Here is a 288,358-nt window from a genome sequence, read left to right as displayed (position 1 = left end):
CACAATGAAACCAAGCGTTCATATAGTTTCTTCAGTGTTGCCGGATCAGTGTAACATTTTACCCGAAACGAAGCGAATATATTTATTTTTAAAGCGTTATTATTAGACATGCCTGTAAAACGAAAAGTAGAGCTAATATTCAAAAATAACTTTCAAATTCGTGATCAGCACCACAAAATCAATAAGAATTAGCTGATTTTGTTCAATTTACATTTTCGTTGTTGAACAGTGTTATAAAACCAGAACAAATAATGGTTAGCGGGATTTGTAATTTCAATGAATAAATGATATAATTATAAGTTAGCATTTATTTTTTTCTGTGAGATCCTTATCAGGATTCGTTCTAAATAATTGGCTATTTTTACTATACCTATCGCAATTACTTCTTAAAACAGTACTAATCCTTAATCCTCCAAAAAATTGTGAGAATACTAGGTAATACGGATAATTGAAATATCTGATTTTTAACTTGAAAATTTTATAACAAAATTACTAGCAAAGTAAATATGAAATATAGAAATATAATTTCATCAAAATATAACAATTGAGCTCATGTGGTTCGGATTCCACGTTAATCAGTAGGTCCACGTCTCATATAGCCTCGCTGCTGAAAAGGGACGTTAAACTCAAAATCGAAATCGAATAACAATTGACAGCTATATTGAAATTTAGAAAACTTATCACAAATTAACTTACTTTTAAAAGCTAGGTTCAATGGTACTATGAAATTATACAACAAGAAGTACGCTTTTAATACAATTTCAATAATTATTATAATAAATATTAGACCTCCTGAATTTTATCAAACCAATTAGAAATCTATATTTGTTCCTTATAAAATATAAATATATAAAGAGATTATATTATAATCAAAAATTACACTCACCATACTTATTACGTTAAGAACAACCATAGTCCACCTCTGGGAGAAATGTTTCAGTACGCCTCTTATAACCTTTATATAAATACACACCAAATATTGAAACTTCGAAACCTCACACTAATAAATAGGTATATAATATATTGAATATTATCAACTTCACAATATTCTCGATTTACCACACTATATTTGTAGAACTATTCAACTTTCATTAAGGTCGTTATTCATTCACATATCAAGACGAAATTAACATTGGCCTGTTCGACATATCGTTTCGAATGGCTGTTCAGGCTACCGGCAGCTCATTCGAAAGTATGTGGTTCAGAAACTTCCACTAGATGCGCTCAAGTTCCCAATGGTTCAGGAACTGATAGCATAACCTTCTAGGATAACAATGATCAAATTACTTTTATTTATATATATATTGTTGTTGTTGTTGGATATCCAGTGTAAAATGGCCTCTGAGCTGTATCTGGTGATTGTTGTATATATATATATATATATATATATATATATATATATATATATATATATATATATATATATAGAGAGAGAGAGAGAGAGAGAGAGAGAGAGATATTGTGTGATAAATTATCACACGTAACAAATATTGTCCTCCCTGCATTAAAAGTTGAAACATCTTTTTATTTCTATATTTAACCCTAATATTAATTTATTCTACTTCGAGATTTAATTATGAATAGATAGATTCTGTTAATCTTAGTACGTCACTATTATTACTGACCTCCACAAACTAATTATCCAACTGCTTATTCTAACTAGCCATTACTCTCACTCTATCCACTACATACAAAACTAAAAATAACTTAACTAAAGAAAAAAATCCGCCATAATTTCAAACACACTACCTAATATTCTATATATCCCAACTACTCTAGTTAGATAAAAATTATTAGTTGTTTGGAATAGTTCCTATCTATCTATTAAAATGCTACAGTAGGTCTACCAATTAAAAGCTTAGCTGAGCTTTGCTTAGCTTGAAAGTGTGGTTTTGTGTCGCGTTTCGGACAAAAGTCCCTGACTCGATGACAGCTATAGAAAAGAAAATGATTAGACCTTTACCCCGGTTACCCTAGCAGACATCTGCTAAGTTAAATACAAAATCTTAACAGGGTTGCCAGCAACATACGAAATTTAATACCATACAGTGTTCTACTAATTATTCGATATGCACAAACCAATTAAAAACAAAAATGTGATACTTCAATATTATAAATGTATCAACTAAGCGGCGATATGTACAACAATGGACAAAATATAAGGAGAAGATTAAACAGCACAATGAAAAAGTAATTTTGAAAACAAGAGCGAAACCAGAAATGACAGCTTATGAATTGTAACAATAATTATCCATTATTCATTTACATAAATAACACTATAATATTAACCCATTTAGAATGTGGGGACGCCATCATGAAGGACCAAAAATACGAGGTGTTCTTCAAAGTAATTATATGGTCCAAGGTTCAGCTGATTTTTTCATTTAAAACCCAAGAAACGGAAGTGACCTTATACAAATCGAAATCTAAATTATACAGTAAGAATCTACCTAGATTCTTGTATAATTGAAAACCGCTTAGAATCTAGGTACGGTACAACTAAGACCGAAAATACGAGGGGTTTTAAAAAATAATTTTGAAGTCTTAAGTCCAGCTACCATACCATTTAAGACACAAAAACCGGAAGTGACCTTATAGAAATCGAGATCAAAGTTATGCAGTAATGATCTATATCGATCCCTCTATAATTTATACCCACCTAGAATCTAGGGACGGTACTACAAAAAGACCGAGAATACGATGTGTTTTAAAAAATATTTTTTAAGTCCAGCTACCATACCATTTAAGACACAAAAACTGGAAGTGACCTTATAGAAATCGTAATCGAAGTTATGAAGTAATGATCTATATCGATCCCTCTATAATTTATACCCACCTAGAATCTAGGGACGGTACTACAAAAGACCGAGAATACGAGGTGTTTTAAAAAATATTTTTTAAGTCCAGCTACCATACCATTTAAGACACAAAAACTGGAAGTGACCTTATAGAAATCGTAATCGAAGGTATGAAGTAATGATCTATATCGATCCCTCTATAATTTATACCCACCTAGAATCTAGGGACGGTACTACAAAAGACCGAGAATACGAGGTGTTTTAAAAAATATTTTTTAAGTCCAGCTACCATACCATTTAAGACACAAAAACTGGAAGTGACCTTATAGAAATCGGAATCGAAGTTATGCAGTAATAATCTATATCAACCCCACCGTAATTTATACCCACCTAGAATCTAGGGACGGTACTACAAAAAGACCGAGAATACGATGTGTTTTAAAAAATATTTTTTAAGTCCAGCTACCATACCATTTAAGACACAAAAACTGGAAGTGACCTTATAGAAATCGGAATCGAAGTTATGAAGTAATGATCTATATCGATCCCTCTATAATTTATACCCACCTAGAATCTAGGGACGGTACTACAAAAGACCGAGAATACGAGGTGTTTTAAAAAATATTTTTTAAGTCCAGCTACCATACCATTTAAGACACAAAAACCGGAAGTGACCTTATAGAAATCGGAATGGAAGTTATGCAGTAATAATCTATATCAACCCCACCGTAATTTATACCCACCTAGAATCTAGGGACGGTACTACAAAAAGACCGAGAATACGATGTGTTTTAAAAAATATTTTTTAAGTCCAGCTACCATACCATTTAAGACACAAAAACGGGAAGTGACCTTATAGAAATCGAGATCGAAGTTATGCAGTAATGATCTATATCGATCCCTCTATAATTTATACCTACCTAGAATTTAGGGACGGTACTACAAAAGACCGAAAATACGAGGTGTTTTAAAAAATAATTTTATACATTTAAGTCCGGCTACCATACCATTTAAGACACAAAAACCGGAAGTGACCTTATAGAAATCGGAATCGAAGTTATGCAGTAATAATCTATATCAACCCCACCGTAATTTATACTCACCTAGAATCTAGGGACGGTACTGCAAAAGACCGAAAATACGAGGTGTTTCCAAAAAATAATTTTATACACTTAAGTTCAGCTACCATACCATTTATGGCACAAAAACCGGACGTGACCTTATAGAAATCGAAGTCGAAGTTATGCAGTAATAATCTACATCAATCCTACCATAATTTATACCTATCTACAATCTAGGGACGGTACTACAAAAGACCGAAAATACGAGGTGTTTTAAAAAATAATTTTGTAGTCTTAAGTCCAGCTACCATACCATTTAAGACACAAAAACCGGAAGTGACCTTATAGAAATCGAAATCGAAGTTATGCAGTAATAATCTATATCAACCCCACCATAATTTATACCCACCTAGAATCTAGGGACGGTACTGCAAAAGACCGAGAATACGAGGTTTTTAAAAAATATTTTTTTAAGTCCAGCTACCATACAATTTAAGACACAAAAACCGGAAGTGACCTTATAGAAATCGAGATCAAAGTTATGCAGTAATGATCTATATCGATCCCTCTATAATTTATACCCACCTAGAATCTAGGGACGGTACTATAAAAGACCGAAAATACGAGGTCTTTCCAAAATAATTTTGTAGTTTTTGTCCAGCTCCCGTACCAATTAGGACACAAATACCGGAAGTGACCTTATATAAAACAAAATCAAAGTTATGCAATAATGATCTACATCGATCCCGCTGTAATTGACACCCATTTAGAATCTAGGGACGGTACCGCAAAAGTCCGAAAATACGAGGGGTTTTAAAAATATTTTTTTACTTTTAGGTCCTGCTCCCATACCAATTAAGACACAAACACTGGGGGCGACCTTATAGAAATGGAAATCCAAATTATGCAGTAATGATCTACAGAGATTCCACTTACAGAGTTGGCGTGGGTCAATGAAAGCTTGACTCACGACCCACTGAACCACCACCGGTCGTGACCCACTCTGACCCACCACCCGGCATCAACTACTCTCATCCACTGTGACCTGGTCTGGCTGACCAAAATCTCGTCATCAACTTTCACATACAGTATAATCCACTTCCCTTCTACTGACTAAAGAGTTTACACTTGTAACAAAAGAAGACTGAAATTGTCACTAATCAGAGTTTGAATTTTTACGGTCAATCGGTCAAACACCCTCTGTTACAATAAAGGTGGATCTGACCTTTAAGATATAAAATGGTAACGTGTTTGTCAATGAGGAAATTTAAGCACTTCGAGGTGGGGGGAAATTAGTGTGTACCTAAAATATACTTGTACTAAGAGAGTATTCTTGCGAGTGTTAATTTCTAAATGCATTGCGAAAGAAACTTCTATTCGCAGAAAAATACTTCTGTACAATATGGAAAAGGTTATGATTTCTCAGTTCACAGTATTTTTCTCCAAAAGACTTGAAAAATCAGTTTTCCATAGCGTATAAAGGTGCTCGGGTACTGTCTGTAAGAGCATCTCCATAAAGTATGCTCATAATTGTAATTTGTGTAATCACTAAAACATCACGTTAAATTTACGTTACAAATATGCATAATTGCAATCATTATGAATATTTATTCAAAGTAGTTTACCTTCTAGTTTATGAAAAGGAAAGAAGAGACTTATTAAAAATTAGGTACAAAGTTGAAAAAATATTAGGGATGGGTACGAGCGAGTTCGAGCGAGTTTTCTTTGAAACTCGACTCGACTCGAAACGTACATCTTTCAGCTCGACTCGAAAACTTTCCTCCAACTCGACTCGAATTTGTTTCGAGTCGAGTCGAGCCAAAACGAGCCAGTTCCTGTGTGTAGTTCTAAATACTCTCTTCAAGTATCCTACATAGACAATAATTATTATCAATGATACTACTACAACACATTATTATTATTATTATTATTATTATTATTATTATTATTATTATTATTATTATTATTATTATTATTATTATTATTATTATTATTATAACATCATGTAAAAATATGAAGTTTTTTGTATATGAATACTAAAAACTAGTTGACTGCCAATCTCGGTAGTCGTGATGTCTAAGAGGCAAGGACTTCGTTCACAAGGTTTCGGGTTTATATTTCGTAGGAGGGTGATGGTAGGCATGGGGTCATACGTTTATAGGACCCTGCAAATTAATTGCCCTAAGACATAAAGTACATTCCCAGGGAAAGTGCATTCCTTGGCATCTCTACCAGAAGCTGGTAGACCTCGGATCAGCTTAATTTCCTGCGTAATGATTGAAAACAGTATAGTATTACACAATGAAAAGTCTCTTCGATGCTAGCGATTCCGGTTTTGCTTGTGCACCCGGTCGAAAATGTGTAAGAAGCTTTTTTAGCCTAATCATCCTGAATTAGGTTTTTCTCATTTACAGCAGCCCAATGCCGGTGTTGTACCTAATATATAGGTCTCAGGCCGCTTCCTTCCTTCCTTCCCCAATCCTTTCTTCCTTCCCTTTCCCCGAAGACTCTGCTCGCCGAGGCATGTCATCCCTCAAACGTTATGGGCTAAATGGCCATAGATGGCGAAAGCGCAGAAATTTAAAATCCATCCACAATGAAAATTATAGCACCTTTTCTGTTCCTAACTGTTCCCTCTCCCTTATCCTAATAGCTTAGATAGCAGAACACACTTTCAATAAAAGAACGTTTTATTGTTTAAAGAGACCTAATGTCATGTGGATTGTTGTTCTGCGCTCCCCTCAATACTTCCACAACACGCACTGATTGAAATTTCATCGAGAAGCATTCAAAAGGCTGATAGGTCTAGATCATGACAAATCTGTTAGACGAGATTTCTTTGCGTAAGACAATTGGAAGTTACCTTCTAATTTCAGAACTATAATTTGTGATGCTTTTGATCTTCACTTCATTTATAACTTCAATGGTATCTCCCTCGAAAAAACTGGGGATGCGAAGAGTCACTTAGGGCAACCACTATTTCGGGGCAAAATTTGGGAAACTGAAATGAAATACACTTCTAGTGTCCTTTTGTGTCATAAAGAATAATTTTTTCCCATATTATTCTAGATATTCTTACATCCTTAGTCCTGAAAAAGATTAGCTCACTCATTCCACAGGATCTATTGAAATATTCAATATTTTAATGTTCGTGGCAAACGCAACGTATTATTACCACAAAAATATTATAGGCATGTCCTTTGGACAAATCACCTAGGTGGACCTCAGTGGCTCAGTGGCAGAGCGTTCACCTCTGGTGCATGGGGTCCTTGGATCGATCCCAGCTCGTGCCAAATGAACTTTGTGGTGGACAAACACTGTGTGCGTGAGTTTTCTTGGTGATCTCACGTTTCCTCCCACTTTCTTCATTCCACGATTTCTTTCATTCCTCATTAACACCGTCTTCTTTAGCTTAGTTGGCATAATCGAGGAACGTAAAACTTAAATATTTAATTTCATTCTCTTTCAAATCAGCTAGGCCGCTACTTAGACAAGCTTATAAGTATTTTTTTCCGCATCTTTCTGTTGACTTTTTGTGGCCCAAGTCTCACTATCTAGAAGTTTGGAGGTTTTACCGCTTCAAACAAACGTACAGAACACAAAAAGGAAAGAACATTTTGTTCGATTTGCCGACGGTAGATTCACAAAATACGAAACATATGAGTAAATACATTGTTCCAAACAGCATGTTGTAAATCATAACCAGTCGGTCTCCAGAGAAAATGTTTATTTTTTCCCTCCCAACTGTAAAAGACTCAGGAACACAGATGAAGTATAACCGCTATTTGCAGATGCGGATATAACAGGTTGCAGGGAGTAATCTACACCCCCCAACACCCCCCTAACACCCCTCCAAATTTCTTTACACACACCCCTGGATGGAAAAGGAATGCTCCTCCAAATAAAATTGTATCAATCAGTATCACATATCTTATTTATTACATCAAGTTAAAAAAGGTTTAGCATTTAGGAAAGAAGGCAATATTCTTATTTATTTATTTCATTTCAAAATACGAAGCGACCTCATTCTCCTGTACGGCTTCGACAACCACATGACCTCATTGTTTCGGTCAGTGTTTCGATCAAAACAATTGACAAAACACACCGCTGATATCTACCCTTCTGGGCTCCGCGGTCGTTTCCGATAAAAGAGATTGATGGACATATGCAGATGACTGAAATTGGCAACGTCTTGAGGGGTCACTCACCTACCTCCTCCTCAATAAGAAAAAATGTGACAATATAGTAATAAGCCTATACCAGATTCAGTTGGTAAGTTCTACTCTGCAACAGATCGCAATTAAACTGTCATACATATAGATTACTAATGTATAATATCCATTTCGATTTCTATAAGGTGACTTCCGGTTTTTGTGTTAGTTGTTATGGGAACTGGTCCTAGAATTAGGAAATTATTTTTTAAAACACATCGCATTTTTGGTCTTTTATAGTAACGTCCCTAGATTATAAGTCTGTGTATATTATAGTAGAATCGATGTAGATCATTATTGGCTAACTTTGATTTCAATTTGTATAAGGTCACTTCCGGTTTTTGTGTCCTAATTGGTATGGGTGCTGGACCTAAAACTACTAAATTATTTTTTAAAACACCTCGTATTCTCGGTCTTTTGTAGTACCGTCCCTAGATTCTAGGTGGGTGTAAATTATAGAGGGATCGATATAGATTATTACTGCATAACTTCGATTTCGATTTCTATAAGGTCACTTCCGGTTTTTGTGTCTTAAATGGTATGGTAGCTGGACTTAAGACTACAAAATTATTTTTTAAAACACCTCGTATTTTCGGTCTTTTGTAGTACCGTCCCTAGATTCTAGGTGGGTATAAATTATAGAGGGACGGATATAGATCATTACTGCATAATTTCGATCTCGATTTCTATAAGGTCACTTCCGGTTTTTGTGTCTTAAATGGTATGGTAGCTGGACTTAAAAAAATATTTTTTAAAACACCTCGTATTCTCTGTCTTTTGTAGTACCGTCCCTAGATTCTAGGTGGGTATAAATTATGGAGGGATTGATATAGATCATTATTACAGAGCTTCAATTTCGATTTCTATAAGGTCACTTCCGGTTTTTGTGTCTTAAGTGGTGTGGTAGCTGGACTTAACACTACAAAATTATTTTTTAAAACACCTCGTATTCTCGGTCTTTTGTAGTACCGTCCCTAGATTCTAGGTGGGTATAAATTATAGAGGGATCGATATAGATTATTACTGCATAACTTCGATTTCGATTTCTATAAGGTCACTTCCGGTTTTTGTGTCTTAAGTGGTGTGGTAGCTGGACTTAAGACTACAAAATTATTTTTTTAAAACACCTCGTATTTTCGTTTTTTTGTAGTACCGTCCCTAGATTCTAGGTGAGTATAAATTATAGAGGATCGATATAGATCATTACTGCATAACTTCGTTCTCGATTTCTATAAGGTCACTTCCGGTTTTTGTGTCTTAAATGGTATGGTAGCTGGACTTAAAAAATATTTTTTAAAACACCTCGTATTCTCGGTCTTTTGTAGTATCGTCCCTAGATTCTAGGTGAGTATAAATTATAGTGGGATTGATATAGATCATTATTACAGAGCTTCGATTTCGATTTCTATAAGGTCACTTCCGGTTTTTGTGTCTTAAATGGTATGGTAGCTGGACTAAAGACTACAAAATTTTTTTTATAACACCTCGTATTTTCGGTCTTTTGTAGTACCATCCCTAGATTCTAGGTAGGTATAAATTATGGTAGCATTGATGTAGATTATTATTGAATAACTTCGACTTCGATTTCTATAAGGTCACTTCCGGTTTTTGTGCCTTAATTGGTATGGGAGCTGAACTTAAATGTATGAAATTATTTTTTGGAAACACCTTGTATTTTCGGTCTTTTGTAGTACCGTCCCTAGATTCTAGGTGGGTATAAATTATAGAGGGATCGATATAGATCATTACTTCATAACTTCGATCTCGATTTCTATAAGGTCACTTCCAGTTTTTGTGTCTTAAATGGTATGGTAGCTGGACTTAAAAAATATTTTTTAAAACACATCGTATTCTCGGTCTTTTTGTAGTACCGTCCCTAGATTCTAGGTGGGTATAAATTACGGTGGGGTTGATATAGATTATTACTGCATAACTTCGATTCCGATTTCTATAAGGTCACTTCCGGTTTTTGTGTCTTAAATGGTACGGTAGCTGGACTTAAAAAATATTTTTTAAAACACCTCGTATTCTCGGTCTTTTGTAGTACCGTCCCTAGATTCTAGGTGGGTATAAATTATAGAGGGATCGATATAGATCATTACTGCATAAGTTTGATCTCGATTTCTATAAGGTCACTTCCGGTTTTTGTGTCTTAAATGGTATGGTAGCTGGACTTAAAAAATATTTTTTAAAAACCTCGTATTCTCGGTCTTTTGCACTACCGTCCCTAGATTCTAGGTGGGTATAAATTATAGAGGGATCGATATAGATCATTACTGCATAACTTTGATGTCGATTTCTATAAGGTCACTTCCGGTTTTTGTGTCTTAAATGGTATGGTAGCTGGACTTAAAAATATTTTTTAAAAACCTCGTATTCTCGGTCTTTTGCAGTACCGTCCCTAGATTCTAGGTGGGTATAAATTAAAGAGGGATCGATATAGATCATTACTGCATAACTTTGATCTCGATTTCTATAAGCTCACTTCCGGTTTTTGTGTCTTAAATGGTATGGTAGCTGGACTTAAAAAATATTTTTTAAAACACCTCGTATTCTCGGTCTTTTGTAGTACCGTCCCTAGATTCTAGGTGGGTATAAATTATAGAGGGATCGATATAGATCATTACTGCATAACTTCGATTCCGATTTCTATAAGGTCACTTCCGGTATTTGTGTCTTAAATGGTATGGTAGCTGGACTTAAAAAGTATTTTTTAAAAACCTCGTATTCTCGGTCTTTTGCAGTACCGTCCCTAGATTCTAGGTGGGTATAAATTATAGAGGGATCGATATAGATCATTACTGCATAACTTTGATCTCGATTTCTATAAGGTCACTTCCGGTTTTTGTGTCTTAAATGGTATGGTAGCTGGACTTAAAAAATATTTTTTAAAACACCTCGTATTCTCGGTCTTTTGTAGTACCGTCCCTAGATTCTAGGTGGGTATAAATTATGGTGGGGTTGATATAGATTATTACTGCATAACTTCGATTTCGATTTCTATAAGGTCACTTCCGGTTTTTGTGTCCTAAATGGTTTGGTAGCTGGTCTTAAGACTACAAAATTATTTTTTAAAACACCTCGTATTTTTGGTCTTTTGTAGTACCGTCCCTAGATTCTAGGTGTGTATAAATTATAGAGGGATCGATATAGATTATTACTGCATAACTTCGATTTCGATTTCTATAAGGTCACTTCCGGTTTTTGTGTCTTAAATGGTATGGTAGCTGGACTTAAGACTACAAAATTATTTTTTAAAACACCTCGTATTTTCGGTCTTTTGTAGTACCGTCCCTAGATTCTAGGTGGGTATAAATTATAGAGGGATGGATATAGATCATTACTGCATAATTTTGATCTCGATTTCTATAAGGTCACTTCCGGTTTTTGTGTCTTAAATGGTATGGTAGCTGGACTTAAAGAAATATTTTTTAAAACACCTCGTATTCTCTGTCTTTTGTAGTACCGTCCCTAGATTCTAGGTGGGTATAAATTATGGTGGGATTGATATAGATCATTATTACAGAGCTTCGATTTCGATTTCTATAAGGTCACTTCCGGTTTTTGTGTCTTAAATGGTATGGTAGCTGGACTAAAGACTACAAAAATTTTTTTTATAACACCTCGTATTTTCGGTCTTTTGTAGTACCGTCCCTAGATTCTAGGTAGGTATAAATTATGGTAGCATTGATGTAGATTATTATTGCATAACTTCGACTTCGATTTCTATAAGGTCACTTCCGGTTTTTGTGCCTTAATTGGTATGGGAGCTGAACTTAAATGTATAAAATTATTTTTTGGAAACACCTCGTATTTTCGGTCTTTTGTAGTACCGTCCCTAGATTCTAGGTGGGTATAAATTATAGAGGGATCGATATAGATCATTACCTCATAACTTCGATTACGATTTCTATAAGGTCACTTCCAGTTTTTGTGTCTTAAATGGTATGGTAGCTGGACTTAAAAAATATTTTTTAAAACACATCGTATTCTCGGTCTTTTTGTAGTACCGTCCCTAGATTCTAGGTGGGTATAAATTACGGTGGGGTTGATATAGATTATTACTGCATAACTTCGATTCCGATTTCTATAAGGTCACTTCCGGTTTTTGTGTCTTAAATGGTATGGTAGCTGGACTTAAAAAATATTTTTTAAAACACCTCGTATTCTCGGTCTTTTGTAGTACCGTCCCTAAATTCTAGGTGGGTATGAATTATAGAGGGATCGATATAGATCATTACTGCATAACTTTGATCTCGATTTCTATAAGGTCACTTCCGGTTTTTGTGTCTTAAATGGTATGGTAGCTGGACTTAAAAAATATTTTTTAAAACACCTCGTATTCTCGGTCTTTTGTAGTACCGTCTCTAGATTCTAGGTGGGTATAAATTATAGAGGGATCGATATAGATCATTACTGCATAACTTCGATTCCGATTTCTATAAGGTCACTTCCGGTTTTTGTGTCTTAAATGGTATGGTAGCTGGACTTAAAAAATATTTTTTAAAAACCTCGTATTCTCGGTCTTTTGTAGTACCGTCCCTAGATTCTAGGTGGGTATAAATTATAGAAGGATCGATATAGATTATTACTGCATAACTTCGATTCCGATTTCTATAAGGTCACTTCCGGTTTTTTTGTCTTAAATGGTATGGTAGCTGGACTTAAAAAATATTTTTTAAAACACCTCGTATTCTCGGTCTTTTGTAGTACCGTCCCTAGATTCTAGGTGGGTATAAATTATGGTGGGGTTGATATAGATTATTACTGCATAACTTCGATTTCGATTTCTATAAGGTCACTTCCGGTTTTTGTGTCCTAAATGGTTTGGTAGCTGGTCTTAAGACTACAAAATTATTTTTTAAAACACCTCGTATTTTTGGTCTTTTGTAGTACCGTCCCTAGATTCTAGGTGTGTATAAATTATAGAGGGATCGATATAGATTATTACTGCATAACTTCGATTTCGATTTCTATAAGGTCACTTCCGGTTTTTGTGTCTTAAATGGTATGGTAGCTGGACTTAAGACTACAAAATTATTTTTTAAAACACCTCGTATTTTCGGTCTTTTGTAGTACCGTCCCTAGACTCTAGGTGGGTATAAATTATAGAGGCATGGATATAGATCATTACTGCATAATTTTGATCTCGATTTCTATAAGGTCACATCCGGTTTTTGTGTCTTAAATGGTATGGTAGCTGGACTTAAAAAAATATTTTTTAAAACACCTCGTATTCTCTGTCTTTTGTAGTACCGTCCCTAGATTCTAGGTGGGTATAAATTATGGTGGGATTGATATGGATCATTATTACAGAGCTTCGATTTCGATTTCTATAAGGTCACTTCCGGTTTTTGTGCCTTAAATGGTATGGTAGCTGGACTAAAGACTACAAATTTTTTTTTTATAACACCTCGTATTTTCGGTCTTTTGTAGTACCGTCCCTAGATTCTAGGTAGGTATAAATTATAGAGGGATCGATATAGATCATTACTTCATAACTTCGATTACGATTTCTATAAGGTCACTTCCAGTTTTTGTGTCTTAAATGGTATGGTAGCTGGACTTAAAAAATATTTTTTAAAACACATCGTATTCTCGGTCTTTTTGTAGTACCGTCCCTAGATTCTAGGTGGGTATAAATTACGGTGGGGTTGATATAGATTATTACTGCATAACTTCGATTCCGATTTCTATAAGGTCACTTCCGGTTTTTGTGTCTTAAATGGTATGGTAGCTGGACTTAAAAAATATTTTTTAAAACACCTCGTATTCTCGGTCTTTTGTAGTATCGTCCCTAGATTCTAGGTGGGTATAAATTATAGAGGGATCGATATAGATCATTACTGCATAACTTTGATCTCGATTTCTATAAGGTCACTTCCGGTTTTTGTGTCTTAAATGGTATGGTAGCTGGACTTAAGACTTCAAAATTATTTTTTAAAACCCCTCGTATTTTCGGTCTTAGTTGTACCGTACCTAGATTCTAAGCGGTTTTCAATTATACAAGAATCTAGGTAGATTCTTACTGTATAATTTAGATTTCGATTTGTATAAGGTCACTTCCGTTTCTTGGGTTTTAAATGAAAAAATCAGCTGAACCTTGGACCATATAATTACTTTGAAGAACACCTCGTATTTTTGGTCCTTCATGATGGCGTCCCCACATTCTAAGTGGGTTAATATTATAGTGTTATTTATGTAAATGAATAATGGATAATTATTGTTACAATTCATAAGCTGTCATTTCTGGTTTCGCTCTTGTTTTCAAAATTACTTTTTCATTGTGCTGTTTAATCTTCACCTTATATTTTGTCCATTGTTGTACATATCGCCGCTTAGTTGATACATTTATAATATTGAAGTATCACATTTTTGTTTTTAATTGGTTTGTGCATATCGAATAATTAGTAGAACACTGTATGGTATTAAATTTCGTATGTTGCTGGCAACCCTGTTAAGATTTTGTATTTAACTTAGCAGATGTCTGCTAGGGTAACCGGGGTTAGACCTTTGGGGAGGGTGAGTTAGAATATGAGATACGACGACGTCATGTGACCTTCAGCTGCAACTGTCGCAATGAGGGGGAGAGTGTGGATAAAGAGTTTTGCTATTTAAATACAACCGTGGCGTCCTGTAAGTTCGTCGGTGTGTATGCGCTGTGCCAGTGGCTGATATAGCGGGGTTGACGTGGCGAGGGAGGTTGGCCCAAAAACGAGTATGGTGGTGATGTAACACGTCCCGGATAGTATATATGTTTAAGTCCTCTAAAAGTTGACGATTACGCGTATATCGGTAATGGCCTGTTATGATACGAGCTGCCCTGGTTTGCACACTCTCGACCGTGCGCAGGTGACTGAGTGCCGCATGTTGCCATGCTGGACATGCGTAGGTGATTGTGGACAAAATTACCATTTTAAAGACGTGGAGTCTTGTTTCATGACTTAAGGCACTGCAACGCAGAATAGCTTAGAGGGCAGACAATTTTCGAAGGGCTCGGTGTTTAATGTCCCTGATATGAAGATCAAAAGTAAGTCCTCGATCTAAGATAACTCCCAAGTATTTAGCATGCAGACGGTGTGGAACTTCAATGTTGTCATAGTATAAACGATGGATGGCTTTGCTGCGTCTTTTGCTATAACAGACTGCAACGCTTTTATCTGTGTTGATTTTTAGGCGCCAGATGGTAGCCCAACGTTGAAAGACATTGAGTTGGCGCTGCATGCAGTGGTAGGAAAGACGAAGATTGCTGCTGTTCGTGAAGAAAGCAGTGTCATCGGTGTATGTTGCAGGAAAACAGTGTGGCGCAATGGGTAAGTCTGCGGTGTATAAGGTGTAAAGCAGAGGCGAAAGAACCGCGCCTTGAGGTACACCAGCTTGAATTGGTTTGGGGGCAGACTTGGCCTGTCCCACAGAGACATGGAAAAAGCGATGAAAGAGGTATGAAGTGAGGAGTTTGAGATAAGGTAAAGAGAAGCCTTGTAAGCGAAGTTTATAAATGAGGCCTGGTAACCACACTTTATCAAACGCCTTCGAGATATCAAGGTATACATCCACAACATATTGTCGTCGATTAAAAGAGGTAGTCAGGTGGTCGACAACCTCACTAATTGGCTTGTTGTGCTGTGGTTAGCACGAAAGCCAAATTGATGGTGGGGGAGTATATCTAAAGTGGTGACGTGCTCGTGAAGTAGGGCGAGAAGCACTCTTTCGAAGAGTTTGCTCACATGAGATAACAGGCTAATTGGTCTATAGTTTTCTGGGAGAGTCGGATTTTTACCTGGTTTAGGGAGAAGAATGACTTTCGCTTCTTTCCAAGCACGGGGAAAGTAGCAAACCTGAAGGATGCCTGTAAATAAAGCAGCAAGTTAGAGGAGTAGCTTCCGTGTCCCATGTTTCAGTAGTTCCGGGCGGATCTGATCAACTCCAGGCGCTTTGTTGTTGGGCAAGTGACAAATTTGACGCTCAACTTCCCTTGGTGTTACGACCTCAGGCAGGGGAAGTATTGGTTGAAAATGGAGCATGCGCATAGTGGCCCGAACATCCTGCCGAATGTGAGGTACGACAGGAGTCGCATTAGGTGTAAACTGGCGCTCTAGAGATGCAGCAAATAGGTCTGCTTGCCCTTGGTCGTCATGTATGACCCCATGCGGACCTTGCAGTATTTGAGTTTGACGAGAAGTCTCTCGGCGCTGGAAAAGGCGGGAATACTGCCAAATTTTAGTGTCATTAAATGTGACCCCACGAAAAAGTGTCTCCCAGTACTGCTCGGTTTGTCGTCTAGTGATGGTCTTGATTTTGCGGCTTAAGGTGTTCCATAGCGTTTTGTAGAGTGGATGTCTGGTGCGCTGCCAAGTACTTCGAGCCCAGCGTTCGAGATGGATATAAAGACGAAGTAATGGAGAGTCACAGTGTGGATCGGACTGTGAGTCAGGAATTATTGATGTGCTGAGGGAGTCAGCCGTACTTAGAGCAAGTGTGAGATGGGCGACCGCCGCCAATTTCCGCAGGAGAATTTGGACGAGTGGCTATGTCGAGCAAAGAGTTTAATTCCTGCTTATAGACATCCCAGTTCGTAGTTAGGAAGGTATGAGCGGGTGCAGGACGGGAGATATGATGATGCGAAATTTTGAAAAGGACCGGATCATGATCTGAGCCCAGTGCTGAGATCACGTAAGGACGTGTAGCTAAGATGGTATCTTTGTTTAAAACTATGTCCAGCACATCCGGTTCTCCGCCTGCTTTAGGATGAAGAGTTAGATCAGGTGGCCCATAGGCGATGAATGGAGATGTGTGCAGATACCGGTGTAATATTCGTCCGTTTTCGTTGGAACGTCTGGAGTGCCATTCCCCATGTTTTGCATTGAAGTCCCCTGCCAATATGATTTTGGGGCCCAAAGTCGAGATGGCGTCGAAATCATTGGGATCTAAGTCATGTGCTGGAGAACGGTGGCCCGTGACCAATATGAGAGGAATCCCGGGGAGGAAGACTTTTATAGCAAGAGCTTCTAGTGTGTGTAACGGGGGTAAAAGGAGTTGTCTAGCCTTGAAACTTCGTTTCAGGGCAATCAGTAATCCTCCTTTCCGTCGTTGAACTCGATCGAGGCGAAATTATTGGTAGTTGGGCAGTCTCCAGTGTGTAACCTGAGCAGTAAAGTGAGTTTCCTGTATAAGCATGACATCTACCTGATGTTCTTCTAGAAAACGAATTAGGAGACGCTTCTGGTCGGTAAGACCATCTGCATTCCAGGTTACAACAGTTATAGTGTGATAAATGAGTGGTTGGTTAGAAGCAGCCATCAGCAATCATGTCAGCAAATGTGTCTATGACGACAGCAGCCTTGGATGCAAGATCCGTGGCTTCCTGAAGTCTAGTATATCCTTTCTTGAGATGAGAGATAATGCGGCCAAAGTTGAAGGTTTTGATGTAAGTGAGGAGTGAATGGAGATTAAAGTCATTAACGGATGGTGTAGACGCACTATCTGGTGTGCTGGACGTAGAGGGAGCATCCTGATTTGGTATTGGAGGACGGTCGTTGCCAGGTGCCTTATTGTCCAGTGAAGTTGATGCAGTAGGACCGGAGCTGCGGCCAGGAGGAGTTGATTTCTTGAGAGCATCTGAGTAGGAGCGAAAGACGGGACAACCGCGACAATTAACTGGATGGTCCCCTCCACAGTTTGCACAGGTTGCTGGCGTGGATGCATCTGGTTTGGCGCAGGCTTTCGTAAAATGACTTTGCCCACACTTGACACACTTAGGTTGAGCTTTGCAAGTGTCTTGTGAATGACCAAGACTTTGGCAGCGGTAACACTGCAGAACACTCGGCGGCCGATACGGCTCAAATGTAACTTTATAATGAAGCAACCTGATATGTTGTAGATCTCCTGTATATTTGGAGTTTTCTCGAGGGAGATGAGAAAAAGTTGCATGGGGACTCTATCTCCACCAGTGGGGCCCCGACGAGACATTTGATGAATCGTGAGCGGCTTAAAGCCTAAAGTGAATAGTGCAGACTGAAGATCAGCGACGTCGGTATCGATGGGTATTTTGCGAACGACAACCTTTACGGGTCGGTCAGTTTTGGCGATGCCAGTAGCGTACTCAGTTTTCGTCTGTTCATAGTAGTTTTTTTTGGTTGTGAAATCGTCCCTAGAAGATACCTGAATCACGATACGTTCTTTGTTATGCCGAACCTGAGGCGATTCTCTGAGGGTCTTGTACAGCGATATATCCCTATTATAATTAATCTGTACCTATATTATCAACATTGATCAGAGGCGCAATAATTAAGCATATAGCTTAGATATAATTAAAAGAAAGAACGCTGTTATTGACAGGACATGTTGTCATGAGTAAGATTATTAGTTTATTATTGATAGGACATGTTGTTATTGACAAGATTATTAGTTGCTATGGAAAAGCTCATTACGCAGGGAAACGCACGAAATTGGAAGATATGTACAAAAGCTATGGTTGCTGTTGATATTTAATGTACGTATAAAACAGAAGAATAAATCGACGATATCTGGATGCAATTTATGGTTAGTGATTAATGGTTGGTATATTTATTATAATGACGTAGTGATTTTAAGATACGTAAAACGAATCAGGGCTAAAGCGAAGTGTTTATATATATATTTCGTTTTATCTGGTGCCGAAGACACGGGACTATACTATACTATTTAGTTCCGAAGAATAGTAAGAACTGAGTTTATGTGCATACGTATATATACCTTTTTATGAGTTTCACTATTTTGAGAAGTGGGAAGAGAATACAAAGAATTGCTAATATGCAGGATTCCGAGATTGAAGAAGTACCCAGTATTTCAAATGAAACCATATCTGGAAATGCCGTAACTCTGTCTGAACATTCCTATTCTAATCTTATTGATATGTTTAGTCAACTACTAGATAAAAAGTTAGAACAGAAATTTGATCAACAACAAAAACTGAATGATGAAAAGCTAGAACAGAAATTTGATCAACAACAAAAATTGTACGATGAAAAGCTAGATGAAAAGCTAGATAAAAAGTTAGAACAGAAATTTGATCAACAACAAAAACTGAACGATGAAAAGCTAGAACAGATACTAGTGCAGCATAAATCACTTGCAGATAAAGTACAAGGTGTGCAAGAGAATTTTGACCGCTTGCAACACAATTTGAAAGAAAATTTGCAAGTATTAGCTGATGAAGTTACCATCAAAATTACAAATGATATGACACGAGAAGTTGATACCAGGTTTCAACAATTTAGTAACAAATGGCAAGATAGACAGGATCAACTAACTCTAGAAACCGAGTCGATAAAGAAAGTCGTTGAAACCATGGAATCGACGACAGCCCAACAAAAAAGTCAGATAGCGAATATTACAGCCCAGGTCAATTCACATAGCATACTGATATCCAACATACAAGAGGAAATCAGATCGTTACAAGAGAGGGAATGTGACTACAATAATCCTATGTATAAGGAGGCTTTGGGTACTCCCAATCAACAGGAAACATTGCATCATCAACAGGAAACATTGCATCTTCAACAGGAAGCATTGCATCACTGCCCGAGAACTCCATTAATAGAAACTGACGGGATATCTTCTTCTAAGAGTTCTACTGATGATGGTTTAGTTGTGGAAAACCACAGAAGGCGATTCCAAAGTCCAGATCGCAAAAGGAGAAAGGAGATAAATAAGTGCGAAAGGGTTCCAGACCATTATCAACGCCAACAAAAACATAACTATAGCAAAATAAATGTTAAGGTCAGTGAAATTAAGGCCATGACTAAATTCAGCGGTAAGTGTGACGAAACCGCAAGCTCGTTTTTAGAAAAATTTGAAGCAGAGTGTGAAATTATGGGTGTAGATCAATCTAAATTTATGAAGTTGTTACCACATCTGTTACTTCCTCCTTGTTCTTTGTGGTTTAAGGCTATTCGCGACCATATAAAATCCTACGAAGAATTTAAACGGGCCTTGTTGGCTAATTACGAAAATGATTTCTTGTTAGCTAACCGTGATGCGATGGTGCGAACTCGACACTATTCACCTCGGGTCGATAAATCTCTTACGGATTTTACAATCAATGCATATAATGAACTTAAACTCGTCAATCCGTTTCAGCCCGAATCCAGAATAATCGCTTCCGTACGCATTTTATTGCCGTATAAATTACAACAAATTCTGTTGTCAGCTCAATGCGTAAACTTCAATCATCTCATAATTTTAGTTCAAAACTTTGAGAATCAATTCCCGAATCCTAATGGGAGTAATCGTAATCCATCGAATCCGATTGCCGTCAGAAACTTGAATATAACTAATGAAAATACCGAAAATCTTCGCAGCGATGAGAGATCACGTGACAATACTGGCATTGGAGTTAGTGAGAGATCTGTTATACGTACTGGAACTGGAGCCAATGGAAGATTCAATTCTAGCGGTAGAAATGGAACGAATTATAATAATCCGAGGAACAGTTGGACGAACGGGAGAAACTTTCGTGGAAGACGCAATTACAGTAACAATGTCATGCATACCGGTGTAACTCAAAACAGATGCAATTGGAGATCTCGAGATGGCAGGAACTGTCGGAATAGGACCGAAGTAATAAATGAAACAGGAAATGGATCAAGAGAAAATAACCAAGATTGTGGTGTTCAATGTACTTTAATTGACTCGTTTATTAATCATAATTTAAACTAAAACCCGCTGATATGGTTGGGGTTAATCCCATATCAGCTGAAGGTTCTCAAGATTATTCGTCTCAATGTTCATCTAATAGTTTATTTGAGAACGACGGTAATTTATTTAAGGATAAATATGATGATAAATATAAATTTGATGTAATAAATAGACGTTGTGTATATCAGTATTTACCCATTGCAAATTGTTGTTGGGAAACCGACGATGACATCGACGATTCATATAATTATGACAATGATTTTGTATTTTTGAAGTCGTTCTGTACGGCAAGAATTCCTGTGAAGGTTAATGGAATTTCTCTAAATGCTTTACTCGATACGGGAGCTAACGCGTCGCTGTTGTCTTTTTCATTTTGGAGTAAGATTGCTAAAGAATATTCAAATCCCAGATTGGAAAAGCTTGAAAATCTGATATTAGTTGATTATACAGGGAAACATAAAAAGCGAGTCATGGGCAGAACTCATATTGTCCTGTCTGTGCAAGAACGGGATATTAATCTCCCTATTCTAGTAATAAATGAGTTAAATGAAAACCTTTTGATTGGTCTTGACTTCATAACACAATTTCGTGTAATTTTAAACTTTGAGAACCAAACATTTACTTTACCTGGGTTATCTGACAGAATAACACAAAAATTAATTTCTCGTATGGAAGAAAGTTCGCTTCAATGCAATATGGTAAATAATTTAGTTGACGAAGGTGAGGAAGCTTATCCGTTCGATCTTTATGTCCAAGAAATTTTACATGATTTGGAAATTAAAGATCAAGATATAACTTCACAGTTTGTACAGATTTTGCATAAACACCGAAAGGTATTTTCCAACCGCCCTGGTTGTTGTAAAGATTTCCTATATTCACTTGAGGTACATAACAAAAACCCAATTGTTACTAAACCCTATATAATTCCCTACAGGTTCAGGGAAAATGTAAGGAAACAAATCTCAGAAATGTTGCGTGACGGGATAATTAGTCCGTCCCAAAGTGTTCACTTAAACCCCATTCATGTTGTACCGAAAAAGGATGGACGCCTGAGAATTGTTTTAGATATGCGTAAATTGAACTCGTGTATAAAATTACAACAAGTCAGATACCCACCTGTAGAAGAAATTTTGAGTACATTACAAGGGAACGTTATTTTTGGGAATCTCGATTTGGTCATGGCGTATAACCAAATCCTGCTAGATAAGGAATCACGACCCTACACGGCCTTTTCCTTCGAAGGACATCTATACGAATATAACCGAGTAGTTTTTGGTCTGATCAATGGAAGTGCAGCGTTGGCTTCATGCTTAAATCAAGTCCTGGGTCAAGATCTGAGGAGTAATGTAATAGTGTATGCTGACGATATATTAATTATGGGAAAAGATTACCAAGATTATTTGAAATATCTGGATATTGTGTTAAAACGCTTGGAAATGTCTGGGTTTACTTTAAACCTGGAAAAATCAAAATTTTTCAAAACGTCAATAGAATTTCTTGGTTATCAGATCGATACTGAAGGTCTGTGTTTCAGTGAGTCCAAAGTTCAGGCCATTAACGATCTGCCTCCGCCGACCAATGTAAAACAAACTCGCCAAATTTTAGGGTTGTTCAATTGGTTTCGAAAATCGATTCCCCGTTTTGCTGAAATTGCACAACCTTTATTCTCTATTACCAAAAAGGGAATACCATGGCAGTGGGGTGTGTTGCAGGAACGAAGTTTTAACCAACTGAAGGACTGTGTAATGCGAAATATTCGTTTAAATCATCCGAATTATGATATGCCCTTTTTTGTGCAGTGTGATGGTTCTCTAGCGGGAATATCTGGAATTCTTTGGCAACCTAATCCTACAATGGAAAATCCCGCTGTCATACATTGTGTGAGTCGGACACTCAAGAAAGCAGAAAAGGGGTACACTACTACTGAAATCGAACTGTTAGCAATACGTTTTTCGATCCAGAAGTTTGCTCCGTATATTAGTGGGTGCCATTTTACGGTAATCACCGATCACAGTTCGCTACGTTATCTTCGCAGTATACGAGGGTACAACAATAGATTATTGAGATGGTCGTTAGAACTCCAGTCCTTCGATTTCGAAGTACAACATATAAAAGGGATAAATAATGGTCCCGTGGATGCATTGTCAAGAATATTCCCTGGTGAAGAACAGCGCATCTTGAGTATCAATGTCTTTAAGATTCTTCAGGATGAAATTGCTCATGTGGATTTAGAAGACCTGATAAAGAATCAAAGAGATCACGAGGATTATATGAAAATTATAAACCATCTGTCGTCATGTGCCCCAGGTTGTAATTGTCCCAAAGGGTGGAATACCACGTTCGTGCTTTCAAATGATGTGTTATTGATTAAAGACTTTAAATTTAAAGATCGCAAGAAAATCTGCGTTCCTCCTGCATTAATTCCTAAGATACTGAAGGCGTATCACGACGATTTTGGGCATTTTGGTTATCGAAAGGTATTTGACCTAATTAATAAATCCTTTTATTGGAAATCTCTCAGACGTACTATTAAAACGTATATTAGTGATTGTGAAGAATGTATGCGTATTAAACATAATAACCGTGCTGTCAATAAGCCGATGCTTTCAATACTACCTGATAGACCTCACTATTTCCTGTCTATAGATTTATATGGTCCTTTACCAAGGGCATCTTCTGGAGAATCCTACTTGCTTACCGTGATGGATATATTTTCTCGTTATGTTGTGGCCTACCCTTTGAGAAAAGCGACGTCCTCAGCCATTATATATCGTATATTGAATGTATACATACCTCATTGTGGAACGGTAGAACATATTCTATGCGACAACGGTCCACAGTTTCGTAGCGACTCATTTATAAGATCAATGGCTAATGCGGGTATCAAAGTCCATTTTGTTACCCCGTATCATCCTAGCAGTTCCGTGGTGGAGAATGTTCATCGCCATTTTGGCACACTTTTCAGACACTTGTGTAAAGACAAACATTCGGATTGGGTAAAATATGTTACTCAAGTTACTTATTTCTTAAATTATTCTATCTCTGATTCGCTCGGAGTGGCTCCGGCAAATATACATAACGGAACTGATATAATATACTCTATTGAACATCATTTTGATATAAAGTTAAGAGATTCGGAGGATTTGGAACCCTCACATTTGACAAGTATGGTTCGAACTCGTCGATCTCAGAAATTTCAACGACGCAATGAAAAGGTAAAGCAAGAACAGGAAAATAAGTATCAGATCAGAACTGGCGACATGGTGTTTCTGAAGCTCCATCCGCAAAGCAATGCTAGTTTAAAGCGAATTTATAAGTTTTGTGATGTCTATGCTGGCCCTTACTTATGTGTTAAGGAAATTAACCCTAAAGTGTTTGAATTAGTTGATGTTAAAACGGGCAAATCTATAGGGTTTCGCAATATTGACGAACTAAAGGTATGGCAACCTTCGAAAATCACGAAAAACAAATGGTTGAAATTAGTTGAAACTTTAGTCAACCCTGATCTGTTAACTAAATTAAACTTGGATAACAATTCTTAATTTATTCTCTCAGATGTTATGAGTTGTGTTATGAATACTTCATTTGGACTTTATATTTGAGCAACATGTTATGATGTGATTAATTTATCTTATCTTTGTATTAACTTTGAATGTTATGTTTACCTTTATTTTACTTTACATGTTCAAAAGAGATTTGATTGTGTTAACTTGAAATCCATGACAGTGAACTTAAATTGAAGCTTTTAAATGTAATTATTACCTTCTGATCTTGTTGTTGACGTGTGATATGATGGCAATCTTAATTGTAAATAATGTTGTTTGTATATGAATGTTATCGCTCAATGTAAAAGAGGAACAATTAACTAGTAACTCTGTGTAAGTCATCAGTTACTTATAATTTTGAATAGACCCACAAATAATATTTTTTAATGAATCGACGCTTTATGATATGTGATTAGTAATAAAAGAAAAATGTTGTTATAAATGAATTGATATATATATGGAGAAAGAAGAGAAGAGAAAACTACTTATATTGATGTAATAATAATAATTAATAGGAGAGTTGATTTAGTAATAATTAGTACGAGGGCTATTCAAAAGGTGAATGTTTTGAAAATACACAGGGTTCTTTCCTTCACTGTAATACTGTTACGGAATTCCCGTTCTGGGCGACATTTACAGCGATATATCCCTATTATAATTAATCTGTACCTATATTATCAACATTGATCAGAGGCGCAATAATTAAGCATATAGCTTAGATATAATTAAAAGAAAGAACGCTGTTATTGACAGGACATGTTGTCATGAGTAAGATTATTAGTTTATTATTGATAGGACATGTTGTTATTGACAAGATTATTAGTTGCTATGGAAAAGCTCATTACGCAGGGAAACGCACGAAATTGGAAGATATGTACAAAAGCTATGGTTGCTGTTGATATTTAATGTACGTATAAAACAGAAGAATAAATCGACGATATCTGGATGCAATTTATGGTTAGTGATTAATGGTTGGTATATTTATTATAATGACGTAGTGATTTTAAGATACGTAAAACGAATCAGGGCTAAAGCGAAGTGTTTATATATATATTTCGTTTTACTTGCAAAGGCTTTTGGTAAAGTTGTAGGTGTTTTGGATGCCGTAAATGTAAATAGGTGGTGGTTTAACCTCTTTGGTGGGTTTGGGTCTTGGCTCTATCACAGGAGACCCGTCAGCTGTGAGAGTAGAGAGAGGCTCAAATCTGTTGCTCATCGGTAAAGCAGGGAAGTCTGATGAATGTTGTTGGCTCAGTGTGGACTCCAAGGACGAGCGACGTCGCTTGGGTGTAGTAACCAGGGTAAAGTCCATAGCATTGTCGTCCTGCGGTGGAGGAAGGGATGGAACGTCAGGCGCTGACAGGTTAGTTGAAGATGGTCGTGGCTCGGCAGTAGCGCCGGAGGTGGTGGGCCGCCCCAGCGGGACAAAAAATTACTCAGGACGGTATTGAGATCTGCTGACTTTCTTCGTGGTTATCTTAGTCTTCTTTTTCGAGATGACTGGGTAGGACGTAGCCATCATAGGAGCAGAGATGATGATGAAAATGATATGTCACAAATATAAGCTACCCTCCGAAAAGGAGAGTAACTTAATTAATCGTTTAGCCAAGAGAAATAGCAAGGTCGTCAACAGATAATATCAATTTGTTGTGCCAACCTCCGTGGAGGTTTAAAAATAATTCGACGGTTGTTTCCTTCACCTCTAGGAGGTAGGTAATCCAACCGTATATACGAAAATCGCGACTGAAATCAACTAATGGGATGGAATACCTAAAGGACTCGCTTATTTTTCTCCGCCAGCTACGGATACCCTACTTTTTAACCTGGTTAGAGCTCCAGGTGGCCAGTTCCAATTAAAAGCGATTTTTTTTAATGCTAGCACGAGGCTAGCTACCTCTGAGAGGGCTACACCCTCTTTCAGGAGAAGATGTGACGGAAAAGTAGGATTGGCTTAAGGGTGGCTGGTCTAAGTGAAGGTAAATTATTTATTTATTTACTTTATTAACTTTCTTAAATCATTGTATAAGCCATTATGATCTTTGCGATCATAATCATTAGGATGTGAAGAGGAAAACTACATAAATATATAACTTAATAAACACATAGAAATTACATAATACAAAATGATAAAACAAAAAATATATATCAAAAAAATGAATGATAGGAACACAGATACATATAGATAATAATAGAAAATGGAAAAATATGAAGATATCTGTATGGAAATGCAGGCATAGATCCTGGGTGACAAATGAATATGGTGGCAGAGAAAAGGACGTACATAACCTTCAATGATATTATGTTATTATGTTAAATCGTGATAAAAGGATGAGCGTGAAAGTTGAGATGAGGTGCAAGCACAGGACAACACAAGGGAAAATGTTAGGAAGACGAATGCAGTTATCTTCTGCCTAGGGGCGACGCTAGGCTAATGAAGACAGGAGGAGCCCTGTTAGTTACAAGAGGGTTTACTGTGCACTATATGAAGGAAAAACATGAGGTAGATGAGCATGCAGACGATAATCCTTCAGAAGTGTGAGGTCCAGGTGATCAGGGGGAAGCGAGTAGCAATAAAGAGTATACAGTAAATGTAACGGTGTGTAATAATATCGGGGTCGGGAGGGATGGAGTGCGAGATGGTGCATAGTGGCGAAAAGAAGAGGATGATGTCCAGTGTAACGTGTGGTGATAAATCTGTGACGGAGTGTCTCCAGGTGAAATTTGAGAATAGGAAATGTGATGAGTGAATACAGGTCACGAGTAGGACTAGGTAGAAATATGCGAAAGGCAAGACGGAACGCATGCCGTTCGAAAATATCAAGTTGCTTATAATAGGATAGTGGAGCGGAGATCCAAGCGGGAAAACCATATGTGATGACTGGTCGGAGAAAAACTTTGTAAGTATTAAGAACTAGACTTGGAGATAGGCCCCAGGTAGTGCCGGTGAGACGTTTCAATAAATTAAGTCTGTTTCGTACTTTGGTGGTCACTGATTTGAAATGTGGGGTCCAAGTCAGACGGTGGTCAAAAACTATCCCAAGATAGATTACTGTTTTTGAAGGCCGGAGGGGAACCTGGTTAACTGTAAGGGAAAGTAAAGAAGGATTTCGATGAACTTTGCTGCGTTTGCGTGGCGGAATAAAAACTATAGTTTGGGTTTTGGCAGCATTTATTGTTAAATTCCATTTGCGACACCAGGCTATAAAGCGATTAATAGCTTCCTGAAGACAGACATTGATTTGTTGGATAGTTCGGCAGAGTGCCAGAAAAGCTGTGTCGTCCGCATATTGTAACAGGTGAACATTGTAACAGGTAATTCGGGAAAATCTGCGACAAAGAGAACATACAATAAAGGTGATAAGGCAGATCCTTGTGGCACACCGCACAGTAGAAAAATAGGATGAGAGAGTGCATCATTGATAGCGACATATGACAAACGGCAGACGAGAAAATGATAGATGAGGCGGATGATTGTGATAGGAAGTTTGAGTTTAATGAGTTTATAGATAAGTGCCAAATGCCAAACTTTATCAAAGGCTTTTTCAAGATCAAAGAGAACCATACATGACGGTTGAACGGAGTTATAATGATTGGTAATAAGTGTAGAAAGGCGGAGTAATTGGTCATTTATTGAATAGGAAGGTCGAAAACCAGCCTGATGAGAGGGAATTATGTTTCGATCTGTTAGGTATGGATGTAAGCGTTTGACAAGAATGCGTTCGAAAATCTTGCTGAAAGTGGAGGTTAACTGAATCGGTCTGTAGGATGAAGTGTCGGATGGTGGTTTATTCGGTTTTGGAAACATAAGAGTTTTTGATACCTTCCAATCTATCGGAAAAAAGCCAGTGCGAAGTATGAAGGTGTATATCAGTGATAGAAGTAGGAGTAGTGTGATGGGGCTTTCTTTAGTATGGCGATAGGTGATACGATCGAATCCTGGAGCCGTGTTGCGTTTTCGCCGGAGAACAGAAGTAATTTCTTCGACTGTAATCGGAGCAGTGAGAACATGTTCAGGAAGTCTATGAGTCACAGCAGGTTGAAGAGATTTAGATTGAGTATTTACTGCCTCAGCAGGGTGAGGGTGGAACATATGATCAGGTGGAGACGGTGTAAATATATCTTGAAGATAATTGGCGAAAGCGTTCGCTTTATCCTGGTCGGAATGAATGGCTGTATTATCCAGTAGAAGGGGGTAAGGGGTCTTAGTGATTTTTCCACAGAGTGCATTAAAGCGTTTCCAGTAGAGCGTGGGATGCGATGTTTCAGAAAGATGATTACATGTTTTGATCCATTGGCGTTGCTTATAAGCTGTAATATAGTTGCGAACAGTTCTCTGGAGTTGATGGTGAAGACGTAAAGTATCAGGGTTTCAAGTGTGCAGGTATTCCCGATAACACTGACGAGAACGACGGATCATAGCGAGATAGTGAGGTGGTAGTTTAGGTCGATACGGTACTGATTCGGTTTGTGGAATGTATAGAGCTGAAGCTTGCTGAATAGCATTGGTTATAGTGGTGACCTGCGTCGAAAGCTCGTCAGGAGTGGTTGGTGAACGATAATGGTCGATGGTAGAAGAGATATAAGTGCGATAATTGGCCCAATCTGCTTTATCATAGCGTGGTGTGAGATGAGGTGATGATGCTGCTTGTGAAGGGACGAGACCAGTATGATATGTGATTTTAATGGGAGCGTGATCACTACCTAGTAAGTCTAAGACTGCCACGGTACAACGTGTAACTATTGTATTGGATGTAATTGCAATATCGGGTGTGGTATTGGAAACTGGACGTGTGGGCGAAGGAAGGTTGAGAAGAATTCCTGAAGTCTGAGATGCTATATGATCTTGAAATTGGGTGCGTTCATGAGCAGAGCGACTATGAAAATTTACGTCTGCGAGGATGATAAAATGTTTGAAGTTATTAGAGATGTGAGTGAAAAAATCTAACGGAATTGGAGTGCCGGGTCTGACGTAGATGGTAGCGAAAGTAAGAGCGATGGATTTAAAATACAAAGTAGCTACGATATGCTCTGGTAAGGCTAGTGCAGGGCAGCTATGCTGTCTGAATGGTAGATTATGGCGAAAGCCCATAGCAACTCCACCGTTCGCTCTTAACGCTGGTGTCATGTTATCATGGCGAAGCAACGTGTAGTTAGAAATCTGCATTGCATGGACTGAGTCAAAAAAGTTTCATTCAGAAGAAAAGCAGTGATGTGTTCTTCTTGTAGGAGTGCTTGAAGAAGAGTTTTATTCTTAGTGATTGAACGAATATTGAGAAACAGAAAGCTGATATCCATGACGACCAAAATATTAAACAGATGTTTCGAGTGGTGTAGTATGGAAGTGAACATAATTGTTTGAGTAAGTGGCATACAGAGCTACATGAAAAGTGGCTTTAAAAGCGACCTGGCCCTGACCTATAACCTTGGCTTTCAAACCTTTGATTTACGGTTATTTGTGATTTCACGTTTATAACGAAGACAAATATTTTTAAAAGAGTGAACTTTAAATAAATTACTTAAAGAAATATTTTTCACAAAGTTTATCCTTTTAAATTATTGTTCAAAGGCCTTTGCCTTTAATAAGCCTTCTCCGAAATAAATGCAAATGAATTGTGCTGCCATCTTTGGAACTCTTTTAAACTACGTTTATATGTTTGTGTCCAATCCTTTCGACAATGAGATCTCGGAAACTACAGGCTCTAGAAAGATGACGTTCTCACTGATCGATTGCAAATTTCATGTAGATTGTCCAGTTCTAATTGAATATTTAAGAAAACATGGGCACTATTTCTTTATTACATTTTTACGGGTACATTGGAAGTGTTGAAATTAAAAAAAAACTAAAGCATCACATCCTAAGCATTATACATTCCAACACCACACTGTTGTGTATAGGGGTTGTATATGTATCAGGCGTTTGTTTTATGGCCAAATAATAATGGAAAAGGAAGTATAACCATTTCTTTAGTCTAAGATGAACCTTTTTTTGGGGGGGAGAGTGTTTTCCCAATGAACAACATATATAACTGACATTATAATTAATTGTGTATGTAATGTATTTGCTTATTACATACTGCATGCAAGAAGTACGAAAACACTGGTTATACATGAATTAGAAACTCCAACCGGAAGCATGCTCAAATCTTGCAAACGGTGCGAGATATTGGGAAAAAATAATCAAAAAAGTCTCCCCTTTATGATACTCCTTGATTTTCTTTTAATCAATAGGGCTTTCACTTGTGTCTGTAAAGGGGCATGTACAGATGCTATAAGGAACGGTAAGGAGATTTATGCTCATATGCGAATGATGCGCTGTGTAGAGAGCGCAGGTTCAGGTAGTCTATCTATAAAATTTTAGAGAATTTATCAATATTTTTATTTTTATTTATATATATTTTCAGGAGGTAATCATACTCTTTCTTTTCACATAAACTCATTAAAAATATTTTATAATACTCATCATACATAGCACCATCTTGTTTCCAACGAAGCTTGAGCTTCGTTACATCTGGTTGCGCATATATTACATACAATTTTGCATGACGTAATTTGGACTAATACAATTTTTACAAACATTTTCAGGATACAGATACAGGACATCTAGATCTGAAACACTAACAAAAACATATGTTAGAAACACATTAAAATTTATTTTAAAACAATTTAATATAATATCTCTGACCAATATAATTTCTAACTGACTAGATGGTTTGTAATTTTTTTATAAGGTTGACTAGATTAACTATTTATATCATACTCTTTAAGAAAATGAATCGACGACAATCAAACAGTAACGTCCCGACTTACTTTCTACTAATGGACCAAGTAAACCTACCGCCCAGAGTCCATTTACTATATTCTCATACTGAGATATTAGCTTTCCAGTTGGTTTCCTATTATGGCTCTTATTTAGTTGACAATCTGAACAAGTAGATGCGTATTCCCTTATTTCCTTCAATATCCCGTTCCATGTAAAACGAGCACAGGTCTTAGCAATAGTTTTTTTATACTAGCATGAGAACCTGTCAAAATATTTGAATGAAAGAACTCTATTACACTTGGGACTAATTCCTTGGGCAAACATACTTTGTATGGATTTCTTATGGCTCTAGTTTTCTTACCTAATATGTATTGTATTAATTTATATCCTTCTACTTCCCTTTTCGCTCTTAATTCCCTAATAATATTACCTAATTCAAGGTCCTTTAGTTGATGTTCTTTAGTTGATATATTAGCAAAAGGCATATTTCAAAGGTTAATTAAACAATAGTTATTTACTTGTTCCGAGTGGGAAAGTTCAGTTTCCATTTCCTAAAAATTATTCTGATCATATAACCTTGAAATAAAATCTGCTGTTATATTCATATTAGAGGATATAGATTTTACCTCAGAAGTAAATGCAAATAGTCTATATAACAATGATCCATAACGCTTAACTCTTCTCATATTCCGCAAGGCAGACCCTACTCCAGAATGATCCATTCTTAATTCAAAAGGTTTATGTAAGTAAGTACTAAAACATTCCATTATTTCTATAGCCGCTAACATTTCAAGCAAGTAAATCGGCTTGTGAAAGTCATGTTTCTTTAGTCTCCTACTACAAAATGCTACAGGGACTAAATTATTACTTTCATCTTACTGTTGAAGGACTCCCCTAAACTTTTGAGAATACTAACTGTGTTTACAATAAACTTCTTATTTAAATCCGGTAGTTTTAACATTACATGATTGGCAAATAATTCCTTAATATCCTCTAACGCGTTTTGTTGTTCCGGTCCCCAAACAAATTCAACAGAAGCCGCCCTTAAACCATCAACGGGTTCAATAACCTCATGGAATTGCGGGACGAACTTCGCATAGTATTGCAAAAAACAGGATAAAGAAATTAATCCCTTTTTTTCTTTGGAGCAGGTAACTTTCTAAAACTTCTAGCCTTCAAGGGTCCATGTACATTTTTTGCATTTTCAATAATAAAGCCTAAATATGAAATCTTATTTGAAAAAGGGTACATTTCTTAGTTGATAAAGTTAGACCTTTTTCTTCCAATAACTTTAATACTTTTTCCAATAATTGCTTATGGATTTGCATATCTGAACTTTTGCAAATTAGGTCGTCCATATAGCATTGAACTCCTTCGTCTTTCAATGGATACAATAATTCAGTTAATATTTTAGACAATACATGACTCCCTATTGCCAATCCAAATGGCAAAACTTTGAATTCATATAAACCCCTATGCGTGAGAAATGCTGTTAGAGGACGGCTTTCCTTTGTTAAAGGTATAGTTAAATATGCTATCAAAATATCAAGATGGCTCAAGATTTTACCATCAGATAATTCAGATAATATGTCTTCTATCCTTGGCGTGAACTGAGTATTTAAATAAAGATGACGATTAAAATCAAAATTATTAACTGTTAACCTCTTTGAATCGTCATTATTGTTCACTAAAAACAAGGGAAAGCATAATCACTGTTACTGGGTTGAATTATATCAGCCTTTAACATATCAAGAATTTTATCCATCTCTCTTTGAGAACTCCAACATAATGGTTAAGCCTTCTTACGGATAGGAGTATAGTCGTTTAATTGGTTTTTATATTCAAGGTCTTTAATTTTACCAACATGTTATGAAAAAACAGAAGGATAATTATGAAATATCTCGTTAACGTACCGTTGTAATTCTGGATTAGCTTCTAATACAGCAGGATCCACCCTCAATGGGCAATGCATCTGGTCCGAAAGGATGTTGGGACTGCTATCCAAATATGGACTAATAGATTTGACAACACTGCAAAATCTCTGTGCTGGATCTCCCGGAAGTCTATCTCCATCCGGTTCAAAAGTCTGATCCGTGGTCCTTACCACCATGGCCGAGTCACTCAAGAATAATTTGAAGTCTTATGGTCTGGTTCACTGTAAAATAGATCACACGAACGAGTATCTCGAGTAGGTTTTTCTATTTTCACTTTTATTTTCATGCGCACTAATTTTAACCCTAGCATTGGTATGTTCACTGTCCTCCTTATCCCCTATTTGTATATAATTACTAAAAGTTTTCAAATCCTCTCTGTATAATGGTTTCCTACTCTTACGGCTGTTCCCTCTAAAGCCGCCATAGCTTTTATAGTCTCCACGATGTTGCACACGCATTCCTTTTTCACCAATCCCACCTTGACTGGATTCACATTAAGCACCATATTGTTTTCTCCCAAATGTTCACTGTTAAGTTGCCCTCGGAATCTAATCCGGAACCCCTCCATAGGAGTCTTCTTCCGATCAGCATAGTTAGTACATGTGTTGTAACCCGCACTATAATTATTTCCACCTTCTAACAAAGTTCTCTCACAAACTTTATTTTTCTTTTTTGGAACTTCGGACCTCTCACTTTTAGTTTCTAACTGTGACCGTCGACTATTCCCTACAAAGAATCATTTATCATTGGCTTTATTATATTTAAAGTGTTTATAAGCACCTACACTAATATGTGATTTATTTGTCTAACCTACGGTTCCCATTATCTGAGCCGGAACAGCTAACCGGTCACTAATGCCAGCAGAGCGTCTTTTCGAATTCATATCAATATTCAATTTTACTAACCGTTTATTTAAAAGGTACTGTTTGTTTGAAGCACAGTTTGCAATTCGATGTTTTCCACCACAAAAATAACACAACTTTATTTCTCTGATTTTCACTTTTATCCGAATTCTTCACCAGTGCGGTATACATTTCTAAATTACGTTGATATTTTTCGTATTCCATAATATTACCCTTAAGATCATCTAATGACATTCTATACCTATATCTATAAATTTCAAATTTAATTTGAGGTTGCATCCCCTCCTTAATAATGTCTAATAATTCACTAGATCTCCTATCATTAATAGGTCCATAACATATTTCATAAGCATCACAAATATCATTAACATAATCGAGCAAATTTTCTTTAGGTCTTTGTATCATTTGCACATAACGATTTATGAGTTCTTGCCTACCTAAAGGAGTTATTAATCTCCGAAATAAATAACCTGATATTTGCAACCAATTATTAGTCATTTCATACAATGAAACTAGCTCCTGATTTAAATGATCTTCAGCTTTACTCAAAGCTGCTATCAATACAGACTCAACCGGGAATATTTTCAATTTAATTATTCTAAGAATCGCTACCAGAAATTGAAACAACTTTATATCGTCAGTCCCATCCGTAGTAGGGATAGACTATATTTTCGCATTAAATAAATTAGATAGAAATACTTCCATTTAATTTATCAGCTCGTATTTGAAATGGCATAAAACTATTTATGAAAGGTTCGCTACATGCATTCATTTCATTTACCTCAATCGAGTCTTTCTAAAAAAGAATTTATATTTCTATTTTCCTCCTTTCCTTTTCTGCCAGCTGTTTGCCCCAGGTCAATAAACGGGTCTGTTTCTGAGCTCACACAAATTTCACTATCTACAGACATAAGCGGTTGGAACTCGTTATTCAAGATTCCACCTTCTCCTAAACTTGCAGGTGTGTTGCTCGCTATAGATGATGACTCAACCATTTCACTGGGTTTATCTACAGCAGAAATATGTAATGACCTTGACTCTCTTCCGGAATCTAAATATGATAAATTCCATCGTTGACTTGCAGCTAGCGGTACGACAACTCCATAATTTCCATTTTAAAAATCCATTCAAAAATAAACGTGGTGGATTTCTTTCTTCCTTATTTTCCATATTCATTACAAAACAAAAACAAAGAGCTAATCTTAAGCAATTTTAATATCGAAAATAATTGCTATACCATACGGTAAGGGACAACCCCTTAAAATCATTGACAATTTTATTTCTATAGCCTATACATATTCTATGTACTCCAAAAATTCTGATATGATCAATCCCAACAGAGCTAATTATAATATCCTCCTAAGTATAAATCAAAATTGTTATATATATTCAGATTTATCCCGAAAAATTCCCATATATTTGTCAGTCTATATAACAAGTTTTCCACTAGGTCAGATTTTGCCATTCAAACTCCGCAATCTTAATAAGAATTTTACTTGATTTTCGAAGTAGACCCGAAACGATATGTTTGTAACGTGCCCCAAGTGCTCCGTCCTGGGCTGCTGGTTATAAAAACCAGGACAACCCCAAAGCTCATTTTTGGATTTAAAAGGAACATTGGGAAAAATAAACTTTATTTCGAACTTTATTAACCAAGCCTCGTATATTCTCTAACACTCTAGAAACTCTTCCCTCATCGCTTTGGTATGCTTCTTCGTTTGTGTTGGTGAGCCCCAGTCCGATTTCATGGCGATATATGTACATACGATGTGTTGACAACGACTCCCTTTGTGAACGCTTCTCTGAGTCCAGAAAACGGGAAACTTGCCATCGCACCTACATGTTGTCATCGTTCATCTCTGGTTGGTTAATTCGAAGCATCCGCAACTTTTCAGTCAAAGAGCTTGAATTCAGCACTATACGTCATAACCGGGGTCTCCTGCCCCGAAGGACTCATACGAAAAAGCTAACTAGGAGGAGCTTCAGTGCTTCGGCACCCTTGAGAGGACTACCCTCGTGTCGCTGTTTGCTCCTGTGCTCGTCGGACTTTACCGGAAGCAGCGTTCGTTCTGCCTACAATCATAGCGTTATTATATATTTATGTGCATAGAAACGTTTTCTTTTAATACGCCGACTGTGAAAACAGAATTGATGGACTTTTGTATGTGTTGAAAAAGGATAGTTCGTATTTTATCGTAGTAATCTTAACGATAAGTGGACTTGTGTTATAAAGCGTCGTCAACAACCCCATGGACTAGGAATTAAAGTTGTGGAGCCAGCTTGGGATATTCATCATGGAAGCAGCTGTCGGCACCTAATCCCAGGACATTAACGGAACAGCCGTTTTGGCTAGCCGAAGAATGACGTGAGTTGTTTAATTCATATGCCAAGCCACCTACTCCGTCGATATTAAGTAAAAGGTTATCAATTCATTTATTTTTTGGTTATGTGCATGTAATATGTGTGTTTATTGAGTGATATTATGTATTAATTATTTAAATTTTAGTTTTATCATTCGTTGTAAATCTACTGCATGATTTAATCACACACAGTTCAGTATGATCTTTTCTACGTTGAATGCATCCGAGTCAACTGCGTTCCCAGCCTCAGCGTGACAAAGATGCTGGCTGGGTATGGGTCATGTCCGTTGTGGAATTCCTCGAAAAAGAAAGGGAAAAGAGGCGAAATAAGAGACTAAAAGTTGTTCTGAACCACAACGTACATGACGGTAACAACCCAACATGGCGACCGTGACAGGACTTAGTTTAATCTTCGAATATAATTGTATTTAAATACATTATTGTTCATTTGTTAAAATCCGACAGCAGTAAGAATAGGCATCGTAATGTTTGCGTACAGAATATAGAATTTGAGTCACGTAGTTACATGTAGCAGACGATCTCGGAGTAAATCACGCGTAAAATGTTGTAACTTGTAAAAAAGGAAAGAGAAAGAAAACAACCTCTTTCTTCAAAAGGGATTTGTAATTTCAATGAATAAAGGATATATCTTTAAGTTAGCATTTAATTTTTTCTGTGAGATCCTTATCAGGTTTCGTTCTAAATAATTGGCTATTTTTACTATGCCAATTGCAATTACTTCTTAAAACAGTATTAATCCTCAATCCTTCAAAAAATTGTGAGAATACTAGAAAATACGGATAATTGAAATATGTGATTTTTAACTTGAAACTTTTATAACAAAATTACTAGCAAAATAAATACGAAAAACAGAAATATAATTTCATCAAAATATAACAATTGACAGCTATATTGAAATTTAGAAAATTTATCAGAAATTAACTTCCTTTTAAAAGCTAGGTTGAATGGTACTATGAAATTATAAAACAAGAAGTACGCTTTTAATACAAGTTTCAATAATTATTCTAATAAATATTAGACCTCCTGAATTTTATAAAACCAATTAGAAACCTATATTTGTTCCTTATGAAATATAAATATATAAAGAGATTACATTATAATCAAAAATTACACTCACCCTACTTATTAAGTTAAGAACAACCATAGTCCACTTTCGGGAGAAATGTTTCGGTACGCCTCTTATAACCCTTATATAAATACACCAAATATTGAAACTTCGAAACCTCACACGAATAAATAGGTATATAGTATATTGTATATTATCAACTTCACATTATTCTCGATTTACTACACTATATTTGTACAACAATTCAGCTTTCATTATGGTCGTTATTCATTCACATATCAAGAAGAGATTAACCTTGCCAAGTTCGACATATCGTTTCGAATGGCTGTTCAGGCTACCGGCAGCTCATTCGAAAATATGTGGTTCAGAAACTTCCACTAGATGCGCTCAAGTATTCAATGGGCCTTCCACAAAAAAAAATGGTGGCCCCGTAACGACGATCCGCCTTTTCACCAGTTCCATTTTGAAAATTTTACCATCAGCGTCAGAGACTCAACGAAACGCTAACGGACCACAAAATTACTCCCCCAAAATATGTTAGATTCCCTATATTCGAGATTTCTTTATTCAGGTGAGTCTACAAAATGTTATAAAAAAAGAAAGTGCACTCAGGTAGGCGGGTACCTTCAATCTTATATTTACTAGCCGCGTACTCTTCCTACTTCGCCACGGAAACGAAGAAGAAAACGTCCCTTCCCAGACAGCAATTTAAACTTGTTGCAAGGTAGCGGCAAACTTGCCGTTGCAGGATAATTGGCTTGTCGCAAGCTATACTATGCAAGCCAATTTCCTTGCTGCAAGTTTGTGACAAGATAGTTAGGTACATCAGGGCATGGTTTGCGGCAATCCTGTCTGCACAAGTAAAACGCAAGTCAAATTATCTCAAACGCAAACCAAGTATAAGCGTAACTTTGCAATGGCAAGTTTTATTAAGCTTCTTGCAAGCGAATTTAGATAAAACATAAAACAGTAAGAAATCCATGCTACAATCCTTAAGCGCATCAAAAAGATCTATGACAAATTTTCCTTCACCTTTTCAATTATTCAAAAGGATTGCGCCCTTTCTTCGGGGAAGTGTTGCATTTATATTGAAGCAACGCGATTTTTTACGGTCTACCCGTTTAAAGGGTGGCGTCCTTTCTTCGGGGAAGTGTTGCATTGATATCGTGGACACTAAAGCAACCCGACATTGCTTCTTACCGATATCAAATATTTTGTTTATTGTCCGCGAGTACTTGAAATTTCTACCTTTTTTATATGAAAAAGCAGAGAAAGCAGCAAAACACACTATTCAGATAAGGTTTGTACTAGAAGTTAAACTTAGAGTTTATATCAAAATATCTCCAACAGTTTTGTATTCTTTCGCGAAATAAGTAGACCCTAATCTGCTGCCATCTATGTTCACATTTATGCTTTATACGTAAATACCACAATTTATTGTACCTCATAGTTACCGAAATAAAGAGGAACATTATTGATACATGGGACTAGAGGACTAGACGTCACAATTTATTTTTAAAATAATTAAGTTTTGTACTTTATTCAAGGCGAATACTAAAAAGACGGTAATAACGCGAACGCTATCTTGTCGCCGAAAGTCAAAAGATCAGAACCACGTGTTTTTGAGAGCAACTGAAAATCGATCGCGCCCTGGCTTTTTACTTCAGAGCGTCTCGCAAGTGAAGTTTCAGTTGCCCGTACTACAGCTTGCGCTAAATAAAAATAAGCTTTTGTGTATAAACGAAAGCGAAATAAAATAAAGTAAAGCGACAGGCCAGCTTCCGACAAGCAAGCATGCTGTCTGGGTTGTAGAAGGATTAATTATTGAGATATTAATTAAGTCAGACAAATCGCTCTATCTCGAGTTATATGAAGTGATACCGTGAACAGTTTCAGATTTATTGCTTGCTAGCGGAGTACTGTCTATGTGCAAAATTTGAGCAAAATCACCGAACTTAACTTTTGAACCTCACCGTTTTATTGTAATGTTAACCAGAGATGGCGTGGGCCAATGAAAACTTGACCCACAAGACACTGATCGACTACATGTTGTGAACCGTCACACACTAACCCATGGCCTACCGTGACCAACGATGATCTACCATACAACGTGACCCATTGACCAACAGTGACCCACACTGATCGACTATAAACTACTCCGAACCATTGTGACCTACTCCGACACACTGAAACCCTTCGTCATCAACTCTGACCGCTGATCAACACTATCCTCTCCACTGACTAAAGAGGTTATACTTGTAATAAAACAATTTTTCAGTAGTGGGCTCCTCTAAAACTCTAAGACTGCTGGTGAAAAGAAAACTAGTAAATCCTATTGCTAATGAAAAGAAAAGTAGCAAATCCTATTGCTATTATTACAATTGCAAATATCAAAATAAAGGTCTTCAAAGTAATTGTCTGATGTCTGTAAGATGTCTGCAATTCACTGAGTAGAATGGGTCTGTGGATCGTAATGGGTCGGTGTTTCAGTGTGAATCACGGTGAGTGATGTTTTACAGTGGGAACGGCCTGTTGACGCACGACAAATTTTGATCCACCGATTCACACAATTTCTGATCTTAACATGTCTTACTTCATATAAAAGAAGAAACATACATCTACACAGTTTTTTGTTGATTGCGAAGGTTGGCTTGATACATATACTAGTTGAGATGGTCATTTCTTTTCACGATAGGAAATTGATATGACTAAAACGTCTATGTTGAAGTGGATACAAAAACTACCTTCCAAAGTTATTAGAAAGGCTTTCCCGACCCCGAAAGTATAAATTCGACAAATATTTCAGTAATGTTTGTTATTTTATTTTTCAGATCTCCCAGCATCTCATTCTGTAAAGAAGGGGGTAACTTTGGTCATAAATGTCATTGGGTGCCTTACTATTCATCTCGAGGGCCCATGAAACTATAGAAAACAGTACGATCAGTACTTTTATATTAGTTTTGTGTCACTCCTCCCAACTTCCATCGCTTGGAGTGTCTTACTCCCACAATATTATTTCTTAGATTGAAAGTAATGTCTTCCACGTTTGGTAAAATTTGCTCCAGATATTCAGGAGCTTTCCTGGAATATACATTTATACATATAGATTAAAATATTTACAACTATGGGATCAAGGCCTTCGGTGCTGTCCTATTAATTCAAAATCAAGCTGACATGGCTAAATTGCTAAATGCCACCAGAAATTTTGTTACGTATCTCGGTGATCCAGAAACTATGGGATGTACACTAATATCAGTAATTTTGAATCATTGTATATGTTACTCCCTTCGACTCTTCATTAGTAGATGTGCTAGGGATCTTGTCCCTACTGAAAGTTGAGCTCAAACTTAAAAGTTATCACAACTACTTTCAATGAAGTTGCAAACGTGGAAGCTGTGAACTAGACACCAATATTGGTAATTTTCAATTACTTTTGCATGTCACAATTTCACACACCCCTCAGAGTGCTAATGGGGTTTAACTTAGATGGTATCCGGTGCTAAGCGACATCCATAATAATGGATGCGACACTAATATCGATCTTCTATCAGTTTAATGTCTAGGCCGGCTAACGGGGTATTATGACCCCTGGGAGTAAATTTGGTCTTAAATGGCATTACAACTGCTAGCAATTAATTTTGCGACGATGAAAACTTATGATTCGATTATTCTGTCGTTTCTGACTTTTTTACGTCTCTACATACCCATCCTGGGTGGTAAATGCCTTCCTGGGACCCCCTGGCTCGGAATTTAAAAAATGTGCTTCGTTTTGTTCTGGGGAATGGACTAAGATACCCGTAACAAAATTGTGGTAACTCTCGGTCTACTCGTCTGGCCCTTAGGCCGCACATATACAGAAAGACAGACAGACACACACACACAGAAACAATTTTATTGATAAATATGAATATATATGCCGGATTTATATGTACAGATGGTGATCAGAAAAATGGAAACACCTGAACGAAGTTGCAACTTACCAGATTAATATGGTGTCGGGCCACCTTTCGCCTTCAGAAAAGCCTTGATGCGACGTGGGATGGTGGCATAGAGGTCGTGAATGGTAGCAAGTGGAATTTTACACCATTCATCGTGCAGGGCATCGGCCAGTTCTGTGAGAGAGGATGAAGGTGGAAATCGTCGACGGAGTCGTGTTTCCAAGACGGACCACAGATGTTCAATTATATAGAGATCTGGGGATTGTGCGGGCCAGTTAGGTGTTGAACTTCATCCCCATGTTCCTCAAACCACGCTGTAAGAACGCCAGCTGTGTGAATGGGTGCATTATCATCCTAGAAGATGGCGTCATTGTCCGGGAACAACATCCGGACCATAGGATGCAAGTGCGACATAATCGTTGGCAGTGATTCGTCCGGTAAGTGTGACTACAGAACCCAATGAAAACCATGATATTGCGGCCCACAGCATCACCGAGCCGCCGCCATGTTTCACTGTTGGGCGGAGACACTGCAGATCATAAGCTTCTTTGGGCGTTCTCCACACATAAACACGGCCCGTGGTTGGGAATAGGGTGAAGGATGACTCATCCGACTATATCACACGTTTCTAGTCCTCAACAGTCCAAGTTGCATGGTCGCGGCACCATTTGCGGCGTGCGAAAGCGTTATGGTCCCTGATGAGCGGTTTGGCCCGTGCAACACGACCCCGTAAGTTCATATAATGTAATTCGCGGCGGACTGTGATTGTCGAAACAGAGTGGGGGAGGTACTGATTGAGTTCCTCCGTCATTGCTCCGCAGTGGCATGACGGTTCTGCGTGACAATGCATTTTAATACCCGGCGTGACCTGTCACTCACGGTTTTCTTCCGCCCACTGTTCCGCTTCCCCGATGTGGTTTTCCCCTGTGTTGTGCAAGCCGTCATCACCTTCGACAGTGTCCCACGCGACACACCTAACACAGTAGCCACTGCCGTCACACTCACTCCACATAACCGCGCACCAACTGTTTGCCCTCTTTGAAAATCTGAGAGATCTCCCATTTTACACTACCTCCGTCTGCTGCAGCCACTGGACACTGCTGTTCCACTGCGCCTGTCGTAGTATGGAGACCGACCTAACATACCACTACCAGCGGTCCGGCGCTGCGGGCGCCACGACACCACTGCCAAACAATAAATCTGACGTGTTTCCAACTAGAGGTGTTTCCATTTCTCTGATCGCCATCTGGCAGATCATATATATTCCTGATGCATTTTAATTTAATTAGTTTACATAATTTTTCATGCATTGCGGAAAAAAGAATTTTATAAGAAACTTTGACGCAGATGGGAATCGAACTGACGAACTTACGATTTGAAATCCAACGGCTTACCACTGAGCTAACACAAGCGCTGTTCGGGAGATACTTCTAGCGATGTATAGGGCATTTAAAATAATAATGACATTCATATCGACAGTTATGTTCTATGTCTTAACTTTCAGCATTCTTTTACATATGAAAAGATTCGTTTACGTATTTAAATGTTCAATTACGCATGGAGAGTTAAATGACAAACAAACATGTGCTGACATTAATAAAACGTTTCAAAATATTGTATCATTAAGTTTTTCAATCAATGCTGCGTTTTCTCTACACTTGGTAACAAGTTTTATTATATTTAAAAGAAGATAAACACATCTGCAAAATTTTTCCCGATTCCAAGGTTCGCTTTGAGGTTCGAACGTGGTTCACTTTTTCCCGAAGATACCCGAAGTTGGACTTAGAAAAGTTTTGTCCCAAAATAGCAATAAAGAGAGCGGCCATCCTTTATGAGACAAGTTGTGCATACAAAATACCTTCTCCTATTGAGTTGAGTTGAATTTCTGTTTAGCGTCCCTATCAGTAGCGAGGCTATATGAGACGTGGACTTACTGATTAACGTAGAACCTGAACCACAAGACCTCCCGCCGGGAATCGAACCCGGGTCTCCAGCGGCAAGAGCGCGTACGCTAACCACTTAGCCACGGAGGAGCTCTTGCCTTCTCCACTTGATTAACGAGTTTTCAATTAATATAAGTTGTTAGAGATGTTTAATAATTATAAACAAAAAACAAATCTCAAATCAAAACCTATCGGTTTTTGATTATAGAGAATAATTCACAAAGCAATATAGAGGGTTAAAGACTAATGAATAAATTGTAGTTTCATGTCATTTTTTGTAGCGTGCTTTGGATACAACGTACAACCGATTATTTTCTAAATTTATGTCAAAAAATTAGAAATGACACAAGTCGTGGCACAGAATCGCATTTCTTCGTAAAGAACAAGAGATTCAATAGGAGGGAACTTAGTGCTCATGCAAACGTCTTTCATAATTTTAAAATCCTATTACAAATGTAATTAGAAGAGAACATCATCCAAACTTTTGATAAATTTGCTATATTTATCAAAAGTTTGGATGATGTTTAACCCTAGAAATACCAAGGAAGGTCAATTTTGCCCGCGCGTCTTTTTTTTTTTTTTTTTTTTGTTCAATTTGAATACCTTAAAATGCTTTACGGATTCTCATTTTTTGTTATTGTTACTTTTGATTAGAAGATCATTTTGGAATTTTTCCACCTATGTTTAAAGCAGTGTGGTTTTATATAAAAAATATACATGTTGCGCGGGCTGATTTGACCCCCCCCCCTTGGTCATAGGTGCTACCCATTCTTTTATTTTTCGATGATTTCTTAATTTTGATTTTTTATGTCCAAATTTAAATTCTTTTAAACTATATTGAATTTTCCTTTATATAAACACTTAGCCTTACATAGAGCCGGCCCTAAAATACCATGATGTCTTTCTGATTGGATAAGATAACCAAATGGTCATGAAAGTAAGTATCGCTTTTATACAAAATTGATACATTACTTACAATATCACAATGGAACGATACTATACTTCCATTGAGTTAGCTGACGAATTATACACCAACAACAATCTGACAGTCGTTGGAACTCTCCAACTGAATAGGAAAGGCATACCAAATGAACTGAAGGACACTAGAGATCGTGCAGAACATTCGTCAAAGTTTGCGTTCACTGACCCTTCTACCGGTAAGCCACCTGTTACGCTAGTGTCATATATTGCTTCGAAAAAGCACTACGAAACATACTTATGGTTTCCATCCAGCATAACGACGATCAAGTGAACCCAAGTGAATCCAACAAACCTGATATAATTATTTACTATAATGAAACAAAGGGTGGGGTGGATATCATTGACCAAATGGTTCGACAATATTCATCGAAGCGGGGAACAAGAAGATGGCCTCTCTCGCTTTTTTACACACTTGTGGATGTTGCTGCTCTAAATAGCTACACACTATTTCTACTAAATTTCCCCGAATGGAATAGCAACAAAATGGAAAGAAGATGACTGTTTCTGCTACAACTTGGGGAATCTCTTTTAAAACCGTACATTGAAGAACGGGTCTTGAACATAGACGGCCTCAAAAAGCCAGTAGTATCAGCAATGGAAAGCGTTCTGGGAAGGAATGTCCGTCCTAAAGAATTTAGAAAAAGAATTGCCCCAAATGAGCTTCCTTCAATGAAACGTTGTGATCTGTGTGTTCGGGAAACTCAGACCAAGAAAGAGAAGGACAATCTCAAGAAAGTAAAAACGAGATGTGAACGGTGTGAACATTTTATTTGTGAATCACATTGTACCCATAAGATCTTGTGTTTGAAATGTGATGCTGGTGATGACACATAGAAATAACTTTTCTTATTTGTAACACACACACACACACAACAGTGCATATGTAAAAGGTCTAAGGGCAAAATCTAGAAAAGACCAGTGTGTTTACGTCTAGAATACACAATATAAAGTATATATATTGATCCTTTGTTATATAGTGAGAAAGACTAATAGATAAATGGGACGCCAAAAGTATGAATGGGACAGCATATAAACGAGAGTAACTTACATCTTAATAATTTTAAATTTTTGCCTAACCTTATATAACCTGAACTTTATATTTTAATAAATAAAACAAGCATTTTCGTATAATATATCAGTGATTTCACACATTTTTTGTATATATACACTACTAGTCCTGGAAATATTCTCGGTTTTGAAATTTGTTCAACAGTTTAACCATGAGTCAATAAATAAGGTCTGCAAATTACTTGAATCGAGCGCGGGCAAATTTGACCCCCCGTTGGTACTTCACGTAGCTGTCGCGAGCATGGTCTTTCTAGGGTTAAATTTTTACTATAAAATTTATATATAAAGTAAGTTTAAATTTTACTATAATCAAAAGCTTAAATTTTTACTATTAATGCAATTTTTACTATAAATTATATAGTAAAAATTGCATTAAGTAAATCGACAACCATGGGTGTCTCCAAAGGTGATTAATAGAAATACTTCTCCGTAACTGTAAATAAGACAGCAACAGCCATTTAGAATTGTTTGCAACATATATTATTCTCCGGCAATTTCGAATATTTCTCAATGTTCTGTATAATTTTCAAACATCAATTTTTCCATCCCATAGAATTACTAAAATCTCAGAAGGGGTTTTAGAACTGAAAGTATTAGTCTTCCTGTAACAATTCCTTCTATTGTGAACATATGGTGTTATTACATGCATTTCCATTTGATTTCGTAAGATATTTTTCTCATCAAATTATTGCAACTAAATCTTATTAATCACTCTCGTATGTTTCTGACAACAGGAATAAGAAATTAAATGCTCTGCTTTATAGAACTATTTATAGTGGCAGTGGAATTGTCAGATGAAGAAGTAAATTCGTATTATTGGTTGAAATATATTGAAAGTAATATGAGGTAATTACATCTTTTTAGAAGGGGAAGAGTTAATGCAAATATAAGTCGAAATCCTTTAATGCAGAGCTGCTCTAAAATTATGTTTTATGTAGAGCGTACTACTTACCACCGACCGTATCTCCATCTCCTTTCGGAAGCAAATTGCTCATTATTTTAAAGCGCACATATCATTGTAGCACTATACTGAAATCCCTCATATTTATTAGAGACAAACACACCAATCCCCAAAAGTAAACAGTCTTTTTAGCAGGTCTCACGATTGTTACGATTTAAGTAGAACTTTAAAATTCGATTCTTTCAATTTAACTATTTCAAAATAATAATGTGATAATATTTACATTTGGGCATTAATCTGTGTTGTATTCTTACTGTAAAATATATGACGATTTAATTGCAATTTCTAAGTATGATATTTGAAATTAAGCCATAACTACTTGAATTATTTTTTTTCTGATTTTATAATACTTTCAGTTTCGTTTCTTCCATATGATCATAGCAAATGTGAAAATAACGCAATTTTTGTTGTCATTGTTGTAATGTGTTCGCTATGAGCCGTGTCCATATGGACAAGCTGGCCAGTTATGGGAGCATTTTGAGCAGATTTTCAGCTGATCTTAAAAATAATTTTAATACTTATTTTAATATGTGAATTAGAACTTGCACCTATACATTTACACACACACTCACATGCCTATGCGTATTTGCAAACACACACACATAAACAAAAAGATAAAACATCAATATAGTAATTTTTGAAGAAAAGTCTATTTCTGAATAAGTATAAATGATTGACAAAATTACAACAATACATATAATATCTTTCCTAACATACTGCTCTGTGAGCATCGCTCACAACGATGTAATTCACATCAACGCACTTGTCTCTGACGATGTCTTTTCACTATTTGGATATGCGGAAACTCTCAAAAAAAATTAAACGCACAATCCAAGATTACACTTTCCACATTGTCTGCGAACAGCTTCAGAAATTACTTTTGAAGTGCACCCATGGGTATCTGCAAGGATCCTAGCTCGGTTTGTATGTGAAATGTCTTGAATGTCCTAAGTAATAAAATCAAGCCTACATTTTTAGAAATTTTAAACATTGACGTGACCTCTGGGGAACCTGTTGTGGAACCTACCTCCTCCAAAAAAAAAAAAAAAAATGTTTCCATAATTATGAGTTCTTCTATCTTGTTATTCATTTAATTACAATAATTACAAAATAGAAAATACGTAGAGTTGTTAATTGATGCAATAATATATTGATTTAGATTCATAAGGGGCAAGATGTTTCTGTGAACGTTGTTTACAGTAACTTAACTAGACTCAAGTTTTACTTTATAGAGTGCGTTGAAAGAGTTAAGCAAGTATTTCTATCTCTATATACAAGACGTCAAACTAAATTAGCGGTTCTTTCGTGGTGCAGTTAGTACAAAACTTCCATGAATCGAAAAATTAACACTTTATGTACAGTTGTGTACAAGAGTTGTATTTTGTGATAGTCTTACATGGAGTGCGTCATATAAGATACAACCTCCAGTTAGCTTCGTTCATAACTTGATCAAATTGACATCATTACTGCCCAGCGTGTCCATATGGCCACGCATCAATTTGTTTATGTGCTAAAGGCATAGAATTATGAACAAACGATTTCCAAATATAACATGTTTGACTACAATGTTGGTAAATAACATAAACAGTTATAGCCCAATAATCAATTTTAATAATTATATAATAAATACATATCTGGTATTTGGTATCTACACTCATATTTTTCCAGCGTAAAGGAATGCCGCCAAAAGTATTCCCAAGGACTAGTTTCAAATGCTTTCTATCTAGGTTCTGCTCTATGCAAACAAAAGACACATATGTTTAGCCACTCCTAACAGAATAGTCAGGTCACAAAATTCCACACACAAATTTTCCCAGATATAAAAATTATCCCTAATTACGTGTCCATATGAACACGCTGGGAAGTTATGGTTAATAGAATAAAAAAGAACAATGGTGATAATGAAGATGTAAGTGTTTTACCCTTTATTATTAATCTATTGCTCGTAACCGTATTTAGATATAAAATCCGATCTTTCTACTAAGAACAATATTTATCTGAAATCTACAGCCGAATAGAGCCTTGTAGTATTTATTAAAATTTCATTAATTTCATACTACATATATAAATATAATACAAACGTAATTGAATTTGAATTTAACGCTTTTAAAGATATTTTATTTATATTTTGAATTTATACTGCCGCACCATACCCCGGGAAATTGACGAACCCAACCTGGGAGTTCCGACATTTTAGGTTGGTTGTGAAAACTAGTTAGAAACTGACAGTTTTGACGGCACATACTCCCTATCTGTTTCCAGTGGCATCTATAGAGTAGATTTCTGTCTAATTTATCGATTTTCGACTGCAAACTCAAATTTTCATGAGTTGCGATTTTGGCGGCATTGCCTTCGTTTTCCTTAACTTGGTTCTTTTTCTGCCCAAGCTCGCTACTACACCTTAGTAGGATGGTTGTCCATAACTATCTTAATTGTCCATACTTAGGCCCATCTTTCGAATATCGTTAGCGTAAGTCAATAGCAATCAACTACTATTTAATATATATTTTGGTTAATAAGATACACTAAAGTAAACTTAGCGGGCTAGGTGGCTCAATGATAGAGCGTTCACTTCTGGTGCATGCGGTCCCTGGTTCGATCCTAGCTCGCGCCAAGTGAACTTTGTTGTGGACAAACACCGTGTGCGTGGGTTTCATCTTAGGTTATCCCGTTTCCTCCCACTTTCTTCATTCCACCATTTCATTTATTTCTAATCATCATCATCATCGTCTGCTTTAGCCTATATGCATAACCATGGGACTGAAAACTTAAATATTTCATTGTCTAATTTTTAAAAATAATCTTATAGCTAGGAAAAGTTAAATGAGAAAATGTATAAAGTCAATTACAACTATAATCGAGTATAAAGCTAATATTTCTTAAATGTATAAATGAAATAAAATAATACTCAAATTAATATATTATTAATTAAATAATGTCAATGTCAATGATAAATTCTACTATGGATAGTGTATGAACAGCATGCGCGACATAAACGAATAAACAATAAAATAATGTGATATTCGTCTTTATAATATAACTTTAGTTACTTGACTAAAGGAAATGCCTAAACAAAAATTAATGGACCATTGCCATTAGTACACTCTGCATTAGGAAATTTAATTTAAAGTCTGTATTCTTAAATATAAACGTGTCATAATCAAAATTATTACGTTAAATTCTTCGTTTTTGTTGGTCGATAAACAGCAAAGAACTTATCACTGGTCTAGATTATAGCAACTCGAAAATTTAGTATATTGTTGATTTCTTATATATATTCAGCGTATGTATTTTAGTAGACTTAGAAAATTGTTTATATATCAATAATTATTATAAAAAGCCTTATTTAATATGGAATAACTCTGATCTCTTAAAACACATTTATAAAGATTGCATTTCTTTAAAATCCAGCTTCGATACTTAATTTCAAAACTACAATTTAGAGTGTTATTTTGCATGTCAAACTTGCAGCTTATGTTAGGTCTTACTGTGATGGAGACAAATAGTCACGCTTTCAACACTTCCACTCATACATTTAGATCAGTATTCATTCATACATTATTTGAGGTCTAAATCATATTTGGAAATTCTAACTCTTCAAAGGTGCAACTTAGGTCTCGATTAGAATTGTTAACTAATAACTAAGTTTTATATTCGAGTAAGTTCTTTTAGCAAATCAAATCAACTATGTATGATCCATATTTGTGAAATTCTAAATTTTACTTCTTACTATCTTCCACCATTAGGTTTAGGATTTCTATGATTTTTAAACAAATTACTCATTTTATATGAGACGTTAACATTGAGTGATAATCTTTAAAAACAATGATAATTTTCAATTTTTAAATTTCAACGCAAATTTATCCCTGAGCCATTTGGTCCCCTCTCAGTGGCGTATTTCGGGAGGGGCTTTGCCTGAAAATATGAAAATTCTGCAAGATATTTCATATACTTTACTACAGTAAGTAAGATTTTGGGGGAGGGGCTTAAGCCCGGAAGCCTCCCCTTAAATACGCCACTGTCCCTTCTATATTTTCAGTGGGAAATGAGTTGAACGTCTGTTTTTCAGTCTCGCGTTGACTTCTAATCTGCTACAGTTAAATTTATTGAAACTTCGTCATTAATTCTGTCTACCCTTGTATATTGGTATTGGCCAACTTCACTGTAAGTCACTTTCAACTTAAAGTGGAATTCTTCACTTTCAAGGCTGGTTACTGATTATGAATTACATACTGTCCTGAAATTCTTGTTTGAGATAGTGATTTTAGTCATTTAAGTAGCATACTCCACTTGAGGTGTTGAATTTAGCCTGATTTCCCTTATATGGATTATTAGGATTATGCCTTTTATAGATTGGTAAATTTCTATATCTTTTCTAAATCAACTATACAGCTTATTAATACTGAGAACTTCCGTAGTAAAATGAACCAATCACTACCTTCGGAATGGCAACTTAGATCGTTATGTCCAACATTATGCACATTGATTCGGAAAACACTGTTATGATGGGATTCACATTTATCCTTGTGTGATCTTGTTTAATGAATCAGCGTTTGATAACTGAACAAAACCTTGAAAATCCTTATACGTCTGATAGAGAAAATGTTTACAGGTACAGATGTTGAGAAAAGGTGAAAAGTGGTAATTTGTTATATTCAGATAGTTTGTTAGGCTCGAAAACTAAAGGACTATTTGTAATGATGTAATACTAATATCACTAACTATTTTAACAATTGTTTTTCTAAGTAACTCAAAAGTCGAAGCATTGAAAGCTTGTCCATTATTTCATTGCAAACTACACAGTTTTCGAAATATGTGTGCCGGAGTCTTCTAAACTTCTGTTTCAAGTAAATAACGAACAATGTTTGAAATTATTTCCGTCACAGTGAACTCCATGCTGTATCTTGTTTGTATTACACGAAACTGGCCGAACCATTTGTAATATAGACTAGAATATAATTCGTAGTAACTTCAAACTGTTTTTGTCATGATACATTGATACAATTGTGTTTCGTAAGGGATTATCTGCGTTGAAAGTATCCCAGCAGCAGTTACCTATTAGTTTTCAACATTGCACTTTCATATAAATGTGTATCCAAAAGTGGGGAAGAGGCCTGAAGTATCTTCCATAAACCTATTTTCTCCAATATTTCAGATGGCAATAACTAAATATTTATCTAGAACACACTAGAATAGGATTGCAAGGTAAACACAGTAAATATTTTTCTATATATTCAAACTAAGTTAGAATTGGGTGACTGCAATTTTGATGTTAATATAAAAGAAATGTTGTTTGTGGACCTTTGTCATTCGACCAACTGAAAAGGCGGAAAGTCAAATTTTCTTTATGGTGAATTTTTATCTTTGAAACTACAGCCTGCTTATTGTATAACAAACACAATTATTGTGAACAGGTCTTCTCGGGCTAGCAGCCAGGTAAATACTGTTATATCTTGCGACGTTTCGAGGGCTGACATCGTCCTCATCTTCACGCGAATATGATGGTGCACTAGAGTGTATGGAATATATATACTCATGTATGTATGGTTGGAACATGAGTACGTCGCCAGGAAAGCTTCAATAGATACTTTAAAATTATTGTACCAGATGCAAAATTGTTTATAATATTTGTATCTCTTAAGATATTTATAATATCCAAAACTTTTTTCTTATCAAAATGTGATATCACTCCATTCTTCCATGTTATCTTCATCTGTTTTGTCGTCAATGCTCTTATTTAGTACAAGCCAAAATGTATACAATAATAATGCAGATTTCCAATATAAATCCATTTGTTTACGATATATTCTTTAAGATAGAACCAAAAAGTCCTATTCTCCTTGGGTACTAGCTTAAGCTTTCCGTTTGATAAAATTCAAGCAGGCTTTCCCTATGGAAGGGAGTCGATCACTCTACAGTAAATTTGCAGTAATGACATATGCTCAAAGTTTTATGTGAAATATTTAATCTTGGTTTAATGTAATTTTACTGGCGTAATGTCCATTGTCACTAAAGGAAACAAATTTCTTAATTACTAATTCTATGAATATGCAAAGTTTGAGGTGTAATATCATACCATTTACTATTATATAGGATTTTAAGACATTTGAATGAGTACACAGCGCAAACTGAAATAATTATGAAGACATCGTTCGTTATAAACGTTCATTTTGCTAGAAAGCAAAATGCTTGAATTTATTGGCATACGCCGTTATGCAGTGACAAAGTTAATCATGTGTACGGAAGTAAGTATTTTCTAATGGAGAACAAAACATAGTTTGTGTATGTCTTAAAATAACTGATAATGTTGAGATAAAAAAGTTTTTTAAGCTTTATTTTTTTGGGCATTTTTTGTCTAAAGATAAATAAAGTACTTGATTGTAGCATCGACATTAAATATGCTGAAATACTGAAAAAAAATATTTTGTGAATTTTTAGGATTCGAATTGTCTTAATGTTTAAAATCAGAATTAGCGGAAACTTGATATAACAGAATATTTCTTCTTGTGTAAAGAATGATTTCTCATGAAAATCAAACAATATAAAAAAGTTAATTTGTGCTTATGCTAAAACCAATTTATAAGTTCAAACGTAAAAAAAAAAAAATATTATTATGCTGCAACATTAAAATACTTTATTTTGAAATTCATACATGTATATTTAATATCTCATATACATATGTGTTCAAATTGTGTACAATATCAAATATGTTGGTGTCAAAAATTGCTACATGTTATTAGATGACAATACATTATAAATTTGATACATATTTTTAGTTTAAAGAACCAATCTTTAAAAGTACAGGAAATATTATCACTATGAAATATTTATTTTCATTCTACATTGTACGACACGACATTTGAAGAAAAAAGGAAGATTTTTTGTACTGTACTTATATACACAGAAGAAAACAATAACGTATTTTCACAAGTTCATCCAGTAAAAGTAAAATATACCATATTTTAAAAATACTAGCAAAATGATACTTGTAATTTAAAGTAAAAATATGTTGCATATTTCTCCACATTTATTTGAAAGAAAAAACAATATAGAAAAACAATATTCACATATTCATTACAAGGCACTTAAAAGAAAATTTGTTTACTTGTGAATAAGTTAAACAGCAAAATCATGAAATAAAAATATAATTATGTAAAATTACACTCCTCTTACTCTTGCAAGTCAGTATTAAAACTAGTCCAACTTTAAAATTGACCAAGGTTTCAATAACAACGTTAAATTTGTTATTTGAATCACTTGTTCTTAGGATGAAGAAATAATTAAAGTACTTAGCTGTAGCTAAAATCATTATAAACAGTTGCCTATTGGTCACACACAAAGAGGGACGAAGTGTCAAAGTTTAAAAGGTGTAAGCTGGAGATCTAAAACTTAAAGCCATTTAATGTACGGAAGTCTTTAAGCAGAAATCTAGTTTGTATTTAAAGTGGAAAAAGCTAAGGAACCCTGAAAAGTTTTGTTACTATAGACTTAAAATTGAAAAAAAAAAAATGAAATACAATATCCCGAAATTAGAGGAAATGTGGCCACAGTGTGAAGGAAATTTAAGGCACGGATTATACAAAAATGTTATTTAATTTTAAAAATATTTAAATTTGTGGTTTTTTTTGGATAAAGTTAAGAAAATGACCATATCTTCCAAACAATTCCAAATATTCTGGTAATCACATCGTTTTAATTGTACAAACTCAAGAGAAATAGAGTAGGAGAAATTTTTAGTAGCATGTATCACCACTTTTACCTTGAGGATAGCGGAGGTGCAATGTGACATAACGTCCACAAGGTACAAAAAGAATTGGGAACTCATAATGCTTTATAATCGCTGTAAAGCCTCCCGTACTTCTCAAAAATTAGTCGACGCACTATCCAGAACATACACATCTGTTTCAACAGCATCGCAAAAGTATAAATGAAATGAAATATTTAAAAATGAAAATGAAGTGAAATCCGTAAGTTTTATTTTCCACAATTTTGCCGGCTAGGCTAAAGGAGACGGTGGGCGCGAGCTGGGATCGAACCAGGGACCCCAAGCACCGGAGGTCAACGCTCTGCCACTGAGCTACCTCGCAGCATCTCAAATGTGTTTAATAAAATTGACGTTGGAGTTTCTTGGGGTCAAGCAAGCATCTTCACTTTTGCGGAATGCTTTTCACTCAGCCGCGATTCTGAAGCTACGGACTAGCACAAATTCTTGGTTGGGTATATAAGTCACCTGAGAAGTGTTGAAGGCTAATAAAGAATACTCTTCCTGCAGGATCCCCAACATTGGGGACAGTGTCAGATGTACTAGAGTTTTCATCTAATCCCACTTGAACAGTCCCCATACGATGGTACTGACAGCACGAATTGAACTGTACTGTGCTGAGAAGAGGGATCCATTGCCTCATGCGGTTGAACACGTACTAGTACCTGGTCATAGGAATGTATTAATGGATACACCGACTCATCTACTCAAGCGATCTTACTTTATGCTCTGAGTGTCCAATGGCAATGTTATTTTGCCCATCTCAGTCGTTGTAACTTGTACTGGGTGTTGAGCAGAGTTACCCTAGTGGAACGCTTGCTTCTGTATCACATGGAAAAGAGATGGTTCTTGATAGTACTGCTGCTCACATGTCGTTGGTGTCCAGCACTCCATTGAAATATGAGTTTGCACTGTGGCCAACTGTACCAACCGAGTTAACCGAATGTACGTGGTTTGGTACGAATGTACGTTCTCTCTGTAAACTTTTGACTTCTCCCGAGAATGTCAATAATTCAATTGTCACTGAGCATGTATATTGAAAGTCTTATAAAATCTGAATAAAATAAAAAATACATCTGTTTCCAGTCGAAACTGACTCCGTAGAATCTATCTTAGAAAACATTTATACGATTGATGCAACTGAAATGATTTATGTACCGTCTCAAAGATGCTAGTTATATTGGAAAAAATATGAAGGACGAATAGTTAAGAACTTGGTATGCAAATTTCAAAGATAGAAAGCTTAAAATGGCACAGTTTGAGGCTTTCTACCTTGGCCATAGATGAGAAGGGTTTTCTTTGTCAAAAGTGTCCATTTTAGTGTTGGTAAATTGTCTGGGTAAATTTGATTGGAAAATGAAGGTACGTATTATAATTTGCACAAATGTAGGAAATTAGCCTAATGTAAATATTGTGCTCCTTCCCCAAATATATTTCCAAACGTAGAACTACCTAAAGTCAGTTGAGCTACTTTGATTGGTGTGAGGTAATTCTTTAAGGGAGAAACGAACATGTGCAGTATCAAGTAACACAGGACAATTCCTTTAAAGTCATTCGTGTAATCAGGTGCAACATATTTATATTCTTTAATGTATTATAAACAAGAACACTCAACAACATTTGCTATTATACAGATAAGTAACGATCCGACTAACAACAGGTGAGAACATTGATGTAATTTTATGTCTGGGAAGTTGAGCTTCATGTCATAACTGTGTGAAACTTCGTGCTTAAACGTTTTATTTACCATACAACTTGTTATTAGGCTCTATTTAATATAAACATAAAATATGATTCTTGTGAAAATATTAATAAATTTACAACTAGTACATTACATCTAATTTTATGTATACGGAGCATTCAGAGTACAAGGGAATCATGCAGAATTACCAAAGATGTGAGAAGTGACATAAAATGTATGTTGTTTGTTGAAATGTATGGAAATATTATCACTGTGTTCAATGTTATAAGAGCTACTTACAATATCTGGACTTCAGTTTTCCAACCTCTGAAAGGAGCTTAATTAAAGATTTGAATATGAAATATGCCTCAAAAGCGACAAAATAAAATGTCTTGATTCACTTGTACTTTGAACGCATCAAATGAAACACCGTATTATAGTATCACTATTCTAGAGTTAACACAATGACTTATATAAATATCTATATACAAAATGCGAGAAACGAAGTATATGTTCACCTCTGGAATTAATAATACATACATTTACTACTCACGGTTGAAATTTGAGTTTTTTGTGAAAAAACATTACTTTTATTTTGTCATTTCTGCTGCTCGAGATGGTTGTCATATATATATATATATATATATATATATATATATATATATATATATATATATATATATATATATATATATATATATAACGTATTTTTCAGCAACATATATTCTTACGGTTTTGCATTCAGTTGGAATGCTTTCGTCGTCGTTTTGAAAAACGAAAAGAAACGATAATCGTTAATTTGGGAAATATACTTCACTGGTAGAATTGAGAGGTATCTGAGAAGACGATGAGCGTTTATAGTTTTTAGGTCATGTGGGTAGGAATAAGTAAGAACACATATTTAAAAAAGAAAGTCTTGGTTTAGGAAGAAAGAAAAGGAAGATTGTTAGGGCGTTTAGGAATTTGGATGTGTGTTCCGTACCTCAGTTCCTGAACGTCGATTGGTCGTCTCCATGTCTTAGCCTGTGTACCAAATTGGCGTGTAAGTTGGAATAGATCTCTCCTGCTGTTGCTCACATTCGCTCCTCGTGTACTTCTCCGCTTCTCGTGTGTTTCTCCCCTTTTCCGAGTCCTGGGACGTTTTCATACCATCCAAAGAAGGAAAATGGCCGTCGAAAATACGGAAAACATCGGAAGTATGCACGTGTAAGAATTGAGGAAAGGTCAACAGTTACAGAACAATTCGGTTACATAAGTTACATAAAATTAGAAAGAATGAAGAATGAGGAATCGTCTGCTAAAGAGAATTTTGAAATGTTTGCTGACTTTTGAAATGTCTTATTATTTCAAGTTATCACTGTTTTTCATCATCCACAGAAAATAAAAATATATAATAAAAAAATAGAATCGTTATTAGATCTTGAATTGTGTTTATAGTGAATACTAATAATATGAGGGAAATCCAATATCTCTACAATATAGAAACAATTTTCTCATTTGAAAAACTCACAGGATATTAAGACAATGTGCCAGTGGAAAATGATTTCGTCGATAGTAGTTGTTTCCTCAAATACATAAATACTTTATTTAAAGTTATAAAAATAAAAATTGATAAATTAAGTTAGAAGTTATTTGATTTAAAAAACACCAATTTCGAATTAATGTATTTCTTCCTTAGGCAGATACTTAGAGTTGTGAATTTGCTTATTTGTATATTTATAAATCAGCAAAAATAATTTAATGTGCTGATTATGACTTTAAAGAGTTGCGAGTTTTGTCACACGCAGGTATTAAAAGATAGACCACTACGTTGTCATCGACATGCAAGAAACATTTTACAAGTCTAACTAGGGATATTGTTTTTCATATTTCTTTGAATTAATTACACGAACAGTTATTCCTAAGTAGTTGGCATTCTTAATTTTAGACGTATCCCTTCATCATGTAGATTATATGTTACTTCAATCTTTTCGCCAGAGGCTTTTTACCACCAGTTAATGTCCAGTAAGTAAACACGGGACGAATCAACATAAAGTATATCACTTCCACAACACTCATAACACTGGCTCCTAGGAAAAGAGATATCACTCCGCCATAATACACTGTAAGGAAAAGAAGCATGAGTAATACTACACTCTAATAAGCCTTGCCATGAAGTATTTATGAGTGATTCCATTTCAAATCGTCCAGGGTGGTCCACACGACTATCTCAGATTTAACTTTTTTTTAAAAATAAGAAACTACATACAAAATTATTAGACCCATATTTTTTCTTTTTGCTGAAAAAACTTTTTTCTTCGATATACAGCCTTCCAAAATGGCCGCCCTCCTCTCGGATCGCTCGAAAAATTGAAAAACATGTCAAATGAAAAATTTTATTGTAGAGAAACGAGTGTACTTAGTAACATAATCGCAATAGCAGGAAGAGTATAAAGTTGTATGTTTCGTTGGAGGGTAAAAATTCGTCTATTGGTCCAATAGGAATCGCGCAATTCACTCGCAATGTTGCCAACTTTGATGAAATGTTTGCTAACTTCAAACATTTTTTTTCTGTCCTCACGAGCAATGTCAACCATCTGCTTATAGCATCGAAATCTACTCCATAAGATCTCTTGAAAATGTAAAGAACTTACGTTTCTGATTATTACATCCCACGTTATAGCATGATGAAAAGCTGAAAATTTCATTAAGACGCCATGTTTGGACGCCATTTTCTCAAAAAACCCACCTTTTAAAAATCTGAATTTTTTACACGTATTGGAAAAGTACCTAAGTATTTAATATCCGTTAACCGTTCATGCGGCTGAAGCCCCTAACATTCGCAATTAATTATTGAAATTTCGATTTTTGTACTTGCAATGTAAATATTTCCTATGGGCATTTAGGTCCTATACACAAGGCGATTTGAAAGGGAGTATGAAAATTTTGAGAGATGAATCCTTACATCAAATCCAGTAAAAAAGTTCCTATAAACATGAGTCGAATTCCGCTTCGTTTTTGAGTTACAGGGTTTCCAACTCGGGACCAAAAATCGGCTCGCGACAATGGAAAATAAAATATATATTTCGCGTTAAATCAGAAACTGTGTGCTAAAGTTATGATGAAGTTCAGAAAATTGACTTGTATCAATATGAAAATTTTTACGTGCGTTGCAATTCGGTTGGCAGTGTTGCCAACTTGGTAGAACTTTTATTTCTTTCCAAATGACACTACGTGGATTTTATTTGATATTTGGTATTCATTAATTATTACAAACATCACATGAAGCACAATTTTCCCTACATCACCACAGTTTTCGAAAACTTACATGTATTTCATTAAAAGTTTAATCTTATGCGTTATTGATAGTTTGTGTGATTTGGTGTCGTGAACATCGTCCTAGTGTTCTCTGGAACCATGAAAATTGTTTACACTGGTAGCATGACATTCTAGTGCACTAGTTAAATGTTTGTGTAAATAACAATGGGGAAGTCCTATTAGAGTAAGGACCGTATTAAATGTGTTGGTTATACTAAAAGCCGTAAGAGGATTGTGCACAGAAAGAATTCTAGACAAAAAAATTATCTTGCGGTAAAATATATGGATTGCGTACAGCGTGTCAGCCCAAACGTACTATTAGGGGAGGATGATTATTTGTGTCCTGTACAGAAGACAATTTGAAATCCAGTATGAAAAATTTTGAGAGATGAATCCTTCACCGTAGTCTAGGTTTCACCGATAACGGCCGTTTTAATGGGGACACATTCATGTTTTTTGCATGTTAACTGTCTGGTTAATGGTTTCAAAATCTACATTCAGAGGAACAAATTCTTTATCTTGCTGGTGCATAATTTTATATTTACATCTCTTTCGTGGTCACCAATATCTCACACACATTCACGTTGTTCACGGTAAATATTCAAAGCACCCTTTACACAAATAATCATCCTCTCCTAATACTACGTTTTGGCAGACGCGCTGTACGCAATACATAATTACCACAAAATAAAATGTTTGTCAAGAATTCTTTCTGTACACAATTATCTTATGCCTTTTAGAATCATCAGCACATTTAATACGGTCCTTACTGTAATAGGACTTCCTCATTGTTATTCACACAAACACTGTAACTAGTGCACTACAATGTCATGTTACCAGTAAAAACAATTTTCATGGTTCCAGAGAACACTAGGACGATGTTCACGACACCAAACCTCGTAATAAACTGTTTCGTGGTTTCAGCAGAACTTCTTGAACAAGTTCGAACTTGATGCGTGGAGTTATGAGAAGTATTGCAATAATAAAGAATATTTTTCTTCTTTTTATTATTATTAATATTATTATGATTATTACAACTTACACAGACGTAGTTTTTATTCGACATTACATTTTACTAATGATGACAAACATCGAGTAAAATTCACACTTAATGTTGCAAACTATCAATAACACACGAGATAAACCTTTTAATGAAATCCATGTAAGTTTTCGAAAACTGTGGTGATGTAGGGAAAATTGTGCTTTATGTGATGTTTGCAATCATTAATGAATACCAAATATCAAATAAAAACCACGTACTGTCATTTAGAAAGAAATAAAAGTTCTACCAAGTTGGCAACACTGCCAACCGAATTGCAACGCACGTAAAAATTTTCATATTGATACAAATCAATTTTCTGAACTTCATCATAACTTTAGCACATAGCTCTGATTTAACACGAAATTTATATTTTATTTTCCATTGTCGCGAGCCGATTTTTGGTCCCGAGTTGGAAACCCTGTAACTCGAAAACGAAGCGGAATTCGACTCATGTTTATAGGAACTTTTTTACTGGATTTGATGTCAGGATTCATCTCTCAAAATTTTCATACTCCCTTTCATATCGCCTTGTGTATAAGACCTAAATGCCCATAGGAAATATTTACATTGCAAGTACAAAAATCGAAATTTCAATAATTAATTGCGAATGTTAGGGGCTTCAGCCGCATGAACGGTTAACGGATATTAAATACTTAGGTACTTTTCCAATACGTGTAAAAAATTCAGATTTTTAAAAGGTGGGTTTTTTGAGAAAATGGCGTCCAAACATGGCGTCTTAATGAAATTTTCAGCTTTTCATCATGCTATAACGTGGGATGTAATAATCAGAAACGTAAGTCCTTTACATTTTCAAGAGACCTTATGGAGTAGATTTCGATGTTACAAGCAGTTGGTTGATATTGCTCGTGAGGACAGAAAAAAAATGTTTGAAGTTAGCAAAAATTTCATCAAAGTTGGCAACATTGCGAGTGAATTGCGCGATTCCTATTGGACCAATAGACGAATTTTTACCCTCCAACGAAACATACAATTTTATACTATTCCTTCTATTGAGATTGTGTTACTAAGTACATTAGTTTCTCTACAACAAAACTTTTAATTTGACATGTTTTTCAGTTTTTCGAGCAATCCGAGAGGAGGGCAGCCATTTTGGAAGGCTGTATATCGAAGGAAAATTTTTTTTCAGCAAAAAGAAAAACTATGGGTCTAATAATATTGCATGTAGATCCCATATACAAAAAATAAATGAAATCTGAGACTATGATGGGGACCAATTGTGGTTTGCCTGGACGATTTGAAATGGAATTGGTCTTATATACTATTTAATACTATTTTGTTTAAATAACATTTAAAAGTATATTGTTTACGAAAAGATTACATTCGACTTGTAGTCACGTTGCGAGTGGGAATTATGCCACATTTCTTATACATAAAATTACGATCTGTCATTTACAAATGAAAGTGTGTTTTCATTCACAGAGCCTCACTCCCTTAAATGTCCTATGTTATACGAAAACGGCCAGTAGGGTACATATGTATGTTTTGCCCCACTTTCCCCTTCCACCCCCTAACTACCAAAAAATTATAAACCCACCACTAACCATTACACTTTAACACAGAGGGATACCCCAAAGTGAGATTGAATATGCTTTTATGACATTTAAATCATAAAAACTTACATCTAAAACTTATAACTAAAACTACACTACATATAATTACATCTACTCCTCTTCTATCCCATAATGACCCCAAGCTAATGTATTTATACCATCTCGTGCTATATATCTTTTATCGTCCGAGGAATCTAGTGCCAGCTTATGAACGGTTATGCTATATATATCGTGCTTATAACTTCTAATGAGGTTTATATCCTTATACGTTTTAACATTTTTAAATAAGCTTTCTTTATAATCATCAAACTACAACTCCTTGGCAACCACACATTTAGTTACTCCTTTAGCTTTTTTCTCTTTTTTATTTTCTACTCTATAAGCATACATCTTTGATCTCAATCCAATAAACTCTGTCATTATCTTACCTTTATTCTCATCTTTCATCTTACCTATTACTTTTTTGTTTATTAGTGGTAGTCCATATATGTTATTTTCCCTGTATTCACTCGTGTCAAACTGGTCAACTATTTCTGCTATATCTTTGTAAAAGTCTTCAGTCTCAATCTCATATATAAAGCTATCAGTATCCATATAACATAAATCTATATTGTTTCCATATTTCGGCTTCATCGTGTTATAGTGAAAATCATACATTAATAGCTTCGATAGTTCTAACACACTCATACCAACATATATTGGCTTATTAAATGTTAATCGCTCTTTTTTCATATGTATAGCACACAAGTTCTCACTAAATATTGTTCTGTAATCAAAGTTAGGTTTAGCAATTAATGCTTCTACCCTCTTAGGATCACATTCTAATTGTATGGGCTGTCTTTTTCGAATATTTTCCATAGTCTTTCCAAATACCGAGTTATTCATGAGCTTATAAAAATCTTCTTCAAACTTGTTTTTAGCTTGCGTCCTCATCTCTGTATTTAAATCAATGTATTTCTTTAGCCAGTTTGATTGTTTAAACTCTAATACCCTATGCACTTTCTTCAATCTCATTCCAAGTGACATATAAAGTTTTAAGTTTCTATAGTGAATTACATATCTTTCCTTATTGTAAAGCGTTGTTAATAATTTCGATTGTTTTGAGCCGGGTGGACACATGTTCTCTGGAGCTAATGGTAAATCAGAATGCTTGTTATGTAAATGCTTTGGATATTCTAAATCTACTTCTAATATGTAACCAGTTTCTGAGTCATCCGGAATGTTCATTATATCTATGTAAGGTTTAACCCACTTAAAATCTTTAAAAGGCATGTATTGACTCATAGCCCATCCATATAAGTTGTTTGCGTCTAGATATGCTAGGTATGTTGAACACTCATCTTTATTATAATCTTGCATATATTTGTTGTTAGCTTTTACATATCTTTTACTGCATTGTGAGATTCCCCCTCGTATACCCTTTTCTAACATTAGTATTTTATCATAATCAGTCAACATTTCTAAGTTAATTTTAGTCATCTTTAACATTGCATCCCACGATAGACCTGGTGCTGTATAATACCATGCAGGATCTAATCCATATGCCTTTAAACACACATCTCTAAAGTTTTCAAATATATCTGTTAATTGAAGGACATCTGTTTTGTTATAATGTTCAGTTAAGTCCTCCAATAACTCTAGATTGAATTCTTTACAAACTCGTACATGAAGCTTATGACGTTCAGGACTCATTTTTTCTCCTGTTAATCTGTTTGTAAATTTGTCTGGAGATAATGGAACAGGTTCTTTCAATTTTTCAAATGAATCAACATAATCAAATGGATAATCACCTTTAGTATTAACTAGGTCAAGTTTATCAATCGGAAAAAACCTTAATGTTTCTCGAAATTGTTCTGGCTTTAAATTCTTTGTTAACTCTGCTAAACTCTTTGGCATAAATCTAAATGAATCAACAAATCTTAAATTTATTCCATCTTTTTCTGATCCTGCTTTTACATATTTTTCATATGTTATGTACCTTTCCTCATTATTAGCGATCAGTTTAATTTTCTGTGTATCATGAGCTAACTCCTTAATAAACAAATGTGTATCATAGCCAGTTAAGTTGTGAAGAAATACAGGAACAAAGTTGGGATTTTTATAGTTTAAATTACAATAACTGTGAGCTACACCTCTAAACTTTCCAGTTAAATGATCATGATCTCTTACTTTTGCTTTATTTTTATTTACCTTATACAAACATTTTTTTTAAGTCATGCTTCCATTCTTCTATTTTTTCACTCATATCATCTTTATCCTTGTAGAACTGTATTTTCTTCTTCAGTATATTTATTTTTTTCTCAACAGCTGGTGGTAAGTCATTCAAGTTTTTCTCACATATATGACAAGTATCCGAACTGTTATAAACTTCTATTTCCTCCTCACTAAGCGGGAACATATCAACTACCCTTTTATATATTTCCATAATTTCTATTGCTTCTTTTTGTAACATTTCAATAAATACTTTCGCAGCATCTGGACCTATATAACTAACAGGAGCTTTATAGTTTCCATTTGAATATTTGACATAGTAACTAAAACTCATTGGTTTATGCTTTTGATATTTTACTGTTTTACTACAATTATGCTCTATTTTTAATTTACATAAGATGCATTCAAAGTCAGCAATTATCGTAAATGGAACTCTTAATGATCGATTATAGTTTTGAAACTTTATTTGATTGTCATATGGTTTAGGAAGTTCTATTCTAACAGCCTCATGCTCTTTACAATATAGCTCATGGTTTTGCAACTGCTTCTCATTTCGAAAGTGTCTTGTTAAACATCTGTCACAAAAGTATAACTTCTCAGTATGTTTTGTCTCTTGACTTCTTATTAATCGTGATAAGTCTTTTATTCAACAAAAATGACTGTTTTTTTCATCTTTTACATATAATAAATTGATATGAGTTTCCTGCTTATTTTTTCTGATTTGAAGTGGATATACATTATAGTTCTTATCATAGCTGTAAACATTGATGGAGATATTACTTCTTTTTTCAAATTTAATTATATCTTTTAACTGTACAGGAAACTCAATACCATCACAATATTTCTTTTGTAATTCATTAACAAGTTGTTTATAATGAGAGGGTCTTTGAGGATTTTTTGAAGCGATTCTATCAATAGGTTTTAAATAACTTGCAATAGAATATAAGAAACATTTATTATCTTTATTTTGAATATTCATTACTGCTTTCTTATCTTTAATCTGCTTTGGAAGTTCAATATAGGAAGAAGCTCTTAATGGTACATACTTATTTAATCTGATTTCTAGGTGTTTAATTTGATATAATGTCCATCCTGATCCTCGGCCTTGAAATTCTTCCATTTCTCTTCTAAGTTTTTGTTTTGCATGGTTTATATATTCACTTAAGTCAGTTGATTCTAATATTCTCTCGTTTGATATTTTGAAATTGTGCTCTTGTATTTCTTTATCTTTAATATAGTCACAAATGAAAACAAGGTTAACTTTAACAGGGTGAAATTTTAATTCCTCTTTGATTTTGTTAATAGGAACTCTTCCGCTTGTATATAAAAATTTTATTGGATCTTTATATCCTCCTGTGTTTTCAACTTTAATAGTTTGTAAACGTTTCTTTAATGCTGTTTCTTCTAATTCTACTTTTATAGGTATACGTGCTGGTTTCGGTTCTTCAATTACTTCTTGTTTAAATGGGAATATATCTCTAATCTGTCTTCTGTTTTGTTCATCATCATATTGTTTAAGAAGGTTTATTAGTTCTGCTTTTCTTAATCGGGAATATCTTCTGATCCTCTTCTCCTTACATTGTCGCCTTAACTCTACTACAGTAAATTTATTATAATTATTCATCCTATTTATTATATAGAAAATAATCACTCTTCAGTCTTCATCTTCATCAAAATTTTTAATTCATTTTTGTTAACTAATACAACAGCTAATATTCATGTGACCTGGGAAATCTCGATGTCTATTAGCATATTGTATTAGAACACGACTTTGATGAGAATAACCCATCAAAGTCACATATACACATATTAAAATTAAATCATTTTTGTAAACTTACTCATCGTCATCATCACCATCATCATCATAATCATCACTACCATATTTATATTCATCATCACTATTCAAATCAGATGTTTTTTGTTGCATTATTAATAATTCTTTTTCCTTCAACAGTATTTGCTTCTCTACTAGTGCTGCTAAGAGTTTAAGATCATGATGAATTAGTTTAAGTCTATCATGTAATAAATCAAAATGTGCTTCCATATTTGTTATATAGAAAACCAACAAAAAAATGAAATAAATTTAAAAAATCTAAGAATAAAAAACGAACACGACTAGTGCTAAGGAAATATTATCTTACAAACCTGTATTTGATTGTGTATGTAAATATTTAGATATTGGTGGTTATAATGATGAAGACAAAATAAATTTTAGCATTTCCATAGGTATGTTAGATCATTTGTTCAAGAAAACCACTAAAGAAAACAACTCATTTCTTATACAAAACATTCTCTATGCAAATGTTATGAATTTGTCTGATGAGATATTAGATTCACTGACTGATGAACAATGGTTATCTATAGGTTATGATGATTATGAGGAGGAATATAACTATGATCACATTACAGAAGATTTCATACGCAAATATCTGCAGAAAGTTAATTTGAGCGAAATATGTTTATGGAAAAGTTATCGGAAGAGTTTATAAGAGAATTAGCTGATAAAGTTGATTCGGAGATTATTTCAGGAAGCCAAGACTTATCAGAAGACTTTATCAGAGAATTTGCAGACAGAGTTGACTGGAAAGAAGTATCGTATAATCAAAACCTATCTGAAGAATTTATTAATGAGTTTATAGACAAAGTTGATTTTGATGCTATATCTTATGGAAGCAAACTCTCTGAAGCCTTTATACGAAAACATGCAGATAAAGTTTCTTGGTGGCGCTTATCTGGAACTCATCAATTATCAGAAAATCTTATAAGAGATTACGCTGACAAAGTAGATTGGGAAATAATTTCATTGTTTCAAAATTTAACAGAAGGATTTATTGCAGAGTTCAAAGACAAAGTTCATTGGCATAACATTTCAATTTATCAACACCTCTCTATAGAGTTTATATATTTATTTAGACATTACGTAGATTGGAGAGTTATAATAAGAAAATATCATAATAATCCCGATTTAGGTGGTATATTGAATTTAGCATTCGATGTTACAACAGATGGTTTGTTTAATGTTTAACTAATTACCTTTTATGACTATTATATCATAAAAGTTGTAACCTTAATTATCTAATATTAGCCTTAATTATCTTTTATGATCATTATATCATAAAAGTTGTAACTTTAATTATTTAATATTAACCTTAATTATCAGATAATAACCTATCATATAAACAATCAATTTCTTTAATCAATTCTTCTTCTGATAGTGGCGTCCAAAACTTATTGTCTTTTACCTTTTTTACGCCTATTCATCTTTTAACTCCAATCCTTTTAATTTTTCGATTATTTCATCATCTTGAATTTCTTCTATAACTTCTTTGATCGTGTTGAGTTCACACTTGAAAAATTCACCTTTATATTTAAATTCATCTAATTGTTTATGCACAAGTGACTCTAACTTTTTAGCATCATTTGTCTTATACGTTTCTTCATAATGAAATAGCTCGAAGTCAAGTCTAAACTCATTAAACTGACCTAGGCGTTGTTCAAGATTTTTTGTATAACCCACTTTATATATATTCTTCTCTTGGTGCTGTTTGGTAGTTGCTATATAAACAAAACCTGACATTATCTTTTTTCAATTGAGACCATCTTTTTATTTTTTGGAACAAGTCTGGATGAGCATATGTACCCCTGATTATTGTTATTCTTCCTCCACTAACCACGTAATATATTTTTTGAGATTGATGCCCTTCTTCTAATCTTTTTATTAATGTTCTTGATTCTTTATTTTGAAGCCAACTATCAAACCTCCTGCCACCATCTTGACATAACTTAGTAGCGTTAAAGTATCCTGTACTCTTATCTATAATCAATTTAAAATCACCAAAAATACCATACCAATAATTACCCTTAATCTGTTCATAACAAATATCATTTAAACTACACGAATTATCCATAGTACTCATATTTTATTATATAAAAATGTTGATTTAATCATTTTCGGAGTTTTTACCCACACAAATAAATTCTCATTCACCATTTTATCATATCAAGTATTAACTCTTTCGAAATCGTTTTGCCCTTACATAATCATCTAACACAGAGAGTAACGGTTCGCTATCCTCGCTATGGAATAATAACCATAAAAGACAACATTTATATTTACACTACAACATTACTTTTATCTATCCATCTATTATGTGAATCATCAAACCCTAACCATTTAACAAATACTTTATTACCTTTCTTTCTCAATATTTTTCAACCAAGTATTCATCTTTATGTTTCGCCTTTAATAGTTCTGGTTCGTAAAATCTACCTTGCACATCCTCTTCTTCTAAATCTTTAATTCTATATGTAGGTGGATTAGATGGAATAACTTCACTAATAACAAATACTTCTGTTGACCAATTAGGTGTATATCCTTTCTCAAATAACCCTTTCGATTTACTTATACGAACATGATCACCTAATTTGTATTTAGGTTTAACACGCTTATATTCTTTTTTATACACTTTTTCCAATATTGTTTGCTCATTCTTCTTATTAACTTCTATAGGCTTTAAACCAATTGTTCTATGTACTCTATTATTATACTCTTTAACCAGTGTTGGTAATATCTCTATCCATTTATAATTTCCTTGTGTTGTGAACCTTTTCCACATGTTCTGTTTAAGTGTTCTATTAAATCTCTCAACAACAGAAGCTTTCTTACCACTATAGGTTGAGTAATGATTAATCTTATTTTCCTCCATTAACTTCTTAAATTCTTTATTATAAAACTCTTTACCTTGATCAGTTTGTAAGTTACTAGGTTTTCTCGTTTTTAATATGGATTCGAATGCTTCTGTAACATTTTTCCCACTCTTATCTTTAACAGGAACAGCAAACGCATATTTTGAGAACACATCTATAATCGTTAGCAGATACTTATAACCTTTGTTTAATTTAGAAACACCTTTTAATACTCCACTATCCATTTCAACATGATCAGCTTGCCAAAGATCATTGATACCTTTTATAACTACACTTAATCTGTCAAAGTTTTTTCTAGATGGTTTGTGAATTTCTTCTATAATGTCTTCTCTAACACCTTTACCTTCTTCTAGTCAATCGGGCTTTTTAACGAATTGAGTTTTAGTAACACTACACACAGAAAAAATACCTTTCTTTAGATATCTTCCATTCTTTGTTTGTTCTATTCTAATGGTATCTTTCTCCGTATCTGTTAACTTCTTACACTTAACACAATACATCATCATTATTTATTGTATAGAAAATCAACAAAAAAAAATAAAATCTATCATTACCTAAAAATTATACGTCTTTAGGAAAGTTCTCTTTCTATGTACATTACAACAAATAATAATTGTCCTTCTTCCATAGCTGAATTTTTATTTGGTTTAATTGTAATTATATCGTTCTTGTTAAAGTTAAAAGGTATATTTTCAATCAAAGTTTCACCCAAATATATCTCTAGAAAGTATTTATCCAAACTTAATTCAATGTGCATTATTTTCCCATTATAGAGAAATTTGTAACCATTAGAGAGATTAAATATTCTAAAGATTGGCTCCTTAACGTTTTTAGCTCTTAATCGATATAGTAGAGGTACAGTTTCTTTCTGCATAATCAATTTAGTAGTATCCATCCTAACCTTTTGAAAATCTTCTTTCTTTATATATGTGTCTTGTAACGTTTCTAATGCATCTTCAAATCGTTTTCTATCGTTTTCTAATTGAGCTTCTATTGACCTAAGTTGACTTACGCTAACAATATCATTTAAATTCTCCAACAATTTTAATTTTTCTTCACTAATATCAACATTATCTTTTCTATCTTTAACATTACCAAATATATCCATACTCATTTATTATAGAGAAAATGTCCATCCTATTTTTTCAAAACATTTCTTTAACACATCTATTTGTTTAGATGAGTGTTTAAAATCAATATCAACATGAACATCGTGTTTTCTCAACAGATGGTACAATACACATTTCAAGTTAATAAACAATACTCTTTTCGGATACAGTTCTTTAAAAGTTTTGTATAAGTTTTCGAAGTCGTCTGTAAGTGTTTCTTCCATATGTCGTAAGTTTAATGGTTTTTGATCGGTAAGGTGATACTGTATTAAATAAACATCATTATAATATTTTGTGTATTTGTTTTTCTTTAATACTTCTAGAACATCTTTTGTTGATATTAAATGTTTTGATATATCTCTAAATTCATCATTTAACACCTTGAACACATCTTCAGGAATAATTCTATACTGTAAAGCTTGTAAACGAGATAACTGTATCTTAAATCTTTTTATAGTATCATACCATGGTTTTCTTACGCAAGCAGCTCTCATTCCTTCACAAGTACTGTAAACAAAACCATTCGCTACAGAACAATAATCACAAATGTATGTACTCCTACCTTTTGTTAATGACTTACTACCACAATTACTGCATTTTAATGGTCTAGAACTATAATTTGATAACATATCCTTCAAGGTAATTATTGGATATAACTTTACCAACTCTTATTCCGTGTACAAAAATTTAGGTATTAACATTTTCCATAACTGAACAACTGTATATGCGTTGTTTTTATCTTTTAAGTCTATCTTACTAACATCCTGAAAATACCAATTAAAATTAAATCTAACTAGTGCATCTAGTTCATCCTCATGCTTCTCAAAATAATCTAAAAATCTATTGTGTATAGCTTCCATATTTATCTTAAAACAAAACTTTTATGGATATAAACCATAAAAGTACTTAAACTTAATCATTTTTAATCATATACATAACATCACTAAAAGAAAACCCTTGATTTAGAAGATTTAAAACCTTAACACAAAGATGACCACATATAACTGAATTAAAGTCTTGTATTCGTTCGCCATTGTAAAATAAGTTTTCAGTACCAATATATTGTGCCAGTTGTTTAGGAGGAACACCACCATAAGAATCGAACACGTACTTTATGTTGTTATCTTTCCAATAGCATATCCAATGAGTACCAATGTTTTCTGATTTATCAAAGTTAACTACACCACATTCATTTATATAGGGTTTTTGTGGAAGTTCATCACTCATAAATACACCTCTAAATCGTTTTATCTTTAATTTTTTAACCAACCTCTCTATATCGAAGTTGGTCAATGGTTTTAGTTTTTCGATTTACCTGCTCCCTGCTTTTCTTCCATAGTCATATTGTGTCTTTTTTGTTCTTCAAGTTCTTGTTTATTCTTCTTAGCATCCAGTACAGTTTTAGTAATCGCTGCTGCACCACCTGCTAATGAGCCAACTGCTCCTAAAGCTGCTAAAATGGATGGAATTGTAAAGATAAAACCACCCATATGCTCTTTCTTAATCTTTTTCATTTGTGCAGTAGTTAAAGTTAAATCCATTCCTTTACTTTCTTTAATTTTCTTAGATTTATCACTAAGTTGTTTCTTTGTTAATACATGATCAATATTTAAATCCTTTAGTTCGTTATAAGGAACACTAAACATACAACCTTTAATAGAACACATCTTCCTATTTATTTAAGAGAAAATCTTAGTTTGTAAAAGTACAGTTGTTGTTGCTCCACCAAAATCAATTAAGGAATCATTCTCATCTTTTATCCTTATCTCAAAATTGTCAACCTTGTCTTTGGATATAGGGAAAAATAATGGATAAGTAGGCTCGTAAATAATAATATGTTTGAACTCAGCATCTGTTTTAAATGATGCTAAAATTCCTGTTTCCCTATGTGTATATTATGTATCTTTAACAAACATGCCATCTGCTATATTACAGTGAACATTTATAGTATCAAACGGATGAAACTTTGGCAACTTACTTCCAATATGTGTTTTGTTCTTTTCTAAAACTTCAAAAACATTAAACCCGAGGACAGTACCTATACTCCCAATTGTAACATCATTACTATCAGTTTCAATTTTAACTCTATTTCGTAAATGATCTTCTGATAATGTTATGTTGATGGATTGAGATTTTAAATATTCATTAAGACTCTTTAAGCTGTATTGCCCTTCTGTTATAAAAACTTGTCTATCACCATATGAGAATCTGTTTTTTTTCTGTTGTTATGTTTGGAGTTAGATATGTACTGTAAAACCCAACTAGTCCTATACTTAAATAGTTGCTGCTGTTGTCTAATTCGTAATGGAGTTTCTTCTTTAAAACAGAAGTATCACTCGTTAATTTAAATACCTTAGCCATTTATTATATAACAAATGAATGAGTTTGATTTACCTAGAGATATTCCAAGAGAGAAAGTAATCAAGTTAATAGAAGATGTTATTCAAAAGTTAGAATACAGTTTAAAGAAGAAAAAGAGAAAACTACGAATTGTTAAATATGCATACTACACTTTGATCACGTTATCAGTCATACTTTCTGCAACAACTGGATTTATTAATATTTTTATACCTGTAGCAATTTACTCAATATTAACAACGTCTCTTGCAACTGGAAGTGCTATAATAACAGGTTTGTCTTCTAAGTTAAACATAAGCAAAAGAAAAGACGAATATAAAACCATTGTCACTTGTATTAACTCATTTAAAGAACAGTTAGAGATGATAATAACATTAAATGGTGAAATGGATAACGCATATATAAAAGATACGTTGCTTAAGATCAGAGAACAACTTAAAGATATAAGATCATAAAAAAGTCGATTTTCTCTATAATAAATGAGTAAGAAAACTATTAATTGGGATTTAAAAGAGATGATAAAAGAAACAACAGTGAAGAAAAGAAATGGAGAGCTTATACCTGATGATATTCATTGTCTTATTGTAGGTTCATCGGGGTGTGGTAGGACGTTTTTGTTATTGAATTTTTTATTACAGCCAGGTTGGTTAAACAATAATTACTTCTATATATACTCTAAAAGCATGAATCAGCCAAAGTATCAGCAGTTAAAAGATCGATTTGATAAGGCAGAACTAAAGTTTAAGAAACAAATAGCAACGTTCTTAAGCGGTAATGATTCTATTGTACCTATTGATGAATGTGAAAAATACTCTGTAGTAGTGTTTGACGATTACATTTTGGAAAATCAAGATACTGTTAGAAATTACTTTACAAGAGGTAGGCATAGACATTTAGACTGTTTCTATCTTGCACAAACATATTCAAAAGTACCTAAACAGCTTATAAGAGATAACGTTAACTTCCTATGCATATTCAGACAAGATGATACTAATCTTAAACATGTGTATAATGAGTTTGTTGGAGGAGATATGTCTTATGATAAATTTAAAGAGATATGTTCAAAATGTTGGCAAGATGATTATGGTTTTATAGTAATTGATATGACAAGGAAGGTAAATAATGGTAAGTATAGGAACAAGATAAAACACTTCTTAAACGTTTGATGTTTATTGACGTTTATTTATGTTCTTTAACGTTTATTGACGTTTGTTCGTTTTCTATATAATAAATGGATGAGAAAGATATTAATAAGAATATCAAGTTAAAGGAGTTCTTGATAAAGGGCTTCAAATCTTGGAAGAAAGAAAGAGCAGGTATATATGATAAATTTAAGACACAAGAACAACCTGTAATTGATGCTATTCAAAATTTAGGAAGTGAGATCAAAGAAGTAGCAGAACAAAATAAAAATCTAATAACTGAACTTGTTCCGGTTGTACATAAGACGGCTTCAATAAATCCTAGTCTACTAGAAACACCTAAAAAGATAACTTATGATAGTTCTCCAAGTAGTAGTGATACGCCTATAACGGGAGAAATAAAACAAATGAGAAAACAAATTAAAGACAAAGTGGAAGGAGTAGAACCTTTAACAACAGTACAATCATTTGGTAAGATTGCAACGAAATATTACAGTAAAAGAAATGATAGTGTGTTTGGAATAAGAACTGTAGAAGAAGATGGAAAAATAATAAATAAGATAGGAAATTCTGAAGTTAAAGTGAATGGTGATGATTTGATAATTAATGGTAAAACTTATAAGGGAACAGAAGGTCTATGGGAATTGTTAACGATGAATACTAATAAAACCATTGAAGATTATGATGATGATGATTTTGAACAGTACAAGGAAAAATTAATAGACTCAGATGCTGCCTTCCAAAAATATAATCGAGATAAAAAGGTAGCATCTAGTAGAGGCTCATAGTACATTAATATTATCAAGCCTATTTGGGATAATTATATTAAACCATCTTTACCTCCAACTCCTAAAAGGACTGGTGAAGGAATTAAACAATATACAAAGATACCTAAAGAATATATATGGATGGATGATGTGAGAAAGTTAATTGATCGGCTAATAGTTAAAGATGGAGAAGAAAAGGCTTGTAATAATAACTTTTATAATGAGAAAGTAGGTATAGTGAGTATGATTAGTAATAAGCTTTCACAATTTATTCCTAATGATCCAAAAGGTATAGGTTATTTGATTAAGATCTTAAATACATTACCACCACGATTCTGGAATGATGAGAAGATTGGAAAAGGACTAATGAATAAGATTTTAAACATGAAGGGAATACCGGAGTTACATATACCAAGCTTCAGATTTTGCGGGCCTTTTACGAAGCTTTAAGAAAGGTTAGAGAGAGGTGATGAAGGTATTAACCCATTAGATGAGGCTTGTAAAGAACATGATATATACTATAGGGATAATAAAGATACAGAATCAAGACATATTGCAGATAAGGAATTAGAAAATAAAGCATGGAAAAGAGCATTTAGTAGTGATGCGTCAATTGGTGAACGATTAGCTGCTTTTGGGGTTGGTACTGCTATGAATGCTAAGGTTAAGTTAGGATGGGGATTATAAGTTTTTTAATTGTTATTATGTATGATTCTTTTATGGGTATATCCCATAAAAGCGTTGTTTCAAGATTTTCTTTATAATAAATGGATAGTGTTGAGAGTTACGAGTTACAGAGTTTAAAAGCTAACACAAGAACATTTAATAATTTGAATGAAGCTAACAAAGATATTGAGTTTGATTTCAATGTGGGCGATGGTTTTATACATCCACACAAAGCAGATTGTCATATGACTTTTGAAGTTGTTGGTGCATCAGTTGGAGGAATATTTGGTGCAAATGATACTATAAAACTTGTAGATAACTTCTTACCATTCTTCTTTTCTCAAATTGAGGTTAGAAAGCATGGTGTTGTTATAGATATGATTGAGCTACCAGGAATAACATCAACAGCTATCGGAACATTAAAGATTTCCAAACCAGAAGTTGAATATCTAAAACAAGCAGGATTTGAAACAGATGATAAACTTGGTCTAAGAAAGGACTTTAGTGTTTTATATCCATTAAGATTAATTCCTGGCTTTTTAAGTGATTATAAAGAGGTTATGTGGAAAGGTGGATTGAGAATAACATTTACAAAAGCTAACAACAATAACGATGTCTTGTATAAATGGACTGGATCAGGAGCAGGTGCAGCAGCTCCTCATGGTGGAAAAATAACAATAAAAAGTATGGAGATAAGAATGCCTATTGTTGAATACGAATCTAATTATGAAAACAAGTTAAAGTTGAATATTCTTAAAGAACCAAAAATCATGTTTTCATTCCATACTTATCAATGTGTTCAAAAGACTGTTGTAGGTTCTTTCTTGGAGTTTGATGTTACTACTCAATTTAATTCTAGACAATTTGATATGCCTGATTTCGTAGTTGTAATGTTCCAAACTGATAGAAGTGGCAAACAAACAGCAGATGCAAGTACGTTTGATCATTGTAAGGTAAAGAATATCTATCTTAAGAATGGAAGGAATGAGGTATTTCCAAAAGAATCAAGAAACTTAGATATTGCTAACAAGGATTATTTTAAGATGTACGAAGATTATACTGCATTTAAGAGAATAACATGTGGTAATATCGAAATGTACTATGATCCTAAAGAGTTTATAGATAACAGACCAATGTATGTGATTAATTGTAGTAAGAGGAAGAATGTATCGGTAAATGAGAGAACAAACATAAAGATTGTAGTAGACTTTGCAGAAGCTGTGGCTGCTAATACTATATGTTATGCGATTTTAATTGGACAAAAGAACTTTACATATGACCCTAAGAATGAGAAAGTAGTAGAAGAGTTTTAGATAGTTAAATGTATGTTTGTATTAAAGTTTTTCCATAAACAAAATTGATAAAAAATGATTAAATATTTTTTGGTGAAGATAAAAATTGAAGAGTGTTCATTGATTTTCTATATAATAAATACGATGTCAAGTCATATTGAGCTTTTAAATAAACTTGGAAGTCTTGAACAAAAACAAGTTATTGGATTAAGAGAATTGGAATTAAATACAGAATATAAGATTGTGAAAATGGAAAAGATTAAAACTAAGTTTGGGAAGAGCATTTTAGCTGAGTGTGAGGATTTTAAGGTCTTTTTTCCACCAAGATTTACAAAACACTTAACAGATAAAATGATTGATGAGATCGTTAAAGATGGAATAAAAATCAAATACACTGGTTTAAAAGATAATTATCCAACTGTTGAGTTATGTATGTAAATTTTATGTAAATTTTCTATATGTAAATGAGGATTGGTTTTATGAATTTCTCATAAAACGAGCATTTTCCTTATAATAAATAAACTATGGCCAATAATTTGAATAAAAAAAATGATGTTAAAGCATTGAGATTCCTTCGCATAGATGAGTTAGAAAAAGGTAAAGCGTACGAGGTAACATTATGGAAATTCATTCAAACACAACGTTATGGTCAAAGAGTTTTAGTACATTTAGATGAGAAATATAAGACGTTATTACCACAAAGATATAATGATGAAACAGAAAGATTTGTGTGTTAAGTATGAAGGTTCGAAAGATTTAGATAATGGTTATAAAATACATCAGTTTTACTTTAGAAATGAATCCAAAAAATAAAACTTGTAATTTTAAGTATGTTTTAAGTGTTTTTATGATTTCATTATCAATATCCGAACTTGTAATTTTAAGTGTATAAGTGTTTTTATAGTATCAGACTATAAAAAACTAAGACCTTTGGATATACAGAACATAATGTCATTTGAATTTTAAAGATACATGTATAAATAAGGGATTTATTTGAGTTTTTTGTAATTATATCCTTAGAGTTATACAATTTATAAGACATTCAATAGATAGGAAATTTATTTGTCTATTGGTTGTCGTTTGAATTTTGAAAATCGGTTAATATTTGACGATTTTATAGCAAGTTCAAAATTTCGGGGATTTTTTACGGGTTTATTTTTGAGTTTTCGGGAAAATGTTATTCTTTAAAAAAGTCTTAAAATTTTATTTGACTTATAGTAGTATTTTTATTTTTTCGATTTGTTGAAATTTTGTGGAAATATTGAAAAAGGGAAAAGTATCCTTTGGGTTATGCAACCATTTATGCATTTTAGAAAATTGCTTATGTTATTAGTATTCATTTGCCGTTTGAATTTTTGAAATCGGTTAATTAGAGACTGAGGTATTAAATAATAACGTTATTTGGGGGTGGGACTGCAAGTGTTGCCAACTCACTTTTAACAATTATCATATTTATTAGTAATGGGGTGAATTCATCCCTATATGTTTTAAAGCGATATCTTGAAAAATTAAAATCCTGGAAAGTTCCGAAAAAATATATTGAGTTGGAGACACTGCATGGTAAAACATTAGTTTCGTTGGCGGGTTTATTTAAACAGTTTCTCGTTCATGCTAGCTAAGTAACAAGGAAAGTTTTTTAATTTGCATAGTTGAAGTTGTCCGATCAGAAATTTTCATGAGCAACGAGTGTGAATCAAGAAATCGAAGACAGACACTCCGCCAAAGGTTTCATCTGGGTTAATGCTGGCGGAGTTGCTTATTAAAAGAAAGAAAGCATGTTGCCTCTATGTGTATGTATATATGTATTTTGGCATCAGGAGAAGGAAAGAGAATCGGATTGGACGGTCCTGTGCTGGTACTGGAATCGTTCAAATTAATCAGTGACAAATCATCTGTTCCGGAGTTGTATGTATTCCTTCTCATTGAGTTTTTAAAGCTAATTATTAACGGATTTTCATGATTCAAGGGTCAAATGAAAGCTTATAAACTGGAGATTAAGATGCAATAAATATATTTTGTGTAGGATTCCATTGTAAGTTTTTAGATGTAAGTTTTTATGATTTTAAATGTCATAAAAGCATATGCAATCTCACTTTGGGGTATCCCTCTGTGTTAAAGTACAATAGTCAGGGGTGGCTTCATAAATTTTTTTGGTAGTTAGGGGGTGGAGGGGGAAAGTGGGGCAAAACATACATATGTACCCTACTACGGCCACCTTAACTTACATATATTTACGCGTATTAACCGTACGTAAATTAAATTGGAAGTACAATATTTCAGGGATAAATTTGTACAGGTACCTAACTTAGAAATCAAACTGAACACCTAAATAAAAATAATATCATTTTCAGAGAGGTCACGATTTTTCAAGTTTTTTTCCAAGTTTATGAATATAAACAAATATCATTCGAAATCATTTCTTATCCTATCACAACGAAGTGTGCACTAGGAACCTAAGATTTTTACCATAGAAACAGAAGCTTCCTAAGTTTATATGTATTCAGTTGTTTATTTTCGTTCGACCTGACTGAAACCAGAATAAACTAATAAGGAACGGACATGAACCTGTCATCCGGACATCCTAATTAAACCTAGTCCATTCGATAAGCAAAACAAAGATATGTTCATGCACAAAAAATAGGTGTCCTGTTAGTATAAAGAAAATCGTAGACTCGCATTGAAATAGCTATTGCATCAACACTGTTCATTTGAAAGTCATGGTTTATAGTTTATTTCCTTCAAAATGAAACAAACTTTCCAAAGATGCTATTCATTGTGTATAATAACGTACTTGAACAGGGAAATTGAGAGAATGTTGGAATGATTCCGTCCAGAAATCTCTCCCATCAATTTTGGACCTCTTTTGAGTGGCCCTGGCTAAAAATACACAATCCAAGTATATCTCAAATAATAGTACAGGGGAGAAGAAGTGTGTATGCTAAGTATTCTATTGATGTGAAGAAAGATATTATATACCAATACACGTTTTGCCTCATACCTACTCTGGACGGATGAGAGGAATTTCTGGACGGAATTTTCCCGACATTGTTACGCTGTCCTCATCTGAACTTATCGAAGTAAGCATGGACAGTTTCATAGGGTAAAGTGAATTTAGTCGATCCCACCCCACGTTCTGTTTTATTAAATTTTGCAGCTGAAGCAGAGAGAAACTATTAAGAATTCACTAAACTCGTCGGAATGTCCAGAATCCATAAAAACTCTCTTCCACCAGGAAAGTTAAATCCTTGACACAAAAATATCAAATTGTAATAAATCGAGTATTTCACTATGTTCTCCATTCAGGTTAAATGATAAGCTCTTATCAATAAATATGTGTTTATGGGAACAATTCAAACAAACGTGTGTACAATAGCTTGACAAAACTGGAACAACTGAACTTTCATCCACCACAAACATATGCATCAAGTGCGACTTAACGCCTTGCAATTAACCGTCCAAAGACTCACAGAAAAGCTATTAAACTTCACAATACTCCTCCTATTCAGCATGAATAATTCGTAGCACAACCTTACTATATCACCAACCACTAATCCAATGCATATTAAACAAGCGGAGTAAAATAGCACAACTTCATTACAAAATCTGCTCTAATCGTCGTAACAGTTTGGTTTTACTTTAATATCCAATTCTACACTTGATATCATCTTTTACCCTTGATATCACAAACTTCAGTATGAATTGGTGTCTTACGTTTTTCACATACCTGTTGGTTTAGTTCGACAACCAAACTCTTGGCGGCGCTAAATAACTATTAACAGAAGAATATTAAAAGCGCAACTTTGATACTATTTATCATTACATTTATCTTATCTAAATGAATTTACGACACGTAACAACATCGCAGCGCTCCAAATAAAAAAAAATCTATGATTTCTTAATGACTCTTAATGAAGTCTGGTTGCCGTTGGTCTTGTCGTCTAAATCAGTTTTTAACTACGACCTCCACCTTCTACTTACCTATTAGCATTCACTCAAATCACTCATTCGATATTTAAAGTAAATGAACTAAAAAGAGTGAAATTCCCCCACATACACTCCAACAATCACATTTTGGTTAGTCTAATAGTTAACTAGAAGTCTTAGGTCCTAACCAGAAACCAAATAAGATAGTTCTTAAAATCTGATTCGATGAGTTGATTTAGTTAATAATTAATTAATTGATAACAATTTAACCAAATTATTAAACAAACATAGAAACTTCCAAATATATATAAACAACAGAGGCATAAATCTACGAACTTAGAGAAACTGGAATAAATACAAATATTGAAAGTTACAATAGAGAAATTCAATTTTCGTCCGCGGAATGCTTTTTCCAGATATCTTCTCTGTCTTATTCATTCTTCCTTTGACAATTTATATGATCCCAAATTCTTAAATACATTGGATCGATCTCGACAATAAAGCGCATTCATATTGGTGATAAACGCTTGCCTCTACCACAATGAACATAACGAAAGCATTACTAGAACATTGCGACCAAAATGAACAAAAAAATTAATATTACATATTTTTTATTATAGGGTTAAATCCGTGTAACGTGGGTTCCTGTTAATACGGCATGGCGTGTCCTCAGATTGCGGTTCGAGGAGAAGGCCTCTACATATAGAGGTTAGCTGCGAATATATAGAATAAGCAGTCGTGGACAGCCGTCTAGGAGTGGTCCTCCAGCTTGGAGGTTTGGGTAAGGCTAAGAACCTCATCCTGTAAAGAAGCACTTGTTCATAAATATTCACAAAAGACTCGGACAAGAACTAATAACTTGGCACCACTTCTGCAAAAGAAAATCGACATGAGATTTGGACATGGAATATTAGAAGTCTTTATAGGGCAGGCGAGTTAAAATCCGTAACGAGTGAGTTAGAGAATTACAGGATGGACCTAGTAGAAATTCAGGAAAGTAGACTGGAAGGAAATGGAATTTTGAATTCCGGAAATTTTACGTTCTTTTACGGGGAAGGAAATAAAAATCACCAATTAGGAACACGGTTTTCGGTTCACAAACGAATATTCCCAGCAATTAAACAGGTTGAATTTCTTACTGACAGACTTTCTTTTATTATTCTTAAGGGATGGTGGTGTGTTTTTGTTTCAAATGTACATGCCCCAACTGAAGATAAGTATGATCATACAAAACGCAGTTTTTACGAAGAAGTGGAACGGATATTTGACCAACTCCCGCGATACCATATGAAAATTCTGTTAGGGGATTTCAATGCGAAGGTAGGACGACAGAATATTTTCAAACCGATTCTAGGGAACGAAAGTCTGCATAAGGAAAGTAATGACAACAGTGTTAGACTCGTGAACTTTGCAACGTCCAAAAACCTAATCGTGACGAATACAAAATTCCCACATACGTTCATAAATACACTTGGACATCACCAGACGGAAAAACACATAATCAAATTGATCACATTTTAGTAGACAGAAGATGGCAATCTAGTAGTTGATCTAGGTCGTTTAGAGAGGCTGATTGTGACCTGGTAATAGCGATAATAGGAGAGAGATTATCGTTGAATAAAGGTAATATACATTGTCCGAAAACGGAGAGATACAATTAGAAGGAATTAGAAGAGAGCCAGGCAAGAGAAGAATACCGGTTTGAAGTTTCGAATAGATTCTCGGTTTTAGAAGAATCGGAGTGCACTAGTGTTGAGGATACCTGGATTGAAATATAGATAGTATTAAAATTTCAGCAAAAGAAAAATTGGGACACGCGGAAATACGTAGGAACAAACCATGGTTCGACCAGGAATGCATAAAACTAGCAGAGAAGAGAAAACAGGCAAAATTACGCTGGCTACAAAATTCGAATGAAATAACAACACAAAATTTCGCAGATATCAGGAGGGAAACTTCCAAAGGTTTTGAACAAAGAAACGTGATTTTTTGAAAGCTAAAATTAAGGAACTCGAAGATAATAGTTAAAAGAAAAATAGTCGGGACATGTATAAGGGGATCAGCGAATATAAGAAAGGATATAACCTCGTGCTTATGTATTAAAAAATATGACGGTACAGTTCTCACTGATACGGATAGCATCTTAAATAGATGGAAAGATTTCTTTGACGATTTGTTTAACACGCAACCAAAAACTAGTGTGCGTGAATAACAGGAGATACACACCGCAGAACCGTATATTGCAGAACCCAACAGAATAGAAATGGAAACCGCTATAAAGAAATTAAAGGAACACAAATCTCCGGGTGTAGATGAAATTCCGGCTGAGTTAATTTTATCTGGAGGCGAAAACTTGTGGAACAAGATGCACAAGCTCATTCTCCTTATCTGGAACAAGGAAGAATTGCCACAAGAGTGGAAAGAATCAATCATTGTTCCAATTCACAAGAAAGGCGACAAAACTGACTAATAATTATCGAGGCATTTTTCTTCTGTCAACATCTTATAAAATCATTTCAAATATTCTATTAGCAAGATATTGCCCAAACGCAGATGAAATTATTGGAGATTATCAATGCGGATTTAGACGAAATCGATCAACTAACGACCATATTTTTACCATTCGCCACATACTCGAAAAAAAGTGGGAATACAATACCGCGGTAAATCAATTATTTATTGATTTTAGAAAGGCGTACGACTCGGTTAGGAGAGAAACATAATACAACGATCTTACAGAACTTGGAATACCGAGAAAGCTAATTAGATTAATTAAGATATGTGTAAATGGATCCCAAAGTATATTCCGGGTAGGAAAATATTTGTTCACGAGCTTTCACGTCGAAAATGACCTCAAACAAGGAGATGCGTTGTCGCCATTATTATTTAACTTTGTGCTGGAATAAGTCATAAGGAAAATCAAAGATCGCAACCAGGGCCTAGAGTTGAACGGAATTCACCAGGTTATGGAATATGCTGATGATGTAAATTTAATAGGCGATGATAGGAGAATGATAGAAAGACATACAGAGATCTTGTTAAACGCTTGCTGGGACATGAGTTTAGAAGTAAATGCAGAGAAAACTAAATACATGAAAGTGCGTCGCGACCGTAATACAGCAAATTATGGATGCGTTAAAATATTAAATAATACTTTTGATAAAGTGGATAGTTTCTAATATCTAGGATGAATATTAACACTGGAAAATCATATTCACGAAGAAATTAAATGTCGACAAAAAGCAGGGATTTCGTGTTACTATTCGGTTCAAAATCTCTTGTCGTCGCGAATTCTGTCGAGGAATTTGAAGCTTAAAATATATAAAACGATAATCATGCCTGTTGTTCTGTATGGTTGCAAAACATGGTCGCTTACTCTGAGGGAAGAACATAGACTGAAAGTATTTGAGAACAAGATCCTGAGAAGAATATTCGGACCCAAGAGGAACGAGAATGGGAAATGGCGGAAACTTCATAACGAGGAACTACATAGTTTATGCGGTTTACCCAACATTGTTAGGGTCGTCAAGTCTAGGAGGCTTAGGTGGGCAGGTCATGTAGCTAGAATGGAAGAAAGTAGAAACGCTTTCAAAGTCTTGACTGGTAGACCCATAGGAAAACGACCATTGGGAACTCCTAGGCGCAGATGGGAGGACAATATTAAGATGGATCTCGCAGAGATTGGAATACAAAGTAGAAACTGGATGCAGTTAGCTAAGGACAGAAGTCAGTGGAGAGCTTTTGTGAATGCGGCATTGAATCTCCGAGTTATATAGGACATACAGTTAGTTAGTTAGAGTTATAAGGTTAAATACATTCGATCTATATTTCACTGCAGATGTACTGGTATGATAGTCTCCATAAATGACATATTTCACATAACACGTACACTTTGTCTCTCAGCACTAATATATACATTATCGGTATATCACATTTTAATTAATTCACAGTGGTTGAGGACGATGAAGGTTAGCCAATATTGCTATGTGAAGGTAATATGGATATAATTCTATGAATTTTAGTTAATTCTTAAAAATTTATTAGATTCTGTGCTTAGGTATTATTCTTCATCACTTGATATAGTTACTGCTTTTGAAAATATGTTCAACATATTTTCAGCTGTTTCCAGCTGGCGTACACAGTCTGTGTGCCTATTACTATACGGATATTGACTTGATAGATGGTTCACTGTGACTGAAGAGAAAAACTGAAAACGGTCCGCTGGCATTGGGAAATTGGTTTATTGTGACGGTTACATCAATTATGTTGTTTCATTCATTTATTTGTTGGAACTACGTAAGTCAGTCGTCTTGCAAGCTTCTATTTGCAACAGATATTCGTTTTTGCGTATAAGTTCCATACTATCCTTGTCGTCTCATTGATAAAGCAGGTAGGTGCTGCCCTCTAGGAATTTCTACAAAGGTGTGTCACCACCTGCACTTCAGTGCACAAGCAAAGGTACAAATAGTTATACATACTTTTCTATTCTAAGCTTGTTCCAGAATCAGACTTGAGTAAGAATGTGTTTGGACTTGAATTGAAATCGTTTGGCATTATCAACATTTGAATCTTTTCTCCAAAAAGGTACAGTTTATGCTGAGTGAAGAAGTTTAAACTAAATCTTCAAAAGCATAAAAGACAAAGGAAGTGCGGAACTCTTATAGACAAAATAAATAAGTTTTAGTTCGGTACAGTTCGAAGTCGTACTGACTTAAATTATCTTGTTGAACATATAACTGGATTATATTACACTTTTTACCGTAACTCATCTGCAGCAGAAATAGAATACATATGTGATGTTGTTGGGGGGGAAAATGTGTATATATTTTATTATTGCTTGCAAACTTACTGGTTTGAATATATCTGTACAGGATGACCAACGACGTGATAATAATTAAGCAATATTAATACTTAAAACAAACTAACAGAGCACAAGGATATATCATAAAACATAAACAATTACTTATCGAAACTAGAGGTAAAATAAATCGAGGTCTGACAAGGAGACTTACGGAAGTGTCACTCACCGATTTGAATCAAACTTTGCATACTTGTAAAACATCGAAAAATAGTGGACATGCATTTTTTTATTTCGGCAATGGCGCTGGGTTTAAGGATAGAAATCACCCTTTGAACGTTAGGGATGATCTCCAAGCATAGACAGAAAGCAATCATTTAATGTAGAAGAAAACATACTGCTAAGGAGGTGGGGATTAGTAGAGCTAATTCAGAATTTGATGTCAAAATTACAAAATTCAAAGTGGCGGATCCAATATGGAGATTACAATGGACATTTCATTTTTGACTAAAGGTTGTAATTTAAAGACACCATAGTGTGGAACTAGTCTTCAATATACCACATACCAAAAATTTCAGAAAAAATATTTCTTCGTTACGGAGATACAACGCTTCAAACAATGAAAAATGAGCTGCTTACGTGACGGCAACACAGACAAGGGCGTGACGTCACAGGTCCGTATCGCTCTGTGAGTCGCATTGGCAGCTTCAGGGAATCTTTTCAGTTTTCAGTTTCTTACTGCAAACTACAAATAAATTTAATAGAATAGTGAAAGGAAAAATGGCAAAATAAGTAGTACACTTACTGTATATAAATGTAAAGTGTTAATAAGACCTATTTTCCTAGTTTGAAGTACATTAATGGGCATTTGTAATGTTCTACCATTACAAATATTTTAGATACTTAGGGGAAAGTGTTGTACCTTTGAACACTTGTGCTTTTCTCGAATTCAGAACTATCTAGGTGCACTGATTAAAATTCGTTTGAAAGAGTAAATGAAAAAAGCACTACAAATGCGTTTGGCTGTTGTTTACCGAGTGTTGTGCCGAGTAATGTTTCTTTTATTTTTTTCACCCCCGAAACAAATACATTTTTTGTAGTTACCTTTTGAGATTTGTGCTCTTCGGTTTTCGCAACTTGTGATATTTATTTGTCCAAACTTGGGGTAGAATCATTGGTGAATACATTAATATTTTTAGTTTTAGCATCTGTTCGATATTTAAGCTAGTGAGGAACTTTTCTTCGTAATGGTGGCCCTCTTGTACCTATGAACATTAATGCATAGTGTACCTTTGAACGACAAATAATACCGTTTAAAGCTACACAATGTAAGTAGTTAAAACAATTGATATACTTTATATAGGTTAGGTTAGGATATAAAGTTATTAATTATAATTTTAAGTAGTTTCTAAATATTCGCTTATTGTACAGCATACAAGGTTGTTAAAAGAGCTGTATATGCTCAACTTTATTGTTCACAAGTTTTTGTTAGAACTTCTCTTCAATTTTTAATTTAGTTAATAATATTTCAATTCTGGGGAACTGTTTATAGCTAAACCTTTTACTACAATTTATAAGTATTAATATTTGTGGCTTCTTTTTATATTATTGCCTCAGAAACATTGTAATTATCGATTTGTTCAAAGGTACAAGATGGTCTGTTCAATGGTACATGTTTTTTGGATGGATGTTTCCTTATTATATCCTATAAAAGCTACCGTAATTATGTAACACGTTTAAAAATCATCCTATCTGATAGCAAAGAGATCGCACTTCAAATATACGACAAAAATTGGGGAAAACGTGCTGAATATTAGCACGAAAAATTTCGAAGACTCTAAAATTTTTCACAGGTACAACCCCTTCCCCTATACACTTACGCAGGGTTACTTTACTGATGTATTACCTCAAAAACTTTAGAGTCTAAGCACTATATCAGTTTAAATTAAATCACACGCAGATTGAGAATATCTAGGCCACATATTATAGTTTTTCTTTATTTTGAAGATTTGTCGTGAATCTCCATGCTATTATACTACGGCTACAAATAAGCACTTTATGCACCAAAAAGTTCTTAATCCCTTTAAAGGTGTTCATTTCCTATTACATCGTTCCATTTTTTCTACTATTTACTCTGCATATTAGGTTCAACCCATCCCATTGCTACAACTATTCTTATCTTAATGCTACAAGAATAGTATTATATAGCGCTTTACTTTCTTACTATATTTCTACAGAGGAAATACTGATGCGGTGGTTTGAAGCTGAAGAATGCTGTAGCGAATAAAGGCAGACAGATGGTTAGGCTGCCGAAAGACCATCATAAACAAGATAATTTTTCTTGTGACCTAAGCGCCCGTTCTCAAACCTAGGCACCATAATTAATACAATTTCATGCATGAGTCTTCATAATTATAGATTTGATTTAACTTATTTAGGAGCGAGACTCCTATTTCCAATCGGCTTGACTAGCTGACGTCCAGGATTTTTCAAACCTGAAAAAGAGGAATATTCATTATGTGTTGCTTATGTTGTTACTTTGAAACTTCAGCCTTTTCTTTTCAATAACCATACACGAAACAGTGTTCTAAGTATACAAACAAAAGTTTATTTATATTCTTTCTCCCCTTCAGATAGGCCCGTATCCACGGGAGGCAGCCCCCCTAAAATTTTCAAAGAGGCTTGCAAATAAACTATAATATGTTGATGAACTATAATATGGTTGGATTACCACCCTAACTTGTACCGGGTCCCCCTACATTTTTGGTGTGTTTACAAGCCTGCCCTCAGCTCTGAGATGATAAAAGTTTGGTATATGGTAGTACATTTGCAAAAGATCATATCGTGAAAGTATTGTGTTTTAAGTTCTGAGGTTCACAAGTTAACAAAAGCCATGAAAGCAAACATTTGAAGAACTCAGCCTTTGATAAGTTTCGTTCAGTAGATTAATTTCTCTTATATTGTTTCACTCACTGGAACAGAATATTGTATTCATTACTCGCCCTGACATATCGCGAACATTTTTTATCAAAGACCAGTGGATCAATAGTGGAGCGCTCACCTCTAGTGTGAAGGATACCTGGTTCGAATTCAAGCCATATGAATTTGTGGTGTACAACATCGTGTCCGTGGGTTTTCTTGCGATTCAGACGTTTCCTCCCACATGACCATTCCACCGATTCTTTTATAATCATTCACTCTCATTAACCATCTGTCTCCCTTTGCCTACATTACATATTCGTGGAACATAAAAGTAGCAACTTCATTTTATTTTATTCAGTAATAAACCACTGCAATTTGTTTGTTATTATTACTGTGAGAGCACATCTGTTTGTTTGTCGATTTAAATGTTAACTCATGCACAAAAAACACTTGTAAATGTTCACATGGAGTAATATAAACCATTTAGGAGTATGTTCCATGGAGTAAAGAACACGACAGTAAGCACGAAATCATGAAATAATATTGCTGATGTGTAAAGTAGTTCGATAGTAGCACTAGCAAATTATCATTATGCTCATGAACATAATTATCATCGTAAGTTTGTGAGTCCTTGTGTTGAACTCGAAAGAATTTAGATTAATTTTACTTGGAGCAATGTACCTTCATGTATAAATTTCTTTGATATTCCTCCTGAGCGCATAACTATCGAATCCATTATAAATTTGCATATAAGAAATTAGCACTCTACTATCAAATAACTATGATTTTATATTGTTGATTACTTTCTTAAGAATGAATAAAATTCGTTTCGAAAGGTCGGTGGGTGACCGAAACATGAGAATATTAATTAGTTTCTTACCTCACGCTGCAAACAATGTCAATAATTTAGCAAATTAGTACACTTCAACTTTGTTCTAAGCTACTCAAGTATATTCAAATAATTGGCAATAAATAAATAGCTTGCGTTTTATATTAAACCTTAAATTCTGTCACTTTTGTTATTCTTTGTCTTATTAGCAACTTCGTACACATTTGAAAAACATGCATCGTATATTTTGCTAAGCCGTTTCACTAGTGAGTAGCGCAGACTTTTTCCCCTGTGCCGACCTGTGAGGTACAAACATGGTGGTGGTTGTTTAAGGCGCACAAGTAGCAGACCGGAATTCAATCGCAAATTTCGACTAGTTAGAATCGTTCTCCGTAATCAGCTAGCTCTGAAGTTTTATATAAAGCAACAAAAAATCAGTTGAAATGTCCATTACTAAAAGTCTTCTGGTTTGAAAACCTCTGCAGTTAGCCAAGATCAATTGTAGTTGGCAGGGGTTACTGCGACAAGGTTGCAGATCGATTTGAAATCCCTTTCTGCATTTATTTTAACTGGATACTTGATCAAAGTGAGTTTCTGCATGTCTAACTATTCGGGGAGTTTATTTATAGCGAGTCCCCTCGCGTGCACCACGTCAGGTTGTACAACGCCAACTAGTTAGAGATATACAACGCCGTTTACTCCAGTCGGCATTGGGATATATGTCTTTCGTTTTCAGGCCGCGACATTTTGCAACAAGGCGTTTCCTTAAATTTTAATACTGTCCGTCTCAAAACTCTCATTCACTGGACGAACTAGCATTGGCCATGAAGCAACGAAAATTGTCTTTGATTACAATACTCAACCAATCGATGATAAGACTTAATCGGTCCTTATATAATCGAGTCGAACTTGTTATCTATTTTTCAGCCCTTCCTGGCGGGAGCGCTTTTAATCGGACTTCACGTTACTTAGTAGATCCCGTCTCATATAGCCTCGCTGCTCAAAGGGATCTTAAACTCAAAATCAACTCAGCCTACTTTCAGCCTCACTATTATATTCAACAATCCATTTTAACGGTAAAGAAAGTGAAGAAGAAAATTTCGGGGATCAGAATTAAAGTATTGTATTATCAAAATTAAATACCAAACCTACTGTCCAAATTTAGCGCCTATTCCGTTCTTCAAGGTTTAACATGGGATCCAAATATATTATAAATCACTATAAATAAGCACCCTGAATAGTGAGAGGCGAGGGAGCACATTTTAAATAAGCACCCTGGGTAGTGTGAGATACAGATACTCACTTTAATCAACCAACTCGTAAAAATAATTGCAGAAAGGGATTCCAGATCGGTCTGCAACCTTCTCTCAGTAACCTCTGCCAACATGTTCATGGTTAGCTGCAAAGCATTTCAAACCAGAAGACTTTTAGTAATTGTAATCTTCATATTGGATCCGACATTTTGAACTTTGTAACTTTGACATCACATTCTGAATTAGCTCTACTAAGAACCCCTTTTGACCGTATGTTTTCTTCTACATTAAATGATTGCTTTCTGTCTATATTTGGAGATCACCCCTAACGTTCAAAGGATGATTTCTACCCTTAAACCCGCGCCATTGTCGAAATAAAAAAATAAGTGTCGATTATTTTTCGATGTTCTACAAGTATGCAAATTTGATTTAACTCGGTGAGTGACACTTACGCAAGTCTCCTTGTGAGAGCTGTAGTTCTAAAAACACTGCAATTTAGTATCTCTATGACATTAAAGAAATGTCTCCAGAGGGTGGAGTGGACAATAGGTAAAATATCACAAATTTATGTATGGTCACTGATCAGGCATGTGTAAGGATTTTAGGAAATATATATTGAATTGGTTAATATACATAGTAAACCTTTAAAGAGAAACGTCTCTGAATATTTATTGAAAAACAGCATGGCACCAAATCGTAGATATTGTATTGATGTTCAGAGCCCATTGCTAACTAATTGATCCTTTAAAGATGTTCTGATTGTAAGAGATGGCGCTAGTAGATGTTCGTTTCTTGAACCAGTGAGGCAGCCTAATTTTAGAGTTATCATTAATAACATTAAAAAATTATGATAACACTATGGTTGGATAAATAATCTAGTTTCAGAATGTACTTTATATTTGTTGATAATAACTCTGAAAGTTATCTTTATAGCCAAAATATTAAAAAAAATATAACTACCAGTGTTTATAATTCTAGTCTAAATCCAGTAGAGGAAATGAATGTATTAGGGAAACAGGTTTTTGAGATGATATATTAATGAAAATCAGTCTCAGTCGTCTAACATTCTAAATAAAGTTCAATTTACTCTCAATAGTAGGAATATTAGTGAAATATACTTAGATGGAAAATGATTTATGTTACTTGATAGTAAGACTTTTGAGTTAAGTTTTTTTTAGAAATTAACAGAATAAAGGACAGATAGCAGATATTATTTCTATAATAATCATGTAAAAAAAGTAGCAGGTATATAAAAGTAAGAGAATTCTATTAATTTTCCAAATAGTAGACGAGGAATATGAAGAAAGGTTCTTTGTATAAGAAATACAATCTAAATTACATGTAAAACTTTTTGGCTTGTTTGGGTGAAATGAATTGATAATCCTAATATTAACATTAAACGTCAAGCAACATATTTGAAGAAATATATAAAAAGGAGGAATGCAGACGAAGCTAACCTAACCTTAGAAAAATTAATATAACAGAAAATTAAAAGATTTTAACATAATGAACAACGAGTTACATTATATAAAAACATAATCATTTTGTACATTGTAAGAAGGACAAAGAAAGGAAAGTATGTTCATATCTCAGTAATTTTGTTTGCATAAGAGTAATATTTAGAATTTATATTCTACAGCTTTTATATGATCCCGGGAGACCATTCTCTACTGTAAATGCTCGTCGTGGAAGAGCTTGGATAAAAGAGGTGGTACCTTCCTTTTAACCTAAATGGCTGTTCTGTGGTTTATTAAGATCATTTCCAAACATCAGTAACTGTATTCTTCTTATGCCAAAAGTGACTTATTATACATATATCTGATGTTTACAGATCGCTAAAATTTATAGGTTTATTCTATGTTACTGATGAATTGTGTTTAAGGAATGTGGCGAAGAAATGCATTAGTGCGAACAAATAAACTCATTTAAAAAATCTTCGAATTAATTTTCCCCAACCCCAAGAATTAAGGGAATCACAAATATTTCTAAATAATCCCAAAACCAGATCAAACAATCTGTTGCTCTACGCTGTACTTCCAGAATAATTATTTTTACGTCATTGACTAGTTGACGTCATTGACAAACTTAACCATGGGAATCACATGGTCTAGTATTTTGTGTGCTATTTCACATTTAATTGGAGTATGTCAACAAACCAATTATATCCAGCCATAATTTCCATCTATTATACGTATTCGTAAAATTATTATAACATGCTGCATGATTAGAGTACATACCAAATATATCCAAATTATCTTTGCTTACAGTCAATGTTCTTCTAAATTTAGCTGCTTCGAAAGTAAACAGAAATCCCGATGCATGTTGGTACTTTTCCCATCCATATCTAAACAAGAAAATATCATATAAATGTAAGGTTTACACTGGTAAGAAAAGTTTTTCATATTATCTAAAAGTAACGTAATTTGTATAACATTTATATTTCAACCTTCATGATATGATTATTGAAGACTTGTTTTGGATCATGCTGCTTATTTGATTGTCTCTATGAATAAACTGATTACTACCAAGAGAAGATTACAAAAATTTCTGTTAATTTTATTTCAACAAGTATGCATCTTGATAATTCCCTCCATTGTCTGAAACATTTGGCAGTATATATAGTCTATTATCTGTTTCAATTGCGTTCCAGAAAATCAAAGCAAGGGAATCCTTTTCTGGTAACGCATAGAGCTGAAATTCTTGGGAAATAAGATAATTCTTTCCTTATTTTTTTGTGAAGTGCAGTATGAACAGTTTTGTTTTCTAAATTTTGATAGATGGACCAATATATTTTACTTGAAGTTTTAACAGCTTTAGGATGCCCCTATGTGGAAGCTCCATCGCACATCGTAATTTTGAAACGTAATTGAAAGTATAATTTCATCATTATCTCCGTGTTTTTTTTGTTTTTTTTTTTGTCCCATCATATATTTTCAGATCCAATATTAAGTGACAGTATGGTTGAAATATGTTCGAAAGTGTTGTTCAACATGTACAGGGTGGCTCAAGGAAACAGGAAATTTGGAATGTTAGAGTTGGGAACACTGCATTGCAGGCAGTTCGGAACTTCGCGTAGTTGTTGTGAACGCGTTGGCATTTAGTAATCATACAGCATTAGAGCAGAGCAGCATTAGAAAATGCTATCGTCGTGAGAGTGTTTTACAAGTAGGATGATGATATGATTACTCCGAAAAGAGTATTTCGACAGCATCTGCAGTTAAGACGTCATGGATTAGTCTCATCTGCTCACGAGATTACAACTTGAGTGCGTAATTTTCAATAAGCTGGTTCAGCTTTGGGAAATAATCCGAAAGGTGCTATTCGAACAGTACGTACCCAGGAGAACACTGCAGCTTTTTGTGTTTCCGGCTCTCGCCGCTCCGTTCGACAACATGCATCTGCGCTAGATATTCGGTTATAAATTGTGCAAAGAATACTGGAAAATTAAAGTTTCACCCCTTTAAGTTACAGATTATGTAGAAATTACATCCATGAGACACTGTGTGGCGTAGGTAGTTTACTGAATGAGTTCTTGCTAAAATCCACGACAATTCGAATTTTCTTACCACTATGCAAGTGTCAGACGAAACTCCTACTACCTTAACATACACTATACTGAACAAACATAATTTCCGTTGCTGGATACAGGAAAATCCTTCCGAGCTCCAATAAATAGCGCCAAGTTTACAGTATGGTATAGAATGACATTACCCAAACTACAGAATCGTCCACTCAGTATTTTGATATACTTGAAACATTCTTTACACTGAGAAGCCAAGATCTTAATGTTAACATCGAGAACATGTGGTTTCAGCAGGACAGAGCAACATCACATACTGTTATTATTTGGACAATCCTACCGAAAGGAAAAGGTATTTTGATATCGGAGAGCGCTAAACAGATCTCACTCATCTCGGTAAAAGTTTGATTCCAGTGATGGCAAAAATCTCGCACAGGTAAAATGATGCGATCTTAGACCCAAATAGCGATGTAAGGCGTATCAATATAACCGGGAGGAGGTGGGGATCAGATCGATATTGTTTGAGGTATCACTGGACGATAATGCGGTTGACAGTTTTCCCGAAGTTGGCCTTTGTTGGCCTGTCAGGAAGCTCAATACTGCGGACATTGATCAAACAAATTATGTTGGTCTGATAATAGTAATGTTCAATACAAGAGAGCCTACAGTGACAATAACAGGGAGAGTTACAATGGTCACTAGCGAATCAGACTTGCATCTACTCTGTTAACTAGTTAATTGTGAGTTAAAAGTGTAACACATCCATTAATATAATGTCTAGGTCGCCCACTAGAAGGGAAATGCACTTGTATTCTTTCAAACAATTAAAACACGAAATGTGAAACTACAGGGTATCTACTTGAATGATTCAAAAGCAAGTCTAAGAGTAATAGTAGATACCGTGGTGGAACTGTGTGATAAATGAAAATGGATTATTTAAATAGACGAAAGTTTAGGCCAATCCCAGCCCATGATGTAGAGGTAGTTCTGACTTTTGGCCAGAAGAGTGTTTGTAAGTAACCATACTTTGCTTACCCCCCACACTTGTTCCCTTCCTCAAATAAAAATCGTCCATCAGCTCATAATTTTAACAAAGATGACTTACCTAAGAGACTGTCTTTTTATAATGTACCAAATTCTCAAACAGGTCGGCAAGCAGTTGCATTTCTCCACTACTTCTGATGAATAAATTTTGCCTAGAAAATGTAGAAAGTGTAATGGTAAATAGTAACTGGCCAGTAGAGGTAAGCTCGCATTTTGTTCAAATATTTGAAGCACTGGAACGCACTGAACTATATATAATGTATATGAAATCAAGTTTTATACGAAACCCCACTGAAGTCAAATAAGCAATAGCCACCACTTATATTTACTCTTACAATCATTACAATCATTACAAGTTCTTAATCATTAACCGTGATATAATGTAATATGATATACTATAATTTGAAATATAAACTTAAAACACGATATTTAGATCGCATACTTTTACGGATAATTTATTGACTTTGCATATGATCAATATTTGGATGTTGTATTCGTGTTATAACAAATGGGAGATAACTATTTAGTGGTTGAAACCGAAGTCTCTGTACGGTTGAGTGATAAGAATTTTATTGTAGTTGGATTGTAATGGATTCTTTTTTGCAGTCATAATTAGAATAAAAAAAAAACTTAATATGGTGATTTGTCTCGACCTTTGGGCTTAGAGATAGTTTATTATAAAAATATATTACCACGAACTTGTTTACGATAATTTTGAAGGGGTAAATAAATATGACCTTTAAACAATTAGCTGTGGAAACTAAATTATATTTATTATGAAGAGAGCTACACACAAGGTAATCTACTGAAAAAGTTCAGTTGCTATTCTATAGCGAGATATACTTGACATATTTGGGGTCACACTGGGAACGAGAAATCTAACAATCCACACAAACTAAGCAACGGTCATGCAATTAAAAGAAGTAACTTTAAACTTAAACGTAACATGTGCTATAAACATTATTGCTTTTTCACTCCGTATTATGATGCTTACGTCGGTGTAAGCTAGCCTTTTTCAGTATAACTTATATATCTATATCTATATCTATTTATTTATCTATATATATATCTATGTATGTATATAAATATATATCTATATAACAATCACCAGATAGAGCTCAGACCCTATTTTATATTGGATATCTAACAATAACAATAATTGAAAGGGTTTGGAAAGGTATCGACAAGTGCTTGTTTAGTAGGTGCCATCCCGCATTTGCCTGGTAGGACTGAGGAAAACCCTGGAAAACCTCAGTCAGAATGGTCGCAGCGGGAATCGAACCTACAACCTCCCGAAGCCAACGCTCCACCATTTGAGCTACTTCCATATATTTGAGTCATATATGTTCCATATATGTTCCACTTCCGAGAAAAAAATCAAGGTAAGTAACAAATGTGCAACTTAAGGTTTAAAATGATTCATAATATATATTTTTAGACCGTTGACAACAGTCCGCATGGCCATTTTAACGTTTAGCATTGAATAACGCATAGTAACATTTTTCAAACTATTGCGATTCAACCCGGGACACACTGTATTTAAATATGATTCGTCTTCTGAGACATATGAACAATACAGCAACGAAAATGTAAAGAAAATAATCTAAAGAAATATGTCGCCAATTGGTGGGAAATTAGGAAGATATATTGAGTGCGTTAGTAATCGCAATATGAAAACAGATTAAAGGAAGAGCGAATCGTATTCACTGTACATTATTATCTTCGTTTAAATGACTTTTAGAAGAGTAACTTCTTTATATATGAGAATGTTTATATGTAGTTAGGCCTATCTGGTAAGCCTAACGCTGTACGCAAAGTTCTTGTTGACATATTTACAGTGTCACCCATAAGGAAAATGAACTCTTTCAGTTTAACGTCCCACAATTATGCCTGTCAGGGCAAAGGAGACGGATCACCCACAAGGAATTTGATACATGTAACAATTTCACAGTCTTGCTTGTAACAGAGCAGTTACGTTTTCTAAAATTTTATGATTCGGCTCATGGCAATTGCTATGGTTATAACGTAATCGTTATACATATTTTAAACAACCCTCGTATTTGGAGGAGAATTTCTTAGAATTAGCACGCAGCAAAGACAAAATTCTTGGAAATCAAAAGCAGCGAAGTTTCTTGCTCATAAGTCTTTCTATGTCTGTGTGTGGCTGCTTGCCCACTTCTCTCTTCGCACAGCCTATTATTTTTTAAATGAATTTGTCTCATGCTCAGTTCTTTTCCCCCTCCTATACAAGCTGAATTGCGAGGCAAAGGGGCAACACCAAACTATATGCTATAATTTGCATATTTAGTGATAAATAATAATAATTCATATTGCCATTTTTTTAAAATGTGGTTAATATACTAACCAATTACCTCCTATCAGAGGACCAACTACCTAAAAATTGAGCGTTTGATGATCGCATGGGTCCTGACCCACTAGTGAACGTGCACGACCCTGGCCACAAAAGTTTTTGTAAATTTGAACCAATTCGTTTATGTGTTGTGGTATTAATACCACGACATTTTACTGCACAAATTTTTGTATAGTAAGTAAAGGGATGATGTTGATGATGATTGCATGGGTCCTGACCCGCTAGTGAACGTGCACGACCCTGGCCACAAAAGTTTTTGTAAATTTGAACCATTTCGTTTATGTGTTGTGGTATTGATACCACGACATTTTACAGAACAAATTTTTGTATAGTAAGTAAAGGGATGATAGGGATGATGATCGCATGGGTCCTGACCCACTAGTGAACGTGCACGACCCTGGCAACAAAAGTTTTTGTAAATTTGAACCATTTCGTTTATGTGTTGTGGTATTGATACCACGACATTTTACAACACAAATTTTTGTATAGTAAGTAAAGGGATGATAGAGATGATGATCGCATGGGTGCTGACCCGCTAGTGAACGTGCACGACCCTGGCCACAAAAGTTTTTGTAAATTTGAACCATTTCGTTTATGTGTTGTGGTATTGATACCACGACATTAAACAGCACAAATTTTTGTATAGTAAGTAAAGGGATGATAAGGGTGATGATCGCATGGGTCCTGACCCGCTAGTGAACGTACACGACCCTGGCCACAAAATTATTTTAAAATTTGGACCATTTCGTTTATGTGTTCTGGTATTGATACCACGACATTTTACAGCACAAATTTTTGTATAGTATGTAAAGGGATGATATTGATGATGATCGCATGGGTCCTGACCCGCTAGTGAACGTGCACGACCCTGGCCACAAAAGTTTTTGTAAATTTGAACCATTTCGTTTATGTGTTGTGGTATTGATAGCACGACATTTTACAGCACAAATTTTTGTATAGTAAGTAAAGGGATGATAGGGATGATGATCGCATGGGTCCTGACCCACTAGTGAACGTGCACGACCCTGGCCACAAAAGTTTTTGTAAATTTGAACCAATTCGTTTATGTGTTGTGGTATTAATACCACGACATTTTACAGCACAAATTTTTGTATAGTAAGTAAAGGGATGATGTTGATGATGATTGCATGGGTCCTGACCCGCTAGTGAACGTGCACGACCCTGGCCACAAAAGTTTTTGTAAATTTGAACCATTTCGTTTATGCCTTGTGGTATTGATACCACGACATTTTACAGCACAAATTTTTGTATAGTAAGTAAAGGGATGATAAGGGTGATGATCGCATGGGTCCTGACCCGCTAGTGAACGTACACGACCCTGGCCACAAAATTATTTTAAAATTTGGACCATTTCGTTTATGTGTTCTGGTATTGATACCACGACATTTTACAGCACAAATTTTTGTATAGTATGTAAAGGGATGATATTGATGATGATCGCATGGGTCCTGACCCGCTAGTGAACGTGCACGACCCTGGCCACAAAAGTTTTTGTAAATTTGAACCATTTCGTTTATGTGTTGTGGTATTGATACCACGACATTTTACAGCACAAATTTTTGTATAGTAAGTAAAGGGATGATAGGGATGATGATCGCATGGGTCCTGACCCACTAGTGAACGTGCACGACCCTGGCCACAAAAGTTTTTGTAAATTTGAACCATTTCGTTTATGTGTTGTGGTATTGATACCACGACATTTTACAGCACAAATTTTTGTATAGTAAGTAAAAAGATGATACAGATGATGATCGCATGGGTCCTGACCCGCTAGTGAACATGCACGACCCTGGCAACAAAAGTTTTTGTAAATTTGAACCATTTCGTTTATGTGTTGTGGTATTGATACCACGACATTTTACAGCACAAATTTTTGTATAGTAAGTAAAGGGATGATAGGGATGATGATCGCATGGGTCCTGACCCACTAGTGAAGTGCACGACCCTGGCCACAAAAGTTTTTGTAAATTTGAACCATTTCGTTTATGTGTTGTGGTATTGATACCACGACATTTTACAGCACAAATTTTTGTATAGTAAGTAAAGGGATGATAGAGATGATGATCGCATGGGTCCAGACCCGCTAGTGAACGTGCACGACCCTGGCCACAAAAGTTTTTGTAAATTTGAACCATTTCGTTTATGTGTTGTGGTATTGATACCACGACATTTTACAGCACAAATTTTTGTATAGTAAGTAAAGGGGTGATAGGGATGATGATCGCATGGGTCCTGACCCGCTAGTGAACGTGCACGACCCTGGCCACAAAATTATTTTAAAATTTGAACCATTTCGTTTATGTGTTGTGGTATTGATACCACGACATTTTACTGCACAAATTTTTGTATAGTAAGTAAAGGGATGATAGAGATGATGATCGCATGGGCCCTGACCCGCTAGTGAACGTGCACGACCCTGGCCACAAAAGATTTTGTAAATTTGAACCATTTCTTTTATGTGTTGTGGTATTAATACCACGACATTTTACTGCACAAATTTTTGTATAGTAAGTAAAGGGATGATATTGATGATGATCGCATGGGTCCTGACCCGCTAGTGAACGTGAACGACCCTGGCCACAAAGGTTTTTGTAAATTTGAACCATTTCGTTTATGCCTTGTGGTATTGATACCACGACATTTTACAGCACAAATTTTTGTATAGTAAGTAAAGGGATGATAGGGATGATGATCGCATGGGTCCTGACCCGCTAGTGAACGTGCACGACCCTGGCAACAAAAGTTTTTGTAAATTTGAACCATTTCGTTTTTGTCTTGTGGTATTGATACCACGACATTTTACAGCACAAATTTTTGTATAGTAAGTAAAGGGATGATAGCGATGATGATCGCATGGGTCCTGACCCGCTAGTGAACGTGCAGGACCCTGGCCACAAAAGTTTTTGTAAATTTGAACCATTTCGTTTATGTGTTGTGGTATTGATACCACGACATTTTACAGCACAAATTTTTGTATAGTAAGTAAAGGGATGATAGGGATGATGATCGCATGGGTCCTGACCCGCTAGTGAACGTGTAAGACCCTGGCCACAAAAGTATTTTTAAATTTGAACCATTTCGTTTTTGTCTTGTGGTATTGATACCACGACATTTTACAGCACAAATTTTTGTATAGTGCGTAAAGGGATGATAGGGATGATGATCGCATGAGTCCTGACTCGCTAGTGAACGTGCACGACCCTGCCAACAAAAGTTTTTGTAAATTTGAACCATTTCGTTTTTGTCTTGTGGTATTGATACCACGACATTTTACAGCACAAATTTTTGTATAGTAAGTAAAGGGATGATAGCGATGATTATCGCATGGGCCCTGACCCGCTAGTGAACGTACACGACCCTGGCCACAAAATTATTTTAAAATTTGGACCATTTCGTTTATGTGTTCTGGTATTGACACCACGACATTTTACAGCACAAATTTTTGTATAGTAAGTAAAGGGATGATAGGGATGATGATCGCATGGGTCCTGACCCGCTAGTGAACGTGTAAGACCCTGGCCACAAAAGTTTTTTTAAATTTGAACCATTTCGTTTTTGTCTTGTGGTATTGATACCACGACATTTTACAGCACAAATATTTGTATAGTAAGTAAAGGGATGATATTGATGATGATCGCATGGGTCCTGACCCGCTAGTGAACGTGCACGACCCTGGCCACAAAAGTTTTTGTAAATTTGAACCATTTCGTTTTTGTCTTGTGGTATTGATACCACGACATTTTACAGCACAAATTTTTGTATAGTAAGTAAAGGGATGATAGCGATGATGATCGCATGGGTCCTGACCCGCTAGTGAACGTGCAAGACCCTGGCCACAAAAGTTTTTGTAAATTTGAACCATTTCGTTTATGTGTTGTGGTATTGATACCACGACATTTTACAGCACAAATTTTTGTATAGTAAGTAAAGGGATGATAGGGATGATGATCGCATGGGTCCTGACCCGCTAGTGAACGTGTAAGACCCTGGCCACAAAAGTTTTTTTTAAATTTGTTCCATTTCGTTTTTGTCTTGTGGTATTGATACCACGACATTTTACAGCACAAATTTTTGTATAGTAAGTAAAGGGATGATAGGGATGATGATCGCATGGGCCCTGACCCGCTAGTGAACGTGCACGACCCTGGCCACAAAATTATTTTAAAATTTGAACCATTTCGTTTATGTGTTGTGGTATTGATACCACGACATTTTACTGCACAAATTTTTGTATAGTAAGTAAAGGGATAATAGAGATGATGATCGCATGGGTCCTGACCCGCTAGTGAACGTGCACGACCCTGGCCACAAAAGATTTTGTAAATTTGAACCATTTCGTTTATGAGTTGTGGTATTAATACCACGACATTTTACAGCACAAATTTTTGTATAGTAAGTAAAGGGATGATATTGATGATGATCGCATGGGTCCTGACCCGCTAGTGAACGTGCACGACCCTGGCCACAAAAGTTTTTGTAAATTTGAACCATTTCGTTTATGCCTTGTGGTGTTGATACCACGACATTTTACAGCACAAATTTTTGTATAGTAAGTAAAGGGATGATAGGGATGATGATCGCATGGGTCCTGACCCGCTAGTGAACGTGCACGACCCTGGCCACAAAAGTTTTTTTTAAATTTGAACCATTTCGTTTATGTGTTGTGGTATTGATACCACGACATTTTACAGCACAAATTTTTGTATAGTAAGTAAAGGGATGATAGGGATGATGATAGCATGGGTCCTGACCCGCTAGTGAACGTGCACGACCATGGCCACAAAATTATTTTAAAATTTGAACCATTTCGTTTGTGTTGTGGTATTGATACCACGACATTTTACAGCACAAATTTTTGTATAGTAAGTAAAGGGATGATAGGGATGATTATCGCATGGGTTCTGACCCGCTAGTGAACGTACACGACCCTGGCCACAAAATTATTTTAAAATTTGGACCATTTCGATTATGTGTTCTGGTATTGATACCACGACATTTTACAGCACAAATTTTTGTATAGTAAGTAAAGGGATGATAGGGATGATGATCGCATGGGTCCTGACCCGCTAGTGAACGTGCACGACCCTGGCCACAAAAGTTTTTGTAAATTTGAACCATTTCGTTTATGTGTTGTGGTATTGATACCACGACATTTTACAGCACAAATTTTTGTATAGTGCGTAAAGGGATGATAGGGATGATGATCGCATGAGTCCTGACTCGCTAGTGAACGTGCACGACCCTGGCAACAAAAGTTTTTGTAAACTTGAACCATTTCTTTTTTGTCTTTTGGTATTGATACCACGACATTTTACAGCACAAATTTTTGTATAGTAAGTAAAGTGATTATAGAGATGATGATCGCAGTGGTCCTGACCCGCTAGTGAACGTGCACGACCCTGGCCACAAAAGTTTTTGTAAATTTGAACCATTTCGTTTATGTGTTGTGGTATTGATACCACGACATTTTACAGCACAAATTTTTGTATAGTAAGTAAAGGGATGATAGGGATGATGACCGCATGGGTCCGGACCCGCTAGTGAACGTGTAAGACCCTGGCCACAAAATTATTTTAAAATTTGAACCATTTCGTTTTTATCTTGTGGTATTGATGCCACGACATTTTACAGCACAAATTTTTGTATAGTAAGTAAAGGGATGATAGGGATGATGATCGCATGGGTCCTGACTCGCTTGTGAAGTGCACGACCCTGGCCAGAAAAGTTTTTGTAAATTTGAACCATTTCGTTTATGTGTTGTGGTATTGATACCACAACATTTTACAGCACAAATTTTTGTATAGTAAGTAAAGGGATGATAGGGATGATTATCGCATGTTCCCTGACCTGCTAATGAACGTGCACGACCCTGGCCACAAAAGTTTTTGTAAATTTGAACCATTTCGTTTATGTCTTGTGGTATTGATTCCACGACATTTTACAGCACAAATTTTTGTATAGTAAGTAAAGGGATGATAGGGATGATGATCGCATGGGTCCTGACCCACTAGTGAACGTGCACGACCCTGGCCACAAAAGTTTTTGTAAATTTGAACCATTTCGTTTATGTGTTGTGGTATTGATACCACGACATTTTACAGCACAAATTTTTGTATAGTAAGTAAAGGGATGATAGGGATGATGATCGCATGGGTCCTCAACCGCTAGTGAACGTGCCCGACCCTGGCCACAAAAGTTTTTGTAAATTTCAACCATTTCGTTTATGTGTTGTGGTATTGATACCACGACATTTTACAGCACAAATTTTTGTATAGTAAATAAAGGGGTCATAGGGATGATGATCGCATGGGTCCTGACCCGCTAGTGAACGTGCACGACCCTGGCCACAAAAGTTTTTGTAAATTTCAACCATTTCGTTTATGTGTTGTGGTATTGATACCACGACATTTTACAGCACAAATTTTTGTATAGTAAATAAAGGGGTCATAGGGATGATGATCGCATGGGTCCTGACCCGCTAGTGAACGTGCACGACCCTGGCCACAAAATTATTTTAAAATTTGAACCATTTCGTTTATGTGTTGTGGTATTGATACCACGACATTTTACAGCACAAATTTTTGTATAGTATTTAAAGGGATGATATTGATGATGATCGCATGGTTCCTGACCCGCTAGTGAACGTGCACGACCCTGGCCACAAAAGTTTTTTGTAAATTTGAACCATTTTGTTTATGTCTTTTGGTATTGATACCATGACATTTAGCACACAAAATTTTATATATTATGTAGAGGGATGATAGGGATTATGATTGCATGGGTCCTTTTGAGCGTGGAGTAAGCTTGCTATTGGATTTTATTTTTCTATGTTTTAACTTTGTAGTGCTTGCAACCCTGTGTATTGTGTGGATGACTTTGAACGTCCTTAGTTTTGTGGCTGGATTTTGTGGCTAAGATGGGCGAGATAAGATGGGCGAGGTCCTAAAAATTGTGTTCGATACTTTCTTGACTACTTGAACACCACTATCAACTCATTTGTTCCGTAAATGGTCCTACTTTCTGCTAGTTTTGGGCCCCCATTACCAAAAAATTACCCTATGTTTTAGTGTAAATGGAAATGAAATTTAAAAAGTCATATTATTAGTTATATAAAGTACCGTCAAAGAATTCTAATTTTAAACCTCCAAATTCTTTAAAGCCTAGAAGTAAGTGATAATATATTAAAATAAAGTAATTTTTCATATAGTTCTTATTATTTGGAAGATAAAGTAAAGAAATGGAAATAAATTCCTTCCCGAGAAGCATTATCGCCGATCCCACGAGGTTCGTCTATGGCTGAAGTAGCACTTTTATTGGCCACATACGGATGACGTCACAAAGATTCAAGTTCAACTTGGTACTATGCTTGTTGCTTTCATTTCTCTGTTTTGTGTGTGTGTGCGTGTTTAAAAACAGAAAGAAGAGATTATCAATATTATTCCTTGTGAAATACACTGCATTATAATTCTTGATTTATATTCACATCTTACGCGGTACAAATAACTTATCCTTAAATAAGGCTTCGTCCAAATATGTTTATAAAAAACGCTCTTCACACGAATGTTATTATTGTCTACAATTTTAACATTTTTATTAGATCACAGAGACAACATTAGCTGATCGTACACACAATGAATACACTGGTTTTTGCAGAAATCGCGCACTTTGTAATACATCTTTTGATTTCAAATTTAGAATATATACAGAACTTGGGTTCCACTCAATTGATGATGTAAAATCGAAAACGTGTTGATCTTGTTACTTTTACCATGTACAAAAATGTTTCTCAGATTACATTACACGCTCCATTTCGTCTACATTTGCATTCAAAAGTAAGCCTGGTTTAGAAGTATTCTGCGGCAAATAACGTTGTAGTGTCGTTATTGATAAGCCATGCTTAGTTCAGTTGCACGAGAAATGTCCAGAAACTTAAGCTAGATAGCCATTATTAGCTAGCATTCTTTATGAACCACATAAGATTACCAACTGGAACATACAATGTAAATTGCATTATATTTCGTTGGAGTTTTGTATCCCTTTCAACACCAAGGTTATAATGAGACGTGGACCTACTGCTTCACATGGAATCCGATATCCGAACTACATAGGATTACGCCGGGAATCGAATCCGTATCTCCTGGGCCAAAGACACGTACGTTAACGATATAGCCACGAGATAGTTCCAGGCAATGTAAAGTTAACACTGCTTTTCCTTAGAATGAATATATTTGGTCAATTTACATCGCCTTAAACTTTAAACCAGTGGTTCCCAAGGGCCAGCCTCCTGAAGGGATCTTGAAGAAGAAGCAAGGAATCACAAGCTGACTACAGACTAAATAAACTATAAAATTGTCCCCCAAAAAAACAGATGTGACGTGTTTAATATTTTTCTTTCTTTTACTCTCATTCGAAACTTTTAAGAAATTAAATACTTAATAAATATAAACAGATGAAACAAGGCGAGTGGTTTGAGGCTTGGAGACCCATTGAGCAGCAAAGCTTTATGACACCTGAAGCTACAGCTTAACGTAAAATCCTAACTACATAAGTTCTCGCCGAAAATCAAAATCAGGTCTCCCGCGACGAAGACATCTATGCTAATCATATAGCCACGAGGGAACTAAAGATGAAAATATGGTTATTATTGCATTATCGTTATTATTATTATTATTGAAGACTTGAGATTTCAATGTTGAATCTGAAATCAGACAAAAAAGCACATATGGTCAATGCGTTGGAGGAAGGTTAGCGAAAAGTATACAGGTTTTAAGAAGGAGGCGCCAGATAAACGGTTAGGAACCACTGCTTTAAACATTATTACTTACACTTCATCAGGTTTGGATTCCGAGAGGGCGATCGCCCCCGAGAAGAGAAAAAATTCTTATTTTATATATAAATAAAATCCACCCCAGAGTTTGGAACTCTTAAAAGTAGCTCTAAGTAACAGTATTACAACCCACCGCTCACAGAAATCCGTCCTGGATCCGCCCCTGCGCTTTATAACCTCGAGCTTATGCTTCTGCTTCGCCCTGCTCTTGTTCGGAATTCATGTAAAACTAACTCGGTGCTCCACTCAGCACAGATTGACCTGTATTTTACGCACTTAATGACATAATTGCACCAAGAAACCATTATCAATAAAGACACGACAATAACATCTGTTACAAAATATTTCTCCACGTCCAATTCACGTACGAACTGCAGGACTTCATTTTTTAAATTATCTCTTTATGAAACTCGTAATGTTTAAATATGCCTATTCCATCAGCGGATTTCCATTCTGCGATGAATACTTTCAAGATAGCATTTGCTTTATAATCCACTGGGAAGTGTAGGGGTCTACTAAACCAGACACCTGAATGGCACATGGAGTGAGGTTAAGAGCAATGATAACAGATCTGAAAACACTAGCCTTAAAGCACCGTAGACAATTGTATGTTGCATTTACTGCAGATTTTGAAACCGCGTTCCATAACCTGACAATTTACAGGTAAGATGTAGTAATTTAGACTTGATTTTCAATTTGAATTTAGCATTCCTTTCAGCAGAAGTCTCACCAGCTTCTGTCGGGAGTCGAACACGGACCTCCTGCGCCAAAGGTGAGTACGCTATCCACCTACCCATTAGGAAGCTATATGCAGTAATTTAGAAACGAAGAGCATTTCTAAGGAACTAGCTTGTCTATACACTGAACCATGTAAGTGTAGTGTTACAAGCTTATAAACAACAACACTAGACGTCTTCGGCGCGGGAGACCTAAGTTTGTTTTCCGGTGAGAACTTACGTAGTTAAGATTTTACGTTAAGCTGTAAATTCAGGTCTCATAAAGCTTTGCTGCTCAACGGGACTTCAAACCTCAAACTATTCGCTTTGTTTTCGTCTGTTTATATTACTTAAAAGTCTCGAATGGGAGTATAATAAAGACAAAATATCAAACACGTAACGTCTGTTAAGTTTATTGACAATTTTATAGTTTATTTAGTCTGTAGTCAGCTTGTGATTCCTTGCTTGTTCTTCAAGTTCCCTTCAGGAGGCTGGCCCTTGGGAACCACTGGTTTAAAGTTTAAGGCGATGTAAAGTTGACCCTGCTTTTCTTTAGAATGAATATACCTTTTAATGAATGATTTATCGTTACAGCCAATGTTTAAAAAAATGAATATTCTAAAGAAGAACTCAACCAATTAGGATATAAAACAAAAACGACTGAAACTTCATATTTAAACAAAGTTACATAAAAAGTAACTAATACATACATTTCATATTTCTTCTTTCTTTTCATGTACCCTTGGGAAAGAAAACGTGCAAGGTCAGCGGCTCAAATCTGTCATCAACATTGGGGGGCGGAAGGGTAAGACCGTTCCCATGTTTTTTTAGCGATGTTCAAAATATTTATGAAGTTGAAAAACTATGCTGTTGAGGACCAGGACAGGCGAGCAGAGTTATCTTCAACATTAGGAGGCCGACACATTTGAGGCTTATTCTGGGAGACATCAATTTCATCTCACTTTCCTTTGTGGCAATCGGAAACAAATCATCACATTTCTCTCCAAAAAGCACATTTCACATCGGATTATTGGGGGGACAGTCCCCTCCGTTCCAAGATTGGAGGGGACAAGTGTCCCTCATACTCCCCGGGATTTACTCTAGGGTCCAAGGTTGTAAAAATAAAACAAAGAATTCATGAAATTTGTTTAAAGATAACCAAGAAAGATCTGTAGCTTCTTCACCCACCGCATTTGAACATCAATATGTCATCTAAGACGTATCTTGAATATCAGAAATGGTCCCCATCAGCATCGACGACCTTCTGCCAACGTTCTGGAAGACCATGGATTCCATTGCGGTAGAACTTGGTGGGCAGTAAAAGGAAGAAGTTATCAAGTGCATTTTGCACCTCTACTAGGGATTCGAATTGACGTCCTCTAAGGTTATTTTTACAAAGAATGGAACATGTGATAATTAGATGGTGCAATGTTCAGGAAGTATGACAGATCCAATAGTGTTTCCCATCCTAGGAGTAGAATGGTGTCCCGGGTCATCCGAGCCATGTGGGGCTTAATGTTGTTTGTCCTATAACAAGAGACCCCTTTGCAATTCAGAAGTGCTGACTCCGGAGTTTTGAGTTTTTCTTGAACACGGCTCAACTGTTGACAGTACACAGTTGCATTGATGCTCCGACTAGTTGGTAGAAGTTTCCGATGCACGATGCCGTAAGCAGTCTAGCAAACGCATAGGAGGACCCTTTTCTAGTGCAGTGCTGGTTTCGGCTGTTCATGGGATGGTAACCAATGTTGACGGCACCGTGGAGCTTTGAACAGGACACACGTCTTATCACATGTCAACATCTTGTCCAGAAGTGGCTCCTTCCTCAGACGAGATGCAAAGAAACCCAGGTGCATTCTTGCGTTGCCTTCTGGCCAAGAGTCAAATCATGTGGGACCCATCGACCAAACTTGTAGTGCTTCCCATGTGGTCAGAGTTGCTACCGAATGGTTTCTGCACTCACACTGTATTGTAGTCCCAGTTTCTCACATGTGTGGCCACTGTCCACATCAATTGCTGCCTAAAGATCTTCATTTTGTACATGTGTAGGTCTTTCGACACGTGGTGGGTATTCGAGTATTTCGTATTACCGTCCTTAAACTTGTTAACCTACCGCTGCACTGTGCACAGAGTTATGACACCCTCCGCAAAGACCTGGCATATCTTGCACCCCACTTGAGCCCAATTTGAACTCGTACAGCATAGAAGCCCTTATGACTCTGTCGAGATCCCATGTTTTCTCTTTACTTACGCAAGTTTACGGTGTAACTGAACTGCCAGAACCAGGTATTATGTTGGATATACCCACACAAACAACTGACGTCGGCCTTATCTCCAATCACATCAACTCACGGTATGAGGGTCAATGTAATACAGGCCAGCACGAAAAGCAACGGAACTTTCTCGGTTATCTTTATACATCCATAAACAGTCAATAAATAATAAGGAGCATTTATCTTTATGAAGCTCATATGATTCAGATCTCACTTTAGTTGTAGGTGAACGTCCAATATAAGCTCGCTGCTGGAAGGGTCGTTAAACTATAATCTAGTTATTTATGAACAAAATCATCAAAAATATTTTCAAGAAAATCGCCAGAAAAAGTAATTGTTCCCAAAATTAAATACCCCTTATGAATTTTCTCAGGAAAAATTAATAGTTTGCTATTGTCAGGTTTTTAAAGAATTTTTAAAAATAAAATACCAACAAAATCGCGGAAGTCATTTTTGAGAAATTTGTCCGAAGACAATAACTCAAGGATTAATTACTTTTGTGTTTTCCCAGTGGAGTTATTTATACCACGATATGATGATGTTAGTGAAATAATGATGTAAGAAATATAAACTAAATTGTTTGAGCAGTTTTCGAAAAAGAATCTCAACCTTTTACATTAACCTGTTCTTCTCTTGGGGAGAGAATAAAGTAAGAAGGAAAAAGCCTACGAGAAAAGTATCAGTTGAACATTTTTTAGAATCTGTTGATCTGTAACTCCTTTAGGCGCAAGTACATACATCGGAAAGAACGAGAGGAGGAAAATATATTCTAAAAACGTTTTTGATACTTGTAGGAGGTATCAACGTGTAAATGCATTGCGTGAAATATCCAATTGAGGCTCCTAGCATCAAAAAATACTACATACATTTTTTTACCGAAATTGAGTTTTATGTTGTTTGTTATGTTTCATCTGAAGGAATACCATGGAAACAATATTTTGTTTAGAAACGTAATATATCATACAAAAAACTAGTTCAAATATGGGACTTTGTAAGCGTATATGGAGATTCACTGCACGTTTTGTAAGATTGCTAGAAACTAAGTTAAATGGATGTGGTGGAGTTTGATACTAGGCGCACACAATTCAACTACTTTTCACGATTATTATACTTCTTTTTGTCCTATCGTGTTCGAACCTATATTATGAAAGTTGTAATTTATGTTAATTATGATGTTATATTAAAAGAGTTATATATCTAGAAAAGACAGGGGATATAATATTGAATAAATGATTTTGTACTACATGTTATCATTTTTCAACCAACTATTTTTTTTTAAATTTAGAGGTCTTATCGCTTGTGTATTTAACGTCAATAAATTTACCTACATCAAGGTGCTATGATTATATATAAAATATGTTTGGAAAATAATCATGGATTTATTTTATCACCAAAATGTAGTGACCCATTGTAACAGAAAGCGTAAAATCAAAAAAGGGCAGAATTGTCGATAAAGTCTAAATTTTAATGCACTGATCTTGCAAACTATTTTTAAAAAGAAATTTTTACTCTAGAAGCATTAGAATTCTAATTTTGTCTAAAGTATGAAGAAAATAAACGAAAAGTACGCTATTGTAAAAGCATGAGATTATTTCATGCTTTTACGATAGCGTTCAAGTTCTTCTCAAGAAATCTAAAAATTTCCAAGACTATCGAGAATAAGCAAAGTTACAAAACAATTAATGACTTTATTACTAAATTAATAGAAACGGGATTTAAGCTACTATAGAATCTGGTCATTATTATACCCTCAGAGCAAAAAAAGATATTTTATGACTTTTTGAAAACACTTTCTTGTTTTAACTGAAAAAATATCACATATTTAATGATGGACCGTCTTTGTAGCTAAGGCGGGTAGGCAAAGAATGCCAATTCAAACCCTGCTTCCTAGCCTTTATCCATCAGATGAAATAATTAACCCTAGAAACACCAAGGTATTTTACATACAGAAATGCCCAAGGTGGGTCCGTTGGACCCATACTTATCAATACATGATAGTAATTTGATTTAAAGGATTTTTAAAATAGAATAATAGTGCTTTACAATGTTTAGGTCAGGTTATTAGGTTAGTTTCGCTTAGGTTAATTTTAGTTTACACTAAAAAAGCTTTGTAAGTTATGAATGTAGTACCTTCTGAAAAGTATATTACTAGGAGTATATAAGTATTTTTTCTTACTTGTGTTATCTGGAGAAATATTGCAGCCTTCACAGAATTTAAATCGTATTTCTGGACACTTCTTAAGTTTCTTTAGGAGGGCATATAATAGAAAGCAAACATATGGTAAGTGTGAAATTCTTTTCGTTTCAAACGAAATTCCGCTACAAAACGTATAATTGAGAAAATCGAAAATCAGAAATTTTCCCTTCAGTAGTCCTTGTTCCAAATTCAATTTAGTAATAAAAATGTTTCTGCCTGGATTTCAAAATATAATTTCATAGTTTGATATAATATAATATGTTGATTTCTTGACAACAAATTATGAATTTACGCAGAAAATCACACCAGCAAATTATTTACTTACAACGAACGCACAGACGCTTTACAACAGAATGTTCGTTACACACGGTCTTGCATACTTCGCACTGTTGCTTTTGTTTCTGTGCTATCTTCGTTGAACACAAGAAACACCTTTTTTGGCAGTACCATGCTGATTTGAAATCTTTAGAGTTTTCAATCTGCCTTTAACCAGAATTCTTGTTTGCATTTCTTGAATTTACTTTGGAAGCCCAACCTGATTTATTTTCTTCAGATGAGGAAAAACTAAATTTCGACCCAATTCAGTCAAAAACTTGAATTGGCTTCTGTTTGGATTGGATTGTTCCCAATCAGGATTGAGATTCATCCACACAACATATGCGGCAAGAGCAGCAACATGAGGTCAACGGTTGGTTTCTCTCCTGCAGGAAAATTAATGTAACACTTGATCCAAGGTCTCTACACCGCCTTTCGTTTCACTATAGTACAGGATTATTTCTGGTTTGTTTTCTTTCTCCACTACAACACTGTCGTCGAGATGCATGGAAGATAATAATAAAACACACTTTCTCTTTTTGGAACATAGGAAAGAAGAGTAAAACCTTCATAGAAAAACAAACAGTGAAGAATTCTCCTCTTTCTTCTTATCTGCTACGAATTTTTAGGTACAAATGACTTGTTTTTTCTAACCGTTCCTACCATTGTCACTTCATCTTTTAACAGGTCTTTCGCCAAATTGAAATCAGTGAAATAATTATCACAAGTCACATTTCTATGACTTTTATAATAACGTTCAATCAACTGAGTAACCACTCGTGCTCATAGGCGGAGTTATGGGTGGGCATGGAGGGCATTACCCCCAACTTTTTGACAAAAAATAAAAATGTCACCTGTAAGGTGGCCACCTACCAAGACGTCCGAGACCAACCAAAAGGTCTTCCTCACTCCCCGCCCAGGAGACAATTTGTAGCTAGGCCAATGTCCGTACTCCAAGTCCTGGTTCAGCCTTTACGTCGTTTTTTTTAAAATACAGAATGCTCTTGAGAGGGTATGAGGTTGCTGAATCACGAGCCCACCATAATGTTATCCAATATTTGTCCGGTGTAGATGGGATATACATTTTGAGCGATCATCGTCCGCGAAATGAAACCAATTGTTCATCAACAGTAATATTAACCCCAGGCAAATAATGTTTCTCAAGAGATTTACTGACTTGTTCCCACATATCCCTAATTGGAAGCAGTAGTGTAAAATGATCGATCTGGGCTATAAGAACTCATATTAGAACATACTAGAACAATCCAAGTTAAGCCTGATCCGAAATACTCGATAATCCACTGTCGCACAATAAGTGATGACCCACGTACCATCCAACCATGGAAAAGCGAACACCCCGAAAACTCGTTCTCTTTTACGACCCCATTTTAGGGGGGTAATTGGTTCTCTTTTAAGAGCACTTTTTGGAGGTGTATTCGTTCTCTTTTATGACCACTGTTTCAACCCCTATTTTAACATAAGACTAAGAGGTAGACAAATTACATAGGTAATAAAAGAGTTTGACTTATTTTTCCAACCCTTTTAACATAAGACTATGAGCACATAGCAGAGCTAATAAAAGAGTATGTCATATTTTTCACCCCTATTTTAACATAGGAAAAATTACATAAGAGAATGAACGTATAATCAAATCAGAAATTACACAGTAACTACGAACATCTATTTTCGCAACCCTCTATTTTAACCACTATTAAACGTAGCACATATTACATAAGCCTATGAACTTATATTACAACTCCTATTTAATACAGCAGAGAATATCAACCAATAGCAGGAGTGCACTAGTTCCCTTCTATCAACCATAATCAGCTCATCAAAGGAAGAGAAAAGTTTTCGAAGTTCCATGTTGCACACCATCTATAAAAAGTGCTGAATTATTCTTCCCGTTGCTGCAGATATTTAAACTTCTCAATATTAGTGCACTTTAAATAAAATAAAAAAAAGTTCCGCATGCGTTACCTAACATTTGTGTTTTTAGTATAGTGAGGGTCCTAAGGTACAGTTTATTGAGCGCAAATTTTGTTTTTTATATAACACAGGCCACTTTACTCAGTTTGTAAGACAACGGCTATTAACATTATTATTGTGTAATTTTATTAGGCAAAAGTTGCTTACATAGTGCGGGAGAGGGAATTAAAATTTATTTAGCAATGCTACTTTAAAGTGGCCCTTTCTGTGGGTGACACAAAATATACAAAATATAGCACTACAAAAATAGACCGCACAAATTTATTCTTTCGTTTATTTGAATCCCCCAGAAAGGTACAAATGCTGAGCTAGTTAAAATGGATCTTCTTTGCTTTTCTTCTGATTGGTACAAAAATAAATTTTAAAATAAAAAATAAAATAGACCACCCAAATTTATTCCTTCGTTTATTTGAGTAGCACAAAATGGTACAGAAATATTGAGCTAGTTAAAATGGACCTTTTTCGCTTTTTTCGCGGTTGGTACAAAGCTAAATAAGCAACCCAAATTTATTCCCTCATTTATTTGATTAGTACAAAATGTTAGTTCTTTCCTTTTTCTGATTGCTACCAAACTGAATAGGTCTCAAATATATTTCTTCGTTTATTTGAGTATTACAAAATGGTATAAAATTCTGAGTTAGTTAAAATGAAAATTTTTCGCTTTTGTTTCGTTAGTACAAATTTATTCCTTCGTTTATTTGAATACCACAAAGGTACGGTATAGAAATTCTGAGCTAGTTAAAATGGCATTTCTCATTGGTACAAAATTAAATAGGTCACTCAAATTTATTCCTTCGTTTATTTAAGTACTACAACATGATATAAAATACTCAGCTATTTGAAATGGTAATTCTTCGGCTTTTTCTGGTTGCTACAAAATTATATAGCCTACGCAAATTTATTCCTTCGTTTATTTGAGTAGTACAGAATGGTATAAAAAACTCATCTATTTAAATGTACCTTTTTCGCTTTTCTATCTTGTTAGTACAAAAGTAAAGAAATGTTCACTTTTTCCGGTTTTGTACAAAGTTTAATAGGTCACTCAAATTTAACCTCTTTGTTTATTTGAATAGTACAAAAAGTATAAACTTGTGAACTAATTACAATATGCCTTCTTTGCTTTTCTTCTGATTGGTACAAAAGTTGAATAGACCACTCAAATTTATTCCTTCCTTTATTTGAGTAGTAAAAAAGGTACAGAAATTCTGAGCTGTTTAAAATGGTCCTTCTTCACTTTTTCTGGCTGGTACAAATTTATTCCTTCCTTTACGTGAGTAGTACATAAGTTATAAAATTGTCAGTTAGTTAAAATGGAATTATTCGCTTTCTCTTCTGGGTTGTATAAGTTTATACCTTCGTTCTTTTAAACAGAACAAAAGGTATAAAATACTGAGCTAGTTAAAATGATCCTTCTTTGCACTTTCTCGTTGGTACAAAAGCAAATATACCACTCAAATTTATTGCTTCATTTGTTTCAGTAGAGCAAAAAGGTATAACATGCAGAGCAAGTTAAAATGGCCTTTCTCTTCTCTTTTTCTGGTTAGTAGAAATTTATTCCTTTCTTTAGTCGTGTAGCACAAAAAGTATTAGCTAGTTAAAAGGTATTTCTTTGCTTTTTTCTGCTTGGTACAGAACTAAATAGGTCACACAAATTTAACCCTTCGTTTGTTTAAATATTACAAAAGGTATAAAATTCTAAGCCAGTTGAAAGTGGTCCTTCTTTGTTTTTCTCGTTGGTACAAAAGGAAATAGAACACCAGAATTTATTTATTCATTTTTTAAATGACACAAAAAGGTTATTAATCTTGTTAAAATGGATCTTCTTTGCTTTTCTTCTGATTGGTACAAATATAAAATAGACCACTCAAATTTATCCCTTCGATTATTTAAATAGAATGCAGAGTTAGTTTAAATTATACTTCTTCGCCTTTTCTGGTAAGTACAAATTTATTCCTTTGTTTATTTGAATAATAAAAAAAGCTATAATGGCCCTTCACTTTTTCCCGTTGGCACAAAAGGAAATAGTCCACTCCAATTTTACTCATTTTTCACTTTTCTTGGTTGGTACAAAATTGAATACTCCATCTAAATTTATTTCTTCGTTTATTTGAGTAGTACAACATGATATAAAATTCTGAGTTAGTTAAAATGGTCATTCTTGCTAGAAAATTGAAAAGTTCATTCAAAAGTGATCCTTTCGTTTGTTTAAATAGTACAAAATGGTACATAACTTCTGATCCCGTCAAAATGGTCCTTTTCACCTTTTTTGGTTAGTAAAAATATATTCTTATGTTTATTTAAATATTACAAAATGGTATAAAATACTCAACTAGCAAAAATGGTCCTTCTTTTTTTCTGGTTGGTACACAAAGTAGAACACTGAAATTTGTTCTTTCCTTTATTTGAAGAGTACAAAATGATATAAATTATTCAGCTAGTTAAAATGGCTTTTTCCGTTGCTACCAAATTCAATAGCTCACTCAAATGTATCCCTTCGTTTGTTTAAATAGTACAAAATGGTCTAGAAATTTTGAACTAGTTAAAAATGGCATTTCTCGTTGATTCAAAATTGAATAGACCATTCAAATATATTTTTGTTTTATTTAAATAGTACAAAATAATATAAAATACTCAGCTAGTGAAAATGCACATTCAGTTTTTCTCGTGGGTATAAAACGTAGAATACCTAAATTTATTCTTTCGCTTATTGGAGTGGCACAAAATGTATATAATCATTTTCCGCTTTTTCTGGTTAGTACAAATTTACCAGTTTATTTATTAAAATAGCACAAAATGGTTTAAAATTATCACAAGGAAGGGTCTCGCAGTGGCTCCACTGAGATCCGAACGAGACAATTGTGTTAGCATTTGATATGTTATAACTAGACGAATCCCAAAGTTATACGTGCCACCGGGCGAAATATCGTGAGTTACAACATATTTTGTAATATAGAGGCTACAAAGCTGGCAGAATAGTTTGAACCGAATCATTTGTTCGGAAATGGTTGGGTAAATGGAAAACTCGGACAATATGTATTCCATCATTTTCAAGGAGTCACTTTTTCGGATAAAAATGTTTGTCCCAGGGTCCTGGCAGGGTCCCAAACGGGGTCCAACTCCAAATTTTAAATGGCAAGGTGGGTTAAGTGGCACATCGTTTGAAATCTGTTGTAAAAAGAAACAAAATGCAGCAAGTCTCGACCCTCAACGACAACCCTGTGCAAAATGGCGACGGGTGGAAATGTAAACAAAAACTTAATTGAAAAGTCGATGGTCACCCCTATAAATCGGAAACGGTGAGACAAATATGAAAATAGGAAAGGAAGTGTGGCAATATTTTCATAGTGCAACAATTTAAGTTAAAGCGTCGTTGTTGCAATAGTTGATGACATCTTACTAAATGTGGAAACTGTACCTCAATAGGTGGCTTCGTTTACAAATTATTCCGGTTTAAATATTTGACATTTGACCTCGAAGTTAAATACCTTTGGGGAATGTAGTACTTGATGACCCATTACTAAATATGGAAACAGCATCTCAATATGTGATTCCCTTTACGAGTTATTCTGGCTTAAATATTAGACCTTTGATTTCTATGGTCAGTACTTTTGCGTCTTGCACTAGCTGACGACTTATTGCTGATTCTGGAAACAGCAAATCAATATGTGGCTCCGTTGATGACATTCGGATTTAAATATTTTACTATTGATTCGAAGGTAAGTACATTTGCGACATGCAGTAGTTGATGAGGTATTACTAAATGTGGAAACAGCACCTCAATATGTGGCTCCGTTTACGAGTTATTTGGATTTAAATATTTGACGTTTGACCTGGATGATCCGTACTTTTGGAACATGTAGTAGTTGATGATTTATTAATAAATGTGGAAACAGCACCTCAATGTGTGGCTCCGTTTAAAAGTTATTTCGGTTTAAATATTTGATCTTTGACCTCGATGGTCAGTAGACATGTAGTAGTTGATGATATATTACCAAATGTGGAAACATCATATCAATACGATGTCCGTATAGAAGCTATTAACGTATCTGACCTTTGACCTGAGTGGTCAGTAGTTTTGGTATATGTAGTACTAGATGATTGCTTGTGTAATTTCTGCTATGTTACATAGGGGTTGATAGAAGGGAACAAGTGCACTCTTGCTATTGGTTCATATTCTCTGCTGTATTAAACAGAAGTTGTAATATAAGTTCGTAGTTTTATGTAATAAGTGCTATGTTTAATAGTGGTTAAAATAGGGAGTTGCGAAAATAGATGTTCGTAGTCTCTGCGTAATTTCTGATTGGATTATGCGTTCATTGTCTTATGTAATTTTTCCTATGTTAAAATAGGGGTGAAAAATATGACATACTCTTTTATTACCTATGCTATGTTACATAGTCTTATGTAATTTCTGCTGTGTTAAAATAGAGGTTGAAATATGTGGTCATAAGGGAACGAATACACCCCGAAAGTACTCATAAAAGAGAACGAATACACTTCTAAAATAGGGTCGTAAAAGAGTACGAGTTTTCAGGGTGTGCGATTTTCCATGGTGAGATAAATTACTCAGCTAGTTAAAATGGCATTTCTCGGTGGTATAAAATTCAATAAATAGGTCACTCAAATTTATCCCTTCGTTTGATTAAATAGTACAAAATGGTCAAGAAATTCTGAGCTAGTTAAAAATGGCATTTCTCATTGGTTCACAATTGAATAGACTACTCAAATATATTCCTTTCTTTATTTGAATAGTACAAAATGATATAAAATACTCAGCTAGTTAAAATGACATTTCTCGTTGGTACAAAATTGAATAGGTCACTCAAATTTCCCGTTCGTTTGTTTAAATAGTACAAAATAGTCTAGAAATTCTGAGCTAGTTAAAATTGGCATTTCTTGCTGGTACATAATTGAATAGATCACTAAAATATATTTCTTCATTTATTTAAATGGTACAAGAAGATATAAAATTCTCAGCTAGTTAATATGGACCTCCTTCGCTTATTTTTAGGTTAGCACAAAAAGTACATAAAGCCTGATCCACTTAAAATGACATTTCTCGTTGGTACAAAATTGAATATGTCACTCAAATTTATCCTTTCGTTTGTTTAAATAGTACAAGATGATATAAAATTCCCATCTAGTTAAAATGGCATATCTTTGCTTTCTTACTCAATAGTACAAAAATAAACACTCCATCCAAATTCATGTTTTCGTTTATTTGAATAGCCCAAAAGGGTATAGAAATTCAGAGCTAGTTAAAATGGCGTTTCTTTGATTTTTCTCGTTAATACAAAAGTAAATGAGCCACTCAAATGTATTCTTTGTTCACTTTTTCTGCTTGGTACAAAATTGAATAGTGACCCTTCTGCTATGTTACGTAGTCTTATGTAATTTTTGCTATATTAAAATAGGTGGAAAAATATGCCATACTCTTTTATTAACTCTGCTATGTGCTCATAGCCTTATGTTAAAAGGGGTGGAAAATAAGTCAAACTCTTTTATTACTTATTCTGTTACATAGTCTTGTGTAATTTCTTCTGTGTTAAAATAGGGGTTGAAAAATGTGGTCATAAAGGAACGAATACACCCCGAAAATACTCATAAAAGAGAACGAGTACACCCCTAAATTAGAATCGTAAAAGAGTACGAGTTTTCAGGATGTTCGATTTCCCATGGTTAGATGGTTCGTGAGTCATGGCGTATAGTGCGACAGCAGACTATCGAGTACTTCCGATAGGCAGGAACTGATTTTTCTAGTATGTTCTAATATGATCTCTTGTGGCCCAGATCGATCATTTTTACACTACTGGTGCCAATTTATCCTTCTTCCTTCTCTCACTCTTACTATTTTTGTCATCAAATCGCAGAAACCTTTAAAATAATTGAAATTTATTTCTACTCATTGTTGCTCGAAAGAGTGGAGGTCCAAGTTTTGAATTCAAAAGAATACTTACATCAAAGTTATTCCATTTCAATGATCCTGCTTTTAGCAGGAAACCTATGAAAGGAAGGATTTCTTGTGAGTCACATGGTTTCCATACAGTTGACTTATCACCCAGTACTCTAATAGCCTCCTCGTTTGTGTGCTGAACATTTCCTTGGATGATGTCTGTCCCAAAAAAAGCAATTGGCAACTATCTTCTTGATTCTTTACTTACTTTGACGGAGGTAACACAACTTTGTTCAATTTTGATTTCACAATATTAAAACTTTTTGCTCTACTAGAATTAGAAGAAGTTTTCTTCCATTCTACAATTTTAGTTCAATAAACATCACTCGTTTCTGATATATTATTTCCAGCATCATCCGATTCAAAACTACTACTCTCTGCTGAAGTCACACTTACGGGATCGCTTTCACTATCATTAGGAAAAAGCTCTCGTCTTCTACCATAAAATCTACAAAGTCAATGTCCTCGTCACTAACTTCGTCTGACAATTCAGGAATTTCTTCTGGACGAATACAATTTCTCGCCATTGTGCAACAAGAAATTAAATTTTGTCAACAGCTGCATTGTCATTGGAGTGAAATGTAATACAAAAAGAAAAGCAGCGGGAAACGATCTATGGGTGACGATCTCATTGTTTCCAACTCCGATAGCAGCCAGAGTTGACAACTCTGTGTAAATCCAGTGTTGCCTAGATAGTGATATTCACAATGATAATCCTCCATTAATGTATAAGGGCCCAATGGACCCACCCTGGGTTTTAATGTTACTATTTTGCTAGTACAGCCTTGTATGAAAATCAAAAACAGATCTAACATTCAAAATCAGGCGAAAGAAGCAGAAAAGTAAAATATAGTTGGCACAAAAACCATTAAGGCTGGCGAAATACAAAACAATCTAAACACAAAAATGTAATCGATGGGATCCTTTGGACTCACTTTGTTGTTTTTAGGATCAATTTATGTTTTTCACGGTAAACATATGTTTGAAATCCCAATTTGAATGACTCAACTAATTTTCAATTGCAGCTGACAGAAGCACAATTTTGTACCAAGTAATAGCTGTTGTTAGTGATTACGATCTGAGGCCAATCCAGGGACTAAATTTTCATATCTAACCCTAATTGGTTATAACATTTCCCGGTATCTCTTACCAGTTTGACTCTATGTAGTTCAACGGTAAAACAAAAAAGGTTGGTTTCTAACAGTCCGATTTGACTAGAAAATCGAGAAAAGAATCAAACTATTTTTGAGCCAATGAGTCCATGTATATGTACATATAAACATTTATATCTCTGTCTTACCAATTTTCCTTTGAAATTTGCAGACAGACTGACGAATATTTTTAATGCCACTGATACAGTAAGCTTACTATACATTTGAAGTATAACATGTTGAAAATAATGTTTTGAATCTGATGGTTGAAACACTACTTACATCACTAATCAGGAAAATGGAAAGGTTATTGTTTCGATAATAATACATACTTGCCATTTTCTTGATACATTGTAATCCCTCTAAATTGCATCTGGTGTTCAGCCTTTGAGAAGGACCTAAAATTCGAAAACAACAAACCATTTTTACCATAAATTGGTTTGTAGGTTAATATTTAAAATGTACATATAACTATTTTGTGATAAAGTATTTAAACATTAATATCCTGTTGTTTAACATAGGCCAGTAGTTAAGAGCCTACATAAGTAAAACTTACGAAATTAAATAAAATTCCTAATGCTACAGAACAAAATCTTAAACACTGGCTAGCACAGTTTCCTACTTTAATCTGTACTTCTATACTATTATAAAAGGTAGTAGAAGTCGGTGACTTATCATCGCCCAGGCCATACTACGGTAGGTAGAAACGAGAAATTTGGAAACAGAATTCTCACATCACGATAGTAAGGGATAAGGAAATATCCATTCTAAGAGAGTAAGGTGGGGTTCAAAATTCATCCCAAGAATAATGTATTTCCTGGGTTACCGAAATTATAGGGATAAATCTGAACATGAACACATGATTAAAAATAAATAAAAAACTCCTGATTCAGCGTTTTCAAAAAATCTGCTTCAGACGATTAACATTCGTAAAACGGCGAAATTTCCTTTTGATTAATCGGAAAGTACCGAATATGTAGGTTTGTCTAAGTTGAAATTCGATATGTAGTCTTTTAATTATAAATATGGACACAAGTATTTCATTGTTTCTGATAACACCGATGGAAAGAGAGAAAAAGGAAGATGTGACTAGCGAGAGGTACAACAATGGAATCTCATGATTCAAGATTAAAAGGTTCTTAACCCTTGTACGTCCCTCGATTTTTGCATACACATAAGTTCCTCTGGGTCAAACTGGACCCATTCACTTTTTTATGTTTCAATTTGTAGTTTACACTACATTTATACATGCAATAGTCTTGTGACTGGTTTGTGTCAAATGTAACAAAAGATGGGTTAAATGTACTCTAGACAAACGTCACTGGTGAGGGTGATGTTCTCGGCTCCCTATATTTTTAAATATATATGTTCCTGTCGTCCTCAAATATTTAGAAATAATTGTTTGTGTACAATTGTTTTATTATTCACCGAAATTTAACATGCCAGAGATGCCCTTGCATCTAGAACACTAAAACATCACACACACACACACACACACACACACACACACACATATATATATATATATATATATATATATATAATATGTTTTGACTTACAATGTTCTGCTACAAGCAGGTTTTATTTACGTTACTTTGTGATTAGGTTAGGTCATGCATTCCTGTTAACTTTTATCGAAAACCCCTGAGAACAAAATCCACGTAAGTGGTTGTTTTCTTTTATGCTACTTGAAACATGTGAACACCCATTTTACTGCTTTTGACATTACTCACAAATCTGATTGAAATGTCTCTTACAGATAAATTTGTTTCACACACTGTATTTGATCGTAGTTTTGTTGTCTGTTCTCTTTCGCATGTGGCATATACCTCGCAACATCAGAGCTACTCGTCGTTGGATGAACACACTTCTGTGTCTCTCAACGGAGCGATCGTAGGATTTCTTGGGCTGCACTTGTTTTTAGCACATTTTTGTTTGTTTGATGTAGTTTTGAGTTGTGTTTTAGTTTAGCGTCCCTTTCAACAGCGAGGCTATATGAGACGTGGACCTACTGATTAGCGTGGAATCCGAACTACATGAGCTCCCACCAGGAATCGAACTCGGGTGTCCCACGACAAAGGCGCGTACGCTAATCGCTTAGCCACGAGGGAAGTCTTGATGTAGTTTTCAATCAGAGCTTTCCAAAGAATGTTCATCAGACAGGGAAGACGAAGACAAAGAATGCTGCACTGATAATTGATACTCCGTTTCAGATGTCATTTGTTCATCGTCAGAAAAAGTAAGAAAGTTTTGAATTCTTCTAGTGTCAAAGCAGTCATTTTAGACACCAAAATAGACTGTAATTACTGCACAACGAGGAAACAAACAATACTACGAATAAAAACTAATCCAAAAAGAACCTAAACAATGTTACCAGTAAAAGGGATCTGAAAAAAATTAAACAATTTTGCCAGTACAATATACTGGAAGAAACTAAATTATTTTCGGACAGTGCAATAATAATAATAATAATAATAATAATAATAATAATAATAATAATAATAATAATAATAATAATAATAATAATAATAATAATAATAATTTTTGGATTGTTTAGTGGAGGTATTATCATCAGAAATCCATTCAATAATGATTTTTTAATCACTTAAATATTCATTGAACTAATGGGTCTAAATGGAGCCGAGGAACTTTGTGTTAGTTTTTCTACTGTGACGTAACAGGATGGAGTTTTGAATCGAAATTTTTACAAAACACACATTTGGTAAAATAAATAAAAGTCACGAAGTATGATGATCACAGCTCACATAGTGTCCGAGATAATCAAGTTGAAAAATCGCTTTGGGTCAAAATGGACCCGAGAGACGTAAGAAGGTTAAGGTAAACTTAAAATGTGAAGTTTAGCGTCCTTTTTGTGAATTTACAAAACTAACTCGGTCTTCAAATTTTACTCGTCATTTCGCCTATAAGTTATTCGTAGCTCTAATGCTACATAGAACGTTGATAAAGCATTAAAGAAATGACAGAAATTACAAATAGTGATCGAACTTAAAACTCTAGTCAGAAGAACGACTCCATTCAAGGTGTCATATCACCTTCGTATCTAAAAGAAGACCTGGGTTCGATTCCCGGCAGGAGCTTATTAGTTCCGATTACACGTTAATCAGTAGGTGACGTCTCATATAGCATTTGTGCTGAAAAGGACGTTAAACTCAAAATTAACTAAACCAACCTAGAAGAATTGTGAAACGAAATTGATTGCTGTTACCAGCTAAGAAAGATTTCTACTCCGTTTCTTGTCGTAAAATAATAGTTGTATATGAAAATCCATAAAAGTCATAATAGTATTACGTTCATGTGTAAAACTAAAAAGCATGTGACATAAAGGGTATCTCTTCTGTTATTATCAATAGCGTCAATTATGTGATTTTTTTCCTTCTTTTGTCGTTCTAGTAATAATAATAATAATAATAATAATAATAATAATAATAATAATAATAATAATAATAATAAATAGACTATTTTCTTCAGAAACTTATTACTTTAAGATCTACAGTTTAGAACTTTGCCGACGACAACACACTGGATATAGTTTATATAAAAACCGAAAACATTACTAACTAGTCTATTATCCACAAGTTGAACTGCAAGAAATGAAAATATTTCTTCGCGATAATGTGATTATTTAAGTGAAATATTATGTTTCAACACAATTCCCTTTTCTTATCTTCTACTTGTTCTCTTCAACCATAGCTTGGTGGGCAAAATGGAAAGTTTAAAACTTTTCTCTCCTTTGGGAGCGCTGTTTTATAACTTCATAATGTCTCATCTTCGTAACTGCGTCTAGATATTCTATCCTTGGTTTTCTTATTCTTGGTTTCCCTTCTGCCTTTCCTTCTATCAGCACGGCGATCCAATCGGAGTGCCGAATAAGATGGGCAAGCATGTTGTTTCTTCTTTTTTCAATTATCTTCATGATCTGTCGTCCTTCGTTAGCCTCTCTTAGTATATCCTCATTCCTTTTCCTTTCGGACCATGATATGCGCAGCATTCTGCGCCAACACCACATTTCAAATGCTTCCAGCTAGGATATTTCAGCTTTCCTGAATGTCCACGTCTCTCATCCGTAAAGCGCCACGCTCCATACCAGTGTCTTAATAAATCGTTCACGAACGTCCAACGACACATTTCTTGAGGATAGTAGTCCCCTTTTTCTATTGAATGCTTGCCTAGCCTGCGCAATTCTGGAACTTGCGCCTTGTTCACTTCTTCCATCGGAGGATATTAGATTTCCTAAATAGGAGAACGTCTTAACGCCTTCAAATATCTCTCCACTGGTTTTCTTCTTATTTATTTTAATTTTTCATGTTTTTCCATTTGGTCGTTCAGGTTTGAAAGTGCTTAGGGGAATGAAGCATCGCAACCAGAAATGAGTTATGCTGTCCCGTTCCAAAGGTAAGACGCCCCAAAATCTCACCCACAGGATGTGCTTCACATGTTGCCCGTCCATTGCAACACACAACCGGAGTCTCTTAATCCAGTCCTCGTGAACACGTAACAACACAGCGAAAGATATGCTATAACAGGCGTCCTGAATACGTCCCTATAGGTGTGCAACTTCCCTAATCTTTTCCTGATACACCGGGTGCTTTAAGATTCCCCATAAAAATTGAAGGGAGTGAGGCCCGGCAACCGGGCTGGCCACTCCACAGGGCCTCGACGACCGATACAACAACCAAGAAAATGCAGATCCAAGCATTCCCGCACAGGTAGTGCATAGTGCGGTGGGGCACTATCTTGCTGAAAATATCCCATCAAGGTGGCATCCGGGCGGAGAAGCAAGGGAAACACTAACTCCTGTAACATGCCCAGATGTCGGACACCATTTATGGTACCAGGAATGAATAAGGGTCCTATGATCGGCGTGTTCCATACGCCACACCCACCATAATATAAGCAGGGGTAACCCTCTAGCAGGAATTGGTCACATGTGGGTTTGTACCCGAACAATATCGCATGTTCTGTCGATTCACTTCCCCATCCAAATAAAAGTTTGCCTCGTCTGTGAAGAGAACGCTGGTTGGGAAATACGAGTCTCGGTCATATTGCAACAAAGCCCAATTGGCGTATTCCATGCGACAGTCTGGATCATCGTCTGAAAGTTTGTGGATAAGCTGCAGCTTGAAGGAATGTCAGTTGTTCGTATGGAGTATCCTCATCACGGAAACACGTGGTACGCCTGTTATCGCTGATAGTTGTTTTGTGCTCCGCTTCAGACTTTTCACGCTCGCTTCAAGCACCATTGTGGATGTAACCTTATCTGTCGCGGTTCCTGGGGGATCTGACCGTGGTCTGTCGGCAACACTACCAGTTACACTTAATTTCCTAATGAGGTAGCTAACGGTGTTGTGGCTTATTGCAGGTCTTTCGGGATGGCCGCGTTGATGTCCTAGACAATCACACGATTGCTTCTTTCCCCAGACATTAGAATGATCTCAATTTTTTCCTACTTTGTCAGTGCCATCTCGCTCTACCTGCAATGAAAACAAAACCTGTCAAATTTGGGGCGTCACGTCTTTGTTTGCAGCGTTAGTTCCATGTCGCTCTCCCTCCAAGGAAACATAAAATAGTCAACTATGGGGCGTCTAACCTTGGAGCGAGACATGATAACGCATTTCTGCTTACGGGAGTGGATTTCCCTTAAGCAAACAGTGTTAAGTGATGTGTCTCATGCCTACCTTCCAATTTGAAAATTTAACCTGAATCCAAGATGGCGGTCATCAACATGGCCGCCATTCAGCACGCGTGGATCAATCGGTAGCTCCTTTTCCGAAGTCCGCCCTCTGCTACTCAGATTTGCTTTAATCATGTTTCTTTCCAAAATAATCCACTGTACTAAGACTTATGGACCAATCATATGTTTAGTTGTTTGGCATATAATACATTGCTAGATAAGTTGTTTGCACCTGGAATGTGACTAGATCATTAAACAAGTGATCAAATTTTCATTTAAAAGTCACCAACAAGTGTAGTATCGGAAACAATTCTTTTGTTCCTAGCATAAAAGTTCAAATCACCTTGATTTACTGGCTTCTTACCGAAATTTCCTACACAGCAGATATGCAGATATGTTTCTCAAAACATGTAGTAAATTAAATGTTGTGAATAGCTTTGTCACCTATGCATTGCAAGAAACGTGATATATTAAGGTAAATTATAACCGGATCATTGTTTAAAAATTATAAATGTATGCATATTCATTAAGAATACAAATATGATTCAAATGTTCAAACATTTCTTCTCATATTACAGCAAACTTGCAAATATATGTTTTATATTTTGGATATAAATCTTGATCTTTTGTAAAGTGGAATTTTAAAGGATTATTTACAAAAAGTTCCATACTATAGGGATAATTTTAACAAAGTTTTCTAATCAGTTAGCTCTGACAGCAGTAAAGAAAAAAAATTGCTATAGAAATAGCATTTGGAACGGATATGTGAACAAACATCAACAATATAAGAGGAAAAAGTATGAAACGTTTGTAATTACAAATTATAAAATATTGATTAAAAATATGTTACAGATATATTCCAAAGTAGTTTTAGAATGAAAAATACTAGACGTTTAATAAATTGCAGTGTGTTATCGACAAAGAAAGAGAGTGACCTACATAAATTAACATATTTAATTTCTACCTGGGAAAAATCCTGGTTTCACTTCCGTACAATTACATAAATCAATTTCCTTCTCGGCATAGCATTGGAATGTGCAGGCAGGCCGAATGTAATACCTAAAAGCCCACAATCCCTCTGTCTCATCTGCAAATCTACATTTCCTCAAACTAATCGGAACTGAAGCTTTTACTCTGTCCTCAACAATATCTTCGTAATGTACAATATGGTTTTCTACTCTAATAGAAATGGGTGCAGCAGCTCTTTTTACTGCCGTAATTGAGTTCCAAGGTAATCCTATACCTGGAAATACAACAATCTAGGAAAAGAAAAAAGCAACGGTAAGTAATACAAATATTGATTATGCAGTTTAGGGAAGAATAAGGTTCTATTTAATAGAACACAATGGAAGATGCTAAGTAGAGCTTGGTTCATTCTGTTCATAGACTATAATTAGAGCAATAATCTAGTGCGTGTTTTAAGTTTTGTGTTTTAAGTGTCTTGAATTAGTACTTTTACAAATGTTTCATAAATATCTTCAAGACTTTTTTTATACATTTCACTTTTATGGTGTTATTATTTAGGTTGTTGGTCTGAAACATGTTCGTGAAAATTAACTCTTAAACGTTTTTGACTTTCGTGAACTTAGTTAGGTACATCATCCTTAGATTTTACTTATAGAAGGTGGGGCAAATAAAAGTTTCCCGGAGAACAGAGTTTCAGGATACAAAGAAACACTTCAAAAGAAGGGAAATATTTCGCTAACCTGCTTATAGCAGATATTGAAAATGATCACCATTCATTTTGAATTATCCCATGAATGAAAATGTCCACAATTTCAGGTGTTTGGAATATTTCATGCCTTGTTCAAAACAGATCCTGCCTAATGCCATTTTCCGACTAATCGTTGCATTGCACTCTTTGCTGAAACTTTGACATAATGAAATTCAAGAGCAAACAACTGACTACACTCTGTCCACGAATTTGTTTTCACGCAACTTTCCACAACGAACAGCCTTTGCTGAACTGTGAGTAAAATCTTTACCTGTGCACTTCTCAACTCACACTGACACAGCCCGCACTAAGATATGAAGCAGTGATGTGCGTACAGGTCACGTGACGTGCTTCCATGCATATGTTCACTGCCAATCGTAGCCGCTTGTCCGGGTCACTTTTATTTGCCTCACCCTGTATAATTAGGCGGCGTTACCTGTCAGCTGATTGGTTCAAAAATCTATTCTAATCTATTTTAGAAGGTCGTTAATTCCTTTGTTTGAAGTGTAGTTTTGACTATAAAAAGCTTAATAGGGATTCCCTAGGGCAAACTTTGGATTAAAATAATATGTTAGTATGCAGGTGTAGAATGGACTAAACAATATTTTTTCTACATTGTATGGAGAGAGAGAGAATGGAAGTAAATTCATTTATGTTAAGAAATAACCTTTAATTAAATTAATTTCTGTTATATTATATACGCAGAGTAATATACAAATACTTTATGATATTGTATTGTATTTTGTAATTTCTGAAGAGTATTAAAAGGTGGAAGTGATATTTTGAAAAGTCAGTTCCTTTATAAATTTAGATCGGCAGGTGAAGTTACTATGTATTTATGTATTAATTAATTTGTATCTATATGTATATTTATCTATCTATCTATCTATCTATCTATCTATCTATCTATCTATCTATATATATATATATATATATATATATATATATATATATATATATATATATATATATATATATATATTCAACCCGTTGTTCTTGTTGAACCCTTATATTTAAAAATTACATTTAATGTGGCATCCACCCTTTTATAATGACTGTATACGGTCGTCGTATCATTTTCCATGCCTTTTCTACTCTTCATCCTTCAGTCTGCTTCTCTACAGTGAACTTATACGGTCGTCAGGTTAAATTCTGTTCCTAATGCTCCTCATGTGCCAAGTTACCAAGAAAAAAAATTACTTAAAAAAAATTGCACTGTTAACCATAAAACATACGAAATGTGAAAAACGTATAAATTTTTGATTCGAGTACCTTTCGCTTGTAGCGTTTAGATCGGAAACTGTATACGTATATGGCACACATGCGAATCCATAGTAGCGGCACTGTTTCGCTGTAGGAAAACTTCCTAATGACAGTAATGATACGCTATATTTTATCCCTTAAAATGAGCCCCTGGCATTGGGGGCGTTGTTTTTGTTTCAATAAAAGAAATTTTCATAAACTAATGAACCATATTCGAAAATTCTTTCGCTGTTGGAAAACTTGTCTAACGCCAGTGATGATAAGCTACATTTTTTCCGGAAAATGGGTCCTCGGGCACTGGAAGCGCCATTTTTGATTTATTATATACCTAGGTATACGTATATCATTTTTTTAAACTATTCAACCGATTTCAACAATACAGAAAAACACGGACACTGAGCAAAACAAGAAGTTAAAAAATGTGTTTGTTTGGTCTACTATAATGGATCTTTTATAGCTCCGTGCGTCCTTTCACCAGAGATGGAGTGGGTCAGTGGATCGGTGGGTCAGTGGGTCAAGTTTTATGAGTGGGTCATTGGGTCGTGGGTCAACAGCATGTGACCCACTGTGACCCCAAACCCATCATGATTCACTGCGGCCCACCGACTTAGTCTGATGTACCGACCCACTCTGCTCACTGCATTGTAGAAAGTATTTTGTGAAGACTGGTAAATTTGTCTACGTTTTACTTTCAAGACCTTCATTTCCCTTTACCTAGAACCACCACGGGGGTCATTTTGACACCTACCTATTTAATTGGAAAATGAAAATGGAATCTTTGAGTTTTTCGTCCCATGGTTATGCCGGCTAGACTAGAGGAGACGATGATGATCAGAAATGAATTGAATTGTAGAACGAACAAAGTGGGAGGAAACGGCTGAACCTCAAGAAAACCCACGCAGACGGTGTTTGTCCACCACAAAATTCACTTCCTATTTATTTTACCCTGGATAAAAATGCCTTTTTGATTCTTGTTTATATTTTTTATCAAGGTGTAGTATTGATGTCCCCGAAACAATTGTGAATAACCATTGATGGTTGTTTTGAAGAACGTGTTTCACTGTTTGAGAATGATGGAGTCTTTAGATAGTAAACGACTTACAGCAGCGAAGTTTCTAGCACAATTACAGAATATTGACGATAGTGCTTCTGGTGATGAGGACAGTAACAGCTGGATTGAAAAGGAAGATGTTACAGATCTTGAAAAATAAGATTTTCTCAGTAGTGATGACAAAGAAGTCAAAAATACTGATTCTGATTCTGATTCAAGTGAAGACTCTGAGCAAGGGAATTCTATTGAAATTACTGGTAGACCTAGTGAACTCCGGATCAGACTGTGTGGACGGATGGATGTAAACAACAAGACAAGTGAAAGATTACAAACACATAACATAGTTCGTATCAAATCGTAAGCCACGTCACTCGTTACGTGTAATATGGATGATGCTTGTGCAAGTGCATTCAGACTGATTATAACCGATACTCTACTGCGAAATATAAAGTGTACAGAAGTTGAGGACCGTCGAGTTTTAGATGATCCTAACTGGTCAGTCTCTGTCGATGAGTTTGATGCAATTATTGTCATGCTGTGTTTCCGTGGAGCAATGAGGATGAAGAGCGTTCAGTGTAAAGTGTCTCTGGTCTCGAAACTTGGCCTGCAGCTTCTTTCGGAATATCGTACCCAGAAACAGGTTTAAAGAAATAATGAGATTTATAAGGTTTATCTCAAATTTAAGAGCAGCGAAAGACGTAAAACTCACAGGTTTTGCTTATTTTCTGATATTTGGTATCAGCTGACTGAAAATTCCCGAAGGTTCTCCAATCCCCATACTTATTGCACTATTGGTGAGCGGCTCTTTCCAATGAAATCTAGCGGTCGATTTATTCAGTTCATGGGTACCAAGCCGGATAAATATGGGACAAATTTGGGATGCTTGTTGAAGTGAAGAACAAATATATGGTGAATAGTTTTTCATATCTAGGAAAAGATAGAGAGAAGTCAACAAACATCCCTCTTACTTAACATGTAGTTTTCCATCTTTTGAAACCCTTCATATACTCGGGATTGCATGTAACTTGAGAGAACATTTTTGTGTCTCTACATCTAGCAAGGGAACTAAAAATTAACGGAATAAATTTGCTTGGTACTATCCGAAACAACAGGAGAAAAGTTCCAGCTTCCGAACGTTTCCATAGTAAAGATTTGTATACCACAGACTACTCAAAACTGGGAACGATATCACACTCATCACATATCAATGCAAGAAACACAAAGAGTACTGATATTGAGCACCGTTCACACTAACGTACCTATAATGAGTTGTAACGAAAATAAGAAAACTGAAAATTTTGTTTTACAACCAGCAGAAAATTTTTGTAGACATTGTAGACCAGATGGATAATAAATATTCTGTCAAGGCTTTAGAAGAAAATAACCGGTATAGCTCTTTTATAACCTTCTTGGTTTGGCCACCATAATCTATCATATCTTATACAAGTGTATTACAAATAGGCATATTAGTAGACAGAAAATTGGAAAAGTTCTGTCTTCTCAAGTTGGCAAAGGAACATTCTGAGAAAGTAAGACAAAAGTGTGTTTCAATAGATTTGCCAGCAGCATCATCAGCTTCTACCGGGAAAAGGAAGAAGTGCCAAATCGGGACATGTAGCGGAAACAGTGCATTGAAATTTATACCTATATGCTTCAATGTAATACAGTACTATTATCAAAATTTTGATTTACTCTTGAAACTTGTACTCATTTATATACTCGCATCTTATATTTTTAAATAAATGCGTAATCTATTTGTATAATAAATGTTCCTGAGTTTATCTTTAAACAGATTTCAAGTGTATATTTATTCACATAATGTCCAACATTTTGGGCGTGGGAGACCATGGTTTGATACCTGGTTAAAGGTAGTGTGGATTCTAAAGCATATTAATTTTTATATCAAGTCAAATCAAGTCTTGGTTGAGAAAGGAACGCTAAATGTTTACCCAAAAAACTTCTAAAACACAAGGGGTCAAAATGACCCCTTTGGTAGTTCTTGTATAATTAATTTCCTGGTAGTTCTAGTGTTAAGAGAATAAATGAAGGGAGAGAATGATTTTTTTCTGGTCTATATTAGCACTAAAAACACAACAAATTGTATTAACAAAATACAATGCACATCGTATTAACTTATATACATTAGCCTATGTAATGAACCTTATCATTCAATAGAAGTTATATGTAATATACCTTCAGATGTAATACTATTTTTTTAAAAGAAAAACTTGTAGCATTTCATAACATTGAGTTTTAACACAGATAGCCTTCATACAGTACGTAAAATCAGAAAAGCAAATATATATGAAGTGATTACAATGTTCAAAAAAGCACTATATTATTCTAAATAATTCCTGCTTTCCATATTTAAGTGTCTTGAATAACTCCGCCATTTTTCTTTTTTAGCCCATTGATTTATACGAGGAAATCTTCCTCTGTTTCTTTGAGATTTTAAGGGTTTTACTTTTTATTATTTTTCTTCAGGTCTATTTAAATGTCTCTTACTTTGTGGAAATAAAATTCTGTGTTGTATGTTTTTAATATTCATAAATGACATCTAATTTAAATAATAATATATTTATATATACTAAAAGATCATTTTGACAAAGCAAGGGACATTTAAATAGATATTCAGAAGAAATCAGTAAAATCAGAACATCAAAAATTTTATTCATTTCAAAGAAAAGGAAGAATACTTCCCCTACAAATCAATGGGATAGAAAAGAAAGGAGGCGATGGTACTGAACCTCACCGTTAAGGAGCTTGTACTCTGAGAAATATAATTACACTTTTTCTCTTAGCTGATTCCAATCAAAAATAATAATAATAATAATAATAAAAACAATGTCAAACAACAGTTGTCTTTATAATTGAAGAAAACTTCAAACCTATGAAATAGTAATGTAGAATTTAAATAGCTCAGAATCAGGATTGTGAAAATATAGAGAGGTATAGAAAATTTTACAACACTGTATAGAAAAGATGAAGTAATAATAAAAAAGAATTCAACGACGAAAACTGGGATAGGGAGACTAAGGTAATATTGGCAAAACAAAAATCAATTTCAAAGCCGAAAATCCCATCCCCCAGAATTATAGAATCGGACAACTCTAGCTGACAATAAGATTACATGGAATGGAGCACAATAATGCTGTTATGAAAAAAAAGTACTTAATCTAATTAAAATGGTAATTAACTTAATCTAATCTAATTAAAATGGGAAATTTTTTACAAAATGTTCTGATTGAATGAAATTCACCCGTTCTAAAAGAAAAAAAAACTGTAGTCCCACATATATCCTACCACTCTTCACAAATATCTTTAAGGATGTTAGTACAGTACATATAATTTTTGTCAATACTCCCCGTTAGTGGCGTAGGGAAGGGGGGCCCAGAGCGGCCGGGACCCCCCAAGGAGGTCCGATAATGTAGTTTGATGTTTGTAATTTTTTATATATTTTTATGTTTATATATTTTTTGTTTGGAATTTTTCTATATGTACACCTTGTCTCAAAAAGGTTGAGCGCATTCCTCATTGGTGTTTTGAGGCAAAAATTTTCTAAGTCCAGCTTCGGGTATCTTCGGAAAAAGTAAACCAGGTTCGAACCTCCCAGCCAGCCTTTGCAATCGGGAAAAAGTTTGCAGATGTGTTTTTCTTCTTTTAAATATAATAAGACTTGTTACCAAGTGTAGAAAAAAAGCAACATTGATTGAAATACTTAATGATACAATATTTCGAAATCTTTTATTAATGTCAGCTCATGCTTGTTTGTCATTTAGCTCTCCATACGTAATTGAACATTTAGATACGTTAAAGAATCTTTCCATATGTATAATAATGCTTAAAGTTAAGACATACAACATAATTCTTGCCTCAGCGTTTGTAGTGGATATGAATGTCATAATTTTCTTGAGAACAGTTACATATGTTTCGCTAGAAGCATTTTTCCGAAAGTCTTTGTGTTAGCTCACTGGTAAGCTGTCGGATTTCAAATCATAAGGTTGTGAGTTCGATTCCCATCTCGGTCAATGCTTTTTTTAAATTATATTTTTCGCAATGCATGAACAATTATATAAAATAATTACATTAAAATACATCAGTTGTGTATACATATAACATAATCATTGCAGAACATAGTAATTATTATGTTTAAAATATAACCTCTGAGATAGGTAGGTGTTCACAGTAGGTCTGTATTATATATGAGAATGTTAAATACAAGTTAGGAAAATCGTTCAATAGCAATGAATAAATTATGTAATGTATTACTTGCAGCTATTTGTCATATAGAGGGTACTTATCAATATTTATATTACAGCATATCATTTATGTTCTTGAAAAATTATTCGATGCATAAAGATAGGGTATAAATAGAGAATACAAAGTCGCAACGCTCGCAAGAAATTCATGAACCCCAAAGGTCACGTGAGCAGACTGGAATTGTCCTTATGAAGCATGCCACAGCAGAAAGTCTTTACATAGATTTTCAATTCAATTCCCATTGACGTAACTCGGATATTTTCGTAGGGGGGGCATGGTCCATTAGTTCTGAAAAATTGGAAGAATCTTTTAGAAGACCTTGTTATGATGTTATATATAGTCTCCCTTACCCCGCACTCATTATCAACTCCAAGTTTTTTAGTTCTAACACGACACTGTCATATAACATTTCAGTGAAAATTTATTTTTCAGAAATTTACTTAAAATTGTATATTCCCTATATTCTGATACTACTAAATAACTACCTAAAATCTACTCTAATTATGAAAACTCATAATGTTCTATTACTGTTTTACTCGTGCAATTCTGAGCGAAAATACATTATTCTTAAACGTTAACTGTCATGCTCTCAGTTTACTCTTACACAAGGGTAAAAGTGGGTCTGAAAAAATAGGGGGACGGATGACGTGACGCCGTCTCCCGTGCCTATCTTTGCCCATTGCATTTTTTTAGAAAGTGGAGGGGCACTGTAGATAGTTTTGAAAGTGGGAGAACGGTCCCGTCCCGTGTTCCCCTTTACTTTTACCCGTGCTCTTACATCTTCTAGAAACAAAAATAAATATACAAGCAGTGACATAATTTAAAGTTATAACTTTTTAAAAATCAGTCATGGGCTATTCATTGTCGTTTACTAATGTTGCAGTTTAATTACATAAATCTTTCCAAACAAAGAAATACAATCAATTTTTATACACAAAACATTTTTAACTAAAAAAAACAATGGTATACAAAACAGTGGTAGAAATATAGTTGGCTAACTTCCAGAACAACTTAAATATTAAAAAAAATAGAGTGAAGCAGATCAACAATACGGGAGGAGAAGACATGTAGACGGACTTGAGGGATTCGTTTTCCTATAAAAGATGTTTCCCATTATCTTTTCAATTAAATATTAAATTACAACCTTACAATTTTCGGGAGGACGTATGATCTGATGGACAAGCAGGTGTGATTGTAAAAATTAAAACAACAAACATTTAATGGAACAAAGATTTAACCAGCAGAATTGATTGATAATAATGTTGATCACAATATTTTAATAGAGAGAGAAAATATATCAACACTTATAATATTCCTGAATTACATTATAAGCTTGTAAGCGTATTGTTGTAGTTACATCGTTATTGTCAAACGTTGGGAAATATCATTACAGCCAGGGGACACCCACAAAGAGGTCCACCGGACCCGAACCCTAAAAAAAAAATAATAATATTTTTTTAATGATTGTGTTTTGTCTGTACCAGGGAGCACTCATGGAAAGTCCATCCAATTTTGATCGCATGAAATCTTGGTGACTTGACATACATATGTGCACTTCCTTATTAAAACTATACTTGACTTAACAGTGAAATTATTAGTGGTTTATTTCCGAAGAACAAAGAAAAATTTAAATATTGGCTAATCAGTAAGCGCAAGAATTTCTCTAGAATAGGTAAATTTCCCTCAAATTACTAACACTGCTTGTTATTGCTGCGATACCCATGTAACTTTTACAGCATGAAACTAAAATATCAGGTTATCAGGAACATATTTTTTTCTTTAGCATAGCACAAATACACTCCCTTTTCGAAAGCAAACTATAAAAATTGTTCATGTGGTGCACAACTTACGTTACTTGGAAATTATTTATGGTTTACTCGGACGCAGAATAACACCGTGTCTGTGTCTTGTAATATTGTACCCCTCCCAACTTTCGACAGTCTGAACAAAAATTTCTGGGTGCGCACCTGATTACAGTGTATACCTTAAGAATGTAACTACAAACTTCAGTTCATAAATAATGCTAATAGTAATACTAAGAAAAAGGAGGAGGAAAAGCAACAAACGATATTGAATAGTGACTTTTGAATGGGTGTTATATGCGTAATTGCTTCAGTTTAGCAGTTCAAGAGTTCGGCTTCTTTTTTTCTTTCCTTTCTGCTTTTTTACTGTACCTTAATAATTTGCTCTGAAAATCGTAACTGTTCAAACATTACTACAGTATGCTATAAATAAAATAATAACAATAAGACTAATTTATCACACATATATAAACAAGAAAAATTACTACGTCAATAAGTGAATTACTTGAAACAATACAAAAATAATTTACATTAATGAAGCTATCAAATAAAAAAAATCGCATACAGCGCAAGTCGAGAAGTCGCTATACTGCCCACTATCACATTAGTAGTAATTGCGTGACTTGAGGCAAATTTTTCCGCCCCCTGGAGCGTGGCGCCCGCCGCCGCCGCCAAAATTTTGCGCCCCGGGCACCCGGCGCCCATTATTGAGGTTACATGTTATGACGTCATAGGGTCACGTGATGCTAGGCCATGCCTTTTTTGGGTTACGTGATGTTAGGCCACGCCTTTATGGGTTACGTGGTGTTAGGCCACGTCTTTATGGGGTAGTTTTACCGAGGGGGGTTGATTTTGTTTTCTTTTACGGCATACAATTTTTGGAGATCGTTACTTTTTAATGGAATATAGGTGTATGTATAGTTTACTTTGCGGTATATAATTTCAATTTTGCGCCCCTAGGCCACACCCCCGTTCGCCTTTATGGGGTAGGTTGTTGATTTTGTTCCCTTTACGGTATAAAATTTGGAGATTGTTACCTTATGATGGAGTACAGGTGTATGTATAGCTTATTTTGTGTTACTTGATTTTAATTTTGCGTCCCTGGTGTGTGACGCCGCTGAAATTTTTCGCCCCGGCCCCTTTAGTTTACATAGTTTACGATCCACCTTTATGGGGCAGTTTCACGTATGAGTTTATTTGTTTCTTTTTATGGTTATAAATTTGAAGAATGTTATTTCCTTTTTTACCCTATAGGATGTATATATATAGCTTACCTTATTTTCGTTCCCTTTAATACACCCATGCGCACACCTTAGCATTACGTCATGGGGTCACGTGGTGTTAGGCTTTATGGGTAGACCTACCGAAGGGGTGCAGGGGTACATAGGACCACCCCCCTTAAATTTTGGAAATTGCCAAATCTAAAAATTTGGTATGGTAGCCTAGGACCACAGTATGTACCTCTACTAGTATTGGGTGTCTATGTCGTTCCCTTTCATGGGTAAAAAATTGCCAAAAATTCAAATTTCGGGGGTTTTTGACCTAATTTATCCTCTTGGATGAGGTGTTATTATCCCCCCTTTGATGAGGTGTTATTACCCTATATGGATATATGTGCATATACAGGGTCAATTACCTTTCATAAGACATGGGTATATTTGTGCACCCCTTTAAAAATTTGGGAGGAGTACCTTGGCCCACCCCTTAATTTTTGGAAATCGCCCAATTTAAACATTTGGTATAATAGTATAAAACCCTAATATAGATCACTATAAATTTGGGTGGTCTACCTCGTTCCCTTTTAGGGGTATAAAATTGCCAAAATATAAACGTAAGCAATACGTTGTATCACGTGTTTGGTTCTTTGACCTAATTTATTCCAATGGATGAGGTCCTATTACCTTATATGGTTATATGGTCATGTATAGGGGTCCATCCCCTATTATAAGACATAGGTACATTTGTGCACCCCTTGAATTTTTTTTTGGAATGATACCTTGGCCCACCCCTTAAGTTTTAGAAATTGCCAAATTTAAACATTTGGTATCATAGTACTGGACCCTAATATATATTACTATAAATTTGGGTGGTCCACCTCGTTCCCTTTTAGGGGCCATTTTGTTCCGCTTTAGGGGTGAACATGGATACAGTGGTCCACCTCGTTCCCTTTTAGGGGGCATTTTTATTCCGCTTTAGGGGTGAACATGGATACCTTGGAATCGTCCCGAGTTTGATTCTTGGAAATGTTGAATTTAACGTCCCCGCGAAAACGATGAGAAATGATAGGACGAAACATGAACTTACTTGACTGAGGATTGAAGCAGGGACCTCATACAGTAGAGACAAGCGCTAAGCGACCGTACACGTGTGTTGATTACTATGCAATGGTCCCGAGTTTGATTCTTGGTGTTAGTTTCAGGAAATGTTAACGTCCCCTTGAAACGATGATGAGGAATGATGAAATGAGAAAACATCATAAACTTACTTGCTTGCGGATTGAAGCAGAGACCTCAAACATCAGATATAAGAGCTGAGTTACCATACTCCATTGGGAAGTTCAGTTTGTTGATTACTATGTAATGGTCCCGAGTTCGATTTTTTGTGTTAGTTTCAGGAAATGTTGAGTTTAACGTCCCCTTGAAACGATGATGAAAAATGATAGGAGGAAACATGAACTTACTTCGTTGTGGATTGAAGCAGGAACCTCACACGTTACAGACAAGCGCTGAGCCACCGTACTCCATTCAGTGCGAACAGTTTCGCGTATGAAAAGAAGACGAACAGATTATGTTACATTACACATTTCAGTGCGAGCAGTTTATACTAGGTTTATGTTTCATATAGAAAGATAGAAGATCTGTGCTGTCATCTTTTTACTTCGTGTGCGACTTTGACCTTGAAGAAAACCTTGCTGACTCAGTGCTAAGCATTGACGTATACACACAATCTTATTGTTTAGTTGGCTGTATTTAGAGATGAATCAGACATTTAAGGTTGTTGGTTCGAATCTAGTTGTGTTCGCTGTAACTCAGTGCCTGAGCGATACTTACCGAAATTTTTCCAGTGTTGCCAACACTATCAGAATGAATCGATTCATTTAGTCGGAGCAGTTTCGTGACGAAAACTGATTTTTGTTTTGCACACAACATTTTTTTCTGAAACAGAATTTTGTTTGTACATAAAATTTTTTTCTGAAACAGAATTTTGTTTGTACATAAAAATTTTTCTGAAACAGTTTTTGTTTTGTACACACCAAAAAATTTCTGAAACAGAATTTTGTTTTCGTACACAAAAATTTTTCTGAAAACATTTTTTTTCGTACACAAAAATTTTCTGAATCAGTTTTTTTTTCGTACACAAAAAATTTTCTGAAACAAAAATTTAGTTTGATTTTTTTCCGCAAAACATTGATTTATTTTATCGGTAAACTGATTCAGAAAAAAGAAATTGAAATCGCAGTACAGGAAAAGAATTTGATTTTAGGATATGAAATAAAACACAGAATCATGTTTTTATACATTTATTTTTAGCAAGTGACATAGAATACAGAATTTCTTTTTCTTCAAAGGAAGACGTGTTCGTGACGGGTACAAATTCTGTAAAGAGAAAATAAAACATATGAATATACATGGTAATATTTATTCTGTTTCCTGTGAAAGAAGAAAAACAGATTATTAACATCGAACTAAATGATCAAGAGAGAGAGTGAGGTGAGAAAAGAAACGCAAATGTGACGTACCTGAATTTCTTTTTTTTTTCTCCACGGGTTTCTGCAAGGTGATGTCATCTGAGTTTGTCTCCGTTCGTGCATCGTTGAAGCATGTCCCGTGTTGATTATTTGCCCCTTCTTTGGGAGGTGATGTTGGTGGGATTAGGGAAAAATATGGCTGTTATTCTGTTCTGTCTTTTTTATACCCATAGGGCAATGTTTCGTATGTGTCTGGTATTAATCGGCGTTTTTTATAGTTGAAACTGTACTTCTTTTCTTCAGGTTTTGTGACAAGATGATGATCGTGGGTTCTGTAAATTTTGTGCGGCGTGCTAATGGAGATTTTTTCACTCGATTGATTTATGATCATTTGCTCCAGACTATTAAAATTTAGCTTTTGACTTGCAGTATAATTGAGTGTAAACCCACAAATTTTGCATACATAACTGGTTGATTTCGTGTCGGGGTTGTAGATTTCCAAGGCGTACTGTTTTGGGCCACCAGACACGAATTTTTTAATGTATGCTTTTCGGCCAATTGATTCCAGTTCATTTGACATTGAACCAAGAAATACTTCTGGTTCTATTGTGGGCTGTGATGGTCGCTGCGTGAATATCACTGAATCTGTATCGAAATATAGTACTCTTTCTTGCAGCAATTCTAAATATTTGTAGAGTTCCAGACGAGCTTGACACGTTGTAAATGCTCCAAGGACAACATTAGCATTGTGATTTTGTACTGGAACATCATCTTCATACTGCCAATAAAGGTATAACAACGAATCATTAACAGGTAAAATTTGGTTGACTTTTATGTCTGGAGCAGTTAATTTCTGATACAGTTCTTTGGGGTCGTTAATGATGGTCGTTTGGCTGAAATTGTCTCTTATAGCGAGTCGTCCCCAGAAGGCATTCAAACAGAGTTTTGCAAGACTACGACGTGCTGAATTTGAAATTATATTTGCTGCATCCAAAGTTATGCTTTCCCGTTTTTGTACCATTTGGATATGCTGCTGCTTTTCTTCTTCGGTGACGCAATTGGCAGGCCAACCAGAAGCTTCCAGCATAGATTTCAAAAATGTGTTAATGTATTCGCTGAATAATCCGCCAGTCTTGGTTTCTGGATCATATACGGTGATGTCGTAATCCCAAATTTCGTAAATTTCAATGACTTGATACCCAAGTTCAATGGCTTTTTGAATTTCATAGGACACCCACGTTCCTGTTAGACTTCGTTCACTGTCCGAATGTGCACATTCAGAATCTTGATTTAATGCTGTGGCACAGGCAGCACAAAGTGGAAACAACAACTTCTTATTTGAGCGAAATGGAAGTACTGGATGAAACACATTTCTGCTAGGCAAAATCTTCAACTTGACCAATCCGTTGACATCTTGAATGTCGGGCATTTCTGGATCTCCCTGTAGATATATTCGTGGATGCCCTATTGGATACCGTCCACATTTATTCACATAAGGATACATGGAAACGATATCCAAGAATTTTATTTCTTCGCCTTCATTTTCATTTGAGACGTGATACAATTTAATGGCATTAACACGACACCATAGAAGCTGTCTCTTGGATTTAATGGTGTCTTATTAGTATAAGGATGTGTGCTTAAAGAAGAGGCCAATGCTGGATTGGATTTTAACACTTGACGAAATTCACATTCCCACATTTCATGTACTTTATATCCCATGGATCGTAATAATTTCATTTTACGCTGTGTTCTCTCGGAGCGATAGTTCATCGTTTCTTCGGAGTTCTCATAAATGGGCTGATCACGGCCTGTAGGGACACATAGAGTACAGCCATGAATTCTGCAACCATGAAACTCATACACGTGTTCCTCTTTAGTGTCGGGATCTTGGTAGTAGCCGTCCAGGTGAAAACCAGCAACATAAACTTCTTTTCCTGTCGCAGCATGCAGAATTTGATGACCCTCTTTTTCTTCCATGTAGGCCAGCCACTGAAAAGCAATCCGTGACTGATTGTTTCTGTGACGGTATCCTCGTGCAGGAAGAATGCTAATAGTATTGGGTTTTAAGAAATTTCGTCGAAATACTAAATTGCACGCACTCGCCAAAGTGATAGCCTCCAGGAAAGGATTGACGTGAGTTTCTTGTTCAAAAGTGGTCATGAAAGATATACAAGCCATTCGAAGTACGTTGACGTCCTGGACACAATAGTTCACCAATTCTTTTTGGAAAATAAACGTATCGTTCTGGTGTTCGTTGTACCATGTCATGAATTTCTCTCGTTCATCCACTTTCATTTCATCTGGACCATAATAATGGATGTCCGGTAATTTTCCCACATACGTTTGATTTGCAGCAGTATTAAAATAGTGTGGAAAATATCCTTTGGTCGCTGGTAAATGAAATGCCTTGGATAATTTACTTAAAGCCATTGGCATGAAATTTAAGGAGTCAATAAACGATAAGTGATTCACTTTCATGCTTAAAATTTTTGCTCCGTTCAATTCATGTTCTTCCACTAAAGATTTAAGAATAAAATGACCATCATATCCCTTAGAATTATGTGCCAAAGATACAATAAGTTTGATGTTGGGTCGTGGTTGACGTAAATACGCAAGAAAGGCATTGATCGGATCATCTTGAAAAATATGTTCCCGCTGTCCACAAACTTCACACGGATGATGTATATCCCCATCTTGAACACAGTTGTAACATACTTGTTGGGCCACCAGTAAATTGGGCTTATGAATGAATGTGTCTTCATCAAAGAAAGTATCCTGTGTGGCTTCGATATCATAGAAGACAATCATAGCCTTCTTGACATGTAACACTGATGGAACTCCAGGTTTTAATTGAGTCGTATCAGGCTTCATGTAGCATTGGTGAGTAGACGTAACGTGTTTATGGCACACATTAGAAAAGTAATCTGTACAATCATGTTTTCTTTCCCCTGTATGGACAAACGAATAAATGCGTAGACATTTGGAGCACTGTTTCACCATCTTGCATATTGGTTGGCCCTTATGATATGGTACAGTCAGATGATTTATATAGCATGTTTCACCATAAAACTCACGATTGCATTCTGAACACTGTTTCTCCGTATTGATCTTACTGCATGGCGGTTTCTGCAAACATTTCTCACACATGGCCGAACAGTTCTTGACGTGTGCAGTGCGATGATCATATTTTTTGTGGTATGCAGTACAATAATACACAGTTGAAAAAACAGACGTTAATGACGTGATGATGTCATATTGAGAATTGATGCACATTAAATTGATTGGAATTTTGTCTTCGCCACCCGGTCCTTCATACAGAATATCTTCTCCGGAAAAGCTGGTGTATACGGTAAGTTTATAATTTGTCAAGTAGCGTTGCAATTGTCGCAATTCTTCCACGGATCCCCCATGATCTAAATTTACTGAGGATCGAGACAAAAGTTCAAGTACGTCTGGAATAACAACAAACTTGAGCTGTTTGCGATATTGATTGTACAGTTTCTGATTTGTATCTTTATATTTCTTTAGGCCAATAGCAATCACAATTGCATAAGCCAAGCAATTCTTGTCGGTGTTTTTTACTCGTAGAATGCCTTCGTTGCATTTTAATAATTCGTCGTTTGATAAAAGACCTCGACGCACCAATCCAAATCCACGGGGCACATCCACATGATGAAAATGTACAATGAACGGTTCGTTCATGAGAAAACTATCGTTACTTTGAAGGATGCGATCAAAGGAATCCCATAAAGTTTCCGGTGTCAGATTACTTGCACGCCGAAAAGATAAATAAAACGGTTTGTTCTTCTCATCATGAGATAAAATCGATAATCCAACCATCGATAATTCGTCGACATTTTCCAATAAGTAATCCAACATCTGTTGAAAAGAAGTCTGAACCCATTCAACAATATCTGTGTCACTAGTCGGAGCATTAATTTGAATTTCCAGCATTCGTCCTTCGAGATTAAATCGCCGATAATGTCTATTGATTTCTCGCAAGACAGTAAAGCCAGAAGTAGCCATATTCAAATAGGAAAAAGGTAAGGTAAGCAAAAAAGGAATAGGCAAAGAAAACAAATATCTAAAACGAAAAAAAAAGCACGAATTAAAATTGAATTCAGAAAATCGCTAACATGTTTAACTGTATCAAAATGACTACACGATCAATCCTAAAAGAATTATCATATCTCAAACAGTTCTACTGTTAAAAATTTTTATTGTCGTCATACTGGAAATCAAACCCGGGACCAATATGTAACTGACCTAACTTTCTGTAGTGATAAAAAAGAATGAATGAAATTGTTTTTCTAACTGTGCTGAGAGAATCATAGTAGTAAGCATTTTTTCCTCTGACACTGAACTTTAAAACGTATGACGAACATGAAACGAAAACAAAATCTCATGCGATTGCTTTTTTTCGAGCTAAGGCAAGAAAGACTCGAATTCGATTCTCGGCGGGAGATCAGATCCCACATTAAACTGCAAGTCCACGTCTCACGTTGTAGGGAACAAATTCTTGCGTAGTTTCTTTGTTTACGTTAATGGTAACTTTCAGAAACTGAGCTAAGTGGTTAGCGTTACGCACCTCTGGCCCGGGTTCAACACCCAGTATGCGCTCAGATTCAACATTAAGCTGTACTCCTAGCCCCCACTACTAAAAGGACGCTAAAACCAAAATCAACAAATGATATCATTTTCTCGTGCTTACTTCTAATGTGTGGATGTGGCCCGGGTTCAACACCCAGTATGCGCTCAAATTCAACATTAAGCTGTATTCCTAGGCTCACTACTGAAGGGACGCTAAACCAAAATCAATAAATTTTTTGTGCTTACTTCTAATGTATGGGATTCCTAATTTGATCCCCGGTCAAGTAAGAGAGGGTTATTCTTCCATTTGCTAAAAAAATTCATGCTAAAATAAAAACAGTGATAACAATGTTATCCTCATCCAAAAGCACTCCATTGATATTAAGAAAACACGGTTGATACTTACCTCAAATTCAAGGAACGGAGTAAAGTCACGCTGACACAAGAGGTACACCTTCGTTCATTCACGATCTTCGTGGAAGTAGGACTTGAAAATGAAATTAAGAATTTTATTTAGATCTGAAACGGGTTCAACTATAAAGTGACAACACTATCAGCCAATCAGAAACGCGGAAAATGAATCAATGACATCACGGAGACCCAATGAAAACACAGCTTTCATCATGTATCATGAGCCGAAACGTGATGTAAGAAACAATCTGATTGGTTGTGACATTATTCACGTTTTTCTCCTTACACATCAATCGTTACGACATCTAGTATCGCAATTTTGATCATGACATCATACCGTTGACTCGTTAGTTTTCTTACGACATTCAAATTACACATCTAAAATGTGATTCAGTTTTTCTTAAACTTGATTGAAAAAATGTAACACTCATCGATATGTTACGAAACTGTCTTTGACATAAATGTAAAGTTGAGCTTTAAAAGTCCGTCAGCTGAGAAAAAAATGCTGATGTAGTATAAGCAGATTCTGCAATTTCACAATAACAAACTTCTATGCTTAACAACGAGCAGAAATGTGTAATGTAACATAATCTGATCATGTTCTTTTTCATACGTGAAATTGCTCGCACAGAAAATTAAAAACTTCTCAATGGTGCATGGTAACTCAGCTCTTATGTCTGATATGTGAGGTCTCTGCTTCAATCCGCAAGCAAGTAAGTTTATGATGTTTTCTCATTTCATCATTCCTCAACATCGTTTCAAGGGGACGTTAACATTTCCTGAAACTAACACCAAGAATCAAACTCGGGACCATTGCATAGTAATCAACACACGTGTACGGTCGCTTAGCGCTTGTCTCTACTGTATGAGGTCCCTGCTTCAATCCTCAGTCAAGTAAGTTCATGTTTCGTCTTATCATTTCTCATCGTTTTCGCGGGGACGTTAAATTCAACATTTCCAGGAATCAAACTCGGGACGATTCCAAGGTATCCATGTTCACCCCTAAAGCGGAATAAAAATGCCCCCTAAAAGGGAACGAGGTGGACCACTGTATCCATGTTCCCCCCTAAAGCGGAACAAAATGGCCCCTAAAAGGGAACGAGGTGGACCACCCAAATTTATAGTAATATATATTAGCGTCCAGTACTATGATACCAAATGTTTAATTTTGGCAATTTCTAAAACTTAAGGGGTGGGCCAAGGTATCATTCCAAAAAAAAATTTCAAGGGGTGCACAAATGTACCTATGTCTTATAATAGGGGATGGACCCCTATACATGACCATATAACCATATAAGGTAATAGGACCTCATCCATTGGAATAAATTAGGTCAAAAAACCAAACACGTGATACAACGTATTGCTTACGTTTATATTTTGGCAATTTTATACCCCTAAAAGGAAACGAGGTAGACCACCCAAATTTATAGTGATCTATATTAGGGTTTTATACTATTATACCAAATGTTTAAATTGGGCGATTTCCAAAATTTAAGGGGTGGGCCAAGGTACTCCTCCCAAATTTTTAAAGGGGTGCACAAATATACCCATGTCTTATGAAAGGTAATTGACCCTGTATATGCACATATATCCATATAGGGTAATAACACCTCATCAAAGGGGGGATAATAACACCTCATCCAAGAGGATAAATTAGGTCAAAAACCCCCGAAATTTGAATTTTTGGCAATTTTTTACCCATGAAAGGGAACGACATAGACACCCAATACTAGTAGAGGTACATACTGTGGTCCTAGGCTACCATACCAAATTTTTAGATTTGGCAATTTCCAAAATTTAAGGGGGGTGGTCCTATATACCCCTGCACCCCTTCGGTAGGTCTACCCATAAAGCCTAACACCACGTGACCCCATGACGTAATGCTAAGGTGTGCGCATGGGTGTATCAAAGGGAACAAAAATAAGGTAAGCTATATATATACATCCTATAAGGTAAAAAAGGAAATAACATTCTTCAAATTTATAACCATAAAAAGAAACAAATAAACTCATACGTGAAACTGCCCCATAAAGGTGGATCGTAAACTATGTAAACTAAAGGGGCCGGGGCGCAAAATTTCAGCGGCGTCACACACCAGGGACGCAAAATTAAAATCAAGTAACACAAAATAAGCTATACATACACCTGTACTCCATCATAAGGTAACAATCTCCAAATTTTATACCGTAAAGGGAACTAAATCAACAACCTACCCCATAAAGGCGAACGGGGGTGTGGCCTAGGGGCGCAAAATTGAAATTATATACCGCAAAGTAAACTATACATACACCTATATTCCATTAAAAAGTAACGATCTCCAAAAATTGTATGCCGTAAAAGAAAAAATCAACCCCCCTCGGTAAAACTACCCCATAAAGACGTGGCCTAACACCACGTAACCCATAAAGGCGTGGCCTAACATCACGTAACCCAAAAAAGGCATGGCCTAACATCACGTGACCCTATGACGTCATAACATCTAACCCCAAAAATGGGCGCCGGGTGCCCGGGGCGCAAAATTTTGGCGGCGGCGGCGGGCGCCACGCTCCAGGGGGCGGAAAATTTGCCTCAAGTCACGCAATTACTACTACATTGGTCCAGGTATTTTATTACATTCAGGCACAAGACCATAGACCCATGTTTAAAAAAAGAAAGTCGATAGGCGGACGAATTTAGACACTATTAAACATGTCGAATGCAAGCATCATTAAAATTGTTATGCGTAAATTGAGGTAAATTAATAACATTATTTTCAACCAATATAAAAATTCTGGGGAGGGCCAGCTTTGCTTCTTATTTATACAGAATATAAAAATGGATATATGTGTGTGTTTCAATATAATTCTGATATATCTAGAGCAATTTTAACTATTTCTTACAGTCTGGAAAAGAGTACTGTCGGGATACATATCAAAAGCGGGTCGATATTAGTATCGAATCCATAGTTTCGTGGTCGATTAGGTGAGTAGTTTACTTTCAATTCAAGTCCAATTAAGCTCCCATTAGCACCCAGGGTGGTTACTTAGCGACATAAAAATATCGACATCAACCGATATCAGAATCGAATCGTAAGTTTTCAGCGCCGCTAACAGTGCCGCATTTCCCATTAGTCCACATTAGTCTACGTTAATCCACATTTCACATAAGTCCCATTGCTTAGAGGGCAACATATTTGCAGCGTGCGAAGTTTAAAACTTGAATAATATCTTAATTTTTTCCTTATGAAAAAGTTAAAAATCAAGAGCAAATATACTATTTTATGAACAATCCTCTTTTACTATTGTAATATGTTTAATAATAGCCTTAGAAATCTAAAAATAATTCAGAACATGTTTCACATTTGTTATTTTTTGATACGCAGTTGTAGCTGTAGCATCTAGTGAGTGGTATTTAACTGTAATAAATTCACTAATTAAGCATATTCGAATTAAGTTTTATTTTTAAGTTAGGGATGAAGGGGCGGAGAAATATGTAGTTATTGGGGACGACGAGAGCAAAAGTGTGTTTGTTTAGCCGTGAATTAGAGATCATCTTTTGTTGTAGTTATGTAGACCTTGAATTCTTTTGCTGTTTTATTTCGGTAATCCCCGGGAGAATATTGGGATGAGACTGTGCTTTTGACAATTTTTTTTGGCACTACACGGGAGAGTATTGGGTTATATTAGTTAGCCGGACATGGTGTTGATTTTGAATAATCGGACAAAGTGTTGGAAAATAGAAACAACAAATGAAGGATGTTACTATGTAGAAATAAATAATGTGTAATCGTGTTGATGTAGAAATGGAGCCATATAAGGGGCTGAAGTCTTTTTTGATGTTAAGGAAAGTTAGAGCCAGTGTGGCAATTGATATTTTAGGGTTTATGAGCCAAGCGTGGATGTCGATAATAAGGTTGAAGTGCCAAGAGTGGACACTGTTATGGTAGGTTGATGAGCCAAGAATGGCTTTTGATATTTTAGTGGCTTATGGTAATGCCAAGTGGGATAATAGTTATTGTTATAGTTTTTGGGATTCAGAAAGGCTCCTGTTTAATTGAGTGTATTGGTGTAAGTTAATTAAAGGTTGACAGTGAAAAGAAAATGGTATAATATATTTGTAAACACTAGCAGATTTTAGAAGTTAATTAAAGTAATACTTTGCTTCACCGAAGGTACCAAAAATAAACAAACCTAACAATTATAATACATATCCTTAGGGGGGAGTAGAAGTTCGAATTTTTGCGAAAAATTGAGTATCTCACAAGCCGTTGAACTAAGAGCTGAAATTCAGCATATAACTCTTTATTAAAAATAAACAGAATATGTCCTGAAATTTTTTAAAATTGTTTTTTATGAGCGGGGGGGATGCATTTGCTATATATTGGAAATTGGTAGTGGGTTGATTTGAAAGGCAATCAAGCCATAAAGTTGAGAGAAAATGGTCATAAAATTTGTATTCTATACTTAATTACATGGGCATTTTCAATTAGTACGGCATGCTTAATTATATAGAAAATTAGTTTTTCTTTCTTTTTTACGTTCGTCTACATTTCCTTGATTTGAGACTTTTAAATATCATCCTATTTTCTACTCAAATGTGTATGTAAGGCAACAAAGAAATAATTATATATGATAAATATAAACTCATTTTAATTAGGAAGATGAGAAACACTTTACCATTGTATATCTTAAAGGTCAGGTCCACCAGTATTGTAACAGAGAGGTGCTTGAGCCATTGACGGTAGAACTTCAAACTCCGATAAGTGATAATTTCATAGTCTTGTTTTATTACAAGTGTAGCCACTTTAGTCAATGGAGAGGAGGACGTGGATCATGGGTCAGAGTTGATGACGATGGGTTTTGGTGGGTCGGAGTTGGTCGCAATGGTTCAGAGTGATTCATAGTTGGTGGTGGGTCAGAGTGGATCACGATGAACGATGGGTCAGAGTGGGCCAATGGGTCATTTGGGTGTTGGGTGATAGTGGGTCATGGATCAAATTTTCATTGACCCACACCATCTCTGGTTAAAATTGTACTTAAGAGGCACCGAAGATGCATGTCGGCTATTATGCTCAAATTTTGCACATAGATAGTACCCCACCAGAAAGCAATAATTCTGAAATGGTTCACGGTACCACCTCCTAGAACTCGAGATGTATGGGTTTGTCTGATTGGCTAAATTAAGACCTCAATGATTTATCCTTCAACAAGCAAGCTTGTAATGATCGTTTCCATGGGGAAGTCAGAAGAACACGTGCCTAGTAATCGTAATATTGATAGTTCGCGGGGTATTTGTTTAGTGTTTTCTAGACTAACCTAAATATAAACAAATCACACATATAGGCAATTTAACATATTTTGGGAGAGTAATTTTGTGGTTCGTTGGCGTTTCATCGCGTCTCTGCCAATGGTAGTAAAATATTCAAAATGGAACTGGGGCCACCGCGGATCGTCACTGCGCGACCACCAATTTTTGGCGAGAGGTCAATAGTTGACCATCTGTAGTCCACAGACGCTTACAGCTTAGAGTAATGAACGATGTCTTTGCCTTGTAGACTTTATGACTACCGACTTATTATTATTATTATTATTATTATTATTAATATTATTATTATTATTATTAGTATTAGTAGTAGTAGTAGTAGTAGTAGTAGTAATAGTAGTATAATTGATAATAGAATAATTATATTGTCTATGTATTGTCTCGGCAGGACTACACACATGATTTGGCTCGTTTTGGTTCGACTCGACTCTAATCCGAGTCGAGTTGGAGGAAATTTTTCGCGCCGAGTCTTAGAGTAGACCTCAAAGATGTCTGTTTCGAGCCGAGTCGAGCTTCACAGAAAAGTCGCTCGTGCCCATCCCTATTAATGAGAGCTTAATCGGAGTTAAGTGAAATCGAAAGTCACACTATTTCTCTAAGCAACCCCGAAAACTATGAATTCGACACAAATATCGATCATTTTCTAGCAATTTTTTATATGTATCCCCCTCCCATTCACCATAGGTGACCCAACAGCACTCTTTTTCAGACTATAAGAAATGTGGTTAAAATTACTCTAGGCCAGTGGTTCTCAATCTAATTCCTATAACGATCCCCTTTTATCACATCCTCTTGCCAGCGACCCTTTTATAATTTGTGTTTTATAATAAGCTTGTGTGGGATTTTTAACATACCTATTTCTATAATAGTAGAATCCATTTCTTGTTTATAGTGAACAGTGCCGTGGCATGGAAAATCAGCGCCCGCGGCGAGAGTATACGACGATGTCTCCGTACATATGAGTGAGGTCGACAGACTAACTGCGAAGCGCCACCATGGTTGGCACGAAGGTCAATAAAATTTTCAAAAGTAAACCCTGCCTTTCCTTGATTATGAGCACATTTTATTACGTTTTTCCCTCTATTTTATACATGTGCACATGCACCTTCCTAACAAGAGTAACACACTTCCTCCGAAATTTGTGCCCCCTTTTTCCGGCGCCCGGCACTTACAGTGGATTCAGTAACTATAATATCTATATTCCCAACGACGAAGGTGCAGGTACTCCTTCATTGAAGAGGTCATTAACGTATCTGATCTAAGACCACAACTTCTTGACCAAATAATAGAATGATCGTGCGACAAGTCTTTGCAACTGGTTTTCTGTAACGAAGACTTGGACAAGTTCTGCCTGATGAGGAGAGAAGAATATCCTGGTCTGGTATCTGCTGCTTTAAAAGTAATAATTCCATTTGCTATATCGTACCTGTGCGAAAGTATGTGTGTGTGTTTTTATCATGGTAAACATTAAAACAAAGACAAGAAATCGCTTATCAGTTGAAAATGGTTTGATAATGTTCGTCACGAAGATTGAACCGGGCATTACTGCACTAGTGAAATTACACCATGCTTAGGTATCTCATTAGGTTTCAATTTTAATTTATTTCAATGTGCAGGTTTTGTTGCATGTGTATTTTTCTGGTATTTCTATACACAGTTCTCATTAGTTTCATATCATACCTCTTTCCTTTAAATTCATTTTTAAACAACTCTGCACCCTTTGAAAATGTTCAGTAGACTTATTTTTTATTGTTCTTTACAGTATGTATAAAAAATAAAAGTATGCCTATCAGAACAAAATTCAAAATAATATTTAAAAATAATTTTCGGTATTAGATTCTAACTATATTTATCTCTTCCGCTTAACTTCGCGACTCAATAGGGGCCACGACTCACAGGTTGAGAAACCCTGCTCTAGGCATACATGAGTTATATTGGAACATACATACATACCTTTTATATGTATAAATGCAGATAAGAGAGGGTTGAGAGAGAGAGCGATTAAGGTATTACCACTCTCAATCTCTTCACTTTACTTTTGCGATTCATGAATTTCTTACGTGACAGTTTGGGCTAGCTAGTTTTTTGTCTTGAACCACGATCCGTTTTTCGATATGCTCTACCTAAATGCTGTAATGCGAATATTGAGAAGTTACCTGCGTATGAAAATAGCTGCAAATAAGTACATTACATAACTTATTTATTGCTATTACACGATTTTCTTAATTTGTACATTCACATATAACATACCGACGTTCTGTCAATACCTCAGATGTTATATTTTAAAGATAAGTATTACTTATGTCGTGAAATGATATGAATATATATATTCAACTGATATATACGACTGATGAATTGTAATGCAACTATTTTACATAATTTTCATGCATTGAGGAAAGTAGAATATCATAAAAGAATCTCACCTGAACGGGTATCGAACTCACGATTTAAACTCTCGGGGGTGTACCACTGACTAACATGACCACTTTTCGGAAGCTGCTTCTGAAATATAACTGAACTCATACGTAAATGCTCTTTTCCGTATGGAAATCACAATGACGAAACGAGAATGTGAATACATAGTTTCGAAATATAGTATCATTAAGTATTTCAATCAATGTTACTTTTTTCTGCACTTAATACCATTTCAACATGTCTTATTATATTTAACAGAAGGAGAAACATATCTCTACATTTTTCCCGATTGCTAAGGTTGGCTTGGAGGTTCGAACCAGCAGCTTTAGTTTACTGTTTTCCGAAGATACTCGAAGTTGGACTTCGAAAGTGTTCGTCTCAAAACAGCTATCATCATATCGCTCAATCTGTTTGGTATATGGTATATGTTTTTATATGTGTGTAAAGTCAGTATAACAATTCATTCTTTAAACAATTCGTATGTATTAATATTCCTTTATGAAAACTGTTTTAATATTATTATTACGGCGCACCATTTTCAGATTTCTTTCGCGAGTCGTTGACCAAGTCGTTCCCCACAATAGGCGTGTCGTGCAGGTAACCAATCACACGTCAGGTACTAGCTTTTACCAATTGCTTCCTGCTCACATCTCAGAACATTGGTAACTATGGATAGACGTAAAGCAGTAATTGCTTTATGGGAGTTGGAAGGCTATTCTGCAACTGCAGCTAGCAGGCGAGTAGATGTCCCGGCCTCTACAGGAAGGAGATGGATTCGGAAATATGGTGCTACAGATCAGACTGGTAATTTACGATCTTCTGGTCGTCCGCATGTGTCAACCGAAGCCGAAGATGCGAGATTAGTAAAAGAAGCCCGGTTAGACCCATTAAGGACGTCTAGGCAGCTAAGGGAACGAAGCTTCTCTCTTTCCTGGTAGTAAGCATACAGCTCTGCGAAGGCTTTGTCATGCTGGGTTACGTGTCCGTGTTGCTGCCGTGAAGGAAAAGCTCTCAGACGACCACAAAATTTACCGTCTCGCGCTTGCACAGGCGAATGTGGGTCGCAATTGGGAAAACGTAGTTTTCTCAGATGAATCCATATTCACAACATCAAATGAGGGACGTCGTTTTGAGTATCGTCCGAGAGGCACACGATATGACCCTGGATATGTGGCTGCTTGCAATCGCAGTGGGCATGTATCTATTCCATGTTGGGGATGGATTTCCAGTCGCGGAGCAGGACAGCTTCACAGAATTGAAGGACATCTATACAGTGCTCAGTACTTAGACATTATGAGTAATATCGTGGTTCCAACTGTACGAGTATTTCAGCCTGATGGTGTAATTCAGTTCCAGCAAGACCAGTCGCCAATACATACTTCCCGTGTGGTTCAGGAATGGTTCGCAGGGCAGCCTGAGATTGATTTAATTGACTGGCCGCCTCGTGGAGCACATTTCAATCCCATGAAAAATATTTTGGCAGAAGTGAAGCGTACTCTAAGGGACAGATGGTCTGAGGCAGATCCACCAAGAACTCAGGATGACCTGTGGCATCTTGTTTCCGGAGCATGGCTGGAGGTAGGGGAAGGAGATAGATTTGTCACCCATTTAATAGATTCCATGCCCAGAAGAATGGGGCGTGTAATAAATTCAGAAGGGTCTTGAACACAATATTAATGTCCCCGCCTTAGCTCCCGAAAACAGCCCTTTTCAGGACTACCTAAACGCTTCTGAAAATATTTCTAGAAGTAAACCTCTCCTTGTATTCGATTTCAGTGCAATTCTACTAACAAAAAAATGATAAATCGCTGCAGGCTTTGAACTCAAGACCTCTTCATTGCCAAGCCCGTACTTTACCAGTGAGCTAACATGAACACGCAACCCAAACACGACTTTCAATTTCTGGTATTTGATGACAATGATCCTCATATACTTTGCAAATGGTGTATTCAACTTGGGATATTTCGCAACACACACACACACACACATAAACAAAGCGAGAGAGAGAGAGAGCGAGATGAATATACAAAAGCATATTCAACGTATTCGAATGAGATTCTAAGTAACGACATTCCGTTCTAAAGAGAATTTGTGTTTCTTCCCGTGACGTTAAGGGGATCGGAAAAAAGTATGTGCCTTGAAGCAGGATCCGACTTTGGATACTCTGTTTATACACTTTCAATATCCGTAGGAATATACTGTATTTCACGAATGTAAATGACATGCTGTAATGAGAATATTGAGAAGTTACAACTTTATGACTAGTAGCTGCAAATAAACACACTACATAATTTATTTACTGCTGTTGAACGATTTTCCTAACTTGTATTTAACATTCTTATATAAAATACCGACCTACTGTGAACACCTACCTATCTCAGATTTTATATTTCAAACATAATAATTACTATGTTCTGCAATGATTATGTTATATGTATACACAACTGATGTATTTTAATGTAATTATTTTATATAATTTTTCATGCATTGCGGAAAATACAATTTCATAAAAAAAACCATTGACTCAGATGGGAATCGAACTTGTAACCTTAAGATTTGAATTCCGACACCTTACCAGTGAGCTAACACAAGGACTTTCGGAAACATGCTTCTAGCTAAACATTTATTACGGTTCTCAAGATAATTATGACATTCATATCCACTACAAACACTGTTTTTGTTCTACTTTGACTTTTATTTTAGTACTCAGGCGAGAATTATGTTCTATGTCTTAACTTTGAGCATTCTTTTACATATGGAAAGATTCGTTTACGTATCTAAATGTTCCATTACGTATGAAGAGCTAAATGACAAAACAAGCATGTGCTGACATTAATACAAGGTTTCGAAATATTGTATCATTAAGTATTTCAATCAATGTTGCTTTTTTCTACACTTGGTAAGAAGTCTTATTATATTTAAAAGAAGAAAAACACATCTGCAAACTTTTCCCGATTGCAAAGGCTGGCTTGGAGGTTCGAACCTGGTTTACTTTTTTTCGAAGATACCCGAAGTTGGACTTAGAAAATTTTTGCCTCAGAACACTAATAAGAAATGCACTCAACCCTTTTTAGACAAGGTGTACCTATAAGAGCACTTGGCCCCTCAAACGCACATCCTGGCTACGCTATTGCTCTCCGTGGGTTTTCTTCCATTGCAACACTTCTGTCTTTCTTGACCAACATTTTCCCCCGGAAACTTGCTTCCAGAAATAAATGAAGTATCTAAAATAGAACAAATATAATGCTTTGTAAAATATACTCTTCAATGTGTACGGCGGTGACGCATCACGTATATATATTACAATCGAATATATACTTCATCACACCAAAACCAAACCAAACTACACAGTGTAATAGACCTTGTGGCCCTGAACCGGCTTCAACACTATATGTTAAAGGTTGCAGGAACTACGTCTACCTGAGTGACGAATATGTAATCAACCCATTGTGTTACCTGCCTCCAACAGGTTTACCGGGGAAATTCTAGACCAAATGGCCGACACGTCTTTTATTTAAATGATCCCAGTGTACGTCACGACGCTGGGTAGATTGCGAAAATTTGGGGTACTCCATCAGGGAATTGAAAAGGGGACCATACATACATGAGTCCAACGCTCCAAGCCCTAGACCAGAGATCGTCAACTGAGTGAGACATTTTTACACTCTTCGGAACTAGTGGGCAGCGAGGTGCATAACTGTGCATTTACCTTGAGTGAAATCAAAGTAGCTAACTGAGTTTAAAACGTGCTTGTGCTAGTAGTCACATTAGAAGCAGAGAAAAGTTTTGGCCCTTTGACGTACTGATTATTATTTCAATTTTATCGTTTGTAAGTTAAAGCACCGGTTCTCAACTTGGACGTTAATGTCACTCAGGGGAAGTTCTCGTTTCAGAAGGCACCATAAACTATAGTTACAGGCCATTATAAAATTGTGCTAGTAGAGTGTATTCACTTGATCTAAAAATGGCTTCTCATGGGTGTTAAAAGAAGCAAGTTATGTCGCGGCGTGAGATAATTCTCTGGGGCATAAAGAGCTCAACTCCCTGGCCTGCCAAGAGCCGCATACAGCTTGTCGCCATGACATTCCTTGTTTCTAAGGGATGAATCTCTTCCTCAACACATGTTAGAAGAAACTTTTCATTCATAAAAACTCGTTCACAGGCATTCAGTGAAAGACATCTGATGCCTCACCTATGAATTACTACTATTTCGACCTACTGAAACGAGCCTTCTCACACAAGAGCCCCGCACCATTGAAGGATTGTGAAAAGCCAGTCAGAAGGGTTACGAATAGACATGTCTACGCTTTGTGCCAATCTCTAACAGTGGAAACTTTGGATTGGATTAGATTGAGTTTAGTGTCCCACGGATTGTTTTGAGTTCATTTTCAGTTTAACGTCCCTTGCAGTAGCGAGGCTATATGAAACAGTACCTAACTGATTAACGTGGAATCCGAACCACATGAGCTCCCACCAGGAATTTAACCTAGGTCTCCCACGCCAAAGGCGCGTATGCTAACCGTTTAGCAACGAAGGAGCTCACGGATTTTGAGTTTAGTGGATCTGTATATACTGACTCCGAAAAATAGAATTGTAATAGATAGAGAACTCATTCTTAAAATGAAAGGGCCGAGGTATATCAGTGGTTGAGCCTTCACTTCTGGTACGTGGGACCCCTGTTCGATCCCAGACCAAGTGAGCTTTGTGGTGAGCAAGCACCGTGCGCATAGGGTTTTCTCGGAGTTCTTCTGTTTCCTCCCCCTTTCTTCATTCCACCATTTCATTCATTTCTCATCATCACTGTCTACATTAGCCTCAGTGCGTGATCGTGAAACGTTAAACTAGATATTTCATTCTTAAAATGGAAGCAATCATTTGCTTCCAAATTCTCTAATAAACATATTGGCTATTTATAGTATCTAATTTTAATGGATAGTACAAAATGTTTACAAAGCAGCTTTACTATGACAGTGATACGCGAAGAACACGGAGAACCGAATAGACTGATAAGTTACTTTGATACAAATCAACATTTAAAAATGTACAAGAAAACCTGTAAGAGTAATCAAAACTATAGTCACTGATGAAGAATTCAATTACGTCGAAACAGTTAACTTTTACTTAATCTTTATTACAACAGTACGGTCGCCACCCCAAACGAGAATCAGAAAAGAAAAGAAATCCTGCCGTATATACAATGGTAGGAATCGGAGTTTCTTGAGAAATCTTTGAAACATTACCTTAAAGCTGCAAGTTAACAATAAATCCCTAAGTCCTTCACCAGACAAAAAGATGTATTAAAATAGAACTTTATATTTAGTGAAGATAACGTTATATTACTTTGAAATAGAACTTCGATACGCTTCAGGATTTTGCGACACTATTGTATTGGCAATTGAGAATTTTGTATTCGGCTGAATACAAAATATTACATCTTAAAATAAAACCTTGTTAGTGGAACAAATAAAATGCACATATACTTAAATAAACTACAGGTAAAATCGATCAGGTGGGCAAAAATGATAAAAGTTTCAAAACAAATACATTTTATGTTCTCGTAGGAGTCAATTTGAGTGACATATCTAAAACACAAACCATCTGTAATAAGAATTCAATCGAATGAACATAACTTTGAGAAACGGGGTTGATTTCTTGAATTTTATTACATCTGTATGACACGAAATTGTATACATTTCTGTCGACTTATGGATCATATGATTTGTATTGCAGTACCATTAATTTATTAGCACGTACCTGTTCGTTCCCAAACTCTAATTTGAACAATTCGGCAAAATGATCGGAAGAAGTGAAAAAACCACAATTGTTTATGTACCAATTTTGCGCAGAACCAGTCAACAAAAATTTGATAATATCTAAATACTGACTACTAGAAATTAACATAAGCGAAGCTTGATCTTCAAACTTACGTAAGAACGCAGTGGCAGTCAATTCATTTTCGTGACCAGAGAATTTCTCAAAAAATTCTAAATCTCGTAACTTTATACCCACTTTTCTTTCTCGTTTTTTCCTCCGTTTAGTTGTTTTTACCCCAACAAACCTATTATCACTGTGAGAATCCGAAGAATCATTTTCACTCAACACCGGACTAAAATCATAGTCAAGAAAAGGGTTGGTGTTTTTACGTACACTGGTTTTAACTGTTTCTTCTTTAATTTCTACCTCGGGTTTTACATTTACCACAAACGTTGATGACCTAATTTGGCTTTCAATCATACTTACGCGCAAGTTTCTGACCTCTTGATCTACTATAACGAACTTACTTTTTTCATCACCCTTTACATCATCTATCATTGTTTGAGTACGGTGAGCTACTTCACGGGTTGCAATACTAACTTCATAAACCTCGCGAACATTTCGATCTAATTTCATAATCTTATTCTCGGGTTCTGTAACTTTTTCCTGCGCTCGCTCAACTTTATCATTAACTAAATCGACATCGGAACTTAAATCCTTAACTTTATTTCCAATCACTATAGCACGTTCGTCGGTGTCCCTAACTTGATCTTCTAACTGATTAACTTTAGCATTAGTTAGACGTATTTTGTCTTCGTTGTATTTCACGGCGAGCTTAACCTCATCAACTTTTGTTTCTTGTACATTTAATTTCTCTTGAAACTGTGCTGACAATTTTTCAAAGTTATCCGCACAAGTACGACTAACCCTTTCTATTTCACTTCTCATTTGTACTAACTCAGTCGACAGTGTTTGAATTTGCCCATCCATTTTACGTTCTAACGTTTCTAATTTACCTGTAAAGTCGTTAGAAAATTTTTCTATCCGCTCTTGGGTATCAGTTTTCGACTCTTTAATAACATCATTGAGTTGTTGCTTAGTATCATTAACACTACCATTAAGTGATTGCATTTGTTCCTTAGTATCGTTAACATCACCATTAAGTGATTGCATTTGTTCCCTAGTATCGTTAACAGCACCATTAAGTGATTGCATTTGTTCTTTAGTATCGTTAACAGAACCATTAAGTGATTGCATTTGTTCTTTAGTATCGTTAACAGAACCATTAAGTGATTGCATTTGTTCTTTAGTATCGTTAACAGCACCATTAAGTGATTGCATTTGTTCTTTAGTATCGTTAACAGCACCATTAAGTGATTGCATTAGTTCCTTAGTATCGTTAACAGCACCATTAAGTGATTGCATTTGTTCTTTAGTATCGTTAACAGCACCATTAAGTGATTGCATTAGTTCCTTAGTATCGTTAACAGCACCATTAAGTGATTGCATTTGTTCTTTAGTATCGTTAACAGCACCATTAAATGATTACATTTGTTCTTTAGTATCGTTAACAGCACCATTAAGTGATTACATTTGTTCTTTAGTATCGTTAGCAGCACCATTAAGTGATTACATTTGTTCTTTAGTATCGTTAACAGCACCATTAAGTGATTGCATTTGTTCCTTAGTATCGTTAACAGCACCATTAAGTGATTGCATTTGTTCCTTAGTATCGTTAACAGCACCATTAAGTGATTGCGTTTGTTCTTTAGTATCGTTAACAGCACCAGTAAGTGATTGCATTTGTTCTTTAGTATCGTTAACAGCACCATTAAGTGATTGCATTTGTTCTTTAGTATCGTTAACAGCACCAGTAAGTGATTGCATTTGTTCTTTAGTATCGTTAACAGCACCAGTAAGTGATTGCATTTGTTCTTTAGTATCGTTAACAGCACCAGTAAGTGATTGCATTTGTTCCTTAGTATCGTTAACAGCACCATTAAGTGATTGCATTTGTTCTTTAGTATCGTTAACAGCACCATTAAGTGATTGCATTTGTTCTTTAGTATCGTTAACAGCACCATTAAGTGATTGCATTTGTTCTTTAGTATCGTTAACAGCACCATTAAGTGATTGCATTTGTTCTTTAGTATCGTTAACAGCACCATTAAGTGATTGCATTTGTTCTTTAGTATCGTTAACAGCACCATTAAGTGATTGCATTTGTTCTTTAGTATCGTTAACAGCACCATTAAGTGATTGCATTTGTTCTTTAGTATCGTTAACAGCACCATTAAGTGATTGCATTTGTTCCTTAGTGTCATTGACAACATCGTTAATTTTATTAATAGCTTCAAGCAAAGTTTGCAAACTTAAATTTTCACTTTCTGCCATGACTACACGTTACAAAGACACAAACACAATAAACACCAATAATACTTTCAAGTTAGTGCATATAGCATATCATGAGAAATGAAACCTGTCAAATATTACAATATCCAGGTCCTCTCCCAGATGCTACATCCGTTACAGACCAGTTAATAATAACGTGAATTATTATTAATTGATCTGTCCCTGAGAGGGAACGCCATTCCATTACGGCACAGCTTTGCGCTGCCCGGTACGCACCATCCTTAATCGGCTACCGCTGAGAACTCTCCACTCTTTGCCCCAAAATACTATAGCTTTGCACTATATTACTTATGGGTTCAGAAAGTTCGTCCCCGCGACAATCGTTCAAGGAAGGCACGATACACCTTACCGTAATGGTCCAGATTCGGACGGAATCACCTGAGAGGAGACCTAAGGCATGTTATAGAAAATAGATGAGAGCATTACCTACTTTCATAAATTGATCACAAGTAATTTAACCACCACGTTCTCACCTCGTCATGCAATCTGAAAAAAGAGAGAACAAACAGAACTAAATGTTTCAGTGCGTTTATTATAAATAGATGAACGTACCTGTAACATAGTAAGTTTTTTACATTTCATTGCCCCAATTACGTAGCAAGTTCGTAGGTATGCTTTAAAATTACTCACAAGGACAGTCTAGTCCATGATGGCACGCTTCAGTTTGTGATCATATTTCTAATTCAATGCACGATAAATCCGACGAATCTTCTCGTACAAATTGTCCTTTCTTCCAGTTCAAAGAATTTATTAAACTGACTTCCAGGGAGAACATATAGACCGCATTATGTTACGATTTCTATTGAAGAAAATGACTTATTCAGAAATTTTTCGTGTCAGACCATAATCAGACGTCCATTACCTTCAGGTACACCTTGCCAAGTCCTTTGTTTCACTTATTGTCTTGTTCACAACTCCCTCTTGTTATAAAGTATTACTTGGGGCTGATTTACTTTAACGAAAGCTTACGTAAAAACCGCTAAAATATTCATATTAGCAATACTATTTTTACTGATTATTTATATACTTTTGGGGATTACGATAGCTTTTCTAAAACACAGGACAAAACACTTTTTAAACAATGTCTGGTGTCGAGATCAGAATATGATCATCGAAACTTGCTGAATCATGTTCTACACACACACTAACTCACCAAAAACTAACTTTATGCGTTTAAAACTAACTTCACTTTCTTTCTTTTAGTACCACCAGGTGGTAGCACAATCAATGGGAACCATACACCACACAAAGTGTACGAATTCAGATGAACGTCACATAATGCACTAACGCAGAATTTGCGTTTAAGCGAAAAATATATTAAGCAAAGATTTGGTACAGTTACACCTCTTCGGAGTCCAGTATAGATGCTTTTTTGCGTACAGTTTCAGGCAATTTCTGCGCACATTCAAGCAGAAGTACCAACGTTTGCTTGGGCGTCCAATTAGCCGTACAATGAAGCGGACTTCCGGCAAAGCTGTGTATAGATGTTTTACGCACCCCTAGTTATGGTAACATATACGTATGTATTTATCTGATGGAGCGACGAGCTCTTTATTCTGTTCCTTCAGCTTTTTACTGTATACAAGGAGTATCAGACCACCCGTCCCAAGCACTTTTCTCGCCTCGTAGTGCACGTTGACACTTGAAACAAAAAATGAACTACCAAATCGTATGTGAAGAATCAAATAGTGTGCTTCCGTATCCAGTGGCGTAGCGGGAATACTTACACGGGGGATCAACTTCAAAAATTTTAAATGGAATACTTCCACGGGGGATCAACTGCAAAACATTTATATGGAAAGTGGTATCAGTTTCGATTTCTTTGGAAGAATTATTGAAAAACAAGCAAATTTGCAGGAAACACTTTTCGTTAAATTCTACGGTTTGGCATCTGTGTGTGTTATTTGTTGTTGAATTGCTATCAGACCACCCGTCCCATGCATTTTTCTCAGTTCGTACTTCGTAGTGCAGGTAGACACTTCAAACAAACAAACAAACAAACAAATGAATGACCAAATCGTATGTGAAGAATCAAACTGATTCTTTCATATTCAGTGGCGTAGCGAGAATACTTCCGTGGGGGATCAACTCCAAAATTTTAAATGGAGAGTGGTACCAATTTCAATTTATTTGGAAGTATTATTGAAAAGGAAACAACTTTTACAGGAACATTTTTCGTTAAACTCTACGGTTTGGTATCTATGTATTATTAGCTGTTGAATTGCAACTAAGGACAACAGTTTTAGTTGGTAATGACTCCAAAAGAACATCAGATAGAATGTGTTCTATTAAATAGTTGTTGGAAACACTTTACAGCATTCAGTATCAAAAGTTAGGTCATATCTCGTCTACTTATCAACAAACGAAAACAATATTACAGGACAGTACTAGTTTAAATTTCGGAATCTTAACCAATTTAAAACAGATAAACAGAGAAAAATACTCTTTGGTTTTAAACTACGTATGAAATAAATTTGGATGTAAAGTCCAACAACAACCCCCCCTCCCAAAAAATCAAACTTACGAAATTACTGCCACTCTCTTAGTCTTCTTAACTTATGTAAACATTTTAATAAATCACTTTTCGGAACTCATTGCACAAACAATTGTTCAAGAATAGTACAAATAAACAAACTGAAGATAATAAATAAAATAAATAACATAAACTGCAAGATCTGAACATTCTTACCAAAATATCGTACTCCCCCCCAAAAAATAAAACTCACAATAAATGTTCAAAGGATCGTCCAGCACGTGCGATCCACATTCGAATGTCCACCGGGACATTGTAGATTGCTCTTAATACTTCATTTCCCTTTAGTCCATGGCAGACATTATAGATCTTGTTCATTATGTCTTTCCTTGTAGTAGGACGCTCTTGCTAAAGCAGCTCCTTGACTCGTCTCCAAAAGGAAAATCGAGACGAATCAGATCCGGAGAACGAGCAGAAAAAGGCCTCCTCTTCCGATCCACCTGTTTGGAAATAAATGAACAAAGTAAAATGAGCAGAATAACCGTCTTGTAATCACATTATTTCACGAGTTGCTAATGAGACCTCTTTCAAGAACTCACAAAGAATATCTGACAAAAAATTAGCGTATCCTACTTCTGTTAAAGTACCTTCGAAAAAGTAAGGACCAATTTGGCTTCCCACTATACCACACCAGACATTTAGACTTCAGGTATGTTGGTTGTCAACTTCACGTACCCAGTGAGCATTCTCGCTGGACTAGTAGTGAGCGTTGTTTACGTTGACCTACGTTAATCTTGAAGGTCGCCTCATCCGTACAGAGAATGTTCTGGTGAAACATGGGTTCCTGGCGCTCACCCATTGACAAAACACCAGATGGTTATGGAAATCATGTTCTCGGAATTTTCGGTGCAGATGAACATGATAAGGATTTAACGCGTTATTGTGCAGAGTCCTCCAAATCATTATGTGGCTCATAGCAGCATCCCTAGCTAATCGTCCTGTTGAGATTTGGGGAACCATAAGGACTGCATCAAGGATGTCGGGAGACCGTTTATCCTCAACATGGCGCCTGATCTGCAGACGTTTTTTGTGGTGAGGATGGACGTGCCCCCTGCCCAATCCTTTGCACACAAAGTGCCGATCAAATACTCGTGGACGTTTGCGGACAGATAGTCAGTGTCTGTGAATATCTGAGGGTTCAGTGAAAATATTCTGGTGAATTCAAATCGGTTGAAGGCTACGTCCATGTGACATACCTTTTGGTATGCCTCTGAAACAAGATGCCCTACATAGTATTCGGATGTCTTTACTCCAGCATTCTTGCGCATCCACAGTGAACAAGCATCATTGTATGCGTCTTTCAATTGTTTCATAAAACACCTATCAGTGAGTTGAGTCTTGTGAATGATATGTGGAGGAGTACTGAGCAGTGAATCCTGTGATCCCTCGCATATTTAATCACTTTCAGTTCTTTATGGCTGCCATGTCCATCAACAATTAGCAGAACTGGGATGTGAGGGGAAGAATGACAGAATTTCACAAAGTGTTGCACCGAAGTTAAAAAAAAAGTATCACTCGTTATCCAATCAGTACTTTGTGCTACAGCAATACTCTCAGGTGGAGCATCAACAAACAGTCCCTCACTCATTCTCTGGCGCGGAAATACGACTATGAAGAGGGGTAGTACAAACTGATCAGTAGCACTCACGCAGAATATCAATGTTATATTCCGACCTCTTTCAGCCGACGTATGATTGCCAAATTTTATAAGCGAGAAACAGGGGAAACCAATCTCACGCTATATAGCCATTAAGATCACGGTTCCTACTCATCTGGTAAGAATCGATTATACCTGTCTTTTCCAGATTAGTAGCTACTTACAATTTTCCAGTTCATTCTTTTTATATACAGTTAGCACAAATGAAGCCCCACAAAGGATGTATAAAAATGTGGAGAGGTAATGGGAGAGCTGCCGGTGTCCCTTATTTCGAATTCCGAGCTTTTGTGTTTAACAAGGCCCTAAATATTGCGCCAATTACGACACACTCTCCCCAACACACTCTAAATGTTGCGTCATCATTTGAGTCAGAAATACTACCTTCCGTTTTCAGGTGAGACATACTAGTTCTTGCGGGCTGATTTCTTTTTCAATCTGAAGAGCGAAAACAGGCGTTCTGAAAGCCTTTTTCGGGACAGTTAATTCTTTCATTGAAAACCGGGACTTCTGGCAACCCTAGCCCGACGTCAACTTGACCAGAACTCGTTTCCGTTTTTCACGTATCACATTGCGATTAACATGAACACACGATACACTAATTTCATGAGCGTTCAGTATTCGTGATGGTGGAAAAGAACATTTCTTCATCAGTGTGCACTAATTTGTATAGAACTTTGCAATTTGTTCCTTATTGAAAGTTGTTGTTCATGATATACTTACGGGCCGCGGTGGCTCAGTGGTAGAGCGTTCACCTCTGCTGCATAGAGTTCTTCGTTCGATCACAGCTCCGCCAAGTGACTTTTGTGGTGGAAAAAACCGTGTGTGTGGGTTTCCTCCGGGTTCTTCCGTTTTCTCCCACTTTCTTGATTCCACCATTTCATTCATTTCTTATCATTGCCGTCTCTATTAGCCTAGCCGGCATAAGCGTGGGAAATAAAACTCAAATATTTCAATATACTTCTAGACACAGGTGTTCTAACAAATAAATTGGGAAGCCACTTCTTAAACTCGTATAAAAACCTTTCACAGCACTCTGTTTATCTTTGTTGAACCTGTCATTGATATTTAGTTCTTCAGCTAAGTCAAACTAGCTTCAGGTATTCTTACCGTGATAATGACATTAAACGATCAGCTACCTGTTTCACATCGCATTTCAGCTCTTTTCCATACATATCGGGAAAAGTATTTTCTCAATTCCTAACTTACGCGCAACAGGTAATTTCATTCCTTGCTTTCGCTGTGACAGTCTGTGTTGCAGAGAAGTATTTGGGACACCAAATCTATGTATCAAATGCCATGTGAAGCAGTTAGCTGATCGCTTAATGGCATTATCATAATAAGAATACCTGAAGCTAGTTTGACTTAGTTGAAGAACCAAATATGAAAGCATCACCATTTGTTATTTGAAGTGTATACGTGCACTACAAGCCGGAAAAAAAAGCCTGGGACGGGTGATCTGATATACCCTGTATACATGTTACTTTAACATTTCTGCAAAATTCCTGAAATGGGTTAAGTGAAATAACATCTGAGGTTTGAAAACATTTCTTTTAGTTTCAAACAGTGTTCAGTTCTTTTAAAATAAAACGTTTACTTTCCTTTAAATGGATGAATATGCAACTGCGGTAAACTGCATGGCGTTTTTTCTTCAAATGTAATTTTCTGTTCTGTAAAAATAAAGCGTTGACTTTCATTTATATATCTACAAAATACTTCAAAAGTGCTGTAATATACAAGAAACTGGTAAAACTGAATTTGCGGTGAAAATGTGTGAGAACAAAATTTCTACAATTTTAAACATTATATTCACTTCTGTATATATTAAGTGTTTCCGAGGTTCCCAACGTAGTTTCGTTGGGGTGAAAGTCTGTGGCCATAGGAAAAATTGTTGAATATGCATCTCAACTAAAAGTTTATAAGAATAAAAGTTTAGCAGTTTCAAGCGTAGGTTTCAATTAAAGCGGGTTGCAGGACATTTTAGATACCGTATTTACGCGAGTCTAAAACGCCCTCAAATGTGAGACAAAAAAAAAACCCTACTCGGTTGACTTTTAAGAATGAAAAAAATAAATAAATATGTGAAAACACAATGAAAATTTTTCGTCTTCCATTTTCAGTTTCCAATTTCCGGATAAAACAATTTGCCATTTTCTGAAAATGTGGGTATTCCTAGTACACATTTTTTTTTTTTTTTTTTTTTTACAGAATCATGACTAACGACATTAGTTATCTCCGGCAAAACTCAATCGTTCTCTGCTGTAAATTGGGTCTTACTGATAGTGCAAAATGTAGGCCTAAACTTGCAAACTCGAATGTAAGAGACACCTGGATTTTAGGACTGAAAAATAATTAAAAATGAGCGTTTTAGGATTGCGTAAATACGGTATTTGAAAATGAAGGGAGGACAGGAGGATAAGACAAGACGCTCAGCCATTCACGATAAACCAAAGGAAAACTACATCCATTTAAGCTGCTACTTTTCCTTCCCCACGATCGTGAATACAAACTAGTATTGTGTGGTCATTTCTTGAACATGGATAAGAATTTGCACTTTGTTATTAGAACATATAAAGAAAGCATGGTTCATGCAAGTTTGTGCCCTAGCACAGTACGTCTTGCTCATACTAAACTACTTGAACAGTAGATTTCAGGCAAACTGTATTGATCGTCAAGGAGTCCGAAGCTTACTTTGAGTTCCATGAACTACGCTTTCTGGGAGTATGGTTAAACTCTGTTGTAATGCAGCGTATAGATTCGCGACGGAGCTCATCTTTGCACGAAAACAAAGGATATATAAAGGAAGCAATTTGCCCAAATTGTCCCTCCCCGTATTTTCATCCTTTACCATGCCGCTTCAAAACATGGGTAGAATACAACAGAGGGCACATTGAACAAATGTGCTCTCATCTATGATACGGGACTTTTTGGACAACCTGTAAACAAACTTCATATTTCTTTGCTTCTTGAAACTATCGTCATCCCCTTAAATATTTTACCCTTATACGTATAGCTTTACTACGAACTTTTATATTTACCTATCATCCTCCACAACAAAATGTACTTTTTTTTTTCTTGACACTCACCCTCTTTAAATCAAACCTTTTTCAGGCTGTTGCTTCGTAATGAACAATTTAATTCAGTCTCATTTTTCATTACAACCTTACGTGCTCATTGACGAGTGTCACATCAGGAGGCAAGTAAAAGTCTTGAAGCCTAAAATACCAGTTAATCTATAAAGAAATATTACTTCCAGTAATGACAGCAAATGCAATAGTGTTGATTATCCGCATTAAATGAGACCACGGTTACGCATCTAATTAAACTTGCGTTTGTTTAGCAAAGAAAGGCACTACAGTGCATTGTTACTTTTCTTATAATACGTCAAGCTTGAAAATTGTGATGGCGGAATCTCAAGCAACCTTAATTAGTTTAAACTATCACGTTTACGTTGTTCCAAGGAAAATATATAAAGGAGAAAATGTCTGAACAGTGATCAGAAGGAATGATGCTTGCTTCAATTCGTTATTTCTGATCACTGTTCAGATGATGTAGGTTAATGAAATATTGACCCATAACCCATTGACCCACCACCTACTGTGATCAACCATCCACCATGACCCACTTCGACAAACCGTGACCCAATATGTCCCACTACATAACGTGACGCACTCTGACTCACTACCCATCAAAACCCATCGTAATCAACTTTAACCCATGATCCATGTCCTCCTGTCCACTGACTAAAGAGTTTACACTTTCAATTAAACAATGCTGTGAAATTATGACTAATCGGAGTTTGAATTTCTACGGTCAATCGCTCAAGCACCGCTCTGTTACAATAAGGTGGATTTGACCTTTACAATATAAAATGGTAAAGTGTTTGTCATGGGTAAAATTACGATGAATTTGAAGTATTATATATAATTATTTCCTTGCTGAATTACAGACACTTTTCAGTGGAAAATAGGATGAAATTTGAAAGTCTCAAATCAAGGTATAGTGGACCAAAGTAAAAGTGAAAAAAGATGTACAGAATTATTACTTCTTTCTAATTAATTGAGACTTAATTTTTGTGTCTCAATTAATAATTGTTTCTTAATTTTTTCTCAACTAATATCGATCGTTTTTGATTAGTTTTACAAATCAACCCACTACTAATTTCCCACATATAGAAAGCCACACCCATAGAAGAGAAATTTAAAAACTGCTAGAACACGTTCTGTTTATTTTTAATAAATAGTTCATATACTGAATTTCCTCCCTAAGTTGAACGACTTGTGAGATAACTCAATTTTTCGTAAAAACTTGGACCTCCTCTCCCCCTTTAGTACATGTATTATAATAAAAGTGATATGATAACATCCCAGTTGGGATTAGGGTCTAACTATCTACCAAAATTCATTTCATTAGGCTTTGCCATTTGTCCGTGATCATCACTCACATATAGTTACATTCGCTTTCATGTAATAATTCATGTATTACAGGTGATTCAAAAATGTATTTTTTTCAGTAGTTAGCTCCTCTAAAAACTCTCAGGCTGTATCTCGAAAGCCAGGTAGTAAGTCCTATTGTTGTTACAACAGTTACAAATACCAATATCCAAAATACCTGAAGTTCTTTTTTCACATAGATATACTAATCTCAGATAAGTAAACAGAAAAAAATGAAAAATGAATAAAATGGAGGCCTTAAAAGTGAAACACAGGCACATTCACCAGTGTTCAGAAGATGCTGTCTACTATGGACTGAATAGAGTGAGTCAGTCGGTCTGAGTGTGTCGGTGAGTCAGAGTGGGTCACGGTGGGTGGTAGGTAGCAGTGGGTCACGTCCTGCTGACCACGACCCACTGACCCACTCACAAATCTTGAACCACTGACCTATTCCATCTCTGTTGCAGACATTATATCCTTTGGGGACTTTCCTTGAAAAAGAAAAAAATCATCATATTCCAAATCTTCAAAAGTGTGAAGGCTGATTGAGATTCAGACATCACTTCAACAAACCAGAAAACAAGATTCAGTAATTACAAGAATTTTCATTGAATTTGCGTAGTAAGGACAACATAATTAAAATTTCGTACTCCTCAAGATTACTCGAGAAAAGTATAAATAAGTCATAAGAGCTGTCAACGGAACAACTCTCTTCTTCTTCGGTCGGGGTAAGATAGAACTAGGTTATCAAATTGAATGTGAATGTTCAACTTTCTAAATTAAAACATTCTGATTTGGTCAATGATGATATTAATGTATATTAAGTAAGCAAAGCTTGTAACATGTAAAATGTCACAAACATTATCACAAAGACATACTGTAAGTGCAAATCGATAAATTACTTTCTTATTGGAAAAAGTTTATTCAATTTACACACAGTATGAAAGATTATAAGTTACTTTGAAAAAAACCGTCAGTAATAGAACTTAGTTACTTGACCAATAATTATGTAGTAATGTTTGCACTAAATTTTGAGAACCAACTTACATCATTTACTTCAATTATTTTAACCCCAGCCAAAAACAAAGAATAATTAAGGAGGAAAATGAGTGATTGAACAACGAGGAAGAGTTGTACCTAAACACATGAAATTACTCGTACTTTTATAGAAACTAGAAAGCAGTTGGCTGTACCAGTAAATATATCAGCACAATCTTCCTGTCTTTATCCAACAATGAAAAATTAAAATTACTCTTACCAATTTCAACCTAGAGATTACAAATGTTCAGAAAAGGAAGTTCATATCTCATTTAAGGGCTTGATTGTGCCGACGTTTTAAAGTTATTTGCCTTCCTCATTGTTAAAGCATGTCATACACCATGAGTGAGCTCGGTATTCCGTTTTGTAGGCACTCCGTTCGAACTTTTTACATGTCAACAGAGGTTTTTTTTTTAAAGTACCGTCAACCAGAGCCGTAACTAGAGATTTTGGGGCCCGGGGTGAAGTAGAATTCGGCACCCAGTACAGACACCTTACCAAGCTTTCTGTTTTTTACATATGAAAAGCAGCTTTTGTTATTATACTACACTGAATTTTTATTAAGCTGCTTAAAAGAGCATTAGAACAGCCAAAAGCGATCATTATGTATTCTTTTACAAATAAGAGCTGCTTTCAAGAGGTTTATTTTGGAATTTTTGTTAAACTTGACAAAACTCCCTTTGGTTCTATACAAATCCACTTGGAGAACAGTTATGGAAACTTACAGTACAACTATTTGCAATATTTCATACTATCGATAAGAAATGAAATTTCAGTAGAGTAGAAACTATGTGCTTTTAAAATGTTAGAAATGAATTATAGCATTAATTTCCAGTAATAATTGTAAACTTTTGTAATTTTATTCTGTAGGTAAATAGGATTTTAATTTCAATTCTTTTACGATAAAAAAATATTTTGTGAAATGTAATAGGTATTTAGAAGGAGCCTTCTTTGCGAATTTCTCAATATTGATCTATGGAGCTAAAGAATATGTTTAGTGCTGTATTTCAAATCCAAAATATAGTTCGCTACAACATTTTGAAATAATAGTAATTACTTAATCTCTTAATGAATAGAAGTTCTGAATTTAAGGTTGCTTATTATTAATTAACATATTAAAAATACACTAACACACATACACACATATATATTATATATGTGTATACGTTTGGTATGTATGCTGATAGAAAAACCACAAAACTAGATACGTATGCACAAAAGAAAATATTCTGGCGATACAAGTGGTTGATGGAGAAATGATTCCAACAAATTCTTTCAAATTGGAAGCATTTCATATAGCCTATCAAAGGAATAAAAAAAATACACTGGTACTGATCAGTCTTTGAGAAAGAGGAAATTCGCTGACTCCTTTTTTACAACTGCTTGAAGTTCGAAAGTGTTATTATTCCTCTTATTTACCTACACTTTTAATATTCCCGCGCAAATAGCAACTTGCATGTCCTCTCGTGTCTCTTCACTCCTTTCATTTTTGTATCTTCATTCTCACAGAAATATTAATCCCATTGGGTAGAAAAGCATGATTAAGTAAGCAAACTCATCACCATCAACGTATTTCAGAATCAGACTTTGACTGTTTCTGATTTTGAAAACGCTCTTGAGTACATTATAAATCATAATTACTTAGCACCTTATATATATATCACATCGTCATTAAAAGTCGTATACAGCAATAACTTTCTTTAAGTACTAACATGTAAGACTTCCCAAGTGTAACACTCCGATTTTGATAAAATTTGGCAGGTAGATATTACATATGAAATAAATGAATTCGTATTTTCTTTCTACGGAAAAAGTTTTAGGGTGCAGAAGCCCCAACCCAAAATTTTGAAAGTTGGCTCTCGGAAAGCAAGAAGAAGTCGACCGAAGTAAATGAAATTATGCATAGATACCGTAAAATTAAAACGAAGGAATTCGTATTTTCTTTAAAAAAAAAAAAAAAAAAAAAAAAAAAAAAAAAAAAACAGGTGGATGGGGCACAGACCTTTCCAAACCTTTGATTACGAAATATCAAAAGAGCGAATAAGTATATATTAGAAGTGCCTAAAGGATAAGAATTACTACAACACTTTGTGTTGGGACAATAGGCAAAAAAATAAGGGAACACGTGTTTTTAGTTTCTGCGGAAAAATAGTGTTGGGCCAAGGCCCCTCCGAAGAAAGTAAATATTACAGCAGAAGCTCATGAAGGAGTGGACCGAAGCGAATGAAATTGTGTGTAGATATTGTATATGTAAAATAAAACAACTCGTGTTTCCCAAGTGTCCCGTACTGATTTGTATCAAATTTGCACATCAACAGTAAACAGCAAATAAATCCACACGTGTTTTTATTTATGGGAAAAACACTGTAAGGGTTAAAGGCGCACCCCGAAATACTATAAAATACGCTATATGTAGAAAAAACTAGTGTGAAAATAGTGAAATTTTACCAATTGATAGATGACCTAAAAAGTAGGAATCAATACAGTGAATTTCTAGTCTTTTCAAAGTTCAAGTTTAAAGACTGAAGTTAGCGCCCCCTAACTACTTGCGAAAGACGTATTGCCTTTTTTTACAAATACAAGATCTATGTATAATTTCATTCGCTTCGGTCCACTCCTTCCTGCGCTTCTGATTTATTATGTACCTTTTTAGGAGAGGACCTTGGCATCCACACAGTTTTTCCGCACAAACTACAAAACACGGGTTAGCTTATTTTTGTGTATAGTTTCTTAACACACTTTCGTTGTGATTCTCTATGTAATTTAGGCACTTTGAAAGTATACTCATTAGCGCTTTTCATATTTCGTAATCAAATATTTGGAAGGGTCTTTGCCCGATCCATTTATTTCTTTGTTTCAGAAAAATACGAAACAAGTATTCCCTTATTTTACATCTATTAGGTGAAATATCTGTGCACAATTTCATTCACTTCGGTCCACTTCATACTGCGTTCGGGCGTCAACTTTCGAAATATTGGGTAGGGGCTTTGGTCCCCAATAATTGTTTCTACGCAGAAAATTAAAAAAAAAAAACAAAAACACGTATTCGTGTATTTTATGTGTAAAATCTAACTGCCAAATTTTATCAAAATCGGAGTGTTACAGTTGTATCAAATTGTATCAAAACCGACAACAACATTGATTTAATAGGGCGTCAATACTTTTTTTAATCATTTCTAGCACTTTTTCTTTCTTTTTGCTAGCCATCAGCGCCCGGGACGACCGCCCCGCGCGTCCCCTTCTACCTACGGCTCTGCGGGAAACGGATCCGAGATTTAAGGAAACTAGTATAAAACGATTGGCAATTTTCTTATAAATGGATATAAAACATTTTTAAACTTCTGCCAGTAACTTTCGGCTTTTATTAAGTGGCCTAAAGACGCCCAACACTGCTTGTAAAAGTATTTGACATCCCACACGATCAATATGTATGATAATAGTTGAAACAACGTATTATAATAATTATTTGTAGATAGTCACATGTATTCTATGTACAATCTAAAAAGCATTGTTACTTTTTCTTATCGTCTTGTATATTACTATATAAAATATTCTGTAAGTTTTTTCAGTTACTTTTTAATCATTGTTTGATCCCTTCATTCAAGTTGTTTCTTCTAGCTTCCGAAACCGTGAGAAATCTCTGTATCTGCAAACAGAACAAAGTACATGCACGAGCCAATTGTGAGCACAGCTGCCAACTGCGAAATGAGAATTTCCGGTGGTCCAGCGCGCCTTGATGTATATAGAACCGTCTCGTCTCCAATATAAAGAATTCTTACATTTATCATTTTCTAAAAATAAATGAAATAAAATACAGTTGAAAAATTAATGTTATACGAATTACTCCTTTCTTTTTTAGGTGCAGAATTTTCAGAAACTGTGAGAAACATGTTCAGTTATTTTTAATGATTAGTTTATATGCCTAGTTTCATCTTCCTTACCTCAGGGATTAACAAGATACACTATCCTATTTACGCCCCTAAGGTTCCATATTTCCAAGAATGCTTCTTTATGCCTTGCTTTCGTCAAAAAGAGTATTTTTGCTAATTATAGCATTATGGCTTGGTCGATAATGAGTAACTCACTTATATTTTTATATACAGTATAGATTATTAATATTATTGTTATTATTTTTGTTGTTATTATTGTGATGATTTGAGAATACATTGCTGCAACTAAAATTGCAGAAACGGTCAAAGACATGCGCGAATGATGTAAGCGTGAAGTATGTAGGGTTTAAGAATGTGGGCGCTTGTTAAAAATGTTGGAGCAATTGCCCTAGAGGATCCCAAAACTTTAATTTAGAAAACACAGCGTCTTGTATCATTTCCTATTTTATAACACTACAACGAATAATTTATAAGGACATTGTACTTCTGTTAAATTACCTCGCTCAACAGTACTAAATGATCACCGAAGGCTAACATGAAATGGAGGATTCATACAACTAGATTCGCTTCTTCTTGAGTTAACTAAACATTAAGTATAATACCGAAGTACCATCATAGATAGAGTGAGACTGTAGAAAAAATGAACCTTTCCTCTAACAGTTAAAAGAATAACAGAACATGGACGCGATAATAATAATAATAATAATAATAATAATAATAATAATAATAATAATAATAATAATAATAATAATAATAATAGACCAAGATAGCTGCTGCGACTAAGTTACTGCGCACGATAGCTCTTGAAAGAAAGCAATTTTTTATTTATTTATTTTCTTTTTTTCTTCTTTTTTTGCAAACTATGGGTAGAGTAATTATTTCGGAGGAGCTAGTTAATTGAAGTGATCCATAAACCGAAAGTAGTAGAAATCAACCATTTTCAAGTTTTAACGTTGGCCACTATAAAACAAAAACGGTTTTCGGCAATCGATTAAGCATTCCAAGAATACTTTTCATCTCCTTTCCTTACCAACCGAAAGTGGTAGAAATAAACCATTTCCGGTTTTAAGTTGAACACTATAAAGCAAAATCGATAAATAGTAACAAGCGGCTTTCTGTAATGGCAAATCCTTTAGATTCAATCTGGCAAGAGATTACCGAGAAATAAATTACCACACGCAAATCAAGCCCAAAACTTGGCCAAGCTTGGCCAGCAAATGTAGTGATATTAATCAGGTTGAGGGCTGCCCACCACCGAATTTTGTTCCGATTCGGCCAATAGTTATAAAGAAAAGGCTGCTGGCTAATTAAGTAGTTATTGAGAAATAAGGTATGAAATACAAGTCGCGTCCACCCTATTCTTTGCCGAGTTTGACCACAGAATATACCAGTACTTATTCCTTAGGGAATGGGCTAGTAGCTCACAAAATTTAGTAAACATCCGGCTAGTATTTAACTTAGAAATAAACTCTAGTAAAACCCGTAAAGAGGATGACGTAATATGTTCTCAATTAATACGGATACCGAAATTTGTATCATATTTCTTTCACATCTGGTATTAATAGAGAGATTACTGTCGAAATGGAATACACTCTTGCAAGACTTAATGAATTACATAAAATAGCTTCTAGCTCTCCAATTTATAACAATCAATTTATAACCGGAAGTGATTGATATATGCCACTTCTGCTTTTAGTATAAAGGTTAGAGTCGAGATAGAACATATTCTTGGGACATTAAATGATTATAGAAAACCGCTTCTCCTTATCTGTTTTCTTTTCTAATCTATTGCGATAAACACTCAAACCGGAAGTAGTTGGATTTTGCTACTTCCGGTTTGGAGCTTAAGAGAGATAATAACTTACCTGTTTCCACAACGTTAAATTGATTCCATAAAACTGCTTCTCCCTATATCTTATGGTTTATGCTCTATGTAAATGAAATTGAAACCGGAAGTTATAGGTGATTTCCACACTTCCTTTTTACTAGGGTGTTAAGTACGAAGATGAAAGTTACTCCTGGAACGCTTTATCGATTGCCGAAAACTGCTTCTTACTATCTATTATCGTTTTCGCTCTATAGTGATCAACGTTGAAACAGGAAATGGCTTAATTCGGTTACTTTCAGAATTTACTATCTTGTTAAATGTGAAGAAGGTTGTCCTTGAAAAATTTAATTGATCGCCAAAAACATCTCGTTATTTATTATCGTTTTTGCACTATAGTAATGAATGTTAAATCCGGAAATGACTCATTTCTACCATTTCCAGTTCTACTAGAATGTTAAGAATAAGATGAGAGATTCCCTTGAAACGTATAATCGATTGCCGAGAAACGCTTTTCGCTATCCATTATCGTTTTTGTTTTATATTCATCAACGTTAAAACCTGAAATAACTCATTTCTACCATTTTGTTTGTCGAATCACTTCTATTAATGAACTCTCTCGAGAAAATCACACTATCTACTTATTGCAAATAAATAAATAAATAAATAAATAAATAAATAAATAAATAAAATAAAATAAAAATATAAAAAAATAGAAAATTTGCATCCTTTCAAATATTATCGTTCAAAGTAACGGATGTATGTATGTACGTACGTACTAACATTACGATATTACAAGTTCCACTACGTGATCCTAATAATAATAAAATCTTAAAGAGGATCATGTTATATTTTCTGTAGTGGTTTGGGAACCAGAAGCTCTAGTATATTTATTTCACTTCCGATCTGAGTACAGGGATCACTGCCGAGATGGAATATACACTTGGAGCACTTAATGAATTATCTAAAAAAAGCCTTCTCGCTATCCATTCTATAACGCTCAATGTTATAACTGTAGAAGCGATAGATTTCTACCACTTCAAGTTTTAGTAGAAAGATTAGAATCGAGATAGAACATATTTTTGGAACAATTAATTGATTTCAGAAAACCTCTTCTAGCTATTTAATATCGTTTTAATCTGTTGTAATCAACACTAAAATGCAAAGTAGTTGAGTTTTGCTACTTCCGACTTGATTAGAAAATTAAGAGAGAAGACGATATTTATTCCCACAACGCTATATTAATTCCTAAAACAGCTAATTCCTATCCCACTATGTAGATTAATTTGAAGAAAGAAGTCATAGTTAGGTTAATTTCTATCTCTTCCGGTTTTACCAGGATGTTAAGGATGAAACTGAAAGTTATCCTTGATACTCTATATCGATTGCCGAAAACTGCTTCTTACTATTTATTACCATTTCCGCTCTATAGTGATCAACGTTAAAATCGGAAATGACCCATTTCTACCACTTTCAGTTGGCGAATCACCTCCATTAAGAAACTTCCTCGAGAGGAATCACTTTACTTATTTATTGCAAAAAGCAGAATTTAAAAAAATCGCATTCGTCCAAAGTTATCGTGTGAAGTAACGGCAGCAGGTATGTACGAACTAATATCGATAAGTTCCACTACGCGATCCCAATTAATGCTTCATATACTCCCGCCACACACACACTAGCATATGTACACACGGAAGTATACGTGGTATTATCCACACGCTTACGCCGGAAAGTAGAAACACACACCCACAGACAGGGAGAGAGAGAGAAAGAGAGAGAGAGAGAGGGAGGGAGGGAGAGAGAGAAAGTGATCTTGTTGTACCTTTATACTGAATGCACCATTACTCACAAAATCAATTAAAAAGGAAAAATGGAAAAAGTTGTAAATGAAACTTTCAAAGACTGGTACCACTGTTGCGTGTAACACATGAAATTGTTCAATAATGATTGATTATTAATATGATGTATATGGGTTTCTTAATGGTAGTATAACTAAATGCCTTTAAATTGACTACAAAATAAAAAGTGAAATTTATTTCTCAAATTTTGTAAAATCGAAGTCGTTGGGCATTATGGGAACAGTCTACAATTACAATATACGCAAAAAAATATTAATATACATCACGTTTTCCAGTGGGTGCAAGAAAGCTTCGAATAGTTTTTGGTTTCATAATCAGTAGCGGATGTAAATATATATATAGACGCACACACACACACACACACAGAGAGAGAGAGAGAGAGAGAGAGAGAAAGGTGCCTCGCTCCCTTCTCCCTTCTCGCACCTGTTCTGCGTCGGAGGTAAGCCATGCCTCTTTGTAAAACGTATTGACCAGTCTAACCTAAGCACAAGCATCCCAGTACTCAAAATAGAAATCGTGGTCGAGAGGTTTAAGGCATGTAATAATTGTATTTTTAATGATCATGAGTACGGGTTCGATCCCCTCCACTTCCATTTTTTTAACTTTTTGCAGCTACGTCGGAGCCATCAATTTTTATTCTTTGCTAATTGCAAATGGCATTTACATTCGAAATAAGAGGAATTTTGGTGGCATTTGTTCGGATATTCTTCTCTTTCGAAATGAATACAAGAATAAAAGCAATACGCAAAGGCAAAGAGTATTATCAGTACTAAACATTACCAATAATAATTGGTACGAAAGATTAAATACGACCTCTTTTACCATCTCTCATGAATTGTATGCATTATTAACAAAAATTTTTAAAAATCTTCTTGCAGGGAATTCGAACTGACGTCCTTTGCATTTGTAAGCCAGCACCTTAACCACTACACCAAGATCATTGCTTGGTAAACGTTTCGTTGTCAGCGTATTTACTGGTATTTGTATTGTATGTTCCCACTTCGACAATTTTTAATCTTTTTTGTCCGTTTAGCAGCTGTTTCTGGACTCTCTTTCGCTGTCGTCCTTTATTTACACTATGCACTATTCGTATTCACAGGAAACTTATATTTAAAAGAAATGATATTCTTAGCAAAATGCAGAAGTACTTTAGTGTGAGAGAAAAAAGGAATGAAATCTCTAATTTCTAGTTCTATTAGTCTTGTAGTTCTCAGTCCGTGGCAAAAGTACTGATAGGAATATGGACAATGAATAATGATTATATTGTAGAACATTCCACTTTAATATCACAGGAATTTCATCTTCCGGTTTGCTCCATTGCAAAAAATTATAGAGTATATTATTATACTATGTAAAGTATGTGTACTGTTGCAGACACGTAACGAGGATTTCGTAATTGGGGGGTCCGTGACAAGAAATAATGTAGTTATCAGACCAGGTCTCTATCATTTTAAACCATTTTAGTGGCAACATATATTGGTTCGATTAGCCAGGATTTCGTACTGGTGGGGGATGCTGGGCGTGACATGAAATACTGTGGTTATCACACCAGGTGCTCGATCAATCTACTCTGTTTTACTGGCAACACTTATTGGACAATAAAATGAGGATATGTTAATAAGTATTTTAATAACAAACTATGTAGGAACCTCGAGTAAAAGAATTTTAAAACAACTATTGAAAAATATTTTACAATATCTACGTTAAATGCCGGATCTATGAACCGCAAAACCTCGCGGTGCGATGGCCCGGACCGTTATGGGCCCGAGGATTTTTAAAGGTTCCCTACATCTTCCCTGTAAATACTACTTTTTAAAACACTTGAAAGAGAATGATATTTTCCCAATAGTTCAATTATTTTAACCAAGTAATGAGCTACCAGGACTAAGAACGACGCACGAGATGTCTCTTACTTTCGAGGGTTTAAAAATAAGCTTATCCGTGCATTGTTCCTCTTGCAAGAGTTGAAACACTGTTGGTGTGCAGGCGCAATTCGTTTAGTAGCGCTCTCGTCAGTTTCCTCTGTTTGGTGCAGTGTCTATTGTGCTTTTTATCTATTGTAATTTTTACATGTAAGAAATCCAACTGTATCCGGACTTGCAACCTTAGTGTTATGTAATTTCGACAAATTGAGATTGTCTCTAAAACAATTCAGAGGGCAGGGATTTGATGATGCAGCTGTGATGAGTGGTGCTTACTCAGGTGTTCAGAAGAGACTTCAAGAAATTGAGGAACGAGCTATATATATTCACTCCACGGTACACCTTGCCTCAAAAAGGTTGAGCGCATTCTTCATTGTTATTTTGAGGCAAAAATTTTTTAAGTCCAACCTCGGGTATCTTCGGGAAAAAGTAAACCAGGTTCTAACCCCCAAGCCAATTATAGAAATCGGGAAAAATTTTGCAGATGTGTTTCACTTCTTTTAAATATAATGAGTGGTATTCAGAGAGAATTCGTTAATCGTGGTATAGTCACTGACTAATTAGTAGCATACTAACGCTTTACAAAAGAAGATGCACTTTTTGGTATTCAGAGTCTACTTTGAGGACAACTAAAAAGATGATTTGCGTATGATTAACTTATATAACCCCAATGCATCGGGTGAGAAAAATAAATGTGGCAACTACGGAAAAGTAGATCAGCGCATGCGTATTCTGTAAAAATGAAAATAAATGAAATACGAAATGTTGTGTCGCACGCTAAATCGTGGGTAAAAGATTAGCCTCTGCTCTAGATTAATTAGGCACATGTGAATAACTTCGTCAAATATTACGTCCTAATCAGAGACTCTGAATACAATTCTGATAACCATCCGTTAGTCAACCCCATAGTATGGCTTTAATCAGACTTCAAAACGACTCTGCATAAGGCCCAATAAGACTTGTTACAAAGTGTAGAAAAAAAGCAATTTAAATATACAAAATTTCGAAACCTAGTATTAATGTCAGCATATTCTTGTTTGTCATTTAGCTCTCCTTACGTAAAAAAATTTAGATACATAAAGGAATCTTTCCATATATAAAAGAATGCTCTAAGTTAAGACATAGAACATAATTCTCGCCTGAGTACTAAAATAAGTCAAAGTAGAAAAAAACAGCGTTTGCAGTGCATATGAATATCATTGTCTTGAGTGCCCATTCGTTATACATATCTATGTGCATGTTAAGAGGAGTGCGTGTGTTAGCTCTGTGGTAAGCCGTTGGATTTCAAATCGTAAGGTGAGTTCGATTCCCATCTAAGTCAATGATTGTTTTATGAATTTTTTTCCAATGCATGAATAATTATATTAAAAATTGGATTAAAACACATCAGTTTTATATATATATATATATATATATATATATATAACATTAAGTAATTTTAAAGTTTAATAATTTTGTCGGCGCTGTGACTCTGAAACCCAACGTCGTAGAGATCAGTAGGCTGTTACTCTGCCACCTCAGAAGTACATTTTACAAGTATGAATTTCTAAGGTAGAACTTAGGGGTTGGAAACACAACTTGGATTTGGAGGGTTGAATCATAAATAGTTGACCGTAGCGATAATTAGAAAGAAGCCAACACTAACCCGTAAACAATTGTCATACCTTACGGTAGTATGAACTTCTTTCCCGTCTCGTTTTCACTTTTCCTAACTTAGAGTCTCACGAAAGAGGCTTTTCAAGTAACATACATTTTGTTCTAGCAGCTCATAGCACACAGTCAGTTAAGTTGGGGTTGATTTCATACAAAGTTAGAAACTACCGCTTGTATTTCACACCAAGTAAACCTCTTGAAGTTTTCATGTAATTTTCCATTTTCCTTCATTGTAATAAAATCACTTGTTAGAAACTTTCTCTTTGCTTCAACCAATATAGATCCACAAGCTAATCACAAATGCAACTGAAGTTATAAGAACTTGGTTTTAGAAATACCTGGTACGAATCTCGGTGTATGCCCTCATCTGAGATTCATGGTCCCTAAAAGTGACTTGTCTTATATTTCCGAAGTAGCGGGCACAAAATGACGTCTGCCTTCCTAGGCTTAAATGCAAGTTTCCTATTTCCGAACTTGATTGCTAGGTGGAAGAGATGGAAAAGCTTTCACTAAAACGCAAGATCGGTATAGGAGAGGGTTTACTAGAAAATTCTGTTCTAAGCGAAATAGTATGCAGACCTCCGGCTTCATATTGTATGGTTTCTATCACACGTTGAAGTGAGACACAGAACATGACACAGCCTCATCAACACACACTCACGTTTACAAGGGAACACACACATACACAACGCACATAACAGACTTGGGTGGGTTTACGCCATGTTCCTACGGACAATATATATATATATATATATATATATATATATATATATATATATATATATATATATATATATATATAGAGAGAGAGAGAGAGAGAGAGAGAGATACATTGAGTGAAACTTCCCTCACGTGTACTTACGCCGGGAGCTAAAGAAAACACTCTATATAAACAGAATACACTTTTAATTCCACTGCATTAATAATTGGACACGGATCTGGTAGTGATTTTCTGGGTCATGCATTATCAAATTTTTCGCATTTCTTACTTGTCACATTGTTTCCTTTCTTATCAGTTGTAAACTACTAAAGTATTATATTTAAAAAAAAATAAAGTTGTAAGAATGGAGTGGATCTACAAAAACATTGGAGATGAAAAATGTTATTTCTACTTAAGCTTGAATAATTATCAGTACACCACACTAAATCCGCTGAATTAGATTTTTACTTTTTAACATATATGCATGTTTTCGAGCAATATCGCTTTGCTTCGGGTATTAAGGGAAGAGTTTCTTCTCCTCTTATGTTCCCGCCCGAAATCATACATGTATTAATATGTGCTTGGATAAAATATATACACGTTTCAAATCAAGAAATAGGTAAACAGTTTACGGGGTTATGAGGAGCTATCAAGAAAGCAGAATTTCGAAAAGTAACCTTTAACCGATTTTCGTAATCATATTTATCCAGGAAAAGCAAATTGTACAGGGTGCGGCACGTAAAACCGGCCCGTAAAGTGAACACATAAAATGAAATGTAATGTATTGAATATGATTAACTACAACACATAAATGAAATGTAATGTATTGAATATGACTACTCACCTTCACAGCAGCCTTCACAGCAGGTGCTGAAAGTGTCCTCCGCCCACTTCAACACACATGTGAGCACGATTGAGGAGATTCATATATACCCTTGTAAGTTCTTGTGTTGTAATGCTATTAGTGACATCCTGGATCCTGGTCTTGAGTTCTTCAATTTACGTACCCAGACAGGTGGAACCACACCTCGTCACTCATTATGAGCATTAGTGGATCCAAGAAACCACTGGCAACATTGCTCAACAGCCATGAACAGAAATGCACCCTCTTCTGTAGGTCAGGCTCCTTCAGTTCTTGCACAACATTTATCCGGTACGGTTTTAACTTCAGTCCCCTTAAAACACGTCAGCAACTTCTCTCACTCGCATGAACCTGTTGACTCAATCTCCTGGTTGACTTTCGAGGACTTCTTGTCATTATCTCCTCCACCTGCATCTTTAATTCAGGTGTGCAGACAGATGGTCGTCTGTTCCTGGGTGCATTTTGAACCGATCCTGTACGCCGCCATTTTTCAATCAATTCCTGAATGGTGCTTTTTGCTGGCACAGAATGTCCTGGAAATTTCTCCCGAAACAAATTCTTTGTTTTCACAAAAGATCCAGTGAGAATGAACCCTTCAACAATGGCAACACGCTCGGGTATCGAATACGGCATTATCACACACTGACACTCACCCAGCTTAACACAACGAGGCCTTTTTCTCAACTGGTTTCGACAAGTTTCACTGGCTGCGGCTGCACGTGACTGCTGCAGGTCACGTAAGTCGATCCGACCTCGACACGCCATCTCTTGGTAGGAAGGTAGATTATTTAAGTGTTGCCAAAAACACAATATACCAGAATATTACGATGGGCCGGTTTTACGTGCCGCACCCTGTACATATAAGGTATATATTGATAATTTTGTATATATTTAATTACAAATGCTTACCCAAACTTACTTAATTATAAAATCCGCTCTGTTACGTTCGATTTTAAGTCTCTCTTGTGATATATCACTTTCAATTAAATTTCTTGCCAATATTGAAACGGTTTTTTTATGTATCTGTAAACGCTTCGTTTCTTAACTCCTTCCACTACAATTTTATATCTGAATGTTAATAATTGACGTATAAATTATAAAAGTGTATTGTAGATATTTTATCATTATATAACTTTCAAAACATCAATACAGTAACCCTACGTGATTCTACAATAGTTTAAATTTTATGACGAGTGTGACTCGTTATTGTGGGACTTGGCACCGGGAGGCTCTGATGCGCTAGACTTGTCATTTCAGTGCAAGCGGTTAAATGTGGTTTGTTTTTAAGGCCTTTTGCCTGCATGCGTTACGGGTGTACAAAATTTTCGACTTTCAAAAATTTCATTGTCTCAAGACAGGGAACTTGTATCAGATAAAATATGTATTTTATAATTCAATTTTAAAGTAATCCCTTCCTTCCACTCTTAATTTATATAAACTTTCTAAACTCTATGTGTTAACACTATGCAGCCCATTTTGGTTTCGATCGACCTTTCCCCAGCTGTAGGCACATGTGATACAGCTCATATAGCTCAGAGAATTGGATTTTGGTTGTATGTTTTCCTCAATTCTGGCCAGATATATTTATACTGTTTTATCTTTTGCTGCTACATGTGAACTGTAAATTGCTGCACTTTTGGTAAATAGAATGCTTTCTATTTTTATGTTAGCATGAGGCGTACATGACGTATTTGTTGTGCATTTCAACATGTGCGTTACCAAGGTTGGCCTTTGAATAAAATCTTCTCTGTTCTCTTGGTACAAAGTTTTTCTTCTGTCTGTACTAAGTATCATGCTAAATATGACAACTCAAGGGATTCTGCTTCAATCTTACTACGTGCAAAGGCTTTGAACTGTATGTTCTAAAATGTGTGTTGGCAAACTTTTAATTTAGGATGAATGTTACAATATCTTATTCAATTAGGATGAATGTTACAATCTTTTTTGTCAGGAAAATCTGTCTTACTAATTTATTAGTATTTCTGTCCGATGTTGTGGACAGCATCTCAGAATCTTCTCAACTCGACATTTTGTATTTGGACCTGTCTAAGGCTTTCGATTCTCTTCCACACTATCTTCTTCTATACAAACTCAGTTCTAGATTCAATATACATGGTAAATTACTTAGTCGTCTAGAAATATATCTTAGTAATAGGATTAGTTTCAGTTTCAAGTTACTTTTCTGACTTTATTCCAGTAATTTCTGGAGTTCCTCAAGGCAGTGTTCTGGGTCAACTTCTATTTGTATTATACATGGATGATCAGCCTTCTTCGTTTACAAACAGCTCTACCAATATTCTATTTGTTGATGATTGCAAACTCTAAAGAAAAGTTAAATCAGAGTACGATGATCTTGCTATCCACCGTGATGCTTGTATTCTTCTCAACCGGTGTAACTCTTGGAAACAGTTTAAACATCGAAAAATGTGCTTCTCTTACGATTACTCTAAAAAAAAGGACCTATAAACCCCACCTACAAAATTGGTCATCACAACATAAGTCCTGTCACCTCTTTCAGGGATCGTGATGTTACTATTGACAGTAAGCTTACTTTTGCGGATCATATAAGCACAATATCTTATACTGCTATGAGGAAACTAGAACTCCTTTATCTCTTCACTGACATAAAAAATCCTAATTCCTTAAGCTTGTCCTATGTCATATGTTGCTCCCACTATTGAGTACGGTTCTCCTATCTGGTTTATGGTCTGCCCTACTCGTCTGAAAAAAATAAAGTCTGTAATTAATATCTTTTTAGTTATTGTATCGTATTGAGTACCTCACCTCCAAACACTTTCGAAAAATGACGTTTTAACATTTCTCAATATCAAATCTCCCCTAGTTAGAAACAATTTCTGACCTAATATTTTTGCATAAAATTGTAAATCGCCATATATCGTGTGAACAGTTATTAAGTCAGATCAATTTTCGCGTACCCGCTAGAACAACACGGTCTAGTGATCTTTTCTACACGCGAGCTCTGAGAGAATAATATTGTCCAAAGGTTACTTCTTAACCGAATTGTTATCACGTATAATCAGTTACCAGAAACTGTAGACGTTTTTCTCAAATGAGCATACCTTCATATCATCTATAAATGAACTATCTTTGTAATGTTGCCATTGTACTGCACTGTCTTGATTTTAAATTATTCTATTGTTATGTTACACAAGTGTTTAAAATGTTTCAGTGTAAAATTGGCTGTATCTGAAACCTATTATAAATAAATAAATAAATATCTGAACTTAGACTATATCTTTTTCCATACACTATGCATGTCTGGGGTTACGTTTATACATATCGATATAGCTTTTGCCAAGTGAATTTTTAATAAATCAGTTTGGACAGTTTCGATCACTTAAAGTTTTATACATGTACGTGTGAACCTAAGTGTTACTAAAATGGAAATCCAAACTTTTCAAACTTTTGACACGTGTGAGACCTTTCAACTCTATGCATTTTCACCTATATGTGCTGCTAAGTCTGACTTCTTAGTAAATTCGTTTTCACAATCTTGGCACATTTGTGAGGCTGTTCACCTGTATATGTGACTTGTTTACCAGAACAGTGTTTCCCGGAAAACCTTTCGATACTCTTGGCAATAATGAGGTTTTAGCTGCATGTAGGAGCATGCAAGAGCTCGAAAAAAAACGGCTTTTTTGAAAAAAAAACTCGGTTTTTTCTGCTTCGCTTTTTTGCTTGGAAAATTTTGGGCTGTTTTCAAAATTTTGCTTTAATTTAATAAAGCAGACTTTGTTTCTCTTCTCTACAGCACAATAACTCATTTTATTAGTGGTTGATGTAGATAATAATATAGAACCTCTAAAATAAACCATGAATTTCGAAAAGATTTTTTTAAAATTCTTAACATATTTACGTTATGAATTCCAAAGGATTAACCAATATATATACTGTATATATATATATATATATATATATACTGTATATATATATATATATATATATATATATATATATATATATATATATATATATATAATAATTTTTTTAATTCTTATACACAAAAATAAGTACTTTTTAAAAAAAGATACACAAATAACTATCTAATTTGTATGTAGTATTATTACTTCAAAATATTACACACCCTCGTTTTGAAACAAAAAATAAAACATGAGAGAAATACATTTACATGACAATCTTAAAAGCTGCCAATCAAGAGCTTAGTTTCGGGTGGTCCTGTACATTCTTGAAATTTTTACGTTTTAAATTTCATATACATATGAATATTCGAACAATTTTTTCATTCATTGATCACATACGTAATAATGTTACCACCTATCAGAAGCTTGGAATCTGCAAAATCGGTAAAATTCTGAATTCTATAGGTATAATTTACTGACTGTTCCTTAAGCTTGTTCAGGATCGGAAAAGTACAAAATTTTCTGTTAATGGATCATATGCGTAATAGACTGTTCGTCTGATCGTGCGGTTTCCTAGACTTAGAACCACCATCATGGTTTACCTGAAGGTTTCTGAATTTTTAACGACAGGAATTCAGCATATCATTACGAAACTTTAAAAAAAAAATCCTATGGAATACATTTAAGAAGAGTGGAAAGAATCAATCACTGTTCCAATTCACAAGAAAGGCGACAAAACTGAATATAATAATTATCGAGGCATTTCTCTTAACATTCTATTAACAAGATTGATTCCATATGCAGATGTAATTATTGGAGATTATCAGTGTGGATTTTGGAAAATCGATCAACTATCGACCAGATATTTACTATTCGATAAATGCTCGAAAAGAAATGGGAATATATTACCTAGTACATCAGCTGTTTATTGGTTTAAAAAAGGCTTTCGACTCGGATAGGAGGGAAATATTGTACAACATTCTTACAGAATTCGGAATACCGAAAAATCTAGTTAGATTAATTAAAATGTGTTTAAATGAATCCCAAAGTAAAGTCCGAGCAGAAAAATTCTTGTCCATGAGCTTCCACGTCGAGAATGGCCTGAAATAGGAAGATGCGTTATCGCCATTATTGTTCAGCTTTGTTCCGGAGTATGCTATAAGGAAAATTAAAGATAGCAACGAGGCCCTAGAGCTGAATTGTATTCACCAGGTTACGGCGTATGCTGATGATGTAAATTTGGGATGATAGGAGAACAATAGAAAGAATTGCAGAGTCCTTGTTAAACGCTTAGGTTTAGAAGTAAATGCAGAGAAAAACTAAATACACTGAAGTTCACTGGGATCGTAATATGGCAAATTATGTATGCGTTAAAATATCAAATAATACTTTCGACAAAGTGGATACTTTCAAATATCTGGGATCAATTTCACCAGACCAAAATTATATCCACAAAGAAATTAAATGTCGACTAAAATCAGGAAATTTGTGTTATTATTCAGTTCAAAGTATTTTGTAGTCGCGAATTCTATAGAGGAATTTAAAGCTTAAAATTATAAAACGATAATCATGGCTGTTGTGTTTTATGGTTATAAAACATGGTCGCTTGAGGGAAGAACGCAGACTGAAAGTATTTGAAAATAAAATCCTGAGATGAATATTCGGATCCAAGAGGAACGGGAATGAGGGAAACTTCATAACGAAAAACTGCATAATTTATACGGTTTACCAAACATCGTTACGGTCATCAAGTATAGGAGGCTCAGGTGGGCAGGTCATGCAGTCAGAATGGAAGAAGGTAGGAACGCTTTCAAAGTTTTAACTGGAAATCCAATCGGAAAACGTCCATTAGGCGCAGATGGGAGGATACTATTAAAAATGATCTCGCAGAAATAGGAATACAAAGTAAAAACTGTATCCAGTTGGCTAAGGATTGAAGTCAGTGGAGAGCTTTTGTGAACGGGACATTGAACTTTCGGATTCCATAGGCCATAGAGAGAGAGAATGTATTTAAGTTAAGCACAACTGCATAACAACCATGAGTGAGTGGGAGTGAGAGCTTTTGCGCTTCTATAGGGAAGTCCGGGATTCAACCCTGCATTCGATCATTTTGACAAAAGTTTTTCTTGATTGTATCTGTGAATGTAGAGATAATGCGTGTACTGTGAGTTCTGGCCAACTTCCTTTCTTATCGTTTTTAAATTGTTGTTATTACTAATTACTAGCAGTGACGGATTTGCGAAGGAGGTTAGGGTGGGGATGTTTTACAGGTGAAGTTAGTACCCCGAAATTACAGAATTTCTTAAACAAACGAAATATTTGTTATGCCTTTACTCATAAACTTTAAGCTCTTCTCAAATAAAAATTAGGTATTTTTAGAAAAACTAGACATTAATAAGAAAAACCCCTCCCAAAATACTTTCTAAATCCGCCACTGATTATCATTATTAAATGATCTTCAAGGTTGTATCCGGAAGCATATTGCTGAATATACAAACAAAACGAAATATTAGTTATGCTTGTACTCATAAACTCCCAAATAAAAATTAGGAAATTTTAGAAAAAGAAACATTAAAGAGAGAAACACCTGTCAAAATACTTTTCTGAATCCGGTACTGATTATTTGTATAAAATGGTATTCAAGTTTATATCCGGAAGGTTATTGCTAAATCACTGCACAGCTACGCTATAACAAGAATTTGGAAGTACGCTTTGACAGATATACTGACAAACGTACGCTCTGACGGATATATTGAAAAAGAAAATTTAACTTATGTGCTAGAAGCTGGAGTAGGCCTACTAATCTCTAGGAAATGAAACACACATGACTAAAAAGAAATGATGTACAAAAGAAAAATGTCGATAACTGAGAAGTTAAAATAAAGTTAAATATCTTCTACAGCTGCTCTCAGATACTACGTACTATATGTTCACTTTAATTTATAACATGTGTTCCATCCATCATGATGCTGAATTCCAAAGTTAAATATAGCATTTAGGTCATGAAATCTTATTTAACTTTAGAGTTATTTAAAGCTATTTAAATAGAAAAATCATGAAAATGAAAAAAGCCAAAATTTCCAAAATTCTCGTTTTTTTCCAAAAACAGCCGGCTTTTTATGTGCAAAAAACCATCGATTCAAAAAAGCCGGCTTTTTTGCATCTCTATGTAGGAATATGTGTTTTACGGAATATTTTCTAATGACTCCCTTTTGACAATATTTGCGCCCGTGAGCTCATCACCTCTATGTGTCAACATGTGTCTTGTCGAACTATAACTATCAGTGAATCCTCTTCCATACTCTTGGGACCTTTTGACTTTTTTCCACCTATATGTATTAACATGTTGCCAAATTTGAACTTTGAATAAATTTCTTTCCAAATTTTTGGCTCCTGTGGTGTTTCTGATGTGTATGTATTAACATGTGTTATACCAAATTTTCAAGACGAGTAAGTCCGTCTCCTCATTCGTGGAACGTTTAAGTTTTTTCACCTGTATTAACCTCTGTGGTTTCAAATTTGAACTTGGAGTAAATTTTTACCACGTCCTTAGCAGCTATGGGCTTTTCTCTAGTATGTAATAACATGTGTGCTGCCAAACATGAACTATAAGTAAACCTCTATCCACACTGTGGGCACGTGTGAGATTTTCACCTATATATATTAACATGTGTTTTCAAAATTTAAACAATGTGGAAATCCCTTTCAACATTCTTGTCCATGTGGTGGTTTTCATTAGTATGTATTAACATGTGTGCTGCGAGACTTGAACTCTGAGTAAATCCCTTTCCACATTCCTGGTATCTGTGGGACTTTTAACCTGTATGTATTAACAGGTGTATTGCAAAAGTTGAACTATCAGTAAACGTCTTTCCACACTGTTGGCACATATAGTGATTTTCGTCTGTATGTATTAAGACGTGTCTTGCCAAATATCGACGTTGAGTAAACCTCTATCCGCTTTCGTTGCACGTGTAGCTTTTTCACCCTTATTTATTAACTTCTGACTTGTCAAACTAGAACTAGGAGTAATTCTCTTTTCACATTGTTGGCATTGGTTTTTGACCTCTATGTATCAAAAGGTGTCTTATCAAATTTCCACGTTCAATAAATGCCCTTCCACATTCTTGGCACGTGTAGGATTTTTGACCCGTATGTGTTATTGTGTGTTTTGCCAGATCTGAATTCTTAGTAAATCCCTTTCCACATTCTAGGCATCTCTGGGGATTTTCACCGGTATGTATTAACATGTGTCTTGCCAAACTTGAACTCTGAGTAAACCTCTTTCCATACTCTTGGCAACTGTGGGATTTTTCACCCGTATGTATTAACATGCGTCGCCAAATTTCCACGTCCAGTAAATCCCTTTCCGCATTCTTGGCTCCTCTGAGATTTTTCATTCCAATGTATTTACTTGTGTGCTGCCCAGTGATGGGATTTTTACCGGTAAATATTTTTTGGGTATTTACCCTGGGTAAATACCCAGATATTACCCTAATAGGGTAAATATAAGGGTTTTTTCCTTTTCAATCACATATGTGATACTTCTATATACTTGTAGTAGATTAGAAATGATTTTAATCGTTTATATATATATATATATATATATATATATATATATATATATATATTTGGAAAATAATTAAGATATAACTTAGGTATTCAGTTACTAATTAGCCATTAAATGAAAACATCAGTTACAAATTAGCCATTAAATGAAAGCAAATCAACTAGGAACTTTCGATACCTTTAATTGTAGTAAATTATAGTTCTCTTTAGAATTAATTACAAAGGAACATAAGTAGTGTTGTAAACAGAAATAAAACCGTTCGTATTTTTTTCAGAAATGTATGTTTTTTTAGAAAAAAACATTGCCTCTCGTTTTTTATTCTAAATTTCGTTTTTTTTTTTTCAAATAGTCTTTTGGAATGCATCTTACGTCTATTTAAGTATGAAATATTTTTATGTAGGTGTAATCACTGGAAAATGCAACATAAATTAAACGCTAGATACTGATACGCTACAAATATTTTACAATTTATTTGACTAGCATACCTACGAACAATTCGGCTTCAGCAGTTTTCATCAATTTTAAGTAAGAAATAAAGGAGAAATGAAATTTTATTCTTTCGTGAAAGCAGGCCTCTAATAAGTACGAAAATAATGTCAAAATAACATTATAAAATTCAAATAACTTGTCTAAAGGTAAAAACTAATACTAATTTGCCAAATAGTATTTTTCTAAATATCATATATGAATTATTTGTCTAGTAAATATATATTATATGAAGAGCCGGCTCTACCATATATGTAACACGTGCATTTGCAAGGAGCAGCAAGTTTGGAGGATCCGGAAAAATCTGTCATAAGAATAATATTTAAAATAAATATTTCTTGTTGGAAGCAGGCTTCATAATGATGGTAGTTACATTTACTAAGTTGACCTGTTAGAATACTACGTTCATAAATTATGTTTAGGTTGCATTAGTTTAAGGTCACATGGACAATGCTAAGGCAAATGGTCGAATAAATCAGAGCACAAATTACTTGATTGTTGTCAAATGCAAGAATTCAATTCTCGAATAGTAGCGAATATCTGTTCCATTTAGTAAGTTATCACAGTATTGATATGACAACTAATCTGGTTTTTGTCAGAAACAAGTTCCTTATCATTGAAGATAGAAATAAGTTTTTAAAGAAATGTTAACAGATGTAGAAGAAAAATTAAGAAATAAAGAGAAAAGAGCTAGTTGCACTGTAATTCCAAACTGATACATTGAGATTGAAGCTCGATATTGAATTCTGTAAAAACGATTACCATCTCTCCTCTGCAGGTGTGTTTGCTTTATCTTTCACTAACATAATAGATTATATTTAAAGAAAAAAACAGACACAACGGGAATGCATTTTTAGTAAGTACCGTATTTAAGCCTTTCTGAGTGCGAGTGCATTTTTCTCCCTTCCCTTCCTTGTTCATACTGGAAAAGCATACTTAAAATCATGACTTTTAAGATTTGTTCTTTCTGGAGAAAGGGGGAGGCGGCAAATTATGCCATTGCACGGGGCGACAAATTGCCTAGGGCAGGCCCTGATATGTATATACAAGACATGAATATAGGATGACACAATTTGAAGTAATGCAGGGTGTTTTAAAATTAATATTAGGGTTTTGAAACTTTGTAGTATTTATTACAATTAACTTACAATTATAAATATTATATCAAACGAAAGATCATACTCAAACAGTTTTGCACGCATGCATGTACATGCATTGTTTCTTCTGTCTCCGTTAGAAAGAGCAACTAGCAAAGATGGAGACTAGATAGCAGAAAGCTTTTTGTGTTTTAATAAAAACTGAATCTGTACAGTGCAACCGTCTGTGTGAAGAATAGTAAGGAGACGCTTGCAACTACGTCCTTATTGTTTGCAGTTACTACAGGTCTAAGGCCTACAAACTACGGTTTACGAGCCGATTTCGCAAGTGAAATATTGCTGCATAACAATGAAGATTTTCTGGATCGTGTCGTCTTCAGTGATAATTGACATTTCACTTAAGAGTTAATGTGAAAACTAATAATGTTTGCATTTGGCCGTCAGCAAATCCTCAGGAGACGGTACAGTTGAAACGAGACTTCCCTAAATTAAATGTTTTGTGCATATGGCGGGAAGTTTATGGGCCTTTCTCGTCTATCGAGGGGGTCGCGGTGGCTCAGTGGTAGAGCGTTCATCTCTGGTGCTTGGGGTCCCGGGTTCGATTCCAGCCCCCGCCAAGTAAACTTTGTGGTGGACAAACAACGTGTGAGTGGGTTTTCTCGGGTTCTCCCGCTTCCTCCCACTTTCTTCGTTCCCCCATTTCATTCATTACTCATCATCACCGTCTCCTTTAGCCTAACCGGCATAATCGTGGGACGTAAGACTTAAAGATTTCATTTCATTTTTTTCGTCTATCGACTAGATGTGTGACGTATGACGAATGAAGCTCACATCGAACACTCGTAGCAAATGCAGTTTGAGGTGCTCTTTTACTTAATGCATTGTTTATAATTGTACGTAAAATGTAATAAGTACTACAAAGACTTAAAACCCCGAAATTCATTTTGAAACACCCTGCATTTCTCACCAACAGTGTTGGAACTAAGATGTAAAAAGGAGAGAAAATTTTCCTTATAAAGTTATTGTTTATAACAACGATATTATTATTAGTCGAGACTATAACTACAACAACAACACGAGTTACTAGTCAAAAAAATGTAATCAAATGTACACTCGGTGGCCCAAATGACCAAAATGGTACACACGGGTGTGTCATTTTTTTAATCCGCTCTTATGTGGACACTAATTTAAGATATCGGGATATTATTCTTGCCAAATATGGTTGGACCATAGTTTATCATATTAATTTCTTTTTCTTGTGGTGTCGAATTTCCTTCTCAAATTTCACCCGTCAAAAATTCGTGAATTTTTGAATTTCGAATTTCCTTTACTTCTTTTTTCCCTGTAGCTTCCTTCGTTGTAGAAAAACCTCATTAAGACTTCCCAGGTAGATATCTTGGAGAGATACCTAACTGTTGACATCAATTGGATGGGCCTGCATGCAGTGTTACCAATTAGGGAAATTAAAATTTCCCTAAATTTGGGCAAAAAATTCGAAATTGTTATTTATAAATCCGTACCTATACGTCCGAGTGCAAGTCAACTTACGCCAATCAAACATTTGTTCTTACTTAACAAGCGCAGGTACAGATCATTACAATGGGGTAATTAGGGGGCGCGCGAAAAATTCGTATTTAGGCTCTAACCCTTGATTTTTCTAGTTTTCCCCTACTTTTATGTTTACCGTAATATATTTTTGATAATTAGAAGCTTTGTTTCTTAAATATCGCCATAATACTTGTAGGATATATTAGTGGTGTACTAATGTTTAATTTAAGATTGTTTGCGTCTGTCTGGTAGCAGTGTTGCCAGCTACAGAAAATTTTAATTCCAGGTTTTAGGGGGAAATTTTGGGAAAATTATCTGTTTTGCCTCTATTATTTCCCTCTTGTTGGCTATATCGGAACGAACGTACCAGTAACTGGAAGTATCGTCTTTGCCCTACACAACGCACTATAGAAAGCTTCAATAGGATAATTTGGGGAAGTACAGTTGAAGTTTGCAGTAGACCATGTTCTCTAATTTTAAAGGTAACTGTGATTTTTTAAAGGTAGAATGAGATATTTTTTATTGGCATGCTTACTTTTAGATATCGTCACAATACTTGTATGATATATTAGAGGGATATCAAACCTTATTTTAAGATAGTTTGTGTGTGTCTCGTAGCAGTGTTTCCATTTACAGAAAATTTTAATTCCAGATTTTAGGGGCAAATTTTAGAAAAAAATCCCATTTTTGTTTCTATTTTTCCCTCTTGTTGGCTACACTCGAACAAACGACCAGTGTCTAAAATTCTCGCCCTTAGCCTACACAGCGCACCATAAAAAGTTTCACAAGAATAATTAGGGGAAGTACAGTTGAGGTTTACAAGAAACCATGTTTTGGAAATGGTAAGAAAATGGTGAATTTCTGAGGTAGATTAAGATATTGTTTTAATACCATGCTTACTTTATTAGATATGGCCATGATAGTTGTAGGATATATTCTTGGAGTACTAAGGTTTACTTTCTGATAGCTTTTGTTTGTCTGATGGCAGTGTTTCTAGCCAAAACAATTAATTTCCGATTTTAGGTGAAAAATTCGGAAAATTTCCTTTCCCCCTCTATAATTACCCTCTTATTGGCTACTTTGAAACAAACGTACCGCTACTTAAAGCTTCCTCTTTGGCCTACACAGCGCACCATAAAAAGTTTCAATAGGATAATTAGAGAAGCTGTAGCCCCGGCATATCTGTTGATTTTTGCTTCTGAGGCGTAAAAGGTATCGAAATTTCATGTGTATGATGACAGATAATTTTTTCTTTCCCTCTTTGAATGGAAGACAGCGACTTCAGGATTTCACTGTACCTTGTCAAGATACCAAAGAATTTTTTTAGGTCACTTGAACCCATATAGCAGCAGTGGTGCTAGATACAAAAAATTTTGAAATTCAGTTAGGGAATTTTTTTGTAAATTTTCACCCCTACATTTCCCTCAATAATTTCCCGCCCGTTAGTAACACTGCAATAAAACTTACACCAAAAAATAGCCACATCCATTTTCTAGAAAACAAGGCCTTAACCATATCAATCAAATCAATGGTTTTTGAGCAATAAGTCACTAACTGAAAATATAGGAAAACGCCAAAAATGACCTGGGTCCGAAAGAAATAATTACACAATTTTGCTCGTATTGGTACAAAGTTAAACAAACGATTTGTAAGTTACAAGGGCTTCGACTCAAGTTCTGTTGATTATTTCAATAATCTGCAACATAAATCAATAAATAATAGTTGCCAGAAAAAAAAGGACATTTGAAAAAAAACGTGAAAAAGAACGATGTTTTTATTGAAAAAAAAACTTCACAGAAAAAAAAACGTTTTTTTACAACACTAATCATAAGAGCGGTAGTATAAAGTATCAAAGATCCTGGGTTTTAGGATCGTGCTGTCCAAATCACAAAACATTCAACCTAGAATGACAGCACTAATATGCAACATGAACATAAGAGAACGTAATTATAAATGTATCCAAAGAGTCATTCGCCATGAAGACGAATTTCGAGAGAAAGCGATAGTAAGCGTCCTTGCTACTTCAGAATACACCTGGCCAACGTCATAATGAAACCTAGTTAACTATATCCTGCACTATTTTAATTAATCAGCTATGCATACTTGTAATATACGATTTATTGTACTTACATAATTACAACCATTCCTACACTATAAAATAAAATGTAACGACGAGTAAAATTCGCGATTACACAAAGTGTCTTGACACAAGTACACTTTGGCCGTAAGTTAATTCAGCTAGGGGAGATAAGTCTCGGAGCTGATTATTTACTTGCCCTACAGACCATGGATGGGACTTCGCGGATTATGAAGCACGATAGACTGTCGGAAAGTTCCAGCTCACGAATGGGTCTGAATCGTACTGGTCTTCGAATGAACCGAAACAAGTCGTTATAAACCATCTCAATTCTGTTTCACATTACAAACCGTAATTTTGTCCCAACTACGTTATAGCCCTGTATCCTATTCCAGTTTGACCAAAATATTATTTTTGATATTTCTAAACTCGGTCACCGCTTTCTATCCATCTTATAATGAGGACGCTAAGATATATTTTCGTTGAAGAACCTATTTCTTCTGTTTCTTTTACTGTGACGTCACTCAAAGACTTAGATTTTCTGTGCAGTGGCTACTAATAGTTTTGCGAATAATTCTCTTCCAGTTATTGTGTTTGTTTTATATTCTTGTTATTGTTTACTAAAATTTTTAATGTCTCTCTTTTAAAATGTTTTTAATAAAAAAAAAAGGATTTTTTTTTCTGGATGTTGTCCCTATTTCTCCACTGGAACGTGGTAATACAGACGTTCTTGAGCAGCAGATAAAAATTATGAAAAAGTAACATTAGATGCAGTCGAAGACAGAACAAATGCCAAAAGGTATTAAATTTATTATTTTTATTAATAGAAATGAGTTATGTGGTCGTTCTTCTTGTGATACTATTCCAAACAACATATTTTTAAGAACTGATGACTCTGGAAAAGACTACATTTATTTTTTCTGCGAATAAACAAACTAAACAATTACATGGAACGCGGATAAGTGCTTTTCTTTTAATTTACATTCTGTAAGTGACTATGGGCGACGAGACTTGAAATCGTACTTACATCGCTACATCGTACATACTTTAAAACTACAAATGGAACATAGTAGAAGTAGGAGTAAATATGGGGACTCAGAATTCACAGTTTTCTCTGGTTTCGAACACCTCAATTGGCAGCATCAAGCTAATAAAAGCACAAAATAATTACAGAACATTCAGAACTTAGTAACGTTCTCGAAATATTCTATACACATAAGGGCAAAACTTTATCTCGTTATGAGATGGCATTTCTACCAAGATTACTCATCAGATTCATCGGGTACATGAAACGAATATATGGAATCGTCGCTGGTAATGTCTCCATCTATCTCACACACGGAAAAAGTGTCACTGTCACTGTGTTCCTCAAGGGTTCTCTTTTTTCTTGGTATCATGGTGCATTTCAAGTGTGATGAACTTGCATCTCCCGATAACTTATTTTCTAAGTTTTTCTGCTGCTCTGACTGAACAGCCTTCTAAGTCTCTTTATGCTTTTGCCTTCTGTTCCTGGTGATGCAGCTTCCAGTTTTAAGCTAGATGTGTAATTTTTCCGGCTCTGGAAGCAGTCAGTCTATTCCTTCACTTAGTGTGAGTTTTTGAGTAGGTACTGAAGGATCTTTCTGTGGTGGCTGATGATACCGATGCTGTTAATATCCGCTGTGCGACTTTAGATAATGGGTCCTTCCACACAAACGCTGCCACCAAATTACTGGGTTCATTTCACCAGAACTTGTCCAAATGAACTTCCTGCCCCAAAAATTTCTTTGCCTTGTAATGTGCGAAATCTTTTATAACATTTACAAGATCTGTTCCCATGTTCTCTGCAACCTTGTATATGAACTTCAATCCATCGACATGTTGTTCTGGAGACAAGTCCCTGCGATGATGGATCTAGCAAAGCTGCGGCATAGTGAATCGGTTGTAGTGCTGTAGTTTTTCTGCTTTCGAAATTATTAAGAATATTAGTTTCTTCTGTTTTGGACAATGGGAGTTCGGGAACACCCTTTCTTAATTGTTCTTAGATTTCTTTGACAACAGGTTTGTTACATTCATCTCATTCTAATACATTTATCCAGAACACTATTTGCTTAAGAACATATATTAGCTTTTCGATTGTCATCCAGTAAACCTCATTATCAGGCAACCTTGGTTTGTGGTCCTTGATGAATGTTGTATATCTTGCATTGGTTTCATGAACAGCGAAGTTCTGTAGAGTGACTTTTGTAGCTTTCTGACTTTCAAGAGATTGAAGAACACTTCAAAATACCACTGCAGACAAGGTTCAAGGTGTGTATTTTAAATAACAATGGTTATAATTGGAGATATTTTTCTTGGACAAGAGAAAAAGTTTTCTCATATTTGCTGCATTATCACCAGGGAGAACAAAGAACTTTTCCAATGACATCAAGTTGATAAAATGAACAAATATTGGATGGGGGTTTGTAATATTGAGGTTGATTATTCTCTCATTACAATCATACTCCAACCGTCACATAGAAGATTTAGATACTTCGAATTTTGTAGCTCTACCCACAGTTGTGTTTATATTTCATTAAACTGGGTATCAAGTTTTTCCTTAAATTTTTCACTTATTTGACTATGTGGCCATTATTTTGCAAAATATAAGCTATTTGAAAATACTTGTAAATTGTTTTACCAACCCCTTTTCAGGCATCGTTTTTCGACTTGTTTTACAACGTCATATGGCATGTCCTTAAATTATAAAATAAAATAGAAACACTTGCGCTGGGCTATGGTAAATGCAATGTCATATATAAGAAAATAATTGTTGAATTTATTACATAAATAGTTAACTGTCTTTGCAGTTTTTATCTGAACTTTGAGACAACTTATCCTGCAAGCCAGCAAACTACTCCCTTATCGTCCAACCCAGAACGTAACTTGACATGTGATGTGTGTATGAGCTCATTAACTCATTAACTTACATGTGATACGGTATGCATATATAGGATACTTACGTTTTCATCAGCTCTCATTGTATCCATAAAAGTTGTAATGCTACTAGATGAACATTGTTAATTGATGGGGGAACCTTTCAGATCTGAAACGGCATCAAAGTTTTATCAGCCACCCTCGTTATTAAAGAGTCATCAATCCTTTTATTGTTGCTACAACTTGACGTAGGTTGTTCACTTTCATTCACTTGTTCTGTCCCAGTATTTTGCCAGCAATCAAACAAATTTTTCACTTGTAAACCTTTTAAAATTGTTTTCTTTGGACTTTCAGAACACTTAAAACATTTACTCAAATGATCTTACATTTCATTTACATTTGTGTGTTTATAGTTTTTACCACAGTACTTGCAGTTTACTGATTTATCACTTCGTACATAATACGCGCTCCAAATACTACTTTTATTTCTACAAATTTTCAGTTTTTTCTCTCCATGAATAACAGAAATCTTAGGCAATTCAAGTAAGATAAGAGGCATGTCTACTCTCAAAATCAGTAGCAGCACTGAACTTAATTAGAAAAGGAATTGTTCGAAGCAATGTTACAAGAAATAAATTATGAGTTTCCAGTGTATAAGGGTTGCGTCTTTCTTTAAACACATTTGAATGTGGAAGATTTTATTCTGCAATTTTAATACCCACTATGTATTCTTATTAGGTAATTTTGCAGTTTGTAATAAATACCCAATTGGGTAGATAAATAAAATTTCGGTATTTACCCAATTTTTATTTATCTACCCATTGGGTAAATACCCAAGTCCCATCCCTAGTGCTGCCAAACTTCCAGATTGAGTAAATTCCTTTCCACACTCTTGGTACGTGTGGATGATTTTTACCAGTATGTATTAACATGTGCTGCCAGATTTCCAGGTTCTGTAAATCCAAACTTGAACTGCTAGCAAACCTCTCTCCGCACTGCTGGCATAAGTGGAGTTTTACACCCGTATGGATTAACATGTGTTTTGGCAAATCTCCATGTCGATTAAATCCCTTTCCGCATTGTTGGCACGTATAAGATATTTCTTTCGTCTGTATTAACATGTGTTACCAAATGTCTAGGTAGTGTAAATCCCTTGCCACAATATTGGCATCTCTGGGATTTTTCACGCGAATGCGTTAATGTGTCTCGCAAAATTTCCACGTCCAGTAAATCCCTTTCCGCATTCTTGGCACCTCTGGGATTTTTCACCCATGTGTATTAACATGTGTGTTGCTAAATTTCCACGTCCAGTAAATGTCTCTCCGCGTTTTGGCACCAGCGGGCTTTTACACCGATATGTATTAACATGTGACTTGCCAAACTTGAACTTTGAGTAAACTTCTTACGACACTGTTGGCATGTGTGAGGTTTTGCAACTATATGTATTCAGAGGTGTCTTGTCCAATTTCCACGTTGAAAAAATCCCTTAGCACATTCTTGGAACCTGTGAGGTTTTTTTCGTTCTTATATAATAACAAGTGCTGCCAAATTTCCACGTCTACTAAATCCCTTTTCGCATTCTTGGCACGTGTGGAAACTTTCGCCCATATGTATTAAAATGTGTGTTGCCAAGTTTCTACGTTGAGAAAATCCCTTGCTACATTCTTGGCACGTGTGGGATATTTCACCTGATGCGTTAACATGAGTTTCACCAAATTTTCGCGTCCAGTAAATCGCTTTCCCCATTCTAGGTACCAGTGCGTTTTTCACCCGTATGTATTAACATGTGTGTTGCCAAGTTTCTACGTTGACAAAATCCCTTTCCACATTCTTGGCACGTGTGGGATTTTTCACCCTATTCGTTCACAGAATCTGAAACTCTGCAATGAGAGAATAAAGCAGTGGTGGATTGTGCTCCCTTGAATTTATATTGTATGAAGTGATTAAGTGAGTTTCGCTTCTAAATATAGCATGCACAGGACTTTGTAAGTAACCGTGATTATATTTATATAATACAGTAGAGCGTCGATTATCCGAACGTTGGTCAACCGAACGATCGCATAACCGAACTGTGTACTCGCTCACACCTGTTACTCTCCAACCCTACCGTCCATCATCCCCCTCACTCCCAAACCAAGTTTCCACAGTAGTCGCCGCACTGTCAAGTAAACCTTACGTTTGGGTGAATCGAGTTGCTGACTGAGCCACATATGAAAAGGTAGTACGAACTGTGGTCAGTATTTCAGTGAAGATGTAGGCGCGAAGCTCCAGGGGTTTAGGAGATACAGTTACCAGAACATCACATGGAAGTACAGAATAGTCTTCATACAGTTGGAGGTAAAAGCTCTGTAAGACGTCTTGTAACGACAAAAGGTGAATAACTAATATATGGGTACATATTAGTACTAGTGGGAAGTCATATAGTAAGGGTATACCTGACGGCGGCCATCTTGAAATCCGTTATTTCGAATTAAGGTTAAGTTTTAAAAATAGGAATAGGGTCATGTGATACATGATTTAAGGCGCAAATTTAATCAGAAGAACAATGGTGACGTTAATTTTGATTTACGCGCAATTGGTAAAAAGTTACAGGGAAATTAAATATTGTTGCAGCATATGTATTAGTCCTTTACCCCACCTTGTAAATTTTGTGTTAATGATAAAGCGCTGCTGACCGGCCAAGCCGTCAGTCGCTGTGTTTCAACAATCAGCACACTTCTGTCGGTTTGGCACTGGCTGTAGAAGTAGCGGCAGTATCAAAGCTGTTCACAGCAACAGCTGCGCCATGTACACGTACCACATACTATATATTCCTACTAAAGTTGCCTTTGTACGTTACTTTGCAATACTTAAAGAGATGCCTGGTTTTATGAATAAATTTACTGTACAGTACTTCTTTTTGGCAAATAAATATGTACAGTTCGATTATCAGAACAAACCAGTTTTCCGAACACCCATGTCCCCCAATTACTTCGGATAATCGACGCTCTACTTTACGTTATATTATATATGCTCAAGGAAAAAGGATAAACTTAAAAGTACGATAGTTTAACCTGAACAGTGCAATGTAAACAAACAAAAGACGAACGATTTTGTCAGTGCTGCAATCTCTATTTTCTGTTTCAATACGGGGTACAATCAATACAGTTTATACCGATTAAATATGAGTTTTTGCGGAGAGTGTATGAAATTTACTTCTAGACAGGATGTAATTTCTAAAATTGAATGTGGTGACTGCTTTAATTTCTGGCACATAAAATGAACTCAACTTAAAGATGAGGATGTTCAGTTTATGAAATCGGAAAATAAAACATGGCGATGTAAAGGTTGTGCGAAAAAAAGACGTACTAGCCTTTACAGCGAACCACCTCCTTTAACAGCGTGTCCATCATTACAAGATATTTACCAACTTGTAGAAAAGTTAAGCAATGATCTTACAGAACTCAAAAAAGCAAACCGTGAAAGCGAACAAGATTTAGAAAAGTCATTGGACGTTGTACATGAAAAGCTAGATGAGAGTGCTAATTTAATAAAACAACAATTTGAAACAATTAAAAAATGCATGGAGAAAATAGATACATTAAAGGAAGAAAATTTACAATTAAAAAAACAGTTGAAATACACACAGGTGAAAGTTGAAGAATTAGATCAATAAGGAAGAAGAAATAAAGTGGAAATATAAGGTGTACCTGAAAAGACTAATGAAGATGTGTGTGAAACAGTAAAAAACATTAGTAGGGCCTTAGACATGGAAATAACGAACGAAATGATCGACGTGTGTGATAGGTTAAAAAAAACTTTCAAACCAGAGCGCAGGGGGAATTATTCTAAGGTTTTTGAGGCGAACGGGCAAAGATAGGCTCATGCAAAGGAGAAAGGTAAAAAGAAATCTAAACGCAAGACGTTTGGGTTTTTCATCTAGTGAAGTTGTGTATATAAATCATAGCCTTACTCTTTACCGCAAGAGTTTGTTTGGTCAAGCTAGAAAATTAAAACGTGACAGGAATTTTGCATATTTGCTGGTGGATTATGCTGCATCAATTAAATTAAAGAAAAATCTTAATGATAATAATGTAATTGTAATAAAAGCGATTGAAGATATTGAGAAGTTGTACTAAATTTAAGAGACAAATGAAGTCAGAATTTATTATCAGAATGTTAGGGGATTAAGGACTAAAACAAATGATTTTTTTTAGCTAATACGTCCTTCAAAGAGTATGATATTATATTGGTAACAGAAACATGGTTAAATGATAGTATTTATGATGGCGAGATATTTAGTAATAACTATACAGTATATAGACGGGATAGAGGTGTTAAGATAGAAGAAGAGGTGCTCTAATTGTAATAAAAAACAAATATAGTACCTGTAGATGTACACTGAATGACAAATTAGAAAATCTTTGTGTACGGGTGAATTTTCAAGGAAAATACTATTATAATTTCATTGTGTATTTTACTCCAGGATCTAGGGTAGAGGATTATATTATTTTTTTCAATTCATTCGAAAATAATGTACCATTTCATAATAGTAGTTTTATTATAACAGGTGATTTTAATCTTCCTTTAATTACGGGTGTCGAATGCGATCTACATCTTCAAGGACCAAGTTATAGAGCACTTGATAATTTTATGATTTTTTATAATTTAAGATCGATTAATAATGTTAAGAAAAAAATGGAAGAAGTTTGGATTTTATTTTAACAAATTTAAGACAAAATATTTTAGTAACTAAAGACGACTCACCAATAGTTCGACCAGATGAACATCATCCTCCATTAATAATCGAAGTAAACTTTCATAAAAATAAAGATTACCGGTACACGAAAAATAGTTCAGCGTACAGGTATAACTTTCAAAAAACGGATTTTTTAAAAATGTATGAAATATTTCGGGAAATGGATTGATCATTTTTGGAGAGAATTGATAATGTAGATATAGCTGTAGAGCAGTTTAATAAAGCAATAAAAGAAAATTTTAGCATAACCGTACCCAAAAGGAAAACGAACTCAAGTAAAACATTTCCTTGTTGGTTCAATAAGGATATACTGAATATTATTAGGCTAAAGGAATATTATAGAAAACACAAAAAACAATCTGAATATAACACAATGTTGTATAATGAATACCGGAAACGATTAGAAATAATGCTGAATAAAGCATATAAAGAGTACGTAAGGGAAATGTTAGATAATATTATAGGGAATGCAAATGCATACTGGAAATTTATTAAAAATAAAAAAGAAATGTCTTCTTCTATAAATCAACCAATGACATTAAATAATAAGATATATATGATGATAAAAATATAGCTGATGGTTTTGCAACATATTTTAGTTCAGTGTATTCTGAGAACAAAGCATATTACAGCATATGTGAATCTAGCAAAATGAACGTAAATAATTCGTTAGTGTTATATGCCATAAAGATAGATGAATATAAAGCAGCAATAAAAAAACTAAAACCCAAAAGGGCAAGTGGACATGACAATATGTACTTAAGGCTTGCTCTGAAATATTGATGTATCCTTTATGTACAATCTACAATCTAATCCTGAAGACACAATCATTTCCCATTCTGTGTCCCTATACAAGAGTCTGTAAAATTTATAAGTCGGGAGAAGGAAATTATAGACCTGTAAGCATAATATGTGCACCTGCAAAAATATTAGGGCAAATAATATATATGCGTATTTTAATCATACCAAATGTTTTGTTTCTGAAGACCAACATGATTTCAACCCGTGTAGATAAACATTAACTAACTTAATAAATTTTACTCAGAATGTTTATGATGCATTTCATAGAAAAATACACGTGGATACTATATATATAGATTTTGCTAAAGATTTTGATAAAATTAACCATGAGATATTACGAAAACTTTCTAGCTTTGGTATGTCTAGTGAAATGTTAAATCTTGTGGCTTCGTATCTTAGTAATAGGAAACAGTATGTAATATATAAGTATGTAGAATCTTTTAAATATAATGTGAACTCGGGAGTTCCACAAGGATCAAATTTGGGACCTTATTTTCCTTGTTGTTTATAGACGACCTTCCGACCAAAATTAAAAGTTCAAAATGTCTCCTATATGCTGATAATATCAAAGTATATAAAGAAATTAATAGTTACGAAGATACGTTGCTACTACAAGATGATGTAACTACTATATACAATTGGAGTGTACATAATGACCTCCCATTGAATTTTAGAATGTGTTACTACTTGAGGTATGTAAGTAAAACAGACAATGAAAGACGTACATATACAATTAATGGTTATGCTATATCAAGAGTATATACAATAAGAGACCTGGGAGTTACAATGAATTTTTATTTGTCATTTCATGACCATACACGAAACATTATGAAAGATGCGTATAAATGATTAGGGTTTGTAATTACAAATTCAAAATATGTTCATAAATTGTATACCATTATTGCAATTTACAATACTATGGTTAGATCAAAGTTAAAATATTGCTCTCTTATATGGAATCCATACAAGAAAATTCTCCAGGGACAGCTCGAACAAATTTAAAAGAAATTTTTAAGATGGTTATATTTTAAAAAATACAATATGTCTGCCTATGAAAATAAAATACTGTATATTGCACTATTGAAAGAGTGACTTTATATTTGTAACTAACAGGAGAAAATATTTTGAACTATTTCTTTATGAAATCATAAATGGAGTAATACAAAACATTTCCTTTTTACATTGTTAGTTACAATGTAAAGAAAAATCATTTAAGAAGTAGAGGTCTATTTTATTGTGTTAACCAGAACAGAAATGTATAGAAATTAGCCACTTATATATGTTCGAAGTATAGTTTAATGATTTCGACAAAAAAAAAAAAAAAAAAAGATTTGGATTTTAGCCAAAATATCAAAAATTTTAAGAAGAAATTAGACAAGTTTTAAAAAAGGTAAAATATTTCATAACTCATTTGATAAAATGTTTTATTTGTAAATGGGTAGATAATGATTTTATTAACATCAAGTGAACTTTTAAATTTATTTTTACTTAGTTTTTGTAGAATTAAAAAGCGAAGCTTTTTAGATGTTACATTCTTAGAAAGGGTATGGATATTTTGTTTTGTTTAAATTTATGTCTTTTTCATTTAATTTTCGTATTTGTGTTTTTTTTTTTTTTTGTATTTTAGTGTTTCTGCATAATATGTATACAAATATACTTTGTGTAAGCCTCCCGTAACTGGAGCTTGTACTGTGGGGTAAATAAATAAACATGTGACGCGAAATTTTTGCGTCCAGTAAATCTCTTCCCGCATTCTAGGCACGAGTGAGTTTTTCACCTTTATGTATTAATATGTGTGTTGACAAATTTCCACTTTAAGTAAATCCTTTTCCGAATTCTCGACACCTGTGGGGTTTTTCGCCGTAAGTATTAACGTGTTTTCCCAATTTTTTACGTTGAGAAAATCTCTTTCCACAGTCTTGGCACGTGTGAAGTTTTTCGTTCCTATGTATTAACATGTGTGCTGCCAAATCTCCACGTCTAGTAAATCTCTTTCCGCATTCTAGGCACGTGTGGGTTTTCGCCCGTATGTAATAACATGTGTGTGCCCAAGTTTCCACGTTGAGAAAATCCCTTTCCACATTCTTGGCAAGTGTGGGATTTTTCACCCTAATGTGTTAACATGTGTGTCGCCAAATTTCCACGTTGCGAAAATCCCTTTCCACATTCTTGGCATGTGTGGGGCTTTTCACCCGTATGTGTTAACATGTGTGTCGCCAAATTTCCACGCTGAAAAAATCCCTTTCCACATTCTTGGCATGTGTGAGGTTTTGCATTTGAATGTATTAACATGTGTGTTCGCAAGTTACTAGGGTCAGAAAATCCCTTTCCACATTCTTGGCACGTGTGAGGTTTTTCACTTGTATGTATTAACACGTGTCTTGCCAAATTTCCACGTTGAGAAAATCCCTTTCCACATTCTTGACACGTGTAAGGTTTTTCATTTGTATGTATTAACATGTGTGTTGCCAAATTTCCATGTCTAGTAAATCTCTTTCCGCACTCTTGGCACGTGTGAGGTTTTTCATTTGTATGGTTTAACATGTGTGTTGCCAAATGTCCACGTTCATAAAATCTTTTTCCGCACTCTTGGCACGTGTAAGGTTTTTCATTTGTATGTATTAACATGTGTGCTGCCAAATTTCTATGTCTAGTAAATCTTTTTTCGCACTCTTGGCACGTGTGAGGTTTTTCATTTGTATGTATTAACATGTGTGTTTGCAAATGTTCATGTCTAGTAAATCCCTTTCCGCACTCTTGGCATGTATGGGTTTTTTTTCCGTATGTATTAACATGTGTGTTCGCAAGTTACTAGGGTCAGAAAATCCCTTTCCACATTCTTGGCACGTGTGAGGTTTTTCACTTGTATGTATTAACACGTGTCTTGCCAAATTTCCACGCTGAGAAAATCCCTTTCCACATTCTTGGCACGTGTGAGGTTTTTCATTTGTATGTATTAACATGTGTGTTGCCAAATTTCCTTGACTAGTAAATCCCTTTCCGCATTCTTGGCATCTGTGCGACTTTTCACCCGTATGTATCAACATGTGTGCTTTCAAATTTCCAGATCGAGTAAATCCCTTTACACACTTTTGGCTTCTTTGCGGTTTTTCACCCTTACGTATTAACATGTGTCTTGCCAACTTTCCACGATGAGTAAATCTGCTTCCACACTCTTCACGCGTGTGAGTTCTCTTACCAGTATGTATTACGATGTGTGCAGCCGAATTTGAACTATTAATACATTCATTTTTGCACTCTTGGAACGTACAAGAATTTTCTGCAGTATGTATTAACACTTGTGTTGGCAAATGTGATCGAGAGATTCCCTTGTAAACCTCCTTGTTAGTACGAGGTTCCTTACCAAAATGAGAAATATTTTCCATTGGTGTAATGAACGTATGTGCTCTTCTAGAAGGAATATGTTTACGGAATCTGCAAAAAGTTGAATAAACACGAAATGGAAATATATAATATGAAACTTCACAAAAATGCAAGCGTTGTTATAAAATACAGCACTAATAGGAAGATATTTATTTTGTATTATACTTCTTTTGCATCTAAAATATGAGGGGTTCCCAAGTAGTGATGGGTAATATTCCGGAAATTTATGTACAATCACAAAGAAAATTGAATTCTATTAGTATAATATGATTTCATAGGATAACTCGTTCCTTATCACCGCTAATTATTACTGTTGTGTCCAGATTATTTTCAAACATTATATTCTGAACAATATGTTATTATATTTAGAGAATAGCCATAAATGTCTATTTACTTACAATATGTTCTATGCAAGTAAATATGTGGAAAAAATGGTATAGTACTTCCACATACTTTTACACCGCTAAACAATTCAAATTTAGATGTAAGTGGATTTTCTAAACTTGATTCTAATATTGTTATTATAAATATATTAAATTTTTATATGTTATAAACAAATTAGGTTGGGTTACTGTCAGAACACACATGTTTCATCATGTCTCAGAAGACACACTTGCGCATACATTACTAATAGAACTCCAATTGACTAAAGCAATATAGATATTTTAAGATTATATATTTGTGCATAATCTTAAAATATATACACAAATATATGATCTTAAAAAATATATATATACTGCTTTGGTCAGTTGTCGTCTTATTAGTAATCTTGAATTTTCCAAAGCTAGAATGAATAATTTACAAGTTGCGCATACATTCTTATGTTCACAATATTTGCAAGATATTGACCTAGTGTTATAATGTAGCACCTAACATTGAAACACACGACCTTTCTTCCTACCTATTTCTTGAAATTTTATGCGTTATTTCACATGTAAGAGAAGTCGAGTCAGAGAGAGGAGACACCGACGTCTATTACTAACGATGTTTCGGGGTGTATTAATTGTACTTCATCTCTGCTTCTACATAATTTATACATTACTTTACAAACTGGTTCCTTTTCATCATTTCTAAATTAGTACTTTGCTACTCTTTAGTGCAAATAGAAATGGTACTTAAAATATCATATTAGTTATTTAAAGTACTGTCAAAAGTTTTTTTTTTAATCTCCATATTATTTAAAACCTAGAATAATAATAAATGAAAATAAAGTAATTAGACACATGGTTCTTCTAATTTGGAGGATAAAGTAATGAAAATAAATTCCTTCCCGGGAATTTATATGCCAAGGAAAAAACAGGGAATATTCACATTTTATATTTTCCTTCCCAGCGGGAATATTCCCACTGCCCATTCCTATTCTCAAGCACTCGTACATATTTCGTGATGAACTGAAATCTCATACTATGGAACTATTACATGATATGTCGTAGAAATATGGAATTTACAACAATCGAGTGTTTTCCGTAGCACTTATATTCTCCACAGAGGAGAATCCATTGTGTTTAGATTTTAAAATTGGAAATCAGATTAACTCAAGTACGCACCAAGGTGAATATGTTACAGTATGGAATGAACATGATTTTATAGGTGAAAATGGACGTAGGAAGTCAATTAATATATTTATAAATAACATTGTTAATTTAAGTGACAGAAACTTTAGTCAATGCGGGAAATTGTTGCAATTACAACTACCAGAGACAGTTACTATAATCACAAGGGAACAAAGGAAGGTTATAACAAATTTAAAATTTTGCAGTGTAACATAAACTGCTGGTATTTTTGTATCCTCGGATTGTTTTGATATATTTGATTTTACTATTCTCTGACTGTTCTGATATATTAAAATTTTAATCCACATAACGATCCTCAGAGCCATTGAAATATATCTACGTTGTTAAATGTGATACAATTGTAGGTGCTTTTTCGAAATAAAACATTTTGAGAAACGTCGAGTTATCAATTCCTCGTAACTTTTCACCTATTTATAAGAAATGTAATTATGAATATAAAATTCGGCGCTAGGATAATGAGCAAATGTAGTGCCCCGTTCGTCTCCTTTGTGTTATTACTGTTACAAGCATTTCGAATTTCATAGGTTTTTAAGCTGTAATGTCTTCATCTTGCACACCGGAAAACAACTCTGCTATTCTACAATCCGGTTAGCACATAGAATTTAAATTTGTAATATACTCATGACGACATTGAACGAAAAGAAAATTCTATACTTGGTTTTCAACACTACTATCGCCGGGTATGTCAAACAACGTCTCTCGGGTATTATTTGCATTGCGAAAAAGTTCAGTGTTTATTGTTTATTACTTTAAAGTTTAAAGAACGTGTCAAGATAAATGACCCACTCTATATTTAAAAAATGAAAGAAACGTGTTATAATTTACATTATAAAGGGAAGGCGGTTGAATTTTTTGAAATGAATTTTCTAATATCTCGGTTGTCTACCTTCACCTCAGTTTTTATCATCTTCCTTTCATTGAAATGGGTATGATAAGAAGAACAGAATTAGAAATATTCGTCAAAAAATATCATCTCACGAGTCACCCTTCTTAGAGAGAGATAACTTATTACGCATGCTTATCATTCAAAATTAACTGCGTCGTGTACTAGTGTTTTGGGAAACACTGTATTCCCAAGAAAAGGAAAAAGATCTGTGTATTACTTCACAGTACGTAAATTTCAAATCCAGCTCCTTTCATTAGGCCAGGAAACGAGCAAATCGTTTGAAATTAAATTTTGTACTGAAGTTACTATTGCCTCGGACTGCAATGAGGATCCTATGAGTAGTCGAACTTATGTAAATTGTAGGCCAAAGCTAGGATATATGACAAGTGGATTATGTCAGGATGGTGAAATTTGGTACACAAAATCTTTACTAAAAACCAGTGGGCAAATGATCTACGCTCTAAGGGTTGAAAGCGGACTATTTGTATAGTTTTCAGTTATATATCAAATTATCGTTTTGTAGTACAATATAAAGTTAGATCTTATATACAGACGTCTATCACGTCATCTAATACAGTTTAGTGGCCACAGTTTTGCCAGCACGGAAGGAATTCTAGGAAAACTAGGTTTTCAAAAGGATGTTGCGTCCTAAACCCATACATCTCCGATAAATGTACCGCAGATACAAGAAGAGAGCAACTTAGATGAATTAGCAGAGAAAATAGAAGATAGAAAAAATTAGCAATTAGAAACTCAACAAAAGGAAAAAAAGACAACCAAACGATTAGAGAGTAAAACAGAAACCTTCCGGACCAGTGAAATAGAAGACGTGAAAAGAAAAACGCGTAAAGCTAGGAAACTTTATCAACATATAACAGAAAGTAATTTAAGATGAAACAGATTAAATAAATATAGAGTTTAAAAAAAATACTAAAATAAAATGATAGAATCAAAGAAAAACAGCTGGAAAACACATTGAAAATAATTTAAACCTAGATCCCTTGGGTAAACTGTACAATTATAAGTAAAACACCTACCACACTCTCAACTCTAAAAAGAACAAATGGTACATATACAAATAATGGGGAAGAAACAATACACTATCTAATAAGTGAAAAAGAAAAATCTCAGTCCGACTCCGACCCATGTTAAAAAATGCGTTTGCTACAAAGAAGCTTTCATTCTTCTCAAGAAATATAGTCTCTGTATCCGCGCCTACGATCCATTTTTCACTCAAAACGAGTTGATAACAAAAAGTCGACCCAAGTGCTAATCATGTTCAAAAATTCATTTCAAACGTTTCAAATGTTTCATAACTCTGGACATTTTATGAATATAAAATGGGAACTTAAGATATTTTAGAAATATAACCTCTGACACTTTTATAAGTGGAATTTTCGAAAACGCTTTGTATATATAAAACCTAGTTTCAGGTGCGCACTCAGAAATTATCGTTGGGAGGGGTACAAGTTTTGGAGCGGGCCTAATACTATAAGATACCAAGTCTATTTTTAATTAACTGATGTTATTCTATACCTCCTCCCCCCAAAAACAAGTAATTCTTATGTGCAGACCTATATCCTGAGGAAAACTAATAGAATTGGACTGTTCTTATAAGAAAAGGAAATGTACGACTAAATTATTGGGCTATATTAATCTTTTCTTCTAAGCAACCATAGTTTTACTACAAAACTGTTTACATCTCTGTTGAGTTACGATTTTTTTTTGGGAGGGGGTGTCCGGACCCGGTGGACCACCCCCGTATGTTCGCACCTGCCTAGTTTATTCTTCCTGACTAATTAATTTTATCATATTTTAACTCCCACTACCTTAGAGTACAAATTTTAAAGAAACTCGTATGATAAAATCCTAGGTTGAGTCCAGAGTTAATCATATTCGAAAGATCATTTCAAATATTTCAATCGTTTTCGATAATGATCAGACGGACGATGTTGATTCCTTTTTTTCTCGGTTTCGGTTTCCGTTGGTTTTCGGGGACGACAAACAGTTTCCAGGAATGGATTCAGCATTAAAGGAATACATTCAATCTCGTGCGACAATCTTCTGCATAAACCGGAAGTGGTTGAAACAGGGTGCGAAATCCGGGGGGAGGGAATTTTTCCCACTAAAATTTTAATCATGCATTTCCCCCACCAAAATTTGTCGGCGGGTATACCTTAAAATGAAAATATAATTGTAATGAAGATGTTCAGACAAATAAGACGAACTTCCTTCACCACACCATTTTCAAACGATTTCGGATCCTGGGTTGAAATGAACTATTTTATGGTTTCATCAGTAATGCTCACATATTCAATAATTCTATTGCTGAAGGATACAGTGTTCGATTGCGTATTTATAAACATGTTATGCTGATTGCAGCAGTAATAAAAAAGAAATCTACCTATAAAATATATCATAAGTAAGAGTATACTGTGAAGTCGAAGGTAAAAAAAAAACACATCAACATTCTTATTTCGAGAATAGCCTACGGAATGAAATCTGAGTTTTACGTGCCACGATTATGCCGGTTAGGCTAAAGGAGACGATGATGATGAAAGAATGAATGAAATGGGGCGGAATTAATAAATTGGGAAAAAACCCACGCATACGGTGTTTGTCCACCACATAGTTCACTTGGCGGGGGCTAGGATCAATGCCGGCTCCCTACGCACCAAAGGTGAACGCTCTACCACTGAGCCACCGCGCCCCCCAAAAGAAGTCAGTTCAATAATAATAATAATAACAATAATAATAATAATAACAATAATAATAATAATAATTAAAGATGAAGCTCTCCAAGAATTGATTTTGCAAATCTATGGCTTGAAATCATTGGTCGAAGTTAAGTTAAACTTTAACCTTATACTTGCAGTAGACATTTGCATAGAGGCCGGTCCGTATGATGCGCTTCGCCCCCTCTCCTAAGTTCTCTTTCGCATGTGACCCTCGACATCTGCCACCTTATTCTGGTCATTAACAGTTATTCTGGTCATTTTAGACACTCTCGGTAGTTTCAATATTAAAACTGTTGCGTACAGTGGAAAATTCGAAACGAATTTCTTGTATTATTGAACTAACTCCGTTGTAAAACTCAAATTAATCATTCTCTGTAAATATACTTAAAAAATGAATTTGCAACAATTCAAATCTTTCTTTACAGGATACAAAGTGAAAATGCAGTAAAATTTGTACAAAAACGAAGATATTTATAAAATAAGCTTTTCTATATGATTGTTTTGTATTGTTAAAATTTTGTTCATCGACAGGGAGAGGGGAGCGCTAAACGCTTTTGGGCCTAGGGGCGGCAAAGCAAAAAATCCGGCCCTGGTCGAACATAAAATTAAATCAATCATAGGTGTTTGTCCAACTAATATTACATAAACGGTATAAGTTATATCAGTTTTGGAAAAAATATAGATGAAATATAGCTTTAGGAACACACGTGAGCTAGTTGCATCCTCCTAAGTTGTTCCGCTCTCTGAACAACGATTAATGATTATATGAAAATGAATTAAGTGGTCGAGGACTGGCACATTTACCCCAGTAATACAAAATATTTATTTATGGCTGTTTTGCGTAGTTATATTTATGCAAAAACAATTACTTGCTAACTATATGAATTTCATTTCCAAGTAAATAGTCGATGGATATGAAATTCTATATACTTAACAAGATGCAATAATGTCTCTCAAATACTCGTTCAGAAAATATGTAAATTCTATTTTCTATTTGGATCAAGCAGGAGTGCCCACAGGCTGCTTTTAGGGCGTTGGTTGCACCTGTTAGACTGTTTTTCGGGGGAGAGCATATTTTCTTTCAAAATGACAGAATCACACTTTTAATTATACTATAATTTTCCTTTTAAGAACGGCAAATATGAAGGTGAATGAATGTATTCTTTGGGGCTTGAAAGGATAAAATTTCGACGGAAGGTGGAAGAAAATAGTGTATAGAATAATCCTGTTTAGAAAGAATGGACACGGGCTACCAAGTGATGCAGCCTGCAATGTATTCGACATGCAAACCAGTGTGGAAACTCATTGGGGAGGGGGAATCTCGCTAAGAATTTAAGCACTCTGTTTTAGGGGCCAAGAGTATATTCGGGGGAAAATTGCGCCCAAGTAGTTGGAGAGATGGGCTCCCCTCGGCCGAGGGAGGGCTGCAATTCTTATGTCGTTAACTTCTAGCCCAAGATTCAAGATTCCACTCCCGTCTAGAAAATTCGTAAATAAAACACTGACTTAGCCTACAAAATTCCTATTAAACAATGGCAAGCGGAATCACAAAAGCAACTTATAGTTAAAAGGACAAAGGAAAATATTCAAACCAGTTTTGGCGATAATGTATCGTTAAAAATGTAGGTAAATACAAAACAATTTACTTTAATCGATTATTTTATGATACTAAATTATGACTATTCTTGACGGATTTCGAGGCCAAATACTCCAGTGTGCCAACAAAACATCAAGACATTCCATAATTATCTTCTATTTCCTTCTAAGAAATACCTGATGACAAAGACACTAAAACATCTATCCCAGGTTGGCCAATGAAAAAAAAAGGCCGGGGACCAAAGATAGTCCCTGCTTACCTATGGTCGATTAACAGCAGGTGTTATCTTCAGATAGGGAAAAAGAAGCTTTTGTGTACAGAACAAAAATTTACAGTGTTTTCGAATTACAATATAGTTCTCTCTGCTATTGGAAGAACCAGGTGTCTACTTTGATCCAACCTCACTCAACCTCACGCTCACAAACTCATTTCGACCTCACGCTCAAAAACCCATTTCGACCTCACGCTCACCTCACAAGTCTGACCTCATGCTCACATCAACAGCCTGACCTCACGCTCACATCACCAGTCTGACCTCACGCTCACATAACCAGTCTGATCTCACGCTCACTTCATGAGGTTGAAGTCGAGCGAGCGTGAGTTCTGAACTCGTGAGCGCCGACCTCATGAGTTTGGACATCTTTGGTCGTTTCCGCTTATTTTTGCCTTCATTCTTGACTTAGAATTACGGTATGGCGTACCTCTTCATAGCTACTTTGCTACCGCTAATGCTTTCCATGTGTATGTTCCAGGTTCAATCATCAGTGGTATGTCATACCTGGGATAAAACCTTAATACTAACCCATATTTCACTTTCAGCAACAGACTTTGTCTCATACAGCCTTAGTACAGTATATACAATTAAAATATAATAAATTAACTTCAGTACCATATAGTAGTTAATTTCCTTCCTTTGACTCAGATTTGTTCAATAGCTCCTAACGGATAACGCAGAACGAGTATATTTAATCGTACCGAAATTGAAATTTTTCAATTTATCATTTACTAGCAGCGTTCACCCCGCTTCGCTGCGGTCACCCCGGAACGCAATAAACTTTGTTACTTAGATAATTTTTACTTTTTCGCTTTCAAGTGATATGATAAAAACCATAGAAGATTGCAGTAAATGTTAACATTATATCGCCTGTCATTTATGTTAACCCGCCCCGCTTCGCTGCGGTCACCCCCGAACGCAATAAACTTTGTTACTTAGATAATTTTTACTTTTTCGCTTTCAAGTGATATGATAAAAACCATTATAACGCCTGTCATGTATGTTAACCCGCCGAGTGACACGGTCATGCGGGTTGCATATAAATACGTTTATTTTTATACCTATGGTGAACTAACAAAGGATTTGTACGTAATGGACACCTGAATGGTCAATTATCTCAAGACACTGGTAATTGAAAATTAAAGTGATATGATAAAAACCATCTAGGGTCCAAATCCTAATAACCCCCCAAAAATAAAAGAAATTGGTTCAGCCGTATTAGCGTGATGAGCGGACAAAGGATTTGTACGTTCTCTTTTATATATATAGATTATCCAATATATTCTGCTTTGACTGTCATTTTAAAAATAGAATACAACGTTCATTATCTTAACAAATAGGGTAAATTATTACCATAATATATTTTGTTTCAAATTGATGAAATGCTTTATTACCGTTTCACATCACTTTATAACACGAACTTCCTGAACCTTGTAGTGGGAGCTACGGCACTCATCTTTGCTATATGTAGTCTCGGGTTGGATCACCAAACAAGTTAATTCAAAGTCCGATGTTTCGCATAGTTCACGTCTCACTTTAAATACATTCTGCTTTTTATAGAAGTTCGTAAGTTCGCAATGTATTACGTAAGCATATAAACATAGATTAAGCTTATTCCTGAGCTCTCAGTGGTGTATGTGATCTTTATTCGAGAAAACTAATTACGTTGGAATTTTATATTGACTGAAACTTACTTGCGAAACATGGACATACATATTATATAAGTATATACATAATAATATGTGTATCTTTTTTCGAGCTATCTATATCTATTTTCTCTCACTCGCCACGACAAGTGATTCTTAACTTTCTGTCGGATTTCTTTTGTATTAATTTTCGAAATTCTGCTGGAACATGAAGGATTGAATAATCAAAAACACTTTTTTTTTCGTTGTACGACTTTCGATAAATTTTGGAACGATTTTTACCCTACCTTACCCAGTAAACGTTATATACAGGATGTCTCAAAAGTCCCGTGACACAGGATAATTCTGTTATTATGAGAGTTACAACAAAATGTAAGAGGGGTATACAGTTTCCAAATATGATATTTTCATACTAAAGTGAAGTAATTTTTTAAATCGGGCAAGCCGTTTGTGCTGTACACTCTTTATGCGACCAATGCTAAATGAAAATGCAACGTTGACATTTACCTGAATCTACAACATAAGCAAATGAAATCACTGTCTTTTACGCTAACGTGTCGATGGCCAGCCTCGACTTCAAACATGCCCTCATTCAGTTTATGTTGTAGGCCCAGGTTGCATTTTCATTTAACATTGGGCGTATAAACAGTGTACAGCCCAAACACTTCGCCCGATTTAAAAAATAATTTCACTTTAGATTGAAAACACTGGAAACGGGTTTCCCTCTTACATTTTGTTGTAACTCTAATAATAACAGTTACCCTATATCAGGGGACTTTTGAGACACCCTGCATATATATATATATATATATATATATATATATATATATATATATATATATATATATATATATATATATATATATACTTCAGAGGTAGACTATGCTCAATCACTTTTTGGTCGAAATTGAGTTAAGAGTACTTTTTTAATACAATATGTACTTTCTACAGGTTAATAATGTAAGTCTAAAAGCATCATACTTAGTGATGATAATGAGCGCATGCAAGGACGAGAGCAAGACCAAGACCCGGGTGACCTTGGTCTTGGTCTTACACATCCAGTCTTAGTCTTGGTCTTGGTCTTGCATCGGAACCCTTGGTCTTGGTCTTGCTTGCAAGTGTTGCTTTTAAGAAATCAAATGATTTTCATAGGTAAATTTTGCTTTGGATATAAGGGATAATAACTTCTATAACGCGCCAGTAGTAATGAAATTACAATATATGTTTTTAAATGTAATATAGTTTAACATCGTGTGAGTATGGTGATAGTGTACAACATAGGCGACGACCTTTATTTCTTTTTTTTAAATGGGTGCCCACGCTTCACTACTTACAAGACAAATCACAACATTTGCTGATTTCTTCATATTTTTAACAGATCTAATACACCACTGGTTCCCAAACTGGGGAGGCTGCCCGTGAGACTCATGAAAGAAAATCATGACGGCAGAGGTAACTGAAATACCATGAATTACAAAATTATTTTTACACTCTAAAGGTGTCAGTTTTTTCTTTTCAGTCACGATTAGTTAATCTTTGTAATGTACAAACTTCCAATTCAATATTCATATTTTGTTTTACTAATCCAATATGTAGTCTAAGGGGCAGAAATATAGACATTACCCAAAAGCGAAGAAAAAAATTGGAGGCTTTCGAAAAGTTTGTATGGAGCAAGGAGAGGATTAGCGTGGTTGAATGGAAAACGAATGAGAAACTGTTAAAAATAGTAGCGGTAAGAGAGGAAAGAAGAAGTTAGATGTAATTAAGAGGAGAATGGGGAACTGGTTGGGACATTAGCTAAGGAAGAACTGTATTATGAGGGACGTGCTAGAGGGTATGGTGGAAGGAAAGAGAGAGAGAGGGGCGAAGGAGACCAGTTGAAGAAAGGTATTAAAATAGAAAATTGCTACGTCAAGACGAAGAAACTAGCTGAGGATTACCATACATCGAAACTTCTTAGTTGCAGCAAGTGACCTGCCAATAATTGCAGAACAGCTATGATGATGATGATATGTTTAGTAGGCCAAAAAGAGACGAAATAAAATAACAATGGTTATAATGAAACCTCTTCATATTTTACAATAATTGATATCTTAATACCTGTCTGTCTATTGTGCAAACTGAATTTATTTGTACATAGATTTTCGACGTGGATTAGAACAACAAAACAACGGCATCAAACTCGAATTTATCTGAAATAACTGTACAAAATTATTCTCACTTTTGAACATGGATTATTTATTGTTGTATAAAGTTATATCGCCCAATCCTCGATGTGCCGTATATCTAAGGAGGGTAAAAGTTACACTGATCACATTTGAGTTAGATACACCTGCCTAATACCGTGTAGCACCATCTTCACACGGTGGCTGCCCAGCACAGCATGGACTTCACGAGGCGCCTGAAATGTTGTTGTGGCATCTCGATCCATATTTGCTGCAACGTCTGCCACAGAGCCTGCAGGTTGGTCGGAAGAGTGTCCACAGTCCGAAGGCATTGTTCCGTAGCGTCGCAGCGAACACAGATGTGTTCGACAGGATTGAAGTCCGTGATGGCCAGGAAAGAGTTGCCAGATCAGAGAAGTGCTCATAAAACTAGTCTGCCGCGATCCTAGAGCAGTGGGCCGGTGCGTTGTCCTGCTGAATGACGAGATCACCGTCCGTATGTTGCAGCCGAGCAAATGACAGGACATGGTTATCCAGAAGGTCGCAGTAGCGTTCACCTGCGGGGAACCATGTCATACGTGATAGGGGACAAATTTCAGCCCATGTAAACCACCATCACCGGCCTGAACAGTTAACTGCAGGCACGATGGATTCATTGCCTCATGTGATTTGCAACGCACCACGCATTCGTACCAGACCATCGCATTTTCCAATGTGAAACGTTACTTATCTGTCCAGGCAACCATTTCTCAATTTCCACAGTCCAGTGGCGGTGTTACTTTGTCCATGCTAGACTATGCTTTCTGTGTTGTGTGGTTAGAGGGGTACTCGCGTGCGCCGATGGATTCTTTACCCTATGGCGAGTAGGTGGTTGTGGATTGTGTGGCTCCTCACATGGCGTTGTTGTCCTGCATTGAACCTCTCGGCGATGTGACGCACTGTAGAAGGTATATCGGCTGTTACGATGCGGGCCAGTCGGTGCCTACCCATGTTGTCGGCACTTTTCTGGCCGCGGCAATTTGCCGATGCGGCTGCGGTTTTAAATCAAACCAGGTACTCACGACAAGCCCTTGATCCAGTTGCCTTTGAAAGGTGAAATATGAAATCTTTGAGTTTTACGTCCCGCGTTTATGCCGGTTAGGCTAAAGGAGACGATGATGATGAGTAATGAATGAAATGGTGGAATGAAGAAAGTAGGAGGAAACGGGGGAACCCCGAGAAAACCCACGCACACGGTATCTGTCCACCACAAAGTTCACTTGGCGGGGGCTGGGATCGAACCCAGGACCCCAAGCACCAGAGGTGAGCGCTCTACCACTGAGCCACCGCGGCCCCCCTTTGAAAGGTGTAACGCTCCCGCGCTTGAAAGTGAGAGACCATCTAATTCGTCCAACAATCTCACACCAAAAAAGAGTTCGGAATAATGAACTATTAGTGAGGACGAATCGGTCAATCACAATATAGCGGGGTGCTTTGAGTATCGCAACCGTGCCCCTGAAATTTAACGCCAACCTCAATTGGCAAATTTTAAGTCAATAAAAGTAAAGATATAACTATGTTTTTAAGATTTATATAAGCAAAATATCAATTCAAAGCCAACCGAATTCAATTCAACAATTTATTTTCTTTAGCAATTTCACGCAAAAATTTGATGAGAATTATTACAATACATATCACTTCTTAATCACCCTACATATAATTTCACTCCAATTCATTAATTAACAACAGTTTCGATACTTCATAACTAGTGATGGGCACTGGAAATATTCCCGGTGGGAAGGAATTTAAAAATGGGAATATTCCCGGGTTTTTTCCCTGGCCTATAAATTCCCGGGAAAGAATTTATTATCATTTCTCTACTTTATCTTCCAAATTATAAGAACCATATGACTAATTACTTTATTTAATATATTATGATTTACTTCTGGGTTTTAAAGAATTTGGAGGTTAAAAAATTTAATATTATTTGACGGTACTTTATATAAGGAATAATATAGGTTTTTAAGTTCCATTTTCATTTGAACTAAAAAGTAAGCTATTTGTTTAGTATTGAGGAGCCAAAACTAGCGAAAAGTAGGATGATTTACGGAAGAAATGAGTTGATAGTGATGTTAAAGTAGTCAAGAAAATATCGAACACAATTTTTTTAGGGCAGTAGGGGATTTATACAAAACGGAAATGTAAGTGAAAATGATTTATCTGAGAAAAGAAAGTGAATTGTAGGTAACGCAGATAAAATCAAAGCGCCATGCGGGGCTCTAACCCGCCTTCATTCGCTAACGCTCGCTCTGCAGTGCTGTCTGAATTTAATTTTGGTAACGTAATTTAATGTGTGAAACCATAAAACAACCGCATCGGAATAGAATATCGCAAAAAGGTAGGTACAAAAGCTGGCCCCTAATGCTAAAGAACAGCCAAAATTAGCAAAGTACTAATTTACAAATGATGAACCATTTTGTAAAGTAATTTAGAATTATAGAAATAGAGATGAAGTACTATTAGTAAACCCTGAACCACCATTAGTAATAGACGTCGGTCTGTCTCCTCTCTCTGACTCGAATTTCTGAAGAGGTACTCGGACTTCTTTTTCATGTGAATTAACGTCTGTATGCGCAAATGTTGATAAATTGGTGAGACATGTATCTTCTAGCATTTACCCAATCTAATTGGTTTATAACATTTATAAATTTAATGTGTTTATAATATCAGTAATAGAGTCAAGTTCAGCAAATCCACTTACATATAAATTTAAACTGTTACTATATAATTTTTCACACATATTTAGTTGATGGAAGTTATTGTAAATAAATATACATTTTTGCGTACTCTCTAAATATAATAAAGTGTTAATAAAGTAACATAGTACCGTTCAGATTATATAGATTTTAAAGAATCCTCTGTGGGCAACAGTAATAATATGCTGTGATATAAAAATTAATTCAACTTTGAAATCATAATATAGTAATAGAATGCAATTTTCTTTGATTAAACATAAATTCCCATTTTGGGAATCTTCCCGGGAATTTTCCCAGGGAATATTCCCGAAAAATATCTTCCCGGGAATTTACCCATCACTATTCATAACTACTAGTCTCGCTAGAAACTATCAAAATTTGTAGAGTAAAATATAATTTAATTGCAACGACTAACTATTACAAAATCTCTACAACCGGGAAATATTCAATTTGATATATATATATATATATATATATATATATATAATCTGTAAGGCAATAGGCAACTGACAAAACCAGATTCTCTTTCTTTTTATTTATTTATGGAAGCCAAATTAAGGAGTAGATTGTGACGCTAATTTTCAAATCGAAAACCCAACCGAATCCAATTAATAATCCGCTAAAGATCACAACTACAAGCTATAGTGATTTAATTGGGTTCAAAAAAGATATAACCTCAGAAAATTGATCAATGCAGAATTCCAATAATTTCTAAATCTAACTAACTTCCAACAAATAGTTTCACTAAACAGCAACAAGTCTATAAAGCTATTAAACCTGGTCGAAGATTACACAAAAATATGCTAAATTCCAAACCAACAAATTTATTTGAGCCAAGAACAACAAAATTTCCTATTTAAATACTAATCGGAATCAAAATAACAAAACAAATCAAAAATATAAATTCAGAGCAAACCAACTGGGGCTATAAGTTTAAACAAACAAATTTATGACTATTTCAGAAGGTTAATTTAACAACACTTAAGATTATCAAATTAGAACACGAAATTACCCTCAACAACCAATAATGACGGCAATGAACTCAGTAAAATTCAACCTTAAGTAATTTAAATGAATGTGCTAGCTTCAATCACCCAAACAAAATGAGCCAAAAGCACCGAACCTGTTTAATAGTCCGGGATAGTAACTTAAACGAAAGACCTCCAACTAATCTTGTAAAGATACTCAATACTGTATTAATTCAAATGGGTCGTTAATCTAAAACGAAGAAAATCCTTTAGCAGACCTGATTTTTCAAATAGGACGCTAAACCAAATAGAACGAAATCATTAACAAAATAAATTAACACCTCAAAGGTACTCAAAAATTGAAGCAACGAAAATGGGACGCTGAATTAACACGACTAACCTTCAAACCAAATTAAACAAAATTATACAAAACAAGCTACGAAAATGGGACGCTAAATTAACGCGATCAACCTAGAAATCAAATTAAACAAAATTATTCAAAACTGAAGCTACGAAAATGGGACGCTAAATTATTACAAATGGACCCTTTGACAAACCTGAAATAGTACTAACTTTACCAATCAAAACGTAACTTTACTGAAATAAGCAAACGATTTAAACAAAGGCAACATATCCTCAAACAAACTAAATTTTAAAAAACTACGAAAATTCCTTACTTTAATAGCGGAGAACTCAGTAACCTGGAGAAAGACAGACAGACATAGAGAAATACAAAATATAATAATTCTCCACTTACCACAAAAATTTTAGCGGCAGGCTTAGTCCACCTCTCTCATCAACGACCAGTAATTCAAAAGAAAAAAAAAAAACAGCTGACTTTATATTTCCAAACAGTAACAAATTCACACAATGATTAATCAAATTGATTGGAAAAGTCAAAAAAATCAAACTCAAATCCGAGCGATGTAATTGCGAAAATAGAAAATAATTCTATCAAAAAACGTCCCTGTTAGAATTTACACACACCCGCTCAAGCTTGCATACAACAACTCGTTGACGTGGCAGACAGAAAGCACGGGTGGGATTGCTTCCGAGCTACGCAAAATCACCTCAGGCAACTTTCAATTCTTTCTAGCTTCTGGCGCTAGCAAAGCAACGCACCAGCCACGAGGAAGAGCGCAATGATACAAAAGTTGACTACTGACGTAAGATTACTTAATACTAAATACAAACAACTAAATTACTTTTAAATGTAACTTCTTTTCTGTTTTTCTTCACATTTAAATTTCCCATTTTCGATTCTAAATTTCTTCTTTTTAGACTTTTTTTTTTACCAAAACAAAGTTTTTTTTTTACTTCCAATATAATTTCACATAATATAGTCCAAACTAAACCAATAACAAAACATCTCTCCATTTCAATAACTTAATAGTTGTAGAGTCCAAACAGTAGGGTACCTCAAAAATCATGATACAAAAATAAAAACCCACAGAAAATATTGTGGCGACGAGTCCATGTTGTCACAAAGTCCAAGTGCCGTATTCACTTCCAAAATTGGGTCAGTCGTCTGACCCCTAATATTTGACCACGCTCCTCAGGTTCTTCGTCTTAGCCATCGCGCGCGGCACTGATACGCATATCGAGAGAGGATACACACGGCAGCAGTGTTTCATTCACATACTCTGGTGTAGCCTCTGCAGGGCAGTTTCTGTAACTCTTTTGTTGTCTCTAATTCAACTGGTGATCAGTGTATATTGGTAAACAATTATTAAATATATGCGCTATAAGCATTCGCCCATGAAACCAAACCTGCGGTCACATGCACTAAGTTTTTTCTCAATGTCATGAAAATGTTATTGTAATATTAACTTTATGTGCACACATTAAAAATTTCCAACGGATGCTGAAGCCTCGGAGCCAAGGAATGCCCATGTAGTCGGCACATATGGTGTACGGAATTACCGATGTTCTACCCTTTTTATTATTTTTTGAAAAACATTACTAAAATGTTTTGAAATGAAATCAAATATCTAGTTTAACGTCCCATCGTGATGCACCGACGCTAAGGTAGACGAAGATGGTGAGAAAAGAATGAAATGGTGGAATTAAAGTAGGATAAAACGGGAAAACCTCAAGAAAACTCACGCACACTGTGTTTATCCACCAAAAAGGCTCACTTGGCGCAAGCTGGGATCGAAAAGGGGACCTCGTGCTGCAGAGATGAACGCTTTTCCACTTTTTTTTTTTTTAAAAAAAAAAGGTCATTCCAACCGGAATATTGGTCTCCATGGTCATCTCATACATTTTCTACTTAATCCAAACACGACAGAGATCCGAACACAGAAAGATGGAGGACAGTTAAAATTCCGACCATGCTCATCAAAGGGATTCGAAACCCCAGTAGATCGCGCCTCGTGATCCGAAGGCGAACGCCCGAGACCACTCGGCTATTGCCACCGGGAAACACTGAGCAACTGCGGCCATAACATGTTTTAGTTTACTTTTCGCTTATCCGCTTCTTATAGACAACTATTTTTCGTATGATTTCTAAAAATCCAATCATGGGATGTCATAAGTGAATAAATGATGACCAAAGTAAAATCAGACACTGAAGTTCTTATACCTACTAACAATTCATAGAATTATGCTATTAGTCGTCCACGAACAACCGATTCAGAAATAGACATACTGTAGCTATATGCTACAGTGCAGGTCGACTCGCACAGATTGCAAAAGCTACTGGCAACACATTCACTCCAGCGGCATTTTTTACTGAAGCCAAGAAATTATAGTTTGAAAAGCAATATTATAGGTCATACTTAAGGAAACAGTTTTTGGCTTCTCTTGTAAAATTACGAAATTATGACTTGGCTTAGTTTATCTCTGAGGTCCGGATATAATAAAATCATCAGCATCATCATAATCAACCAATATCAATCCACTGCTGGATGAATGTCTCTCCAAATCTTTTCTACAACTATTTATCTGGGAAGTCTTATTTGCACACCACCTGGTGTATGTATCGAAATCGAAAAGAATCGATCTTCGTCGACACTGAAATTTGCGATGTTGCCAAGTGTACTGTTAATACCATCGCAACCGCAGCTAAGCCCATTTTCAGTGAGTGACCTTTTACTTAATGAAAGAAGCATTTTTCAATATACAAAACAAAATAATTAATTTCCCCGAAATAACCGAGAAGATGCTTGGGCCATGGCAGTTAAAATACTATATTTCAAAAGGTCCTTGGTAAGTGATTTCAATCATTTTAATTCGAAAAGGATCTACAAATTTTGATGTGAATTGTAGTAAACAATCTCATAGCATGTCATTTATGTCTTCAGGTTGAGAATTTTCTTTAATGCACTTTAGCATTATCCCATATATTAATTTATTGAAGACATTATGAGACAAGCGCTATTATTATTACATATTTATATTATTATTATTATTATTATTAAAAAGCGCTTTTACACCAATTTAAAATTACAAGAGTAAAATGTACTAAAGAGGTTGTACAGTGTTGGACAAAAAGAAGGGTGCACCCGCTCTTATTCTCCCCGGAATTATTAGAATTTTGTGTGGAGTATTGAGTCATTGACATTTATATTAATTGTAGTACTAGCCCTTCTTCAACTGAATGTCATTGTTTTCCTTCTTAGATTTCCTTGTTCTTGGTGAGCATCGATCAAATATTGTGGGTGTCCCGTTTTTTGTCCAAGACTGTACTATTTAGAAATTTACCAAGTCTATACTTCATAAATCCGTCTTAAGTGAGACAGAATACCCTGTTCGTATATACGTTCTTTTTCATAACAAGGATGTAGATAACTGACCCACCATACCCGCAACACTGAAAATTTTACTACAAGTGCCAAAAATTGAACAAAATACCAATCCTAAGTTAACATCGGGGCAAAGGTTCCGCAGATGTGAATCAGGAAAATACTGACTTAGGTTACGTACGTAAAGTTAGGTTATTTCCTTTCGAAGTAGTAGACGCTTATTTTGTACTTAAGAAAAACACTAAATTCCGTCTGCTCCGGTACCGTTTTACACTCATTCAGTTTGCTCTTGCCAGTCAATACGTTAGCCCAGAATTGGACAATAAAAGATATGATATTAAACAATCAAGTGATTTTTTAGTATTTTCTACAGGCCACTACTTTTCACGGATGTTCTTGTAGGCCTGTAAAAAAACGTTTAAATATGGCATTTCCGTTTAAGAGTCCCTATCACTGCGAAATTAAAATATCGCTAATTTTGCAGTAATTATGTGATATCTTCAAATAGATAAAAGATAATCGAAAAGTGGATCAAGACCTCCCTAGACGATGTTATTTTGCATGAGGTAGTGTTATCACGAGTCACCTAGTAGCTTTGCGTTTGCAATTATTTAGAAACGCGAAAATAAATGCCGAGTTTCTAAATGGCTGGAAATCGAAAGCAGATAGGTGAATCTTGATAACGGTATCTCCCACAAAATAATATTGTCTAGGGAGGTATTGTTCCACTTTTCGATTACCTTTTTTCTATTTGAAGATATCACATAATTACTGTAAAATTAGCGGTATTTTAATTTCGCAGTGATGAGGCCTCTTAACTACGGCATTCCTTGTATTTTTTTTTTTTACTTTTGACTAGTTTTGGCTCACAACTGCGATACCTTTACCAATGTCGGTATTTGATCAGCCATCTACACCCTTGGATAATAAGCGATTGTATAACCGGAATCCCACATTAAACTTCCCCTTGTATTTAAGGGTAATGCTCAAACAAACCATTTACAGATTTTTCTTTAAGTAAAACATTGTCAAGATACTGACTTCGGTTTAGGTAAACTTAAACCAGTTTCCTTCAGAAATAGTAAATTAAAAACAGTTATGATACGAGGGATGATATTTCAAGATTTTGTCTTTTTCAAAAGAATTAACTAAATTCCTAACGTTCCACGCACGGTTCTGTTCAACATATAATCTTGTCCAAACGCTACTGTACTGAAAGCTTACGTGCGGAAATTGAAATATATTTATATAGTTACCAAGATTACGGAAGTGTATTTAAAAGTGGAAGAAAATATAACCTCGTATTAATTTACATTGCTGGAAGTAGTAGTACTAGAAAGGTTTAAAAATGTATCGATTTTATTCTACGTAACAGCAGGCTTCAATCTCGCTCTCTGAAACACAAGCTGTAATGGAGACTGACGCTAGGTTTTCCGTTTCATAATGTCTTTGAAATTATACCTATATCGAGATTATTATACCTATGAAGTGCATTTTACGTGGTTGCGTTGGTATTAACAGTACACTTGGCAACATCGCAAATTTCAGTGTCGACAAAGATCGATTCTTTTCGATTTCGATACATACACCAGGCGGTGTGCAAATAAGGTTTCCCTATTTATCTTGGACATTTCTTTTCCAGGTTACTCTCCAGTGGTTCGTGATTTCGACACATCTTCTTGTATGCCGACGTTTCCTAGGCTGATTTTGTCTCGTTGCATTCATTTCAGAATTATTTAGGAGTTCAACCTTATATTTTTTGACAGACTTTAACCACAAAGAGTGAGATGATTGGTAAGTATCAAAGAAAATACACGGCATTCTGCATCAGAACACAATCCTATATCATTTCTCATAATTAGAAGAATTTCGCGAAAGTTGACGTCGCAGAAATTTTTACCACATACAGTAATTTAAATGAGGAAGCTTCGAAATTTGCGGGGAGATTACCCACTTTCATTTTCTTGTATTTGCAATGGCCGATTTTAGCCATAACAGATGGGAATTATATTGACACTCTAAAATATTCAGGTCTACATACAAGGTTTTATCAAAATCTAATAATTTTTAAATATATTATACCAGAAAATAATTTTGTATGTGTGCAACCTTGCAACTTGGAGTGAATTTTATCTTTTTTTTAAAAAAAAAATCCTTATTATTGGGCAATGTAATGCAAAAAAACTGGGTTATTTAGGAAGGTTGGAGGAAGGTACGAAATGTTACTATACAGTAAAAGCTCTTTATTCGCGGGGTATATGTTCCATAAATATGCCGCGAATACAGAAACCGTGAATACGTAATGGCAATTTTTATAGGATTATAGGGGATACGTTCCTAGGCGACAAAATAAAAAAAACAAATACATATATAAAAAATCAATTTACTGTAATTGAAGTTTTTGACCATATTGACTAATTATTATCTTCAGGCTTAGGCAATGGTTTGCAGAATTTTGTATTTTTTTCTTGCTTGGCAGTTTTTAAAAGTTCCTTCAATTCTGACTGATATCTAGCAGTGGCATTAGCAATTTGCCTCTTAAAAATAAGACTTCGTTCCATAGACGGATCAATTTTCATAAAGGAATCACAAAGGTCATTTGCCATTCTAAAACCTTCACTAAGATTTTTCAAATTAAATGTCATGTTTCCAGTGCTTGTTGAAGCCTCTTCTTCAATGGGCTGTGAATTTAACATTTCCTCCAAATCGGTTTCAGTCAAATCTTCATCTTGCTATTCAAGCAATTCCTGAATGTCACTTGATTCTATTTGTTCGAACCGATCTCGTCCTATTCCATTCGCAATTTCGGGTATGTTTGCAGTGAAAGTTTTAATTTGCACACATTCTTCGTCATTTTCCGCAGTCAGAGCAGGCCACAGTTTTTCCAGCATGACTTCAATGTGTGTGGCTTCAGTTCTTACAATGATTCTTTTATGTTTACGATGCATTTTGCTATGTCAAATTTCTTCCAGCATTCCATAACATTCATATCAGGATTACATTCCATATTATCCAATACGATGTTGAAGGTTCGTCTAATGTAATATAGCTGGATTATTCCTTGGTCCATCTTGAAGCAAAGCCGTCGTGTTGGGAGGTAAAAATGTCACTTTTACATTTGGATGCATAGTTTCAAGTTCGCCAGGATGACCTGGTGCATTGTCCAAAACAGGAACTTGTAACGTAATAGTCCCAATAAATGTATATTTGTATGTATGTTGTATAAGAATGTTTGTAAGAGCGCAAAGATTAAAGACTACTTAGAGAGAGATAACCTATATTGACTGGCCTATGTCTGAAGTGTGCTACCATCTGGTTGGCAATTTCGGTACCAGGTCGGGAACTAAGCCGGGCCGTGACGAATTGCCATCACGAATTGCCAGAAGTAGGGTCAGGGAATAGCTTACTTCTACCTACAGGTTAGAATATATAAAATGTAATTATTAAATTCCTTTTAGCTTATATGTAAATGGGAAAGGAAGTATTAAGGTATCATCCCGGCATATTAAGGTCTCATGTAAATGTATATTTTTGGTAATATTAACCTTCTAAATTTGAACCTGCCACGAGGCCATATGCATGCTGATCATTTGTGCTCACATTCAAATTTTTAATATTGTTATTAATCTTGAGTATTCACGAAATTTATGGTTAAGATTTATATAAAGGATACCTTATTTAAATCACTATTTCGGTATTGCATATCTATATTACTTGTTGTTCTTCGTTACGTTTTCACTACTTGTTATTCAACGTGTATTAAAAAAAAGAAATTTTCTTTCATGTTAATAAATTTGTTGCTTTACAATTAGTATTATACTTCACACGATATAACCTGTGTGCTGGCTTCCGTCAAATTTACAGAATTTACTAGAAGCCAAGCATGTTACATAATTTATAGGGCTGCGAAATCCAAAGTCCATCAAGTTGGGCAAGCGCAAATTTACAGCTGTCTTCTTAATGAGATATCGTGTGGGGAAGAAAAATCATTGAAATCTGTGAGCACCTTAGGGATTTTTATAAGTATAAAATATGAGTGAACATAATTTAATTTCTTTTTCTGATAATGAAGAGGTAACTGAGAGTAATGCAAGTGATAAAACTGAATTTAATCAAACTGTTGAAACTGAAAGTGAAGTTGGTGTGGGTTATCCAAACGCACAGATTTTTAGAGAGCCACTTAATGTTGGATTGAATGCACGAGGTTCACGGGAGCCATTTCGCGCTGAACAAACTGCACAAGGAGCCAGTGGGTTATATGGTGCTGAATTCAATGCACACGTGTTTAGAGAACAATACTGTTCCGAAGAAAATGTACAAGCTCCGAGTGAGCCTTTTAATAGTGAACATTTTTCACAGACAATTAGGTACCCACGTCCACGTTGTGGAATATTACTGGTGCAGGTAAACCTTATGTGGGCCAATACAAAGGTATCTTGGACTAAGGTTCCGATGCGACGTGGTGTGAATGTACAGTCTGTGGGCCAAAATAATCTTGGACAAGGCTCATCATCATGTACATCAACGTAACATTTATTTTTCAAAACATAATAAAAAGGTACTCCCAATGTACAGGGTAGACAGGATCAGTTCATCAAAAATGAACGAACTGTGTCTTATAGGAATGAAAATGAAACGCAATGTAAACAGTACATCAATAATGAAAGTAGAATTCCGCCTTCATTGGCACAGATGAACTTAATGCAGCCAAATATGGCACGACCTGCTATTCAATGCAATTTTGATAAATTGTTAGGACAAAGTGTGTTCCGTTCATTGGAACAACAAATTAAGTCATTACCTATAGTTGATGGCACAGATAGCCATTCTTGCTACATCTTTCTGGTTAGGTTAGATGAGTTGATAAGAAGGCATGACTTAGAATTGGAAGCTATTTTGGTAGCAAGTTTAACCATAACTAGGGGTGAATTTAACAGAACCTTTCATTCTTTCCTTACACGTTGTAATGATTGGGAGAAAATTTCTACTAATTTGCTATGTAAATATATATCCACAGTAGGTCGTACACAATACGTACGAAAATTCTTCTACCGATTAATGAATGATAGGGAAGAACTTGGAACATTTTTCCAAGAGAAAATCAGTGTTGCCAATGTTCCAATGCCAATGTTCTTGGTATGACATACTCTGAACAAATATTTTGTAATATTGTAACCAGTCTGGTTTTACCAGAAATATACCAAAATTGTTTTGGAGAAGCCATACCATCTTCAGTTTCTGAATTGTTGACCATAGCTCAAACCTACGATCATTTTGTAAAATATCAAAGAGACTATATGTCACTTAAAACAATGCCACCTGCTATAAATATACCGAACATTTTTGAAGAATTACAAAATCATTCTAAATTTCAAAAACAAGGTTTTGGCTTGCAAACTGCAAAACGTAATCTTATTAGATGCTATAATGTGATGGTTTTAGATATACTCAACGGTTCTGTGTTAGTGAAAAAACTATGCGTACATCAGTGCCACCTTCAAAAGCATTAATTAATATGCAGCGTGATAAACAAATATTATATATTATAGTGCTAATTGCGGGCATCACAAACTCTTGTTTATTGGACACAGCTTCTAGTATCAATTTAATCAGCAGAAAATACTTACATCAAATTATGTGTTGTGTTCCTATAAAACCTACTTCAGCCGAATTAGTGACTACCACTGTTGATGGTCATTTGGATGAATTTCATGAGAACAGAGAAATTAAATTTTCAATTCAAGGTTGTGAATTCAGAGAAACATTTTACATCATAAACTCTCCACATTTTGATTTGCTGTTAGGAAATAACTTTCTTTTAAAATGGAAAGCTGATCTCAAATTGAGTGCAAGGCAATAATTTATAATAGAACAGAAGAATCTTCCTGTTCCTCTATTTTGGAGGGATTATTTGTCTCCAATGGAAACTACTCGTCCTATATCTCATTTCAGCGTCTCCGATGCGGTCCGGAGTTACTTTAGAGAGAGGCGCAATGGACAAAGGATCGTTCGGGAAGGACACTGGAAACCAAAAACAAATAAACAAGGTGCTCAGCAGAAACAGCACTGTACCTTTATGGCAGCAGATTCCGGTGGACCGAAGGACCAGGCCACAACAAAGAATCCAGGTAGTGAATACCTTGTTTATTATCATAATATATTACGTAGTAGTAATGACACATATGATGAATGTGATTCTGACAATTGTAATTTTGATAATACTTCTTCTCTTTCAGTTAAGCTTGTAGAACAATACCCAGATTTACCATGTTATGTTGAAAATCTTTGTGAAAAACACAGTGACGTTATCATTGAACAACTAGGGACAATAAAGGGGTTCACTTATGAAATAGAAATGGAGGATGAAACTCCAGTACGTCTTCCCCCATATCAAATTACAGGCGCTAAACTTAAAACTCTTAATGATTATGTAGATCAGCTTATTGACAAGCGAGTGGTTCGTGAGGTCGATTTCTCTCCTTATTCGTCATCGTGCTTTTTAGTTCACAATAAGGACGGTATTCCTAGACTTGTTATAGCATACTCAGAAATCAACAAGAAAGTAAGGGTTAAGTTATCCTTCCCCGCATGTAGAGGCTACTATAGCGAATTTAGGAAAGGATACCATCTTTGGAAGATTAGATATCAAGAAAAGTTTTTATCAGTTCCCTATCTCTGAGAGTAGTAGAAAATATACTAAGTTTTGTACATCTAACCGTTTACTAGAACATTTAGTTCTCCCAATGGGATTTCGTTTGAGTCCATATGTTCTTACTAGTTTCATGTATAAAATCTTTGGGGACTTAGTAGGTAAAAATCTTGAAATTTTTCAAGATGATTTCCTTATTCATGCCTCAGATATTGAAACATATAAAAGGGTATTAGAGGAAATTCTTGAACGTTTTCGAAAATGGGGAATTACTGTTTCAAAAAGGAAAACACAACTTTTCCAAACTAAAATCAAATTCCTAGGTTATGAATTTGAAGCGGGAGAAACCAGAATTGATCCGGAAAGGATTGACACAATTCTTAAATTACCTAAACCCAAAAATAAGAAAGAAGTAAATTGTATCTGTGGGTATTTTAATTATTTCCGAAAATATGTTAAAGATTATGCGGAAATCATGGAACCTCTTCACCGTTTAAGATCTAATAAAATAAAATTTCACTGGGGTGAGAGGGAAGATGAAGCCTATAATAATATTAAGCAAGCTTTTGTTGAACATGCTGTATTACAATTACCAGACATGAATAAATCCTTTGTCATTCATGTAGATAGTACTTACAAGAAACATTCAGCTATACTTTCTCAATACGATGATGACGGCTTTCTTAGACCTGTATCAATTTTCTCTAAGAATATTTCTTCAGTAGATTGGTCTAAAAGCATATACGAACTTGAACTTCGTTCTCTTCTTCTTCCTATTGAAAAATTTGAAATGTATCTTATAAAACAATTTATTGTTTTTTGTGATAATTCATCAGTCACGCGGTTGTTACGGAATCATAAGCGTCAACGTAAGTATGGTACATTAATTGAAAAACTAACTAAATATTGCTTTAAGGTTGTTTACCTCCGCAGTAAGCAGAACATTCGAGCTGATTTTATTTCGCGCACGAACAATGGTGTGGAATTCTATACTAATGATCCTTCAGTTGAAGAAATTGAAGAATTCGAAGGGAAACCAGTCAACCTTAGTTTCGCCAATTTTTGGACTTCACCCTTGTTTAGCAAACCGTTAAAGGAACATCAAATGGAAGATCCTGAAGTACGGAATATTATCCAAGAAGTGCGGCGAGGCCAAAGGGCGGATGAATTGTCTCAAGGATGGAATCTTAATGAAGAAGACCCGAGGCAGAAGAGACCATAGTTGGAGATAGTCATCCTGAAGGAAATAGTGTATCCTATCATGAAGTATTTCCATCATGATGAGATGGGAGGATTTCATGCTGGATATTCCAAAACGATAGCGAAAATAGCCTCCAGATGTACCTAAAAGACCCTATACCGTGACGTCAGAAAATACGTGAAAGGATGTCAGCGATGTCAACTCTGCAAGGACACCAACAGAAGAAAGCAAGGAGTATACTACAGTAGGAAAGTTACTACGCCAAACAGTTGGTATTTAGATACCATTGGCCAACTCACAAATTCTGGACCTTATCGTCATATCCTCGTCATCACGGTTCGTCATGCTTCACCTTTGCGTTCCTTGAATTCCAAGGTTATATGCAAACACTTAATGAAGTTGTTCATGTTAGTGGGACAACCTCAGAAAATCATTCATGATCGTGCTCAAGTGTTCTGTAGTCATGATATGAAGCAATTTCTCTTCAGTTTAGATATCCAGGATGTGAGTACAGCTCCGTACAATCTTAGCAGTAATCTTTGTGAAAGAGTGAACAGAGTACTTAAGAACATGCTCCGTGTTTATTGTAATGAACATCAAAATAATAGGGATGAACTGTTGGACAGAATCCAATTCACCTAAACATCAGTAAGAGTGAGAGTACGGGATACGAACCATCCGAATTGTTTCTTGGAAGAAAACTTTATACACCTCTCGATGTGTTGTGGGAAATAGACTGCGACGAGTTAACTAAGGCGCCGGATAAAGAAGAAAGATTGAGGAGAGTCATCATCAACATTGGTAAAGCATGGCGTAGAAAGGAGAAATGTTATAATAAAAATGGAGAACCTTGTAATTATTCTGAAGGTCAGAAAGTATTGGTTAGGAAGTTTCAAAAGGCTTCATTCATGAAGAATTACACACCTAAGTTATCCCCCTTATTTTATGGGCCATTTGAGGTCATAATTAACCTACATTAAACACCCTTTGGTTAAGGAAATGTGATCAACGTAGTGTTATCATTAAGAGAACATTAATCATGTTAAACCTTATATTGATAACAATAATGAATCTTAATATGTATATGTTATCTTCTAATTATTGTTAGAAATTCCTGTGAGTTTATTATTTTTTTCTTTGCAGAGAGAGGTATACCATATCCACCCAATACTTTGTAAAGCAGGCTTGCAATAATATGTAAGAGGGTTAAGTTTTTGTAAGATCCTGGAAACTGTAAGTAGAGAATTTATTCTTGGTCAACAATTCATATTCCATTTATTGTGGACTATTCCTTTGTAGTAAGGTTAGAATCATAGAGAGAGAGGGGTAGGATATATTATGTAACGTAATAGTCATAATAAATGTATATTTGCATGTATGTTGCATAAGAATGTTTGTAAGAGCGCAAAGGTTAAAAACTACATACAGATAACCTATATTGACTGGCCTATGTCTGAAGTGTGCTTCCATCTGGTGGGCAATTTCGGTACCAGGTCGGGAACTAAGCCGGGCCGTGACGAATTGCCATCACTTTGGATTTCGCAGGTAAGAAGTAGGGTCAGGGAATAGCTTACTTCTACCTACAGGTTAGAATATATAAAATGTAATTATTAAATTCCTTTTAGCTTATATGTAAATGGGAAAGGAAGTATTAAGGTATCATCCCGGCATATTAAGGTCTCATGTAAATGTATATTTTTGGAAATATTAACCTTCTAAATTTGAACCTGCCACGAGGCCATATGCATGCTGATCATTTGTGCTCACATTCAAATTTTTAATATTGTTATTAATCTTGAGTATTCACGAAATTTATGGTTAAGATTTATATAAAGGATACCTTATTTAAATCACTATTTCGGTATTGCATATCTATATTACTTGTTGTTCTTCGTTACGTTTTCACTACTTGTTATTCAACGTGTATAAAAAAAGCATTTTTTTTTCATGTTACTAAATTTGTTGCTTTACAGTTAGTATTATACTTTACACGATGTCTACTAATAATCTGTGCTGGCTTCCGTTAAATTTACAGACTTTACTAGAAGCCAAGCATTTTACAAACTGCTTTAAAGTCTAAATTCTGTTTTCTTAAATAAGTTTCAACTTCAGAAACAAAAGAATTTCGGAACCAGTCCAAAAAATAGCACTTGTAACCCACGCTTTCTTATTAGCACGCTATAACACTGGCAGGACGTCCTTGTTTAGATTTTCTAAAGCCCGAGGATTTAACGATCTGTAAAGCATCAGTGGTTTAATAACACAATCTCCAGATGCATTAGAACATAGCAGCAGTGTAACTCTATCCTTTGCTGCCTTAAATCCAGGAGAAGACTTTTCGCTTTTAGAAATCAATGTTTTGTTTGGCATTCTCTTCCAAAACAGCGTTGTTTCGTCTGCATTAAATACTTGCTCAGGTTTGTATCCTCCATCAGCTACTAAGTTTAAAAATTCTTCTGGATATCGTTCTGCTGCAGCAGTGTTTGTAGATGCAGCTTCTCCAACGATTTTAATGTGATGCAATGATTGTCCCACCTTAAATTTATTGAACCAACCTTCCGATGCTTGAAATCCTCCATCTGTACATTCACCACTACAACTACCATCAGGTTCTTTAAAATGAGCGTAAAGACGCTTTACCTTCTCCCGGACCATTGGACCACTCAGGGGCACCCTTTTTTGGTTGCGGTCTTCGATCCATAATGACAACGCCACTTCCATTTTTTCTATTGCTGGATTACGAACAATTTTCGCTGACAGTGAAGTTGAAGCTACAGACGACCTTATTTTATCTTCGGATTTTTTTATCGATCGTACATTCGTTGACATTGAATGAGCGTGATATAGATGCAGACGACTCTCCAAGGCGTAAACGATCAAGCATTTCTATTTTCATTTTAAGAGGTAACAGATTTTTTCGTGTCAAAACACGTTTCTCATTTTTTTAGTTGACATTACTGTATAAATTAGAAAGACAGTGGTAGAGACGTGTTACTCGATCATTTTATTTTATTTTTGTAACGAATGGAAAGACGAAACAATAAAACACGCAAAGCTGCTCTTACCAAAGAACGGAACGTCTAATAATGTGGCGGCATTTAAAAATATATTTTATTCATTGAGTAATAAGATTGCTTTCATTCTGTTTGTTTACATTCTCAAAAACACCGATCGCTGCGAAGGCGGCTTATGTCAAAGTCCGAACCAATACAGCAGCGATATCATTTAACAACATACTTTATGCAAAGTTGTAATAAGTTCCATTTTACATTTTATTAGTCCATTTGACGGCGTTTACAAAGGATATTGGGTTGGATACCCATTGGAATGCTTTTTATTATTATGTATGTACGTACTGATAAGATCCGCGAATAAAGAAATCTTTAGCCGCGAATATAGGAATTGGGTCGCATTTTTTTAATCCGCGAATAGTGAAAACGCGAATGAACGTAGCGCGAATAAGGAGCTTTTACTGTACAATTAGATAAGGTTTACGGGGTTCAGCGGACACACACAAATGTTGATCGAGTAGAAAGATAGAAGTTTTAGAAGTTTATCTAAAAGAAAATATATGTCAGATGCAGGATATTTTCAAATTCTCTTTGTCAAAATCTGACGACATAAGAAAAATGAAATATTTTTCAACGTCCCATGATTATGCCCGTTAGGCTAAGGGAGACAATGATTAAAGCAAGTGAATGATGATGGAAGAATTGGTACGATGAAAAGTGGGAGGAAACGGAGGTTACCCCGAAAAAAAAGAACACGATGTTGTCCACCAAATTTACTTGGTCGGGAGTCAAACCAAGAACCCCATCCCCACCAGAGGTAAGCGCTTTACTTCTGAGCCACGTGTCCCCCGAAACAACGTAAGAAAATTAGAAGGAAACATTTTAAGATGGAATATCTTTCAAAGGTAAAGTCACTGCGCGGATGATCATCTCTATGAGCAGAAGAGACTGATATGCCTCCCTCCTATATGAGCTTCTTAAAACCATTTCCTTCATCCGGATATTATCCTACGTGATGAGAGCGTGGTTCTGGATTCGATTCCAACAAGAATAATTGAAAATGTTTGTGTTGACCCCTAAGGGCGCCGATTTCTCTGTAAATTTGGAGGTCCCGTCCAGATGCAAAAGGGATATATGAGGATTTTAAGACAAATTGCATTCAAACTATAACAAATATTGTATAATCATAAATACAATGTGAGGGGGCCCACATGAGCTTAAGGGGGCTCGGGCCCCCTTGGCCCCACAGGATCGGCGCCCTTGTTGACCCCGCATATTGAGAACACTTACGAAGCTAGGTGAAATAAGACGAAACGGAATCAGATCTAGAGAGCCTGCATTAAGGCTGTACTAAAGCCATTATATGGTATAGGGAAAATCGGTTGCCTTACTCTCCGACACAAATGCATCAAAATAATTAATATTTTGGCATACTCAATGCTCTCGTTATAACATGTTAATTACTTTCCTATTACAAAGGAAATTTGTAGAATAACATAAATAAATAAAATAAAATGAAAAAGTGTGAATCTTTGGTTTTATCAAATACGATATTCCTTACGGATGATTGCCGTTTACGTATGAAATAGGAAAAACTTAAAAACCAAGACTAGTCAGAATTTTGTATGTTCCGAAAATGAAGCTGGAATTTCTACTCACTACATTCCTTGTCGTTTTTCTTTCAACAGAAGTTCCCACGCACCCACCCTTCCCCGACCCCAGCTATTGCCAAAAAGAAAGGGGCGGAAGGGAAAATGCCTGTAGTGACACCTACAGTTAAAAGAGCATTACGTCCACTTAGAAAAAGTATTCAAATATCGAATTTAATCAATGCATAATAGTTCATAAATGACGCTTCCTTACGTTTAATATATGTATTACGACACATTTGAAATAATTAAATTAAAATATAGTGATTTAGGGAGAACAACCGTTAAAATTTCAAATGTCGTGTTTTTTAAACTTTTATTGATTCACAAAATCACCGTAACTTTCATCATAGATCTAATAAAATATATTAGATTTTTGAGAAAGGGACCCTGAAGCTACATAGTATAATCCTATTTCTATAACATATCCAAAAATTATGACAATCTTTCACATTATTAATTAACAGGAAGGAATGAGAGCATGCATGTTTTTGCGAACAATTTTTTTGAGAGTAGGAAGACTCTTAAGGAAAAACTACAGCAACGTTTATCAAAATGACACTTTTTTCACAAAAGTTACTGATATTTGGCAAGGGCCTATTTTTAAAAAATCGGAACAAGCTTGCGGCATAAAATACATAAGTTTCGTCTAAAGTTACAAGGTCTAAAAAATTCGGAGGGGATAGGAACCCTCTAAATACGCCCTATTATCTGGGAAGAAACAAACAGACACGCACACAAAAGAATTTTCGTCTTAAATGTCCATGGTTATTTCCCCGTTGGAATAGTTAACGATTTATAAACCCAAACCCAATGTTACCAAGAGAAGAAAGCAGGATTGTTCCGTTCCAAGTTCAAAACGGAATTTTCCCTCATTATCCACTGCATGACACTTGTTTTTATACTATACACACTGTATATTTGAGTCTCATTGTAATATGATTATTAACTTCCGTAATCGAAATAACAGAACAGAAATGAGATTTTACTTATTTTCATTTTCAATTAATTTATTTCGGAATTTGATTTAAATTAACGATTTTTATTTAAAAATAAGGTAAATTAAATCAGACTTGTTTAAATCAATCCACCCTGGTTCTACAAGCTGTCATCTACTTTATGATACACTATGTGATCAAAAGTATGCGGACACCTGGCTGAAAATGACATACAAGTTCGTGGCATTCTCCATTGGTACTGCTGGAATTCAATATGGTATTGGCTCACCCTTAGCCTTGATGACAGCTTCCACTCTCGCAGGCATACTTTCAATCAGGTGCTGGAAGTTTTCTTGGGGAATGGCAGCCCATTCTTCACGGAGTGCCGAACTGAGGATAGGTCGGTGAGGTCTGGCACGAAGTCGGCGTTCCAAAACATCACAAAGGTGTTCTATAGGATTCAAGTCAGGACTCTGTGCAGGCCAGTCCATTACAGGGATGTTATGGTCGTGTAACCACTCCGCCACAGGCCGTGCATTATGAACACATGCTCGATTGTGTTGAAAGATGCAATCACCATCCCCGAATTGCTCTTCAAGTGGGAAGCAAGAAGGTGTTTAACACATCAATGTAGACCTGCGCTGTGAGAGTGCCACGCAAAACAACAAGGGGTGCAACCCCCTCCAAGAGAAACATGACCACACCATAACACCACCACCTCGAAATTTTACTGTTGGCACTACACATGCTGACAGATGACGTTCACCGGGCATTCGCCATATCCACACCCTCCCATCGGATCGCCACATTTGTACCTTGATTCGTCACTCCACACAACGTTTTTCCACTGTTCAATCGTCCAATGTTCACGCTCTTTACACCAAGCGAGACGTCGTTTGGCATTTACCTGCGTGATGTATGGCTTATGAGCAGCCGCTCGACGTTGAAATCCAAGTTTTCTCACCTCACGCCTAACTGTCATAGTACTTGGATGGATCCTCATGCAGTTTGGAATTTCTGTGTGATGGTCCGGATAGATGTCTGCCTATTACACTTTTCGACCCTCTTCAACTGTCGGCGGTCTCTCTCAGTGAACAGACGAGCTTGGCCTGTACGCTCTTGTGCTTACGTGTCCCTTCACGTTTCCACTTCACTATCACATCAGAAACAGTGGACCTATAGGGATCTTTAGGACCGTGGAAATCTCGCGTACAGACTTCTGACACAAGTGACACCCAATCCCCTGACCACATTCGAAGTCCGTGAGTTCCGCGGAGCGCCCTATTCTGCCTTTTCACAATATCTAATGATTACTGAGGTCACTGATAATGAGTATCTGGCAGTGTGTGGCAGCACAATGCACCTAATATGAAAAACGTATGTTTTTGGGGTGTCCGGATACTTTTGATCGCATAATGTATTATTGCATTTCATTTTCATTTCTTAAAATAATATCTTAATCTAATATAGAGTGTTATTATCTTGGTGCATGTCCAAATAATCGTATAGATCAATATGCTTGACAACTGATATACTTTGAAAATATTATTGATGCGTAAAACATGCACCAACTGTACAATAATGGTACATATTTCTCTTAAGGCTGGCCCAAACTTGCGGGGCTGGTCCCGTAGGGAGCAGGCGCGAAGCGATGATGGGTACAAGCATAAACGGATATGTTTGGAAACTACAGTAGCTATTCATCAGTTAAAAGCACTAACCTCTCTACTAAAGCCGGAAGAGTTAAAAATCTTGTATGAGTCAAAATTTTTGGCATTAACCCAGCATCTCGAGACAATTGGACATATAATGAAGTTAAACCTATAAGACTTAGCTACAGTATAAAAATTTGAAACGACAGGGAAAAAAAACTTACATCCTAATTATACACAATCCAGCTAAATCCTGTCGAGCGGGATTTTTGTTATAATGTACATTTTATAGTACCATTTGTGGGCTTTTTTTCTATGTACGCTCTCCTTCAGAAGGAAATTTACTATAACTTACTATACTTTAATGCTTGTTACTATATCTCCACTTACTATATCCAGTATAGGTATCCTTTAGAGAATTATTGCCTTATTAACTGAAGTGTAAAAACGAATGTGTATTGAAGCTATGAACATTCAATTCTTTTATAGTTTATATTTATTTATAGTTTTTACTGCATCACCCCCTTCCAAAGTAAAATTTGTCATAAAAAGTTTGGACAGAATAAGTATGAAAGAAAAGCGTGTATTGATATATAAAGCTTTTTCCTATGTATTTCGTCTATCAAAACAAAACTTGACACACACATTTCTTATCCCCTATAGAATTTTTCGAGATACATTTGGTTTGTGTGCTTTTACTCGGAGCCACTCCAGAGGAGTCCAAAATTGATAAGAAGGAATTGTGGAGGGAATTTTTTCGACATTCAATTTTATCTGTTCAAGTATGTTACAGAGCACCTCTGGAAAGCTAGTTTCGTGCTGAAGAGAATGAACTATAAACCATGACTCTGGAATAAAGAGAGTTGATGCAATACCTATTTCACTGCGAGTCTACGATTTTCTTTATAATAAAAGTGTTAATGGGCCTCAGGTACTTACTCCGTTGTCCATTGCACCTACTCTTTTGTGCATGAACATATGTTTGTTATGTTTATCGAATGGACTACGTTTGATGCGAATGTCCGGATGACACATTGATGTCTGTTTCTTCTAAAGACGGGGGTTAGAATCTTAGAGCATCATTAGGTAAGCCGCTATACTCTCATCCAAGAATATATATTTCCCACTATGACAAAAAAGATAAAACACGAAAAAATTATTCATTCAAAAATACTTAAAATTGCAATTTTAGGGGCACCAATTTCCAGAATTGTCCGGGAAAGGATTCTCCTATAAGTCTGAGTGTTATCTGCACTCCAAGCTGAGATTCTTGATCTTGAATGTTAATTAAAGGGCCTCTACTGATTTACAAAACCGCCGCCTCTGCATCGATATATTTCTGAGGATTGGCATTTTTTGGTTCTGTTCCACAGAAAGTACTATCCTCGTAATACTTGTAATGTAGAAATTATTAAAAAAACGTTTTCTTCAATTTCTACAATGATACTTAACAAGACAAGTATTTCACTAGTACAAGTATTTAAAAATACATTTCACTGCTATGATGTTAAACAAGTTATCAAGAAGATACTTCCTTTTGTATCAATCCGCTGCGTAAGTTGTGTAACACACGCACACACACACATAAATTACTCCAGTTGTGCCTTTTCTTAGACCATGATATAATGCCACCGATACTAAGAGATGAAGTTATTATCAACGTCCATTGGACTAAAGAAAAGTACAACGAATAACAACCTATTCTGTAATCGAGAACGGACTTACCAATGAAGAACGCTGAAACGGAAGATTAGCAATTTAGCATATTCGATATAATTCCCAGATACTCTCAATATTACTGCTATGACATATATCATGTGATTTCTATTACTCTGCACCTGTCATCTATAACTCCATCTGCCGATAATCGATGTAACAACGTGAAGGATTCGTAGATTAACTGCTATTGTTGCCATCTGACAACACACCATTATAGCACGTCTTGCAAATAAGAACAGAAGTAAAACACTGCACTGCTGAACAAGACTATATTATTCATAAAAATAAATACTTTACATGTTACGTCTCGATCTTCTAACCAAGATCCTCATCAGACATACACTAAATCTGTATACAGTGCAACCAAACTAATATACCAGCCAGAAAAACCTTCCTGCTGCCTCATTGGCCAGGACAAATAGAAAATAACGACTCCCGTTGAAGATAGCTTAAGTCAATCATAGACGCCCAAATATATGATGACTCGACCAATAAGAGAACCTTTCAAAATAACAAGAAAAACATTATGAATCAGCATTAACACATAATCCCCAGCATTTGTGAATAAGGGTTTTCCATTCTGTATTAACACTCAAGCCTTTACTCCAGTTCATTAAGTACTTATCTCTTTTTTCTACCCGCCGTGCCTCCTTCCACTTCCTCGGAAACATACTTTCTTCATATTCTAAGATAATAACCTTCTCCTAGTACACCTTATGTCCTATTGACATGTTTGTATATAGCATTAATTTATCTATTATATTTACATCACTCTTATGTTGTTTAACTCTTTCATTCAAAAATTTACCCCTTTCTCCAATATATTTCATATCCCAATCTAAACATTTTATACAGTATATAACACCTTTCTTCTCCTTTTGCTTTCAATATTTTCCCTTACTTCTCACTAACTCTAACAACATTCTACTGCCTTTTCTGTACGTTCTCAAACATCTGCTTTCTTAACATCTTTTTAAGAACTTCTGTTTCCTACCCTAACTCAATAATACCATTTCATATTACTTCTTTACCTTCCTCCCATTTTTCATCTTTCGCGAAACCCACAGAAGCTTTAAAAATATCTTTATACCCATTCTCGTATAACTGCTTTCCAAACTTTTCAATGTTGTCCTCTACATTTTTGTTACTAACGTTGGTAATTCGTGTCATCATAATTCTTATAAAATTAGATTTTGTGCTTTTGTCCACACTACTTTTCTTATTACAATAAGTACCCGCATTGAATTCTTTCTGGTACCATTGTGTTCTAATTCTCCTCCCTTCTTTAGTCATCCAGATAACAAAGAATACCTTCCTTCATTATCTCAAGCACTAACTCTATGCCTTTTTCCTAATCCTCAAATGATTTTTTACAAAATCCAATAACTCTTCTTTAGACTCTTCCCAAATTCCAAAACAGTCACCAACACACCTACACAAATACCTAATCTTCCCTTCTCCATTACCTTCTTCTTCCATAATGATATCTGATAACACAGGGCTTACCTTAGACCCTATACTCAAACCTTCCTTAATTCTATATATGCCACTATTCAGTTTACAAAAACTAAAATCCCATAAGTTGAGATCTTTTCTTACGTTCTCCCGTTTAAAATTTTTCATACTTTCTTCCCCCATGGCCCCTTAATAATATAAAATATGGCACCTAAACTCAGGAAAACAGCTTTGACATCCAGACTAAATAAAATACAATTACTTTCAATTACAACATTAGGTATGTAGTCTATTACGTCACTATATTCCTTAATTGCCAACGAATCCTGTCTCTTATCCACTTTAAAATGGGTATTAACTCAGTCTCCATGGTTCAAATTAATTATTCTTACAATCCATCACTGGTCTTAATTTCACTTCCTTTCATGAATCTTTGGAAAACTTTTCAACACTGGTATTCTCCCTTATTCATTTACCGACTTTTTGACCCCATTCTTCTTCCTTTATTTCTTGTATGATCTCTTCTTTCTTCTTATCCACTAATTCATACTGACCATCTATTAATTATTTAACCTTGTCATCATACGACCCTTCATCATTATTCATTTTACCACCCTGACAAATACAGGGAATTATATGTTAATGCTGATTCATGATATTTTTCTTCTTATTTTGAAGTGTTCTCTTGTTAGTTGAGTAGTCATATTTTTGGGTGTCTATGATTGACTTAGACTGTCTTCAACGGGCGTCGTTGACTGGCTATTTGTTCCGACCAATGAGGAAGCAGGTAGGTTTTGTGGCTAACAGATATTGTGTATGTCTAATACTGCTTGTAGACGATCCAAGAAAACTTGAACAAGACTCTTGTTCAAGACCATTCAAGAGTATTTGATGAAAAAGACGTCATTTTTGTCTTGAATTCAATAGTTTCATTCAAGAGACTTCGTTTCGGTCCTGTTCTAAGCAATATAATTCAAGAGCATTCAAAAGCCAATCAGCGCCCGAGCTGATTGCAGGAAAATACAAAACAACTATGATGGCGTCGTGAGACAGAGCAGCAGTTGTTCAATAAATATCTTTTTATTAGTCTTTTCCACAATTATCTGATATTGAACGTAAGCATTATAATAATAATAAAAAGCAAATATCCGCACTGGAAGATATTGTTAATATTATTGTTGATAATATAAACGATTTACTGTAGGTACTTACAGTGCTTGCATGCTTATAACTATTGTTAAATTTTGATTAATTGATAAGTATAATAATATTAATTAGAGAACTTAATATAAAAGAATATCGAGTGTAGATTAAGAAAGAAGAGCCAATCAAAGAATATATATATGGCTTTCCTTGCTTCAATTAGACGTTTTGTACTGTTGTTAAACTGGGATTATAATAAATAATTACGTACAGATAGATAATATGCTCGCAAATTGAGGTACCCTGGAAACAGTGTTTCTTTCTGAATTAATGTTCCGGGGGGCAATCAGTATTCCGCCAGGGGCACTGCTGGTACTATTCTATTTTTTTATTATATGATAAACGTATTAATTTGGTTTGCTGCGGGGGGACTGTCAGCGCTCCGGGGATTAGTGCCCCCAAAAAACAAATCTGGAAGAAACACTGCTTGGAAATGACTACATGCTATGCTGTTATAATATATGCAATTATTCTATCACGAAATTTACACGTAGTGTTTTAGAAGTTATTTCTTAAGGTAGGAGTTGCGTTCATGTGCACATATTAATTTTATGAGGTATTTCCCGTAAAGTAAAAATGCACATTCAGACTTATGCTACATATACGAAATAAAAAAAAACTAATATCGAGAATGATATTTAACAGTGTCAGGGCAGGAGGATAGAACAGGGCCCACGCGAGAATACGTCCATAGGGAGCAGGCGCGTCATTGATGGAGGTTATAGTGCAGGAAACACAAGAATAAGAATAATGCATAAATAAGAATAGTGAAACAATCCTTTGACTAATATTCACTCATTTGAATTCAACTATAACCCTTGTAATGATTTGATACTGGTAACATTTAACTTCTAAACATAAAATACTTGTTTCCTACATTATACAAGATGTTCCGACTGTGGAAATATTTCCTACATTATACAAGCATGTTCCGACAGTGGAAATCCTTGTGCCAGGCAGTCCTCTTTCATATGCACTCACAAATTTTAACAGTAAAATTGCTATTTGTTTGACGGGTTATTCTAAACCAGTACCAAATATGGGATAAGTTTGTGTAAAGTCTGATGCAGATATGGGCGGTAAGTCCAGTAGCTGAAAAAGTATTATCATTGTTTCGTTTGGTTTCCTGTTTTTATCCTTTTTTAAACAGTCTTTGATAACATAGCATAAATAATATCAAAAGACAGTCATTGCCATGTGTTATACACAATTAAGAAAAACAGTTCGATTTTTTCTTGAGTGTAATTCTGTCATCAGTACGCTATATGGATAATCAATCAGATTTTTAAAAAGGCTTAGTGCAGGTAACGATTTTTATGCCTAAGCAGCACTTTATTATTTAAACCTAAGCTAACCAAACTCGTATTTAACGTAAAAGGTACAAAATACTTACTGAAAATTCGATGGCGTTACTACAAGATCAATTTTCTGTTTTCTAAATGATTTAATATAATCTATTAAACTCCAATACCTTGAGAAAGTTGGGAAAGAAATACTAATATGCATATTTATGCATAGGTCTTAAGTAGATCAGTACGCAGTTTCGCTTTTATTTGTTTTCATACTTTCGATCAATTGTTTTGGACTGCCACCTATGAGCAACTACATAAAACGTAATTTAATACCTCTATGGTAGTTTGAACGTTGTTACAAGTTCATTCGCGACTCTTGTAAACAATATTTCTTTAAATGTGTAAATTTGAGGTATTTAATGGTCTTGTTCAAGCTTTCTTTGACGGTGTACAAACAACATAATGTGAATCTTAGTTAGAAGGTCGAGGCGTACCATGTAGAGTTTTTAATTGTATGTATAAAACAATCTTGTTTCGCAGTGTAGCGTTTTAATTATGTTATCATATAGAAAAAGTTTAGTTCTCCATACCGGCTGAAAGAGGCCGAGGAAGGCATTTCACCATATTGCCTTTTTGTTATATTGTGACCTGTAGAATAGTACACTATGGTCCGTGGGCGCCATTTTTAGAAAACCCGATATGAGTTACTATTGATTTGAATACCTTCACTTATACAATAATGTAAATATTAAAAAGTGTAGTAATCCACTCCATACATTATCGTATATCCCGTATTATTACTATCGGTTGCTTTTATATAAATTTACTTACGTATACTATTTGACGTAGCAATACACCGACACAAATCGATGATTATTTATATCAACAAATATCGGCATACACACTATCACTTTTACACTATTATTGTAGATACATCCAACATATAGAACGTCCACTTAATATTTGAACACTTATTATTCACATACACTGACGGATGGCTGTTCCATACTAACCTCTGCTTTCTCCTGCTTCCAACGTGGGAAATTATTTCCTGTCAAGTTTGGAACTTCCATCAATCCCAACTATCTGTATTCCCAACGTCACTGCTATTATCGTCTTTCTGACTGCAATAAATTGTCTCGAACAAGGACCAAACTTCTTGAAAGTAGTTCGAGGATTCTGGCGGTATAGATGAAGTTCATTGTTAACTTATGCAACTGTTTATACATAATAATGCAAAATATCAAATATAATCTGGAACTTCCAACTAGGAGATTGAGGTCACAACAATGTCTTTTTTTAATTGTTCAATTCTTATTAACGATATTTTGCATATGTTGATTTGCTATTTCAACGCATTCTCTCTTGGTGTGTTCTGATAGTTTGCATAATCGACATTTATCCACCGACTCAAAGGGTAGAGTATTGCCATCATTAGGATTTACAAGCTGAACTACCTTATCACTAAATGTGTCTCTAGGGATATACGGGTCTCTAAAAATATTTAACAACTTAGCTTCTGAATGTTTACTTAGATGATATTCTTTTATGAAAATAAGATCTCCTGTTTCTTTTCTTGATTCGAATTGTGTTACTCATTACTTCTCTCCAATTTTACTTTCTTCTGCTCTGATTTCAGTAACATTTCTTGCCACTCTTGAGATAATCAGGGTCGTCACATTTCATATTGAGTTATTGTCCAAAAATCTCATAAGAGCAGCATGCTCATCTATTTTTAACATTAGGGATGCTGGAGATTCACCTAGCGAACTTGACACGTTATCGCTATACATCAATCTCACGCATGGTTGAAGATACTGATATTATATCTAGTGATCTTCGTTGACTATACTTTGAAGGAGTCTTAGAAGATCTAGATGTTGCCTTTCGGTAAAGTTATTGCCCAGACAATATCTCATTGTGTAATGTATCTTGATGCCTAAATTCTCCGCACTTCAGTAAAGGGGTGTGTGCAGAAGACCGAATCTTTGTCACATAAACTTTCGGGTCGGTCTAAAAGCTCAAAATAGTCCTGCAAGCTTCTAATAACAGCCAGGGTGTTGGCATTTTCGATGTGGATATGTGACTAAATATCCCGCAAAAGATTCTGAAACATTTAGTATATATCTGCGTCCACTGGTTGATGGAAGCCATTGTCGTAGAAAATCAATATACACAATTTGTCTGACACTAATGTGATGATTTGATCACTTTCACAATAGGGTGATAGTCGTCTTTTGTTTCCGTACATTTTCTGCAATCAGTGATGCAACATGTCATATTTGGTTTCGTATTTTTTCACTACAAGGCTTGTTGTATCGTGGCGATGGACCAATCAACTCCTCAATGGCCTTATTCGTCATGGTAAGACAAACAGTACTGAAACAAGCGTTTTTTGTGATGCTCACCTTAAATACGTCAGGATTGGATTATTCCCATTTTTCCGTCTTGTTTTTGTTCTAAAGAGGTGGCTACTGATATATGGGATGTATCACTCCTGTATATAAACCCAACATTAAGGTCTGGCAGTGATAATTTTACATTTTCGCAAATCCTTTGATTTAATCTAATAAATGCCGCTTCACACTATTCTGTCCACAACCAGTTTCTTCCCTTTTCTAAAAATGCGTAAGGCGGTGCGGCAACTCCGGACAAGCTCTCAGAAAAAAGTATACTAAATATTGAAGGAAACCTAGGAATCGTTGTAGCGATCTTATGCTTACAGGCCTTGGGTAGTTTACTATTGGAGTTAGATGCACATCCTTCTCTCTCCAGCTGGAGAGATAATGTATCCAACGAACTTCCGAGTTGAACGACATTTAGCTCACTTCTCGAGACTCACGTAAATACTGGCTTTTTTCAAACATGCAATTAATGTTCTTAATTATTGTATGCCCATCAAAGGTGTCATGAGATAAATATACGTAGTCTACGTATCTACCGACTCCTTTACCAAATTCCTAATTTGGCAATATTCTTTGGAGTGCTGCAACCAGTTGTATTGATACATTGATGTATCCATACTGCACAACCGTAAATTTCCATTTTTTCCTTCAAAAGTAAATTGTCGCGAAATAGGGTGTAAGTGTAAAATGAAATGAAATCTTTCAGTTTAACGTCCCACGGTTATGCCGGTTAGGCTAAAGGAGACGGTGATAATGAGAAATAAGTGAAATGGTGGAATGAAGAAAGTGGGAGGAAACGGGAGAACCCCGAGAAAACCCACGAGCACGGTGTTTGTCCACCACAAAGTTCACACGGCGCGAGCTAGGATCGAACCAGGGACCCCAAGCACCGGAGGTGAACGCTCTACCACTGAGCCACCGCGCTCCCAGGGTGTAATTGTATTGCATGGTAACAGAAGAAAATCCAATTGCGACTGAAACTTGCGATACTTAGTTTTAATAAACGTTATCAATCGCTCCTTCAACTGTCTTAGTCGGATATGTTTATTCATTTCTTTCACACCTAAACACATTTTAATTTTGTCCGTACTTTTTTGGAAAATGGGGTTAGAATAGGTAGATACATTTGATTGTAAAATTCCAGCTTCATACATTTTTTGATTTCTTCTCTAATTTGAGATCTATACTTCAGTGGCGTAGGATTTTTCTTTCTTGCTATGGAATCTTGTGTATTCACCTCTACCTTAAATGTAAGTTTATTACGTCATCCATGATGATCTTGGAACATTTCCCTCAATTCATCGAGTAATCCCATAACATTCTTTCTGCGTCTGATTTAAGGAATCAGCTGATTCATTACACTCACGCGTCTCTTTATTTCTTTCAGTAACACGATACGTTAACCCAATTGTGTTGTCTGGCCTTAAGTATTGTACCAAGTAAGAGTCTTCAATACTGCTTTCAATAGTTCTTCTGATAGAAGAAGATGCATACGGACTATTTTACTCACATCCTGTCCTCGAATTCTAATAATTGGATGATTGAAATTCAAAGCAGCGCCTAATTTCTTTACTGCATCAATGGATCATAAAAAAATCTCTACACTCAGCGCCCGTACGAAAAACACTTGGACGTTAATTTGAACACCACCTATTGAGACTAATATCTGAATCTCGCCTGGCCTTTCCTGCAAAAAACATCGCTGGCACATAACAATCGAGAGTGCGTAACATTGTAGCTAGCGCGCCTCCATGCATCACAAGACATAAGAGAAACTTCACTGCCGCTGTCCAATAGCCATTGGTACTAAACTCCGTTTATGGAAATGTAAATCTTGCTTGTGAAATGGATGAATTATCCATAATATCTTGACTTATTTCCTCATCTTCTACATCACTCTTAAACTCTATTTCTCCCTTTGCGGTGTGGGCAGAACAAATAAGATACCTCTGTATTGCAGTAATATCATTTTCCACACGCTGTCGATATGGACCACTATCAATGCGTCTTAACAGTTTCCCGATCAATGGTTAGATTGTGAGCAAGCCTGGTCATTACCACGTGTGGTCTTCTCTGTTGGATGTTCAAAATGCTGTGTGACTACGAGACAATTATTTGGCTTTATATGTATTAATATCACAGGGTTGGGTTGAGGGTATTCCTGGTTCATTTGTTAGTGAATCTTCTTGATCAGATGTTTGGCTTCCAGTTGCGCTATCCCATCTTTTTCTACTTGCCATTCCATGGAGATCGTCCTTTTCATGGTCTTGGTCCCATGTTTGTCTCCTGAGACATTACTTCTTGCTGAAGAGTCAGTCGATCTACCTTATTGTTGCATGTCGTCTGATAACTTTTTTCGTATATATCAAACTTCCTAATTCCATCCCCATTCGTAGAGACTCTACTCGCTCCCGGAAAGGAATATACCGGTGAAAAGACCAATATCTTACTGTATTTCCAACCTAGTTATCATGATGTCCGAGAGAATGTGAGGTTCAGGTGTATTCGGACATAATTCTTGCAATTGCTGCAATTTGTGTGTAGCAAATTCCTTAACAGTAGGTTACTTGCGAGTGTCAAAATGCTAATTTCTGCATACAGTCAATTTAATTGCCACAACCTGTGAAGATAGAAACGTCTATATCAATGGGTTCACTAACTTCTGATATAATGAGAAAGTTTTCCTTTACAATTTGAGGCAACTCCTCGGCGGCTCATCAAATATTAGACATTATTCGAAGAAATTGTTTTTTAACAAGTTCATAATGGCAGCTTCTTCAACTGTCGCTAAGAAGGTTAGCACTAGGGGTCTATTGGGTTGTCCACTAAATCTTGTGAAATGCTTTATTTCAGTCAGGTTAACTGGTAATCGGCTCATCTTAATAGGATGACATTTCTTATCCAGTACTGGTATGACATCTGTGTCACTTGGTGTCCCATAATACATTTCTTCTGCCTATCTCTCTCTCCCTGGTTCTCCCATATGATACAAAAGAGAATCATGCGCATGCTTTTCCTTCTTTCTTTTCTAGTGATCTCTGCATCGTTCTTCCCCTGCATTACTGCTTTGTGAAGGTCTGGTTTCATAACGGGACTTCTTTGAAGCTATCGCACGTTGATCAGAGTAGTAAAATATTTTTACACTGTCATTGCTACATTTGCCAACTCTACAATAATCAAAACTGCAGTACTGTTCTTCAATCATAACACGATTTGCACTGTTCACTTCGCCATAATTCACTATCATGATTACTAGATGTACGCGCGTTTATATTATCCTGACAAATGACAAGGTCATCTATTCTTTTCGTGATAGCACTTCATGATCTGCTTCAACTCGGGTTACTTTTTGTTGCATAATTGTCATGTCTTTGTTTAGTTTCCCTTATCTTATCGATATCTTCATCTATACTCTTTTTAAGTTGTTCAAGTTGCCTTGTTAAACAGGTATTAACGTCATTGAAATGCTTACTTGTTTCATCAATACGTTGGGATAATTGTTGGGTTACCTTACATACTTGTTTATTCATATTGTTTATATTTCTCACTAACTCACTTTCTATACTTTAAACATGTTCTGACCTCTTGAAAACGTGTGGCCACTTCACCTGTTATTTCATCCACTCGTTTAGTTAGACTTTCCTTCTTACTTCTTCGAAAAATAGAGAAAAACATTTCATTACCGGTAGGACTGTTAGAAGATGGAATAGTTAATACTTAATCGTAAGCGTTCCAGTCGAGAAGTTTTCTATCTATTCTTAGTAGTAATTAATCATCAGGGCTGGAACGCATAGGGTAATATTGTGCTAAATATAGGTAGATTACACGTTTAATTAGTTATTAGTGAATCCACCGAAATGCCATCAATAAAATGCTAATAACCAACACCTCTAGAGATGAGCTTAAAACATACCAATGTAAGGAGTTCGAGATTTTCATCCGAAATATCGGTGAGAAAGTTAACATTAGACATTACTCATCACTACTGTAACGTGTAATCTTAATATTGTACTTCTACTGAACACTTTAATCGGACAAAGAAACTATTAGAAAATTGTCAAACATATTTCAAATTTAAAAAGGTGATGTATGTATCCGAAAAGCATGAATCAATAAAAACTTCATCCATGAAACACTCCCTACTTCACACCACGATCCGCTATGCCAACTATGTACCTTAACCTTAGTAAATACTATGATCTACTACTCTTAGCAACCACTGTGGTCAACCGTCATCTATTATGTTCGGCGTCTAAGAAACACTTGCTAAAAATGATCATTATATATTAACATTTCTATATGTATTTATTTAAATGTAATACATGATTGAAATAAATTTTACGTGGTGAGAGGGAAGAAAACAGAAAGAACGTCGACATCCAGAATGTGAATCTTTATGGCTAATTCTAAAACGAGCCTTTCCTCTACAGTAACTGTACCTCACGCCATTATGATATATGCAGGTTGAATATTTGCTATAGCTTGCCTAAAAGCAAGAGTCAAAAGTGCACGCAGAAGCAAAGTTTCAGTGAGGGTAAATTGAAGTCACTTCCTACATAAGTCAGTCTGTTACTGAAAGTTTTAAATATTTTCGTTCTTCTTCATTCTCTTTTTTATCTCGCACTTTCTATCAAAAGTCGTCTACTTGAAACTTAAAATTTCGAGGTAATCAACTTCTTACTCCCAATCATTGAAATAATTTAATGCTTACTTATTTAATAAACGTACAAGAGCACACGTTAGATTAATAGAGTGTTTGCTTACCATTTCATTAAACAATTACAAAGCACCAGTTTCAATATTTCTCATTAAACGGTTATGTGACTAATTATCATTAAATACAAAGAAAAAACCCTAAAGTTGTAACCTGATAACATCTCGTTTTAGAATAGGCATTGCTGTCTATTCCTAAGCAAAATGAAGTATCGAAGTAATGTATTCGATTGAAAAAATCGAAAGAGAGTAGTTAAGTATTCATAACTTTCTTCTCTTTGTAATGTTACCAAATCCTATCGATTTAAATTGAATTTTAATTTTCTTAGATTCTCTTACCTTGGGCTACTTAACTGTCAACATTTATTTGTAGAATGGTTATTTTAAGTTTAAACATCCCATGTTTATGAACGCTGGCTAAAGAAGAAGATGAAACGCATAACAATAGTGCAACGAGGACAGTGAGAACACGTCAGAACTCCAAGAAACCGAAGGAACCATCGTGATTTGGGACAGAACCAGTAGCCCCAATGCCGGCCGGAGGTGATGACTCTTCCAGTAGGCAACCTTGACCTTGTAACATGGTCAGTGTTTAAAGAACAAACGAAAGCGTTTTTTTAACAGAACATATTATTTTACCTGCAAATGTCATACAAAAGTAGCAAGAAAAAAGCTTTTTATCTATTAGCTTTGCGGACGGTACAAGTACATATTATAAGACACTCCATCTCAAGATGTAATCTTGTAAGAAACGAACTTTTACAAGTTAAGTTAATGAGCCATATAATAAAATAAGCTACTTGTAAAAGAGGAAAAGTTGAATTTATGGTTGGTCTAGTACGAGTTCGTTTATGATACATCAATATTAAAGTAATCACAATAAGTGAAAGAATTCTGTAACGTCATATATAAAACTCGATAATTCGTGTAAGGATCTTATATATATATATATATAAGAAAAAAACTCGATAATTCTTTCGTGTGATCCACATTTGGTATCTTTAATTATTAAGGTGTTTTGTATATAAAATAATGTTCAAAACCGATATATAAATGAATATTAAAGTATCATGTTTATATCATGAAAACTTTTTGAGTGAGAGGGGAAAGATATAAATAATTCGGCAAGGTACTCTTCCCTGTAATAGGAAACGTATTACCAAATATTGACATTACGCAGAACCGTATAAGTATTTAATCCTGATTTTCAACCCTGGTGCAAGGAGGTTTCTACCAATATACATAATACCTTTGCATAATTATCTCAGTGCCGAACTGTCTTATCTTTTACAACGCTACGCATTAGGTTGCATTATTTATGTGTTCAAATGTTTGCGATTCCAATAATAGAATTTAAAATAAAGGAAAAATATATACTTAACTAAGTATCGCAAATGTTGAAAAGAAATATTTATACAAAACATATCCCAGATGAAATAAATGCATTAAAACGTACCTCAGGGCCATCCTCTTCGTCATCGTCCTTGTCTCCGATAGTGGCAAACATGTGACTGCTTGACCCTTCTGTGATGTTTGTAAGATCGGAAGATATTGGCATGATGTTACTGCGAAAATGTTTGGCATTTACAAAAGCATCAGCCGTTGGTAAACGCTTCACCAAACATATAGCTTTCGAAGATAGTTTCCAATCTGATATTGTTTCATCTTCTTTCCTTTGTAAATCGATATTCTCTCCTTCCGTTGCACTTTCTCGTTTCTTATATTCCACAAGTACTACAAGAGGGTCTTTATGGTCATTAGTGTTACTAGCACATAGCTTATAATCACATTCTTCAAATGACTCATTTTCTGTTTTCATTTCAACTTTAATAGGATCGTTTTCTGTTTTTATTCCAGTTTTATTATAGGCTAAGTTTAAATAATGTGAAGCCATTTTGATCATACAAAACTGTTCACGTCGGAGATTTGAAACCTTCAGCAGTTAATGTTCGAGAAAACCCAATAGATCTGAAACCAATAAGAAAAATATTATTCGCTTTAACAAAATTTATGAGCGGGCCGGAAGAGGACAGCGGTAACTGGAGCTTCAGGTGAAATTTAGTTAGTGGATTCAATTGTTTAAAATCACACTAGGGATAGAAAAAGTACTGAAAGGAGTACTTTAAAATATCCGAAATTTTACTACTACTTATACCAAAATATTGATAGACCTAAAAGCCGAAAATATAGAACTATACAGAAATGTGGAAATACTCACCAATATACGATTTTTTAAATTTTACCCCATGTCAAAGAAAAACCTAATATTTTCTTCTATTTACATACGAGATATTATAGGCATCTATCTTCTTTCTTCCATATCATTATACTTTTCTAATACATTATTATATTTTATCGAGATACGATACTTGCTTTTTTCTCTTTTCTTTACACACTGTATAGTTACCAATACTCGACGTAGATAACTGTTGCATGAGCACAGAAAACCCAAAACTAAAATATTTTCTACTATATTACTAGCTTATATTTTTAAAATTAAACATGACAGCAATGCTATACAAACTTTAGCGTATCTGAAAAATCGAGATAATCTAAATAGTAGCTATTATGTCACTTCGCATAACTATGCCTTATGTTGAAACTATGCACACAATTTGTTAAAGAAAAATACGGAATGACCTCAAGATGTTTGGTTAGACTGAATATGGTTAGCTTAGGTGAGGGCAAAGTGGCACTAGTACCAGTAGCCAGTGGGATTGTTCCCAGTGGACGGAAAATAAAAAATGAGGATATTCCAGGTTTTTTTTTCTCCTGGCATATAGCTGGGACCTGGGTGGAATTTATTTCCCTTTCTTTACTTTATTTTCCAAATTATAAGAACAATATAACTAAGTACTTTGATTTATTATCATTTACTTCTAAGTTTTCAATTATTTGGAGATTGAAAGATTAAAATTCGTTGACTGTACTTTATATAATTAATTAATAATACCAGTTGAACCTGCGCTCACTACACAGCGCATCATTCGCATATGAGCATAAATCTCCTCGTTCCTCACAACATCTGCGCATGTCCCTTTACAGACACAAGTGAAAGAAGTCTTGGAAAAAAAATCGGCAAGGCGTATCATAGAAGGGAGATTTTATCGATTTTTTCTCAATATCTCTCACCGTTTGCAAGATTTGAACCTACTTCCGGTCGGAGTGTCTAATTTTGCGCAGTATGTAATATGCAAACACATTACATACACAGTTAATTATAATGCCAGCTATATATGGTGTTCATTGGGCAAAACAATCGAAAAATATTCATCTTAGACTGGAGAAATGGTTGAGTTGATTTTGAGTTTAACGTCTCGTTCAGCAGCGAGGCTATATGAGACGTGGACCTAATGATTAACGTGGAATCCGAACCATATGAGCTCCCGCCGGGAATCGAACCCAGGCCTCCCACGCCAAAGACGCGTACGCTAAACGCTTAGCCCTGAGGAGCTCGGGAGAAATGGTTATCCATGAAACGAACGCCTGAGACATATGCAAGCCTTATATACAAGTGTATGGCGTTGGAATGTATAACGCTTAGGATATGATGCTTGTTCTTTTTTTAATTTCAACGTTTACAGTGTATCCTAAAAATGTAATAAAGAAATATTTTTTATATATTCTGTTTTTTTAAATATTCAATTAAAACTGGACAATCTACGTAAAATTTCCAATCGATCAGTGAGAACCTGTAGTTTCCGAGGTCTCATTCTCGAAAGGATTGACCACAAACATAAAGGTCCATAACATATAGTTTAAAAGAACTCGAAGATGGAAGCACCATTCACTTGCATTTATTTTAGAGAAGGCTTATTAAAATACAAAGGTTTTTGCAATAATATTATATCATAAACTTTATGAAAAAGATCTCGTTAACGTATTTACTTAAAGTACACAAATTTAAGATGTTTGTCTTTGTTAAACGTGAAATCACATATAACCGTAAATGAAAGATTTGAAAGCCAAAGTTATGGATTGAAGCGCAAGCGCTTTTAATTCCAGTTTGAGCTTTCTAATCGATAGATGATTCTTTAAGTTCCATTTCCATTTGCACTAGAAAGAAGCAAAATAATAACTTACAAATGATGAAAAGGAATCAGTTTGTAAAGTAATGTGAAAATTCTATAGAAATAGAAATGAAGTACCATAAATACACCTTGAACCAAGTTTAGTAATAGACGTCGGTCTGTCTGCTGTTTGAAAAAGATGTGCGTGTAGCCGATGGTGTCTGATAGGTGATTTTTCGTTCGAAGAATATCTACTTCAGTCTTAGGAAAAACTACATCATAAACAATCTCTGTGCAGTTTACTTGGCGAGATTAGTATGATATTCATTTATTTTATTGCATGTTAAACTTTAGAAACTGAGGTCTTTATGACAGTGGCGTAACAAAAACAGGTGAGGGCAGTGGACAATAAAGGAAGAAGACAACGGTAGTTGCCGCTTCAGGTGAAATTGAGTTAGTGGTTGGAATTCTTTGTGATCACACTAGGGATGTAAAAAGTACTGAAAGCAGTACTTTAAAATATCAGAAAATTTGCTACTTCTTATAAGGATATACCTAAATGCTAAAAATACATAAATGTACAGAAATTTCAAAATACTCACCACTATACGATTTTTAAATTTTACTCCTTGTCAAAGGAAAACCTATTACTTTCTTCTACTTGCATACGAAATATCATAGGCCTATAGGTTATTTCTTGCATATCATTATTATTTTCTTATACATTAATACATTTTTTTCGAGGCTTCCTTTTCACACAGCCCCGCACACGCCTTGCTATGACTCGGGTAGAGAGCACTTGTAGTTTGTAATGGCTGCCTAGCACAGCTTGGTGATTTTTTCCGCTGTAGTTGTTACATTATATATCCAAAAGCTGTATTTATACGCAAATCGTAAAAGAACTCTAATTTTTTTAACAATTACTTCTGGTGGTCCCATAGAAATATATCTAGGCCAAACGACATACTTTCATGTTGACAACCGCAAATCCTTCAGGGCTCAATAAGAAGGAAATTAGTAAAACAATTATATTTTTTCGTCAATTATTTCGAGTAGTGGGTCTAAAGAAAATCTGCACGTTTCTCTCTACCTTACAGGCAAACAAACATATATTATTTCCTCCTTTTACAAATGTTGGTTTGACTCAGACATGAGTGTTAGTACATTATATCATAGTTTCCTGATAATCTTCATCTCAAGTTCCTCTTTCTACGACAGTGAATCTTTCCTCCCGGAGCTACAACACTCCCGCAGGAGGTTTTTCCGATCGGACTGAAGTAGGGTTACAGGTGCTTTCACAGTGTTTCTTTCAATCTTAGAAAACTTCTCAACTCGTCATTACTACAATTAATTTTCCAATGACATATTAACACTGGGTATTAAAGACGTATGCGTACGGAGTGGCCGAATATACTGAGACTGTGCTCACATAAAAACATGTTTCCAATCAAGATATATCTTGTTTTCCTTCGTAATTGTACGAAGTTAGCAATCTTAAATTATACCGTGGATTTCATAGATCGGAATTTAGTTACTGGATGAAGAGGAAATCGTCCTTACTGTTCTGTTAGTGTTCTTGTCTGATACCGATTTTATCTCATCGTAGCACAAAAATGGCGAAAAAATATACCTGACAATATCATTCTCATAAATTTGGAAAAGGAATTTAGTGAACGTGCCAGCCGGTAATCTATTTGCTGCAGGGCATTTCACACACATCAATAGATTTGACCTAATTTTGCATACTGTATGACAGAACTACCAGCAGCATATTATTCCCTTTGGATTTATGAAAATTATTTGCGAGTGATTGATTGTAGGAATGAGGGGACCTCAGGAGGAATCTTTTCCAAGATATGCAATTAATAGGCTGATTTAATGACACACCAGAGCACGAGATTCGCAGTGTTTGAATCACAAGGCATTCGTGTTGTTTGGTAACACAAACTGATTTCTTTTTTATTTAGATATTTTCTATTGTACCAAGTATTTACACACAAATCATGAAAGAATTTATGTTTTAAACAATTATTCGTGCCGTTTTACCATACAGATACACAGCACAAGTAGTTGTAGCAGTAGGAGTAGTAGAAGGAACGGGTTAGAAGCCCCGTAGGTGTTGTATGGTTTCTGTTCTAGACATAAAATGTGCAAATTTAAGGCTTGGCCAAATGTTTTCGTACATCTTAGAATCTCTAGATTCGTATAGTAAAATTCCATCAAATTATTTCTGGTGGATCCCGTGAATTCCATCTATGCTAAGTAGAATTTTCTGATGAGAGCGAAACATTCTGGAGGATAATAAGAACCGTAAGAAGTACGAAATTTTTACCAGAAATACTAACTCAGAGTAGACTTTAATATACTTGACCCACCTACGCATCGACATGTAGGACCGCTTCAGCATAGTACTGTAAGATAGAGATAGGAACGGGTTAGCTTAACCTTAGGGTAGGTTTGACTCATTTTAGTTTTTTTTTTTTTCTGAGTGAGTATACAAGTTGGTGCAAGCATTGCAAAGTTAACCCCTAAGTTTATTTATAAACATGTCTAAATTCACGTTGCCACATTGTGAATTCAAAATTTTATACACTCACGTTGGTATATTTTCTTCTAGAAACACACTGACGGTTAAAAAAAAATAAGGGCTCAGAGATACAACATACAGGTTACAGATGCAAAATTAGACATTACTGCTGTATCGCCGGACCAACTTCAAAATCGTAAAAATTGACCGAATTGTACTGCATTCAGTTACATTTGGTTGGACTAAATTAAGTTACGTTAGATTACGTTATTAGGCATGCAGTTTTACTATACGGATAAACAGTATAAATAGTGGTAGTAGTATTAAGAGTACTGTTATAGTAGGAATGCGCAAATTCCCTAAAATATATTTTTCGAGAATATTCGCTGGGAATTATCCCAGAAAGATTTCAAAAAATGGGAATATTCCGGGAATGTATGTACAAACAAGAAGAAAATTGCATTCTATTGCTATATTATGATTTCTAATTAAAATTAGTTTTCTTTTATCAGAGTATATTTGTGACTGTTATCTCCAAAGGTTGTTTAAAACGTATATTCTGAACGGTATTATGTTATTTAATTGTATTTAGAGAATACGCATAAATGTATATTTACAAATATGTCTTATGCAAGTAAATACGTTGGAGATATTTGGTACAGAAAATCCAAATATTTTACACCGCTAAGCAGTATAAATTTACATGTTAGTGAATTTTCTAAACTTGATCCTACTACTGATATTGTAAACACATTAATTACTTATGTTATAAAGAAATTAAGTTATGTAACTACCACAAGATACGTCTGTCGAAAAATTCGTAAGGTTTCCAGTGTAAGTAATGGCCTATATACAGAATGTTGATTAAAGTACACTGTGCTTTGTTACTGTGTACTATTAAATCTCTAATTTAAGAAAATTATTTACAATATTTACGGTGTTACAAAAAATTTGCAATAACGCTTGCACATATACACACACGTAAAGAAGAAAACAAGTACTAATTAACATAGGTCCGGAAACGCCAGTACTAACGAAACATACTGAGATGCAACCCTCATTTTGATAATATTATATTTTAAATGTACATGTATTTACAGCTACAAAGATCCTATTATTCAATATTTGATTGTTCCTCAGAGAGCGAAATTCGAGTCAGAGACGACAACAACATGTATTACTAACGGTTATTCGATGTGTAGATACACAACTCTGTCTACAGAATTTCTAGATAACTTTACAATCTGGTTCGTTTTCATCATTTATAAATTAGTATTTTGATACTTTCTAGTACAAATAGAAATGGTAATTTAAAAATCATATTATTAATTAGTTAGGCTATATAAAGTACAGTCAGCAAATTTTATTCTTTTAATCTCCAAATTATTTAAAACGTAAATCATAATAAATGAAAATAAATTCCTTCCAGTGTTCATATCATGGAAAACACCCGGAAATATTCCAATTGTCCATCATAGGTAATAGTAGTACTGGTAGGAACGGGTTAGAAGTAGTGATGGGTAAATTCCCGGAAAGATATTTTTCGGGAATATTCCCAAATTGGGAATTTGTGTTTCAGGAAGATAATTGCATTATATTATATTACTATATTATGATTTCAAAGTTGAATTAATGTTTATATCACAGCATATTATTACTGTTGTCCACAGAGGATTCTTTAAAATGTATATTCTGAACGGTACTATGTTACTTTATTAACACTTTATTATATTTGGAAAGTACGCATAAATGTATATTTATTTACAATATACTCTATCAATTAAATATGTGTGAAAAAAATTATATAGTAACAGTTTAAATTTATATGTAAGTGGATTTGCTCAACTTGACTCTATTACTGATATTATGAACATATTAAATTTATAAATGTTATAAACCAATTACATTGGATAAATGCTACAAGATACATGTCTCACCAATTTATCAACATTTGCGCATACATATTTATGTTCACAAAATTTGCAAGATACTTACATATCTTTATATTTTAGCACGTAACATTGCCATACACGACCTTTCCTTCTACCTATTTTTCAAAATTCCATACGCTAATTCACATGTAAAAGAAGTCCGAGTACTTCTTCAGAAATTCGAGACAGAGAGAGGAAACAGACCGACGTCTATTACTAATGGTGGTTGTTGGCAGAGCACGCTTTTCTATACGAAGGAAATGCAGGATTTGAAAGTAAACTAATATCCGAACTGTATGTAAATATATTTTGCAGGCACTTGAAGATTACTTATAACATGATGTTGGACATAACACTCCTTTTCTATTACTAACATAAGTATTTCAGAGACAACTTCTTCGTTCTAGCACTACCGCCAGTTCACGTATCCAGAGTACATATATATATATATATAAGAAAGAGCTAACAAATGACAGTCAAAATTCGCACTGAGACAGTCTGCTTATTATTTTTTTTAACACTTCCTCCTAAACACACTGTCCTGCCATATTACTGCAGGAAACTCCCATATTTTTACGCAAACTTTGAAACCTTACCTTTTCAAATGCTTTGGTAAATATATCAGCTACCTGATTTTGACCCACAATATGCTTTACATCAATTTTGTTATTCACTCCCGTACAAAGTAGTATCTTATTTCGATGTGCTTTGACCTTTTGTGAAATTCTGGGTTTTTTGTGAATTTCACAGCCCTAGCGTTATCTACTAATAATACAGGTTTCTCACCAAATTTCACGCCCAAATACTGAACAATCGCTTTAGGCACATTAGTTCCTTCGCACCTTCACTCGCCGCAATGAATTCAGCTTCCGTTGTTGACAAAGCCACTGATTTCTAAAGGTGACTTGACCACGTTACTGCACTTCCTGCGAACACTGTAACTACGCCACAAGTAGACATTCTTGTTTTGATGTCTCCGGCATAATCCACATCACTGAAGGTTTTTAAACCCGTGGTGTTGTGTGATGAATACACTAGGCCATAGTCGAATGTACTTTTGAAGTACTTGAAGATTCTCTTAATCTTGATCCAATCCTCTTCTGTTGGCTGTTCAACGGCTCGAGCTGCTTGAGAAACTGCGAAAGTAATGTCAGGGCATGTTGCCACTGCCAAGTACATTAAGCATCCTACAGCTTCACGATATGGAGTTCCTTCTTTTATCGGCTTTGTACTACCGCCGCTACTCCTATCGGATGGTGTTGCAACTGAATTTCCTTCACTCATGTTAAATGTTTTGAGAATGTTTTTGGTATATGCTCGCTGACTTATAAAAATCTCCTTTTCACTACGCTGGATCTACATACCCAAGAAGCTATTAGGTTCATCAGTAGTAATTTCAAATGTATTACTCAACTGCTTTAAGAAATGGTCGATTTCATTAGAATCACTTCCTACCACTAATCCATCATCAACATACACCAAGACAATTAACTTTTTTTCATTTCGTTGTCGAACGAACAAACAAGGATCAGCAGCACTCACTTTCGTTCCTTGTTCTATCATAAACTTTACGAGTCGTTCGGTCCAACATCTTGGTGCCTGCTTTGGGCCATACAAGCTCTTCTTCAACTTGCACACTCTACTACTTTTATCGTCGTATCCTTCCGGTTGCTTCATGTACACTTCTTCATGAAGTACCCCATTCAAAAATGCAGTTTTCACATCAATCTGTTTAATATGTAGTCTTTCCGTTGCTGCGACTACAAATACAGTTCTTATTGTATCATACCTTGCTAAAGGGCTAGATGTCTCTTCATACTCTATGCCTTCCTTTTGCGCGCAACCTTTAGCTACGAGTCTCGCTTTGTACTTTTGTACAGAACCATAAGTGTTCAGTTTTCTTCTGTATACCCATCTGTTTGTTATCACTTTAGCACCATCTGGAAGCATCACTAAGTCCCACGTATCGTTCTTATTTAATGCCTCCATTTCTTCTTTCATAGCCTGAGACCACTGTTCCTTGTTGGCTGACTGCATGGCTTCTTTATGTGATATTGGTTCCCCTATTTCACTTGTTGCTATATACGCTGAACCCATAACGAACTCACCAGAAGTCATCCAGGCCGGTTTCTTTACTTCTCTTCTTAGTTGTTTGGTGGGTTGATCTTCCGCGTTTTCTGCCTCGCTTTCAAAGTTGGAGTCAGTACACGGTATCTCTTCCTTCAGAATCGGATCATTATCCAGGATAGATTTTTCCTTTTGGGTACAAACTTCTGCAACCAATTGTTCCTTCTGATCTGGAACCACTTCTAAGAAATCAGTGCAAGTATTTTCTGGCTTGAAGTACACGTCATGTGACAACACAACACGTTTCTTTGAAGATGTATACTTTGTATCCATCTTTCTCATTCAGTTATCCAACCATATACCCATGAATACTTTTGTTGTCGAACTTTTTACGAAACTTCTTTGGAATATGCACGTAGCATTGCGAACCAAAGACTTTAACATGGTCAAAAACCATCACTTTGGTGCCGTTCCACAACTCACTTGGTGACTTTCCTGTTTGAGGGTTCTTTCCTGTGTGATTTAAAACATACACTGCCGTTTCACACGCTTGAGGCCATAAGAACCTAGGTAAACCACTTACTGAAAGCATTGACCTCGCCAGCTCAACAATGGTTCGATTTTCACGTTCTGCAACTCCATTTTGCTCTGGTGTATACGGTGCAGACAAAACTGGTGTTATTCCACGCTCCCTTAGAACAGCTTTTACGTCTTCACAGTCGAATTCTTTGCCACCGTCACTTAGGAACAGTTTAACAGTATGCCCCGCCGTCGATACTTCATTTAGAAATATTTTCAGGCATCTCACCACTTCATTCTTTTGTTTAATGAAAAATATTCTGCGATATTTACTGTAATCTTCCGTGAAGCACACGTAATACTTAAACCCTTGTACACTGTCCGTTACATTGGACCATTTACATCTGCATTTATTAATTCACCCACCCTTTGTGGCCTGTTATGTCTTACCCTCAACGGTTTCTTATGTGCTTTTCCGAGCACACAACCATCACAGAAACTTTGAGTATCTTTATCACTCACTTCTATGTTTGCCTGCTGAAGAATGTTTTTAACATGTCTTTTATCTTGATGCCCAAGACGCTCATGCCACAACGGTAACGTTTCTTTGGTTGTTGCAATGTTCACTTCAGCCGGTTCACACGGAATAACCACTCGAATATGCATGATATACGTGTTTTGTTTCCACTCACCTGTCGCAATGACCTCGTTATCACGACATAATGTAACTTTGTGACTGTCTATCGATGCACTAATATTGTTTTGACGTGCTGCGCACAGAAAATAAATTCTTTTCTATTTCCGGTACGTGCCACACATCTTGTAGATAACCTGGAATCCATTTACCGTTCACGAACCGTTCAATGTTTACTTGACCTGTTTCGTTCGCCAACACTTTTTCTTTGTTTGCTAATGTCACACTTACTGGAACAGCAAACTTCTTATACGAAGCAAAATAATGTTTATTCGCAGTCATATGATTTGTTGTTCCTGAATCACAAACCCATGAATCTTCTTGCACTGCACTACTAGTCGCAGATAACGCTGCTCCACTCTGATCACCTCTGGAAAAGGCCCCCAAGGAAGTTGCACTTTCAGTTCGCTTTTTCCTATCTGCCTTCTTCTTTTTACAGAATTTCTGAAGATGGGTTGTCGACGAACAATAATAACATTTCTTACGCGTTTTGTTTTCATTCACATTCTCCCTTGCACTTTCATGCACATTCTCTTTTACACGACTGGTAAGGTTTTTGCTTCGTTTTCCTTTCGCGTATCTTTGAGCAACAAATGCAGCATTTTCTGATAACGATACGGTTTGTAAACGTTTTTCTATGGTACACAACTTTTCGGTTAAGTTTTTCGTAGTCCGCTCACTATCACTCATTGATTCCCAGACATTATTAAACTCCCGATACTCAGAACCAAATGAATTAAGTATTCTTCCATGTAACAGTTCAACCGGTATGTCGTGCGATCCCCTTCGTCGTAATTCACTGTTCATGTCCGATACAATATCTCCGCTTTCGATACGTGAGCAGCCATATCCATTTCTGGATCGCGTTTTAAATTAAAAAACTCTGTCATTAGCATACTTATCCTTTGTATGTTTGACTGTTCATACAACACTAACAAGTTTGTCTCATATGTCCTTGGCATTTGTGTAAATTAACACTAAATCCGCCACCTGTGTACTCAGTGCACTAGCAATTAACGCCGCTGCTTTCGCATTGTCCCGTTTCCATACTTGTAGCGCCTGCAGTCCCTCTGCCTTTTGTTCCGCAGATACTTCTGGCCATGTCCTTGAACAATCAACTATTGACATAAGTTCATATTGTTGAAAATGCATTTTCATCTGCGACTCCCATTGACAACAGTTGGATTGCCCAACCAACTTTTCAATTTTAATTTCCGGTCCCGCCATTTTCGACAATTCAATCCACTAGTCCACCTTTGTGTAATTGTTTGACACTTACTGTTCACCACGAAACACGTTGTCCCGTACAGCAATCTAGTCACAAACACGTAGGAAAAACTTCTTACCGGTACATATTTTTTTTTTAGTTACCACAGTTCACACTTTGAGTATTTTTACAATCGAACTTCCTGCATTTTTGCTGGGCCCATAACCTTTTGGCAGAGCACACTTTTCTATACAAAGCAAATGTAGGATTTGAAAGTAAACCGATATCTGAACTGTATGTAAATATATTTTGCAGGCACTTGAAGATTACTTGTAACATGATGTTGGACATAACACTCCTTTTCTATTACTAAAATAAGTTTTTCAGAGACAACTTCTTCGTTCTAGCACTACCGCCAGTTCACGTATCCAGAGTACATTGCGGTTCGTAGACACCTTCACCCTCAATACATATATATATATATATATATATATATATATATATATATATATATATATATATATATAAAGAGAACTAACAAATGACAGTCAAAATTTGCACTGAGACAGTCTGCTTATTATTTTCTTTAACAGTGGTAGAGGGATTACTAATAGTACTTCATTTCTATTTCTACATAATTCTAAATTACTTTACAAAATGGTTCCATTTCATCATTTGTAAATTAGTACTTTGTTAACTTTGGCTGTTCTTTAGCATTAGCACCTACTTTTTTGCGATATTCAATTTCCATGCGTTTGTTTTATGGTTTCATACGTTAAATTACGTTACCAACGTTAAATTCAGACAGCGTTGCAGAGCGAGCGTTAGCGAATGAAGGCGGGTTAGAGCCCCGCATGGCACATTTTTTTCTATCTAGTGATGGATAAATTCCCGGGAATATATTTTTTGGGAATATTCCCAAAATGGGAATTTATGTTCAATCAGAAAGAAAATTGCATTCTATTACTATATTATGATTTCAAAGTGGAATTAATTTTTATATCACAGCATATTATTACTGTTGTCCACAGAGGATTCTTTAAAATGTATATTCTGAACGGTACTATGATACTTTATTAACAGTTTATTATATTTAGAGAGTACGCATAAATGTATATTTATTTACAATATGTTCTATCATTTAAATATGTGCGACAAAATATATAGTAACAGTTTAAATTTATATGTAAGTGGGTTTGCTGAACTTGACTCTATGACTGATACTATAAACACATTAAATTTATAAATGTTATAAACCAATTAGATTGGATAAATGCTAGAAGATACATGTCTCACCATTTTATCAACATTTCCGCATACATACTTTTGTTCACAAACTTTGCAAGATACTTAGGGCCGTATGCATAGTTATTCTGCGGGCTACTTAGGGGCTACGTACGGGGCACGTGATAATTTGCGTTGCAGAGTTCTCCCGCAGGGTCAAACAAGCCCGCAACCTCACCGTAAGTCAAGGGGATGGTCAGGGGTGCTTCAACGTACCCTTTGCTAGCCCGTAGCAGTTTCTGTTGTTGTACAAAATGCATATGCTCCGTGCTGACAAAATATCTGAGTATGCTAGCGAGTTTACCGAATTGGTTGAGCTGATTAAGCTATAATAAATGACATATATTGATGGGAACCAATTTTAAAATATATACCAATTTCTGACAGAAGATTGCTGGATATTTTGCTTCCGTTCGTACAAATATTGAATACAAGATCAAAGGGTAGACTAACAACTTCTACCTGAAATAAAATAAGCGAGATACTTGTTACAATATTGGTACCGTAGTAGATTTTAGATTAGATTGTAGATTAGCTTAAGAATTGATTTTACGAGACCAGTGGTGATTTCAAGGATCGGCCGGGGGGGGGGGGATTCTCCCCGAGAACCGTGACATTCCCTCAGGACCACATAATCTATCTCGTGCTCAATGTGAACAGCAGTAGGCCTATACTGAAATCGCCACCACACACACACACACAAAAAAATTGGAATCATCACTGATGGGAAAAATTGATTGAACAATTACACATAATTCATCGTGAAAATGTTATTCTAATGTCTTTTACATCCTTTTCCCTGTTGGTGTTAGCCTATATTTCTCAGTTAGCATAGGTAAAGTTGAGGAGCGCTACCATCCCTTTTTTCCACTTATGATCTAACGTCTTCTGCATTGTTGGTTTCTTACCTGACCACCAGCTGCGTACACGTTTATAATATGCTTGCAAACTTATATGTTATAAATATATAAGTGCGAAAAACCATACCCAACACAAGCCAACACAAGTTTCCATTTATTCCGATTCCAAGCTGAGCACAATTTGAGGGATAACGCGTGATTTTGTCCGCGAAAGCAGGCACATTGGCGATGGTGGTGTGTGTATAAGCAAAGACAAGTGGAAATCATCGACCTCCTGTTTTGCGCTGTAATTGCTCAAAGTATGCATCGGTTCATATGTACCTGTGATTATGGAAACACTGTTAAGAAGTTTGGCTCATAATTATGCAATTATAATGCAAAACTAGGTTCTAGTTACCACCAACTACAGATTGATGCATATTTTTTTATATACTACTCTGATCATTATTCGAGCAAACAGTTCTACCAAATTTTGACACATTTCTTACATTTTCAGGTTAGGTTAGAGTTTTGTATTTCTTTTAGCAAAGAATGGACTATACGAAGAGCTCCATTACTACTTGCAGATTGACTTCAGGAGGGCTCAGTATAAATAGAGTGTGAGTGTATGGCATACAAACTACAGTACGCAAGATACGAATCAATTTGTGCTATGTGGCTAAAAGCACGAATGCTACCTAACCGAGTTATGGTAGGAGCGCATCAGGGGGCCCCGAGTGATAGTGAGCGGGTGCGTCCATAGGGAGCAGGTGCGTCAGCGATGGGGTATACGTATATACGAGGATAGTGCAAGAGCACACACATACAATCATTATCACTAAAATTCATTTTAATATGCTGCCATTGATGGTAATTACTTATATTTACTCCCTCATTCCTTCACGAAAAATGTAGGGCTTCACATCGTATTTTACCTATAAATTTTCTATTTCGTAGAAGTGGTTGCTCGAGTGAACCCCTCATTCGCTTACACGTATAACCACCATCGCAAACTCGCCCGTTCCCTACGCACATACCTCGACTATAGCCCTCCAGTCTCACCTTGGCATGAACCGTAATAGATGCAAAAAATTGCTTGTAATAAGCAGCTTGCATAGTTTGGTGCGTGGTTTTGAGACGTGTGGCTTTCACTATATGTATGTATGTGTCTTATACAATTGTACGCAATTGGATGATAACACTCTAGGAATAAGTAGATAAGAAGTTTTACGCTATTTGCATGAAATTCCCCCCCCCCCTTCCCAAAATACTGTATTTATAGGCATAACTTTTATACCCTCCTAAAGTTATCTTTTACTGGCAAATTTGTTTACAAAATATTCTCAAAAATACTATGGGCTGATTTTGTCCAAAGAAAAAAGAAGTACAGTGTACATGTAATTTATTTCTAGTGGGATCTCTATTGTAAAGCTACAGTCTCACACGTTTTCTAGCTACATATCCTCCTTATTTCTTTTTGCGAGTTAATAGACTTTACCTAAAAATTAGAAAAAGAACTGTATTCGTAATCTACACCGTTATTTTTCCACTTTTCTATATCCTTTTCATATCTTTTTGAGAGTTAACAGACTTTATCTGAAAATTAAAAAAGAACTGTACGCTATTCCTAATCTACGCCGTTATTTTCCCGCCTTTGCAAGAACAATGTTCAGAACATTTATTTCATTTTTTGATATAGCATACATTGTATCTATGCAGTTGCTGCTTCCATGTTAATGTCTTATTATAGTAGAATTGAGTTTCGAGGTTTTACCTTAAACTTTTTTTTGAGGATATTTTAGCCTCGCTCGAGGTGTGGCTAGACCAATCAGCCCTCAGTGTTAACCGTACCTGAGGGATCACTTTGGAAGCTTTATGCATTGCACAGTCAAGGGGAAGGTTGAGGAAGCCCACAGGTACGGTTCGTCTAGGGGACCCCTACGTGGTCGACTATGCATATGGCCCTTACTTATCTTTATATTTTAGCACGTAACTTGCCATACACGACCTTTCATTCTACCTGTTTCTTGAAATTCCATGCGTTAATTCACATGTAAAAGAAGTCCGAGTACCTCTTCAGAAATTCGAGTCAGAGAGAGGAGACAGACCGACGTCTATTACTAACGGTGGTTCAGGGTTTATTAATAGTACTTCATCTCTATTTCTACATAATTCTAAATTACTTAAAAAATGGTTCCATTTCATCATTTGCAAATTAGTATTTTGCTAATTTTGGCTGTTCTTTAGCATTGTGGGCCAGCTTTTGCACCTACTGTTTTGCGATATTCTATTCCGATGCGTTTTTTTAATGTTTTCATACGTTAAATTACGTTACCGATATTAAATTCAGACAGCGTTGCGGAGCGAGCGTTAGCGAATGAAGACGGGTAAGAGCCCCGCATGGCACGTTGTTTTCTATATTCGTTGCCAAAAATTGACTTTCTTTTCTCAAATGAATCACTTCCACTAACCTTTCCGTTTTATATAAATCCCTTACTGCCTTAAAAAAATATGGTTGATACTTCCTTGACTACTTGAACATCACTATCAACTCATTTCTTCCGTAAATCATCCTACTTTTTGCTAGTTTTGGCCTTCAATATCAAACAATTGCCCTACTTTTTAGTGCAAACGGAAACGGAACTTAAAGAATCAAATTTTTAGTTATATAAAGTACCGTCCAATAATTTAAAATTTTTTAACCTCCAAATTCTTTAAGACCTAGAAGCAAATCATAATATATTAAAGTAATTGGTCATATGGTTCTTATAATTCGGAGGATAAAGTAAAGAAATGAAAATAAATTCCTTCCCGGGAATTTATAGGCCAGGGAAAAAACCCGGGAATATTCCCATTTTTAAATTCCTTCCCACCGGGAATACTCCCACTGCCCATCACTATTTCTATCTTCGTTACCAACAATTCACTTTCTTTTCTCACATAAATCACTTTCACTTACCTTTCCGTTTTGTATAAATCCCCTACTGCCCTAAAAGAAAAAAATGTGTTCTATACTTTCTTGACTACTTGAACATCATTATCAACTCATTTCTTACGTAAATCATTCTATTTTTTGCTAGTTTTGGCCCTCCAATTCTAAACAATCACCTTACTTTTTAGTGCAAATGGAAATGGAACTTAAAAAATCATATTATTAGTTATATAAAGTACTGTCAAAGAATTTTAAATTTTTTAACCTCCAAATTCTTTAAAACCTAGAAGTAAATCATAATATATTAAAATAAAGTAATTAGTCATATAGTTCTTATAATTTGGAAGATAAAGTAAAGAAATGGAAATAAATTCCTTCCCGGGAATTTATAGGCCAGGAAAAAAACGGGAATATTCCCATTTTTTAAATTCCTTCCCACCGGGAATATTACCACTGGGGTTTTGTTCTCGATATAATATGGGCAAATTAAAGACTTACGCAATTTTTTCTGTACATTTTACAACCTAAGGATCCGTTCCGCACAGTAAAACAAGAGTACCTCTCAGCAAAAGTCCACCCGCCTCCACATACAGCACCGCTTACAACATAGAAACAATAAACACACGCTGTTACCAGGTCTGGATATTAAAAAGTATCGAGGTTATGCTACAAAGGTATTGGATTTGAACTAGTTGTAGCCCCAATGTAAAAAATGAATTAATTTGCAGCTACCGTATACACTTTTATGAATCATATATATCCTTATCGATTTGGAATACATAGAGTTGGAATTATGTCAGATATATGGGTTGGCCGCGGTTATGTTGTAATGCAAACTCCATACTACCTCGGGAGTAGTAGAACTGCAATGAACTTAAAATAAAATGAGAAAGTCTCTGATTTCCTACCTGACATGTTTGCTTAACTGAATTTTGACCGGAGGGTAGTTACAAACATTTTTTGAAAACAAAAGCACGGTGGCAGTGATCAAAAACTAAATACTCAAATCTCAAACATCCCATTCGTAAAAATGTTTAATACTTATTTCAATAAGTTTGTTACCAATCCTGATGATAGCAAACACACTATACAATAAAAACTACATACTCCAACAATTTTAAGGACTCAATACCAATTCTAAATAACTAATTTATGTTTTAATCATTTTCTATATTATCAAAAAAAACGTCTAATAGATGCAAAATATTAATCTTTCTGTTATTTCATTTCTTGTAGACTTCACATATAGTCAATATCAGACATTATTAGCCACGCATGCCTAGTATCCAGCTTTTCACATTGCTTTACTTGTCAGAAGCCAACAAAACAGGAAACCACACTCAGCAGTCCGCATACGTTAAAATGAACAACGACCGGAAAATCATAACTAACATAATTAGCTCTGGCTCTTAAATTTTCCTCTTCAGTCCAAATATAAAATCATTTTCGGTATCAAGGAGAATCAATCAATAGGAAAAGCAAAGAAAAACGCATTTATTATTACACATATTTATTCAATTTAATTTAAAATGTAAATATTCCAATTTTTAATCATGTTCTAATAGAAACATAAACTACAGGCTTTCTATTATTCCATTTCTTGTTGACTTCACATATAGTCAATATCAGACATTATTAACCTTGCATGCCTAGTATCTAGCTTTTCACATTGCTTTACTTATCAGAAATTAACAAAACAGGAAACCACACTCACGAGTCCACATACGTTAAAATAAAAAAGACCGGAAAATCATAACTCACATAATTAGCTCTGGCTCTCAAATTTTCCTCTTCAGTCCAAATATAAAATCATTTTCGGTATCAAGGGGAATCAGTCAAGCGGAAAAGAAAGGAAAAATACTTTTTTTATTACACATATTTATTCATTTTAATTTAAAATTTAAATATTCCAATTTTTAATCATGCACTAGTAAAAACATAAACTTCAGACTTTCTATTATTCCATTTCTTTTTGACTTCACCTGTAGTCAATATCAGACATTATTAACCTCGCATGCCAAGTATCCAGCTTTTCACTTTCCTGTAGTTATCAGAAGGCAACAAAACAGGAAACCACTCTCAGCAGTCCGCATACGTTAAAATTAAAAACGACCGGAAAATCATACTTCACATAATTAGCTCTGGCACTCAAATTTTGTTCTTCAGTCCAAATATAAAATCATTTTCGGTATCAAGTAGAATCAATCAAGCGGTAAAGCAAGGGAAAACACATTTATTATTACACATATTTTTTGAATTTAATTTAAAATTTAAATATTCCAATTTTTAGTCATGCTCTAATAAAACCATAAACTACAGGCTTTCTGTTATTCCATTTCTTGTTGACTTCACATATAGTCAATATCAGACATTATTAAGCTCGCATGCATAGTATCCGGCTTTTCACATTGCTTTACTTATCAGAAACCAACAAAACAGGAAACCACACTCACGAGTCTGCATACGTTAAAATGAAAAAAAAAGACCGGAAAATCATAACTCACATAATTAGCTCTGACAAGTGGCGTATTTAGGGGGGGGGGGGCTTCCGGGCTTAAGACCCAGCCCGAAATCTTACTTACTATAGTAAAGTATATGAAATGTCTTGCAGAATTTTCACATTTTCAGGCAAAGCTCCCCCGATATTTAGCAAAGCCCTCCCCGAAACAAATTCGTAAATACGCCACTGGCTCTGGCTCTCAAATTTTCCTCTTCAGTCCAAATATAAAATCATTTTCGGTATCAAGGAGAATCAATCAATAGGAAAAACAAAGAAAAACGCATTTATTATTACACATTTATTCAATTTAATTTAAAATTTAAATATTGCAATTTTTAATCATGCTCTAATAGAAACATAAACTAGAGGCATTCTATTATTCCATTTCTTGTTGACTTCACATATAGTCAATATCAGACATTATTAACCTCGCATGCCTAGTATCCAGCTTTTCACATTGCTTTACTTATCAGAAACCAACAAAACAAGAAACCACACTCACGAGTACACATACGTTAAAATTAAAAAAGACCGGAAAATCATAATTCACATAATTAGCTCTGGCTCTCAAATTTTCCTCTTCAGTCCAAATATAAAATCATTTTCGGTATCAAGGAGAACCAATCAATAGGAAAAGCAAAGAAAAACGCATTTATTATTACACATAGTTATTCAATTTAATTTAAAATTTAAATATTCCAATTTTTAATCATGCTCTAATAGAAACATAAACAACAGGCTTTCTATTATTCCATTTCTTGTTGACTTCACCTATAGTCAATATCAGACATTTTATTTGTACGCCATGGAAGGTCTAAAATATTTCGGTGTGTTTTGAATCCCGCCTCCCCTTGTACCATACGCGCATCTGTACTGTGCTAATTTTGGGTTGCTCACATTAATAAGTGCCGCTGTTTTTGTCCTCACTAATATTTAATTAGATCTTAGGTATTTTCTTTAATTATCTAAGTTTACTTTTATTGGCGCTAGTTTAGCTCTGGTTCGTAATAATTTGGTTTCAGTTAGTTGGTGGTTTTACATCATACCTGCGCACGTAGTTCACGTATTTCTCGTTAAGTGTCTTCTTTAGGAGCTGGCTGTTGACGTGTGCGCATTGTATCCATCTCCAGACCTTAGTCTCTGTTTCGTGTTGTTTTTAACATTTACAGTGAAACCTCTACTAACGGACACCTCTATAAAGCGGACACGTCCCTTAACGGACATATTTTGTAATCCCCAAACACTGTAATAGGGAAAAACATATTGGCAAACCTCTCTAAAGCGGACACTCTCTAGTACGGACACGGACAGTCTTTTCTGTCTTTTATAGGTATTATTTACCTCCGTATTACGGACACTTTCTCTAGAAATAAGTTGAAAAGTGTAGTAAAAATACATTTTTAGCAATTCATGCATGTGTCACCAAGGAAACATTGTGACAATATTTTGCCCCCTCAACTGTCTGCTCAGCAACCCAGACGAAGCGTCTCTGTTTAACAACACTCTTATGTCCTTTGCTTGCATCCCACTCCCACCCAAGCTGTTTTAGACATAAAAGTGATTGGCAGTTGCCCGCCGTTAGGGATGACACGTTATGTTACTGTCCCATTGGAGTCTCTAACCAACCACAAGACAAGTTTAGTATTTTATGCACTCAGGTATGTATATTGTCTCAAAAAGGACACTTCAGGACTGCAATTACCCCACATATTAAAGCGCCATACTGAAAACGAAGGAAGTACTGATAAGCGCAAAGTGCAGAGAACTATAACATGTTATTTCCATTTTGTGCTTCGAACACAGAGTATTGGATGACAGAGGATAATGCATGTAGTATTCGTTAGGGATGCGTTCGAGTCGAGTCGAGTCGAGATTTAAGCCTGTCTCAACTCGACTCGAGAAAATGTTGTCTCGACTCGAAAATATGTTGCTGTCTCGACTCGACAGTCTCTGTCTCGACTCGACTCGAATTCGAGTCGAGACGTCTCGAAATTCGAGTCGAGACAAAATATAAGAGTTAAAATATACACACACATCAGCCAGACCGTTATGACTACCTACCTAATTGTTAGTATATCCACCTTTTGGCATGAATAACAACGGCAGCGCGTCTTGGCATGGTCGCAATGTTTCTCGGTGGGTCGCTCGAGAGAGTTGGCACCACATAAGCACACACAGGTCATCTAATTCCCGTAAATTCCGGGGAGGGGGTGATGCACCCTCACGTCACGTTCAATCACATCTCAGATGTGATCGATTGGGTTCAGATCCGGAGGGTTTGGGGGCGAGCACATCACTTAAAACTCGCTCCTGTGTTCCTCGAACCACTCCATCACACTCCTGGCCTTGCGACATGGTGCATTATCTTGTCGAAAAATGCCACTACCGATGGGAAACATGGCCTCATGAAGGGGTGTACGTAGTCTGCAAGCAGCGTGCGACATCTCGGCCGTCATGGTGCCTTGCTCAAGCTCCAATAGACACATGGATGCTCACCTGAATGTTCCCCAGATAATAATTAAGCCGCAGCCAGTTTGTCTCCGTCCCGCAGTACAGATGTCAAGGAGCTGTTCCCTATGAACACTACGTATTCGCACTCTCACATCGTCATGATGAAGATATCGGGATTCATCAGACAATGCAACGCTCTGCCATTGTGCCAAGGTCTAGTGGCGATGGTCACGTGTTCATTTTAGTTATAGTTGCCGATGTCGTGGTGTTAACATTCGCCATCGTTAGGAGTGTGTGTTCAGACTAGTATTGTGAAGGCCTGTGAAAAAAACGGAAATTTTGGGTTTAAAAAAACAGTGTTTTTACTGTTTTTCCGAGCTGGGGAAAAAACGGAAAATTTGGGTATTATCAGAATCATCATTTAATCACAGAATCATTTTAGTTAATATGTTAAATCAGACATATATTTCATAGAGATATTTTGATTGTTCTATGTAAAATTCCGGAAATTGTGAAACCATTAGAAAAAATCGTTTGTTCGGAAATATTGGCAAAAACAGGAAAATGTGGTTTAAAAACTATTTGTTAGCCTGAAGCTAGTAATCTTACTTGCTGTAACATGTCTGCAAAATATACAGTGGTAAGTCGAAAATCCGAACTAATTGGGACCACAGGTATTCGGATTTTCAAATTGTTCGGATTTTCGAAAATGACCAAGAAAATGCCATTTAGGCTTACATACTGTACGGTATGTTCTTCTATCGATACAGTGGTTATTCAGTACATACAGTAATTACAATACCGTACGTAAGGCTACTTACATTTAATGTTTCTGAAGAACTTGCTTGTACTCTAAATAACACTGTTCTTGTAAGTCACACTTAAAACTTATAGGCCTAAGAAAAAATAAAAATAAAAATACATGACAAACAATTACATATAAATGAACTTTTGTAAAAACACTGACTTCACATAACGTCGATGGACACGCTATTGTTTGTTTATCGCTAGCGTTAAGACAAAATGTAAAAAGCTTCTAGGGACTGCATTCGGATTTTTGACGTTAGGATTATCGACGTCCTACTGTATATACAATGCATTCCGCTAACGGAAAAATACTTAAAGCAATAGGTTTTAATTCTATTTTACACGCATATACCGCACAAGTGAGTAAATTTGAGCAGCGAGAAATATATTAAGTGAAATTTCCGTTAGTTATTATTACAGACTAGCAGAATATCCATTCTTCGTACGGAGAGAATACGTTTCATTTTGGACACAAAGGGCACCAAAACTGTCACCAATGAACTTGTGGAGGCCCAAAACTATGAATTTGACATTAATATCGATAATTTTCAATTATCTTTACATGTCATCATTCTCCTTAGAGTACTAATGGGGCTGAATTTGTGGATTTAAACGGCATCTTCTGCTCATCTCAGCGAGTATGGATTCGAGGCCATTTTCGATCATGTATATATATACAGAGGCGGATCCAAGGGGGCTATAGCCCCCCCCCCTTCACACTCAAGTATACACTTCATAAAATGGGCTTCAATCCTGCTTTACACTGGATAAAACTGCAAACTATGGTTTAGCCTCTTCCTTGATCATATCCTGAATCCGCCACTATATATATATATATATATATATATATATATATATATATATATATATATATATATATATACTGTATATAATGCTAAAAAAATTAGGGGTTCAGCTGAAATATCACACAAGACCTTAAGATAGTGTATGAATAAGCTTGTGTTCGACTCATAGATTTGTTATTTGTACGCATCATTCATTTTTGCATTTTCGGGAGGGTTCAGGGTTCTTTCTTCATTTAAAGAGTCGGTTCTCTGTATTGGAAAGAGAATCAGGGGAAGAAATATATACAAAACATGCCGCTTCCGACGCAGCACTGAAGCATTTCTTTTAGCGGTCATACCCCCCTCCCCTCTCAAGTTGTAAAGTGAGATGGGACAGAAACATCCCAGACACTCAGGATTCAGTTGACAATAATAAAACTATGAGTAAGTAAACATCTTGTACAGAGTCACGTTTTGCTTATTTTTGAACATTTCTGTGAATTCAACAATACAACAGCGGAAATACTAACTGGTTTTATTACTCCAACCATCGCTTCAACTAAGGGTAATTCCCAACGCTCAGTGAGCCATCTAAATTTTCGTTCTTTTTCTGTTTTCCAGAGGAAAGAATGAGATTTTGCCAAGATGCTAAAGTCAAGATGCTAGATGCTAGATGGGAGTGAATTATGCTAGATCTAGCACCAAGATGCTAGATATGGCTTCACTGGCGGGCTTCGATATCTACAGAACTTTCTGCCAAAGCATACAAAAAAACACAAAGCACAATAGTTTCGATAACATCTGTGTGGTCCTTCGGTAGGCTACACATCCGGTAAGAAGCTCAATCCAAAGAGTAGTTTGCACTGCACCCGTAGCCGGCTAACAAAAGACTCGTAGCCAGCTTGTATAGATAATTGAGTTCAAATTTTCAAGTATCCATTTACTGAATGCCCATATCGTGTATGCATGCATTTGCATGCATTATTTAATAAGTAAATAAAGTACACACACAATTAATTATGTCAGTGATAAACGGTGTTTATTGAAAAAAAAACCTCTCTAAACAATGAAGATTAATCTTAGACTGGACAAATGGTTATCCTTCGTTTTCATTATCATTTGGCCATGAAACAAACGCCTGACAGATATACAACCCCTATATACAACTATGTGATGTTGGAATAACTCGTAGGGTATGATGCTTTACTTTTTCAAAAATTTCAGTACTTCTAGTGAAATGATATCTTTAGTTTTACGTCCCACTTTTATGCCGGTTAGGCTAAAGGAGAAGGTGATGATGAGAAATGAATAAAATGGTGGAATGAAGAAAGTGGGAGGAAACGGGAGAACCCCGAGAAAACCCACGAGCATGGTGTTTGTCCACCACAAAGTCCACATGGCGCGATCTGGGATCAAACCAGGGACCCCATGCACCGGAGGTGAACGTCCTACCACTGAGCCACCGCGCCCCCACAGTACTTCTTGTGTACCCCTATAAATACAATAAAGAACTAATGGCCGTTTTTTTTGTTTGTTTTTTTACAAAAATATTCAATTAGAACTGGACAATTTACATAAAATTTGGAATCGACAAATGAAAACGGCACGTTTCTAGCACTTGTGGGTTTGAGGTCTCATTGTTGAAAGGATTGGAGACAAACATATAAACTTTTCTGTGAGGAGAAACATATACGCGTAAATCTAGTATTTTAATATATAGATAATAATTGGAATAATTTTATTTTCGAGTGTTATTTTTTAATATTCGCAATATTGAAATTTTTGATCTTAAATTTTTCCCGTGTTTGAAAAAAAAAAAAGATATCATTACTAGTAAAATTAACCTAATACAAACATATTTATTTTTTCAATTTTTCCAGAAAATCGAAAAAACGTTTTTTTTAAAAAAAAAACAGGTTCAAAATTTCCGGAAATTTGACAAAACTAGTTCAGATACACTTGTACTTTGCCCAGCATTAAACTCTGATCTTAGTTCCGACGCAGTCCGCCGCCGTCTGCCAGACTAGAACGTTCGACATCTGTAATGAGGTGGGGGCACCCAACCCCTCGATATTTGGACGTCTTTTCCCCTTGGTTTCGCCACTTGCTGAAGACAATCACCACAGCACTCCTCGAACACCTGACAAGTCCTGCAGTTTCCGAAATACTCGTGCCGAGTGTTTCTGAGCGAGCACTTTCTTCGAAATAATATTAAAAATTATAGAAAAATTTTCGAGACATTCGAGTCGAGTCGAGATTTTTAGCAGCTGTCTCGACTCGACTCGAGTCTCGACTCGAAAATTCGAGTCGAGAAATACGTTTGACTCGACTCGTCTCGAATTTTACAAAGTGTGTCTCGACTCGTGCGCATCCCTAGTATTCGTAAATACGTGATTCATGCAAAAATATTTTTTTATAATTGTATATTACCTTACTCACTAATTTACATAAAATACTGAAACCTCTTGAAGGCGAACACCTCTCTATGGCGGACAATTTTTGATTTCCCACGGCTGTCCGCTTTAGAGTGTTTTTACTGTAATAATAGATGTAGCTACGGTGCCTGGCTATTGAGAGAAGTCCCTTTGCTAAACATTTCATTTTTTATACTATAACTTAAGTGAATACTAATTATTCTTTGCAGTTTAACGCTCACAATTACACCCTTTGGCATAACTGAGGGAATGACTGAGGCCAGTGAATCATGATGAGACAATTAGTGAAATGAAAATGTTTGATGAAACTGGAGTATCCCGAAAAATAGTAATTCTTGTATACACCTGTCTAAAAATTTTATCGTACCTTGATGTGCTAAATATTAAAGTTTATCTGTTACCGATTTGAATCCCCTCAAGAGCCGACATTGTATTGCAGTATCCCTTTGACACATGGGTAGTGATTGTTATACTGCTTAAAATGACGTACATTTGTGTTAAACTTTTATAATGTTTTTTGCTTTCATTTGCTTCTAGAACATTACAACAATAGTTTTTGGTGGTTTTAATTACCTAGGTACATCAAGCCGTAGTTACAGTGGACAGTGCGATTTTAGACGCATTATTGTTCTATTGCTAATATTTTTCGATCTCTATTACACAATAGACTTTGTGTTTATCGAAATTTAAGAGTGTGTTTATTACAGTACATTTCTCTCATTTTGCTACAGTCAATAGTTACTATTTATACAGCGTTTATTATTCTATTGCTATAGTATTCAAAACGTGTTCAGGATAGACGCTTATGCCAGGTGTTTTATATTGCTCCAGTTTCGCAGCAAATATGTTCACTATTTCTGAGTTATGAGAAAGTAAAAGAAAAAGGTTTTAAAAGAAAACGACTAAAGAAAAGAAAAATAATCGCTAAACATCACAGCCACTTCTTGACGATTTTGAAAGACATAACTCAACGTGGTACAAGCATTTACGGACGGATTTTTCCCAGCGGGAGATGTGTCCGTTGACGTTGTTTGAGTGCTGTTTTGTGGTTCACTGAGGAAAGGAACCAAACCTTTGAGTTTCTTAAACTGTACTTGAGAAAAGCGAAGGAACCCTACACAAGGTCCGTAATTGGACTACGGTTACTTATAACTCATATTATTTCGTGTATAGCGAAGGGTTATTATTATTATTATTATTATTATTATTATTATTATTATTATTATTATTATTATTATTATTATTATTATTATTTAATATTATTCACAAAGGAAGCAAAGAAACAAGTTCTGACGCATTGAAACTCTTTAAAAGGCTTACTGATAACATAAAATAACAATATGAAGAAAAAGCTCGCTAATTTCCAAAATCAAAAACCTCAATTATAAAACTCTAAGTCATCTTCAACCTTGTGTTTATATTTATGTCATCATCATCATCATAGGTATTCTGCCCTTATTGGCAGGTCGCTTGCCGCAGCTGAGAACCTTCCATGCTCCACGATCTTCCACTAACTTCTTCTTCTTCACTATGAACTTTCTATTTATATATCGTCGATTAATTGTAGCCTTTTTGTCCTCTCACTCTCTCTCCTGCCACCATACCCTCTAGCACGTCCCTCATGATAGAGTTAACTTTAAAACCTTTAACGGAAATTTTTGTGTGTCCTGTTCAATTTCGCTAGGTAGCTGTTATTATATGCTTATAGGGATGTATGCGACACGAGACGAGACGAGAAATGGAAAAGTCTCGTATCGTCTCGCAGCCTCAAATGTTGGTCTCGTCTCGTCTCGCAAATGCGAAGTCTCGTCTCAAGTCTCGCATAAAATTTTGAGTCTCGTCTCGCGCGAGACTTTCTCGCATGGTCTCGCAGTCTCGCATATATTCTTGGTGAAAATTTTGCAATGTGTTATTCTATGGCTGTTAATGAATGATGATGTGACATTCTGTGCGAAGGCAGGTATTTGACCTAAAAGCCCCTTGGCAAGGTGAATCCATGGTGGTTTGCCATTGCTTTCCATGGGATGAATGTTCATAACATCCTAAGGAGACGGAATCTAGAGTTTAACATTGTATCCGAACTTGCGTCCCCTCCGCTCCAAATTAAAAGAAAAGTTGTGCTGGAATGTGATTGCCGGACCATTAATTTTCGTCAAATTAATAGCATAATTTACAGCAAAACCAGCATAAATTAATTACTGGATCCAACATTGTTTTCCAGCTTAGAGGTCTCCAGCAATATTTTCTAGTATGCCATGCGGGCACATTTTTGCCCCGAAGAAAAGTCGCCAATGTAATTAAGATATAAAGAATATAACGTTTCCGTATATGTTTTTCTGAACTCATTGAACCAAACCCGGATCCTTTTACTATATGTTTTTTTTTGCTAGCTGTGGCTAGCACCCACCCAAAGGGTTACACCCTTTATTGGGAAGAGAATGAAGGATGAACTATATGTGGAAGGCAATTGTCGGGAGGCAAAGGAGATTACATAAACTTTATTATAACCCTGTTTTCCATATTGCAGGACATTATGGACTTTAACCATAATCATAAGCATAGGTAAAGGATAGGAACACTATCTAACAATGCATCCGGAGAGTGATAAGAGCTGAATAGTGGTGATAAAATGAAACTATGAGGTGCACTTCACATCACAACACAACACAGATAGGAGTGTTAGACAGACGAATGAAGGTTATCTTCTGTCCAGGGGCTGCTCTGGACGCAATGAGGACGAGGGTAGCCCAATTAGTACGGTAGGGTTATTGTGCACCATAAGATGGAGTGATGTATGGTGGGGGGATGGCAATGAGAAAGTCATCAAGAAGTTGCAAGTCTGGACTATTTGGCGGAAGAACGTAATGGTATAGAGTCAACAGCAGAGAGAGTGAGGAAGGCTGTATAATAAAAGAGGGTTTGCGGAGAGTGGCTTCGTGTTGTATAGCATCAAACAATAGTGGATGGTGAGTCTGGAATCGCTTCGTAACCTACCGAAGTCTGAGATCTTCCAGGTGGTAAAGGATACGCGCAAAAGGCGTTTTCTCGTACAAGTCTCTGGTTGAGCTTGGTAATCTTATGCGGAAGGCAAGGCGGAGGGCGTGCCGCTCAAGAATTTGGAGTCTCCGGTAGTATGATTCGGGTGCAGAAAGCCAAGCTGTAAATCCATGTGTTAACACAGGTCGTTAAAAAGCTTTATAGGTCTTAAGAAGGATGTGAGGTTTTAATCCCCAGTTAGTCCCAGTTAGGCGTCTGAGTAGATTCAGACGGTTTGTTGCTTTAAGAGCAAGACTTTTGAGATGAGCAGACCATTTCAAATGGGAGTCGAAGACCATGCCCAGATATGTCTCAGTGGGACTTGCAGCAAGGGGAGTACCTGCAATCTCGATTCTGAGGTTGGCCGGATTGCGATGGACACGACTACGTTTACCGGGTGGTAGAAAGTTAATTGCTTTGGTTTTATTGGCGTTAAGTTTAAGGCGCCACACCACTGAATGAATGCGTCTATGGCAGTTTGAAGGATGTGGTTGATATTGTGAATAGTTGTCGCCGTTGCTAGGAATGCCGTATCGTCCGCATACTGAAAAAGACTGACGTTTGGAGGAAGAGCAGGAAAGTCAGCAACATACAATAAGTAAAGTAGCGGGGACAGGGCAGAGCCTTGAGGAACTCCAAAGTGGATAAACATAGGGTGAGATAGGACATTATTGATAGAAACATAGGTCAGGCGGCTAGAGAGAAAATGGTGAATGAAGCGAATGTAACAGATTTTAAGTCGGAAAGAAAATAGTTTGTACAGAAGGCCGAGACGCCACACTTTATCGAAAGCCTTTTCTAAATCGAAAAGGACGAGACAGGAAGGCTTAGATTGATTAAACTGAGCAGTGATGAACGTGGTCAGACGGAGGAGTTGATCATTGATACTGTAGTTTGGGCGGAATCCAGCCTGATGAAGGAGAATTAGGTTGTGATCGGCAAGATGTGTGTGGAGGCGAGAGACCAGTATCCGTTCAAGTATTTTGATGAAAACGAGGGTGAGTTGAATTGGACGATAGGAAGACACATACGAAGCTGGTTTGTTCGGTTTCAGGAACATTAAGGTTTTGGATGTTTTCCAGCCGTTAGGGATAAAACCAGTACGGAGGATGAACGTGAAGATGAGAGATAGAAGATAATGGAGAATGTAGGGTCCTTCCTTGATATGGCGATACGTAATAGAATCTAGCCCTGGAGCGGTGTTGCGCTTACGAGAGACGGTGGTGGTGATTTCTGTAACGGTGACAGGAGCTGTCAAAGATGAATTGTCGGGTAGAAGATGGTCAACATGCGGTTGGAATGAAGGCGAGTTGAGATTGAACCGGTCGGTAGGATGAGTGCGAGCAGATAGAGCAGGTCCAAGTGGCGTGAAGACATCTTGAAATTAATCAGCAAAGGTATTGGCTTTGTTCATGTCAGTGTGTAAGGGCGTATCATTGAGAATGAGTGGATATGATGGGTGAGAAGTTTTACCAGTGAGCTGATGAAAGCGTTTCCAGAACTTAGTTGGATGTGCTGTATCAGAGAAAGTATTACAGGTTTTAATCCAGCTTCTGGTCTTATAGGCAACGAGGTAGTTATGCACCGCCCGCAGGTATTGGCGATGTTGCCGAAGCGATTCCAGATTGCCCGTGCGAGTAAAATCACGATACAGCTGACGGGAACGACGTATTAAATGTAAGTATTGTGGTGGCAATTTTGGTCTATAGGGATCAATTGTAGTCCGAGGGATGTACTGCAAGGACGCCTGATGAATACTATCAGTAATCTCATCAATAGTGTCGTATAGTTCAGAATCTGAAGTTGGAGCGGATAAAGGTGTTAACCTGTTGGAAAGGTATTCCCTATACTTAGGCCAACGGGCAGGGTCGAAACAAGCCACAATGTGGGGAGCTGTAGGCGGAGCGGGTTGAGGTGTACCTGGATTTTGAAGAGTAGCTTTAATTGGGACATGATCGCTCCCAAGCGGGTCAAGCACAGAAAGAGTGAGCTTGGAGAGAATATTGGGTGATGGTATGACTATATCGGGAGTTGTATTCGAAGCCGGTCGAGTTGGTTTAGGAATGAGATGAATAAATTCCGTCGTTTGGTCTGAATATAATTGCAGAAGGTGCGTTTTTGATTATCTGAGCGGCTATGGTAGTTAATGTCGGCCATTATGATGTAGGTCCGAAAATTCTCAGAAATATATTGAAAGAAACTTAAAGGAATAGGATGGCCTGGTCGTATATAAATGGTAGCAACAGTGACGTAGCATTGTTTGAAATATAAAGTAACGGTAAGATGTTCAGGCAGTGATGTATCGCCAGTAGCGTGTACTCTATGTGAAATAGAGTGCGGAAAACCAATAGCTACGCCACCATTAGCACGGCGGGTGGGAATGGTATTATCATGTCGAAGAATGTGATAGGGTGAGAGTTTCCATGAGATTTTAGGAGTAAGAAATGTTTCGTTGAGAAGAAAACAATGAACGTGTTCCTCCAGAAGTAGCTGCTCAAACAAAGGTTTGTTTTTTGTAGAGATCGAATGTTCAGAAAGAGAAAATTTACTGCCATAATGAAAAATAACGAGAATAGATGAGGAGAGAAGTTAGACTGCAGATTCATGGACTGTAGAATGAAAATGAGCGTAGTTGTTGGAGTAAGTGCCAGTGAAGTTGACATGCAGGATAGTTTTAGCAGCGAGTTGTACTTGTTGGAGGATATGTTGACGAAGAAATGGATGTATGTTCTGCAAGGTAACAGCGAGAAATGACAAAAATTTGTCAACGGTGATCGGTTGTGCAGAGCTAGGAGGCGGAGTAGTAGAATAGGAGTTATGAATGCGGATAGGTACAGTGAGGTCTGGTTTTAGCTTCTCTGCAGCGGGTTTGGCCTTACATTTATAGCTATACGTGGGATGCTGATCTGGGCAGGTCGAGCATTGCTGTGGATTACTGAGATTGGGGCAAGACTTGGTGGAATGTGAACCTGCACAGTACCCGCATTTGAAAGGGTTCCTGCAGTCGTTAGTGTGATGTGAGTTATAAGCTTAACATCGCTCACAACGTACAGGAAGAGGCGGAGGTGAGTGAGACGGTTCCACCCGATGTCGTTTCAGGTATATGTAGGCACCATTGCATCCACGGTCTCTTGACTGTTTGTGGGAACTCGGACCATATAAGTGGGTCCGGATGCGTTCTTTATGCGAAGGCATTTCAGGATTGAATGACCCTCCAGCTTAAGTTCATCAGCGACCTCGGCATCCGTGAACTGGGGATCTACTCCTCGTATTACAACAGATAGAGCTGGAGGCTTGCGAGGAGGTGGAGGTTGCTTCGCCCGGTTTGATGAAAGCTTTTGAAGGTTTGCAGAGGTGCCAAAGATCTCGAAAGAGTATGTGTTACGGAGAGTGGTTGTCATGTTAGGATCTGTCGATCGGATGATAATACCATTCTTGGTAGGTATTAGTTGCTTGACATCCGATCGTGGCACGTACTTGAGTAGACGTAAGTAGATCTGCTTTAAATCATGGTATTTAACGTCGTAGTTGGTAAGAAGAAAAGAATGGACTACTGGTTTAGATGATTTTCCTGGAATCTCGATATCCATATTGCTAGACGCAGACGAGGACTCACTCAGTGTATGGAGACGTTTGGTTGGAGGTGTCATCTGGAGCGCAGCAGAAAAGGTAGCAGCTGTTGTGGAGAGAGCCGTCGGACTGCTCGGCTCTGACTCTTGGCGGGCTTTTCGTTTGTCGATCTTTGCCACCGTCAGAGAAGGGCCCTGAGCAACAACAGGAGGTAGTCCAGTATGACCAGTGCCTTGTCCAGAAGCCATAGCGAAGGTCGTCTAGGTTACAGGTTTGAAGAAGACCACCCGTTTGGATAGTGGTCTAGGTGGGCCAAAGAGGCTATCAACCTGCGTAGGTATCTGATGAGGTGGGCTAGGTAAGTCTCTCAACCGATACACACAGAGATTTAGCTTCAGTGACCAGGATAGTAGATAGGAGATTACAAAAATCGTCACTAGGCTCTAGTGG

General features: G+C 35.5%; 3 protein-coding genes across 12 annotated transcripts; all 3 read right to left on the bottom strand.

Moving 5' to 3' along the window:
• Positions 1 to 56,343: 56,343 nt before the first annotated feature.
• Positions 56,344 to 273,099, bottom strand: LOC145667987 (uncharacterized). 10 transcript variants are annotated; one of them, XM_081735428.1, is made up of 5 exons: positions 255,771 to 255,824; positions 120,229 to 120,294; positions 94,145 to 94,235; positions 91,757 to 91,863; positions 56,344 to 57,733 (listed from the first exon to the last, which is right to left on the bottom strand). In XM_081735428.1, the coding sequence occupies exons 2-5, from the start codon at positions 120,233 to 120,235 to the stop codon at positions 57,588 to 57,590; spliced, it is 351 nt and encodes a 116-aa protein (XP_081591554.1). In that variant the 5' UTR covers positions 120,236 to 120,294; positions 255,771 to 255,824; the 3' UTR covers positions 56,344 to 57,587. The 10 variants fall into 10 exon arrangements, with proteins under 10 accessions (XP_081591554.1, XP_081591551.1, XP_081591552.1 ...); XM_081735419.1 differs by lacking the exons at positions 56,344 to 57,733; positions 91,757 to 91,863; positions 94,145 to 94,235; positions 120,229 to 120,294 and adding exons at positions 208,016 to 208,149; positions 248,210 to 248,375; positions 272,884 to 273,099 and having other exon boundaries at positions 255,771 to 256,282; XM_081735418.1 differs by lacking the exons at positions 56,344 to 57,733; positions 91,757 to 91,863; positions 94,145 to 94,235; positions 120,229 to 120,294 and adding exons at positions 208,016 to 208,149; positions 248,210 to 248,375; positions 272,823 to 273,088 and having other exon boundaries at positions 255,771 to 256,282.
• Positions 263,677 to 264,066, bottom strand: LOC145669084 (uncharacterized). The gene has a single exon (XM_081737436.1). The coding sequence runs from the start codon at positions 264,064 to 264,066 to the stop codon at positions 263,677 to 263,679; it is 390 nt and encodes a 129-aa protein (XP_081593562.1).
• Positions 266,120 to 266,869, bottom strand: LOC145669081 (uncharacterized). Its single transcript, XM_081737435.1, has one exon. It carries the CDS (start codon positions 266,867 to 266,869, stop codon positions 266,120 to 266,122), a length of 750 nt encoding a protein of 249 aa, XP_081593561.1.
• Positions 273,100 to 288,358: the final 15,259 nt, after the last annotated feature.

This window comes from Thermobia domestica, chromosome 13, assembly GCF_964235325.1.
Source record: "Thermobia domestica chromosome 13, izTheDome1.hap1.1, whole genome shotgun sequence".
In the NCBI taxonomy this organism is placed as follows: domain Eukaryota; kingdom Metazoa; phylum Arthropoda; class Insecta; order Zygentoma; family Lepismatidae; genus Thermobia; species Thermobia domestica.
This window is presented reverse-complemented; position numbering and strand designations above follow the sequence as displayed.

Bases quoted from the DNA above. Each gene is read 5' to 3' on its own strand.
- LOC145669081 (XM_081737435.1), bottom strand. From the start codon at position 266,869: ATGAACAGTGAATTACGACGAAGGGGATCGCACGACATACCGGTTGAA.
- LOC145667987 (XM_081735419.1), bottom strand. From the start codon at position 256,217: ATGATCAAAATGGCTTCACATTATTTAAACTTAGCCTATAATAAAACT. The intron at 248,376-255,770 runs GTACGTTTTAAT...CTATACCGCCAG, and splicing joins ACGAAGAGGATGGCCCTGAG to AATCCTCGAACTACTTTCAA.
- LOC145669084 (XM_081737436.1), bottom strand. From the start codon at position 264,066: ATGAGTGAAGGAAATTCAGTTGCAACACCATCCGATAGGAGTAGCGGC.